At 40.1% G+C, this 288,358-nt stretch overlaps 16 protein-coding genes and 1 pseudogene across 16 annotated transcripts; 12 read left to right on the plus strand and 5 right to left on the minus strand.

The window, feature by feature from the left end:
* Nucleotides 1–1,254: 1,254 nt before the first annotated feature.
* Nucleotides 1,255–16,094, minus strand: LOC139465509 (uncharacterized). The gene is made up of 5 exons (XM_071247231.1): nucleotides 15,773–16,094; nucleotides 3,757–3,923; nucleotides 2,699–2,781; nucleotides 2,239–2,425; nucleotides 1,255–1,374 (listed from the first exon to the last, which is right to left on the minus strand). Exons 1-5 carry the CDS (start codon nucleotides 16,092–16,094, stop codon nucleotides 1,255–1,257), a joined length of 879 nt encoding a protein of 292 aa, XP_071103332.1.
* LOC139465975 (uncharacterized) lies at nucleotides 8,928–9,781 on the plus strand. Its single transcript, XM_071247995.1, has 2 exons — nucleotides 8,928–9,124; nucleotides 9,475–9,781. The coding sequence occupies exons 1-2, from the start codon at nucleotides 8,928–8,930 to the stop codon at nucleotides 9,779–9,781; spliced, it is 504 nt and encodes a 167-aa protein (XP_071104096.1).
* A 10,833-nt stretch (nucleotides 16,095–26,927) lies between the features above and the next one.
* LOC139465257 (perlucin-like) lies at nucleotides 26,928–32,381 on the plus strand. The gene is made up of 5 exons (XM_071246937.1): nucleotides 26,928–27,049; nucleotides 29,188–29,276; nucleotides 30,049–30,142; nucleotides 31,106–31,337; nucleotides 32,257–32,381. The coding sequence occupies exons 1-5, from the start codon at nucleotides 27,010–27,012 to the stop codon at nucleotides 32,297–32,299; spliced, it is 498 nt and encodes a 165-aa protein (XP_071103038.1). The 5' UTR covers nucleotides 26,928–27,009; the 3' UTR covers nucleotides 32,300–32,381.
* Nucleotides 32,382–46,633: 14,252 nt separating this feature from the next.
* Nucleotides 46,634–51,219, plus strand: LOC139466034 (uncharacterized). The gene is made up of 3 exons (XM_071248050.1): nucleotides 46,634–46,787; nucleotides 48,324–48,530; nucleotides 50,045–51,219. Exons 1-3 carry the CDS (start codon nucleotides 46,634–46,636, stop codon nucleotides 51,217–51,219), a joined length of 1,536 nt encoding a protein of 511 aa, XP_071104151.1.
* A 5,019-nt stretch (nucleotides 51,220–56,238) lies between these two features.
* Nucleotides 56,239–59,731, plus strand: LOC139466035 (uncharacterized). Its single transcript, XM_071248051.1, has 3 exons — nucleotides 56,239–56,260; nucleotides 56,812–57,018; nucleotides 58,557–59,731. The coding sequence occupies exons 1-3, from the start codon at nucleotides 56,239–56,241 to the stop codon at nucleotides 59,729–59,731; spliced, it is 1,404 nt and encodes a 467-aa protein (XP_071104152.1).
* A 12,902-nt stretch (nucleotides 59,732–72,633) lies between these two features.
* LOC139466036 (uncharacterized) lies at nucleotides 72,634–82,030 on the plus strand. Its single transcript, XM_071248053.1, has 3 exons — nucleotides 72,634–72,787; nucleotides 75,470–75,676; nucleotides 80,634–82,030. Exons 1-3 carry the CDS (start codon nucleotides 72,634–72,636, stop codon nucleotides 82,028–82,030), a joined length of 1,758 nt encoding a protein of 585 aa, XP_071104154.1.
* Nucleotides 82,031–82,696: 666 nt separating this feature from the next.
* LOC139465258 (S-antigen protein-like) lies at nucleotides 82,697–94,849 on the minus strand. The gene is made up of 4 exons (XM_071246938.1): nucleotides 94,804–94,849; nucleotides 92,819–93,100; nucleotides 84,591–84,746; nucleotides 82,697–83,508 (listed from the first exon to the last, which is right to left on the minus strand). Exons 1-4 carry the CDS (start codon nucleotides 94,847–94,849, stop codon nucleotides 82,697–82,699), a joined length of 1,296 nt encoding a protein of 431 aa, XP_071103039.1.
* Nucleotides 94,850–109,711: 14,862 nt separating this feature from the next.
* LOC139466037 (asialoglycoprotein receptor 1-like) lies at nucleotides 109,712–138,088 on the plus strand. Its single transcript, XM_071248054.1, has 5 exons — nucleotides 109,712–109,781; nucleotides 111,388–111,419; nucleotides 134,139–134,442; nucleotides 135,669–135,848; nucleotides 137,856–138,088. Exons 1-5 carry the CDS (start codon nucleotides 109,712–109,714, stop codon nucleotides 138,086–138,088), a joined length of 819 nt encoding a protein of 272 aa, XP_071104155.1.
* A 12,748-nt stretch (nucleotides 138,089–150,836) lies between these two features.
* On the plus strand, nucleotides 150,837–168,800 carry LOC139466038 (3-oxoacyl-[acyl-carrier-protein] reductase FabG-like). The gene is made up of 9 exons (XM_071248055.1): nucleotides 150,837–150,936; nucleotides 157,823–157,962; nucleotides 158,536–158,628; nucleotides 160,051–160,196; nucleotides 161,851–161,887; nucleotides 162,054–162,117; nucleotides 165,023–165,059; nucleotides 165,289–165,355; nucleotides 168,573–168,800. Exons 1-9 carry the CDS (start codon nucleotides 150,837–150,839, stop codon nucleotides 168,798–168,800), a joined length of 912 nt encoding a protein of 303 aa, XP_071104156.1.
* Nucleotides 168,801–175,466: 6,666 nt separating this feature from the next.
* On the plus strand, nucleotides 175,467–197,410 carry LOC139466039 (3-oxoacyl-[acyl-carrier-protein] reductase FabG-like). Its single transcript, XM_071248056.1, has 10 exons — nucleotides 175,467–175,493; nucleotides 180,830–180,968; nucleotides 181,577–181,710; nucleotides 182,248–182,340; nucleotides 187,495–187,636; nucleotides 189,245–189,285; nucleotides 190,123–190,186; nucleotides 191,365–191,401; nucleotides 196,070–196,136; nucleotides 197,183–197,410. Exons 1-10 carry the CDS (start codon nucleotides 175,467–175,469, stop codon nucleotides 197,408–197,410), a joined length of 972 nt encoding a protein of 323 aa, XP_071104157.1.
* Nucleotides 182,868–184,192, minus strand: LOC139465260 (uncharacterized). Its single transcript, XM_071246940.1, has one exon. The coding sequence runs from the start codon at nucleotides 184,146–184,148 to the stop codon at nucleotides 182,868–182,870; it is 1,281 nt and encodes a 426-aa protein (XP_071103041.1). The 5' UTR covers nucleotides 184,149–184,192.
* A 9,479-nt stretch (nucleotides 197,411–206,889) lies between the features above and the next one.
* Nucleotides 206,890–219,324, plus strand: LOC139465261 (O-acyltransferase like protein-like). Its single transcript, XM_071246941.1, has 15 exons — nucleotides 206,890–207,439; nucleotides 208,782–208,990; nucleotides 209,773–209,854; nucleotides 210,428–210,518; nucleotides 211,022–211,281; nucleotides 211,723–211,890; nucleotides 213,550–213,646; nucleotides 213,782–213,886; nucleotides 214,399–214,567; nucleotides 215,575–215,657; nucleotides 216,904–217,005; nucleotides 217,455–217,578; nucleotides 218,137–218,329; nucleotides 218,749–218,891; nucleotides 219,134–219,324. The coding sequence occupies exons 1-15, from the start codon at nucleotides 206,890–206,892 to the stop codon at nucleotides 219,251–219,253; spliced, it is 2,496 nt and encodes an 831-aa protein (XP_071103042.1). The 3' UTR covers nucleotides 219,254–219,324.
* A 3,088-nt stretch (nucleotides 219,325–222,412) lies between these two features.
* On the plus strand, nucleotides 222,413–233,185 carry LOC139465262 (nose resistant to fluoxetine protein 6-like). The gene is made up of 15 exons (XM_071246942.1): nucleotides 222,413–223,044; nucleotides 223,586–223,794; nucleotides 224,083–224,170; nucleotides 224,404–224,494; nucleotides 224,763–225,016; nucleotides 226,106–226,273; nucleotides 226,469–226,565; nucleotides 226,817–226,921; nucleotides 227,455–227,623; nucleotides 228,533–228,615; nucleotides 228,963–229,064; nucleotides 229,648–229,771; nucleotides 230,056–230,248; nucleotides 231,465–231,607; nucleotides 232,931–233,185. The coding sequence occupies exons 1-15, from the start codon at nucleotides 222,492–222,494 to the stop codon at nucleotides 233,054–233,056; spliced, it is 2,505 nt and encodes an 834-aa protein (XP_071103043.1). The 5' UTR covers nucleotides 222,413–222,491; the 3' UTR covers nucleotides 233,057–233,185.
* Nucleotides 233,186–235,500: 2,315 nt separating this feature from the next.
* Nucleotides 235,501–249,491, plus strand: LOC139466040 (nose resistant to fluoxetine protein 6-like). Its single transcript, XM_071248057.1, has 15 exons — nucleotides 235,501–236,074; nucleotides 236,869–237,077; nucleotides 237,639–237,724; nucleotides 239,040–239,132; nucleotides 239,667–239,902; nucleotides 241,330–241,497; nucleotides 242,145–242,241; nucleotides 242,495–242,599; nucleotides 243,693–243,861; nucleotides 244,771–244,853; nucleotides 245,174–245,275; nucleotides 245,625–245,748; nucleotides 246,029–246,221; nucleotides 248,335–248,477; nucleotides 249,366–249,491. The coding sequence occupies exons 1-15, from the start codon at nucleotides 235,501–235,503 to the stop codon at nucleotides 249,489–249,491; spliced, it is 2,508 nt and encodes an 835-aa protein (XP_071104158.1).
* A 4,639-nt stretch (nucleotides 249,492–254,130) lies between these two features.
* LOC139465263 (O-acyltransferase like protein-like) lies at nucleotides 254,131–269,659 on the minus strand. The gene is made up of 15 exons (XM_071246943.1): nucleotides 268,511–269,659; nucleotides 267,092–267,291; nucleotides 265,775–265,856; nucleotides 265,558–265,648; nucleotides 263,939–264,285; nucleotides 262,761–262,928; nucleotides 262,123–262,219; nucleotides 261,138–261,242; nucleotides 260,300–260,468; nucleotides 259,196–259,278; nucleotides 258,635–258,736; nucleotides 258,035–258,158; nucleotides 256,886–257,078; nucleotides 255,895–256,037; nucleotides 254,131–255,094 (listed from the first exon to the last, which is right to left on the minus strand). The coding sequence occupies exons 1-15, from the start codon at nucleotides 269,592–269,594 to the stop codon at nucleotides 254,966–254,968; spliced, it is 3,117 nt and encodes a 1,038-aa protein (XP_071103044.1). The 5' UTR covers nucleotides 269,595–269,659; the 3' UTR covers nucleotides 254,131–254,965.
* A 5,349-nt stretch (nucleotides 269,660–275,008) lies between these two features.
* LOC139465501 (putative ankyrin repeat protein RF_0381) lies at nucleotides 275,009–278,777 on the minus strand (annotated as a pseudogene).
* Nucleotides 278,778–279,045: 268 nt separating this feature from the next.
* LOC139466041 (uncharacterized) lies at nucleotides 279,046–281,994 on the plus strand. Its single transcript, XM_071248058.1, has 8 exons — nucleotides 279,046–279,060; nucleotides 279,266–279,442; nucleotides 279,727–279,873; nucleotides 279,999–280,310; nucleotides 280,595–280,777; nucleotides 280,947–281,119; nucleotides 281,380–281,618; nucleotides 281,924–281,994. The coding sequence occupies exons 1-8, from the start codon at nucleotides 279,046–279,048 to the stop codon at nucleotides 281,992–281,994; spliced, it is 1,317 nt and encodes a 438-aa protein (XP_071104159.1).
* The last annotated feature ends 6,364 nt before the right edge of the window (nucleotides 281,995–288,358 follow it).

Consider the following 288,358-nt stretch of genomic DNA (forward strand, 5'->3'; position numbering starts at 1 on the left):
GTACACAAACTTTGCTGTGTTGCTAATTATATTTAGACTTAAGTCAAACTTCTGCATATTTGGGTATATAGTATTTTGATTTGAGGTACATTTGTTTCAGGTGAACAAAGGCTGAACATATTAGCAAAATGCGGTCTTCGTTTTCAATATTATCAGAGTTACATACCTTTAATTTTCTTCATTTCAGCAGTATACTAAACTGCTGGCCACGCTTAATTTCTAATTTGTGACAGCTCAGCTGAAATCATACAACATGTTTAAACATTTCTTTGTTAAACGACATTCAGACATATGAAGTAAATGTAACTAGTATTTCACACTACAAATGACTGCAAAAATCTTAACAAGGTCTCTACCACATTCACCAAGCAGTGAATTAGTTGAAGCTGGCATCTGTACCTTTGAAAATATTTTACAGGCGTACGATTGAATCTTTTCTAAATGGTTTGTTTCACCAAAGCCCCAAATCTCCGACCCACACAAAAGTACAGGCATGAGCATTATAGGAATAGCCAAATTTCCGGTCGAAGGATTCATAATCAGTACGAATCGGTATTCGGGAACAACTGATCCTGGTACAACAAAGGGACACAACTCTCTGTCATGCAGAGTCAATTTCGGCGTCATAGATGATTTAGCCACTCCGTTCCCGACTGGATAGATAAGACGAAGAAAATCCAACGACAATTTAATTTGTTATGAACGGCGAAATGAACGACGCATTTGACAAGTATTATTCAAATAGTCCAGAAAACCGAGCGTTACCGATATTCGACCAAGATCCGGGGTGGAATATGTATTACAATGGGTGGTGCCCCAAATATCAGAACCATTACATAGAATAGGTGTTATCATAAATAGATCTGGACAACTAATGTAAACAATTTCGTTTGGTAATTATTAACTGAAAATATTGCCTTATTTGCTTGGGATACAAGACAGATCTGAGCTTTGCTCAAGATTAACTTTACTCGTGAAGATCCGGGTTAGAACAGGTCTTCAGCAACCCATGCTTGCCGTAAAAGCCGACTATGCTTGTCGAAAGAGGCGACTAACGGGATCGGGTGGTCAGGTTCGCTGACTTGGTTAATGCATGTCATCGTATCCGAATTACGTCCATCGATGCACGTGAAATTGATCACTGGATTTTCTGCCCGAGACTCGATTATTTACAGACTGCCATCATATTGCTGGAATATTGCTGAGTGCGGCCTTAAACAACAAACCAAACAACCGACCATTTGCTGTACCATATTAAGGGTACATAATGTGTATTTTCCTGACATAGTGGTAGCCGTCTGAATGAAGCGATGTGTAGGTTTCCAGGGGAAGGAGTCTATCACCACTGTAGTAACTGACGCCGTTCAGCACTCCCTGTTGAAACAAACATAAACACATATACACTGGTCACTGTGAGTGTGTGAGTGTGTGGGTTTGGTTTAAGGCCGCTTTGAACAGTATATATAACGGCGTGTCAGCTTAATGTGTGTGTGTGTGTGGGGGGGGGGGGGGGGGGCTGGGGGGTTAAATCCACGATATGATGGGTGTCCGTTCGGTGGGGCTGGGTGGGTGGGTGTGGGTGTGGCTGGGGGGGGGGGGGGGGGCTGGGGGGTTAAATACACGATATGATGCAGGCAAACTTAGAAATATAATCGGACCGGAATCGAACCCACGATCATAGGCTTTTGGCATGGCTAAGAAACGCAACCACAGCGCTTTAGACGACTGGGCCACCCATGCCTATTCCCCTAACTAGTACAAGACACGTGCGCCTATTGCCATGCAAACTTTAATGAGTTATTAATCGTGCCTGTGTATTGATACTTGAGTCCTGCGACTTTCTCTCACCAAAGAAACCTCAAAGTCATCATGAACAGTATTGGGGTAATCTAGATTCTGTTTCATGAGCTAGTCAGTTTGGTTTAACGTCGCTCTTAACTGTATTTCAGGTATATCAGAGAGCGTCAGAAAGCCCGAGGTGATGCAGGTCTCAAACGTTTACCACTTTGGTGAAACCCAAGAGCACGGATATGGTGCTGACACACCTAGAAACATAGACGGGGCGAACCGGATGCGAGCCCACAATCATAAATGTCTGGCGTGACCAAGGGACACAACTCTGCACAGCAAATTGCGGCGTCTTACCCGACTGGGTCACTCGTGCCCACTTCGTGAGCTTGGAGGGTTGTATCATACTGTTCTTAAGGGAATCATAATGTAAGTAAGGATTTTATCTACCTCGAATTTGGTGCTGGTGATAGTGACAACCAAGGTGAATTCCTCTTGGCTGGCTATTGAGAAAGGCCCACCATCACCAGTTTGTTCCTCTTCATCTATATAGATAGAGAAGCCCCCCCAGTTTACGTCCGTCCACAGCAAACTAGCCACCTTCCTTTGACTAGGATCTTTTAACATGAGGTAGATCCTATAATATGGAACGTTGAGATTGTCAAAAGTCATGGGAACGTGAAAAAGCTGTGAAGGTGCATAAACACAGACAAGAGAAATAGTATAGCATTACAGTAGACTCCGTCACGGTGTCATAACTTGATTGAACGTCGCAGCTTAACCTGCTTACACGTAGATTACCATTGTGAAGATCCGATGGCGGTTGCAAGATATACGTATTTATCACACACAAATTAGTTCACAGAAATATTTTTCCGAGCTATAGATGTATGTTAACCCATGTACTTACGGCGTCTCTACAAGTCGGGATCCAATGACTTCAATGGTGACACCAGTTACCAATGGAGATGGTATCTTGAAAACTGTTTGTGTCTGAGAATGAAAGTCAGAGCTGTCACTGCAAAGAGCTATTGTTAATTGATAAAATGATGCATGTCCTTTTGAAGAATGACTCTTTCTTTATGATCCCCCATGTTTCTGTAAACTTAACTGGCCCTATTTCGTTCATGTTCATTTCAGTGCCATTGCTTTACCGTTGACTAAATCCGTCAGGAATATTCCGAAGATAGTATTATTGTCGGCGTTGTTGCCAATCATGTTCATATTCATATTGTATTCTGGTGTGTTTAGGGTGAAAAACATTTTTCCAGATTATGCTTGAAAATATAATTTGTCTTGAGGTTAAACAACAACAATCATTCACTGGGTATAGTTGATGTTCTGAAAGATAATGTGATGCAGGCCGCAAATATATCACTCATCCTTTCTGTAAAAAGGTATGTAAAACTTGAAGAAATAACTAAAACATATTGTCGCTCAAATAAAAATCCCAGTACATGTTTCCATCAGACTATCAAATCGCTGGAAGTTACATATATTTAATGCTTAACTTGTCTGGGTGTGACAGTTTGATCGCGATTGGGGGACTGGAATAGATTTAATACAGCTACAATTATTACCGTAGTCTTACATGTTTGTGCGCACCGTCCGGTGATTGTGGATTAGAATACAAAATATATAAGTTACAGTATCGTACAGTAAACTACGGTTATAACGAACTCAAAGGGGCCACTAAATTTAGTTCGTTATAACCGTAGTTCGTTATAAGCATATTTACAGCATATATACAGCAAATGGACGGACCAAAAAACAGTTCGTTGTATCCGTCAGTTCGTTATAAGCGTGTTCGTTATAAACGTAGTTTACTGTAGTAAGGTACGGTTGATTGCCTGTCAAAATACTCTGACGGCATACTTGCTCACACTGTCTGGTCCAAACTTATGTACAGGCCGCCGTCATAGCTGGAGTATTGCTGATTACGGCGTTAAACAGCAAACAAAAACGTACCGGCTCTACCCACAGAGTCTGCCCACACATCGTCCTGGTGCGCCAGCTTCCTCCTGTATAACACACGCTGTTGATGGAGTTTGGGTCAGTTACAGGCGTCGCTATGCTGGAACATCCAGTCGCTGTCGACACATCTGCGTTGGGTACTTTGTAGAACTCGCAGTCAGCTGGCAATGGACATTGAATATCATATAAAGAGGATATTATATGAGTGTTCATGTCATACTATTTTCATGACGCGAATGTCGAAAACATAGTATGACACGAACACGAGTATAAATTTAACGCTAAATTAAACGTTTGAAACATCACGCTTCGCGTTCGATTCCAAATTCAATTTGAAACGGTTATATCTGCTGGTACCCCAGCGCTACATTGAAAACGCAGTATGTTTATCTCCTAAGTGTATCTACTACTACTACTACTACTACTACTACTACTACTACTACTACTACTACTACTACTACTACTACTACTATAGAAGCTTGCAGTCCCAGAGCAGAACTTCAAAACCGTACAAATTTGGCACATAGATATGTGGTTTAAACATATTTATTTTTTACGAAACTGGATTGGTAAACAAGCGAAGCGCTTATGTTAATACCGCTCCATTACACATAAGACATTATACAATAAATCCACCAATGAAGCTTAGATGTAATACATGAATTGTACATGCTAAGCTAGATGTGTATAGAAGTTTTGAATAGAATCTAATGTTTTGATTTGCTCTTCCTTACTCAAATACAAACTTCCGCATAGCACTGTTTGTAAAGAATAACCATGTTGGTAAAAATACATTTCATTTCGAAAAACATAGTAATTTGTACACACAAAAAAAGAAGTGGAAAGCATCTTCGTTATGATATCCACAGGGATAAGTTTTTTTATCCAAAAAATAATATATCATACTGATCTGCGTTAAGATCGCTTCAGCCAAGCCTGAGGCGACTGTGAATAATTTGACATAACATGTTTCCATAATTTAAATCCCAGTGTAAACCATTATCTCCCCTTACGTGAAGCAAATTCTTAAATGTGTAACGGTCTCTGCCCAATTTTGAATTGTATCTTCTGTCTTTTAATGACTTACAATAAATTTGTTTCATTGTAAATCTTCTGATGACTCGTACCCCGGACAGTGCCAGATCTGGCATATAATTTTTCCAATAAATTAGCTTGTGCCACATCTGGCATATAATGTTTCCAATAAATTAGCTTGTTCATTTGTACAGTTGTCCCAAATATGACAACAATAATCCAAAATTGGTAAAATAAATAATTTGTACATAGTTTCTAAGGTAGTTCGGGATAGACGATATTTATAACTTCTTAAACAATTAACCAGAGGACAGCATTTCCTTGCAATATCATCAATGTGCATTTTCCATGTACAATTACTTTGTAAAGTAATACCTAGGTGCTTATGGCTTTATACATCTTTGCTTTCTGTACCATTCATATATATGTTAGGTTTCCGACTAGGGTTTACTTTACGGGTAAATTGAAAAGATTCAGTTTTTTCGGGACTGAATTAACTTTCCATCTAGCAGCTCATTCTGAAATTCTGTCCAAGTCATTATCGAAATTACGAGCAGCTGTACCAGGATCTTCTATGATCACATACAACGATGTGTCATCAGCAAAGATTCTAATATTACTATTTATTCCTTGAACAATGGCATTGATATAGTCTGGTAACCCCCGCCGTGATATTGCTGGAATATTGCTAAAAGCTCATTGATATAGATAATAAACAATTATGGTCCCAAAATCGAGCCCTGTGGCACACCTGTTAAGACAGCTTTTGGATCTGAGCTATAGCCATTATAACTACCTTTTGATATCGATTTTCTAAGTAACTATCAAACCATCTCAATAAATTTCCACAGATACCATGCTGTAGCTTTTAAATTATTCCTTTGTGCCAAACTTTATCAAAAACTTTACTTATGTAACTAAATACAGCTCTATCTTCCTTACCTTCATCTATAACCTTTGCAATAAAGTCATATGAACTGTTTGGTCTAATGGTGACCTGGTACCTTTCGATAGATTGGGTTTTTCGAGAAGAAAATGTTTTCGAGTTTCCATGGCAACAACTTTGACTTTGACTGGCGACAAAAGAAACTTTTTCATAGTTTTAAACCACTTTAGTTTAAAAAAATTCACAAAAGGTAGATGCATGAAGTAAAATGTATTGAAAAGATCAAAATCTCAACGAAATCAACATTTAAGTCATACAGCATCCGATATTGGCATTGACAGTTGCCCGAATTAAGTTGGGGTAGAACAAGATTTCAACATAATGGACTATGGACACACACATTAAAAACCGCTCAGGTTAAATGACACGTCACATTAATGGCGTGTATGACCACCCCTGTTACAAGATAAAACAAATACTCTCAGAAAAAAGTCTCTGATGACGCCATTCATGATACATCGCCATTCTTCTTGGAGGGCCAGGATCAGTTCTTGTTGGTTGGCAGATGTGTTCTGTCGGGGACATGTCTGGGGAGCGGCAGGCCACGGTAACACGTTGACGTTGGCTGCAAGGACATTCTGTACGCTTCGAGCTGTATGAGATCTGGCATTGTCATGTTGATAAAAGGCACCACGTGGAAGCTGTTGTAGAACTAGTAAGGTCTGTAAGGCCTAATTCCCTGAGCCCTCAGTCTCCTGGCCATTGTCTCTCGAATAACCATATGTCTCACGGCATTCGTCGCTGATGACGTCACTGTCTGGAATCGATTCCAGAGATGCAAAGTACCGGTCTTCCTTGGACGGCGTTACCCTGGGTCTGCCTGTTCTTTGCATGTCTTATGTCTGCCCGGCAACACAGGGGCAACCAAAAGTTCTAGCAATGTGGGCATGTGTGGCTCCCACCTGTATCATACCCAGGGCCCGCTCGCGTGGTTCGGGTGTCAGTCGTGGCATTTCGTTGGTGGTTTGTTTTGTCCGTGTGAGTGTCTGACATGCCGTCCGTATCATTTACATACCCTTATTGCATGTGCCCAAGCAGTACGTGTTTTTCATTCTTTTGCATTTTCTAAAAAACTAAAACGTGCCGTTTTGATTGGTTCATTCACAGTAATAATGCCAGAGGCCCAAGTACATATAAATTTGAAAGATAGATTAACATTGTGACAAGTAACAGTAATATTATTGTTCAGAATATATACTTTTCTTGATAAATGTTAAAAGCTTCTTCAACCATGTGTTATTTCTTGTGTTCATCAAATTAGTGTAAATACGTTCATTTTCATATTCAGATTGTAACAAACATAAATGATTACTTCGTAAATCATTACATGCAGGGCAGCTAAACAGGAAATGTAATTTATCATCTATTTCACCAGTATTACAATGTTTACAAATTCTTAAGGAATAATCAAATCCATCTCGTCTTTCTGTATTACATCTTAATGGTAACTCACTTAACCCTAATAAGCATAAATATCGTCTTATATCTCTACTCCTGAACGCAGTGATATAATATTCAGTACAGAAAGTAATTTTAAACTTGGAATAATATCGCAATTTCCCAGAATCAAATACAGGAAACGTGAAGAGTCTGCCAGTTACAATCTATACGTCGTTGCTTAAACATTGAAACAAAATATTTTACATCCGACACACACTGTGCATTCCATACATCACCAAATCCATACATATAAAAAGATGTTTAACATGAGTAGCCAACGTTGTTCCACCACTTTCATCCAGTCTTTTCATGAATTGGTAACATTGATAAGAGTGTCTTTGGTTACACCAAAATTTAATACAATTTATATGATAATCAACAGACAAATTGTTTCTTTGACACTCAAGCAAAATTGCAGAAATTGATACATGTTTACAAACACCCAATACAAATTTACAAAAACTAGCATCAAATGATGCAATAGATTGATACATATGGAAACCCCATATTTAAGCACCATATAATATTATAGGTTTTATTTTAACATCCAATAACTTAAAAGGAATATTAGAGGGTATGTTTGGAAATTTAAAATATAACTTTTTGAGAACAAGCGACACCTTATTTCCCCGAGCAACCAACGTTTCCACTCCTTTAGTCCAAGATAATCTACTTGAAAATGTGACTCCAAGGTAATTGTAATAACTTGTGGTTTTGATAACCTTTCCAGTACCACTTCTCTGTCTTTCGTAAGTAACCTCCTCTTCTAAAATTTATTATTTCTGTTTTATCCAAATTTACTTCCAAACCCCAGGATTTGCAATAACCCTGACAGACATTTTACGTTGAAGTCCTATCACAGTATCATCCAATAGGCACAGATCATCAGCACATAGTAAAAGAAGAATTTCCAAATATTCTTGACCGACATTCTATATAAGATTAGATTGTTCGAGATCATTCTGTGGTTCTAAAATAAACATAGTAAAACGAAAGGGGTTAACCATACACCCTTGTCTTACCCCACTCAATGAACTAAAATATTCTGTGACTGAGCTCCTAGAAGCTTTTACGGCACACTTTATTTTTGTATACATATCTTGTAGCACTGTCAAAAGCTTTCCATGGATACCCTTCTTCATAACAGAATACCATAATATTTTTCTATTCATAGAGTCAAAAGCTTTCCGAAAGTCTAAAAAAGGCAGTAGAAACGTCCTCTGCACTTTGAGAGATATTTTTCAATGAAATATTGTAAGGTAAAGGTTATCTCCCAAAACCCCAACATCCCATTTCCCCTACAACCCAATTCCCCTACAATTAGTTAAAACAACACGCGGCATTTACCTGTCCGGCATTATGAACTCACCTAAAGGAGAGATTAAGGTCTGGAGTACAGGTAGGAGAAATGAAAGGGGTAGAGCTCTAGGGGATAAGGGGACTTAAAGGAAAGTTTAAAAAAAAATATTAATGTAAGTGTAATGAAAGATGCCTGTATGATGAGAAGACAATTTTAGAACTTACAAAAATAACAATAGGAAGAAACAATCATTACACTGAGAATCTGAGATGAGACGATTTACAGTTGAGATGGCTTGGTTTATATAGGTACTTCAAAGTGACTAACATGACTCGTGTGCGAAATACGCATCAGTCGGAAAGCGCACGTTAAATCTCCAAAGTAAGTAAGTAAGTAAGTAAGTAAGTAAGTAAGTAAGTAAGTAAGTACTAACATGACATCAACATGGCTGGTCTTCACAATGTTGAGTTTGTTATGTCACAGAGAGGAAAGCCCCAAGTCCTATTTGATGGTTATCTTCACACTAAGAACGTCGAGAGACTGACTTGCGTACACTGGAAGTGTGTCAAGTCCACGTGTAGAGGAAGACTCACGACAGTAGGAACCGTGATGAGGAATGCTACAGAGCATAACCATGCCCCTGAGGATAGCCAGAAGGTCCGGTTTATGAGCACCCTGAGGAAGAGAGCGAGAGAAGAGTCAACCCCGATGCACACCCTCTACAACGACTAAACAGACCACTATTCGTGCTGTCCAAGTCGTGTTTCCTGCTGCCGATGTGAAGGGATGTTTCTTCCATTACTGCCAGGCGATATGGAGGAAGGTCCAGGATCTGGGACTAGCTGTCGCGTATCGAGAAGATCCTGAAGTCAGCAAGTGGATAAGAAGAGCAGCTGGCCTACCCCTACTCCCCAAGAACTAAGATCCAGGACACGTGGGTTGACGCAATGGACAACACACCAGATGTACCAAGAACTGTCGCCTTCAACGACTACATCGTCACTACCTGGGTCGACCACGGAGCACGATTCCCCTTACCACCGTGGAACCATCACGGTACAACAGGTCCCAGGACGAACAACAACCTGGAAGGCTTTCATAACCGACTCATCCGACATCCCGACATCTACCGATTTGTGGAGGTAGTCAGGAAGGTGGAACAGGCAGAACGAGCTAAGATTTTACAGCTCGACTTTGGAGCAGCTCCAAGGGGCAGGAAGAGAGTGTCCAGAGAGGTGGAGAACCGTCTCTGCCGCCTGAAGGACGAGTTGAATAGAGAGGTGAAATCCCCAATGTAGTTTCTAGATGCGCTTGGCCACCTCCTTAGGCTGGGATAAAGAGTGAATTGAACATTTGAGATGAAATTTATTATAATGTATTATGAATTTTGAAAAATGAATATTTTGTTATAATGTATTATGAATTTTGAAAAATGAACATTTTATTATAATGTATTATGAATTTTGAATAATATCGTAATCGTAATTAAATATTTTTTCTCAATCTATTCGTGTTTCTTGGGTTGTTCCATTGTATGAAATAGGTAACAGACTAGGGATTAGCAGTGCTATGGACCGTGAACTTTGTTGTCTTAAGCTGTTGGGGAAATGGGATGTAGGGGTTTTGGGAGGTTACCAAGGTAAATATATTGTCCATTGTACTGTACCTGCTCCTGAATCCTGCCTGTGCTTCAGGTATTACATTGCTGATATCGGTAAATAACTGCAGTTGTTGATTAATAATTGACATAAACAATTTTCCAAACACATCCATAAACTTATTCCTCTATAATTATTTGCTTCATTTTTAAAGCCTTTCTTGTGTAATGGTTGAATAAAGCCCATTGTCCACTCGTCTGGATAACCCCCAGTGTTCATAATGTGCTTAAATATGACAGTCAAATATGGAATAGTATGAGAACAGCAGCTTTATATGTTTTAAACAACTAATGGCAATTTCTACTTCACTGCTAGTGTTAGCATTTAGAATTTCTATATATCGATCGTTCATACATTTATCACAAGCATCTTCAGAATGGTTTGAAATAAAAGTATCAGCTGCATCCATTAAATCGTCATATTCTGGTATGTCAGTTCAACACGTGTTTGAAATATTCAGCCCATTGTGAGGAAGATATTGACGATGTCGTCATATTACTACATTTCGTTAGATTTTTAGAATACACTATTACTCTGATTTCCTTCGTATTGATCCTTCTTTCTTCTGCACAGACACCTATATCGATCTCTTAATGTATGATAAGTTCTAAGGGCCCCTAAATAACCAAAGAATTCTAAATATCGATGACTTTGTTACTTTATAATTATCTTTTTCATTACTAAGGGTATAATTACCTTTTTCATTATTAAAGGTATACTTGAGGGTCGTCCAGTCCTCCATATTCTATCGAACATCACAACATAGTGATGAGGACGACAGTGTTATTTGGAGAAGTTTATCCCAACAATTATCAGATTCTCAAATAAACATCCAATGGTGATAAATACATTTAAATAAATATTTCAAAACAGTTAATCAAGATGACAGGAATAATGGCTGCATGAACACCTTGGTAAAAAGACACACCAAAACTGATTTTCATAACTGGTGAACACAACACATTGCATAATATAAAACCAGTAAAAATGATACAATATAACCTCATGCTGGATAGAAAATAAGAGCAAAACAGAAAAAATAGACGTTCAAACAAGAAGTAAAATAGCACGTCATGTCGAAATTAAATAAAGTAATCTGAGAGGGGAATCTTAAATTACTTCTAACTTGATATAAATAAATAAACAAACAAACTGTGTGTATGTATATATGTATCTCCTTTGTACACCATGTGTGACACCTCTTAATAAACAATACGTCATCATCAGTAACCATATGGCTCATTGTGGGGGCAGGCTTGGCGGCACGGATGGTTGGAGAACTGCAGGGCACTGAGGGCAGTTCATCATGGGACAGACAGATAAGAAAGATTATTTTACAACTGCAAACCCTTATCCCACTAAGTATGAAGCGGGAATGACGGGAAGTTCACGCCTATTACCTTTTTCATTATCAAGGGTACAGTTACCTTCATTATTAAGGGTATAATTAAGAATTGTTCGGTCTAACATGCTCCACTGAACATTCAAGTTGACAAACATATTAAGGTCTTTAACAGGCAATTACTTTTAAAACTACTGTAGCTGCTTAATGCTGTTAAAGTGAAGACCAAAGAAAACTCCATTGTTCTGGTGGAGACGAGAGATGAACTCATCTTCAAAGGTTTTGATTGTTCTGTGTATAAGCAGTTACATATCTTTGAACCATACCTATTATCACTGTCTGTAAATCCAAGATTATGTATAACTTGATATAGATTAACTAATGTTATATTTGGGATAACACTTTCTTAGTAAAGTACAGATTCTAGTAATTTTTGGGGTTGAGTCCCGTGCGGGATTCGAACCCACACCTGCCAGGGTGAGGCACCTAATCTCCAGCACACAAAGTCAGCGATCTAACCCACTCAGCCACCGAGCCTTCCACAAAATGAAAGTCCGACAACTGGTAGTCTAGATCACGTACTTTGAGTACCCCCCTGACAAGTGTAAATTGGCACGGCTCCCATGGCCGAAAGCTATGAATACACAATGCCATTTAGAAAGTGGTCAAATGTAACTAATGTTACTAAGAAAGTGTTATCCCAAATGTAACATTAGTTACATTTGACCACTTTCTAAATGGCATTGTGTATTCATTGATATAGATTAGGTAAGCATCATCTCCTAATAGAAACTGGTCGATGGTACAGTGTAATTAGAAAACATAGAATCTGTACATTATGTAATCTTTGAATAGATGATGCGTTACATTTCATGTTACATTGCCCTAACGTAAATGTCCTCAGAAATCGATATCTTCCAAACTACTCTTGCGAATATCCTTCACTTGAAACATATACATATATCACGAATGTCTACTCTATACAATATAAGCCTATCCTTATAAAATTGTCCAAGTATATCAATTCATCAATGAAATTGTATAAATAATGTTACTTGTATATGTTTGCATATCTCTATATGCTCACACATACTGTGCATACACTCTCCCCCCAAAAAAGAAACGCAGAGGTAGATTTTTAGTAATTTTTTTGTACATAATAAAGTCGATATATTTAATTTAATATCATAAGTACAAATAGGACATTTTGGAGCTCGATAGTCACATGTTGTCGTTGTGACCGCCCCGGGCATCAATCACGGCTCTGCATCTCCCCTGCACTGACTGAATAAGTGTACGATTTCTTTCCTGCGGAATTCTGCGCCATTCTGCCTGTAACGCGTTGGTCAGTTGTGGGTGTGTCTGCGGCGTGTTCTGACGTTGATGTACGCGTCGATCGAGTTCATACAAGAGGTGTTCGATTGGGTTGAGATCTGGAGATCTCGACGGCCAGGGCAAGCCGTTGATGTTGGCATTATGAAGGCAGTTTATCGTGATACGAGCTGTGTGCGGTGGATCGTTGTCCTGTGGAAACAGCTCCCTCTGCCGGTCAATGATTGGAAGAAGGTGAGGTTGAAGAATTTAATTCATGTTGCGATTTGCTGTCAAATTTCCCTGAACCACAACAAGTCAGATTTCGCGGTGTAGGGTATGGCCTCCCACACCATGACACTACCGTCACCGAAATTGTCGAATTCCAAGGCTGTAATGCATGGCACCAAAACAAGCGTCGCTGTCGATGAATCTGTTGCAAAGCAGGTACGATAACTGGTCTTCTGGGTCGGAGTCCAGCCTCGCGAAGATGGTTCCTGACAGTCTTGTCCGATATCCTCCTCAAACCAGGGATGCGTCCTGCAGTCTCCGTAGCTGTCGCATTGCGGTGACGTAGGTGGAACAATCGAACGTAGCGATCCTGTGCAGTGGTGGTAACTCTGGTCGGCCGTTTCTCGGTCGGTCTGCAGTGAACTTGAACTGTGTGTATCGGGTACAAAGGCGGTAAATGGTGCTGTGGGGACATGGAAGTGGCGTGCAACAGAAGATTCCACTCTTTGGATACGTTCTATGGCGATGTTCCGATCGGCAGCGCTGAGTCTCGGCATTTTCGAACTTGAAAAATGTTGACAACTGAATGACAAATTATTGGCTTATGCTTGCCTCTTTGTAGCCACTACCACGAGTTACGAATGCCATAACTTGCACGTGCATTTTGCTTTAACGTTTTCCTCCATGAAATTTTTCAACAAGTGTGAAAACAATGCCGCTTAAGACATTGCAAATCGACAATGGGTGCGTTTTGACGAATATCGGGCCACCAACATGTTCCAACACAGATCCAATTTATATACCGGTCTTTTTGTGTAGTCAGGTTCAATGAACTACAAACTACCTGTGCGTTTCTTTTTTTGAAGAGTGTATATCATATACTATTATTGTATCTATCTACGCATTCTCACTGAATATATCTATGACTGTATATTTGTATTATGCATGCATATCCTCTCTGTATTACATGTTGTGATTTATGAGAATAAACTTGACTTTACTTGATTGGTGTCACCAGATGGGCTTTGACAAGATTTGACGTTTTCAGTGTGTTTGTGTACATTTGGTTATTTGCTTGCCAATGGTAATGATTTCCATCAACAAATGCTGAATAGAATGGATGCTTGTCAGTGAAACTATATACAGACTAGCTCGTGATTTACATGATTGGATTTATATTCTCTTCAAATATCACAGTGTCACACCATTTAGCAGCAATGACTACTAATATACGATGTAATATTTAAACTGTATTACATGAAGCCATTTAAGTAAATATATGCAAGAGAAAAAAGCCATCGAGAATAAATGATAACAATGTACAAAGATAAGATGTCCACTCTGATACGGGTTCAGTCTGATTACGTCTTCTTCTTTTTTTAAAAAATATATGCGTCCATTCTTTCTGAATAAAGCCAAAAATAACTTTGAAATAACCTGACAGGAAAAGTAAGTGCATGTTCCGTAACTCAGTGTTTTTGTAGATTACTGTGAACAATTGACTTGACTTCTCATGTCTTTGTGCCGGGTACCACCGGTCGGACAGGAACATCTGGTATCATCCCTATTTGATAGAAATTCATAAACATATGCTCTTGATAAAGTCGGAATCGTACAATCGACTCTTCTTTTGGAAGAGATTTCGGATGAATATGGAAATAGATTTGTCGCTTTTATTTATGGGAACCAAGTTCAATGCATTTGCTGTCATGCAATGTGGGCTTCATTTCTAGCAGGGTATGAACTCCCCAAAAATTCAGCCAGACCACAGGACTGGCTAGCTGAAATACTTACCACCCCTGACCAAAACCTGCCTGCCCACTATAATCATATGTTTCTCAGGATAAGCTAACGGGGTTTCTTTTTGGTTACATTTTATCATTCATCTTTACATGTGAATTAATGCTTATCATCGGGAAATATTTAGAATATTTTCACATATGAAATATAACCCGACCGTCGGGCAGGGGGATTTAGAAATCTGGCAGCCCGAGTTGAAATCAACCCGTCTCGGACGGTCGGGCAGGCAGGTATTTCGAACACTGTTTCTAGGTTTCAAATATATAGTATCATACTGCTCCACAAATTGAATGAATTCATGCATTGTTCTTTCAAGATGTTCTCTTTTGTAAAGATGATTTCTCTACTGTTCACAATAAAACCCTTAGTCAGTTATTCAAATATGGCCCAAAGTTGATTGGACAGCCTTCTACCAAATGGGATCACAAATATATGAGAAAAGTGGTATAAATACCATGTGGAATCTCAAAATACTCAAATGATTTGCTTGAACTTTTGAAATCTTAGAAAAGAATCAAGTTCAATACTGTGAAAATTTGGTTCTTGCATATATGATATGCATATGATAAACCTTTTTAATTAATGTCGGTATATATTTTTGGTATGACAAAGTATATGTGTTATTTAGATTTTAACTGTCCGTCATGGACAAGATTTTGATAGTTTTAAAATTTACCTTCCGCTAAACTGTTGCCGATGTTGTGTGTTAACCTAATCACCCACTTACACCGTCTTCCTGTGGACATTTCAAAAACGGTTTTGGCTGTAGGCTTTGCAAAAACAAAAGCACATACAATTTGAACTTAATAAGATGTTGTCCTGCTGACGACTGCAGAAAGTGAATTTCATTGTGGCTTATTTAGCCCATGTGTTACTCTAGATCGTCGAGCATTTTTTTGTATGATTCCATGACTATCGTTAAGCGACCCCTTTGATCTCATGCTTACCTGCCCAGTACTGAGAGCCTGGATCCGGACTAGCATTAGAAAGGTCCTTGTCGTTGTTGTCAAACAGTTTGCAGTGATTATTGTTTCTGTTCAGCAGAACCACGTTGCACTTGGAGTGGTAAAAACACTTGGTGAAGCAGTCTGTCCACTTGAACCCCAACCCAGGGTACAAGATCTCAAGCAATCCATTGCTGAGAAGTTTGTTATCAAACTCTGGTCTATGATGGTAAAAAGAACCACATACGTTCGGTGGTGGTATTTTCCCATTGATAATGTTAACAATAAGGGCTAATGTTATATATAACACCACAACACCCTCCATTTGGGATAACGAGTTTCTTTAAAAACTGGCAAACATTCCTTAGATAACTCTGAACAACGCGCATATATGTACCCGCAGTCATGAGATGCCTTCTAGTTTCAATGACGTCTTCTCCAACTCGGATTATGAATCGTAGTGCAAATTGATGCTTTTGTCGTCTCAGCAGAACGATTTGATTTTATTGATCAACACTTGGTTACCGCCATCGGATGGTGTAAACAAACGATATTATTTATAAACTTACTAGGGAAGCAGTTTACGTCAAGATTGATTGAAAAAAATTCAGGTATTCATACGGAAAAACAAACTTAAGAATAACTGTCAAGACAGTATATAGGTGACTGAAACTTGACAAAAAGACACAAAACATCCGCGACCAGAGTTCATCAATGGACTAAATGGTGCCAAAAGCAGCTGGTTGGTTCAGCCGGCAATGTCAGCTACGACCAACTTGACATGGTTTGATTACATAAATGCTGATGAACGTTTCGCAAAGAGTCGCACAAAATCTTGTAGTCTCGATCATTGTCCAACTTGGTCACTTAAACAGTGGCAAGGTGTACTCTTGCCAACCCTCACTTCAATAGAAAATCAGTCGCCGGCTCAAAACGAGGTTCCTCCAGCATTGAAATGGATTTACTGACCCAGACGGGTTTTATGATGCGTTGCTGATGAAGCGCTGTCATTCTTCACATCATGTCTCACTGAACACCACTAGTAATTATTGATTGAGGGATTTCAAATAGAAGTGAACTGACGTTTGCATTGCAACAGGAATCTGTTCGTGGACCAATACGTTACAGTTAGAATAATTTTATCGATATGCTGATACTTAGCCATATCTATATCTATATTCATGACATTGTCACCGTCATTGGTTACTGAGCCATTCAAGAAAATCATGCACTCACTAGTGAGTTAAGGCAAAGGGTGTGATACAGATTGTCCAAGAAAACATTCTATGGTATCCCAAACCCACGGAATGGTTGAGTGATTGAGAGTATGGTTGTTACGCTGCTTTAAGCAAAAAACCAGCAATATCACGGCGGGAGACACCAGCAATGGGATCACACATTGTACCCATGTGAGGAATCGAACCCAGGTCTTCGACGTAACGAGTGAACGCTTTAACCACAAGGCTACCCCACGCCCCCCTCTCAAGTAACTTGAAAATATATAGGAGTGTTTCACGACATAAGGTTGAAAACAAGTTTATTCTTACTGTTATTAACTATATTGCTGATCTCCAAAAAAGACATCAAAACATAACAATATACATGTATCTCCCATCAATATCTTTTGCTTTTAAGATATCTAAAGGGTACCAAGGAGGAAAACTTTCAAAGTAAATTGTACGACGACACCCAAGACATAGCAAATTTATTAAATGACTTGTTTGTAGGCCGGGCAGTAGTTGATAGTTCAGATAAAGACCCTATTGATCTTTAAATATATAGATAGTCCCTTATAATTATGTGACATTACACTCAGTTGTAAGGAAATTGAGGATATCCTTCGTTCAGTTGAAACGACAAAAGCAACAGGGACCGATGGGATAGGAAACTTTAATTACTTAAATTAACTGCCACAAAATTGGCACCAATACGGGTAAAATTGTTCAATTTTGTCACTCCAGAATTCAACCTTTCCAGTTTGGAAAGAGAGCATCAGTTATTCATATCCATAAGAAAGGTCTTGAACATGACTTTTCTGATTATAGACCTGTAGAATTGACAAGCTGCATGGCCAAGTTATTTCAGTATGTGGTCAATGTTTTTGAGAGATAACAATCTGTTGACAAATTTACAATCTGGGTTTATGCCTGGTGATTCAATTTCAAATCAATTAACGTATTTGTACGACTTTATAGCACAAGCTGTAGATAACGGCAAGGACATTAGAGCTTTTTTTGTGATATCCGTAAAGAGTCCGATAAAGTTTGGCACAAGGGGATCAAAACAAACTTAACTCACGTGGCATCAATGGGAAATTATTAACATGGTTCAAAAGTTATTTGGAAAACAGAGTTCAGAAGGTAATTATTCACGGTTGCAGTTATAATGTAAGGCCAGTGACGACTGGAGTACCACAAGGATCAGTAATGGGGCCTTTATTATTTCTTATTTATATAAATGATATTATGGAAGGTATTAGTGGTAATATAGAACTTTTTGCAGGTGACACGTCAATATATGTAATTGTGGAAGACCCGACCATTGCTGCAAACTACCTAAATAATAACTTAAGTAGAGTATCTACTTGGACAGATAACTAGCAAGTTAAATGTAATCCAAACAAGACCGAATCTATCCAATTCACACGTAAAGTAACTTCCGAAACCAGCCTCAGGCAGATTTTCAAACTATGTCTTAATGGAAACTATCGTTTAATCTCTCATGTTACTAATTTTGCTTACAGCGTTTTACTTCAGCACGTTCATGTTTGTATGCAAAATAATCACCTTATTACTTACCTTTGACTGTACATTATAATTGATGACATTTGTATGACAACTGGAGCCGTATTGACAAGTCTTTACTTGTTTACCAATCCAGTCTCACACATTCTGTGAAATAAATTTGTAAGGATACGATTTATGGATTTATTACAATTAGGAGCGACGTTTCGGGGTAGGTTCTAACATCGTTATCAAGCAAGAAAATACATATGTTTAAAACATATTTTGCTTGGATGTCAATAGGGATACGCAAAAATGCTATACACGTTTTCTATCGATTGGTCAATCAGCGATTTCAAGCGACAAAACGAGCGTAGACAGAGACAACTGATGTTTTCGCTTCCAAATGAATTTAGCTAAAAAATCGTAAATCTACAGGCAACTAAGGGCTACATATACCACAACCGTCTGCTTATCTTTTCAACACTAACCATTGCCATATTCCTTTGATAAGCTGATATTAAGTTCAGGTTTAATTAACATGAGGCTGCAACAAAGAAAGCTGGTCACAAAGGATACACGTCACAATAAGTAAGAATAGCGAATGTAAATATCATCAACTATTCTGATATTTTCTCGTTTGGCGTGAACAGGAAGATGTCTTTTAAATGTTTTATGCTATGTTTACATTTACGTGTTTTGTTTATTTCTAATCATTTGGCACCTATGTCTTAAAAAATTATTTATATAAAGGGGTAGGTGCAAAAGTAATTGCAGTGACAAGACACACGTGCCGTCGTTACACACATACCTACATTAACATTAGTATGTTTTATGGTAGACAAGGGAGGACATTTCCAAATATGACTCCTCAGTGACAAAAAATCCCCTACTTTTACTCATATCAATATCTTCCCGTATGTCTTTGAGTCATGACCCATTATTGATCAAGTCATCTTAAACCTTCATTTTTTGCCTACACACCCTGACAATAATGTGAATGTAGTCATTTGTTGTTTTCGAACATCCCTTACTCTTCATGGGGGGTATACGTTTTTGTCATAAAAGTGCTAAATTAATGCATCCATGTCGTGATGCTGGCAAAATAATATTGATCGTTGTTCCGATACAATGTAAACAACATACTCCCACTGATCATGAGACTGTTTTAGCAATTGATTGTTTAGGTGTTTCAGGTTCAATACACCATTAGAGAACAATAAGTGTCACGTTGCATACATTTTTGAAGATTATTTGTTTCCACTTTGGCATAAAAATATAACTCCGCCACCACTTTGCGATAAATCTTTATACCTAAAAAAAGTTCACTGACAACATATGTCTACTTGCATTTTTGTGTCATCATGGTGTACAAACACGCATGTACATTACACATGTTAAAATAACTTTTTATATACTTGTAAAAGAAATTATATGAATATGATATACTAAGTTACGTAGGTTTGCAGAGAATCACCTTTTCACTCGAAAAAAAAAGCTCTTACATAAAGCGTCATACGTCATAAAGTTATTTAATCAGGGTTACAACATTCAAGGTCTCGGTTAAGCCTTCAAAAGGTTTTATGGTACACATGTCAGGATATTTCCAAAATTGACGCATCAGTGACAAAAAATGGTTTCCGATGCAATTCCCTTTGTTCACTTGAGGCATTTTTGATGCGTAAGTTTTTAGGTGACCAATTGACTTGCCTTTGCATGTCTTTGTGATGGGTGCCACCAATTTGGCAGGATACACCTAGTATCATCACTATTTAACAGTGGTTAATAAACACTTGCTAATGATATATTGGGTATCGTACAATAAACTCCTTTAGCAGAAATTACTTAATAAGTTAATTAATTATTAATTATTCGATAGAGGAGCGCCAGCTCTGCCAAAGGTTGTGTTTCCGTGGATCGATGCTCATGATATCAATCACTGGATTGTCTGGTCCAGGCTCGATTATTTGCAGACCGCCCTCATATAGCTGGAATGTTGCTGAGTGCGGCGTTAAACAACAAAACAACAACTTGTATTGGGAAGTTGAAGTTTGGGCTGCGTTAGTTTTGAACTGAGAGTCAAAATTTCTGTTTTGTGATCAATCATCTTGAAGAAGTTTGTCGTAATCCAATTTTTGAAGTCAACAATGCAGACTGTGATTCTCTGGAATATCTCACTAACCGATGATGGTGACAGTTGTATGAATCCTAGATATAGCTGTGTAGAATCAGCATACAGGAAAAATCTGAGATCTTGAGATCCTGCAACTCTGTCAAGGATGTATATAGTAAAAATGTTTAGGCCAAAATAAGATCCTTGTGGCACTCCAAACGCGAGTACCCTTCTCTCTGAACTCACTCCAACAATGATCACTGACTGGTGGAGTCCTGTGGGATATGATATCAAATAAGATAGAGCATCACCAGACTCTTCTTGGTCCAAGGGATGGGTTTTTACATAATTACGTTCCCCTGTTTTTTGTTCAGGTGAACAATTGACTTGCCCTTGCATGTGTTTTTGAATGGTGCCAACGGTGAGGCATGATACGTTCACCTCTTCGCGAACACCACTGATTCATAAATACATGCTGATGATGTTGTCAGAATTCTATATAGAGAAGACTAAACTCATTCTTTTTTGATACTATTTTTATAAAATGTAGATATTCTTTGTTATCTAACCGGTCGAAAGCGATGTAAGACACCATAAAGGTTTACGACACCCCCGCCACCCTCCCCCCCCCCCCCCCCCCCCCCTTATTCCTTCCCCAACATCAAATGATTGGTCAATAATTGATATCTTCCACTCAAATAAAAAGCTATTACATGACGTGCAAACTTCGGTTAAAACACCGGTGTTTATTTATTAAGGTTCAGTAATGGACTTTCTGTTTGCTTTCCGTAGTTTGTATTTTTGTACGGAATGCTGACGCATCAACTATGAATGAGCCTTAAATATATATATATATATATATATATATATATATATATATATATATATATATATATATATATATGGTGAACTGTCAACACAAAGAAACCAGTGTTACTTCGATTTTTATAATCGCGTCTGATGCAGATTCCTTTGTCTAGTATACCCGTGCTCGTGGGTTTCACCGAAGTGGTAAACGTCTGCATCACTTTGGGCTTTCCTCCCACATTAAGCTGACACGCCGTGATATAACTGGAATACTGTTAAAAGCGGTGTAAAACCCAACTCACTCACTCACTCACTCCTTTGTCTATTTTGTTTTTTGTATGACTGACAACTATTCACAACAGTCTTCTTAGATAATTTGGCCAGTTTTGATTTAATGGACGAAAAACATTCTGACGTTCATGCTCATGTAATGCTCGATCAGGTGCCTTAATCTGAGAATGTGGGTTCGAGTCCCGAATAGGGCTCAACCCCAAAAGTACTAGAATCTGCACTTTACAGAGAGAGTGTAATCCCGAAATATAACATTTGTTAAAAAATGATATATCCGGAATACTGGCGAGTGTCGTAAGGCAACATGAATCTAACAAAACCCACGCGGACAAAACGATATTATAAGAGTTATTGTTTGGCTAAATATATTGGTCCGTGCATAAACACACTTTCAGTTTGATAATTTCTCTCACGATCCGCCACAAGTCAGTAACACTTATAAAAAGCACATGATTGAAGCATGACCACTTCTCCAATGTTGTAAATATTGTCATTTGAATATTTCCTATAAAGGAGGCACAAGTGACACCATCATAACCACTAATACCTATCACGATTGCCAGGAACGCCAAACCTATCCAGAAGAAGCCTGCAGCGTCAGTGTGTATCACAGTTGCATATAGAAATTTACTCTCGAAGAGACTAACCAGTATGTTTAAGTATGAAAGACGACGCGCCCTATCGACGCACGATGACACACACATAGGTCGTTTCAGAAAAAAAAAACCTTAAGTGCCCGGGCTTTGTCAAGAATGAATATGGTAATGTATCCCTAATGTACCCCCTTATTAATGTATACAATGTTTTGTTACTGATCATAGTAATATTCTGAAAGTGTCTAATATTTTGTTTAGCCCAGACATGTTGATTTTGTGATATCACCAAACATTCAATACAAATGCCATATGTTTGATTGAACGATGTTAGTCACACGATCGTTACCCGGTGCAGTGCACACAGGCAGCTGTTGAACCTTCATACAGCATTTTTTTATAAGACTGCACGAAAATGTCTTGGAGTCAGTGAGTATGGTTTAACGGGGCTTTTAGCAATATTCCAGCAATATCACGGCGGGGCCTTCACACATTGTACCCATGTCGGGAATCGAACCCAGGTTGGCGTGACGAGCGAACGCTTTAACCACTAGGCTACCCGACCGCCCCGGAAATGAAATGAAAAGGAGAATGCACGTGACAATTATGTGCAGTGACAATGACTATGAAAGGTCAAACGGCAGTCAATATTTTACCATACATTTGTCGACTTATTGGAAGTCGACCATATCTCGTGTATGGGATCGCTTTACCCGTCTCAATTCACCATATCTCGTGTATGGGATCGCTTTACCCGTCCCAATTCACCATATCTCGTGTATGGGATCGCTTTACTCGTCTCAATTCACCATATCTCGTGTATGGGATCGCTTTACCCGTCTCAATTCACCATATCTCGTGTAAGAGATCGCTTTACCCGTCTCAATTCACCATATCTCGTGTATGGGATCACTTTACCCGTCTCTATTCACCATATCTCGTGTATGGGATCACTTTACCCGTCTCTATTCACCATATCTCGTGTATGGGATCGCTTTACCCGTCTCAATTCACCATATCTGGTGTATGGGATCGCTTTACCCGTCTCAATTCACCAAGTCTCGTTTAAGAGATCACTTTACCCGTCTCAATTGACCATATCTCCTTTAAGAGATCGCTTTACCCGTCTCAATTCACCAAGTCTCGTTTAAGGGATCACTTTACCCGTCTCAATTCACCAAGTCTCGTTTAAGAGATCACTTTACTCGTCTCAATTCACCAAGTCTCGTTTAAGAGATCACTTTACCCGTCTCAATTCATCAAGTTTCGTTTAAGAGATCACTTTACCCGTCTCAATTCACCATATCTCGTGTATGGGAACGCCTAGAGATCGTCCGAGACTGCAGAGCATGTGCCTAGTTTGAGGAGGGTAGCGGAACAAACAATCAGGAATCGTCTGCGAGAGGTGGGAATTTGACCCAGAAGACCGGTATTTGTCGCTGTATCGAGACGTTTGCATCGACGACAACGTATGCGATTGAGCAACACCGTACAGGCATGAACTCTGTGAAACTGGTGCCGAGTCTGGTTCAATGATGAATTACGATTTCTTCTACAACTCCGAGATGGAAGACAGCGTGTCTACCTAACTACGTTGGACAGGTCGACAGATTCGGTGGTGGGGGTGTTATGGTGTGGGGAGCCATGTCCTACACACGGAGATCTGACTTGGTGGTGGTCCAGGAGAATCTGACAGCAAATCAGTACATCGACCAAATCTTCAACTTCACCTTCTTCCGATTATCAAGCGACAGGGGGTGTTGTGTCAACATGACAACGCTACAGCACACAAAGCTCCTGTCACTGTTGCCTTCCTTCATAATTTAAACGTAATGTCTTGCCACGGCCCTCCAAACCCCCGGATCTGAACCCGATAAAGCATCCGTGGGATGAACTCTATAGACGCGTACGTCAACGTCAACACACGCCACAGACACTTGCACAACTTGCACAACTTCATGGAGAGGGAGTTCAATGTTGGATGACTTGTTCCCAATCCATTTCAATCTGAATAAAATAAGTTTTAAAACAAAAACAAAAAACAAAACAAAACTGGCAAACGCGTTGCAGGAAGAATGGAGGAGAAATTCCAAAGGCCAGATACTGTAGCCTTAATCACCTAATCAGGTGATGGTAAATCAGGTAAAGCAATGCTGACAGCACACAGTGGTCACATAAGCTACTGAACGCCCCCATCGTGGACGTACATGTCTTGTGACAGGACATTCAGTCAAATTAAATGAAATATGCACATTTAGTTAAACACAGTAAATTTGTTCAAAGTTTGTCTTAACGTTTCTGTTTTTGAAGAGTGTAGTAGAGTGTTGCAGTAAGCTGAAATATGAGAGAGGCGGCAGCGCGGACGTAGAAAACCTCCGCTCGAGAACTCTTTCACCCTAACGGTCAGCCAACGCTATTAAGTCTGTTTGTAAATTTTAATTCGATACTACGGACTAAGCATGTAACTAATATGATGGGCAAGACCATCATGATAACTTGCATGCATTGCGCTTTAAGAACATGTTTTTTATACAACAAAGGCCCCAGTGGTTATTTAAGCTCCCTTTACACAGGGCAGCGACCTTTGCGCCACCTTTGAGCGATAAAAAACAGGCCAGGACGTTCAATGGTCGCCTAAACCCAGAAAATTATGTTTCTATGTAACTGTTCCAGCAGAAACTACTCGAGTTGTTCAGCGTCTGCAATCACAATGAAACACTTCAGATACAAGCCCTCCATTTATAGGCAGGCTGAGTAGGACTTACAGGTAGCTCAAAGGAGGCAGAAAAGAGGCAGAAGCATTGCCATGGTGTCTCAAAGGTTGCCGTGGTCGCCGAATGGAGTCAAGGCGGTCGCCACAGTCATTGTTCAATGCACGCTGTTGGTCGCCCAAAGGAGGCACAAGGGAGGCAGAAGCATCAGCCAGATAGAAGGGAAAAATTACCTGGCGACAATTGGGCGACCACTGTGCCTTCATTCTGCAACAACGGCAATGCTTATGCCTCCCTTCTGCCTCCTTTGAGCCACCTTTGAGCAACCAATCTCCTCAGCGACCTTTGTGCGACTGTTTTGAACATGTTCAAAAATTCAGGGCGACCATGGCGTCCATGGCGATGTCTGAACCTCCTGTGTACCACCTTGGAACGACCTAGACAACCGTTCTGCCTCCTTTGAGCCTCCAACGACGACCTGGCCAATTTTATGGTCGCACACTGGAGGCACGAAGGTCGCCATCCTGTGTAAAGGCCCCATTAGTTAAAAGGTAACTAAAACCCGAGGGAAGAAAACATTAAATGGACATAAGCAATAAACATACAAGGGGTGGTCCCTCAGACTGTAACTCGTCACAGCTTGTTAGGTATTGATTCCCAATTTGAAACGCAAAGGTTACCCCCAAAATCGGTAAATTGAGAACTCAGTACATAATCACACAATATCAATGCACAAGTAACAAAACATGTTGACACACACCAGATTAGGATTGCAATCATAAAAGGCAGTACAATTGGTTAAATAATGTTATACAACGAGTCAAAATGTGTACCAGCAGCAATAGCTAATAGGCGCTTTTACAAAAGTCGGTGGACACACGAAAGTCAAGTATTTGCCACAGTTGAATATCTTAAATGGCACGTGCCCCGCTCTTAAATACAGGAAACAATTTTCGAAACGGCAGAAAAGTCGTTGTTTTTCCGCTTGGTATCCCGCCCGCACTGGAAAAGAAGATGAGACGCAAGTCCGGTCGAAGAAGGAAGGCTTCGAATCGCCCTCTTTTCGCTCCCACGCAGGGTAATCCAGACGCCAAGAAAACGCACATCGGAGCTTGTACAGAACAACGCAGAACAACGCTGCCGACAGCATCTCATAGTGGAACCCTACACACCGGGATGCCAGCGAAAGTATCAAGCGTTGTGACGGAGTCTGGACTATACACAACGCAAGGGAGATCGCTCATTTACATGCCGTGGGAGTATCAAACTGCAGGACTATCAAACGTGGGAGTATCAAACTTGGTATTTTATTAGCGCCTTAATCAATTTACAATCAACAGTACTGCCTTCAACAATCGTATCGCCACATAACAAACTTATTGCATCAGGTTATTATTTCCCATACACTTACTCAATCACAACCTCATAATAATTGTGTGTGTCCGTGCGTGTTTTTGAAACCAAGTATTATAGCCAGTGGGTCCTCAATGGAACAGACACGTGAATATCCGGGCTGGACAACGGATGACAAGTGGCCCGGCCACCTAAACGTCAAAAACCAACCCTGACTATCTCTCACAACTGACGCTCTCTCACATGACAACACATTCAAAATTGAAATTGAAGGTTCCCATTAATGGAAGCCAAAGATTATATAATCAGAACGAGGACTTATGTCACATTTAAATGCAGTGGCATCTGTATTGATATGAGCACAGACCGATATATCCATTGGAACAATATACCAAAGTCAGGAATTTCGTGACAGCCTTTAAAAACTATGTGCCACCTTGCTAAATGTACCTAGAGAGTCTTTAAACTTAAAAAGAAATGATGCACGAAATGTTTCCATATTCAACCATTGTCAGAGATAACCTGTGTCGTAGAGTAACTGTCAGATAACTGACACGTGTTTACTTCCCATGCTTGTTTGACCACGACGTACGTGTAGAAACACCATTGCTTTCATTACATACTTACTGACAGTGGAGGTAAAAGCAACATGCTTCTGTTTCTGGCGATCCTATTCTCTGTGCACTCAGGTAGGTCCATCTTGAAGGTATACTGACGAGGCATATTTAGACACGTGTTTCAGAACATGGTTGTAAACGTAATCCGTATTTTGATTTGTTTGAAGAGCAATCATGGAGAAACCGACGTTGAGGTCGATTTGTGGTTGAAAGGCTCTCTCGTAAGCCGGGGAGGTCGGGTAGCCTTGTGGTTAAAGCGTTCGCTCGTCACGACGAAGACCCGGGTTCGATTCTCGACATGGGTACAATGTGTGAAGCCCATTTCTAGTGCCCCCCTGCAGTGATATTGCTGGAATATTGCTAAAAGCGGCGTAAAACCATACTCACTCACTCTCTCGTAAGCCGAAAACCATTGAATCGATCGACTCAACACCGAAAAAGTTTTCTATGGTGCAGCAGATCGTAAAGATAAATTTCAAGACCTTTTCTTCTGTAACATTTTCAATAGTTAAAACACTATTGCAATTCTATTTCTATCTTGGTACGACTATCGCAATAGTAGTGCAATGTTTCGTTTAGTATCGTTCCGCCCTGCAATGCAGTTTTCTTTATTCAACATTGTTTCTAAATCCAAGATGTCCGCCGGATGTTAGAAATGCACCTTTTGCTTTGGAAGGTGTAAGTGAGTTCAGGAAGAGATACCTCTGATTTGGCTTAAATGAATTGGAGTACTTTTGTGTTTTCTGGCATACTTCAAGCATGGTGTAATTTGGGGTCAAACGATTGTAAAAGTTGATGATCAACAGATTGTTTTTCATTATATTATGTCTATGACATGATTGAAAATATGCTCAAAGCGGCGTTAAACCTTATTCGCTGACTCACCTATCCTACTCCGTTGCGTATATGTGTGTATAGGTTGCTGGTATGTCAGTGTATTCCACGATAGGATACTATGATCCAGCCAGGTTCTTGCGGACCAAGGCCCAGTTAACCCACTCTTATGATCTTAACACTGACACTATCTATCTTATATAGTTTGATAGTTCAACGTCTGTCACACGTGATTATATCTGACGTGAATGAGCAAGTTGAGATAAACTACACTGTAAACACCCGATTGGTCCATCAGAGGTTTCAAATCATAATAATCACCTTAGATTTCACTGATGACTTGGCATTGCACCGCTCCCACTGATTACATGCATATCACGCGACCGGACCTTTCTCGTGTTTGTAAACAATCGCACCTGTTCTAAAATCAGAGCTGTCTGTAGAGCTTATCTACTTTAGGGTTGTCCACTTCGTGATGGTTTACAAAAAAATTGTTGAACAATTTGTATACTGGTAAATCGAGTAAAGTACAGTAGACTACGGTTATAACAAACTCGAGGGGACCACTAATTTTAGTTCGTAATAACCGTAGTTCGTTATAAGCATACATACAGCATATATATAACAAATGGTCGGGACTAAAAAGTAAGTTCGTTATATCCGTCAGTTCGTTATATGCGTGTTCGTTATAAACGTAGTTTACTGTAATACTGATGCAGAGAAACAATGTTCGAGCATGTAAAGCGCTATTCTCTGTTATGTAGAAAATAAAACACGTCAACGCCAGAAAATGACCGGTTTCGATTGGCGTTAAAGGAAACAAACCAGACGATCAAGTGATGGACCAGAAAATCATTTACTGAGATACGTATTTACTGATTTGGGCTGTGTATGTGTTTCATTACTTCAGTTTGACAATCCACTCAAACAGTGAACAAAACCGCTGCCATTTCACTCAATACATTCACGTTCAATTGACATGTATGTCACCTGTAGGTTACCTGTAGATTTAACCGTGCTAAATTTAACATTTCATACCTCGCGCGGCACGTTCGGTCGCAAATTCAATTTACTATGGTTACATCTGTAGGTCACCCAACTTTGCCTTGAAAACAAAGTCGGTTTAGCTCTTAAATCAGCACCTGGAGGTCATTACAAATACGTCGTGCTTAGCAGGGCCTTATCCACTGGCATAACACATTGCAAAAGTTAAAATGTCAAACAAAGCTATATGTTTGTCTTTGTAAATATTGACTTTTGCAGAATTGATTTCTCCGCAGGACAACGTGATATGCTCGCTCCTTCTCTCTGTGTCTCTGTCTCTGTCTCTATCAATACTTTAGTTCTCTGCATGTCACTTCCGCCGTTTGTTTCAGTGGGAGCAGTGTGTCCATTTGGATTTGTCCGCAATGCCAACTCCTGCTACGCTTTCATTGCTGAAGAAATGTCGTGGGACAAAGCTCAGGTTTGTGCATCGGAATTTGTTATGAATGAGTGAGTGAGTTGGATTTAACGCCGCTTTTAACAGTATTACAGTCATATCGCGGCGTGTCAGCTTAATGTGGGAGGAAAGCCCGAAGTGATGCAGGTCTTAGACGTTTACCACTTCGGTTAAACCCACGACCCCGGGTATGGTGCTGATAAACCTAGAAACATAATCGGGGAGAACCGGGATTCGAACCCACTATCATAGGTTTCTGGCGTGCCCAAGGGACGCAACTCTGCACAGCGAATCGCGGCGCCTTAGACGACTGGGCCACCCATTACCTATTTGTGTTATGAATTGTTACTTTGCTTCTCAAACTTTTCTTGGGGACAAGGGTTAGAATACGCCCCTATCTCTCGTAAGACTGCATGTCGTCAACTTAACAAATCGGGAAATCCCAATGACTTATGTGTACACTGGAGTCCCGCGACACTGCTGATACTATCGACCACTGGTTTGATGGGTGGGTGGCTACGTGGTTTAAGGAGCCGTACTTGGATGCTTACCGTCCTTTAGTTGTGCTTGGTTAAAATCCCAGATTCGCCCTGATGGTATTACCGGTGGTACTGGATGTGGTAGTGCCGCTCCACTCCTTTTGATAATTTGATTCTGCGTATATCAACACTATGCACGGATCGGTGGATTTAACAAAAGTTGTAAACGTTCACGAAGTTACCAAGGAGTTTCACTCACTCACTCACTCAAGCTCCCATACACACTCACTCACTCACTCATGTGATTGCTGTTGCAGGACTTCTGCCTCAACAAGTACGGAGCCCATCTGGCCGAGGTAGAAACAGCTGAGGAGAACACGTTCCTCGTGGACTACCTAAATATCCATACTCGTACGTCAACATCATTATTTAACGTCATACCTTGTTGCTTGGCGTCATACCTCTGTGACTTAATCGCGAGAATGAAAGAGTACATTATTCTACAACGGTAAGTCGCCTTTGTCCGCAAGGTGCAATACACCTCCTGCATCATAAACCACAGATAAACCACAATTCATAGATTCATTCTGTAGAAACGATCTGTGGAAAACGTTCTTGATACATTCTACGGCTACGCCCCGTGGTGTACCTTATAAACATATTCTATAGCTACGACCTGTGGTACACGTTATATATACATTCTATTGCTACGATCTGTGTAACCTGTGGTATATGTTAAAGCTACGTTCTACGGTTACGACCTGTGGTACACGTTATATATACATTCTATTGCTACGATCTGTGTAACCTATGGTATATGTTAAAGATACGTTCTACGGTTACGACCTGTGGTACACGTTATAGATACATGCTACGATCTGTGGTATATGTTATAGATACATTCAACGATTACGCTGTACATACATTCTATGGCTACATTATGTCGCTACGACCTGTGGTACGTGTTATAGATACATTCTACGATCTGTGGTATACGTATTCTACGACTAGGACCTTTGGTATAAGTAGTACATACGTTCTATGTCTGTAATCTGTGGTATACGTTATAGACATATTCTACGGCTACGACCTTTGGTATAAGTAGTACATACATTCTTTGTCTGCGATCTGCGGTATTCGTTAACGATAGATTCTGTGGATACGATCTGTGGTATACGTTATAGATACATTCTACGGCTACGACCTGTGGTATACGTAGTACATACATTCTACGGCTACGATCTGTTGTGTACGTTATAGATAGATTCTGTGGATACGACCTGTGGTATACATTATAGATACATTCTACAGCTACGACCTGTGGTATACGCAGTACGTACATTCTATGTCTACAATATGTGATCTATGTTGTAGATACATTCTACGGCTACGATCTGTGGTTGGGAGGGACTGACAATACATTTGATAAAACCTGGCGCTGGTCTGTGCTTTCCAACGCCAGTATGACGTACACAGACTGGTCCCCAGGACAACCAGACGGTAGTTTCCAGGGATTAGAGCGTTGCCTGGAACTGGAATCCACGTATAAATTGAAATGGAACGACGACGACTGCTACGATCACGACATGTTCATCTGTGAACGACCGTAAGTGTAACTGCCTGATTCATTCGTTCTTCTAGCTGCAATACTAAAGCCACATCACGGGAAAGTGAGCAACGACCTTATCTGTATATCATATTGTTGCATGGTGAAGGAACATGGTAAATGACGATGTAATGTGTTACATCGCAGTTTGCAGCCATAGCATTTTGGGGGAGAAGGGAGTGGGGGTGGTTGGGTTGTGGGGTGGCACACCGGAAAAGGCTTCACACATAGTGAGTGAGTGAGTTGGGTTTAATGCCGCTTTTAACAGTATTCCAGTTATATCACGGCGTGTCAGCTTAATGTGGGAGGAAAGCCCGAAGTGATGCAGGTCACAGACGTTTACCACTTCGGTGAAACCCACGAGCACGGGTATGGTGCTGACAAACCTAGAAACATAATCGGGTCGAACCTGGATTCGAACCCACAATCATGGGTTTCTGGCGTGCCCAAGGGACGCAGTTCTGCACAGCAGCGCCTTAGACGACTGGGCCACCCGTGTCCCCCGCTTCACACATAGAATTTATGTCTTACAAATCGGACTCGTGTCTACGGCATGACGTGCGAACGCTTTAACCACTAGGCCTCTCTACCTGCGTTTTTTGTTATGTTCAAGATGTTGTCCTTATTTCATTTTTTAAACTATGAGCATGCACGATACCAAGACAAATATGTCACACTGATTATTAGTAAATGCTTTAACAGGGAAAAAGTGTATTGATATTTTTTAAATTAACGTCAGATAGATTACACGACCCCTCGTAGATATAGATATGTGCGCTTTCAATAAGAGGTTATCATTTGACAGAGATATGACATTACTGAGAGTATGAATATTTTAGGCCTCTTCACTGAACACTAGCTTCTACGATTAAGCGAACCTTTAGAGAAAAATTATACTCAGGGTATCGATGTTTTTCAGATTTAATCCCCCGATCCCCCCTTTTCCTGGTGTTGGACGCTAAACAGGTGATTGATCTGTCTCTCGATGGGCGGCCAAGTATTAAGCTCTTTATACATAGCACAGAATAAATGGTTTGAAATTTAGTGTTGATTGTTCTCTTTTGTAATCACCTATACACCCTTAGATCCAAATGGAGTTCTGGTGAAGATCTTGGTGCCGTTGTACAAAGCGATTTCAGTCAACGCTAAGGTGATCGTAATTCCCATACCTTAACATAGACGTACGGTAGTCGTAGCGTTAAGGTTGTTTGGAACAATGGCACCCTGATTATTTGGGGTCACTCTTCAACACATCAACAATTCCATCACGCTAGGGACATATCCAGGCTACATTGTATACTACATGTATATGTAAAACTTTGTCGAAAACTAATATCTGTACATATTTTACACAGTCAATATATACTGTCGATAGCTTTGAGTTCTGGGAGCGGATGCCTTACTCTGAGAGTGTGGGTTCGAATCCCGGGTGGGACTTCAGCCAGAAGGGTTTTGGAATTTGTACTTTAAAATCCCAAATGTTACATTTGACCATTTTCAAAAAGGCATTGGCGATTCATAGGTTTCGGCTGTTGAGGTCGTGCGAATTTACACTTGTCAGAGGGGTACACAAAGTATGTGATCTAACCAACTAGTTGTCGGTCTTTCATATTTGTGGAAGTCTTTGTGGCTGTGTGGGTTAGATCGCTGATTTTGTGTACTGGCGATAAGGTGCCTTACTATGATAAAGTGGGCTCGAATCTCGAATGGGATTCCATCTAGACGCATTTATGAAAAGAAGACTCCTCGGTAACTGCCTGTGTGCACACGTAGCGCAACGTAAACCAATACAGAACTAAGAAGCAAACGTTAACGTGACACACCAAAAGTAAAGAGACTCGGTCAAAAGAATTAACTGCCTTGGATGGAATTATAGCACATGGCAAGGACAATTCCTCAAGATACAGTAACGAGCAACAGTCCATATGCAGAGCGCTCCTGTCATATGCTTTTGTTAGTCGTTTAACGCCGCGCTCAGCAATATCCCAGCTATATAACGGCGATCTGTAAATAATCGAGTCTGGAACAGACAGTCCAGTGATTGAAATCATGAGCAACGATCGACTCAATTGGGATACGATGACATACATCAACCAAGTCAGCGAGCCTGGCCACTCGACCCCGTTAGTCGCCTCTGAAGACAACCGTGGGGTACTTGATTCAGAGTATGGATTTAGTGTTTGGAGAAGAACCCTTTTGGTCCCCGATGCTATATCAGTGGCTGTCACTCCCTCCGTGTATACATACAATGAATGAATTCTCGGAGCAAGTTGCCATCGACGTTGATGGACATGCTAAGCCGCCAGTCCATCTTGAAAATGGACTGTGCCGGTTTTGTCCTTCACCTGTTAAAGATGAAGTCCATTTGTACTATTGACTGATGTATTCACGTTGTATGTGTGTATCAACTACTGGTATTTTGTCCATTATAAGTTGTCAACCGATCTCGAGGGGAACATCACACCGTATGCCCCGAGCAATCGGTTGACAACGAATTTATCTTACCGACATTCATTCATACAGGTTGGGAATATATGTCCGTAGTTTCACGAGCAAAACTCGTAGCAGACGATGCATACAAACCGAGTTACTTCCCCTTACCCATTAATTCAGATGAACATCAGTCCATTTGAACTCAACGATGCTTATTCTAGAAATGCAAGTTCCCTGCGATGTTTTCCGATTGATTTCTCAGTGGGCTACATGAGCGGACCACATGAACAATATTTGCCCGCTTTATCTCTCAGAAGGTGAGATAAATCTTCGTATACCTCCATGTGTGAATGGTGAGATCTGATTGGTCCACGTGATATTGATAACATACTTTATCATACCCTCATGTCAGAAGGATGAGATCTGATTGGTCCACGTGATCTTGATAAAATTCTGTGTATTCCGCCTTGGAGGGAAATAGATTTCGCAGCGGAAGAATACATCCCTTATATACCCCTGTTCTCCGTCACGAGAGTGTTTTAATTCTTTTACAGTGTCATATTAAAACATGTCCGTAACATAAATTTGTAATGCGCTTTTGAGTCTTTTCTTCTAAGCCACTACTTTTCTTCTTTATTAGAAATCCTACGCCACGGGAACCACACCCGTCCTTATTTACTGAAGGGATCTGTTATGCCAATTCCCTTTGTAGCCATATTATATATATTTTATATTATATGTATATGACAGTCTAGGTAGAATGTTTCACCAGCACCCTATTGAGACACTACATTAGGACACGTGCGGATACCGGGTTAGAATTGGTTCCAAGCAACCCATGCAAGTCGTCAGAGTGAGTGAGGTGAGGTGAGGTGAAATGGGGTTTAACGTCGCGTCCAAGATTATTGCACTTATATAGCGACGTGCATGTACGTTTGTGTGGCTGCTTGTACTAGTCCGGACTGATGCCGATTTATAGTGCTAGCACACTGAGATACTATGCCGCAGTTTAACATGAATACCCCACTCAGACACAGTATACTGACTCCAAGCCGACCAGTCCTTGCTTTAGCCCCTTAATGCCGAGCGCCATACAGGGTAACAACAAGTACCATATTTTAACGTCTTTTGGTATGACGCGGTCGGGGATCGAACCCCGGACCTTCCGCTTTCCGGGTGGACGCTCTACCACAAGACCACGGAGGCGGTCCAGAGTGAGTGAGTGGGTGGGTGAGTGAGTGAGTATGGTTTAAGACCACTTTTAACAATATAACAGACCAGAAATGGGATTCACACATTGTACCCATGTCGGGAATCGAACCCGGGTCTTCGGCGTGACGAGCGAATGCTTTAACCACGAAGCTACCCGACCGCCCCGCAAGTCGTAAGAGCCGACTACATGCATCGAGTGGTCCGACTCGGTGACTTGATTGATGGCGTGTCAGCTTTCCCCGACGGTGTGAATCGTTGCTCATAATATCAATCACAAGATTGTCTGGTCCCGATTCTATTATTTGCACAAGACCTGGAATACTGCTGAAGCCGCGGTAACCAAGAAACACACACATTTGCATAGCGTTTCGATCATGACACCAAGTTGTATAATCGTCCCGATGACACTATCCAATTATACTTAATATATCATCAAATATATAACAAACTATTAATAAAAAGAACTATACCTTTGCTCAGTAGTTGTGAATTTTTCTCCGGGATTGTTTGGTCGTGTGACAACCACCACGCTTTTGACAAATAAAGCATATATATACGCCCATACCAGCTATACCACCACGCTTTTGACAAATAAAGCATATATATACGCCCATACCAGATACACCACCACGCTTTTGACAAATAAAGCATATATATACGCCCATACCAGCTACACCACCACGCTTTTGACAAATAAAGCATATATATATACGCCCTTACCAGCTACACCACCACACTTTTGACAAATAAATCATATATATACGCCCATACCAGATACACCATCACACTTTTGACAAATAAAGCATATATACACGCCCTTACCAGCTACACCACCACGCTTTTGACAAATAAAGCATATATATACGCCCATACCAGCTACACCACCACGCTTTTGACAAATAAAGCATATATATACGCCAATACCAGCTACACCACCACGCTTTTGACAAATAAAGCATATATATACGCCCATACCAGATACACCACCACACTTTTGACAAATAAAGCATATATACACGCCCATACCAGCTACACCACCACAAACGCAATAGTACATAAAAGCGACAAAACCCTTTCATAATCATAAGATATATCTGCTAAAAACCACAGCACAAGGCATGCATCATTGTTACATGTAAATGTCCGTCATATAGCTGCGGCGTGAAACAATAAACAAACAAGCAAAACATGTAAATGTGTTTGTCGAGAGTTTGTCGGTGGCATTAAATGATTCAAGTGATCGTAAAATGCCGATCACTGTCGGCAAAATATTTGACTGTAGCACAGGCATGCATCATTGTTACATGTAAATGTCCGTCATAATTATAGCTGCGGCGTGAAACAATAAACAAACAAGCAAAACATGTAAATGTGTTTGTCGAGAGTTTGTCGGTGGCATTAAATGATTCAAGTGATCGTAAAATGCCGATCACTGTCGGCAAAATATTTGTTTGTTTGTTTTTTGTTAGCGCCGCACTCCAGCAATATTCCAGCAATATTCCAGCAATATTCCAGCAATATTCCAGCTATATGATGGCGGTCTGTAAATAATCGTGTCTGGACCAGAGAAGGTCCAGCGATTGACCTCATGAGCATCGATCCACGCAATTGGGATCGATGACATGCATGAACCAAGTCAGCGAGCCTGACCACCCGATCCTGTTAGTCGCCTCTTACGACAAGCATGGGTTGCTGTATATTCTACCCCGGATCTTCACGGGTCAATTGCACATATTGACATTATTGACGAAAGTTCCAATTTGACAAATATGTTTCCATTTGTTTATGCTCTTCAAAAAGAAAGAAAAGAAACGCAAAGCCAGATTTGTGTGAGGTAGGAAAACACATTTATACGAGGAACCGTACAAGGTACTGAGCCAAAATGTTGTGGAGATAACACTCGGTGATTGTAGTCATCTCAGTTATCGGTACATGGGAAAAGTCCAAGGTGAAGGTCAGCTACCATAGATAACGCGTATGTCCCCCGTTGGAATCGATAGCGACCTGACATCTCCTCCCCATGGAAGAGGCAAGTATGCGAATCACCTCCAATGGTGGACCACTCGTCCTGCAAAGCAAAAGCCAACTGCTGCAACGTCTTGTGGGGTTGTGGTTGACGTCGGCGTAGCCGTCTATCCAACTCATCCCACAGATGTTCTATCAGGTTCAAATCCGGGGATCTGGAGGGCTAGGGGAGAACATCAACGTTGTTGTTGTGTAGACAGGCTCTTGTGATCCGTGCTGTATGCGGTCGAGCGGTGGCCTGCTGGAATACACCGTTGTCGTTGGCAATTGGGAGGAAGTGTTGTAGGAGAATTTCGTTGATGTCTCTTTCAGCCGTAAGATTGCCCTGGATATGGGCCAAACCTGTCCTGCCATGATGAGAGATAGCCACCCACATCATAACGCTACCCTCACCAAACCTGTCCACTTCCTGTACGTTGTTTCCGGCGTAACGTTCTCCCCGACGTGTGTAGACCTGTGCTCTTCCCATCCCCTCGACGGAGGAGAAATCTTGGTTCGTCGCCAGACATCTATCCATCGCAGTTTATGGATGTCCAGTGTTGACGACACCAATGCAGTCGTTATTGACGATGTTATCGCCTCAATAGACCTCGTAGACCTGCTGCCCTTAAACGGTTTCGCACGGTCTGGTCGGAGATTCTGCGCAGTCCGGGTATTTGGGATGCGGTTGAGGTGGCTGTGGTCGTCCTTTCACGTAGGTGGCGCAGTCGGTTGTAGCGATCTTGGGCGGGGATGGTTACTCTTGGTCGTCCCGTATTGACTCATTCTGTTGAAACCGATCGCATAGCCTTGTGATGGTGCTGTGCGATACATTGAAAACCCTGGCTACAGCTGATCGGGCTTCCCCTGCCTACAAGCGGCCTATGACGTTGTTTCTTTGCACTTTTGTTAATCTTGGCATGTTGTTGAACTGTCACTGTTCGATTGACGCAGATGCCATCCAATCAAAAACCCTGCACTTTAATACCGTTCATAGTACTGCTGCACGTGCAGGAGGGGATGACACGTGGACGTCAACACCCAGATGCTATCTGTGCTGACGATTCCGCACCGGCTGGACATGGACTCTTACACCAGTTGCCTATTGCAACCGGTCCCTTATCCGAGTGGCAGTTTCGAACCGATTTCTTAATGTCATTGTTCAGACAAATCTGTCCTGGGCTGGAGTTGTTGCCCTTGGGTGGACACAGCGGCGTCGATCATCGACATTGTGTGTTTGTAGATATCTGGCCCTCAGTCTGCTGATGACAGATTGAGAAACATGTAGCGTTTGGACAACAATATTCTCACGTGTGACATATCTGTGGCAGGTCAACGTTCAGCACTTTGCAAACGCCTCATGATCAATGTTGTTGGGTTGTCAATGATTACATGTGTCTAATAAAGTGTCTTAGAGCATTTGGTTCCAAGAAAACAATATGCGTCTGCTCACAACCGCGTCTGAGTAACAATAGTAAATCTGGCATACCACCCCTTGCACGTTCTGTCCGAGGTCACGTGCGTCATGACTGTCACAATGTCGTCCTTGACATCTTGATTTCTTCAGAAATGTTCTTGTCACGTAAATCACTTACCTACATTGCCAGACATTGGTGTAATTTCCTGTAGAGTCACCTTACAACAAAATATTCCTTCTAATTTTGCATATCTTTATCTATATATGAGGTATTTATGTATGCTAAAACGATGCCTTGAGCTAACAGCTTCAGGACATATCACGTATAATGATGCACTGGTGAACCAAAGGTCGAGCATCAGATGGGAATAGAGATAGAAACACACACGGAGACTGTTATTATCAGCGCACGGTTGTGTTTGTACCTGTGAATGGAACTAAGCTGACGAGAAGCGAAGTGAGGCGAACTGGACATACAATGTAGCTCATACACAAGCTAGTAAGTATCAGCGCACGGTTGTGTTTGTACCTGTCCACTGAGCTAACGCGAAGTCAGCATTTACTAGTACATTTAACACGGTGGTGTTTGTACATCAGGTAAGTTTTATTGTGAAGCGCATATTTACACATTGTGCATGACTACTCTCTGTGACAGCAGTTTGTGCGTCTTGCGCTCTGTCTGTCTTGTACTGAGAGAGAGAGAGAGAGAGAGAGAGAGAGAGAGAGAGAGAGAGAGAGAGAGAGAGAGAGTAGATATTCAACATCTGCCGTCATACCCGCCTTCAACGCAAATCACCAACGTTCACTGAAGGGTACATTCAAATTGTGACCTGTCCTTCACCTGAACTTCACGTATGAACATATTAATCAGTATGCAAGTAGTGAGAGTGTATACAGGGAGCTGAGAATGAAATCGAGTGCACACTGATCCTTTGACCGTGGTCAATGAAGCGCTTTGAGCATGCTTTAGGTTGTGAATTTGGTGCTTTATAAATATGCACATTATTGTTGTTATAATTATTGGTGTCCAGTCATAACCTTACTGTAGCTGGAGCTGTGAGTGAAAATGAGAAATTGTTTTTTTAGAAATAGAGTAATAATTAACTTCTAGATTTATCCAAAAAAGTAAAAGGAAATGGTAAGTTGTTGGTGATGTATTAGATTCGGGTATCGGGTATACTTTGCCATAGATATTTTTCAAACAAATAATCTACTTTACGTTCAAACATTGACATTTTGTTAAACTGTGTGATTCAAATTGAATTGAACTTCGAAAACACGACGAACGCATCAGAGATTCCACGCCAGAATTGTAGATGTGACATCATACCCGCCTTCCACGCAACTCACCAACGTTCACTGGAGGGTGAAATGGTAAGTTGTTGGTGATGAATTAGATTCGGGTATCACAGTTTACTTTTGGCCGTTCAGGTTGCAGTGTTTTGATGTTGGTTCATAGTAATGTTTTGATAAGGCTTGTAATGTTTTGGTCGAATCCAATTTTCAAGTGTGTAGTGTATGGTATATAGCGTGGCAGTTTACGTTATCAAATATGTCTGTCTTGTACTGAGAGAGAGAGTGTGTGTACGTGAGAGAGAGAGAGAGAGAGAGAGAGAGAAGAGAGAGAGAGAGAGAGAGAGAGAGAGAGAGAGAGAGAGAGAGAGAGAGAGAGAGAGAGAGAGAGAGAGAGATATCCTACATGTGCCTCCAAGCCCACCTTCCACGCAACTCACCAACGTTCCCTGAAATGTGGCCTATCCACCAGAACTTCACATGTTAACATATTCAATGTACATATTAAACAGTATGCAATTAGTGAGAGTATATACAGGGAGTTGAGAATGAAATCGAGTGCTCACTGATCCTTTGACCGTGGTCAATGAAGCGCTTTGAGCTTTATAAATAAGTATATAATTGTTGTTATAATTATTGGTGTCCAGTCGGTTCATGTTCCGTTAGGGACATGAACGTCTATGTCAGAAACCAGGGCATACTGCAACAAACCTGGAAAGTCGTGCCAGAGTATAACCCATTATTTCAAGGGTAAGAGGGCGCTCGGGTAGCCTTGTGGTTAAAGCGTTCGCTCGTCACGCCGAAGACCCGGGTTCGATTCCCGATATGGGTACAATGTGTGAAGCCCATTTCTGGTGACCCCCGCCGTGATATTGCTGGAATATTGCTAAAAGCGGCGTAAAACCATACTCAGTCACTCACTCAAGGGTAAGAACCCAGAAAACAATACATAAGGTAAAGTGTTTTCCAAATACTTTTCTCCAACAGAACAAGCCTGCAAGAGTGAGTGAGTGAGTTTGGTTTAACGCCGCTTTTAACATTATTCCAGTTATATCGCAGCGTGTCAGCTTAGTGTGGGAGGAAAGCCCGAAGTGATGCAGGTCTCAGACGTTTACCACTTCGGTGAAACCCACGAGCACGGGTATGGTGCTGACAAACCTAGAAACATAATCGGGGCGAACCTGGATTCGAACCCACAATCATAGGTTTCTGGCATGCCCAAGGGACGCAACTCTGCACAGCGAATCGCGGCGCCCCAGACGACTGGGCCACCCGTGCACCCTAAACCTGCAAGAACTGTCAATGTACATATGTGCCCTATTCATGTTTCATAAGACAATATATATATAAGGTTTCTCAACTATCTATTTATTATTCATGGAATACTGTATTTATGTATCTATTTATTCATTTATTCATGGAATATTGTAATTATCAATGACATCTAATATTTATTTATTCACATGATTGATGTTCAGATGAAATATACTGAACAACAAAAGTTCCTGTGACATTGAATAAAATTTAATGCAAAGTTATGTTTTTTACCAAATCGAAACCATTTCGGTTTGCAACAGGTAAAATACTCCTGTAAGTGTTCAAATGGTTTAATTTGACGTACTGACTTCATAAAAAACCATGAACATGCCAAAATGTCAATTTACAAATCAATAGCGTGTGTGTCCACCTCTTGTTGTGATGCAAGCAACACATCTTCGTCTCATGGAATGGATCAGGCGTCGCACAAAATCCTTCGGGATATCTGTCCATATCTTATCCCAGCATTGGGCTTTCATAAAAGTCAACTTTTGCATGGAATGCATGCTTTTCTGTAGCAGTTGCGTTTTTGAGACTTGATTCCATACATGTACTACAATATTGAAAACCAAACTTTACTTGTTTGAAAACTACACAGTGACTAAAATATTGGTGTCACAGGAACTTTTGTTGTTGAGTAGATAAGAATACACCGATCCAATCCCGATCGATAAGCCCCGCACACAAGCTGCCGACCTCGTTTTAGACGTTAGGGGGGATACCACTGGCTATTCGCCATGGCGTCACAGCCGGCAAAACTTGTGTGCGCGGGCGATGAATTTGGCCTAGAATAGTTTGGAACCAGTCGTGTGTCAAAAATATCTAAAGAGAGTTATATATAATCTGTTTTGGGTTATATTTTAGTTGTCAAATTGCATATGGGGAGTCAAAATGAGTCATATGTCCGTTGTAATGGTAGATCGGACAGTGAGGAAGTCGCCATGGCTGAAAGTTAGAAGCGTGCACTACTTCGAAGCACTCATGTCAGGCAGAGCATATTATTTTGTCAATATAGCGTGTCAATAATATATCATTCATCCAAGGGCGGGGTAACTAAATTTTGTTTTTACTTTCCATCGTAATTGTTTGGAAAGTCATGTGCTTACAAGCACAAATTACAAACCATGTGGATATCGCATGTCACTAGGGATAAATCTAGACCTGCTCAGAGGCTGATATTCAGCCCCAAATCTGCTGCAGATGTCAGTAAACTGTCCCTCTTCAAAATTCGTAACATATCTATGCCATCCTAAAAGAATGCAGAATGTACGGAAATTTTTAGTTATTAGTTTTTTCCCAATATGTTTACCAAGGGCACTTAGTTTTGTATTCTAAATTTAGATAAAAGTCCCTGGTCACACTTCCAGAATATTGGACTAAAGAACTGCCAGTGTTTATGTACATGTGTGTGAGAACAGTGGAAAACATTGAGAGGATCCAAGATAAAATAAGCACCTGTAATTGCCATGGTTATGGCAAATCAGTCGAATCCAAATTCCAGAAAAGGGAAACCTGTGTTGACAAAATTATCTGAAGACAGGGTCTGCAGTACTTCCCACAAATAACAATAAATGATCTTTTATTCAAAAGAATTGTCACGAATACAAGAATTATTACTGTTAACAACTAAACATGTAAATTAATTAAAACAAATATATCATAAGGAAGATAATTTATGGATGTCAACTTCTTTATTATGAGGAACATAACCATCATTAAGATTAAGAAGAAATAATTGTTTTATTGCACTAGAAACCACATGCCTATAGGACATAACACTTAATATTATATATTACATTTTACAAATCACTTGTGAAGTGACAAGTTTTACTTTTGCATGAAACAACATTTAAATGCAAATATCAGGTAGCTGGACACCTGGAGTTTATTAGGTATCTAAACATATATCCCAAGTATGCTTCACAAATACTGGTGTGAACATGACTTTTCCTTACATAATAAAAATACATACACAAACAGGGATTCAGACCAGTTCCTTTTCTTGGATACTGACTGATTGTCATCCATAATGTCCTAAGGTTGTTTTAAAATTTGATTAAGTCATATCAAAAGATAAAAAAAACCCACACACATGAAACCAGCAAAACCAGCAAAATCACTGTGAAGTAAATATGAAGCTCATTCTCAACATAATCATAACCAAAACTTGAACAATATGTAAATAACCAACATCCTTAAAAAACACTAGCTCTTCCTCAATTATCCAATATTGACAATCTCCTCAAATCATGTTAAAGAATTACATTTTTAGTTAAATCCATTTCTATATTCTTCACAGTTATATACAAATGTATTAAGAATTATATAATTTATTCTGTATCAGAATTGATCAGGCACTCTGGATAATGCCTGATCAGGGTGTGACAAGAGATACTACCTTTATTTTTACAAATTCTTTGTATCTTGAAATAAGTTTCATGCATTATGATAATGGTAATCACTTTCAACACTTTCTTTAAAAACAAACATTTAAAAAGAAATAATATTATGTCCTATAGAAAAAGCCAACAAGCTATATTTAATACCAGGTGGATGGTGTACCATCAAACATTTTGTGTCTGTTAGTCCTGCAATTAAATCATATTAATCTGACATATAAGGCTTCAATTAAATATCTGGTTGGAATAATTATTAATTACTTGATTAGATTATAGTTTTTATCATTACTTGACCATGTTACTCTGAGTTCATAAAATATCTTGCTATTATTTCCAGTAAATTAATTAAAATGAATGTCACTTATAATCGTTTTTAACAGTTATATTGTGACACTAAAATGTATATCAGTAAGCTTCCACTGCCAGTGAAAAACAATTCTAAACATATACTTTTCTTATATCAACTGAGAATTTTTTCATTTCAATCCGTCAAAATATTCCAGTAAGTCACTTCCTTAAAGGCTTCTCACGAAATGTTCCTCCTCTTTCTAACCTTGAAGGGGTGTTTCCGTTTCATAAGAATAGGATCAGGTAATTCTTCACTGCATGTCTCTTCATAGAAATGCTGAAATATTCAAAGCATGATTTAATGGGAACTTATATGAATTAAATCAAAAGATTTTGTGGAACGAAAACCATTGACAATGATTATATTTCAATGTTTAAAGAATTATTACTGCAAGAATAATTTGCAATATTATGGTCGAGTAATTTGCAATATTAGTAGATAAGCTTATTGCGATTTTGGTGATTTTGAAACTAAAATCATATCTAAAAATCTGTAACAAAATAAATAATATCTAATAGAGAGGAATACAATTTTAACCAGATTGTACTTCAATGTAAATAATGGTAGATTTCGTTCTGCACTAACCGAAATCAGATCACTGTCATATTTGTGTACAGTGTGTCACGGCCGTCTCGCTTGTCACATTTCAGCAATATGACCTGCTAACTCAATGCCCGTTGTTGCCAAAGTACATAATTCAAAAAATAATTTGTAGTTACAAGCATTATCCTTGTTTATAACTTGCGTAAAATCATAACCTGCTACGTGTTACTCATATTGAATATGCATATATGCTAAAAGGTGGAAATTCGTGCAAATTCTCACCCTCGAGCATACGTTGGTCCCGTGGAAGATGGTTGCAACATTTTACTGATGGTGAGGCCTACCGCACATCTTGATCAGCCTCAAACATTTTTCTCCTGTCCCTGTTGGTATGGGTTAAGGTATACATCTAAACCCAGCGATACGTAATGGATCTCGCGAGTGAAAATAGCACAAACCATAGGCACGTCGCTTCTCGTGTACCGTTTGACCCCGGAAACAAGTCCGACAAATTCACAAGGCGCGCCCGGCCTTCTGATTGGATGAAACTCACGCATGCGCTAGCTTTGATTGGCAGACTGGATTGGTCTATTGACGATTAATCAGTCACACTGTTATGATGTATTGATCAATATTTACTGTCTATGCACATAATCATTGTGGAAAAAAACTACTTATTATAACGTTTTGTGAAATTGTTCTAAAATCATCCTAGAGTCTATAGATGTAATTTCATTGCAAAAATCCTTTAAACGTAAAAATATAAGTAATGTGAAACTAATACTGAAAATATTTATGTTGTATTTAATTGCGCATATGCAGCAAAGCATGAATGTTAATTTTAAATCACATTTTTTCACGTCCATTTTCGCTTACAATGTTGGGAAGGTATATTCTTTCATTTTCAACGTAACATCAAATGCTGATCCTTATACATCAACAGAAGTTCAAATAGAAGATACTGTCAGAGAAACTTGCATGTGGGATGTTGATTCATCTTCTACCGTTTCCGGGTCACGGGAGCATACAAGGTCAAGCTGATTAATAATTATGTGGTCAAAGATACATTATTATTTCATATTAGTGTTGATTACTGATCTTATGTAGTGATTTGTGTATATTTTGGATGTGACATATTTCAAAATTTACTTTTATTGTTTTGTAACGAAAGATTATCAGCAGACTACCCTTGTCTATGAGATCACATCCGGTGACAATTTCACTAACTGAAACATTGCTGTCAGTGTTCACGATCTTTATTTCGTGTTCCCCTCTCCTCATAATAAACGGAAAATAACAAATGAAACACACTTGAGAAGATCGTCAACTTTCGCCAAGGCACATATACGACGGCAATGTAAACCTTGTTGATATTAAAATAGCTATAGGTTATCCTGAGTTCCAGCGAAGAGCGTCATGTTACATTTTCGTACGTCTGCTGGCACTACGACACAATTTGAGTGTTTGTATATCGAATATGTTTAACCAAAACACGTGGTACTAGGATTGGTGAATATTTATAAGTCGTTTATTGTATCCTGCAACGCACTTTCCCATCCACAATGTACGGCAAGGTTCCAAGTGGTTCTACTGTAATGTATAATAACGTATGGAATTGATGAGCATGCACATGAAACAAAAAAAAATCATTTTTCAATTAAATTTTTATACCTTCAAACCTGTTTGAAAAAATTGTTCAGGATTTCTGCTGTGATGCGCTGCCTGGATGTTGGTGAAAACACCACAGCGCTATGTGTGCCGGTTTTATGTGCTTGTTTCTTTCGTGGGCAGTGACAGGTGTTAAAACTCATTCTCGTATACGCAGATAGAGCTTTTGGGAAAGTGGGGATGCAATTCTATTGTAAAAGCAAAACATGCTTGCGTGCACTCCTGAACTCCTGAACATTCCCATTGTTTGTTTTGTTTGTTTGTTTGTTTGTTGTTTAACGCCGCACTCAGCAATATTTTAGCTATATGACGGCGGTCTGTAAATAATCTGGACCAGACAATCCAGTGATTGATAATATGAGCATCGATCCACGCAATTGGGATCGATGACATGCATCAACCAAGTCAGCGAGCCTGACCACCCGATCCCGTTAGTCGCCTTTTACGACAAGCATAGTCGCCTTTTACGGCAAGTATGGGTTGCTGAAGACCTATTCTACCCCGGATCTTCGGGGGCCATATTCCCATTGACCCGCATAACGTCGCCATATAAGTGCAGTGATTTTGAACTCGACCTTAAACTCCGTTTTACCTCACTTGGATTTGTGTATTTTCTGTCTGTTTTCAAATCTGAGTGGTTCTTTACAGCCTCCAATTGCAGATGGCCGACCCATCTTTGTGGTCCACTATGACAGTGAGGGGCGCATGTGCGATCCTTGTGGTGCTCCTGGGTCAGTTTGCGGCGGGCAGTATCTATTGCTTGAACTTGACGTTAGTAGCCATGAAAGCGACGTTCAATTACACACAAACTGAAGGTAAATATAACAAGAGTGACTTGGGAAATAAATATTTGTTTTTATATCATACCTCTTGAGGACATAGAATTGGTTACAAATAACCTTCGTCGTAAGAGTCGACTTAAATGGATCGGATGATCAGCCTCGTTGAATTGGTTGTTAACAGCTTTCCGTTTGCACGCCAGGACCAGTCACTTCCCACTCAAAACCGCTAATGTGAGATTTTGCATCAAAATTTAAATATGAAATGTAGATTATGTAATGAATATAATGAGACTGTCCAACACATTGTCAGTGGATGCCCAGCTTTGGCACAAATACAGTGTCGAAAGCGACATATGTAGTGGCTCGATCCTTTTACTTCCGCCTTCGCCATGCTTGTGGTTTTGAAACAGAGGTCCACCGACACAGAGGTACGACCCGGAATATGTAGAGGGCGTAATGGAAAATGATAAATACAAAATTCTTTGTAATAGGACCGTTTACAGCTTCAGACCTATTCAGGTCAACAAACCTGATCTTGTCTCTGGGTGCCTTGGGCTTGGTACCTCCCTATTTGTTGACTGACATTGGGGGAATACCCGTGTTTGATGCCAGGAGTACAGTCCTTCTGACAATCTGGATAATGTAGAAGGCTTCAGTGTTGGGGTGTCGTCACATTCTCCGAAAAGTTCTGGGTGGGTTTGACTGTGTAGCGCTTCCTGGGAGAAGTTCAATTCGCTGTCTGGGCTGCATGTAGAAGGGGGAAAGGGAGCTGAGGTGATGATGAGCCTAACCAGCCTGACTGTGCCAGGATCACCCAAACCCTCTTTGATTAATTTCGTATTTTGACCTGTACATAATGATAAAGTTTATTATAGTGTCGTGTGTTTACCAAACACACATCATATGCTAAAAGCAGTATTTAGGTTATGAACTCAATATCACATTGATTATACATACACCCATACATTTAAAGAAAATCAATTATCACATTGATCAATAAATTTCAAATAGTATAAAACATCAGATGGTTTTTTTTTAATTACAGTGTCACCTAATTAAGATATACATATATACAAAATACATTTACACACACACACACACACTCAAGTACGTGCATACCTACAAACACCTATCCTGAATACACTAACTTGCACACTTCCATACAACCACACTTGCATACCTTCGATTTATACCTACATACACCCACACATGCATACCCTCAGTTGAATGCCTACATACATCAACGCATGCATACCCTGACTTTCATACCTATATACACTCCCCCATAAACACCCTCACTTTTACACCATCAGACACCCACACATGCATATCCTCAATTTCATATCTAAATACACCAACTCATCCACCAACTCACTTTCATACCGACATATACTCACACATGCATAGTCCAACGTTCTAAATGCACTCACTATTTATTTAATCTAAAAAATATACATCTGGCTTATATTAATATGCTATATATGTATCAAATAAAACAACAAATGTCTCAGTGTGTCTATATGTATCGAGAGTAGAAAATACCACGTTAAATGTGCAATGTCTTTTCAGTGTCTCTAGTCATGTCCTCATTTCTACTTGGAGTCGGATTTGGAATGCATTCAGGGGCCTTGCTGGACAGGATTGGCCCAAAGTGGACCTCGCTAATTGGCATAGCCCTCACCGTTCCAGGCCTTGGGCTAATGTACATCGCTTCTGTGACTGTTGAGTTCTTCCGTGACAAATCATGGCTTCTGGCTATTTTTGCTTTCATTGCTGGTAGGTTATTAGCAGTCATTTGCGGGAACCTCCTTTCCTGTACAGAATCCAAAAGCAACATGATGCGATTCGACTTACAAGATATTTCGTCAATAATACTGCTTACGTCACACACAATTTGTGGCTACACACTCTGGCTACACAAAATCAGATTTCATTTCATGTACACTATTCATCAGCTACTGCAATGTTCACTGAAGAGTTACGTCCCTATGTTGTCGGAATAAGGAGAGTCTACGGAAAGCACTTCATTCTTGGTGACCTCATCTGTGCAATGTTAAGATGGCGATAACAAGTTTGTCTGATTAGTTCATGTGTAATGGTAAAAAATGTTTATTTCTATTTTCTATCAATTATGATAGCTTAATTAAGGAGGTATGAAATCTGATTTCTAGAATTTCCACAAATTATGTATTGCATATAACAACAGTAGTATACAATATTAAATCATTGTTTTGGTTAGGATGTTTATTTAATTTCCTGGTTTTGAATGTTATGTTTCATTTTTGACCATGTGCCAATTTTATATCAACCGTAATAAGAAGGGAGATAAGCAAAGATTGGTGTTGTCATATCACCATGTGTTTTAAGCAGCATGCATGAGGAAGGCATGAAAATTCATAAATAGGAATTTGTTTATAAATGCATCTTCTTAATTTCTACCATATATAATAATAATAATAATAATAATAATAATAATAATAATTACAGATTTATAAAGCGCTGGTATCCAGTTCGAAGAACTGCTCAAAAGCGCTTCATTTGAGTCTACACAAAAAAGAAACATTACGCAGCTAGGAAAACACAAAGCCTCAATACTCCAAGAAAGAGTAACATAGTAACTTAATTCTTCCTAAATGAGGGTTTGTGGCTGATTTAGACTCGGCTCATGGAAATACGCCCTAAACTTCAACTTTGTTCATTATATTCTCATGGCCTAAAGTTATGAAAGGTACAATGTATATGAAATATTAAGCTTCCTGTTTATTAAGGGCATTTAAGGCATTGTTTCTGTACATTTTATGGGAATATTATGTACATAGAGTAATTTCAAGGTTTGTGTTGTAATTTATCTTACTGTTAAATGTTCATGCCTTTGTAAAGTAAACAAGCCCAAACTAGTATAATACTGCTGTGTTATAAGTTATTGTGTAAATTAAGGAAATTTATAGGCCATACACTCAATGAAATCTTTTCTATCTGTTCCAGTCAATCTAATGTTTGTACATGAGACACAAGAATAAGAAAAGAATAAAGAATCAAGATTATTGGTTGGAATTTCATGTTGTAATCAAAATCATGGTTCATATCACTATCAGTTATATATCTTGCTTAGTTGTAGCCCTATCGGGATTCCGGTTAAGCATTTACACCCAGCAACGCATCGGTGGTCAGGCTAATTGCTTGTCATTTTACCCCGATAGCGTGGAGATTTGTTCATAATATCAATCACTGACGTGTCTGGTGGAGATTCGATTATTATGATAAAAACCTTGTATTTCTTCAAATTGCAGGTCAAGGTAGCTTCGTGACCTTCATCGTTACCTGGACGACAGGCGTACGTCAGGCTGATCCACGTATTAGGTGGATACTAATGGGTGTGCTCAAAGCCATAGTTCTCGGGAGTCCAGTATTCTTCACCTTCATCTATAATGTATATTTCATGAATGCTCAAATTGAAGACGCAAAGAAACAAAACTTTCAAGGTTTTATTTTGTTCCTGGTGATAATGCTTGTGACAATTGACCTTTTAGCAATCTGTCTGTTGGAAGATGATAACAGTAGAACTACTGAAATTAGTAACGGCCAAGAAATTGAAAAGGAGGGTGGTACATACGGAACTATCCCTGACGTAGCTGATGGTAATTCTCTGCAAGAAGACAAACAATTGAGTAAAACTGACTCAAAGTATCATAGGGAGTGTGAACCAACTGAGAACAAACACAGATCTGACGCAAATCCATGTAACCATGAGGATAGTTCATTATCATCGCCTGATAATGTCTTGTCCGGAAAAGAAGACATTCCACTGATAACTCAAAAAGTGTCTGAACATGTTCCTTTACTAAGGCTCGTGAAGACGGCATCGTTTAACATAGTGCTCTGGAATATTTCATTGAGTATGATAACTGACACTGTGTTCTACGGTAACATACCCGTCATCACCCAGAGTGTCAACCTGCAATATTTAGATACATCTTTAATGATTGTAAGTCGTGTATGTATCTGTAGCAGTGCGTTCTTTTCTGGCCTCTTCTACAATTACATGAACAATCAACGAAGTATCTATTCTTTGATATTTGTTGCTGTGATGGCATTACTGTCGGCTAACACGATGATGTTGATCTCCACAGAACACGCTGCCATTCTTCTGGCAGCTGCTGGACTTATTGGATTAGCTTCTGGAATACTATGGGTTCTAGGTGCAGGTTTGGTGTTTTCTGTGTTTGGACCTAAAGATTATGGCAGGAACTGGGGCTTTGTTATTATGATGGGTTTCGTTTTATCTGAATGCGTGTCTTTGATTTTCGGGAAGATGTATGACGCCCAGGTATCTGCAGCAGATTCACACGTATGCTATGGAGGTCAGTGCACTAAACACTGGTTCATTCTTTTGCTTTGTACATTGGCGGTGTCATTTATACTGAGCTGTTGGCAACTGATCACCACGTGGAAAAGGGCTATTTAGCAATTGTCCTGTTGTACTATTTTGACACTGCACACTCACAACATGTCAGAACCCTTATTTACACAGGAATGAAGAACTTTAAAGCGAGTCCCGGTCATTCCAGCATAAAGAAATGGTGTTTGGAGTTTTACCTTTTGTGTCTCACTCTTGTCATTGTATATGCTATACGACATTTTGAGTACATGAGGAGATATGCCATGGCGTGTCAAGTTGACACGGTAGGAAAGGAAAGTGATGTGATATGAAGAAAATGAACATTACCGACGATATATATTCCGGAATTCTGAAGTCCGTTGTACACACTTTGAATTTAAAGTTTCCTAGTCATAATACATAACAGACAAGTTTCAGTAGGGCTATTTTCTGCCAGATATCAACTCTTTTCTCGATTCAGGAACGGAGACAGACCCGCTTCAAGACAATTGACAGTGAAATAATTGTGCACTTACATTAATTCTAGAGCCTTATGCTATTTTTCTTCTGCCGCTTATTTGACCCATTGTTCCGTTTAAAAAAAAATCTTGATTTTTATATAGATCACTGCTTGCCGTAAGAGGCGATTATGCTTGTCGTAAAAGGCGACTATCAGGATCGGATGGTCAGGCTCGCTGACGTGGTTGATGCATGGTCACTGGATTGTCTGGTCCAGACTCGATTAATTACAGACTGCCGTCATATAGCTGGAATATTACTGAGTGCGGCGTAAAACAACAAACCAACCAACCAACCAACCAACCAGAGGCAGTCAATAAAAATGTCCTCCTCATGTACTCTATGTTTTTATTGACTTACGTGGGTCTTTAGGAGTAACATATAAATATGAAAAGAAATTGATTTTTACGACGGGCTGCTAGGTTTCATTAGAACGTGTGGAATGTGTAAGTATTTGAAAGCCTTCATCTGATTAATAATTTACATGAACGCGATGGATATACTGACACCATACAATATATCTGTCAATGAGCAATCGGTATTGTACACGTATGTGACCGTGATCGTATGTTACAGCTCAGACCAGTAACATTCCTAACTGGTACAACATGACGGTTGAAAAAACAAAAATGAAATGACGTGGAGAGTGGGGTAACGTGAAACTTAAGTGAAGGCAATTCAAATGAAGCGAAGAAACGTGAGGTGAGCTAACATGGAGTGAAGTCACGTTAAGTAAACTGACGTGAAGTGTTCAAATGTGTAAGGAATTAACACAAGAGCTAAAGTTAAGTGAACTAACATGAAAAAAAGCTTGCACAAAATAAACAAACGTGAAGTGAGGAGAGGTGAAGTGGATGTAGGGATTAAAAGGAAAGGGATTTAACATAAAATAACCTAATGTATGATCCTATGAAGTGAGCATAAAACGCGAAATGAACTGTGGCAGACAATATTTTCCAACAAGCATAGTTATTTTGTTCAACTATATTTTTCCGGCCAATATAATTTTTTCAATAAAATCCCAGATCCTCACAACGAATATCTCATGGCGGACCCTAAGATCTAACGTGAAGTGAACAAACATGAGAGGAGCTAACGTGAAGTGAACAAACATGAGAGCAGCTTATGTGAAGTGAGCTAACGTGCAGTGAACTAACATGAGAAGAGCTAACGCGAAGTGGACAAACATGAGAGAAGCTAATCTGAAGTGAACTAAAGTGCAGTGAACTAACATGAGAGGAGCTAATATGAAGTAAACAGACATGAGAGGAGATAATGTGAAGTGAACCATTATGAGCGGAGCTAATGTGAAGTGAGCTAACGTGCAGTGAACTAACATGAGAGGAGCTAACGTGAAGTGAACTAACATGAGAGGAGCTAACGTGCAGTGAACTAACATGAGAGGAGCTAACGTGAAGTGAACAAACATGAGAGCAGCTTATGTGAAGTGAGCTAACGTGCAGTGAACTAACATGAGAAGAGCTAACGCGAAGTGGACAAACATGAGAGAAGCTAATCTGAAGTGAACTAAAGTGCAGTGAACTAACATGAGAGGAGCTAATATGAAGTAAACAGACATGAGAGGAGATAATGTGAAGTGAACCATTATGAGCGGAGCTAATGTGAAGTGAGCTAACGTGCAGTGAACTAACATGAGAGGAGCTAACGTGAAGTGAACTAACATGAGAGGAGCTAACGTGCAGTGAACTAACATGAGAGGAGCTAATGTGAAGTGAACAAACATGAGAAGAGCCAACGTGAAGTGAGCTAACGTGAAGTGAACTAACATGATAAGAGCCAACGTGAAGTGAGCTAACGTGAAGTGAACTAACATGAGAAGAGCTAACGTGAAGTTAACTAATATGAAAAGAGGTACTGTTAAATGAACAAACGTGAAGTGAGGTGATGTGAACTAGCTTGTCGCGAGTTAACGCTAAGTGGTTTAACGTAAAATGAGCGTATGTGAAGTGAGTCTAGGAAATGAGATATACAATGCGAAACGAACCAACACGCAGTGAACTGAAATAGGGACAGAATAGAGTACCTCAGCTGGATCCGCCGTAAGACGATGATGACTGTGTTCATGATATGTGACGTCAATGTTATTCACTAGCACTTTTTAAATCATCTGATGCACAAATGTTAAACACATGGTGTAGTTTGATACAAATATGTCAATTGAACGTTGTATTAAAAATGACACAAAATCCCTGACGATTGCTTTGGGGAACGTTTATCCATTGTATACACACGGGGGAACATGCATGCAGCTTCGTCCACATCTTTAGTTAATTTGATGCGTGTCATGTCCCCCGTAGGCGTGGGTCGTCACTTGATTGTCTGGTGCAGACTTGATTATTTACAAGCCCACTTTATATAGCTATGTAATTTGTTGAGTGTGGCGTTAAACACCCAAACAAAGAATAATTGAGCGTTTATTTCCAGCTATCGGTTAAATGATGGGTGGTGACTTAAAGCGGGCATGTAACCGAGTACAGTTAAAAAATCGTAAAACAATTATCATAACTGCACTCTGTATTCATAGCTTCAGGGCATTATAACGAGGATACAGGCAAGAAATATAACCTACTTCATCATGTATTTCAGTACGTTCGAACAGGGGAATTCCCCGCGAAGACTAAGTTAGGAAAGATTGTGTTAAATGAAATATCTACCCACGAGGAAGAAGTATGGAAATATAAACTATCATGTAGAGCTGACCTATCTCGATATTCTAAAATTCACACAACACTTACTCCTCATGTGTTATACAGCATTGTAATGTTATATCCAGAATTGAGAGAAGAAATACAGTATGTAATAAGGATTGGTTCCAGAAGCAAAATATCAAAAGAATGTACAACATGTAATACTTTTGATCATGATTTTTATCACCATGTCATCTTAAACTCTGAATGTCTACTTTCAGAGAGAGATTTATTCTTTTCAACTCTAATTGATAACCTTGATGTTGAAATGTATGTTAAAATAGAGATGATTGAAGACCACGATATGTTTGCATTCTCTCTTGGTGCAGACAACAATGACATTGATGAAAAAACGTGGCATTTCACAATTATTGAATTTTCATGTTTATAAGTTCACTGCTCATTAGCTCACTTCACATAAGCTCCTCTCATATTAGTTCACTGCACATTATGTCACTTCACATGATCGAACAGCAGGCGTTCAGCATATAAGATCCTAGTTCAAGTCAAGTCGTACTAATTTTCGTTCTAAAAGGGTGATAATCCGTTATTGTTATGTTATGTTGTCACGTGTAACGTGCTACCAGTTAACGTAAACATACAGATAATGTTGTCCTTTTTAATTATTTCAAATCAAGTAGAGTCATTGAACAGATTTGTATGATTTGATTTAAATCCGTTTGAGGAGCAAAATAGCTGCATTTTTGTAAAAGTGTCAAGTCCCGAACCAGTCTGGATTGACTGACAGCATTGGTAAGGGTAATTTATTTGTCTGGTGACCCTATCTCCTTTACAATAATTGTATTACCCAAAAGAGAATCAGAACCCATTTTTGTTTCAATTTTTAAATCGCCATTCTCTAAAATAATAATAATAATAGTGAATATATTCTTTATACAAATATGATATACACATATTTATAATATCAATTTCCTGCTATACCGTATAGTTCAATTCATTTGTTATAACCGCACAATTATAGATATAAAAAAAAACTGTTAAGAAACGCTTAAGGTTTTGCACTTCGTCACATACATGTTTGTAGATTGATATAATTTTATAAAATGCGAAAATAAAGACTAAAGCATTGACGCAAATGCGATACAGAAAATATAAATGTCGAACTCTGCGCTTTTGAATCATACTTGAAACATTGAAAAAGGTGAATACAAAGGGAAACCACTCTCAACTAGAGTATGAACTAAGATTATCTGTTCCTGAGATATCAATAAGGTCACGGTCATTACTATAGCCTGCTGACACCTTCCGTGTTTATCCTTCTCAAATAATGGAAAAGGTATGTTGTTTCACACTTCTTTCAACATAGACTCGGATCGAAATATCTGATATGCTGTCTACACCATAGTTATGTGGATCGCTTTCGCGATTAAGAACAATTTTGGCGTGGAATCTCTGATGCGTTCGTCGTGTTTTCGAAGTGTCAATTTGAATCACACAGTTTAACAAAATGTCAATGTTTGAACGTAAAGTAGATTATTTGTTTGAAAAATATCTATACCCGAATCTAATACATCACCAACAACTTACCATTTCCTTTTACTTTTTTGGATAAATCTAGAAGTTAATTATTACTCTATTTCTCCAAAAACAATTTCTCAGTTTCACTGACAACTCCAGCTACAGTAAGGTTATGACTGGACACCAATAATTATAACAACAATAATGTGCATATTTGTAAAGCGTCAAATTCACACCCTAAAGCATGCTCAAAGAGCTTCATTGACCACGGTCAAAGGATCCCTGTATATACTCTCACTACTTGCATACCGATGTAGTTCATGTATTGAACTTATATGAGAGGAGATAACGTGAAGTGAGCTAACGTGAAGTTAACTAACATGAAAAGAGCTAATGTAAAATGAACAAACGTGAGGTTATAGGTAAACTAGCTTGTAATGAGTTAATGTGAAGTGTTTTGACGTCTAATGAGCTTACGTGAAGTGAGTCTAGGAAGTGAACTATACAATGCAAAATGAACTAATACGTAGTGAACTTAATGAAGTGAAATAACGTGACGTGAACTAAAGTTCACACAAACACAGACGGAAGGTTTGGCGATCACTCATATTCAGCGATCTCTTTATATAATTTTCACCACTAGTTTACATTTTACGCCGAAGAGAATCTGTTTTGGCAGATACTCGAGACTGATTATTCTCCGGTACTGACGGTTTATGTTTAGAGAACAGTGATTACAGAACCTGCTGTAACTGTAACCAACTCATCCACCAACTCACTTTCATACCGACGTATACTCACACATGCATAGCCCAACGTTCTAAATGCACTTACTATTTATTTAATCTAAAAAATATACATCTGGCTTATATTAATATGCTATATATGTATCAAATAAAACAACAAATGTCTCAGTGTGTCTATATGTATCGAGAGTAGAAAATACCACGTTAAATGTGCAATGTCTTTTCAGTGTCTCTAGTCATGTCCTCATTTCTACTTGGAGTCGGATTTGGAATGCATTCAGGGGCCTTGCTCGACAGGATTGGCCCAAAGTGGACCTCGCTAATTGGCAAAGCCCTCACCGTTCCAGGCCTTGGGCTAATGTACATCGCTTCTGTGACTGTTGCGTTCTTCCGTGACAAATCATGGCTTCTGGCTATTTTTGCTTTCATTGCTGGTAGGTTATTAGCAGTCATTTTTGGGAACCTCCTTTCCTGTACAGAATCCAAAAGCAACATGATGCGATTCGACTTACAAGATATTTCGTCAATAATACTGCTTACGTCACACACAATTTGTGGCTACACACTCTGGCTACACAAAATCAGATTTCATTTCATGTACACTATTCATCAGCTACTGCAATGTTCAATGAAGAGTTACGTCCCAATGCTGTCGGAATAAGGAGAGTTTACGGAAAGCACTTCATTCTTCATTCTGTGCAATGTTAAGATGGCGATAACAAGTTTGTCTGATTAGTTCATGTGTAATGGTAAAAAATGTTTATTTCTATTTTCTATCAATTATGATAGCTTAATTAAGGAGGTATGAAATCTGGTTTCTAGAATTTCCACAAATTATATATTGCATATAACAACAGTAGTATACAATATTAAATAATTGTTTTGGTAAGGATGTTTATTTAATTTCCTGGTTTTGAATGTTATGTTTCATTTTTGACCATGTGCCAATTTTATATCAACCGTAATAAGAAGGGAGATAAGCAAAGATTGGTGTGGTCATATCACCATGTGTTTTAAGCAGCATGCATGAGGAAGGCATGAAAATTCATAAATAGGAATTTGTTTATAAATGCATCTTCTTAATTTCTACCATATATAATAATAATGATGATGATGATGATGATGATGATGATGATGATGATAATAATAATAATAATAACAATAATAAGATTTATAAAGCGCTGGTATCCAGTTCGAAGAACTGCTCAAAAGCGCTTCATTTGAGTCTACACAAAAAAGAAACATTACGCAGCTAGGAAAACACAAAGCCTCAAAACTCCAAGAAAGAGTAACATAGTAACTTAATTCTTCCTAAATGAGGGTTTGTGGCTGATTTAGACTTGGCTTATGGAAATACGCCCTAAACTTCAACTTTGTTCATCATATTCTCATGGCCTAAAGTTATGAAAGGTACAATGTATATGAAATATTAAGCTTCCTGTTTATTTAGGGCATTTAAGGCATTGTTTCTGTACATGTTATGGGAATATTATGTACTTAGAGTAATTTCAAGGTTTGTGTTGTAATTTACCTTACTGTTAAATGTTCATGCCTTTGTAAAGTAAACAAGCCCAAACTAGTATAATACTGCTGTGTTATAAGTTATTGTGTAAATTAAGGAAATTTAAAAGCCATACACTCAATGAAATCCTTTCTATCTGATCCAGTCAATCTAATGTTTGTACATGAGACACAAGAATAAGAAAAGAATAAAGAATCAAGATTATTGGTTGGAATTTCATGTTGTAATCAAAATCATGGTTCATATCACTATCAGTTATATATCTTGCTTAGTTGTAGCCCTATCGGGATTTCGGTTAAGCATTTACACCCAGCAACGCATCGGTGGTCAGGCTAATTGCTAGTCATTTTACCCCGATAGCGTGGAGATTTGTTCATAATATCAATCACTGACGTGTCTGGTGGAGGTTCGATTATTATGATAAAAACCCTGTATTTCTTCAAATTGCAGGTCAAGGTAGCTTCGTGACCTTCATCGTTACCTGGACGACAGGCGTACGTCAGGCTGATCCACGTATTAGGTGGATACTAATGGGTGTGCTCAAAGCCATAGTTCTCGGGAGTCCAGTATTCTTCACCTTCATCTATAATGTATATTTCATGAATGGTCAAATTGAAGACGCAAAGAAACAAAACTTTCAAGGTTTTATTTTGTTCCTGGTGATAATGCTTGTGACAATTGACCTTTTAGCAATCTGTCTGTTGGAAGATGATAACAGTAGAACTACTGAAATTAGTAACGGCCAAGAAATTGAAAAGGAGGGTGGTACATACGGAACTATCCCTGACGTAGCTGATGGTAATTCTCTGCAAGAAGACAAACAATTGAGTAAAACTGACTCAAAGTATCATAGGGAGTGTGAACCAACTGAGAACAAACACAGATCTGACGCAAATCCATGCAACCATGAGGATAGTACATTATCATCGCCTGATAATGTCTTGTCCGGAAAAGAAGACATTCCACTGATAACTCAAAAAGTGTCTGAACATGTTCCTTTACTAAGGCTCGTGAAGACGGCATCGTTTAACATAGTGCTGTGGAATATTTCATTGAGTATGATAACTGACACTGTGTTCTACGGTAACATACCCGTCATCACCCAGAGTGCCAACCTGCAATATTTAGATACATCTTTAATGATTGTAAGTCGTGTATGTATCTGCAGCAGTGCGTTCTTTTCTGGCCTCTTCTACAATTACATGAACAATCAACGAAGTATATATTCTTTGATATTTGTTGCTGTGATGGCATTACTGTCGGCCAACACGATGATGTTGATCTCCACAGAACACGCTGCCATTCTTCTTGTAGCTGCTGGACTTATTGGATTAGCTTCTGGAATACTATGGGTTCTAGGTGCAGGTTTGGTGTTTTCTGTGTTTGGACCTAAAGATTATGGCAGGAACTGGGGCTTTGTTAATATGATGGGTTTCGTTTTATCTGAATGCGTGTCTTTGATTTTCGGGAAGATGTATGACGCCCAGGTATCTGAAGCAGATACACATGTATGCTATGGAGGTCAGTGCACTAAACACTGGTTCATTCTGTTGCTGTGTACATTGGCGGTGTCATTTATACTGAGCTGTTGGCAACTGATCACTACGTGGAAAAGGGCTATTTAGCAATTGTCCTGTTGTACTATTTTGACACTGCACACTCACAACATGTCAAAAACCCTAATTTACACAGGAATGAAGAACTTTAAAGCGACCATCGTCGAGTCCCGGTCATTCCAGCATAAAGAAATGGTGTTTGGAGTTTTACCTTTTGTGTCTCACTCTTGTCATTGTATATGCTATACGACATTTTGAGTACATGAGGAGATATGCCATGGCGTGTCAGGTTGACACGGTAGGAAAGGAAATTTATGTGATATGAAGAAAATGAACATTACCGACGATATATATTCAGGAATTCTGAAGTCCGTTGTACACACTTTGAATTTAAAGTTTCCTAGTCATAATACTTAACAGACAAGTTTCAGTAGGGCTATTTCCTGCCAGATATCAACTCTTTTCTCGATTCACGAAGGGAGACAGGCCCGTTTCAAGACACTTGACAGTGAAATAATTGTGCACTTACATTAATTCTAGAGCCTTATGCTTATTTTCTCCTGCCGCTTATTTCACCCATTGTTCCATTTTAAAAAAAATCTTGATTTTTTCATTGATCACTGCTTGCCGTAAAAGGCGAATATGCTTGTCGTAAAAAGCGACTATCAGGATCGGATGGTCAGGCTCGCTGACGTGGTTGGTGCATGGTCACTGGATTGTCTGGTCCAGACTCGATTAATTACAGACTGCCTTCATATAGCTGGAATATTACTGAGTGCGGCGTAAAACAACCAACCAACCAACCAACCAACCAACCAACCAGAGGCAGTCAATAAAAATGTCCTCCTCATGTACTCTATGTTTTTATTGACTTACGTGGGTCTTTAGGAGTAACATATAAATATGAAAAGAAATGGATTTTTACGACGGGCTGCTAGGTTTCATTAGAACGTGTGGAATGTGCAAGTATTTGAAAGCCTTCATCTGATTAATAATTTACATGAACGCGATGGACATATTGACACCATACAATATATCTGTCAATGAGCAATCGGTATTGTACACGTATGTGACCGTGATCGTATGTTACAGCTCAGATCAGTAACATTCCTATCTGGTACAACATGACGGTTGGAAAAACAAAAATGAAATGACGTGGAGAGTGGGGTAACGTGAAACGAACTTAAGTGAAGGCAGTTCAAATGAAGCGAAGAAACGTGAGGTGAGCTAACATGGATTGAAGTAACGTTAAGTAAACTGACGTGAAGTGTTCAAATGTGTAAGGAATTAACACAAGAGCTAAAGTAAAGTGAACTAACATGAAAAAAAGCTTGCACAAAATAAACAAACGTGAAGTGAGGAGAGGTGAAGTGGATGTAGGGATTAAAAGGAAAGGGATTTAACATAAAATAACCTAATGTATGATCCTATGAAGTGAGCATAAAAACGCGAAATGAAATGTGGCAGACAATATTTTCCAACAAGCATAGTTATTTTGTTCAACTATATTTTTCCGGCCAATATAATTTTTTCAATAAAATCCCAGATCCTCACAACGAATATCTCATGGCGGACCCTTAGATCTAACGTGAAGTGAACAAACATGAGAGCAGCTTATGTGAAGTGAGCTAACGTGCAGTGAACTAACATGAGAAGAGCTAACGCGAAGTAGACAAACATGAGAGAAGCTAATCTGAAGTGAACTAAAGTGCAGTGAACTAACATGAGAGGAGCTAATATGAAGTAAACAGACATGAGAGGAGATAATGTGAAGTGAACCATTATGAGCGGAGCTAATGTGAAGTGAGCTAACGTGCAGTGAACTAACATGAGAGGAGCTAACGTGAAGTGAACTAACATGAGAGGAGCTAACGTGCAGTGAACTAACATGAGAGGAGCTAATGTGAAGTGAACAAACATGAGAGGAGCTAATGTGAAGTGAACTAACGTGCAGTGAAATAACATGAGAGGAGCTAACGTGCAGTGAACTAACATGAGAGGAGCTAATGTGAAGTGAACAAACATGAGAGGAGCTAATGAGAGGAAGTGAACTAACGTGCATTGAAATAACATGAGAGGAGCTCATGTGCAGTGAACTAACATGAGAGGAGCTAATGTGAAGTGAACAAACATGAGAAGAGCCAACGTGAAGTGAGCTAACGTGAAGTGAACTAACATGATAAGAGCCAACGTGAAGTGAGCTAACGTGAAGTGAACTAACATGAGAAGAGCTAACGTGAAGTTAACTAATATGAAAAAAGGTACTGTTAAATGAACAAACGTGAAGTGAGGTGATGTGAACTAGCTTGTCGCGAGTTAACGCTAAGTGGTTTAACGTAAAATGAGCGTATGTGAAGTGAGTCTAGGAAATGAGATATACAATGCGAAACGAACCAACACGCAGTGAACTGAAATAGGGACAGAATAGAGTACCTCAGCTGGATCCGCCGTAAGACGATGATGACTGTGTTCATGATATGTGACGTCAATGTTATTCACTAGCACTTTTTAAATCATCTGATGCACAAATGTTAAACACATGGTGTAGTTTGATACAAATATGTCAATTGAACGTTGTATTAAAAATGACACAAAATCCCTGACGATTGCTTTGGGGAACGTTTATCCATTGCATACACACGGGGGAACATGCATGCAGCTTCATCCACATCTTTAGTTAATTTGATGCGTGTCATGTCCCCCGTAGGCGTGGGTCGTCACTGGATTGTCTGGTGCAGAATTGATTATTTACAAGCCCACTTTATATAGCTATGTAATTTGTTGAGTGTGGCGTTAAACACCCAAACAAAGAATAATTGAGCGTTCATTTCCAGCTATCGGTTAAATGATGGGTGGTGACTTAAAGCGGGCATTTAACCGAGTACAGTTAAAAAATCGTAAAACAATTATCATAACTGCACTCTGTATTCATAGCTTCAGGGCATTATAACGAGGATACAGGCAAGAAATATAACCTACTTCATCATGTATTTCACTACGTTCGAACAGGGGAATTCCCCGCGAAGACTAAGTGGAGAAAGATTGTGTTAAATGAAATATCTACCCACGAGGAAGAAGTATGGAAATATAAACTATCATGTAGAGCTAACCTATCTCGATATTCTAAAATTCACACAACACTTACTCCTCATGCGTTATACAGCATTGTAATGTTATATCCAGAATTGAGAGAAAAAATACAGTTTGTAATGAGGATTGGTTCCAGAAGCAAAATATCAAAAGAATGTACAACATGTAATACTTTTGATCATGATTTTTATCACCATGTCATCTTAAACTCTGAATGTCTACTTTCAGAGAGAGATTTATTCTTTTCAACTCTAATTGATAACCTTGATGTTGAAATGTATGTTAAAATAGAGATGATTGAAGACCACGATATGTTTGCATTCTCTCTTGGTGCAGACAACAATGACATTGATGAAAAAACGTGGCATTTCACAATTATTGAATTTTCATGTTTATAAGTTCACTGCTCATTAGCTCACTTCACATAAGCTCCTCTCATATTAGTTCACTGCACATTAGGTCACTTCACATGATCGAACAGCAGGCGTTCAGCATATAAGATCCTAGTTCAAGTCAAGTCGTACTAATTTTCGTTCTAAAAGGGTGATAATCCGTTATTGTTATGTTATGTTGTCACGTGTAACGTGCTACCAGTTAACGTAAACATACAGATAATGTTGTCCTTTTTAATTATTTCAAATCAAGTAGAGTCATTGAACAGATTTGTATGATTTGATTTAAATCCGTTTGAGGAGCAAAATAGCTGCATTTTTGTAAAAGTGTCAAGTCCCGAACCAGTCTGGATTGACTGACAGCATTGGTAAGGGTAATTTATTTGTCTGGTGACCCTATCTCCTTTACAATAATTGTATTACCCAAAAGAGAATCAGAACCCATTTTTGTTTCAATTTTTAAATCGCCATTCTCTAAAATAATAATAATAAAAGTGAATATATTCTTTATACAAATATGATATACACATATTTATAATATCAATTTCCTGCTATACCGTATAGTTCAATTCATTTGTTATAACCGCACAATTATAGATATAAAAAAAAACTGTTAAGAAACGCTTAAGGTTTTGCACTTCGTCACATACATGTTTGTAGATTGATATAATTTTATAAAATGCGAAAATAAAGACTAAAGCAGTGACGCAAATGCGATACAGAAAATATAAATGTCGAACTCTGCGCTTTTGAATCATACTTGAAACATTGAAAAAGGTGAATACAAAGGGAAACCACTCTCAACTAGAGTATGAACTAAGATTATCTGTTCCTGAGATATCAATAAGGTCACGGTCATTACTATAGCCTGCTGACACCTTCCGTGTTTATCCTTCTCAAATAATGGAAAAGGTATGTTGTTTCACACTTCTTTCAACATAGACTCGGATTGAAATATCTGATATGCTGTGTACTCCATAGTTATGTGGATCGCTTTCGCGATTAAGAACAATTCTGGCGTGGAATCTCTGATGCGTTCGTCGTGTTTTCGAAGTGTCAATTTGAATCACACAGTTTAACAAAATGTCAATGTTTGAACGTAAAGTAGATTATTTGTTTGAAAAATATCTATACCCGAATCTAATACATCACCAACAACTTACCATTTCCTTTTACTTTTTTGGATAAATCTAGAAGTTAATTATTACTCTATTTCTCAAAAAAAAAATTCTCAGTTTCACTGACAGCTCCAGCTACAGTAAGGTTATGACTGGACACCAATAATTATAACAACAATAATATGCATATTTGTAAAGCGTCAAATTCACACCCTAAAGCATGCTCAAAGAGCTTCATTGACCACGGTCAAAGGATCCCTGTATATACTCTCACTACTTGCATACCGATGTAGTTCATGTATTGAACTTATATGAGAGGAGATAACGTGAAGTGAGCTAACGTGAAGTTAACTAACATGAAAAGAGCTAATGTAAAATGAACAAACGTGAGGTGAGGTAAACTAGCTTGTAATGAGTTAATGTGAAGTGTTTTGACGTCTAATGAGCTTACGTGAAGTGAGTCTAGGAAGTGAACTATACAATGCAAAATGAACTAATACGTAGTGAACTTAATAAAGTGAAATAACGTGACGTGAACTAAAGTTCACACAAACACAGACGGAAAGTTTGGCGATCACTCATATTCAGCCATCTCTTTATATAATTTTCACCACTAGTTTACATTTTACGCCGAAGAGAATCTGTTTTGGCAGATACTCGAGACTGATTATTCTCCGGTATTGACGGTTTATGTTTACAGAACAGTGATTACAGAACCTGCTGCAACTGAACTCAAACGTACGAATCCGCCGAATCGACACAACACACCGTAGTCATGATACAACATGTTACGAATCATGTGTTCATGATATGTGACCTCAAGATTGGTCACTACGTGCCAGTTTCTAAATCATCTGTGGCATATATGTTAAAAACATTGCGCTGTATCATACAAAATGTAAAAGCAAAATCCCGTAAGAGAGGATATTTAGTGTACACACAGAGGGACATGCTGTTTTTTTCCACTCCATTGGTTAGCTGTATATATACAGGGCAAGCATGCAAGCTTTGTCCACACTATTAGCCAACTGTATATACACAGAGGGACATACTTGCAGCTTTGTACACACCATTATTCAACTGTTTATACACAGAGGGACATACTTGCAGCTTTGTCCACACCATTAGTCAACTGTATATACACACAGAGGGACATACTTGCAGCTTTGTCCACACCATTAGTCAACTGTATATACACAGAGGGACATATATGAATCTTTGTCCACACCATTAGTCAACTGTATACACACAGAGGGAGATACATGCAGCTTTGTCCACACCATTAGTCAACTGTATATACACAGAGGGACATACTTGCATCTTTGTCCACACCATTAGTCAACTGTATATACACAGAGGGACATACGTGCAGCTTTGTCCACACCATTATTCAACTGTATATACACAGAGGGACATACATGCAGCTTTGTACACACCATTAGTCAACTGTATATACACAGAGGGACATACATGCAGCTTTGTCCACACCATTAGTCAACTGTATATACACAGAGGGACATACATGCAGCTTTGTACACACCATTAGTCAACTGTATATACACAGAGGGACATACATGCAGCTTTGTCCACACCATTAGTCAACTGTATATACACAGAGGGACATACATGCAGCTTTGTACACACCATTAGTCAACTGTATATACACAGAGGGACATACTTGCAGCTTTGTACACACCATTAGTCAACTGTATATACACAGAGGGACATACATGCAGCTTTGTCCACACCATTAGTCAACTGTATATACACAGAGGGACATACTTGCAGCTTTGTACACACCATCAGTCAACTGTATATACACAGAGGGACATACGTGCAGCTTTGTACACACCATTAGTCAACTGTATATACACAGAGGGACATACATGCAGCTTTGTACACACCATTAGTCAACTGTATATACACAGAGGGACATACTTGCAGCTTTGTCCACACCATCAGTCAACTGTATATACACAGAGGGACATACTTGCAGCTTTGTCCACACCATTAGTCAACTGTATATACACAGAGGGACATACTTGCAGCTTTGTACACACCATTAGTCAACTGTATATACACAGAGGGACATACGTGCAGCTTTGTCCACACCATAAGTCAACTGTATATACACAGAGGGACATACTTGCAGCTTTGTCCACACCATCAGTCAACTGTATATACACAGAGGGACATACTTGCAGCTTTGTACACACCATCAGTCAACTGTATATACACAGAGGGACATACTTGCAGCTTTGTACACACCATTAGTCAACTGTATATACACAGAGGGACATACTTGCAGCTTTGTCCACACCATTAGTCAACTCTATATACACAGAGGGAAATGCGTGCATCTTCGTCCACACCATTTGTCAAATGTATATACACAGAGGGACATACAAGCATCAGCCAACTGGATATACACAGAGGGACATAGATGCAGCTTTGTCCACTGTCTGATTCAATGCGTATCATTTTAATACGACGGTTTGGGTCGTAGCTCATATAATCAATCACTGGATTTGTCCGGTCCAGAATTAATTATTTTCAAGCCCCCTTTATATAGCTATGATATTGTTGAGCGCGTAGCCAAACACCCAAACAAAGAAACGTTGTGCGCTGACTAAACTTATAGCTCACCTGTCCGTTAAATGATGGGAGTTGACCAAGAGAGTGGTGATTATTCGTGGGCATGTAACCGGGTACTGTTAAAAACGTTAATCAAATATAATCTACAACTACACTCTTTTACATTACAACGAAGATTAAAAAAAATATCAGAATGATGTCATTTGCTAACATCTGTTAACACCTGTAGGACATGCCACGCGTACTGATGTATTGGTGAACCAAACGCCGAGCGTCATATGGTACTAGACATAGAATGTACGAGACACAAGCTGGTCATTATCAGCGCACGGTTGTGGTTGTACATTTCAACTGAGTTAACGCGAAGCCACCATTTACCAGTGCATTTAACGCGGTGGTGTTTGTACATCAGGTAAGTTCTATTGTGAAGCTTACCACATATTTACCCATTGTACATGCCTGTTATCTCTGTGACAGCAGTTTGTGAGTTTAGCGCACTGCTAGTATGCAATGAGTGAGAGTATTATCAATGGTTGTATACTCCCCAGGGAGATGCGAATGAATGAAAATCGAGTGCACACTGTTCCACTGACAGGGGTAAGTGAAGCACTTTGAGCATGTTTTAAGATGTGGATTTGGCGCTTTATAAAAATGAACATTGTTGTTGTTATTATTATTGGTGTCCAGTCATGTCTTAATTGCAGTTCGAGCTGTGAGTGAAACTGAGAAATTGTTCTGTACATATCGAGTTATAATTAACTTCCAGATTCATCTATATTGCCGAGCAAAAAATAACAAAATGAAATGGTTATTCGTTGGTGATGTATATATATACCTCATTTATACATATATTCATGTTTATATATGTTTTTATATTCAAGTTATATTTATTATTCATGGAAATGCATGGAATACTGATTCATTATTCATGGAATACTGAAATTCAACAAGGATATCTTAAGGTTTTTTATATACATGATTGATGTTCAGATGAGAGATGAGAATTGACGATTGATCATTTACACTGTGTTAATGTATTGGTCAATATTTAGTGTCTATACACATAACCATTGATAACGCTTGTAGCGTTTTGGCCAAATAGATTTATCAAGTGTATAGTGTATAGTATAGCCTGGCAGTTTACATCACCCAATATGAGTTAGCACAAGGAAAGACGTTGGCCTCTGTCAAACATGATATAGGATTGCCATATACATTCTTTAAAGGCCGACCCACACATGATCAGAGCTGAACATTGCGTCAGCGTTTTTTATTTGTCAGCACACCGCACTAACACAGCACGTCATCAGCGCCAAATATAAAAAGACAGCACTCAAAAAGGGATTTTAGCTGCATGCATCTCTTTCTTACCGGGGATAACATAGACCCAGAATCGTTTTACTTTCATTTCCGTTTGTCTTTTGGTGATAGAGACGCATTCTTCACATACATTTCCCCGGCTTGCCCTCATACTTACTTACTTTGGAGATTTAACGTGCATTTTCCGACTGATGCGTATTTCGCACACGGGCCCGGCTAGGCCATTTGATGTGTTTCCGAAAGGGGCGAAAGTGGTGTGTGCAACCCAAGAGAGGACTTTAGGGGTTGCTTATATAGAATTTTGGAATTTTGAGATTTGGAATAGATGCCGATGGGGTTGGCGAGGAGAACTAAGGGAGCTGGGTATGGTGGATGTTTGTTTGTTTATGTAATTTTGATTTGGTAGATTATAGTGTTTTTAGATGCGTTTTATTAGTTCCGTTTTGATTAAGAATACACCTAAGGCCTTGAAGTTTTCTAGTTTATTTTGTGGGTTTAGTATTGCTTCTAGAGTGAGAGCCTTGTTTAGATTGAGGGTGGTTTGTAATGCGGTTCGATGTGTTAGGTAGTGTGTGCAGTGGATGAGTGCGTGTTCTGGGGTTTCTAGTTGTTTGCAGTGTGGGCAGTTACCTGTAGTGTGTTTTTTAATATTTTTTAGATGGTTATTTAGGTTGGTGTGTCCTGTTTGGAGTTTAGTGATTACTCTGTCGATTTCTTTTGATGGATGGAGAACTTTTGGTTTGGTTAGTGGTTTGCTGAGTACTTTTTTGATTTGGCTATTTGAGTTTAGATAAAGGTTATGCCATTTTTTGGTGATTTTTTGCTTGTTTACGCTTTTAATTTCTGATTTTGAGATTGGTAAGTTTAAGATTATTTCTGGGATTTTGAGGGATAGTTTAGCTGCTTTATCGGCGTTTTCATTACCGTATATTCCTACGTGGGCGGGTATCCACAAGAAGGGTATTTGTTTGCCTGCCTTAGTTAGGTCGTTGGAGCTTTTAAGTATTTGATTTATTAATTTAGGTCGGTTTTTGGTATTTTTGTTTTGGAGGGCTTGCAGTCCACTTAGGGAGTCGGTAAGTATTAGGATTTGTTTGTGTTTTTTGGATTCTTGATTATGGAGGGCTGAAGCCATGCCCATTAGTTCTGCCGTGAATATTGATTGGTTGTTTGGGAGTCGGAAGATTTGTGTGGTTTTAGTTGGTTGTGTGGTATGGACTCCGAAACCTGTGTTTTTGGAGGTCGGATCTGAGGATCCGTCCGTGTAAATGTGACACCAATTTGGCCAATTTTCGTGTATGTATGCTAGTGTGGTAGTTTTAGCTATGTTTGGGTCGGTTTGTTTATTTATTTGGCTAGCTAGTGTTGTGTCTATTTTGGGTATTTTAAGTTTAGGGGTGAAGATATTTGATTGTTTGCAGTTTTGTTTAAGATTTTTAATTTGGTGTTCATTTAAGTAGTTTGTTATTCTTTGGGATATTGGGGTAAGTAAGGGGTGCCCTCATCTGGCCTACACCTTATATCTCCTACACCTCATATGGCCTTAACAAAATACAACTGGTTACTTCCATACCCCTGTTGTGTAAAATGGTACTGTCCATTAACCCATTAATGATTTCATTCATTAATATGAATTAATGACCTGAGTACATGTGCCTTTGAACTAATCCGATGTATTCATAGTGGTATCTGATCCTTGAGTTTGTTTTGACTGTTTATACAGGATTACTGTTATAATCCACTTTGATCATTTAACAGGTCTACTCATCTCAAACGTTTTGTAAGTGTGTATACATTACCTTACTTGAATCTGAGCATTTTAACAGATCTACTCATCTCCAAATTTCTGAAGTGTATATATACCTTAGTAAGTGCTATTGTTTCTCTTAACTTTGATCAACGCAATAGCTTTCACAATGTTAACAGGATCATCTGATCTCCAATTTAGGAATAGGTAAATATATGTTAGTTTTTAAGTTTGTGCCTCAGTCTGAAAATGGCAAATCTTCAAAGAGCTGAGTTCGTTCAAAGAGAGGCGGATGGGGCATTCTTCTTGTGCCCTAGCTTGTGGCTGCAGGTGTACACTATCCATTGCCTTGTGGATGGCAAGATGTTGCCAGTCGCCTTTTCCCTAATCCCAAACAAGACCAAGCAGACCTATGTCCGACTGTTCACCTTGCTCTCTCCAGACATCATCCAGAAGCAGATGTCTTTAGTGCAATCAGCGATGTCTTCCCAGCAAGTTCTGTCAGAGGATGTTTTTTCCACTACGCCTACGACCAGGCTCTGTTGTGGACAGAGGCCTGGCCCGAGAATACACCGACAACCCAGCAGTGCAGACCAACATCAGAAGAGCTGCAGCGCTGCCGTTTCTACCCCTAGCTGAAGTCCAAGATACCTGGATTCTAGTGATGGAGCAAGGACCAGATGGCCAGCAGATCTCACCAGGTTCAACGACTACGTCACCAGCACATGGGTGGACTTCAATGCCACGTTCCCTCGAGCCCTGTGGAATCAACACAAGAACACCGGTCCACGCCCCAACAACCATCCTGAAGGTTTTCACAACAGCCTGAAGAAGAGAATGCCAAACCCAACATCTTCCAGTTTGTCAAAGAACTCAAGAAGATCGAGATAGCAGATAGACAACCAAGAAGGCAGCAATCTGGGTGGTGCCATGAGACTTCGTGCTCGTGTTGACAGAGACCGAGATGCAGCGATCGAGAGACTGAAGCAGCAGCTTGCTGCTGGCAGAAGATCAGTGATCCAGTTTCTGGATGCAGTTGGACATTTCATCAAATTACAGTAAATTGCTAGTAATGATGTAATCCTAATGTTATAAAACAGGAAGATGATGGATATAAATGTACAGTGCTATGATAAAACATGTGTATTTATGATATTTGATGCTGTGAAAACATTTGAGTTGTGAAGATAAATGTACAGTGCTATGATAATACATATGTATTTATGATATTTGATGTTATGAAAACATTTGAGTTGTGAAGATGATCTCAAAATGAAATTCCAGTATCAAAAGTCATTTACATTCTTTGTTATCTTGTTGGAAGAGTTCATTTTACTTAAGGGATAAGGGTACAAGTGTGATGTGCACTCATCCATAAATTTGTTTTGATAGTAGTGTAGGCCTGATGAGATGTAGGCCAGATGAGGACATGCCATTTCCCCATCCACCATGTGTATTTAGGCTCTCTTAGTCAATTAAACAAACAATATAATTGTGATAATGTGAATTCGACTTAATATTTTGTTCTGAACTTTTGCTATGATGCGCTGCCTGAATGTGATAATACACCAGTGATTCGTGCGGTTCTAAGTGCACTCCTGCACAACCCACACACCCCTGGAACCGGGTAACGTCGCTACCTAAGTGCAATAATCTTGAACGCCAAGTTAAACCCCAATTTTACCACATCTGGATTCGCGTATGTTCAGTAGTCCAAGAACCAGTCCAGATATTGGGGTGGGCTGATTAATCTGAGTTTGATGTTTTGAAAGTCATATATCCACAGATTAAAAGACAACTTTGAAAGCAATCCGGTACTCACAGCGTAGTGGTAGGCATCCCAACATAAAGGCGGACCCCTGAGTCGAATCTGAGGAACAATGTTGCAAGCAATAGTCACATAATGACGTATGGTACGCCATGATATAACTGGAATACTGAGAAAAGCGGTGGTTAACCCTACTCACTCACTCACTCAAAATGTTGGTATATGAAATACAGTAATAAGGTAGTTATGTAGGTCACCAGAGGTCAAAAGGTCACGAAATGTGACCCCTGCCTAAAATCCTAGCACCTGTCAGAAGATACACTGCAGATGCAACACAAATAGAACTTTCTTAACCCAAATGGAATGTAATTGAAGCCAAGAAGTCTGAAAAGTGATTTTTTTTGTCTTTTGTGGTGTGGTGCAGAACGGTGTTTGGTGCAATTTAAAAAAAAAATCATTTTGCGCCAAAAAAAGCAATATTGTATGAAGTTGGACTGCCTGTAATACGTTTGCATGAATCTAAAACTCATCACTCCAAATTATAATATCCATGTCCTGGATGTATTCAGAAGTAGTTGAAGCTGAATGGTTATGATTGTTTGGGCACACAAGCTGAAATTGAAGTCAAAGTGAGGTCAAATCTAAATATCAACCTAAATAACATAAAATGCAACTATCTGCAAATCCCAATATTTGATATAATCACACAATTAGTACTGTCAAAAACTAGTTTTATCACATTATTGTTAGAGACTGAAGACTTGATAAACATGCGTGGTCACAAAGGAGTCTCCTACAATATAGGCCAGCGTTGATTAATCATCATCATCATCATCATCATCACTCTCTCCAACCTCATCCTCAACTTGCTGATTGCTACATGTCTGTAATTTCAAAGGTATACACACTTCCGAGTGGTTCTTTACAGCTTCCAACTGAAGATGGCTGATCCATCTTTGTGGTCAACGATGACAGTGAGGGGCGTATGTGCGATCCTTGTCGTGCTCCTGGGTCAGTTTACAGTGGGTTGTTACTATACCTTAAATGTGACGTTGGTAGCCATGAAAGCTACGTTCAACTACTCTCAAACTGAAGGTAAATATAATATAAATGCCTTGGGATATCCGTATTTGCTTAAAGCATTATACCCCTTGAGGACTCCGGGAAAGAGTCGTTTCCAAATAACCTTAGTTAGTCGACTGAAATGATTCGGATGTTCATAATCGTTGACTTAGGTCGACGGCGCGAGGCGTTGCCCATTTTGAGCAGCTGGTTTGGCTGACCAGGACTCGATAATTAACAAGCCGCCGGAGTATTAATAGCTGCGTCATTATAAAGGTAACTATAGTTTTAAAACGATAAGTCCAAACAAAATGAAAGCATACAAGAATGTATATTCTCGTATTGCTGGTTGAAAGCATTATGCAGGTACTGGTATTCGCGAAAAGGAAGGCAAGCATGTTCTGCCATTCTGTAGCAGCCATTGTTTATAACAGACAAGGCCACTTTAGAGACTGTTTGCCCTAGAATTAATTTTACCACCGCCTGCGTAGCCAATAGATGTGCACAATTGGGGGCGCCGTATCGTGCAGAAAAGGTTCCCAGTTGTCAGAGATTAAACGCCGATTAATGTTGATCGCCCACAGTTGATTACTGCGTCCTGACTGACCGTGTTCTCCTATAGTGGGGATCGTAGTCTGTCATACAGTCCCTGAACAAATACATCCGATACATCCCATGTTTGGCAAGTCTACATTCTGAAAATGAAGTATGAAGTATCTAGTCTCCATTTTATTTTATTTGAAAACTAAAAATGAACAACCGTTACGGTTTCATTTCAGCGACCAGATGTTAATCGTAGGGGATCGTTGCTCGAGCTATCAGTCTTTTGTTTGCCTTGGCACATTCTGATATTTTCATTCATCCGTGATATACATTGATTATTACGGCCTCTTTCACTGTAAATAATTTTTGGCTTCATGATATCATTTATGGATAGAACAATTCTATATGCGTTAGTCACAAATAACGCCCAAAGCCTCCGATACGGTGTTCTGTCACAAAACAATACTATCAAAATAAATTAAATGTTCAATTATGTTAATTTCTGTCACGCTGAATTTCCCTTCATCATTATTAATAATTTATATTTTTGAACGATGGCTGTACGAACGACAGATGGCTTGGCATTCAGCACAAATATAGTCTGATAAAAAAAACACCGCAAAAGTGATTTTAGATGTATGTTCTATATATCATATAGAGAATCGACACGGTTATGGATATCGTGTATAGTCGCCATTAGATTCCAAAACTTACTGGCATCGTCGTCCCATGGGAGCAATCAGATCCTGAATTGTTGCATGCAGTGCTTGTCAACAAGTGATGTTGCACGTGCATGTTATGTTGGTGTGTTTCGGCGCCAGGCTCCCAAGTGGCTGTGTTTTTCCAATTTTTCCATCTTTTCACCAATTTTCATTCTTACGAGTATACGTAAACGTATGAATTTAATAGAATTGACGGTCCAATAAATAATAGCGACAAACCCGTTTCCACAATCATAAGCAATTTTAGCTAAAAGCAATGTAGAATTCCGATTATACCCCGAACATGTGTTTATGAATCACTATCATCAAACAGTGATGGTATCGGGTGTTCGCAAATACGAGAGCGGATCCTGCGCCACCTGGGGATAAACAGATTCAGCATTCAACGTCTTCTCCAAATTGGGTGAAGGAATGAACCTGAAGCTGTTCCGAGAAATCTAGCACCATTATAGGACACATATATTTACGGAATATATAATCAGCATTTCAGGGAGTTTATTCATAGAAAATGAAAATAAAAGGTTTTAATTGAAATAATTTCTTAGAATCAAAGGTACTAGGAAACACACATTTTGATACTTTGGTGGGATTTGTAGCAATATAGGATTAAGATTTTGTTGATGACAATGAAAGAAAAACCTTACAAAATGGCAGTTTTTAAAATGAAACAGTTAAAAATCTTTTAAATAATTCTTCCCTGAAACAACAGGAATTATACGTTTGACAACCTTGATTATGTAATGTTTATCAACACAATCTATTTCGATATGCTTGTAGGCATAGGTACTTTAGTATAACTATGACAGGTGAAGGAGACTGTCTGATCGGAAAACTATTTAATCGATGGCAATAATTTTAATTGCGATACAACTGGATACCCATGGCATCAGGACCAATCAACATAATCTAAAGTCTATACATCAACCAAAAGCGAATTAGTAATTCATTTAGTATCAGGCTTATAATCCCAGAGACAATTCCTTCTAACCTATCAAAGATCCACCCATCAATGATTTATCGATGTATTAATTCGGCTCTGTACCTATTTAATCATATTTTACAATTATTTAACGAAGGCAAGTTGGTAATAGCAATACCTGTATTCCAGCAACAAGAGGGAGGCGGACACCAAATACCGAGTTACAAAATTCGCCTTGTGGAGACAAAACGCTTTGAAACACATATACAGTAAACTACGGTTATAACGAACACGCTTATAACGAACTGACGGATATAACGAACTAACTTTTTAGTCCCGACTATTTGCTGTAGTTATGCTGTATATATGCCTATAACGAACTACGGTTATAACGAACTAGAAACAGAAGTCCCTTTGAGTTCGTTATAACCGTAGTTTACTGTATATGTATATAATATAAACACCAATACAGAATTGAATAAGGATAAAAAGAGAGAAATATGACATTAAATGTGCAATGTTTTTTTTCAGTGTCTCTAGTCATGTCCTCATTTCTACTTGGATTCGGATTTGGAATGCATTCAGGGGCCGTGCTGGACAGGATTGGACCAAAGTGGACCTCGCTTATTGGCATAGCCCTCACCGTTCCTGGCCTGGGGCTTATGTACATCGCTTCTGTGACTGTTGAGTTCTTCCGTGACAAATCATGGCTTCTGGCTATTTTTGCTTTCATTGCTGGTAGGTTATTAATATTCACTTGTTGGAACCTTATTTCCTGTACAGAATCCAAAAGCAACATGACACGATTCGATTAACAACATATTAATATCAATAATACTGCTTACGGCACACACATTTTAAATATGGGTCAGATATATACACATGCACAAAAGTTAAGCGCCACCATATTCATAGTCTCTTGATTTCACGTGTGGGAATCAGAAATACGAAATATGATGATGTATGACCGAATTCGGCTTCCATAGTTTCATGAACCCAAATTTGTCCAGATACCACAAGGAAAGCGTGCTTTACGAGTTGCTGCAGTTCCCCTACCCTATAAATAGTGAAATTTAAGTTTCAGACACGTGGTTGCATTTTGCTCCTGTGTGAGATTCCCCTTCCAATAGAGGTAGAAAATCAGCCATGGTGAGGAGAAAGTTAACGAACGCTGAAAGATGGCAAGTGATAGGCATAAAAAATGCTGGCACGTCACGAAGGGCCATTGCAAGACAAATGGGTCGCCATCACAGTGTTATCACTCGTTTGATTGTCAAACATGGTCAAACCAATGATGTCAATGACAGGCATAGGTCTGGTAGGCCAAGACCTCTAACAGAGAAGATAGGCGTCTTTTCAGGATAGTCAGACGAAATCCATTTGCCACAACAGATTTAAGACTGCAGTGGATTACCCATCAGAAACTCTGGACGATGACCGTACGGCGTCGCCTCAGAGCGGCTGGTTATAACGCCAGAAGACCAGTAAAACGTCCTCAACTGACTGAGAGGCACATGCGGAATCGCCTGATATGGTGTCGTGCCCGTAGTCGATGGAACTTAGCCAACTGGAGAAGGATCCATTGGTCCGACGAGTGTCGAATGCTGCTACGAACTGTTGATGGTCGAATTCGTGTTTGGAGGCAACGTAACACTCGTGTTGCACCAAGGAACATCCAGAAGACCTTAGCATGTGGCGGGGGGTCTGTCATCATATGGGGTTGTGTTTCCTTCTGCTGCAAACTTCCGCTGGTGACAATTTGTGGAAACCTGAATGGCCAACAATACCAAGATGCCGTTCTTCGTCCAGTGGTAGTCCCTCATTTTGACAACCATCCTCTTCAGACAAGACCTGTTTACATGGACGACAATGCTAGACCACACAGATCTCGGGCAGTTTTGGCTTATTTGCGTCAAGAAGCTATTGCCACTCTTCCTTGGCTGACCTGTAGTCCGGATCTTAATCCGATTGAGCATCTCTGGGACATTCTTGGCAGGAAAATCATCGTGATCCCCCAGTTCAAAATCTCGATGGACTTGAAGCCGCACTTCATGAAGAATGGATCCGTTTGCCTCAGAGAAGCATTCAACGACATGTAATGAGTATGAGGCGTAGGGTTGAAGCTGTGGTCAATAGACACGTTACTGACGTTTCTGTCTTGCAATAGACACCGCACCCCCTAGGGTGTCTATGTGACACCTGATATGGTCTGCTGATATCATGACAGTTACAATGTACATGACAAAAAAGGTTTTTCAATGTTTTCTAATCCTTCAATTTCTGGTCTTCGGTAAAATTCCATTCTGCTCATATTCTTTTGGAACACAAGATAAACTTTTGCATCACATGAGGTTTACATATACGGCTAATAACAATCGTACATTTCGTTATAATAGTCATCAATAAGTGTCAAAAGTAATAGCTCACAAATATGGTGGGTGGCGCTTAACTTTTGCGCATGTGTATATTTACTTTGGCTACAACAAATCAGATGTCATCTCCGACGAGTTGGCTGAGGCACTGCAATGTTCAATGAAGATTTACGTCCATTAGCTATCGGGATAAGCAGGTAGTTCGAATCTCGATTCGAATACCCGTGCTCGCTAGCTTCATTACACACATATAGTTTATTGCTTGTGACGTGCTCCATACCTTCACTTTCATCGCCGGCCCCTGGCCCGTCACCCCAAAAAGAAAATAAAGAATTAAGACGAAAGACCCAGAAAACATCCAGCGAGGATGATTCTGACACAGGGTTGTTGTGAACGCTATCATTATCATCAGGGTCGATGATATGATCAGATGGCGCAAATCTACAATAAATAGAAATTATTAGCAGCGCAAATCTGTAACGGTGCGCATTATTCATAATTTTATTCGTATACGACACAGAAACACACGAGGGTGATAATCTCTCGTTATATAATTAGTATTTTTAAAGTATGTTTAGAAATCGCTTGGGCATAGAATGCGAAAGTGAACCGCCATATTTAATATACAGCTCCAAATGTAATATCGGGCTTTGAATATGCTTTACTCAATGGATTTGGCACATTATATAAATTTGCACATAATCATTGTATACAGATTAAATTCAATGTAGCAAAGAGGGTTTGCGTGATCATGGCATAGATAGGCTGGTTAGGCTCATCATCAGCTCAGGGCCCTTGACCCTTCTACACGCAGCCCAGACAGCCTAGACTAACCCGCCCAGAACCTAGCCTAACACTGAGCCTTCTACATTTCCCAGATTGTCAGAAGGGCTGTATTCCTTGCAGCAAACGTGGGTACTCTCCCAATGTCAGTCAACAGATTGGGAGGTACCAAACCTAGGCACCAAGAACAATGGGGAGTCGGCCAACTTGGATTATTTCCTAATCGAGGTCTGCATATTTGCCATGTCTTGTCAATAACATTAGTGTCAACAGAAAATTCCATAATATAAATAATTTCATTGTGTGTTTGGGATGTCTTGTGTCATTTGTTGACGTTGTAGCAGGGCGCTCCTCCCTGATAAATTTATTGATGACCGGATTCCTGTCATGACAATGTAATTTCACATGTACTCCGACACCATTGTCAACACTGTCAAGATATTCATAGATACGCTGAATTCCAATACGTTCGTGTTTTTGTGTGCGTGCATTGTCTACTTTTGATAGAGTTGCCAAGTCTTCCAATATCAGGGGCTTTCGTCAATCTGTCGTACTGATCGGGTAACATTCCAGACACAAGGTATCCATTTACCAAATATTTGTTACCAAGATAGGGTAACCTGGGCCATATCATCACATGATTTTTTTCACATCAGAAAGTAAAATAGGCAACGTGTCCAATAATTTTCATGTCCAATTTCTGAGCAGGAAACGAGGATGACAAACTACGCGAATAAAGTCGATCACAGAGCTTTTCAAGAGCATTTAAAGTGGCACAAAACATCTTTTGAATGTATTCATCCGTTTTTTTACACTTGCAGAAAGAAGAATCACGAGCAAAAGATTTTTCAATTATATTCTCATCGTTTACGTCATCTGTTAAAACGTTTCCACGGACTGGATCGATATTTTTCTCAATAGAATATGAGAAAGTATTATCGAGAAGCTGGTTGTTTATCACAAGGTCCCTCCTCCAAAAAAAGGTTTTGATTTTCATCGCTTGCTCATAAATGAAATCAATCTCGTCTCTGTTTTCAGCTGAAAAGTTATTTTTTCCTTGTGGCGAAAATTTTCTCTCCGAATTTCTTCGTTTCACAGCCTCAGGGTTGTCTTTCGAACATTTTCTCTTAATCCCAATCTTTCAATACCTGTCATTTTTGACAATATTCCTTACTTTAGATCTACAGTTCGGTTGCATAAAATCAGCAGACAACAAATAGAGAAAAGCGGGAAATTAGGCGTGGCTTATGTAACCCATAGGGGTATGACAGGTGACTTTCGCTTTTGATAAAAGTGTAACTTTGAGTCTTTTTAGAGAACCTAACTTGAGTTACATATATTATTTCGTTTCCCACAAGTTTTCTTTATACAATACAAAATTGGTCGGTTTTGATTGTTTGAATGCAATGAATGCCATCAACCATCCAGACCAACACAATCCATTCAACACGACTTGTATGAGACTACCCACCAACGCTTGGGTCACGCGACATAAGAAACAGCTGCCCAAAACAACGCGCTACCATTATTTTGAGGGGGTGTAGAGAGTGCTTTCCATAACTTGAAATTTTGATTTATGATGACTAGCCATGCCTAAATATGCTTATTTGTAATGCTACAAATTCACGGTAAATGATGAAAAAATCCTTAAATCTAAAAATAATCGAGTCGGACCAGACAATCCTATTGATTCGCAATTGGGATTTGATGACATGCATCAACCAAGTCAGCGAGCCTGACCACCCGATCCCGTTAATCTCACTTCTACGACAAGCATAGTTGCTTCGTTTGGTTGACAAACAGCAGTACAGAACCATCAACAAAATCAACATTGACATTGAGATTATGTCCCACATTCATGGCTCGTTTAAGAAAACTTGTGGAATGCCTTGTTTTCATCATGAGTCTTGGCATGTTTCACAAGAGAGTCATCAGACAATTTAATGCGTGCAAAAGGGCACAATACAATTCTGTCCATTCTCCACCACGCCCACCCATAATAATTAGTAAATATAAGCGATTGCGGGAAGAACGAGGGTGGTGGGATCTATTGTCTGACATGATTCATCTCTGAATTTCTTGCGTCGCCCAATACGAAATGACGGGTACAGCATAAGTATTTGTGGCTTTAACTTTATTGCGAGCATTCAGCTTTGAACTTGCTAGGGGCATCATAATTTTAAGATTGCGAAACCAACTTTATCAGATTAGTTTATGGATCGTAGCACAATCAATTGTATATCTTGCTGTGCTGTACCTATGTCGGGATTTCAAGATTCAAGAAACGCAAGATTTATCGTGTGGATCGGCTGGTCAGGCTCTTATTTAATTGATTGTCATCTTACCCCCAAGGCGTGGATTATTGATATCAACACTGATTTGTCTGGCGCAGTCTCGATTATTGAAAGACTGACGTAATAATAATTCAGCTGGTACATTGTTCAGTGTGTCGTAAACACCAACGAAAGGATCTTTTCGTTTTCCTTCAGCAATAATACCGACTTTTACCTGATAAAAACTTGTTCTTCTTCAACTTGCAGGTCAAGGTAGCTTCGTGACATTCACCGTTACCTGGACGACAGGCGCACGACAGGCTGACCCACGTATTAGGGGGATACTTATGGGTGTGTTCAAAGCCTTACTTCTCGGTAGTCCAGTTTTCTTCACCTTAATCTACAATGTATACTTCATGAATGGTCAAATTGTAGACGCAAAGAAACAAAACTTTCAAGGTTATATTTTGTTCGTGATGATAATACTTGTGATTGTTGACCTTTTAGCAATCTGTCTGTTGAAAGATGATAACAGGGGAATTACTGAAATTAATAACAGCCAAGAAATGGAAATGGAAAGTGGTATATACGGAACTATCCCCATTGTAATTGACGATGATACTTCGGAAGAAGATAAACCAATGAGTACAATAACAGAGGTGAAGGATGAACTCTTTTCGAGCGATGACGAAGACGATCTGAAAACCAAATATAAAGAATACTCTTGTTTGGAAAATGCAATGGATGAATATGATCGAGATGATGACACATGGTCTTTTGAAAGAGTTCAGAATTCATACACTTCTGTGGACAAAAAAGACCTTTCTGATGAATATGACCAGAAAGAACCTTCCATCAACATGTATTATTCTTTTCCTGACTCAAAGTTACACAGTGAGTGTGAACAAACTGAGAACAAACACATATCTGACGCAAATCTATGCAACCAGGATAGTTCAGCGTCATCGTCTGATAATGTCTTGTCCGGAAAAGAAGACATCCCACTAATGACGCAAAAAGTGTCTGAACATGTTCCTTTCATAAAGCTCCTGAAGACATCATCGTATAACATTGTGCTGTGGAATATCTCATTGAGTTTGATAACCGATACAGTAATCTATGGTAACATACCCGCCATCACCCAGAGTGTCAACCTGCAATATTTAGATACATCTTTAATGATTGTAAGTCGTGTATGTATCTGCAGTAGTGCGTTCTTTTCTGGCCTCTTCTACAATTACATGAACAATCAACGAAGTATCTATTCTTTGATATTTGTTGCTGTGTTGGCATTACTGTCGGCTAACACGATGATGTTGATCTCCACAGAACACGCTGCCATTCTTCTGGCAGCTGCAGGCCTTATTGGATTAGCGTCTGGAATACTATGGGTTCTAGGTGCAGGTTTGGTGTTTTCTGTGTTTGGACCTAAAGATTATGGCAGGAACTGGGGCTTTGTTATTATGACGGGTTTCGTTTTATCTGAATGCGTGTCTTTGATTTTCGGGAAGATGTATGACGCCCAGGTATCCGAAGCAGATTCACACGTATGCTATGGAAGTCAGTGCACTAAACACTGGTTCATTCTTTTGCTGTGTATATTGGCGGTGTCATTTATACTGAGCTGTTGGCAACTGATCACCACGTGGAAAAGGGCGTTTTAGCAATTGTCCTGTTATACTATTTTGACACTTGACAATCATTATTACAAAATGTCAGAACCCTTATTTACACAGGAATGAAGAACTTCTCAGCACACATTAAGCGAATTTGAGAAGAAAGAAAGGAGTGTTAATCCTGGGGATCTGTTTATTTTATATATGTATGTTTATATACTATGTAACATACTTCTGCTAAGACCCATTACCATGTAGTTGCTCGTGTTCCTTCGCACCATCACGAACATAAATACCAAAATATACCTATTATGTCTTTGGTATTATTCGCAGAATAAAGAAGAAGATGTATAATTTCCCTACCGGTAGCACACGCCACTCACACAATTTGCATCCCAATGTATGTAAGTAACAATGCCAACAACATTAAGGGCTTATTCTGTATTGTCCGTTACACAGTGAAAGCTGTTTTTCGTTTTACTCTGTACTAATGTGTTACCAAAGTAGCAAGCTACTTGTAGTTTTTAGATGAAAAAACACTAAAACAATTAAAGCATGTGCTCTAGAATTGATGTTATAATATAATTTACAGTTATCAAAATAATAAAAATATTACAATTTTGGTTGTTAGAAGCTATAAAGAATATATATTTAAATATATTCATACATTAAAAACATGATAGGTAAAGGAAGCACTTTATTCATTTAATTTGTTTAAATGCCTTGAGAAACAGGTTTTTCTGTCGAAACGGGCCTTTGAGAAACAGGTTGTGCCGTTGAAATAGGATCCTGTGAAACACGTTGTGAAGTTGCAGCTTGACCCAGGTAAACCGGTCTTGCCGTTGCAACTGTACCCTGGGAAGCTGGTTGTGCCGTGGACACTGGACCCTGGAAAACTGGCTGTGACGTTGAAACGAAGCCTTGAGAAGTAGGTTGTGTCGTTGAAACTGGTTGTGACGTTGAAACTGGACCCTGGGAAACTGGTTGTACCGTTGAAACTGGATTCTGTGAAACCGGTTGTGCCGTTAAAACTGGATCCTGGGAAACCTGTTGCGACGTTGCATCGGGGATTGAAGAAGGAGGTTGTGACGTTGAAACTGTACTTTGGGAAACTGGACCCTGTGAAACTGGCTGTGACGTTGAAACGAAGGCTTGAGAAGTAGGTTGTGCCGTTGAAACTGGACGCTGTGAAACTGGTTGTGTCGTTGAAACTGGACCCTGTGAAACTGTTTCTGTCGTGGACACTGGACCCTTTGAAACTGACTGTGACGTTGAAACGAAGGCTTGAGAAGTAGGTTGTGACGTTGAAACTGCACTTTGGGAAACTGGTTGTGCCGTTGAAACTGGACCCTGTGAAACTGATTGCGACGTTGTAACGGGGACTGAAGAAGTAGGTTGTGCCGTTGAAACTGGACCCTGGGACACCGGTTGTGCCGTTGAAACAGGTGATGCACTGGAGGTGGGGGTGTATTGTGGTAACGAGGTAGTCACGGTCGTCTTGGTTGTCGTTGGCAAGGGAACCATATCTGTAGGAAATATATTAATTTGGTTATCAAAGCCAGATAGATATGTAACTAAGCAGATTCTTTTAATCAGTGAACAATGTTACGTCAACTACGACCATACATATTTGTATATATTTCAACTCGACAGAGGCAGAAGTGATGCAGACCAATTCGTTGGTCCGAATCACAGAATGTGGTCATTTGTTTGTCAGCACCATAACGACATGGATATATAAAAACATAAAGTTTGTAGTACGTGAATTACAATTATACAGTATATGTTTTACATTTACTTACATAGAAATGTTCACGATACATAGGCAGATATTACACCATATCATATTTCACGATGAGTGTTGGGTGTGGGGTGTAAGGTGGTGTTGGATATAAAATGTAAACTCCAGATACTCGTAACTATCGGTCTCGATTATCCGCCGATTCCATTGGGTGAAAAGTTAAAATAGCGGTGACAATTATATGAATGGATCACTGAAAATCAGCGGTGACAATTATATGAATGGATCACTGAAAATCAGCGGTGACAATTATATTAATGGATCACTGAAAATCAGTGATGACAACAGGTGTTCGCGAAATCTGTAATGTCCTGTCTTACCGATGGCGCTCGCGATTCATACAATTTGCATAAAAAAGTAAGTATTTAAATCCTGATGGCGCACAGCGCTGTTCCTGCCATGCAACGACGGCCTGTAAACAAACCAGACAACCAAATGATCGATGGACTAGAAGACGCACTGACACGATAGTGCATTTACTGATTTTGTTAATTTAATAAAAACGAAATGAATTTTGAATTAGGTCTGCTGTATATATGTTCATAATTTGACATAAAAATTGCATTAAATCTGTCTCTTGTACAACTTACAATATGTCAGGAATAAATTGATTTACATATCAATAAATATTCCTCTGACAGGTTGCATAAAAGAATTATTGATATATAATCACTACGACCTCCGGTTTCTTCATATTTATGCACAACATATAGTTGTTTCGATTTATTTCGTGTTTTAAAGGTTTCTTTCTGGAATTAATGTTCGATGTACCACAAGTTGAAGCAGATTATATGGTGAGTACTCTACCGTATTCACAGATGTAGGTGTAGTGTTGGGGCCAAACATGACAAGCGTGGTCCTCCCAGTGGTAGTCCTTGGTGCTCTTCATCAGCACACAGTCTTCTATTCTATGAAGCAGGCTGGGCTCACCAGGTGCCCAGTACGTGAAATGCGTAGGCTCACCTGAAGAGGCAAGTGAGGGTGTGAGTGCGTGCGTGCGTGCGTGCTTGAGTTTGGTCTAACGCCCATTTGAACAGTATTCCGGTTAGGATATCACGGCGTGTCAGCTTAATGTACATGTAGGTGGAAATCCCGGAGTGACACGAATACGAGAGACGCTGCAACTTTGAACCGTAAATATCGACGTCGTAAACGACTGTCCCACTCTAATGGATCAAACAGTTGAGAGATAAACCCACTGTATCATCGGGGTAGTATGACTGTAGATTAAATCCCTTATTTTAATTTTATACTGAGTGCTTATATATGTATAGATATCGTGTATCAAATGTTCAGTTCGACTACCTCAAATAGCAAAACGTCGACTACCTCGAATAACAAAACATCGACTACCTTAAATAGCAAAACATCGACTACCTCAAATAGCAAAACATCGACTACCTCAAATAGCAAAACATCGACTACCTCAAATAGCAAAACATCGACTACCTCAAATAGCAAAACACAGTAGGTTTATTAAATTTTCCATTCCACCATGAATAAAATAATGGTTACAAAATACCTTGTTTTTCACAGACAACCAAAGTCATTATGAATGTGTATTAATGTTATTGTTTCAAACCAACTGGTTCATAATAACAAATACTGTTTTGAATGGAGTCGGTTGCGAAATATATCAGTTCAGCGGGTTTTTTTTGTTACTATTTATATAATCGGTCGCCGCTACATTGGAAGATGTCATGATGATTTCCAAGAAATGGTCTTGGTTGACTCCAAGCAGTGCAGATATGAAACAGTTTGCGATGAAATGATTATTTGTGGATAAACATATGTAAACAAAACCGTTGTGATCTTTTAAAACCTAAAGAAAAACCTATCGAGAGGGTATCTCCTTTGTGTTACAACCTTTAATCCCCAAACCCGGAAATATTTGGAAGTGTTCGGGAAACACTGTATTCCTTAAATAAGTGTAAAGAACTAAACAAAAAATATCACAAAATAAACTTATGAAAAGTAAAAGACAGAGCCAAAATCTGAAACAAATTCTTACTAGGGCTTCTTTCTCAAATGGAAAACAAGAATGTAAAACAGTACAAAAGTGTACCAGACCAAATTGTGGTACTTGCCCTCTTGTTTTACAATGTTGTTCTGTTACATTCAAAGACGGAAAAACTTTCTATGACCGTGAAAATATGAATTCTGCTTCGAAAAACTTGATTTATGTCATGCAATGTGCTGGATGCAAGGCCGAATACATTGGACAGGCAGGGGACACCCTCTGAGCGAGAGTGAGGGTCCACCGACAACAAATAAGGAACCCCTCTTTCCGGTGTCCTCCACTCAGTCAACACATTGATCAGTGAGCCGGGAATAAAACACCAAATTTTGTGATATTCCCGTTTTACAAATGTGACAATGATGCACTGAGAAAGATAAAAGAAAGTTATTTTATTAATACTTTCAAACCAAAATTCAATGGCCTGAAATAATTGAATTATTTTATACAATGACATGTATTGTAGATTTTACTGCCACCACAATACTTATTTCTGTATGTGTCGTACGCCTGCCCTATCGTCTTACGCCTGTCTTATATTGACGTCACAAGGTTAGATTGCACTGTCACGTCATACTATGTTAGTGTGCACTGTGACGTCAAAACAGCGTAACGGTATAACTGTACTCTTGAAAATCACATGCGTGAAACCGGTTGAGTAAGGGATACAGCTCATCTTTGGACTTTTGTATTTTATGATATATATGTAATCTTACCCCGGACATTGTATCAGTGTTCACTCAAATTTCATTTTCATCTCTCTGGGTAAACATGTAACTTATAATCCACACTGGCTTAAATATGTTTTAACACAAAGTTGGCTTGAAACTCCACAGTAACATTAATACACGTTCATAATGACTCGCTCCACCTCGAACTTCGACATGGCTCAACTCCCAAGCTCGGTGAAGTGACTACGTGTCATTGTACCCAGATGGCGTGGATCGTTGCTCACAATATCAATCTCTGGTCCAGACTCGATTATTTACAGACTGCCGTCATACAGCTTGAATATTGCTAAGTGCGGCGTCAAACAACAAACAAACAAATTTTAGGCACCGATGCCATTGATCGGGTGGTGAGGCTTGGTGAATTGACTAACTGAGTGACATCCTACCCAGATGGTGTTGATCCTTGCTCTCAATATCAGTTACTATATTGTCTGGTCCAAACTCGATTATTTACTTGCCGCTTTCATATAGCTGGAATATTGCTAAGTGTGGCGTCAAACAACAAACAAACAAATTTTAGGCACCGATGCCACATGGGTTTGGGTGTTATTTATTTAACTGTGTGCGTACTCTGAAATATATTTAATCATATCTAATAAGCTGTTGGTTGTTTATCACCATTCAAATCGATGCAACTTTATGCTTGCAGCAAGCATGGACTGTGCTGAGCAAACCGATGCAGCAGTGTCTATTTTCATAGTACTGCCATGTATTGCCATGTATCTTATATCATTATATCTTGGAACACTAACAGGGTCAATTAATGTGAACATTTGAACATTTCCTAACATATGGTGTCTGTAGACATGTTCTACCTGGAATGTAACAGAGCTAAAGAGAGTCACGTTTGAGAGATAAGCGAACTATTTTGACTCCATTTGGCTGTTTGTTAATATATTAATCACCTCACTATTGAATCCATACAATGATCGGGGGATACAGGTGGCCCAGTCGTCTAAGGCACCGCAATTCGCTGTGCAGAGTTTGCGTCCTTGGGCGCGTAAGAAATTTATGATTGTGGGTTCGAATCCCGGTTCGCCCCGATTATGTTTCTAGGTTTGTCAGCTCCATACCAAAGTGGTAAACGTTTTGAGACCTGCAATACTTCGAGTTTTCCTCCCACGCACCGTGATACAACGGGAATACTGTTAGGAGCGGCTTTGAAACTCACTCACGGTATAATTGTCATGTTCTGATGAAGAATAGCACTGTGTTAAAGTTGACCTGACTGTAGATGTCTAAAGCCTGATACAACCCTGATACAATACATGCTTTGCAACAAGACAGCACGGATGGCCCAGGTGTCTATTACGCCGAGTATACCTCAGGGCATAACATATACATATAGATTACATGAAGCCAGTTAACCAATAATACTCGCAGCTGTGACGACGCGAAATTATTTTTTTTTGCAAGAAATTATATACAGTGAGATGTATGAATTAACTCCGAAACGTGCATAGTTTATTAATGACCATGCAGGATGTGACACAGTATGTTTGACTACTTACATCCAGTGTATGAAATAATAATAAAAAAATACGGGGCTGCATCAGAACCAACAGACCTGAAAAGCTGCATTCCCTGACGAAACTCACCAAGCCCACATTCATAAAATACTGCAAATTATTGTGACAAATAAATCCACACATAAATTCACTACAGGAACTACCTGCCAAGGGCTTACAAGTGCTGATTTCTAACACTGCTAGCATCGCTGCAATCAATGCATGTCTGTGCTGGACATTTAGAGAGAGGACCGCCTGCGTGGTCTAGTGGTAGAGCGTCCGCCCGGAGAGCGGAAGGTCTGGGGTTCGATCCCCGACCGCGTGATAACAAAAGACGTTAAAAGATGGTACTTTTTGTTACCCTGTCTTGCGCTCGGCATTAAGGGGCTAAAACAAGGACTGGTCGGCTCGGAGTCAGTATACTGTGTCTGAGTGGGGTATTCATGTTAAACTGTGGCATGGTATCTCAGTGTAATAGCACTATAAATCGGCATCAGTCCCAACTAGTACAAGCAGCCACACACACACATACACGTGCATGCACGTCGCTATATAAGTGCAATATTCTTGGACGCGACGTTAAACCCCATTTCACCTCACCTCCCCATTTAGAGAGAGTGAGTGAGTTGGTTTAACGTAGCTTATAACAGTTATATCTGGTCAGCTTGAAGAAGCCCCAAAGTCATGTCGTAGACTTTAATTAATTTGGTGAAACTAACCTGCCCGGGTATGGTGCTGACAAACCAAGAATTCTAAACAAGGCGAGACGGTCATTGGATTCTTGCACGTATAGGGGACACAACTCTTAACAGCGGCGCTTAAGACGATCGAGTGCCTCTGGAAAGGCTCTTTTGGAACATTTGGTAGATTAGAACTACGTGTGAATAATTTACATAAACTGAAGATACCGACACGTGTATTTAGATTTTAACTTAGATTAAGATGATGAATTTAATATCTATTTAATGGCATCTATTTTTATAAGATTCTACATTTTGTAGGAAAAGCAGAATATCTTCGTGGGAGGGGCGTCCTCCCCACAAACTTCATTAATCCGAAAACCTCCTTCGCTGGAACATACCCTTTGTGAATAAACATATTTCAGCCAGCTTGGATTATGATTTATATGTATACTCCCCAGGGAGACTCTCGGACCATCAGAACAGTAACTCGAAGCGCGAACAGCAAGCAAGCAGGAGCCGTCACATCTAACAGTTTGACGCTACGATGGCCGTAACAGCTGACTTGTATGAGTTTTTACACACCGGTTAGACTGAGCAATCATTTGTTTGTTCGTTTGTTGTTTAATTTAAGGCCACGATCAGCAATATTAAACTTATGTGACGGAGGTCTGTAAATGATCGAGTCTGGACCAGACAATCCAGTGATTGACCTCACGAGCATCGATCTACGCAATTGTTTCTCTTCCCCAGGTTTCTGTTAAGAATATTGGAAGATCCACGTTTTTACATGACAGTATCAGACTAAATCGTGTCAAGGTGCGCCTAATAGATGGGTACATGTTTTTCTACACGTAATTTTGGTACAAACAGAGGAAACAGTTTCCTATCCTGATCGAATGATTCAATATTTCATGTTCAATAAATGGTGAAACATGTGATTTTATCACATAGAATCGATGAGTAAATAGTTTGTGATTAAACGCCCACCTGGTAGTAATATTCTGTCAATTAAATAGTTAAAACTTTAGCAAAATGAGAAGGCTGACAAACATCGCTGACATTAGAATAAAAATAATCAAGTATTTTATGGCTTACGATATGGAACAGATGTATATACCCATAGTGTAATTTTTTGCGAGAGAAAAACTTTTAAAAATATATGCAAATTCTACAGCCCGATGAAAACTCTAAAGAGTAGCATGGAAGGAGTGTGTATACTTATTCTCCCAACCTTCGCCTTAATCATGTACAACACTGCTGACATCACCATGAAAGACATCCCTACCGGTGAACGATGTTTACAGAATAGTGTGTTCACTGACAACAGTTTCTTTGAATTAGGGATCGTATACTAGTATTCATTAATGAGTCATCCAAGTTATCAGAATCAATCGGACAATATTGTTGTCTGTGTCAATGTCTTTCTTTGTAACCAAGAGACTGGATCGAAAATAAAGACAAATACCGCCGTCGGTGTGCGTGCTTTTGCAAAAGTAATTGAGTCACGGGTAAACTGAAACTTTGACAGTTTCAGTTGAAATAACAAATCAATGTAATATCTTTCCTTTTTTATCCCCAACTCTAACCTTGATAACCACCCCACTCATATTGTCAATAATGCAACCCGAGGTATGCAACGATTAGACGATCGCGAATTGATATTTCAAAATAGAGAAGAATTAATACTGCGCATAAAGGTTATCACGCGAGTGTGTTTTGGGATGGTAGATATCCAGTATTTGGAGTGGTAGACATCCAGTATTTCGCGAGCCCTGGCGAATGAGCGAAAACATAGTGTTTATTCCTAATACAGGACATTTATCATCCCATAACACACAAGCGTGCTGCCCAAACGTGTAAAATGTCCCAGTTCCGTCTCAGTTAGACACTTATTTTCAGTTTCTTAGACCATTGGTTTGATTATGAAAACCATTATCGCCGTCGTCTTTCCATATTCCCGATGGTTAATTCTGAACCTTTTATATTTGCATCTTTATCCGTATATGACCCCAACGAATACGGTCTTTATCCGTTAGTTTTATCCTGCCAAGAAACCTAATCATTATATGATAAAATCACAGAACAGAATTTCCCGCAGAATCAGAATAAATATTTTCATACGAGTGATGTAGACACAATTTTATGGATAACAACTTCTTCAATACTGTAAAAAGCGACGTTTCGGTATAGATCCTTATACCGTTGTCAAGCAGCGATCTTGTAGCGATATTAACTACATAAATGACAATCTGTTATTATTTTGCCTTGTCAATGTGAAACTAAAGTGAAAAGGAGTCATTGGCAAATGCTTATCAGAAATTCAACTGATGCTAAGTTGGTTTTGAAGGGGGAATAAGTTGTCGTTGTAGCATATGAGGTTGTCAACTGTATCGGCACTTCAAAGTATTCCAGACTGGCGTCATATATGTCCACAGATGTGTGAGTGCTCCTAGAATTTAGTGAGTATTTACAATGTCGATTAAAGTTATGCGTTTTAACATTTGCTTACGCCGTCGGTTCCAAACCTCACAAACACGATATGTACGTGTCTAAATGTATCGTTTAATTTAAAAACGTGGCAATCCGGCTCATAAAGAAACACGAAAACAACATTATCACTATCCCCCACCATGGGGCAAATTCCTATAAAAAAAGTCCTATAAAACCTTATGAAGAGAGGGGCGCTTTATGTCACCAGCATAAATGATTAAATGTGAAATTAACACACACACAAATGGCCCCTTCTCTAGAAAAAATAATCAACCAATTCTCGAACTCAGACTTGATAGGCATCTCTCAGATAAGCTAACTTCATTTCTTTCTGAGAACACTTGTCCCCGTTGCAGACCCCGTTGTAACTGTGTATGCTCGAAATCTATCTATACATGTAGCCAAGGAAGTAACTCTGGAAAATAATAGTTTCCGAGACCAAATTTCGAACAGTCTTGACAAGTATCTAAGAGATAGGAGTGTTTTCATTCACGTTTCTGGGGAAAGTTGTCCCCATAGCAGACACTATGTAGTAAGTTGAAAAGCATGGAGCAAGGGCCATAACTCTGTAAAAGTTAATTTACAGAACCAATTTTCGAACTCAGTTTTGACATATATATCTAATACAAGCTTGCAAAGTTTCAAGATTTTGAGAAAAAAAATGTCAGCATTGCAGACACTATGATCTAAGTTGAAAAACATGAAGCAAGGGGAAAAATTCTGTAAAAATAATTTTAAGGCACACTCAGTCTTGACAGGTATCTCTTCGAAAAACATAGTTACAAACTTTCATTCATGTAACGTCAGTAGTTTCTGAGAAAAGTTGTCCCCGATTCATTCAGTATGCACTAAGTTGAATGAGCAAGAGCTATAACTCTGTAAAGATGAATTTAAGACTCCAATTTTCTAACTCATTCAAGTTCATGCCCGGTAATATCAGTGTGTAAAATGTTATTCCTCTAACTTACATAGTTTTAGAGAAAATAGCGGACGGACGGACGAACTCCGTTCCAAATTCACCCACCTCACTTCGTTTCATGGCATAATAGCTATTCAAAAGGCACACGCACAGTTGGAACAAGTCGTCTAGAAGATCAATGTATTCGTGGAATATAAATGTTATTGCACCTCAGGAAATTGATTTTATAATAGCTTCCAATGATTAATCACAATCCTAGCCGCTCTTGTTAAAGAAGCTATGTTTTCTTCCAATACATGAACCGAGTTCAACTGCTTGTTCAAATCAAGAAACGTGAGTAGCGAACTTATTGGAAACCTGTTAAAATCAAACCCTCCACTCCATATTTTCCATCCTATCCAATGAGAATTTAGTCCGGTTCCACAAAGTGATCTCAGCACTCGACTTGTCGTAAGTCTATGTTAAGATGGGAGTTGCTTTTAGCCGAGATTTCTTATGATGTGGAAAGGGCAATTTAATAAAATCATATCTTATATGATAGAACCCCTCCCTTTGGAGATCTTAAAGCGTCCATAAACTTCAAAGGACGCGTCACGTAAACCTCTAAGCAAACCATGAGAACACAGTCAAACTAGAGAATGTGTGGATTCTTGAGCCAATCTGATGTTAAAATAATGAAGAGTTTACCTGATACCCATTCGTAACTATTCTCAATGTTTGTATCGGACAAACCGATCCATATTCCGTGTTTTTGGAAGTTCATGCTCTTCAGTGTCTGTGCAAGAAACAGCTGGGTGGCCATATCGTTGATGGTAACCAGACGTCCGCCCTTGTGCTGACATTCCTTCTGAGCATCCAACCAGTAGGTCTCTCTGAAGATGGCAAACTCGTAACATCGTTCACGGAATGAACGATAGTAGGTGGAACTTGCTGCGCCCGGGCAACGACTTAAGTCATCGCTAATGGCTCCTGGAAACAATAGGGGGGAAGTAATGAGCGAGTGAGTGTGGTCTTACGATTTTTAGCAATGTCCCTGTCATATTATGGCGTGGGACATCAGTAATGGGATTCTCAGATTGCACCAATGATGGAATCAAACCTGGGCCTTCGGCGCGACGAGCGAAAGTGTTAACCACTGTACTGACTAATCGCCCCGGAGAGTTATGAAAATGAACATATTTTCGTGTTGCAGTTAACGGCAAAGAGACCTTAACATCCAAATGAAAAAATAATACGTTCAAATGAAGTGTGACCAAGTATGGCTTTATGCTGCTTTAAGTTGTTTCGAGACATATTGTTATTTCCTTTTTTCCAAATGGTCTAACGACCAAATTTAGTCGCTGTACGCATAACATATCAAATATCTAATTTATTCATGTTATTATATTCAACATCAGATTGCCCCTGACACACCTGTATTAACGTGCGAGCCACCACGTGGTGCACCAATGCCAGCGAATGCTGATGTACCAATAGATATACAATAATCTATGTCAGGTGTTGGTAGGGTGAGGGTACCGTGTCACACAATCAGTTTGGTCACATTCTATGTGCATAATCTACTTATGTACTTCTTATAATAAGCTAGATGAGTGAGGATTTACTCTGCCCTGAAGTACCACAGGAAATCACTCGAGAGACATGCAAAGACAGATCCTATTTCGTTCAATTTCCGATTTGCCTTTTAGCATGTTGGCGAACCGGATGTACGCCGTGTCAGTGTAACCGTTTATTAAACATTTCATTTGTGTTTCATTAAGCATGATGTATGGCATAATATTCTGAGGATTAATCAACTTATGATGTTCATATAGTGTCTGCATACACCTACGGTGATGTAAAGGCATTATAAGTTATAGTTGTGACATAGAATGGTTTTGTGGTCGACATAGAAAATGTTGTTTGTCAACATGATGAATATATTATATGTGGGTATTTTTAAATCGCTCTTGCGACCTGATTTCATTTAAAATGCCCAGTTGATAAACACACAACTTAACATAAATGCCCTCCCCTCCCTTTTTATACAATCTGTGTCATTCCTTCATACGCAGCGTTCCCTTTGCAACTCGGCAGTGTATGCACGCCTTGTGAAGTATTGGCGACGTCATTGGCTATGGTGTATGTTTGTTGTTTAACGCCAGACTCAGCAATCTTTCAGCTGTATGAAAGCGGCCTGTAAATAATCGAGTTTAGACCAGACAATCCAGTAATTGATATTGAGAGCAACGATCAACGTCATCTGGGTACGATGTCACGCAGTTAGTCAATTCACCGAGCCTCACCACCCGATCAATGACTGCCATCTTACGACCAGCATCAGTTGCTGGGGACCCATCATAACCCGGAACTCCCACGGTGGCAGTAGCTACGAGTGGGCAAATGTGGTAAAATCATCTGAGGCGCCGACATTCACAATAAAGAGTTGCACCCTTTAGTTATATCAGGATCATTGAACGTATGGTCGAATCCATAATTGGACACGATTATTGTCCTTGGTTCCCTAATCTCACGCGTTGGTTAAACGAAAGAGGTAAATGTCCATAACATTCGTCACTTTGGTCTTTCCGTCCACATTAAGCTATTACGCCATGATGGAATACTGTTCAAAGCGGAATTTATCTCACTCAGTAATTGGCTATGAATGATAATGACCTCAATGTCCTACATACCAGTCACGAACAGACACAATCCAAGAACAGTCCTCAGATCAACCATAGTAGTTGAGATGGAAACACGTCTTATCTCCTGAGCGGGTCAAATATCATTTTGTAATATAATCTGATAGCTATTCCTGCCATTCAAAGGTCAAAGTGTTATCTGTAAGAGATCCAATGAAGGTCAGGTAAACCTGACCAATTTAAAAACATAGAAGACGTTGCTATCGCCATTTTCTTCTTCAAGGTCTGTTTCGCATTCAAAGTCTTCCCAAGTTTATTCAAGTGATTAAAAGATTATGAGATGTTAATCAGTCAAGGAATTAATTGAATCCCAATGCTGTGACCCTAACACGAGTTTGCACGCATTTAAACATTTAGATGTTTGAGATTTATAAATTACAATATGGCGACTGTGAGACCATCTTGGATTTCTGAATGAGGTTATATTACTGTATGTTGTGCTGATCATCCACACCTTGTTTCATAAAGAGCACTTATTAGTATAGTAAAATAGTCTTAAATAGGGACCCGTGAAGATTCAGGGGTAGAATAGATCTTCAGCAACTCATGCTTGCCGTAAAAGGCGACTATGTTTGTCGTAAAAGCCGACTAACGGGATCGGGTGGTCAGGCTCACAAGATGCATGTCATTGATCCCAATTGCGTGGATCGATGATCATGATATTAATCACTGGATTGTCTGGTCCAGACTCGATTATTTACAGACAGCCGTCATATAGCTGGAATGTTGCTGAGTGCGGCGTTAAACAACAAACCAACCAACCAATCTGAAATAGGGTAAGCTATCTAAATTTCGACCAATCAGAGGACTCTATTCCGTTGGTGTTGTAATAAAATGTGCTTTGTGTGCAAAAATATACCTAAATATCCCTTTTAACGAAATCGAACAACTAACTTTCGACCAATCAGATGCCGCAGTTATATTTGCAAGATGGTGAGAAAACCTATTCGGCTGAGTCCTGATATACATTGTATCTAAATTCCAAATTTGAACGAAATCTCTGAATATTGATTAATCAGCTCTGCAGGCGTCCTCTCCGTTTCCATGGAAGCAAGGTAGTAACGTAAATAAAGTTATATTGTATAGTGTCCCTAGATATACCTTTGAACCAAGATTTATCAAATCGTCAGTTATGACCCATAAAGAAAACCTGTAAATAACGATAGATTGACTGGCATTTCCCATTTACAACAGTCATCATGCAAGATATTCAACTTCATTTGTACGTTGTTGACAGTATTGCCAAACACAATGAGGTCTTCCGCAAATAGAAGTAGAAAAATATAAATAAATTCCGGATGTATCTTAACACCAAAACGACAATTTTGTTCCATTTCAGTAACCAATTCGTTTATAAAAAAAACCTGAAGACAAAAAGGGACAAAGCATACACCCTTGTCTCACACCCATGAAGCAATACATATACCAGATACTCTGCTGTTTTAACGAAAACAAGCCTTTACACTACTGCACATGGATTTTACCCATTTTAGCACTCAAACCATGTGTGTACAATGTACATCGATAGATGTCGTCAAGGCCAGGTGATTTATTATGTTTCTTGGCACTGATGCTTTCAAAAAGTTCGGATCTGGTGATTGGGGATTCTAATATGTCAATTGTCACATAACCTTGACATGTCACTATGTCATCCACCTCACCAAGATTATCCTGAATACCCATTGATTCAGAATTCAGCGGCGAGAAATAGTCCCTCCAGTCTTGTATATCAATAGGGTTGGGTCGTTGCGTTCGCCAGACACACGTTTTATGATGTCCTAGAAACGTTTAGAGTCTACCGCTTCTGCATTTTCTAGGTCACTCCTTTTTCATTGTGCAAACTGGGCTTCCTTGATTCCACACAGTTATCTGTATTCATTGTAAACTTTGTAATACTTAACAAGGTATAAGTTGTCTTTAGTTTCTTCTGAACGCATTTAAATAATGGCGCCGTTCATGTTTCTAAAGATACATTCATCATCATAGGGGAACATGTCACCGCTAAACCATAATCTATCACACTACACCCTAAATGGCCAATAAGCTGCAGGGTGGCCCAGTGGTCTAAGGCTCCGCGATTCGCTGTGCAGAGGTGCGTCCCTTGGGTACGCCAGCAAACCTATGATTGTGGGTTCGAATCCCGGTTTGCCCCGATTATGTAGCTAGGTTTGTCACCACCATACCCGTGCTCGTGGGTGTCACCGAATACTGTTAAAAGCGGCGTTAAACCCAACTCACTCACTTACTCACTAAAGGCCCAATAAAAGTACCGTCACCGATATGATAGTCAGCTCCAAATCTTCCATTCACAACATGTATGTTCAGAATTGAACACATTTCCAAAAGAGTTTTTCCAAAGTTATTTATTAATTTATCACATGAATATCTTTCCATTGTGGAAAAATTGTGTAACAAAAAAGTAATTATTACTTTCAACATAGTGAATAACATCTGCAAATGGAGCCGATCGCGACACCTGATGCTCATCACCTTCCAGAGTAGTAGCTGGCATGTCCTCAACGACGAGCTTGCCATTCTTATCATAGGCCCTACTGTTCTCAGATCTGAGCAAAGTCAGTTTCGCTTATTACGAATAATTGCAAGAAACCGAGCAAAAACAATAAAATCGTGAAAATGGCAAAAAGTATCCTATATTTCCAATGAAACTTTGTTTATAAGAAAAAATTACATTTAGGGGCGATATGTACACTATTAACCCTTAATGTAAAAAATATATAAATTTTACATTAAGGGTTGCGGGTTACGGAAGCGTAATAGGGCCACGGTTTAATTTTTTGTGTCTAAGTATCTCCTACGTAGGACTTAATATCTTCTACGTAGGACGTAGTATCTCCTACGTAGGACTTAGTATCTCCTACGTAGGACTTAGTATGGCCTAGAATTACTATCTCCTACGTAGGACTTAGTATCTCCTACGTAGGAGACAGGAAGTCCTATGTAGGAGATACTAAGTCCTACGTAGGAAATACTTAGACAAAAAAAATCACCGTGGCCCTACTACGCTTCCGTAGCGGGTTGTTACTCTTAATGTACAGATTTTTACATTAAGAGTATTTTTTACATTAAGGGTTGTAACAAGGCACTGATGTAACCCACTCTGAAAGACATTCAACGGGTCCTTCTTCTCTTCTGGCCCATTTATTGGCATATGCTTTGACAACATACATAATGATTTTAAAGTTATGATCCCATTTGGCTGCTCACAATGTTTTGGTCCATATTGGAATAACTGACGAAGGTTGCTATTGTCAATAATGTTGAAATCACCTGTGATTATATGACCTACATAATTGGGGGAAGAAAGGTTTGCCGTTGCAAAATGATCGCTCTTTTTTGTCTGAACCATCAACTTAACTGCCCTCTGTCCCCTGCATATTATCCAACCATTCGTGCCAAGCCTGTTCCCATAATAAGCCATGTGGTTACCGTTAACTGTTGAGTAAAGGGAAGGCCGCTTCTAACAAGCTATATTGTACCCAGCACAATATCGTGCATAGCATGTTGAGAATAGCATTGCTGTTGTTCTAAAGATTATTTAACAAGTAATCAAACTTTGACAGCAAACAACAAATGTAATTAAGTTTTATATCATATCATTATATCACTTTAATCCTAGTTGTTTGGGGGATACTATAAAAATAAATCAACGTTTCTTTTGAGCGAGCATGAACTATAAAAGCTAACAATCAACAAACGATAACACCAAGAGTGTCGATAATTCCTGAATAGCATTTGCTACCTTTACCAACGTCAATATGCTGATCTAACTTCTATGAAATCAAAAGCAGGAAATCAAAAGGAGACAATAATGACAGTTCAGTGGTATTAGTTGTTGCATATATATGTCATCAATCTATACCCTGCCTTGTTGGTAAGTGATGTAGACAAAGACCAAAGGTTTCAGTAAATGTATTATATGGTATACGTATAACTCATAGATTATTCTCTAATATATTATTAAATTCAAATCCATATATTATAATTAAGTTTACAGAAAGTACCACTTCAACACTGAAATACATTTGTAATTCATAAACATGATTTTGAGAAAATAATAGTGAGTGAGTTGGGTATTACGCCGCTTTGAACAGTATTCCAGTTATATCACGGCGTGTCAGCTTAATGTGGGAGGAATGTGATGCAAGTCTCAGACGTTTACCACTTCGGTGAAACCCACGAGCACGGGTATGGTGCTGACAAACCTAGAAACATAATCGGGGTGAACCGGGATTCGAACCCACAATCTAAGGTTTCTGGCGTGCCAAAGGGACGCAACTCTACACAGCGAATCGCGGCGCCTTAGACGACTGGGCCACCCGTGCCCCCTGAGAAAATAATAGTTCTCGTTGACTATACATCAACATTATAAAATTGCATAAATTTGGATTTCGGAAATAGATTCGCTTAAGTAATACATTCTCATCTCAGTTACATGTAGGTTGTAACGATTCACATAAAACTGATAGATGCATTTCAAATGACCCACCCTGCTCTCGTGGCACTTTATATGATAATATTTCTCATTACTTATTTGTACATGCGTGTCCATTTTACGCTATTATCAGAATAATTTGTATTATTATAGACATGATTATGATAATGTTGAAAAGGCTGTACAGGAAAACATAGAAATAACTTAATCTGCAGATACATTTATTCCGCATCTGATAATTTATCAAATTTGCTGTATATTTCAATTATCTTCTTATAATTTACTGATTTAATTATTGCGTAACTGATATTATCGAATTGGAATCTTGTTTTAGCAAATATTTAAAATTAATTGTTTACATTTGGTATGTCATGCAATATGTTTCAACTGTGTGTATTGGAGCGGTATCAAGATAATTCATTTCATTATGAAATATATATGTTTGAAACATTACAAATGTTTATGAGGAAAATCGTATAAATCAGGTATAATGTATAATATGGTATGATTTATAGTCCCCATGCTTATAAGTAAGTTTGTAATTGTTTTTCCGATGCATCTTAGAGTAACGTGTTTTCTGCTGGACCAGTCAGAGCCCGCTGTCAACAATTAATCACCGACAGGCCTGAGCTGGGCAGTGGTGAGCTGTCGGGCCAGTGGAATGGTGTCGTGCCGGGTTAGCGAAAATCCAATTTTCCCTAGTATCAGTAAAGCGAAAACCAAGTTGGGGTATTTGTCCCACGAAAGCGAGAAATGAGTAATGGCTATAAAAACACAGGATTACCGTAGTTTAGATTAACGCCCGTGCTGCTCAAACAGAGGAGAGGAGAGGAGAGTCGTTTCTTAAGAATACATACAGTATGTATTTGATGGTATATATAAAGATTGCAACTTATTTATCTATTCAGCATCAAATACTGTCTTGAGGCGCCGAGACACAAAATGGAGTTGAAGGGAACATGGCAAACTTCATAGACAGCTTCCTGCAAGACAGGTCGCTATCAGTTAAAATAGGGAACAATCGATCGGATCCTATGGCACTGGACAATGGCACGCCACAAGGCAGCATCATAAGCCCAACCCTGTTTAATATCATGATCAATGATCTTTTTGACCATGTCAACTCTCCTACCCAAACTTCTAAGTTCGCTGATGACGGAGCAATATGGGTAAAGCACAGAGATATCTCACAAATCAGAAAAAAACTCCAGTCAGCCCTGGACGGAGTAGATCAATGGTGCAATAAATGGGGATTCACCCTTTCAAGTGAAAAAACGGTTGGAGTTCTATTCAAACGCCGGGGGAAAGATGCTATGATACCCCGTGTCTCCATAAAAGGCAAACCTATCAAATTCGAAAAATCTGCAATATTTCTTGGAGTTATCCTTGATCAACACCTCACTTGGCGCAAGCATATAGAATATGTGGAAAACAGATGTCAAAAAGACCTGAACGTATTACGGGCAATTTCAGGCACATCTTGGGGCACATCGAGGGACACTCAGCTGGACCTCTACAAAGCTCTTATCAGATCAAAAATTGACTATGGTTGTGAGGCTTTTCACTCAGCATCAAATACTGTCTTGAGGCGCCTAGACAGAATACAATACAAAGCCCTAATGCTGGCCACAGGCGCAGCGACAGGCACCTCACTAGAAGCACTACAAGTAGAAACAGGAGAACTCCCATTGAAACTAAGAAGAGAGCAGGCAATATTATCGTTCTGGGGACGAACATCAAACCCTTTGGTTAAAATGATATGGCAAGACAAAAACGCTCGAGATGAAGCCCTAGCTCGAAAAAATCCCTCACTAAAGCCATCTGGGATATTAGTGCGTGAACTCATTCGAAGTCACAATTGCGATGACATTCAGCCTCCAGAAAGTCACTACAAAGGGTTACACCCTCCCTGGACTTTACAAACTCCCAAAGTTGACACTGCTTTAACATCAGAAGTCACTAAAAGAGAAAACCCAACCCTACTACGATCAGTAGCTATCACTAAAATTCAAACTACCTGGGACAGCTGGGCCCATATATACACTGATGGATCCAAGAATCCTATCAACAACAGTGCTGGTTACGGGATCCATATCCACAGCTCCAAACCCCAAGCATATTCAGTTCGCTTGCCTGATGGTCAGTTAGTATTCACGGCTGAATTGGAGGCAATTCATCATGCACTCAAACTCATACCGGAACTCCCGGAAGCAAAGGCAGTCGTCCTATCAGACTCACTAAGTGCACTTCAGGCCATCAGTGGGAGAAACTCAAACTCCAGGCCAAACACAGTCAAAAATATTCTATACGAATATACAAAACTATCGGACCAAGGGCAACAGGTGGAGCTGTGTTGGATCCCCTCTCACATAGATATTCATGGAAATGAAAAAGCAGACTCACTGGCGAAGCTAGCTCTAGACAAAGCGGATATACAGCCTATTCCCTTTAGTAAACTAGAGATAAAAAGCAAAATCAAAGCCTCCATAGCAAAAAGATGGCAAGCCGAATGGGACGCAAGTAAGATCGGCAGATGGCTATACAAAATTCAACCCAAGGTCCAACAAAAGCCAAACTCATACTCAAATGAAAGGAAAATTGAAACTGCTATCTCACGCCTCAGACTTGGTCACAAAAAGCACTATGACAAGGTTTGCTCATCTTGCAATCAGGCTGAAACCATTGACCACCTGTTACTAGAATGTCAAGACCATGCCCCAGCCCGGGCTAGGTTAAAACAAGAATTTCAGTTAGATCCGCTATCTGTCATAGATCTCCTAAAGCCAAGAGATGCAATAGCGAAGGCCAAACTAACTCTATTTCTGAGAGATGGACAGCTGCTCGAACGTATATAAACAGAGCAGCCAAGGATAAAAATGAAAGCATATCAATATAAGAAAATAGAAATCATATCAATGCAAAAACAGAAATTATGTGAACACCGAAATCACAATAGATATGTGAACCCTTCTCACACACAGGAGTCCCAAAGAGGGACAGGTCAGCCGAAATTGCCTAGGCAGAAGGCGACCTCTTAAACACCTAATGCAACAACATTATCTATTCAGCATCAAATACTGTCTTGAGGCGCCGAGACAGAATACAATACAAAGCCCTAATGCTGGCCACAGGCGCAGCGACAGGCACCTCACTAGAAGCACTACAAGCAGAAACAGGAGAACTCCCATTGAAACTAAGAAGAGAGCAGGCAATATTATCGTTCTGGGGACGAACACATCAAACCCTTTGGTTAAAAAGATATGGCAAGACAAAAACACTCGAGATGAAGCCCTAACTCGAAAAAATCCCTCACTAAAGCCATCTGGGATATTAGTACGTGAACTCATTCGAAGTCACAATTACGATGACATTCAGCCTCCAGAAAGTCACTACAAAGGGTTACACCCTCCCTGGACTTTACGAACTCCCAAAGTTGACACTGCTTTAACATCAGAAGTCACTAAAAGAGAAAACCCAACCCTACTACGATCAGTAGCTATCACTAAAATTCAATCTACCTGGGACAGCTGGGCCCATATATACACTGATGGATCCAAGAATCCTATCAACAACAGTGCTGGTTACGGGATCCATATCCACAGCTCCAAACCCCAAGCACATTCAGTTCGCTTGCCTGATGGTCAGTCAGTATTCACGGCTGAATTGGAGGCAATTCATCATGCACTCAAACTCATACCGGAACTCCCGGAAGCAAAGGCAGTCGTCCTATCAGACTCGCTAAGTGCACTTCAGGCCATCAGTGGGAGAAACTCAAACTCCAGGCCAAACACAGTCAACAATATTCTATACGAATATACACAACTATCGGACCAAGGGCAACAGGTGGAGCTGTGTTGGATACCCTCTCACATAGATATTCATGGAAATGAAAAAGCAGACTCACTGGCGAAGCTAGCTCTAGACAAAGCGGATATACAGCCTATTCCCTTTAGTAAACTAGAGATAAAAAGCAAAAGCAAAGCCTCCATAGCAAAAAGATGGCAAGCCCAATGGGACGCAAGTAAGATCGGCAGATGGCTATACAAAATTCAACCCAAGGTCCAACAAAAGCCAAACATACTCAAATGAAAGGAAAATTGAAACTGCTATCTCACGCCTCAGACTTGGTCACAAAAAGCACTATGACAAGGTTTGTTCATCTTGCAATCAGGCTGAAACCATTGACCACCTGTTACTAGAATGTCAAGACCATGCCCCAGCCCGGGCTAGGTTAAAACAAGAATTTCAGTTAGATCCGCTATCTGTCATAGATCTCCTAAAGCCAAGAGATGCAATAGCGAAGGCCAAACTAACTCTATTTCTGAGAGATGGACAGCTGCTCGAACGTATATAAACAGAGCAGCCAAGGATAAAAATGAAATCATATCAATATAAGAAAATAGAAATCATATCAATGCAAAAACAGAAATTATGTGAACACCGAACTCACAATAGATATGTGAACCCTTCTCACACACAGAAGGGACAGGTCAGCCGAAATTGCCTAGGCAGAAGGCGACCTCTTAAACACCTAATGCAACAACAACATTTATCTATGTCCAAAATGGCTAATGCACAAGTTCGAATGACCATGGTTGATACCGTGTGAGGTGGTCAGCACTTGTTTTATGAGGGATTCAAGTTTCGTTGTAAGAAAACGGTCCGTGAGAAGAAGTATTGGAACTGCGTTGTTGCTGCCTGCATAGCGTCGGTGATCACTGAAAACGGCATTCTTCAAGCGGCTTTGCAGGTTAGAAAATAATGCACACACAGAAAACCATCCTGTTCACATTTGAGCCAAGTCTTTACCCTGTTCCCCATAGTGTACAGATTGGTAGCAGAATGATGAGTCCTGGCAGCCACAAGTAGTGGAAGTTACATGAACTGTCCCCAGTCTATAATTGAACAACCTGGATGAAATGGTGTTCGTGAAATTGTTGCTGGTTCCAGAAATGTGAAATATAGCACATTTTGGCAAATTGTTTTTTGTCTGAGAACGTTCCTTAAATTTAAGGCATCAATTCCCTTGTGTGAAAATTCCAAAATTAGAAACATGCGGTCTTTCTCTGGTATATTGGTGTCTATTTAGGGATGAAAATCGCATCATGAATATGATTTGCACACACCAGGTTTGGTCAAAACACCTATCAGGAGATACTTTCTGTCTTTCAAGATAACCATGCTAAGCTATCCGATCTGAACTGTTGGTCAAAAGAAAAATCAACTTGAAAATCGGATTTCACCAAAAACTTACAAACGTTATAAAAAGGTTACGAGACTGAAAATAGTCGCTGAAACGCTTCAAACTTTCGGTCCAAAACACATCTATAACACCATTATCAAATACATCTCCATCGATTTACCATTTCTTGTTTGTTTCGTATTTAGCCACCATCATACATGAGTGTATACTTCCTTTGCCCGACACTTTATTCACTGAAGACGTTGAGTCTCATATCTTTGAGTCTTACCATAGCACAAAACAGTGGTAGGAATAATTGATTGAGGTATGACGACGTTCTGGTGTTACTTTCACATATAAGTACTCTTGCAATGTAAAAACTGTGTTTTGAATGTAAACATACAAAAAAGCGACGAAATCCTTTCCATATTCATAAGAAATCTATGCCAAAAACAGTCGATTGTACAATACTTACTGTATCATGAGCATGTGTTTATGAATCACTATCAAACAGGGGGCGGTCGGGTAGCCTAGTGGTTAAAGCGTTCGCTCGTCACGCCGAAGACCCGGGTTCGAATTCCCGACATGGGTACAATGTGTGAAGCCCATTTCTGGTGTCCTCCGCCATGATATTGCTGGAATATTGCTAAAAGCGGCGTAAAACCATATTCACTCACTATCAGACAACGATGATATCAGGTGTTTGTGAGCGTATATTGTGAGCGTATCCTGCCCCACGGATGGCACCCGTCACAAACACATGCAAGGTAAGTCAATTGTTCACCTGAAGAAAAAAAACACTGGAACATAAAACGTTTTCAAAGTTTTGCGGAGATCTAAAAATATTAAGGAACGTGTTTAACTCCTAGCCGAATACACATTTGGTGTGTTCTATCTAAACACATGAAATGAGCTTTCGTCTCACAATTTACCAATAATTTACAACTTAAATATGTTTTAATAAAGTGCATATCATTTGGCATTGAGTCAAATATGTATACGATGTATAACAATTATGTATTGAAATTAGATGTGCAAATCAGATTCACAAGCACTTTCAAAACACATCTATCACCAGTACAACTCGGTACAATATCAACATAAAATATGAATATTAATATAAAAATGTTCATAAATGTGTTATGACTAATATTAGTTCTCTCATACAGTTGAAGTAAGCTGACAATGAAAATATTTGATTACTGCGATAGACCTTTAAGGTTTTTTGTGTTTGTTTCTTTGTTTATGTGTTGTTCAACGCCGCACTCAGCAATATTCCAGCTATATGACGGCGGTATGTAAATAACTGAGTCTGGACCAGACAGTCCTGTGATTGATATCATGAGCATCGATCCACGCAACTGGAATGCGATGACATGCATCAAGCAAGTCAGCGAGGCTGACCACCCGATCTCGTTAGCCGCCTCTTACGACAAGCATAGTCGCTGTTTTTTGTGACCCCCCCCCCCCCCCCAAACACACACACACACACCACCAACCCACTCACCACTCCGCCCATGTTTAGCTGTTAAACACAAACCTAAACGTGTTAAAATATTGGATAAGGAACGTGTTTAAGATTTAAATACATTAATTTACAGTGTGCGTTTCAAAGTAGACACAATTTATGGATAACAACTCCTTCTTTTTACTTTAATGGCGTCGTGTCGGTATAGATACTTTTACCGTTGTCAAGAAAAGTGTTCAAATTGTCTTTACTTGACAACGGTACAAGGATCTATACAAACACATCCGTCAACTTCCAGGAAATACCAATCAAACAATTCAATGTGCGTCGAAGGTTCGAATCAGATACGCCCACAGTATGATCCGATCAGTACCCTGTTAGTTGTTTAAACAAGGGGGCAAAAGCCTGCATGCATCCCTGTAGGAACGTCTTATAATATTGCATGATTCTCATTATTCATAGTCTTTGCAACACAAAACATACTCTATTGCTATGAATAATTCGTATCATCTGGGTTATAATTACAAACTCGTTCAGCAAAACGAAACGCAGTGAAAGAAACACGAAAAATCAATACAAAACTTGACATTGAATTCAATGGCGACTATCGATCATTGGTCGATTGCCATTAAGAACGAACGGTATGAGGGGGAAATCATTGCAGTTAATCAACGGGTGTCTGTAAGAGTACAAGAGAGATGGGTGCGGGTGTATATACGTTGTTCTGCCTGTTAACAATCAGTTCTGTGTATTGGTAAGTATATGAATACTATTTCACGCACTCGATCAAATATTGTGTATATTTCTGCTCTGGAAATTAATTTGAACTTTAACGTCCACTTATATGCATGTCTTGTTTGCCTAAAAGTATGTAATGCTCACTGCTATAAGATGTTTTCAGACCCGTGTAGATCCGGGATAGAATTGGAATTCAGGAACCGATGCTTGTCTTGAGAGGAGACTAACGGGATCGGGTGGTCAGGCTCGCTGACTTGGTTGATCAAGGCAGCGAGTCTGACAACTCGATCCCGTTAGTCGCCTCTTACGACAAGCATAGTCGCCTTTTATGGCAAGCATGGGTTGCAGGAGACCTATTCTACCCCGGAACTGCACGTCAAATTGTGTGCATCAGTTGAAATAGCCAAAACTTTATATTGCGTGAAGATATGTTGAATGAAAAACGTCCTTTGTCATGTGACATACAATGCCAACAAACAACACGTGACCAATAATCAGAGACAGGTCACTCTTCAAAGAGAATCTGACGCAGCATGCTCCCTACCAATGTCGGGATGGTTTCGAAAGGAAGATTGTTGCACTCTTTAGTGAGAGCATTGCTGAGTTCCTGTAGAGTTGCCGGAAGGACAGGGTGTCGTGAGAGACTCGTTCAACACGTGTTCAATAGGGTTGAGGTCCGATGACGTGCTGGCCACTCCAAGCGGACACTGGTCTCCTGCTCTAATTGCGAAGTCAGGTCCGATTGCACCGGCATACATCTCATGTGCACATCCAGAATGTCATCCCTTTAGCGCACACCTGTCATCGTGTCCCGCTGTAGTACATGAAGATCGGTTTTATCAGCTCTACTAATCCCACCCAAAATCATGATCGAGCTCCTTCCATAGCAGTTATGTTCGGCTACGTTGGAATCCTGAAATCTTTCTCCTTGTCTGCGCCACATTCGGACAAAGCTATGTGTAAAGATAGACAGTATCTCGATTCATCAGTGTAAAGAATTGGAGCCCTCTCCTGGTCTGTCCATTTGACGTGACCTTCAGCCCAATCCAAAGGTACCTGCCCGTGATGTCGGGTCAGTGGTATGCGAATGCATACCCTTAGTGACAGGAGACCTGTCTGTCTGAGTAGACACGTTATCGCCACTGGCGTTCCACATGTCATTTCTGAGTGTGGTGGCAGTCACTAAGTGATGATGTCTTGCTGCAATAAGGGGAAACCTGTCTTCCCGATGTGTGATGGAACGCTGTCAACCATCTGCATTGTGCTGGGAAGCTGATCCAAACGTCTGGTATCGAATCCATTACCCTGCTGATCAGCTGTCTATCTGATCACGCTTTGGCTGACACCAAAGACGTTTGCAACACGACATGCTGTTGACTCAGTCTCAAACATGACTACGCATCTGCCTAATTCTTTGGTCGCCAAACGACTTCTTTGCTACTGAGGATGCTCTTATGACCCCTCATCGTCAAATAGTATATTTTTCTCTGATGATGATGTGCAACGATTCTGTCAGGATACATCTAAACACAGGTTTTAAAGCACCCCGTGTATATCGTGCCCATGCCTACATGCCTCTGTCCGTTCATCGTGAAACTGAAGTTCTGCAGGGGTAACCCAATCATTGTGTACCGGAATATTTCAATTTGTATTTGTTGGATGATTTTTGGATATCATCAAAACTTGATCCTTAGCAAACTTTGAGTAGTATATATATATATTTCGTGGCGCACGGGTGTCCCAGTAGTCTAAGGAGCCACAATTCGCAGAGCTATGTCCCGTAGGCATACCAGAGACCTATGATCACGGGTTCGAATCTAGATGACATGCATCCCGCCGGGCTTCCCACATCATTATTCACCCTGTGAATAACTGACGGAGTATTTACAACGGCATAAAACCTTACACACTCACTCACAGTCGGATAGGGGCGGTGTCCCCCGCCGTGATATTGCTGGAATATTGCTGAAAGCGGCGTATAAACCATACTCACTCACTCACTCACAGTCGGGTTCCAGACTACCTGTTTATCTACATGAGTGAGTGAGTGAGTTAATATTTAACGTCACATCGGCAATATTTCAGCCATACCCTGACGAGAAGTTAAATTAAATTAAATATACATATATTTAAACTTTATAAAAACCTGTCATCGAAGGACAGTATGATAACTAGAATATCACAGATAAGATTTAAAACTAGTTGAGAAACATTTAAAAGCAGAAAAAAACAAGTTAACAACACCATATAAAAATGGGCTAGAGATCGTCAGTAACTAAAGGTAGATCACCATACAAGGGACCATGGGGACTTACAGTACCTTTGCTTCCTGCATGGACACTCGCAGGATTTATATCAACCCTTCAGTCACTGGCGATAGTTTACCAGTTAAGCCTTATATTAAATGACAAATTTCTGGCATGCATAACAATACTTTGAATGATTTGGGACTTACATACCCTCTTGGGGGGACAATAATCTTACGCTACTTCAACCCCCGTCGAGGGTACAGCGACTAACCATCTAAGTTATGAATTTGCACTACCAATTTATAAAATAATACATAGAGGATATTTAATGTGTTTTCTCAAATACCACTTTTATCTCATCGAGTGAAGTGGGGAGAGTCTAATATTTTCACGAGTGACGCAGTCACGATTGAAAATATTTGACTCTCCCCACTTCACGAGATGAGATAAAAGTGGTATTTGAGAAAACACATTGAATTTTCCATTTATTATATACATGTCTTATTTTTATTACTTGCAATTTATATATTTTTTCGAAAACAGTGTCTGATAAATTACCAAGTTCTCCCTGTCGCCCCTTTACCACCGCCGTATAAAGGGGGTTTGCGAAAAGAATATAGTTCGTGAATAAAACGAGCCCTGTTAATATATGTTATGCGAAATATATTATTTCATATCGAGTATTAAGTTCCGTGGACATTTTTGTTTGTCATAATTAAACATTCCTGTTTAAAATGAAAACAGAAATCATTTTCAAACAGCGATTATTTTATTGGCGTTGGAATACATAAACAGTTAGTACTGTGACCATGTCGAAAGATCAGCTGAGCGCTCTCCAGGCTTACAAAATCCGTCAAATTGGATCACATTTTCTCACAGGTAAGTATGAAAGTTGACATAAACACATTTATAGAACCCCGAAGATTTTAACTGAAACATTGTTCCTTGCTGTCATGAATTAAATCAGGAAAGTTCAATTCTCGGAAAATTCAAGCGGTCGCTTCTCGCTACGGCGGTACGTCTCGCTGTCGCCTGTTGTGCCTAATGTCTGGCGAGGCATGTCCGGCGCAATAGTGATATTAACATTGTCATAGATGTTATTTCCAGACATCAGACTCGTCAAAAAGTTCCTGTGGTCAGTTGAAGAGAAATTTTGCACCTGCGGTTGATACAGTCGGCATCTGACGTAAACGTAATGTTTTGATTCAGGAGAAAGAAGTTACGGCACCTTGTTTATATCAGTCACTAGTGACTGATATAACTTTTTTTATATCTGTCGTCACTGATAAATTCCAGTATTTCATTCATATGTATATAATAAATTATGCACATCAAAATTTGTGAACAAGTTCGATTCCTTTTAAAAAACCTGATATTAAACGAGAATTAACATCATTAAAAATGTCCTTAATTGTTTTTAACACTGAAATATTTATCCTTATGATGAAAAATTCAATACAGTCAAGCAGGACATGCTTCTTTCGTAAAATGACCTCTGGACTGACAGCCCAAATAGGTGTAACCAATATTTGGTTTAATTTCATGTAATTTATTGATACCTACTTGAGTGTCCCACTTCTTTTGCATCAGATCACGGATGTAAGATCTAATTACAGGTTTATAATCGGTGTAGGGGATTAGAAGTGGTGTCACAGATTTGTTGAGAGCTGCTTTTGCAGCAACATCAGCCATTGTGCTACCAATGATACCAACATGGCTTGGTAACCAACAAAAGACAATGTCATATTGGCCAGTAGCAAGATCATTAATTAATTTGGATTGACGTCTGGGTGACATATTTTTAATCGCCTGAAGGCACGAAAGAGAATCTGAAAAAAATATGAATAAATTTTTATTGTTTAGGTTTAGATTGGTAACTGACAAAAATGCAAATAGGGCTGCAAAAATGGCGTTTGCTTCTGCAGTGAATATGGAACTGTTATCAGGTAATGGTGAAGATATTGTTCTGGATCCAATGACAGTGGCACTAGCAACTGCGCGACCATCCTTGGATCCATCTGTAAATATAGATTTATAAGTGACGTAAATGTTTCTTAGTTGATGGTATTCTTGTTGGTAAATTAATTGGTTAGTATCTGATTTCTTTAGTTTTGTTAATGTCAGGTCTACCTCTGGCTTTACCATTTGCCAAGGAGGAGATGCGAAAAGTTGAGTAGGAGCTATATCTTGGGAGTTTAATATTAAAAGCTGACATAGCAGATTTTATTCTGATTCCAAGTGATGGAGTGAGTGTTGATTTCTTATTGTAACGATCTTCGTAGAGAGGATTGAATATGCATTCACAAGCTGGATTTGACTGATTAGAACATAATTTAGTGAAGATAATTTCAGACGGCGTTGTTTAAGAGAAGGCTCATCTGCTTCTTTATATAGACTGTGAAAGGGAGACGTTCTAAAGGCTCCAAGGCAAAACCTCAGGCCCTGATGATGTATAGTATCTGGTTTTTGTAAATTACTTTTGCAGGCTCCACCATAGACGATGGAGCCATAATCAAGGTTTGAACGGATCAGTGGCCGGTATAAGTGTAAGAGGGTTGTTTGATCCCCTCCCCACTTTAAAACAACTTTCAATAGATCGAGTGCCTTTAGGTATTTAGCTTTAAGGTGTTTAATATGTGGAAGGAAAGTTAAGTGGTTATCAAAAATAAGTCCCAAGAACTTGGCCTCCTGAACAACTTTGATAGGGGTGCCATTCAGAAATAGTTCAGGATCCTTATGTGGCTTATATTTTCTGCAGAAATGTATGCAATGTATTGATTTGGAAAATTTAAACCCTTTTTCTAGACACCACTTGTGAATTTTATTTAGACATAATTATAATTGCCTTTTGTATTGTGTGCATATTTTTACCACGACAAGATATATTAAAATCATCCACAAAACGTGATCCATCAACTGAATCATTTTAAAATGACAAACTGTTAATTTAAATACTGAATAAAGTGACAGACAAAATACTGCCTTGTGGGACACCCTGATCCTGATTATAGTGATCAGACAGGGTTGTACCCGATCGGACTTGAAATTGCCCGTCTGTTAAAAACTGTGACATAAAATGCGGCAGACGGCCTCTTAATCCAAAAAAATGAATATCTTTTAAAATACCATGTTTCCATGTTGTATCGTAAGCTTTTTCTAAGTCGAAAAAGATCGATACAGCACGTTGTCTATGTACAATGGAATTTTTAATGAACAATTCTAAACGCACTAAATGATCGATGGTACTTCTGTTTTTCCGGAAACCACACTGGATATTGGTAAGAAGATCATTTGTTTCCAAGTACCACACTAATCGATGATGTACCATGCGTGCCATAGTTTTACAAACGCAGCTAGTTAGAGATATAGGTCGGTAATTTGATTGATCAGAATGATCCCGCCGAGGTTTGGGTATGGGGATAACAATGGCATTATGCCATGAAGGTGGAAACCTTCGAATATAGTCAACATTGTTTCAAGACATGATCGGGCAAGTGTTTCAGTAGCTGATAATGAATATTATCAGCGCCTGCTGCTGTATCATGAGCTTGCCCTAAGGCAGTATATAGCTCATGTAGTGAAAATACTTCATTGAAATCTTCACCATTATCAGATGTAAAATTTACCTTTTTCTTTTCCTGTTGGAGCTGATATTCTTAAAATTCAGGAACTTAATTTGATGAAGACGCATGTTGAGATAACGTTTTCCCAAGTCTATTGACAATAGCAGTTTTATCAGTCAGTAAAATATCGCCATCCTTCAGATGGTTAACTGTAAAATGTGAACCCTTGCCTTTGATCTTTTTAATCATGTTCCATACCTTGGACATAGGAGTACAAGAGTTTACTTTTGAGACATGGTTTTTCCATGATTGACGTTTATTTTGCTTAAATAGACGTCTTGCTTTGGCATTTGAGATTTTGACAGTGTTTAAATCATGGACAGTTGGATGTTTACGGAAGTATTTCTCCGCCTTCTTACAACATTTCCTAGCTTGTTCGCAAGTATAATCAAACCATGGTTTACGAATGCGTGGGTTGATAGAGGACTTAGGAATTGATTCATCAGCAATTTTATTCAGTTGATCTGGGAACAACTGAATCGGGTTAGTAACATTCTGAAAAGACGTAGGTTGTAATTTATCTTTGCATAAAGATTGAAATAAAAGTCAATCAGCCTTCAAAAAATTCCATCGAGGTGAAGGTGGATCATCAGTGGGATTAATGGGTTTAAGTACGGTGGGGAAATGGTCACTTCCACATAGGTCATCGTGGACTGACCAGGAGAATTCGTTAAACAAAACTGAATCCGTCAGAGACAGATCTAGAGATGATTATGTGCCAGTAGCAGGGTGTTAGTAAGTGTCGGAGTCATCATTAAAGATGCATAGATCATTATCGGAAACGGGGCGGTCGGGTAGCCTAGTGGTTAAAGCGTTCGCTCGTCACGCAGAAGACCCGGGTTCAATTCCCGACATGGGTAAAATGTGTGAAGCCCATTTCTGGTGTCCCCCGCCGTGATATTGCTGGAATATTGCTAAAAGCGGTCTAAAACCATACTCACTCACTCACTCACTCATTATCGGAAACAAAATCCTCGATCACTTTTTCCTTTTGATTAATGATTGCACTTCCCCATAAAGGATTAGGCCCATTTAGATCACCCATGATGACTCAGGGCCTTGGGAGTTGGTCGTATAGATTTTGTAGATCATTTTGCTGAAGATTTGAAGAAGGTGGAATGAATAAGGAGCAAAGTGTGAAGGCAATATGCAGTGTAGGGTTAACTGCAACTGCTTGCAGATTCGTGTCAAGCGGAACAGGACTGTGAACAACGCCCCGCCGCACCAAAATAGTAGCACCTCCAGTAGCTTTATCTACCGGAGGAGTGAAGGAATGATTGGGGAACTATACTGCCTTAATTCAAATGTATCTGTATTTTGTAGGTACGTCTCTTGTAAACAAATTGCTGATGGAATAAAATCTGTTGTTAATAACTGTAGTTCATTAAAATTGTGCATAAGCCCTCTGCAATTCCATTGAGGTACATTTGAATCGTTCATGGTGGTTCCACAGGAGATCGCTCACGTGAACGTGAAGAGGAGTCACAACTATTGTTGTTCTGTGAAGATGGAGTAACATCCATTCAAAGAGTTCAAAGAAGTTGTGAACATCTACAGATGTTTCAGTAGGAGTCGGATCTTAGTTGTAATTTTCCTGTTTTGTTTTTTCTTTTGTTTTCTTGACGTGCCAGTTGATGTTTGTACGGTAGCTGATATTTCTGGAGCTGGTAAAGATTGAGTCAAAGCCTGACTCATAATCTTAAGAGACCCGTGAAGATCCCGGGGTAGAATAGGTCTTCAGCAACCCATGCTTGCCGTAAAAGGCGACTCTGCTTGTCGTAAAAGGCGACTAACGAGATCGGGTGGTCAGGCTCGCTGACTTGGTTGATGCATATCATCGATCTCAATTGTGTGGATCATTGCTCATGATATCAATCACTGGATTGTCTGGTCCAGGCTCGATTATTTACAGGCCTCCGTCATGTAGCTGGAATATTGCTGAGTGTGGCGTTAAACAACAAACCAAATCATAATCTTAGATGGTGGATAAATGTCATATGCTGGAGTATCTAAATGAGGCGTCTGACTTTCAGATGTTGTCGTAATAGGCATTTGGTGTTCTGAATTTGCTCATGTCAAATCTGTTTGACATTCTCTTGATCTAGTTGTAGAAGGGCGAGAGACAGCTGCAGCATAGGTTTCTGTTGTTGGAGGAGCCCGGCTGGCAACAATTTTTTTAGCATCCAGATAAGACATATTATTTTGACATTTGACAGCCAAAATATCCTTTTCAAGTTTCCACAGTGGTCAGAATTTAGAAGATGCAACATGACGGCCATTACGATTTGTGCATTTGAGTTCTGCTGTGCAATCAGACCCATGTCCAAACTTCTGACACTTATAACATCGGAGTGGATTGGGGACATACACCTCCTCTCCGACGTTAAAATAGCCTGCCTTTATTGATTGGGGTATGGTGGAAACGGAGAAGGTGAACAAATATGTATTTGTAGGGACAAAGTCCTCACCATCTTTTCTTGAGAAACGTTTCACTGACGTGACATGTTGTTCCTTTAATTCTTCATCAAGGACATCTGAGCTAGACAACGGGCTCTGTCGCGGATGATTCCTCGACTTGAATGTAGCGTTCTGTGCACAGAGACAGCTACTGCAGTGTTTGCAAGCGTTGTACATTTCAAAAGATTGATAGCTTGCTGTCTCCGTGCACACTCCATCACAAGAGGGCCGCCCCGGAGCCGTGAAACATTTTTAACCTCTCCGCAAATACCCATGGCTTTGCAAATTGCAAATGGATTTATTTTTTAAAGGATGTTCAGTTCCAGATTCAACAAAGAAATCGTGCCCAATTTGAATTTTGATAAATAGAAGAATCATCAGATGAGAAAGTCTCAGCTTCTAAACGTCTTTTCTTTTCGTTGCGGTTCGAACCAGAGTGATTGTTTGCCATGGTGAAAGTAAATTATTCAACACCTCTGCTCCCCACCCACCATGGAGTGCCACAAACAGCGATGTTTTACTAAATCGGATCTCCAACATGCAAACATCAGGGATACAGGGGTGGTATACTCCAGTAAAAGCAACATGAATAGCTGAATTTGTCTACCAAAGTAAATGCCAGGCTGGTTCGACCCATGACAAAAAAACTGGAGACAGACAGAACTCAGAGGTCGATAGTACTAGATTGGCCCATGAGCCACCGCCTTCTGGCATGGGACTCTAGGCAAGTTGATAACAAAGAATTTTCATTTATGACATTCATACCCAACATTCACATTCAATTGAAAAATTCTAAAATGAACTTGCTGCATACACAGGACATGGCGTGACCAGCCGATTGATAGGGCCCATTCTACCACCCGTCTAGGTGAAGTTAGGGTCGAAGTGGTGTGTTGGGCAAAAGGAACACCGGTTCCTGGTTCCATTGCCCTCAACCACCAGACTCCCGTCCTCCGCCGACACAGGGGCGCAAACAGGTTGCCCAATTTCGGTCGCCTTTTACGACCAGCAACGGGGTGCTGTGGACATATTCTACCCTGGGTCCACACGGGGGAAGAGCTGTTAGCGTTACCCAGCACTCACCACGAGGAGGTTGCTCTTCATGAGTGTCGTATCTGCATGAAGTTGGACATTTTATACAGTCTGACATATACACGCATTTACACATAAATACATGTATTACTATTTCTGATTTAACGGATGGTAATTAAGACGGTTAGCTAATGAACAAGGATAACATAACATATTATAGTTGGCACGAACCTGAATTATAGTATACCATACAAATATATAAAACGTAGGAAATATTTTAATATAGTAAATTATTAACTGTTTGAATGACAGGTATTTAATAATGAGATAGTTTCTTCTCCGTATTTAATTGCAACATAGAAATTTAAAAATATAACGTAGGAAATATTTTGATATAGTATATTATTGAGTCTTTTAATGACAGGTATTTAATAATAGATAACTCCTTCTAGGTATTTAACTGCAACATATAAATAAATAAAACGTAGGAAATATTTTAATATGGTACATTATTAAGTCTTTGAATGACAGATAACTTCTCAGTTTTTAATTGCAACATTTCCACACCCAAAATCGATATGTATTGGAAGAATGATCACAGAAAACATGTTTGATTGGTATAAGTAAAAACGTGAATATAACTTGAGTAGATATGACGTTTTAAAATCAATTTACCATGAGACAAACTTGTTTTGCAATGTCATTTGTTTTTGACCTTTCCCTTTTTTATACCTTGTGTTTACGCTGTTTGTATTTCGACACGCGAAAATCCGGGTTATTCGGAAGCGCTTTTCCTCTAAACAGATGTACATATGTACACGGAAAAACAGTATTACAATTTATACCAGATAAAAATCGATATGGTGAATAAAGTGTAACTATGGCTTATCGAGCAAATATGTGTATACATGCTTCAATGATTGATGTGTTACATGTAATACTGTAAAAAATAAAGATAATATTTGCTTACGAGTGTGTATGCATCAAATGAACATAGATTTGTATAGTTTGTTGTTTTGAATGGGGAAAGATTCATGGTAAAATGGCTTCTGCTTTATCAGAATATACCATCTCTTGCAATTAAACTAACGATGCCCTATTCTTACAAATGCGTATGCTTAAAAAGGAGTATAGATTTTAAAAGTGTGTTGTTTGCGTAGAGGAAAACGCTTCATCCATGGTAGGAAAGCTTCGGTTCTGTCAGCATATGCAATCTCTTGCAAAATAAATTTGTTATGGAAAACGGTAAGAAAAGATGTATTGTGCGTAACCCGTTACCCACAAATACCATTAACTTGAGGAGTAATATGTAGAGAATCTCATTCGAGTGTCTATTCATATCAAATATGTCTATTTGAGTCGATAACTCCGAGGAGTGTAGAGAGTGAGATTCTATTTGTTATCAGACATAATTCGCCCAACAGTCACAAGCAGTGTCCCAAGTATAAGAAGTACTGCTAACCAGCTTCCGCCACAGAGGTTAGTGATGGAATTTATTTGTCACGTCATGTTAACCGATGACGTCACAATGGTCCGCATTGTGATGCAATTTGTATGTATTAGGATCTCCCTCAAGTTATATATCTCCTGTGGAAACCAGTTTGCATGATAAATTGTATTGTCACATCTCTCAGCTCTTCGTTCAAATATCCCAAATTAAAAACGGTATCAGTCCTCACTGTCCACCAAATGTTGGGGGTATGGTTGCAAGACAAATTAACTGGGCTAGCATATGCTCACCACTCAAGGTTTAGATATGACTAAATAAAGGTCATCCTCGATTTTTCAGTGTATTGTATCTCAATTCCTAGATAAATCAATGGAACCCATTCGCATGCATAGCTTCGTTGAGATCCCGATGCGAATGGAACGATGCTGACAGTGTTCATCCAATCAAATCACTGTCATAAGACAGAAAAGGTTCTGTGCTGTTAGACAGAGGGTTAGAATCGGTGTGGTCGGTGCCATCAGGTCCGTTAAGAAAGGCATGTTGTCAAAAGGATCGAGGGTATTTCTTAAAATAGAATGGAACAATGGAGAATCGAGAGTAAATAAAGGTGAGCTTCCGTACCACCTTTAACAGGGACGTTATTAACAATGTCTCCACTACAGATTCATTGTTGCGGACTTAGGATGGACATTTTACTGAAAGTTTTGATCGGTAGGTCGAAATAAAAAACAATGAAAACAATGCTTTCGGGGTTATTTTCAGGAGTTTTAAGATCTATTTGGATCGGTAGGTGGAAATAAAGGAGTTGAATAGAGCACTAAATTTAAGGTTTGTCTTCAAGCTTAAAGAATATGTTCTCATGACTGTGTCACTTAAGTCGATTATTGTGTTCATTTTGTTAACGTAAAAAAACCTTGAAATATTGATTTTAGATTTATGGAAACTGTAAACCTTGTATTTAGTGTAGCGCTCAGGGTAGCGTCACCGTTCAGTATTGCGCATCTGTGGCGATACATGCACTTTAACGGGAATACGAAAAGAATGGAATAACCATTTGAATTGTATTGGTTCTGTCCTAGCATAATTGACAATTCTAGATCTCTAAGGGCCGACATCGCTTAATGTCATAAGTGAACACATATACTAATCCGTTGTAAAATCAAGTTACATAATTAAAGTCTTTGATAGGCATTTATGTTACCGATATGTTAATCTCAACACGCCGAGCTTCGAAGAATCGCCGCATGTCGCTTTAGCGAGAATACACGTACTTTCAAACTGTCGCTCTGCCGAGAAGACCTGTATTACGTAACCAACTCAATTCAGTTCTTTGTTTACCTTGAGCTTTACAGCTCATCAGTCTATATAAAAGTATGTTGCAAAAACAATATTCATCCCTAACACAGACAACTCACAAGGTGTGAGTATGATTTTTCCTGAGGGGGCACGGTTGGCCCAGTCGTCTAATGTGCCGCGATTCGCTGTGCAGAGTTGCGTCCCTTGGGCACGCCAGAAACCTATGATTGTGGGTTCGAATCCCGGTTCGCCCCGATTATGTTTCTAGGTTTGTCAGCACCATACCCGTGCTCGTGGGTTTCACCGAAGTGGGAAACGTCTGAGACCTGCATCACTTCGGACTTTCCTCCCACACTAAGCTGACACGCCATGATATAACTGGAATACTGTTAAAAGCGGCGTTAAACCCAACTCACTCACTCACTCACTCAATTTTCCTAAACTCTAAAATAGTCGTATAAACAACCAAAATACAACCTGCTGCTGGACAGGAGGCATTGAAACGAGCGCTTGGGAGATGTATAACATGTAAATTATAAATTGAAACGTCATGAAGTTGTATGATCTACGTTATTGGTTTCCCATGACTCCAAATGTAGTAGCTAATTGTTTTTTACGTTTCTATTATGATGTTTATTATGCGTGTGCGTATTTGCAAGAAAACCGACAAAGACAAACAGTGAGGTGAGACGATACTAATATATGACCATTCACCTGTCTCCACGTCACCTCTACCCAGGACCAGTTGATTATATATTTATATACTGTATTTTGCGACACAGGACACTGACTATTTAAAGGAATTAACAAAAAAGACAACGTGAGCCTACAATAATATTGCTCTTTGTTTTTAACAACGTTATTGGACCTACTTATGTTGTTTTAGCGTCACATGTTCAAATAAATAAAAGCGACTAAAGTTATCCATAATGATGAGAAATCTCAGCTGAAAGCAGAGAGTAGTGTACAATTTCGACTATATCACAAGCATGTGTTGGATTAAAGAATTTGTGATATACATCAAATTATGCCACATATGAATGTACATGTATGTCAGCTGAGGAACCAGAGCCATATATCAGTACTATCAACTTTGACTTGACTCTGAACCCTGAAGAAGACCACTTCTCTTTTGTTCTGGACCCGGTTGTATCAAACGTTAATGATGCATTAACGTGTCATTAAACCATCATTAACTAATGTATCATTAAATCCAGTCGTACTTACGTAATAATGACGTCGTGCTGTCATTAGCGCGTCATTAAGTTAATGAAGGTTCTGGGGCATCATTAGCGTGTCATTAAAAACAAACATGGCAGCGAACATATTGTTTGAACGCTTCGGACGCACGAGGAAAGACCGTGTTTTCAGAAAACGAAATCATCACCTCGAATCCATGAGCGATGAAGAAGTAAGGACTCGCTACCGTTTTGGGTAGACAAGCATCAGATATATCTGCAATCTTGTGAGATGAATTACAGCCAAAATCTGCAAGATCGCACGCACTTAGTGTTGAACTACAGGTAAAAGTCGTCACTAGAAACTCGGCAAGTTTCAAATAAATATATAATTACCGCCACATCAGGCAAATTTATAGCGGCAATCTTTAAATAAATGATACGCAGTTCTGCCAGCGTGGGTCTCACTGCTCACTAACACATGTTTTGGTACAGTCATATATGCAGCCTAATGATACCAACCTTGTAAATATATTTCTCAATGAAGTAATTTAAATTCATGGATCCTTTTCACTTCACACAAGAAAGATACGTTTTCAACTTGGCGCTGTCAGTCATGATCAGTTGCATAAAGGGGAGTTACTCTAATGACTTAAACTAAATATTTCGTGCATACTGAAGAGAACAGTTTTGCGTGTTCGATCCCGACCAAAAGAATCTTTTAATTATCAAAGCATGCACATCTTATATCAATCATTAACACTTTACTCACTGAGACATTATGAAACGCAGTAAAATAGATAAGCCTCTTTATAACCATTTTATCGGGTTCTGGTAACCCTACGCTTCTTTGCAAGGGGAAGTGTCCTGCAAATCACTGGCGACACAATAAGCATAGACAAATCAACGGTCTCACGAGTTGTTAGGAAGGTTTCCCTTGCCATCGCGTCTCTTGTGCCCAAGTTTGTTACCTGGCCGTCCGAGAGGGATATAGGCGACATTAGAAAGGAATTCCACAATATATCTCGATTTCCTGGAGTCATCGGATGTATCGATGGGACACATGTACGGATACAGGCACCATCAGACAGCGAACCTGCCTTTGTCAATAGGAAAGGCTACCATTCGATCAACGTTCAAGCAGTGTGTGACAGCCAAGGTGCGTTAAATAAATTCTTATTTATATAATAACAAATAAAATGTCACTGCAAAACCTTTGCAAGGAGCATACACGTCCTCCCTTCAAAGTCACAAGGGCAATACGTTTACGACCCTGACACCATTCACATTTTGATGACTCCGTATTTGATGACTCCGTATCTAAAGCCATCTACCCTTTAAACCCTATATTTCACAGGTGCTTGTGCTGTGTTACGTAATCTGGCGTTAATTCTTCGTGAACCCATGCTGGATGTTAATGGAGAGGACGACAGTAACATTGAAGGGCAATAATTTATTAAGTATTTAATTGCAACATAGAAATTAAAGAATAAAACGTAGAAATATTTTAATATAGTAAATTATTAAGTCTTTGGGTGACAGGTATTTAATAATAGATAACTTCATCACTGTATGCAATTGCCACATACAAATATATAAAACGTAGGAAATATTTTAATATGGTACATTATTAAGTCACAGAAGTTTTACCATAATCCTTAATACACTTCAGGAAGGACTTTCTTACATATTCGCAGAAAGTATTTGAGGCAAGTGTAATAAATACCATTTTGGACACCACTGTCACACACGACAAACGTGTAGGGGAAATTTCATTCCTTGATCCATGGGCATTTGTTACAAAACCTGGTGACCATAGATATCCATATGTCTCTATCTCCAGAGTTTCGGAACAATTTGTCAAAAATGAAAGCATTCGTCATCTGACGTGCACTGAGGAGATATGGACTGCCTCATAGATAAGAGGGCTGGTCAAAAAGTTCTAAGCCTAACAAAGAATTTTATTTTATTTTTCAACATAATCTACCTGCTGTTCAATACATTACTCATATCAATAGTGAAACTTTTCAATTTCAGTCAGAAAAAAGTTTTCTGAAACCAACCTGAAAAAACAATTCACGGCAATTTTGATGTCATCGTTGTCGTCATAGCGCTTTCCACGAAGTTGTTCCTTCAGTTCAGGAAACAGGTGGAAATCACTTGGTGCCAGGTCTGTCGAGCAAGGAGGGTGAGGAGGCTCTTCGAACCCACATTGTCGCACAACAGCCTTTGCAACTCGAGAGGTGTGAGGAGAGGCATTGTCATGAAGTAGTAGAACGCCAACAGTCAGCATTCCTCGCCACCTTTCTTTCATAGAATCTGCGACGAAGCAAATCAGCATAGTAGGCACCGGTAATCGTATATTGCATTTCTAAGTAATCAACAAGGATCACCCTTTGCTTTTCACAATACAGTAGCCATAACTTTCTTCACTGATTCTGAGGACTTGATTTTCTTTGGTGCTGGAGATGGGGAATTGTGTCATTCGATGGATTGACGTTTTGACTCGAGATCATAGTGGTAGACCCATGTTTCATCACCCGTAACTATTTTTTTTAATTTGACGCTGTAATTCTTCTCTGGCCTTGTCAGTTCTTTTTTTTCCTTATGATCAGAGTTTAGAACCATTGGCACCCAACGAGCAGATATCTTATTCATCTATAAATGTTCATGAATTATAGTTTTAATGGATCCATGGTTGAGCCCTGTGTCTTCAAGTTCAGCAAGAGTAATACGTCTATCTGACAGCATACGTTTTTCTATCTCCTTGAGTAAATATTCATTGATGGAAGTTGAGGGCCGTCCAAACATAGGGTCATCATCAAGGCTTGTTCTCCCAGCCATAAACATAGCTGCCCAATGTTTCCCAGTTGTATAGCTTGGGGAGCACTTTCAAAAACTTGATGGCATCTCGGTTCTCGTTTTTTTCCATTTCTGTGTCCGTATGTGGACTCCTATCACGTTCAACTGACTGTCACTAATATACAAACGGCCTCAACAGGTCAAATACACTTGCAATGAACTACACAAACAATGCACTACATTTAAAGGTATGCCTAACTTTGTTATGGCCCATAGTTAGGCTTCGATTTTTTTACCTGCCCCGTAACATCTGTGTAATTGGTGAATAGGAAATTTCGGCAAGAAGTTGATATCCGCATGGACACCAATGCCCACCAGAGAGCAGAGCCTTTCAACATCACCGGTCTCAATCATTGTACTACTGGTTAATATCCGGTCCACACACGAGAAGGGCAATAACTAGCACTTGTCAACAGCTCCCTGGGCGCGAAGTCACCTGGGAACAATAACGATCGAATTTTCCAAAGACGACCTTCAACCAGTACCCGAATCGTTCCAAAACAATAGCCAGTTATTGGAATCATAGATTATATGGTAGGAACGTCAGTGACTATGTATGGATGTACCTATAGACGTATTGATAGGCTTCGTGCTCGGATTGGCAAAATCAAAACAAGCAAAACAAGAAAGTTGGACAAGAGGTTTTACTTAAGCTTCTAGTTGATCAGGTATCATTCAGTAAGTCTAATATCCAATTCCCTTCCACTGATTAACGCATCTGAACTGGAGCAAACAAGACCAATGAAACCATCTCATCTGCTCCCCTGCAATAAATAGCTCCTTAAATACGCCTTAAATAAGATATGAGTCGTTACATTGAAATACTACAAATGCTATATATCATTAAGTGGCAGCATCGTGATCGAGAGTTCAAGGACAAGGTATAGCTTTGTAGGTAATAGAAAGAATTACTCCTCAGTAGATCACATTTATGTACTTCAATTACTCATTCGGTCGGGTAGCTAGTGGTTAAAGCGTTCGCTCGTCACGCCGAATACCCGGGTTCGATTCCCGACATGGGTACAATGTGTGAAGCCCATTTCTGGTGTCCATCGCCGTGATATTGCTGGAATATTGCTAAAGGCGGCGCAAAACCATAATCACTCACTCAATCACTAATTGATGTCTATCAAAGTTTAAATAAACAATTATTCTTTGCATCCTTTGCTTTTAGCAAAGTTTTTGACTATGTGTGAAGATGGCTTGTGGCTCAAAATAAATAAAAAAAGTAATATCACTGGAAATTTTCATTCATGTCATCAACAACATATACTTAAATATTCAATATTCTTTATTAAACAACGTCTTTTTCTGCGTATAAATGGCGTACGCCATTTAACGTGTCCACTTAAAGTTCTGTACGTATTATTTTAATGTAAAACAATCTACCCCACATGGAAAATGGTGAACAAGGTGAATATTATTCTGTGTACAAGCAATTACTTTACTTAAAACACGTTTTGTTATAATAACACTATACATTTCGTATTTCACACACTAAAATGGTCACAATATGGCTGAAATACTGCCGCTGTGACGTTAAATCTTAACTCACTCACTCACTAACTAACTAAAATGAGAACAACAACCCACCAACTTTCTGTTGCGCCCGGGCGGTGGAAAACATAAAAAGAAAAAGAAAGAAAACAGAATATGCAGTTGTGGTTTGTGTAATTTAACAATATGTAATTTCTTTTCCTACTTGTATGTCCGTTACTACTTCACCAACGAAAAGCCGTTTTACACACTTATTTTGTACTAATCCAACGGTTTATATATAAAGTTAAACTCTCAAATTATATTTAAAGGAGTCTGTGTTTGTTTTTACTTGTATATATTATGTGTGTATGTACATGTATGCTCTAGGCGCTAACATCATTACCACGGCCAATTGATCAGTGTGCACTTGATTTTCATATTCTCATCTCCCTGGGGAGTATACAACACAAGTAGGAAAGATAGACTTTATAAAGCGTGAGACTTGTCTGCCACTAGTGACATCTACATTTGTCTCCATTATTTATAACAACATACATTATCCTTAATACCAGAACAATTTGAAAAACGGTCGAATAACTACATATTCTGCCATTTCACGAAAGAACACTTGATTCTGATGGGTCAAAATAGGATAATGGCATCGAATTCCATTAGATACCTCAAAATTACCAAACCTTTCCATCTATTTTATCACCATCTATTCGTGTAAACCCACGAACTTACTCAATCCAACAAAGATGTCTTGCCATGCGGACACTGGAATAGTTTTGTTTGTTATTATTCATGTATATACTTTGCATGTGATCGCAACTTTATGCTGTAAACGTATTGTGTACTCCAAAATGAAATAAATAAATTACAAATTTTTTTTTTTTAAATGATCGATAGCCGATATGTCAAAACCAAAACGGGGGGCACGAGTGGCCCAGTCGTCTAAGGCGCCGCGATTCGCTGTGCAGAGTTGCGTCCCCTGGACACGCAGGAAACCTATGATTGTGGGTTCGAATCCCGGTTCACTCCGATTATGTTTCTAGGTTTGTCAGCACCATACCCGTGCTCGTGGGTTTCACCGAAGTGGTAAACGTCTGAGACCTGCATCACTTTGGGCTTTCCTCCCACATTAAGCTGACACGCCGTGATATAACTGGAATAATGTTAAAAGCGGCGTTAAACCCAACTCACTCACTCACTCAAAACCAAAACACTTGACTTAACTTTGCATGTGTTTATAGAGGATGACAACTGTGGAAGAATATTTACGCTTACCTTTTCGCGAACACATGGTATCCCCACTTATGCAACATGCTCATGCTTTTTTACGTTTAATTTCCTTTTTTATGTTGCAGGGGGTCATATTGTCATTTTGATAAATTGTAGACAAATCAGGTGAACCGATTATATTTATTGTTCAAACAACTGGGGTATTAATGTACAGAGAAGACTTGTAAGTTCATTCCCGGTACTAAAAAGCATGTTGTTTATTTTTTAATTTTTTTTATCAAATATATGATGTCATTAAAGGTGCTGTTTTTGTTTATCTAAATATAAAAGTCAACGCGAGAATAACTAATTCCTATTATGCGCCTAAACCGATTCCATTGGGCAGTAAACGCAATACAAAACATATAAATGGATCACTGAAAATCATTGATAATATTAAAGGTGTGCCGTCTTAATGTGTATAAAAGAGGTTAATATAAATATTTACTAATGTTTACATGTAAAGGGTGACACACTATACAACCAAAATATCTCTACCTCCCATATTGATTTCTGCAGTAAATAACACATTCACCGTGAACTACTGCGGCCTTGGACAGTGTTGAGTAACGGAATTAGGTCAATCGCAGTCAGATCGAAGTTTGGGGTGAAGGAATAATCATTCTGAAAAAGGATTATTGTAACCAGTGAGCTATTCAGGTCCATGTATACACTCTTCTAAAAAAGAAACGCACAGGTAGTATTAAGTTCATTAAACCTGACTACACAAAAATTCTGGTATATATACTGGATCTATGTTTTTGGAAAATGTTGTAGGCCTCATATTTGACAAACGCAAAACGCAGCCATTGTCGATTTGCAATGTTTTAAACGGCATTGTTTTCACACTTGTTCAAAAATGTCATGGAGGAAAACAGTGAAGCAAAAAGCACGTGCAAGTTATGGCATTCGTAACTCGTGGTAGTGGCTTTATAAAGGCAAGCATAAGCCAATAATTTGTCTTACAATTGTCAACATTTTGCTTGTTCGAAAATGCCGAGACTCAGCGCTGCCGATCGGAACATCACCATAGGACGTATCCAAAGAGGGGAATCGCAGCACCACAGCACCATTTGCCGCCTTTGGGACAGATACACACAGTTCAATGGAAGCCATTGACATCAGGAGACACCAGCCAGCCATGAACCGTGACAAGGGAACCTATCTGCCTAGTGCTTGGGACTTATTGCTTAGTTTGATCTTTGTCACTGCTAATTATCTAGCTGGCCCCCACTTGGCCATTTCCTTTCTTCACCTATCAGTGCTAATCACCCGGCCTCCAGTTTGCCCATTGTCAATTGCCTGTTACTTATCTATGATAATTTAAGTACTGGCTTCCATACTATCAGCGCTAATTACTGTATTGTCTATTGCTAATCACATATCAGTGCCAATCATCTGTTGGCTTCCCTTGTGAGTTTCCACCCTCGTTTGTTTCTACCTTTTGTTTTCATATTAATTTTGTTGTCCTTACATGTACATATATATGCTCTCTGCCTCATGGCATTCTTTCACCTGATGAAGGAGTAAGCATATACCCCAAAACGTTGTGTTCCTCATAATAAAAAAGTTGACATCCATAAATTCTCTTCCCTTTTGGATATATTTGTTCACACAACAAATACCAATGGCGCGAGAGTGTCAATAGACTTATAATATGAAAGGAAAGCTTGCGTAAATGGCGAGATCTATCTCCAACTTGGCATTCAGTCACGTCAGCTCTGCTTGTCCTTGTGTTTCACTGGTAGGGTGGTAGGCGTTGATCGACAACCTACATTATGTTTCCAAAAAATAAAATATTTGGATATTCGCCCGATCAATGTATATCATAACAAATTCTTTGACAAAACCCATACCTAGTAACAGGAGACAGAGCACGTGGTGTGACAACTCAATTTACAATGTCAATATCGGGTGTGACCACCATGTGCGTCGATGCAGCGGCGGCGTATTGAAGATACCATATTGTTGAAACAGCCTGGGGTATGTTGTTCCAAACGTCGTCCAAAGATTGGCCAAACTGTTACCGACTGGCTCTGGTCCTGTCGTCATCCCAGACAAGTTCTATTTGGGATACGTCAGGTGAAACAGCCGGCTATGGCAGTACAACAATGTGATGGTGCCTCAAAAAGGGTGCAAACTTTTTTCAAACGATGTCGTCCCAGTAACGTACCCCAATCCAATTACTATTAACAATGACGAGTTATGTTCTCCCGTGAGTAGTGATGCCACCCATACCATTAGACTTTCACCCCCAAACTGACGACATTGAGTAACGCAAGCCTCACTAAAGCGTTCTCTTGGCGCCTGTAGACCCTAGAACGACCATCAGAGCTGTCCACGCGAAACCTGGACTCATCAGTGAACAGAAAACTGTCCCAGTCTTGTCTTCTGAACCTCAGGTGCTGTCTTTACCCAGCTAGGCATGCCTGAAGGTGACGTTGAAGCAAAATTGGGCTTATCGCTGAAGTCTGTTATCTTGTTGAATGTTGACGTGACGTCACACGTCAAGGACGGACAAGTGCAAGTCATAAGCGTTGTGTTGTTAATATTTTTTAGATGAACGCTGAAATGTCGTATTCCTGTTTGCAGCATACTCGCGGCACGAAGACGTTCATTTTCGGTTTAAAAAAGTGTTTTTATGAGCACTTGATAACACAAAAGCCATGACCTTAAAGTTGAGGAGATGTCTGCATGAATATATATAATTTCAAAAATGCATTTTTAATTTCAGAATAAATATATTTTTTATTGAACTTTATATAAAGCACGGTTACATTTTTCCGTTAGTATATATTGAAGTATGCCGGTACAGCATGACATCCTTACCCTTTTTGCAAATAAATGGTGTCATCACTGTTATGCAGTGATCCATTCATAAAATTTTCATCACAATTTTCCGTTTTTTGCCCCACATTGAAGTTGCTAATCGGCCAAATGCTCGTGCCTTGAGGCATATATATCTACAAACACTGCATTATCCTCCACCTCAGATACGCAAAATATAATTTAATGATTATTATGGATTACGTTTGGCAACGCGTCAACAATATCCTTGATATACTATACGAGAACATGCTCGTGCGATACTGTAGAAATGTGAAAATGAATTCACAAACCTACTGTTACTCGTATATCTCCGTAACAAAATACACTGCCGGCCCAATCTCGAGATCATCACCATTTTTGGGAAACACTAAAGATTATTTTCGTCATGTTCCATATCGATTTGAGACCGGCCCTGTTCAAATAATTAAACAGAAAATACCATAGTTCTACTTATTCGGGATCAGGAAAAATCGGTTGATGGATACCTAAGAATTCTATCAGAAATGAGTTACCCATTGAAATGTATGTGCGTCTTAATAATGAAGATACGCGCGAGACACTCAACTGGATTGATCAATGTGTTTGCGGCATAAATGTAATCACCAACGTCGCCCGAGGCGTTTTGGTGGGGCTCCAGCAGCGGCATTATGCCATAGCAAGCGCGTCTGTGGGATTGTTGAACCTTCCAACATGTCAGTTAAACCAATTAATGACGGAACAACTTCAGGCAATTTCGTATCTGCTCTTAATGCAGTCCACCCTCGTGTCACCCTTCTTTGGCTTCGGTAAATACGCTCCGAATATTGCTATTGATGGAGATACGGGATGGACCTCTCCGACCGTCAGACAATGGGTGTGTTGTTAGACAGTTGTGTCGGTTCCATAACATGTCTATTAGATTATGTTTGTTTGTTTGTTCTTTAACGCCGCACTCAGAAATATTCCGGCTTTTTGACGGTGGTCTGTAAATAATTGAGTCTCGACCAGACAATCTAGTTATTGACATCATGCGCATCGATCCACGCAATTTGGATACGATGACATGCATCAACCAAGTCAGCGAGCCCTACCACCCGAGCCCTACCACCCGTTAGTCGCCTCTTACGACAAGTATAGTCGCCTTTTATGGCAAGCATGGGTTGCTGAAGAGCTATCGCTCTGCCACGCAGATCTAACTGCACAATGCACGCAAATCCCCATGCCAACATAGCTTTTAATCACACCCCGTTTTCTATTACATTTACCGAAAACAACATATGTGCGAGATTTAAGCTTATCACGCACGCATCTCGTGATGAATTAAGTTCGTGAGTCTCCTTTGCCGACATCGTTAGTTCAATATGTCATTCAATATGATAGTAATTTAAAACGATGATTTTTTACCTTTACATTGAAAGAACACGTTAAAGTGCTTTGGCCCGGAGAATCGACCACTAACCTGGCACTTACAGATATCTTATATTTGTTATTGATTGTATTGATTCATTTTCATTTATGTTTAAGCGGGTAAATAGTGATTACTAAGCGGGTTTCTGTCAGATACGTTGTATCTCACATCGATTGGTTTCAAAAAGTATCTAACGAGTTAAAGTTTAAAAACAAGAGTTGTCACATGTTGACAGACACGAGTGAAGTATTCAGTTTCTCATGTATGCTTTGTCGTTTCACTCCGCACTCACATATATTCCAGCCATATGACGGCGGTCTGTAAATAATTGAGTCTATACAAGACAATCCAGTGATTGATGTCATGAGCAACGGTACGCAATTGAGATACGACGGTCATGTGTGACCGCATCCCGCTTACTGTTTACAACTCATATCTTGTGTGACCCAGCACGACAAAAAACTTCGTTTGTATTTTATCAATCCGAGCTGAAACTCCGATTCTTATACATAGACAAACTTATCAGCAAGACGGAGTACAAATGGTGACCATGGGAATGCCTACTTCGTGCCTGAATGTCTTACCCACAACTGTCACACAGAAGTTATCAGTCATGAAGTCAATCAGTTCATGTTGTCTCAGTGACCTTCAGATATCATTTCGGGGGCACGGGTGGCCCAGTCGTCTAAGGCGCCGCGATTCGCTGTGAGAGTTGCGTCCCTTTGGCACGCCAGAAACCTATGATTGTGGGTTCGAATCCCGGTTCGCCCCAGTTATGTTTCTAGGTTTGTCAGCACCATACCCGTGCTCGTGGGTTTCACCGAAGTGGTAAACGTCTGAGACCTGCATCACTTCGGGCTTTCCTCCCACATTAAGCTGACACGCCGTGATATAACTGGAATAATGTTAAAAGCGGCGTTTAACCAAACTCACTCAGTCACTAATGACATTGAATTTTCGCTAACACCTGATATCATCACTATTTGCTTGTGATTAACGGACGCATGCTGATCATGATATGGTCAGACTGGAATAATGTTAAAATCGGCGAAAAACCCAACTCACTCACTCAGATATCATTTGCTTTAACTAATGACACATTGTCCAGACCCTCGGAAGATAGAGATGTAACTATATCTGTGGTCACTATGTTGAGTGACAAATGCCCCATGGATCAAGGAATAAAGTTTTCCCGTAAGTTCTCGTGTGGGATAGTGGGGTGCGAAGTTGAAAAATCAAATATTTTGAGTCAATTCTGAGATCACAAAAGTCAGCAAGAAGAGAGCACAATCGGGGACTGGATCACTGGTGACGTCAACATTTCCAGCATTTCACTGTATTAATTTCTCTGTGAACTTCAGATGGGTCATTTGCTTTCATTTGTAACAAATTTGTCCTTAACCTCAATATAGAGACGTAACTCTATTTATCATACATAAACTGGCTCCAACAGGAGATATCGCTTGGGTGAGATCAAGCGATATCTACATTGTAGATATCGCTGCAATGAAATTGCATCACAATGCTTTGCAGACCATTGTGACGTCATTGTTACCATGACGTCACAATCAAATGACATCACTGATGGCTCTGCTACTGAAGCTGTTGATGATAAATAAAATCTCACCCTAGCGTCTTTTTATATCAAATACATCAACACTGAAAGATAAAAGTGGAAAATCTCCTCGGCAAGCCTCAACTCGTGTTGATATATTTGATATAAAAAGACACGAGGGTGAGATTCTCTATATATGCCCCCCATAGATCAAGGAATGCAGTAATTCCTTACGTTTCTCGTGTTGGATAATGTTTTGAGAAAAAGGGAACATTGTTTTTTTCTGAGAAGACAAAACGTCAAGTAAATACTTTGATTTTTTTTTAGAATCCATAAGGTGGTAATGTCTCAAATAATCTGTGAATATAAAGAAAGCGCTTCCTCGATTGTATTGAGGATTATGGTAAATCTTTGAGACAGAGATTAATGTTCATTTGGTAGAACCTGCAATAAATAACGCACTTGTACGCATTTGTTAGGGAGCATTGGAATCCAGTACAAAACAGGAATGATGCTTGTCAACTAACTTCAGGTTTTCAGAGTCAAGACAAACGTTGGTAGTACAGATGCATGGTTTTGGCAGATAGTTCTTCCTTAGTTACCATACTGGATCCATATGTGAAATTGTATATATCTTTATGTGTCCCGAATACCGAGATCTTTGAGCAAACAGTTAATGTAGAGCTGCTTACATATCACAGTAATGCTATTTTGGGCCTTACCAGAGGGAACAACTACAAACATTTCATGTGGTCCAGACCATGAGTTAATTCAATTCTGTTTTCTATTTTTCAGTTTTTGTATTGTGCCAGTGACAACATCACACACTGACCTACCCACTCTGAAAGACACTCAACAGGTTCCTCTTCTCTTTTGGTCCCATTTTAGCTTTTTTTGTCATAAGCTTCTACGGCATACATACTGGCTTTTATAAATGAAATTTGAAATATTGTGCGGCTTTTACGGAAATTGATTTTTATCTGAGAATGTTTCCTTAATTTAAGGCATCATTTCCCTTGTTTGCACATTTCAAATAAAAACATGCGGATTTTGTCTGATTTAGTGGCCGGGAGAGTCTGTTTCCGGTTTGGCCAAACGTTTCAAAGCAATACCGAGAAGACTTCTCTGTCGTCAATGTCCTCGGTTCTTACTGTTTGTAGACTTATCCATCTTCACCAGTTGCTGGAGTCGTCTTCTCACTTGGGCGGTCGGGTAGCCTAGTAGTTAAAGCGTTAGCTCGTCACGCCGAAGATCTGGGTTCGATTCCCGACATGGGTACAATGTGTGAAGCCCATTGATATTGCTGGAATATTGCTAAAAGCGGCGTAAAACCTCACTCACTCACGTTTTCTCACTTTGTGCTGTCCCAATGATTCCTTGAGGAGAGGCAACAAATCTTCCAAATGAATGGTATCATTTGGCCATCGTCTTTTGTGACCATGTCTGCGTCGTCTTCTTTGAGATGTCGGGAACAGATTCAATACATTGACGTTGGCAGTTTGTTTTTGTGCAATTTGTGTGATTGGCTACATGCTTACCCTTTTCGCGAACAACCGGTATTATCACTGACTTTTAGTGATCTATTCATATCACTTTTATCACTAATCGTCCTTCTACGCCCAGTGGAATCTGTTTTGGCAGATAATGGAGACTGATTAACCTCTGTCCTTTTGATTTTACATAACATGGGAATGACCCTGGTATCATTCCAAATAAGGAGGTACCTTCTGGAATAGCTAAGGGGCGTTCCCTGTTTGCGTAGGTACACTATTGGTTATAGTTATGATCTCTAAGTGGCATTTAGACGACGGATACTGATGACAGAATGGATGCTATCAAAAGGTTGATCATCTATACTTTCTCGTCATCTGTTATCATGTATCGTGTATATCGCTATTAATCTCGTAACCTTTCCCTTTAGTCTTCAGCAACCGTTATTCAGCAATTTTTGTTGTAAGAGGCGACTGACGGGATCGGGCAGTCAGACCCACTGATGCATGTCGTCGTATCCCAGTTGCATATATCGATGCTCATGGTGTCAAGCATTAAACTGTCTCTTCCAGACTTGATTCTTTTAGACCGCCGTCATATAGCTAGAATATTGCTGAGTGTGGCGTAAAACAACATACATACAAAACAAAGAAAAACCAACTGGTGAACACAGCTCAGACAGAAAATGACATTACTGTTGACCCCGATGAATATGCATAAGTAGTATGGTGAGGTGAGGTGGAATGGGGTTTAACGTCGCGTCCAAAATTATTGCACTTATATAGCGCCGTGCATGTACGTGTACGTGATGCCGATTTATAATGTTAGCTCGCTGAGATACCATGCTGCAGTTTAACATGAATACCCCACTCAGACACAGTATACTGACTCCGAGCCGACCAGTCCTTGTTTTAGCCCCTTAAAGCCGAGTGCTAGACAGGGTAACAACAAGTACCATCTTTTAACGTCTTTTGGTAAGACGCGGCCGGGGATCGAACCCTGGACTTTCCGCTCTCCGGGCGGACGCTCTACCACTAGACCACGGAGGCGGTCCATAAGTAGTATGGTCCATTACGTTCCAGATATGATTGGTCTGGAACAGCACATGTGTATGCGTTAACCTTCTGTGTAACTTTCCGCGCGGTAACTAGAATCACGCAACATTGAATGCCTACGAGTTAAAATACGATTTCCACACACGCTAAACACTACTCCATTTTACACAAGGCCAGTTTCACTAGTTACATCTATTATTGACGTGTTTTGCGGTAAGCGTACTGTGAAATACATCCATTGTATAAACATCCGATGTATAGACATCCATTGATTGTACTGTGTGTTTTCTTATATTGTCCTGCTGTATTTTCAGTATACGAACACGTAGGAGAACGCGGAACCATCAGTTTGACGATCTGTGGATAACAAACAATGTCGTGGATGATGTGTATGGCGTTTCCACCACTGCGTGTGCCGTCAGGTGTGCAACATCCACCAACTGTCAGTCATTCAGTTATCACGTGACGGATCAACACTGTCAACAGCATTCTTTGGCCAACTTCGCTCCAGCAGCTGTTACCACCATTTCCTATCCCGGTGCCATATACTTTGGTTCTTTATTGGGTATGATAATGAAATCATGAATTATTAATCTGATTACGCAATGCTGTTGCTAGAAAAGTTTTTTTTTCAAGTTAATCAGTCACACATCATGTATGTATGTATGTATGTATGTATGTATGTATGTATGTATGTATGTGTGTGTGTGTGTGTGTGTGTGTGTGTGTATGTATGTATGTATGTATGTATGTTGTTTAACGCCACACTCAGCAATATTCCAGCTATGTGACGGCGGACCAGACAATCCAGTGATTGACATCATGAGCATCGATCCACGCATTTGGGACACGATGACATGCATCAAAAGGTCAGTGAGCCTGAACACCCGAGTGTGCGTGTGTGTGTGTGTGTGTGTGTGCGTGCGTGCGTGCGTGCGTGCGTGCGTGCGTGCGTGCGTGCGTGCGTGCGTGTGTTCATCAGCTATGACTATGCTCAACCCAGTAGCGTGCCGATAGTACATGTGTTGATGTGTTTTCATGTATTTTGGATTCGCTTTGATTATGTTTCTTGGTTTGTCAGCATCATACCCGTTCTTTGGGGTTTGTTTACCGAAATGGTAAACGTCAAAGACCTGGAATCGCCTCGGGTTTTTCTTCCACATCCAACTGACACGCGTTGTCTGAAACAAAAATAATCTTCAAATCTGCGTAAACCACGTTAAACCACGCACGTATTTTCGGCCCTTTTAGCAGGCTCAAAATAACACCTTGAAATTTAACTCTACTGTGATTCGACCCAAGGTTCAAATCCCTCAAGGGTGCATTGGTCCCAAAACACTCAAGGCTCTGATCTCTCCCCGTTAGGCTCAAATAAATACCCTACATTTTTACAGTATTCGTGATTCGCACCCTCTACCAGATCACTCCAGATTTATTTATATCGGAGCCTACTTGGGCCCAAACTACTGAATAAAATCTGTTAGTTCGCTGAGTAAATCCTTTCTCCACTTTGTATGCCATGTCTCCTGCACGTATATCTGTCTTTGCCTTTCTGTTATTTCACATGGCTACATACGAAATCAGGGCCAATCATAGAAATATTTTACTCGGCGGTGGGGTAGGTAATTATTTTTCAGAACAACCAAAATTTATTTTCTAAATTTGAGTACAACTTCTTCCAGTATTTATAAAAAAAATAACCAAAAGTTCGGGGCCAAATAACCACCAAAAACAATGTATCAGTTTATTCATTTTTCATGTCCCAACTTATGCTTTTTTCTAATTATACAGATTGTTCTGGTGCCAACAGGATCTATAGCCCAATAGATGACATTTGTGTTGAGGTTGTGACATCGTCACAAACTTGGCATATTGCTGACATCACGTGTAAGAAACGAGGCGGTCGACTGGTAGTGGTGGACACTGAAGGAAAATTCAACTTCCTTAAGACAACGCTGCAAGGATCAGCTGGTAATATGTCTAAACATACATGTGCCCCAAAGCGGTTTAATGATACGATGATAAAGTACCGTATTTGTAGTTATCAAAGCGTCATGTCGATCCAGGGTCGGGGCATGGGGATGTGCACCACCACCACTGCCCATCCAAACACTGCCAACCCTCAGATTGTGATTTCTTTTCAACAATGATACCACGACTACTAAACGCAAACAGTTTGGTGAATTATTTGCATTCATACATTTTACATTTTATAGAAAAGGTGTCACACTACACTACACACGCAACAGCAAGGTCAGAACACTCACTTTATGAATACAGAGACTACAAATAGCTCTCGTATCTTTTTCAAATATACTACTCAAAATTTGATAAGGATCACTAGGTGATATGTGTGTAAGTTACCACAAACATAACAAAAGACATGACTCTGACTCAGAAACGTGTTTAATCATGTTATGAATGAAAATTCATGAACGGCATGAACTTGTATCAATATGGAATGTTTGAAATCTGCAAACACCAAAAGGCATTTCATTAAAAAGTGTTAACAGCAAACAAGAGAAAGAATTACACAGTTATGAGGGATAGTCCATCATTACACTTAGTCGATGAAGTGTCAATATCGAGTATGACCTCCCCTTGCATCAATGACGGCCTGACAACGTCGAGATATGCTGTCAATAAGCACCCGGATGTTCCCAATGGGAAGGTTGTTCCACTCTTCCACGAGGGCATGTCAGAGCTCTGCCAAAGTCGTGGGTTGTGCTCTACGGCGTGAAAGGGCAACCTGCAGCATGTTCCAGACATGCTCAATCGGGTTCAAGTCCGGCGAGCGCGCTGGCCAATCCATGCGGACAATTGTCTCCTGCTCAAGGTACTGCTCAACCACCCTGGCGCGATGAGGACGGGCGTTATCATCCATCAGGATGAACTCAGGGCCAACAGCACCAGCGTAGGGTCTGACGTACACATCGAGGATCTCATCCCGGTACCTCACCCCCGTCATTGTTCCTCTCTCCAGGACATGAAGATCTGTCCTTCCATCTCTGTTGATTCCACCCCAGACCATGATGGAACCACCACCATAACGGTCATGTTCACTGATGTTGGCATCATGGAAACGTTCACGTTGTCGTCGCCACACCCGCTGCCTCCTGTCTGTAAAGTCCAAACAATACCTGGACTCATCGGTGAACAGAACTGGAACCCAATCGTTCCGTGTCCAAGTGACATGATCTTCAGCCCATTCCAATCGCTCCCGCCAGTGTCGAACAGTCAGGGGGATTTGGACACATGCCCTTCTCGAGTAGAGACCTGCATTGTGAAGACGATTCCGTATCGTCTGAGTGGACACATTCACCCCCGAGGCGTTCAGGAGGTCGTTACGTAGGCTGGTTGCTGTCCAGAAGGGATGACGTCGTGCCTGAAGAGCCACAAAATGATCTTGGCGTTGGGTTGTCGACCTCTGACGACCACCCCCATGTCGGTGTGCTGCTGTACCAAAATTTTGCTGTCGGGACCAGGCCCTGCTTACAACGCTCTGGCTGACGTTTAGTGCATTGGCAACGTCACGTTGTGAATAGCCAGCATCAAGCATTCCAATACATCTGCCCAGTTGTTCTGTCGTCAGGCGACGCCTTACACGTTGAGGGGGCATTGCGTAGATAAACGTAGTGTAAACACTCAATTGAGTTTACAGTTTCAGAATGAATCAGACACCGTTGCCTGATTGGAAATCGTGCAATGGTAGCAAAAGCATGAACTGTGATGTGAAACGCATTTCCCATGGCATGAAATGCACGTGCACGTGTGTTGGAGACGTTTTTGATTTCACTTGAACACAATATTGCCAGTTATGCAGTTATTTTGTTTTTTATTAAGAAAAATATCTACGATCCTTATCAAATTTTGAGTAGTATATTTGCCAAACAGTCCAGTTATCTGTCCTAATTTACATAACATGATTTGATTATGAAATACCTTTGCGGATATAACAGAATATGACCCGTGTTGTAGCCTGGAGCTCCACCAATTACTGGATCGGCCTGAGTGATGAGACAGTGGCGAACGGCGTATTCATCTGGTCGGATGGGACACAGGCAAGCTACACAAACTGGATGCCAAACGAAGGGAAGAGTACCTCTGAGTACTGTGTTGAGATGGTCCGGTCACATGGCTACCAGTGGAACGACAACCCCTGCTGGGCTCCACTGAGATTCATCTGCGAATACACAACTAGTGTTGTGTGATGGTATCATGGTTGTACGTGAATGCAGGTTTTTATTACGATTTACGCATCAGCCCAGGTGAAACTTAGTGGAAAAAGGTCTTGAGGAGAGTCCTATTTCTTACAATCGAGGTAAATAATTTCAGTTGTTTAAAAACATCAAAATTACACAAACTATGGCAAAGAAAGTAACTCTTTGTCTTGGCATTGCCCCAAAACATTTCTTCTTAATTTGATTTATCATCCAAAACTGGCTCCCACAGGAGATATCGCTTGGATGAGATCAAGCGATATCTACACTGTAGATATCGCTGCAATGAAATTACATCACAATGGTTTGCAGACCATTGTGACGTCACTGGTTACCATGACGTCACAATCAAATGACATCACTAATGGCTCTGCTACTGAAGCTGTTTTCAGTACTTTTTACACTGAAGACACTGCTAATTACTGTCTACAAATTGAAAAAGTTGAAAGAATGATGTTGGATGATAAATAAAATCTCACCCTCGTGTTGATAAAAATCTCACACTCGTTGATAAAAGTGGCAAAAATCCTCGGCAAGCCTCGGAGTTTTCCCACTTTTATCAACTCGTGTTGATATATTTGATATCAAAAGACACTCGGGTGAGATTCTCTATATATTCAGTAGTAAATGGGTACCCGGTAGGATGACATCTTTGTGATTATAAACCATTTCGTGACTCATAATGCAGATTGGGTTGCATACTCCAACGAGATCTGAGCATATAGTTAAATTCCACGCCGAACCTCTGACCGAGGTAATGATTGTGTGGGTTCCATTTTTAGTATTCATTAACGATAGCCAGCAATATATTGAAAGAATAATTTGTTTTAATAACTCTTTTTTTATTTCGTTCACTTACCATACTGTTTTGGAAAAAAACATATCTGAACCAGAGACATTGAAAAAAAGGACCTACCTGAAACTCATAGCTTATTGCTATCTGGAAAATAACGCATTGTGCTTGTTGATTCTGAACGTATCATTGATTAAACGAAAGGTCCGAAACAAGATACCACTAAGACATAGTGAATGAGTGGGGTCGGTTAGCGACGCTTTGAACAGTATTAGGGGCACGGGTGGCCCAGTCGTCTAAGGCGCCGCGATTCGCTGTGCAGAGTTGCGTCCCTTGGGCACGCCAGAAACCTATGATTGTGGGTTCGAATCCCGGTTCGCCCCGATTATGTTTCTAGGTTTGTCAGCACCATACCCGTGCTCGTGGGTTTCACCGAAGTGGTAAACGTCTGAGACCTGCATCACTTCGGGCTTTCCTCCCACATTAAGCTGACACGACGCGATATAACTGGAATACTGTTACTGGAATAGTGGCGTTAAACCCAACTCACTCACTCACTCACCCACTATTACAGTTATATTTATATTACAGTATGCCAGCTTGGTGTGGAAAGGAAACCCCTGGTTACTAAGGTCTTTGGAGTTTACCAATTTGGAGTTTCAACGCTGTTCGACAAAAATGAAAGTCTGGTAGTCTAGATCATGTACTTTGTCTACCCCTCTTACATGTGTAAATATGCACGGCTCCCATTACCGAAGGTTATGAATACACAGTGCCATTTAGAAAGAGGTCAAATGTAACATATTTTATATTTAGGATAACACTTCCTTAGTACAGTACAGATTCTAGTACTTTTTGGGGTTGAGCTCGGGATCCCTGACGTGTCCTAGCTATAGATTACGTGTGCGAGACAACCAGTTGTCGGACTTTCATTTTTGTGAAAGGTTTGGTGGCTGAGTGGGTTAGATCGCTGACTTTGTGAGCTGGCGATTGTGAGAGTGTGGGTTCGGTTCCCGGATGGGACTCAACCCTAAAAAAGTACTAGAATCTGTACTTTACTAAGAAAGGGTTATCCCAAATATAACATTTGTTACATTTGACCGCTTTCTAAATGGCATTGTATATTCGTCATCCGGAACGTCTTAGACGTTTACCACTTCAGTGAAAACCCATATGAGGGGATATGGTGCGAATATACCAAGGACAATAATCAGTTCGAAAGTGGGATTTGAACCCACAGTCATGAGTGTCTGGCACGCATAACTGGTGCCTCGAGAAAGACCTGGATACAACGAAGGCTCCCGTGTATGATATCATGAGCATCAATCCACGCAATTGGGATACGATAACATGAAATCAGTCAAATCACCGAGCCTGTCCTCCCGTTTGAGTTTATTTTTTGTAGTATGGACGGGGACGATGGGGTATCCTAGTGATAAAAGCGTTCGCTCGTCACACCGAAACCCGGGTTCGATTCTCCACATGTACAATGTGTAAAGCCCATTTCTGCTGTGATATTGGTGGAATGTGTCCCAAAACGGCCTAAAGCCATACTCATTCACTCATTCACTTAGTATGTACGGTTCTTTTGACAATATTACATCAATATGACTCTTGGTGTCACATTGAATCTTCTCCGGGCCTTCTTTGTGACCTCTGAGTTATATTGTTAAGTAAATTATATCACGTTTCGGTGTAGTGCGTTGGGTTAAATATAAACGACAAAACTCTTTCCATAATCATGAAAATGGGGGGTAAGGGTGGCCCAGTCGTCTAAGGCGCCGCGATTCGCTGTGCAGAGTTGCGTCCCATGGGCACGCCAGAAAGTATGATTGTGGGTTCGAATCCCGGTTCGCCCCAATTATGTTTCTAGGTTTGTCAGCACCATACCCGAGCTCTTGGGTTTACACAAAGTGGTAAATGTCTGAGACCTGCATCACTTCGGGCTTTCCTCCCACATTAAGCTGACACGCCGTGATATAACTGGAATAATGTTCAAAGGGGCGTTAAACCCAACTCACTCACTCACTAATCATGAAAATTACCGCCTCTAATAGTATTTCAGTTATATCACAGAGTGTCGGCTTCATATTGGTGAACAAGTACGGTCCACAGTAAGGGAAGCCAGGGAGATTAAGTGAGAATTTTTTTATAAAGCCCACCAGCCTCGGAAGGATGTGGTGATGATAAACCAATGTCCATGTGATAGGGCGAAATACATAATTATATTGGCATGACGATAACATTTGTTCGTTTGTTAATTTGTTTGTTGGTTGGTTTGTCAGCAATATTCCAACATTTTGACGGCGGCCTGTAAATAATTGAGTCAGGGCCAGACAATCCAGAGATTTACATCATGAGCATCGATCCACGCAATTGGGATACGATGATACAAACTTACTTTTTGGTCCCGATTATTTGCTGTAGTTATGCTGTATATATGCTTATAACGAACTAGGGTTATAACGAACTGAAATTAGTAGCCCCTTTGAGTTCGTTACTTTAGGTACGTTTATGTATACACATTAATAGACACGTAATGGTAGCATACTTATCATCACCTAAGCACATTACACAGAAGCAGATTACTAAAAGGTATTATCAGGGTCCGTCTTCACACCATGTGTGCATCTACTGCCATTAAGCAGTTGTGACGTGTTAGCTGTTTATGATAATATTATTATGCTTAATTTTAAGGATTGATTACTGCACGTGATTGATAGAGGCCACATGCTGGTCATGCAAATACTGTTTCCAGATGATGTTTTATTACAGTAAAGGCATCCATGGGTCGGGTGTGTAGTTTGTACATCAGAACCTGAATACTGTCAATCGTTTAAGAAATAAATCGTATGTGTTTTCAGATTTGCGTATGTTATTGAGTATGTGAGTACATTGAATATTTTGAGAAGGCGTTAGCCGGAGGATTCAAAAGTTTAAATTTACACGAATCTTTCTCTTTTCTTCTTGATGTCACTCGCGATTGCTCTGACGTCATGATTCTGTGAATAGCAGAATGTCGAGAAGAAACAACTAAATCAAAGATCTATATTGATCAAATATAGAACTGAATGTGCACTTAATGTGCATTCAGTGTTTTTTCAATGGCTATGGGACCCGTGAAGAACCGGGGTAGAATAGGTCTTCAGCAACCCATTCTTGCCGTAAAAGGCGACTATGCTTGTCGTAGGAGGCGACTAACGGGATCGGGTGGTCAGGCTCGCTGACTTGGTTTGATGCATGTCATCGATCCCAATTGCGTGGATCGATGTTCATGATATTAATCACTGGATTGTCTTGTCCAGACTCGATTATTTACAGACCGCCGTCATATTGCTTGAATATTGCTGAGTGCGGCGTTAAACAACAAACCAACCAACCAACCATGGCTATGGCCACGTATGTCACATTTCATTTGATACTTATCAAAAACGTATTTCCGGGTTCAAATCTAATTCAGCAACGTACATGTATTCATCTCAACCAACCAGACTGCAGCACACTTCCATAATCTAATAATATTGAGAAGACAATATAGTACACAGAGGTGGATCATTACGGTAATAAGGCAAATAAACTGTGATTGCATAACAGTCTTACTTGGCATACGTGTCCACCTGTTTGCATGTATATGTCGATGATATGAGTTTATTATTCATATACTATAAATTAACGACAATGTACCAGTTCTATTGTTTTGTCGTAGCAGTTTCAATTAGAACCCCAAAACGTTCATTTACAGCAAACAAAGGGATACGTGTATATATGAGACACTCCGGTGAAATCTACACAGTATACTAACGTTCATCTTAGCTATAAATGATGACCTCGCTACTGACACTCTCATCATTACATGTGCTGGCTATCACGGTGTGATATTAGGATTTAATAAAATAAAAAGGCTTCAAGGTATGTCAGTATATTTATAAAAAAGGACCATTGACAGAACAAAATACAATCTTTTACCAGGCTATAGCCCCTTGTTGCATCCCAATACAAACTGAGTTGTGTTATATCACTGAATACATTATTATTGTTAAATGTCGCAAGTTTCACCTTCGCCTAAATCTGGGACAATAGGTAGTGTCAAAGCTTCCACAAAGCATGTCATCTTTTGGCAGGTTATCACGGCTGTAACAACGCAGACACAAGTGGATAAAAAGCTTCTCACTCGAAAGCAAGACTGAACTATTGTTGGTCATTTTTCAATGAAAATGTTTCACAGTACAATGCAAGTACAATCTGCTTGAGGCCAAGTAGAATTTCAAGCCTTTACATTGTAGGTATGTCAACACTATCACGAGCAAATATTGATTGAGTTATGGTAAACTCGTGCAATGTATTTGTCGGTTCTTTGTGTGTTAATGCTATTGTCCGTTAGGTGTCAAAGGTAGGTCGACAAGGAAAAAAACAGCGAACCTTTTGTTGCGAATGTTGCCTATTTTGGCTCCATAAATATTTCGAATGCAGGAAAATATTCAAAATCTATTATAACTACAAGTAGTGTCAGAGTCTTATGTATTGTCAAACTAACACGTTCTAATTTCAACCGGGGCTACTTTTTCAACGCTCACAAAAAGTGTGTTCCTTCAAAAAAATGATTGTGAAGAACATTCTTGGCAGCATAAAGTTTCAGTTTGGTATGTCGTATTTCACATCCAAAACTACAGACGGACATAATGCATAGTTTATGAAACCATCTATTGAAAGATGGGGAATGGAATTCTAGGTAGCACTAAGCTTCAGTTTGGTATGTCGTACTTTGCATATCACTGGCGGACAAACTGCATAGTTTATGAAACCATCTATTGAAAGATGGGGAATGACATTCTAGGTAGCACTAAGCTTTAGTTTGGTATGTCGTACTTTGCATATTACTGGCGGACATACTGCATAGTTTATGAAACCATCTATTGAAAGATGGGGAATGAAATTCTAGGTAGCACTAAGCTTTAGTTTGGTATGTCGTACTTTGCATATTACTGGCGGACATACTGCATAGTTTATGAAACCATCTATTGAAAGACCGGGAATGAAATTCTAGGTAGCACTAAGCTTTAGTTTGGTATGTCGTACTTTGCATATTACTGGCGGACATACTGCATAGTTTATGAAACCATCTATTGAAAGATATACTCGTGGTAGGTTAAAAAACAGTTAATAGTGAGTGAGCGAGTTCAAATTTAACATATAAGCCATATAACGAAGAGATCATTTTTTTACACTCATAAAGATCATGTACACTAAAACTGTAAAGTAAACATCACAGATAAACTAGATAGTGAGTGAGTTGGGTTTAACGTGGCCTTTAACAGTATTCCAATTATATCGCGGCCTGTCAGCTTAATGTAGAATGAAAGCCAGAAGTGATGCAGGTGTCAGTCGTTCACCAGTTTGGTAAAACCCACGGGTTTGATGCTGCCAAACGCAGAAACATAATCGGGGGCGAACCGGGATTCGAACCTACATTCATAACTTTTGGGCATGCCCAAAGGACGCAACTCTGCACAGTGAATTGCAGCGGCTTGGACGACAGGGCAACCCAATGCCCCCGATAAACTAGATTAATATAAATTCAACCTATCTAGACAGTCATCTATATAAACTACACTGGAATAATGACATACGCATATACTTGGATGTGATGTAATTGAAAAATTATACATAAAATTAACTATTATAGTAATACATGTAACATGAACTGAACAAACACATTCACGAACACTGTAAAACATTACATTATAAACGAATTCCGCAATATTATCTGTGTTAATACGATGCATCAATTTCAGTTTAATCAATATCTGAGTGGTCCTTTACTCTTAATTATCAGTCTTCCACGTCTCATAGGCACGGAAGCTATCACAATCGTGTTAATTGTTAGCTAACACGATGTTACATGTTTGCTACAACACCGGCTGTTGAGTTCGTTTCATCCCACCTGGCTCAAGTGCAGAAGGGCGAGATGATCGCGGTACCAGATACATGTGTAGTTGTTAACGATGGAAGCAGTGCGTAAATTTGAATTATTTGAGTAAGTTGAAATTGAGAGACGTATTTCATATCATGAATTTTAAGCGGCGGCATTTGTTCAATCTATAGCTAAACCCAATACAAAAACTGGACATGCGACCGATATCTATTCTTATGAGTGAGTGAGTCAGTATGGTTTTACGCCGCTTTTAGCAATATTCCAGCAATGTCACGGCGGGGGTCACAGGAAATGGGCTTCACATTTTGTACCCATGTTGGGAATCGAACCCGGGTCTTCGGCGTGACGAGCGAACGCTTTAACCACTAGGCTACCCGACCGCCCCCTATTCTTATGAAATCTCTTTCCAATGTGCGTCGTGTGACGTTGGCTTGTGTAGTTTAACTCTCATTAAATGATACTGGCTGTAGAGAAACTTGTATAATAAAAAAGTTGTCCGATCGTGTATTCATCCGTATATATATTATTAAAAATACAGATCAATGAATGTCATTACAAACCGTTGATTGAAGCGTCTAGGTTTGAATTGAATTTACTCAGATACCGACTGATAATTAAGAGTGTATCGCATGAGATGGTATTCTGTTTTCATAATTGATAATTAGTTATGGATTTCCCAAACCTTTTTACAAAGGTCCCACCCAAAGGACACGTGCTCCAGATGAGATGTGAGGTGAGGTGAAATGGGGTTTAACGTCGAGACCAAGATTCTTGCACTTATATATCGACGTGCATGCACGTGTGTGTGTGTGTTTGCCGCAGTTTAACATGAATACCCCTCTCAGACACAGTATACTGACTTCGAGCCGACCAGTCCTTGTTTTAGCCCCTTAATGCCGAGCGCCAGACAGGTTAACAGCAAGTACCATCTTTAAACGTCTTTTGGTATGACGCGGCTGGGGATCGAACCCCAGACCTTCCGCTCTCCGGGCGGACGCTCTACCACTAGGTCACGGAGGCGGTCTTGCTACAGATGAGAGAACTCATGATAACCCTATAATGAATTACATGGCTTCATCCATGACGTGATGATAGTTGAAATGGGATGTCTTGCCCGCCACCAGCGCCGGGGTAGTATGTCTACTATAATGTGTCATGTGGGTATTTTTAATGAAATTGGGGACACGACATCCGGTGGCTCGGTCGTCAAAGGCGCCGCGATTCGCTGTGCAGAGTGCATGTGGTAACGTACATGCCCCAACCTGGAGCTGTCCAAATTCCAATGTGTCTGGTTGCTAGGTACGAGGTACCCATGGAGCCAAATTACAGAATCCTTTAAACAAATAACTGTCCACCATTTAATTGGAAATACCTATCTATCAAACTTGGTGAAAAAAACACCCTCTCCAATCTTTGAACACACATTCTGAGTCAATTCAAGGTCAACACTTACAAGACCACGACCCTAAATATAACTATCGAAATTTCCGATGAAAAGCGGGTAATCTAATTCTATGACTCAGCAGTACAAATTACCCAAATTTATCTAATTAATATTACCTATATAACACTGATATTTGGATAAATATAATGCGAAACGTGTGGACAACCATCTTGACCAGCTTGTTATTTTGTTTATCGATCTCATCATGACAATATTACAGTGAAAAAAGAGAGTGAGTGAGTTAGTTGGGTTTAACGTCGCATTGAACAGTATTCATAGACTAACATATAGTCTCTGAAATGAACATATCGTACATAAAAAAACCAGTTGTTCAGTTATCTTAATAAAAATATAATAAAAAGGAGCCCAGTGACTCTCTTCATTTTCAGATAGTGCAGTGATCCAGACTTGCTAAACATTATAGACTTGCATGGGCTGTTTTTTATATATATTTGTATCAGGGTCTGTAAGACAGACTACAGTATTCACGACGTGCTTAATGTGGGAAGAAGGCCCGTTACCGTATTAGTTTACAACATTGGTGAAACACACGAGCACGAGAATGGTGCTGTCAAACCTAGAAACATATTACCAGAACCGAGATTCGAAACACTTGTTTCTGGCCTACCGCGCAGCGAATTCGGGCACCCGTGACTTCGATAGTAAAAATAAAATATAACGGTTAAGGGTGCTTAGCAGTTTAATCATTACTGCAGGCTCGGCAGCGGAAATACATGATGCAAGTGGATTTTGTTTGTTTGTTTGTTTGTTGTTTTACCCCGCACTCAGAAATATTACAGCTCAATGACGGCGGTCTGAAAATAATCGAGTCTGGACCAGACAATCCAGTGATTGACATCATGAGCATCGATCCGCGCAATTGGGATCGATGACATGCTTCGACCAAGTCTGCGAGCCTGACCACCCGATCCCGTTAGTCGCCTCCTACGACAAGCATAGTCGTCTTTTACTTCAAGCATGGGTTGATGAAGACCTATTGTCACCCGAATCGTCACGGGTCTGATGGTACTCGCGTAACAAGCTGCGTGTTGATCTCAATTAATTATTATGCAACATGGATTTTTGTGTGGAAGTAAAGGAAGGTATCTGCCACGACTTTACAAGGACTTTCGGACTATCACATACAGATGAAATACGATGCTAAAGGAAAAGTGTTTCTTTTTTTAGAATTAGATGAGCCACATTCAACAGACTGTGCTCTATTATTTAAACGAGGACGTGTCTTGGGTTTAACGCTGCTCTAAACGGTATTCTAGTTATATCATAGCGTGTCAACGTAGTGTCAGAGGAAACCACGGGCACAGGTATGGTGTTTGCAAACCTTGAAAAATATTCAGGGAGAACCGAGATTCGAACCCACAATTGCTGCGCCTCAGGCGACATGGTCACCCGTGCCCCCACATTCAATGAAGACATTACATTGTGTTGGATGCCAAACTCGGTTTTTGTATCAATATGTATTTGGAAGTGATCGTTTAATAAAACTATCGACCTAACTAGAACCAGCCATATATTATATTTTTAACAATCTACAAATTAAAAGAAACAATTGTTATGCTTGAGCAGTCATTGCATGAATTGATTTTTATTCACTGTGAAATTGTTCTGTTAGCTGTATGGTATAACGAACACAAACATATTTCTCGTATATATGATACCTGGGACGCCTATTTGCTCAATGAACCGCACGAGAATTTTTAACCTTCTGCGAGTTTTTCAGTCAGCAAAATGCATCCGTTTTGTTCCGCTTCGTGCTTCTGGTACAGCCTACGTTGGTAAAAATGTAGGATCGACTGTCAGACTTGAGCGGGAGATCTAAAGTAGATCCAGTTTAGTTTATTTCGAGATCAGCCGTTACTATACCTCAGTGTCCAGAGTGTCTATCGGATCTCTAACATATGTGAAATGGGGTAAATGTGATAGTTCGCGTCAAAGAAGTTTCGCTGTATATTCACAATGACCTCAAACATTTGAACCAACACATGAAGCTTTAATGTGTTTGTTCATTGCAACATATGTTGCCTTGTGTTCCTTTGGAATTGGGCATAAAACTTTTAACCGTCTAATAGTGAGTGAGTGAGTGAGTCGGTGAGAATGGCTTTACGCCGCTTTTAGCAATATTCCAGCAATATCACGGCGGGGCACACCAGAAATGGGCATCACACATTGTTCCCATGTCGGGAATCGAACCCGGGTCTTCGGCGTGACAAGCGAACGCTTTAACCACTAGGCTACCCAGCCGCCCTGACCGTCTAATAACAAGACTGCTCATGCCATTATATAGTTTCCAAAAACATTGTCGTTTCTATTTCAAAACGTATCTCTTTTACGCTCATTAGATATGTTTTGTAAATTAACGGGGACTCATATAGTCGTGCATTTGACATTTTTTCTTTACAAACTTTCTTTTTTATGTCTGGATATAGTATTGTGGTATTTGAATAAGTAGGGGAAAAAAACGACAAAACTATTTCCATAATCACAAAAAGTCCGAATTCAAAAGGTCATCGACAGAGCACAACCAGTCTCGATTATCAGCTGGAACAGATTCCTCAGGGCCAAAAAGCAAAAACAGGGATGATGAAAAAAACCCAAATGAACTAAAAGCAGTGTCAATTTTACTATTCCGATTTCATGTACACCAGAAGCATGTTTTTGAATCACTATAATTAATACTGATGACACCAACTGTTGTTCGCCAACCCACCACTGCCGAAATGGATTTGTTATGATTAATACATGTGTTCACCTGGAAACATGTTCGGCACATTATATTTCGACATAAGTAAAACCCTTTCTGTAATCAGCCATGTTTTAAAGGCCGTATGTTTTGTAACTGTTCCAAGTCAATAGTTATTTGAGCACCTTTTCAAGTGTCCTCTGTTCTTCTTGATATGATTTGATGTGAACCAGTGCTTGCGTCATCTGTGATGACGTACATGTACGGTGTTCCTTCACAAAAATGTTTCGCCGTGAATAGCTGGAAAATTGCTGTTGCGGCGTAAAACGATATTCATTCATTCATTCACAAAAGTGGTAATCAGGTATTGGTAGTCTTTGACATTTATTAAGATGAGATCAATGTAATATTCCAACGTTTTTAAAAGTCACAAGTAAGTTCAGGATCTATGAAAATACAAAGTGACGCCTTTTACCTTTTAATGTCCACAACTGCTTGGAAGCCGATGATGTCGGCTTTCATGTCCAACCAAAGCTGTAGCCGTTTCACAACTTTTGAGGTACAATCGAGCATGCTTTATCTACATGTACGAACATTTCAAAGAGCGTCATACGACTCTTGTTCAAAGGTTGTTTTATCAGGGTTGCATCATTCAAGGCCTCAGTCAAGCTTTCAAAAGGTTTTTTTAGAAGTCATGTAGAGGGCAATAAATATACAATAATAATCATACTTTTTTCTTTCGATTCACAAGAGAAGTTATTTAGAGTTCAGTTCGAAATAGAGGGGTTTTTTCAGTATGTAAAGATTAATAACATTAATATATAGTAATAACAATAGTTCATTGTTTTCTCTTTTGATTAGAGTTCGGTTTTTTGTAAACTTGAATTAAGTTCAGCTTTAGAAGGTGGCAGGCATCATCCAGGAACTGGACCTTCCTTCGACATCCGAGCTGATCCTTCAGTCGTTCACCCAGTTCTCGATACACTCTTGGGCTTGGGCGAGCTGTACCACCGTGATCTAACTTCATCATGTGGGCACTGTCTGCATCCTCTCTCAACTTGATTTGGTAAAGAACCCATTGTGGACTCGCATTTCTCTTTTTCAAACATCCATGGAAGCCTTCAGTGTCTACTTCTCATTTTAGGAACTTTAATCCACTTTATTCTCTTCTTCTACCTCCTAACTTTAATATGTTACGACAACAACAAACAACTACAAAACTGAGCTAATACAACAATTGTTTCTCTTGTATTCCGGCACTGGCAATAGAACGGGGACAAAATAGTGCCATTCCGCGTTCACTTTCAGTGCAAGCGACATGCGATGTTGGCGAATAGGTACTAAGCTAAACTGCATTGATTGATGCTCATGATGTCAATCACTGGATAGTCTGGTCCAGACTCGATTATTTAAAGACCGTCGTCATACAAGAGGAATATTGCTGAGTGCGGCGTTAAGTAACAATCAACATGTAACTTACCCCGATCCCTATATATTAGTATGTGTGAACATGCATAAACAATGCAAGGGCGCGCAACCTTTTTTTTAAATGCATGCGTTGGCCTGGTTAATATGATACATAAACTTATCATAGCACACCAATGCTTTAAACATCCATTACCTTTCCTCACTCGCGTAACGGTCAAGAGAGGTTGTACCGAAGTGACACGAGTTGTCCTGAAATGATCTGAATGGCGTCATTCGTCCGTGACGCGCCCGTGGTTAGATTTGTTTAGGATCACAGGGGAACTAAAATAACTGCGTTAAACAAATCTAAGCACAAAACAGAATACGCCCAAGGTATTCCAGAACATATGGATGGTAGCAACAGTATACTTACATTAGAGGGTGAATCTACAAGCAGGAAACATGTTTCTGAGGCTGTTCCAATTTACTCGTGTGTTTGGGTCTGGGTGCAGAGGCAAACATACCAGTTCAACATCTTCCAAACCGGTGGCAATTGTAACAGGTTAGTAATACTTTCTTCGTCGTTATTCGTTCACAAAAAGAGTTGGAATCTTCATTTTTTACGACCTTCGGGGTTTGCTTCGTCGTGACAAAGGGTAAAAGAAGTTGTTTATCCATAAAACGTGTCACGTATTCCTGTTCCTCCAAGTTCTAAATGCCTATCTAAGTCTTCAGCTGTTCTTAAATTTACAGGATTAATTGATGACAAATATTGTTCAAGTTGTACAATGGATTTGTAGGAACAATATAATTCTAGTTTTGGTGATATATAGGCTGAACAGACTTGCGTAAACAAATCTCTTGCTGAATGGAATAAATTAAGGAGAATAAGAATGTTATTCGACTAGACCACGTATTACCTCGTCCAAAGTGTCCCGTGCATCAAGAGCAGCGCCCGTAAGGATGATCTTACGCTTGACCTTATAAGCCTTCTATGTGAAAAAAGAGTCTTGATAGGCATTTAGAAGTTGGATGTAATTATGACGAGAATTGTGTACAACAACTTATTTAAACATATACAACGTTTCAGGGCTGATTCTAACCCATTCATTATATATGAAGCCACTTATAATCATGTACATGTAAGTGATGCCAGTTTTGACAAGGTTACAGTTATTCAAGTTTGATGGAGTGGATCGACATTCATAATGAGCTGTCAGATTTTCTGGTCCATTACTTTAATGTCTGGATTTGACATGATTACTTTTGAGCAGCGTCAGGCAACAAACACTTATTCAAATTGTGTGGTGGTGGTGGTGGTGGTGGTGGTGGAATAGGGTTTAACGTCGCGTCCAAGATTATTGCACTTATAAAGCAACGTGCATGCACGTGTATGTGTTTGTGTGGCTGCTTGTACTAGTCCGGACTGATGCTGATTCATAGTGCTAGCCCACTGAGATATCATGCCGCAGTTTAACATGAAAACCCCACTCAGACACAGTATACTGACCCCGAGCCGACCAGTCCTTCTTTTAGCCCCTTAATGCCGAGCGTCAGACAGGTTAACAACAAGAACCATCTTTTAACGTCTTTTGGTATGACGCGGCTGGGGATCGAACCCCGGACCTTCCGCTCTCGGGGCGGACGCTCTAACTCTAGACCACGGAGGCGGTCTCAAATTGTGTGAGTGGCATGTGTAGCGGTAGGACATGACATGCTTACCCTTTTCGCAAACGCCTGGTGTCATCACTGATTTTCAATGATCCGTTCATATAATTTTCGCTCAATGGTTTCGAGGGATATTCGAGACTGGTTATTCTCTCGCGTTGACGTATCTATAGGAGTATCTATAGGTGTATCTATAGGAGTATCTATAGGAGTATCTATAGGAGCATCTATAGGAGTATCTATAGGAGTATCTATAGGAGCATCTATAGGAGTATCTATAGGAGCATCTATAGGAGTATCTATAGGAGTATCTATAGCAGCATCTATAGGAGTATCTATAGTAGCATCTATAGGAGTATTTATAGGAGTATCTATAGCAGCATCTATAGGAGTATCTATAGGAGCAACTATAGGAGTATCTATAGGAGTATCTATAGGAGTATCTATAGTAGCATCTATAGGAGTATCTATAGGAGTATCTATAGTAGCATCTATAGGAGTATTTATAGGAGTATCTATAGCAGCATCTATAGGAGTATCTATAGGAGCAACTATAGGAGTATCTATAGGAGTATCTATAGGAGTATCTATAGGAGTATCTATAGGAGTATCTATAGGAGTATCTATAGTAGCATCTATAGGAGTATTTATAGGAGTATCTATAGCAGCATCTATAGGAGCATCTATAGGAGCAACTATAGGAGTATCTATAGGAGTATCTATAGGAGTATCTATAGGAGTATCTATAGGAGTATCTATAGGAGTATCTATAGTAGCATCTATAGGAGTATCTATAGGAGTATCTATAGGAGTGTGGATAGGAGAGTGGATACAAGGTAATATAATGTACATGTGACCATAACTGTTGTTATACAAAAGATTACATGAGTTGATTATACAATGAATAAAAAATATTTCCAAAGCACTGGTTGGAAAACTCCCATCTCTCGATTGATTGATGGTTTGGTTCGTTTGATGTGGGTAGGTTCTTTGTGCTTGAGCTTCTTCCGGTTGTGAATGTTTTTGTGCAGAGGTAATCAGTGTGTCGCCAGGAGAAGGAGGGGTTGGGAGTGTTGGTGATATGTTCTGACAGAGCTGATTTCTGGTCTGATTTCTGGTTGGAGGACTTGTGATCGTTAATGCGTATGTCAGTGGGTCGGGTGGTTTCACAAATGTCAAGTTTATTCTCATAAATCACAACATGTGATACAGGGTGAGGTGAGGTGAGGTGAAATTTGGGCTTAACGTTGCGTCTAAGAATATTGTAGTTATATAGCGCGCGCGTGTGTGTGTGTGTGTGTGTGTGTGTGTGTGTGTGTGTGTGTGTGTGTGTGTGTGTGTGTGTGTGTGTGTGTGTGTGTGTGTGTGTGTCTGTGACTGCTTGTACTAGTCCGGACTGATGGCATTTATAGTGCTAGCCCACTGAGATAACAAGCTGAAGTTTAACATGAATACCCACTCAGAAACAGTTTACTGACTCCGAGCCGACCAGTCCTTGTTTTAGCCCCTTAATGCCGTGCGCCAGACAGGGTAACAACAAGTACCATCTTCTAACGTCTTTTGACGCGGTCGGGGATCGAACCCGGACCTCCCGCTCTGCAGGCGGACGCTCTACCTCTAGACCACGGAGGCGGTCTACATGTGATACAGAGAAGGGTTATATACATATGTCCCCATATACAGACAGATATGTTCAGTGAGAATGCGAAGATAGTTTTGTTTGTTTGTTTCTTTGTTTATAGTTTAACGCCGCACTGAGCATTATTCCAGCTATATGACGGCTGTCGCGTCTGGACCTGACTATCCAGTGATTAACATCATGATCATCGACCTACGCAATTTAGATACGATGCGTAGATAGTAATGATAATAGTACAAGATATATACACAGTATGTGTGAGCATATACGTATTTACAAATATATACTGGTATCATTATATAAACAATTTCATTGATACATTGATATACTTGGACAAATTTATAAGGATAGGCCTATATTGTATATAGACATTAGTTGTACTTGTCTATATGTTTCAGTTGAATGAGATTCGCAATAGTATTTGGGAAGATATCGATTTCTGAGGACATTTATGTTAGGGCAATGTAATATGTAACGTAACTCGTCATTTACTCCAAAGAACATAATGTACAGATTCAATGTTCTCTAATTACACTCTACCATCGACCGATTCCATTGGGAGATGATGATTACCTAATCTATATCGAGTATCAAATTGTTTATTCATTGCAAACTGAAAGTCCATGCGTGTTTCTTCTAACTGACAATGCATGATGTATGTATAATGCAATATTTTGTAATAAAGTTATATTTGAGGTTGACATGAGTATGCAAAACAAATTGATATTTGGATAACACGTAAACTTCTTTTGAATATACTTGCTTCTTAATTGAAGATAGAGTTTACACACAAGCATTAAATGATACTCATTTTCTACAACATTAAGGTTACAAGATGTACAGATATTGTTAGACTTTTAAAATATACCTAAATATATTTTTAGATCTTAATAACCTGCTCTGAACTTCGCTATTTCGAGTTAAAACATAATCTTAGGTTTACAGGCAGTCATAATAGGTCTGGTTCAGTGACATGTAACTGCTCAAACAGTGAACAATAAACACTGTTTTAAGAGGTCATCTCTCGTCTCCAATCTTGATAATATTGATCTGTAAGAGTTGTTTCAATTTAATACATCAACCATGAAATGATCGACTGAGATAGCCATACATCATTTAACCCCGTGTTCTCCAGTATTCCGTTTATACAAGTTAAAAGTGGGATGTAATAATCAGCTGTCACATTGATGTATCTTATACATAGGCCCATATACCGCCTGCACCAGCTTGTATCGTGATAGTAATTAACATTTTACTCCAACATAAAATCATTCTTAGTTATAGTGGGTATCTTCCAAGTTCACCATAAACCATTTAGCCGGGAGTTGATTGCTTGACTTTAGGAATACGCTTGTCAATATTTCAAATCATAACTGACTTTTCAAAGCCCCACACTTGAGAGGCATATAATAATATTGGTTGAATGATGTGGCCAAACAAATGTAATTGTCAGTCGACGGACATTTTAAATTGTCGAATCTTTGTCAAAACGATAAACATGGCTCTGGAGGATTGCTCGCAAAGGCGTTTTTGTGCCTTACAAAACCGACCATTATATGAATAATATACCCCTTAAATATATATAGCTTTTGACAATATCTAGTGCTGAACCATGTAGAATAAATCTATAATTATTCTTTGTTGGACGAACGTTTTGAAAAAAAGAGTACTTTTGTTTTGTTTAATGTTATCTTAAGTTTCCAAAGACTGCACTAATCACTAGAACATTTGATGATTTCTGTAATGTGCTTAAAAGCTAGCTTTGTGTAGATAGCATCTGAGGTTTAAAATACAAGCCTGGGGCAGTATACTGCTCACAGATGAGTCCAATAACATCTGGACAGCCCCGATGGTCGCGCAAGTGTCTACAGGCGACGCTTGCGTTCAGCAACTTGAGGTGGAAGTGTAACGATACGGGGCGGGAGAACAAAACTCATCATTAATAGCATTTTGATTGTCGTACGCTACTGTGACGAAATCGTTCGAGTTAATTTTCTACCCTTTGTGCAAATGCAGAGACGTAACGTCGCGTTACAGCAGGTTAATGCTAGATCACATGTTGCACGTGTTGTGAAAGACAGTTTGAGGCAGCATAACATTGCTGTGCTTCCATGGACGCCTGTTTCTCCAGATCCCTCCCCAAAGAACATATTTAGGATGAGATGGCTCAACGCCTACGACAGGACCAGAACCATCCGGTAACATTAGCTCAGTTGCGCCAGTCTTTGCTTGACATTTGGAACAACATCCCCCAGGTCAATCATCAGGTGTCTTCAATGCACCTCCGCTGCCTCGCCTGTATCAACCCACATGGCGGTGACCATCCCCACATTGACATTGTTAATTGAGTTGTTACACCACGCCTCTTTGGGGGCGTATCCCTGTCTCCTGTTACAGGATAAGGGTTTTGTCAGTGAATTTATTATGATAAAACATTCATCAGACGAATAACCAAATGTTATGTTGTTATTTTCAGTAACATAATGCCTGTATTTACATCACTCTGTATGAAGCACTGTTACTTTTTTTCGTTAGTATAGACCCATGTTAGCAAAAATCAGGCTACAGGATGTCCTCTCATAACCACTAACTGTGTCGGCGAACTGACCTATCTAACATCCCAATTGTAATGTTAGGCACAGGAAAATCATAATTCAATCATTTATGAGAGTTTATTAATCCTTGTTCGTTTTATTTCAACAGAATGTTTATCCTTTTTGAGACATTTCTGACATCATTGGCGTGTTATGAGGTTTTCATGCATATGTTAATGAATGGCCACTTGATAGGGCTGACGATATGTGACGTCAAGAGTTGGAAGTGCCGGTCGTTAGTCTTGACTCCCCTATTTCAAGTTTATAATGCCCTGGTCAAGATGGGATTCATGATCCATGACCTCAAAGATTATATCATGTAAGGAAGATGAAAACAACATTACTGTATACGTTCTGTAAATACAAGGTCATACAAGCGACAATTTGTTTATTTCAAATGAAACACACATGTTCTGGTATTTGTATGAGTTTCTGAAGCTGCAAGGTGAAACCAAGGGGATACGGATTCCCGATGCTCCCTGATTATGATCCTTGGTCGGCTAGCACCTTGACCTCAGTAAGGACCATAGGATGTACCCTGCTGTTCTTAGCTGCAAGCTGCATAATTGAATGTGACGTGTCGATTGTGGATGTATACATTTGCCGGATGAACCATTAAATATAAGGTTCTGTTTTATTTATTTGCAGTCGGATTCATTGAATATGGTATTTTTCTGTATTTAGTTGCAACCTGAACAATTTGATATGAGGTGTCGATGTATACATTTTCAGGATAGACCATTGAATATAAAGCTCTGTTGAATATATTTACAAGCTCTATCACTGAATATCACACCCTAGTGTATACGTGTGCAGGCTGAATCATTAATATGAATTTCTTCTGGATGTTATAGATATATTCAAGCAATATCACTGACGGACCCCAAAAATGGGCTTGACACATTTTATCCATGTGGGGGAATTGAACCCTGGGTTTCGGCGTGACGAGCGAACGCTCAACCACAAGACTACCTCACCGCCCCTGTATATCACAATAGGTGGAACGCGTAATTAGCATATGTGTAGTTCCACACGATTCAAAATACAAAGTTGTAGACAAGGCAAAGTTCTTAAAGGATTGCCGAGAGGGGGAGGTCGGTGTTGCGATCCCTTGCCGTGTCATAACTATAGACGCTTAAAGAAGGTTTTCGACGTTACCCTGCCAAGCGCTCCGCTAACCTACGATAATAAGGACTGGTCGGCCCTGAGTCAGTATAATGAGTCTTAGTGGACGTAGGGCCGGTCGGGTAGCCTAGTGGTTAAAGCGTTCGCTCGTCACGCCGAAGACTCGGGTTCGATTCCCGACATGGGTACAATGTGTGAAGCCCATTTCTGGTGTCCCCCACCGTGATATTGCTGTAATATTGCTAAAAGCGGCGTAAAACCATACTCACTTGGCGGACGTATGTTCAACTGCGGACTAGTACAACGCACACACGTGCATGAACTTAGCTACGTAAGTGCAATAATCGTGAATTACGCAACGTTAAACCCCATCTCATCTCTCCTCACTTAAAGGATTGCAGTTTCTGTACACTGTGTTACAGGCAGCAGTAGCGGTATAGGGCGTGGCATAGCGGAGGAGCTAGCACGGACAGGGTATGCGCTGACCATACACGGTAGGAGTGTCGCCGGCCTCAACGCCACAGCTGACCTGTGCCTTGCTGCTGGATGCGATGAAGATGATGTGAGTGCAGCCATGATATGATTAGGACCATCAGATGACAGCAGTGAAAGACAACTGTCGGATGGGGCATTTCTTCGGAAAGAACCAGGAAATTCGTATTGATAATTTAAGTGATACATTAAGTTGTAAGTCGAGAAATCCCGCTTGTCGGACGTCTAAAAATTTAAAGACTATTACGCAGTACACATAATTCGTTAATCCGGACGATTTCACAAAGAACAGTGCCTTCCGGATTAGCGAGGTTTCATTATGGCCCAGACTCTCACAAGACTAAGGAAAACACTATTGCTAATTTAAGGAACTTGATTAAGAACAAATTTCAAGTGACTACAATATATAATACAAGATTTAATTAAAGGGGTTTGGGAAGAAATTATCAAGGGTTTTTTAAGGGAAATTTAACAGTCTGATAAATAGGAATGTGATAAGGCAATATGCATTGTGTCTTCCTGTTCCAATCCGGCCAAAGCAAATAACATCAAACAGCACTTCTAACTTTGCGGTATTTAGTTGTCAAAAAGGTTTGTGTTTGTTTAACATGTTATCATACGAAAATGTTCTACTATTTTTCAGATTTTATGTTTGGATGGCGACTTGTCGAGGAACCACGTACTTGAGAATATACCAGCACAAACACTGAAGAAATTCGGCAGAATAGATGCCCTTGTAAGTGTAGTGAATGAACAAACACAGTCTGAACAAATGGGTTTAAGATGCATAACAGAAACATAATTCAGTATGTACTCCTTGACGTACCCCACGAACTAAACACAATCACGGGGTTCCACCAATGTGATGGCAACTGATGTAATTGTCTAGTGTCAACAATGTTGCTAGTGGCCTACTTGACAGGTTAAGCCACCTCTCTATGACCTCTTTGTAAGTGTGTCATCAGCCTGGGAGATAAAGCGTGCACTTTCATGAAGTGGGGTCAATCCCAATACGTCCGAACGCACACTAGATACATCATCTATGTATGTCGTTGACATATGATGAACTTAATTACTGGACACAAACAAATTGAGCATACAGTGGCATGGCTACTTATTTGTTTTCGCCAATACCAAAGTGAAATAAAATAGATACGGAAGCGTAGTAGGGCCACGGTGATTTTTTTTGACTAAGTATCTCCAACGTAGGACTTATTATCTCTTACCTAGGACTTAGTATCTTATAACTAGGACTTAGTATCTCCCACGTAGGACTTACTATCTCCTACGTAGGAGATAATGATTCTAGGCCATACTAAGTCCTACGTAAGATATAATAAGTCCTACGTAGGAGATAGTAAGTCCTACGAAGGAGATACTAAGTCCTACGTAGGAGATACTAAGCCAAACGTAGGAGATAGTAAGTCCTACGTAGGAGATAGTGAGTCCTACGTAGGAGATACTAAGCCCTACGTAGGAGATAGTGAGTCCTACGTAGAAGATACTAAGTCCTACGTAGAAGTGCTAAGTCCTACGTAGGGGATACTTAGACAAAACAATTCACTGTGGCCCCACTACGCTTCCGTAAATAGAACACGTATGTAAGAAAAGAAAGAAACATTGGGAATTTATACGTAGGACTTAGTATGGCCTAAAATCATTATCTCTTACGTAGGAGATACTAAGTCCTATGTAGGAGATAGTGAGTCCTATGTAGGAGATAGTGAGTCCTACGTAGAAGATACTAAGTCCTACGTAGGAGATAGTAAGTCCTACGTAGGAGATACTAAGTCCTACGTAGAAGTGCTAAGTCCTACGTACGTAGGGGGTACTAAGACAAAAAATATCCCTGTGGCTCCACTACGCTTCCGTAAATAGAACACGTATGTAAGAAAAGAAAGAAAAATTGGGAATCCATAGGCTACTGATGGGTAGAATCATAAACTCAACATCTTATTCCCAAATATATTTTCATTAAGTCTGGAAATAATTTCCGTACAAGCGTGCTCATGTCTGGGAGCATATTATTTATACACGTACACACTGACTCAGAAAAGACCAGACCAGACTAACATATCTGTGGGTATTGTGAAATACACCAACCCCGTTAATGCCAATGCTAACAGTATTCATTACAGAGCACATATCTTTGTTTCAGATCAACAATGCAGGTGAAGCATTTCACCCAGATAAGATGTCACTGTTCGATACTTCACTGTTTGACCGTATCCTGAAGGTTAATCTCAGAGCACCAGTTGTCCTTTCAAAGCACGCTTTAGGAGCCCTCAAAGTAACCAAAGGCAAGTCATTACTTCGACAGATCTCTGTAATCCCTCAACAGGTCACTGACATGATGATCAGAGATCCGTTTCAATTTGCCTTCTCTTCACTAAGCCGCTGTGTGCGTTGTATCCAAGTTGACCTAACTTAAACTGACAGCGCATGTGACAGGCACCATACGAACCGTGGATGTTCAAATAACAATTATAGACGGTTAACCAGTGCATCTTTCATCTTTGCCGCAAACGTCCGCGCTGGTGAATGGACAGTATAAACATATCGACTTAAATATGACAGATAAATCGCCTTATACTGAAACTTTTGATCACCGAGGCAGGTGTTATATCAGGAATGAGTGCTGAGTATTGTAATTGGATAAGTGGATATATTTGAACCAGCTGACGACCATGTGAAGCGACAGTGGGATCAGTTTTATCGTTACTTCCATATGGCTTAAATGTTTGTTGTAGTTTTGAAAAAGGAAATTATTGTGTGGATCATTGTGATCCCCTGGTTGAGTGTTATCCTTAACTTCTACGCTTTTCAACCTGCACTATACGTTGACATGGTTATTGGAACATTTGTGTTCATTCTCAAGTTGATTGCGCATCAAAATTCATTGTTTGATAGTTGTAATTTTGTTAGTGAATAACATGTTTTGTTGTATGGATGGTGGGCGACGTGTCTGTTTATATACTTCCGGCTATGTCGAACCCCGAAGTATTTACATAGGCCCCTATAACATCGACACAACGGTGTTTGACTGCATTTCTATTATGATTAGTAATGTTCGATGGTATTGTAGTAACATTGTAATCTAATATTTGATATATGTGGTACAAATTAGGAGCGGTGCGGTAGACATAGCTTGTGGCTAAAGTGTTCGCTCGTCAAACGGAAGATCCGGGTTCGATTCCCCACATGGATACAATGTGTGAAGCCCATATCTGGTGTCCCTCGTCCTAATATTACTGGAATATTGCTGAACGCGCGGTAAAACCAGAATCTCTCACTCACCGATACAAATTACGGGACACCTGCCAATTCCAGTACACCATTTCATCTCGTAAATTCAACCTAAAACTGATCATATTGACGGTCGTTATAGTTACATTTCAATGTCTTCAATAATTGCATATGGATTACATTGACAATGATCAGATGATTAATGTTTTTTGCCATGTGCTGTCGTAGGAAATAACACAGAGGGGTGATCAGGGGTGAAATCATTTTTTTAAAATTTTTCACTGATGCGATTTTGCCCGTGAAGGTCAATTGTTTTCTGACATCGAGGGGGCGGTCGGGTAGCCTAGTGGTTAAAGCGTTCGCTCGTCACGCCGAAGATCCGGGTTCGATTCCGGACATGGGTACAATGTGTGAAGCCCATTTCCGGTGTCCCCCCCCCCCCCGTGATATTGCTGGAATATTGCTAAAAGCGGCGTAAAACCAAACTCACTCACTCTAACATCGAGAATGGAGGGGCGACAAAAAACATGTCATGCACACGGACAGCTTTTATTACCTTCCTTACGTATTAGTTCGTGTTTTAGCTGCAGACTGAACAAAAGTTGCTATACTAAACTAACAATCACTTAAAAACTAGTTTCTATTCAGTGGTAAACCCATGTCTTTGAAACTTTAAGGTTGGCTTGTAAAGCATATTTCTCCTTCCAGGAAGTATCCTGAACATCTCAAGTGTCACCGTCGACAACTGCGTGAGTTATGTTGACCGTAGCACCTTATGTAGAAAGTGAATTAGAAACAGCATATACTTATTCAATAAATAAACATTTCAAACACGGACAACCGAATGCATTTTAACCTGATGTCGGTTATTGAACATGTTGTTGTTGTTTATTCTTGTTGTCCGTTTCTGTTCAGCGAATGCTGATTTATGGAGTGTCGAAGGCAGGATTGGAACATTTCACAAAAGCGCTTGCTTTAGGTGAGTATATGTGAGGCTGCCAACCCCCTTTTGGTACGCGGGATTCGGGGGTCTATTTGGTGGGGATTCGGGGCTCAGCAGTGCGGTACGTGGGACGCAACGAATTGAATGTTATTTGGTACGCAGATTCAAACTTTGAAAGAAAATATTGGTGTACTTAAATTGCCTATATGTACTGAACAGCAAAAGAAACGTCACCATGGATAGATATATGAGAACCCTTATTTGTCCAAACACTGTAACCATACTTTGAGACATATTAAAACTTGGATGAAACTTGGCAAAACTGATCATCAAGGTTGAAATTAAAACGTCAAATGTTCTTAAAGTGAAACACAACACTAGTCTCTAAGAAAATGACATCACAAGTCAGTATCTCGGGTGTCCGCCATGTGCATTGATGGCTGCAGTGCAACGTCGATACATTGAAAGGATGAGGCGGTTGATGAGGGCCATAGGCACTTGAGCGCGCACTGAGGAACGCCGGAATTTTGACATGTGCTTTTGAGACTTGCGTTAAGTAGTATTTGAGATTCAGGATAAGCAAATGAGAACATAGATGGTGTGGGTGAATGTTGTTTGACTCCGCTGTTAGGAATATGCAAGATGTGCCATAGCGACCTGTACATTATCGAGTCTGGACAAGAAAGGCATCATGCACGCACCCCACGGTCTGGAAGGTCACATATTGTAACCCCCATATCGCCATGACATTCAGTTCTGGAGATTATTCTACCCCGGTAATTCCTGGTGATGTATCAGCAATTGAGAGCCTTACGTTTTTTCCAGTTTTATCGTGTTATCATTATTGAAACCTGAAGAAATTCCAATGATCTATTAAATCAACTTCAAATGACATAATATTGGTCAAGATTAATGAGGATGGGATCGTAAAGATATCCTTACCAATGTTTTAAACTCCTGAAAGCTCTTGATGACAATGGCAAAACGAATTGAGTGTCAAATGTCATATCTATTATTTTCATGTGGTTATCCTAATAACGTGTGTGGATATCCCAAGATGTAAGGTATACACATTTGTTCTAATACTCTTTTGAACAAAGGTTACAGGATATGTATAGTCAAAAAGTGCACGATAGTATATCCTCTTGGTGTTTCCTCAACCATTACAATGATATCAAGTCTGCTATGGAACCAGAGAAGTATATAAGTAATGTCATATGATAAATCGCTTGTTAGGGCATTCACAGTGTCATTTCTCAATTTCAATGTAAATTGCAGACGTAGATATCAGAAAGAGAAGTTGAAATGTGTAAGAACTGCCAGTCAGGAGAGATTGGAGATGAATTTCATGTTTAATAGTATGTGATAAGTATAAACATCTTAGAGAAAAGTATATATATATAAGTTTAACAATAGCAGAAAAACTAGACGTTAATGATCAGTCTGATAAAATCCAACAGCTCTGCAGTTATTTGTTCGCTTGCCATGTTGTTGAAACACACATTCTCTGTCAGATAGTTTGTTTGTATATCATGTATATCACGTGGCTAAACTGAAATTGTAATGTCAACGTACAATGAGTCATTAAAATTTTTCCCTTTCTGTCCGACATTCCAGTCGTGATTTTCCCATTCATGTCGAGAAATATATCAGTTCCAGCTCATAGCGTCATGTCTCACAATTTCTTAAGGTACTTAAGAGAATTACATTTTATTCAAACCTCACGGAAAGGCCCATGCTCAAGCTTTCAACTCAATGTTTCACTGTCAAAGACCCGGTGATGTCATTCCGGATTTCTTGTGGTGGACATTCAGAGGAATTTACTTAATATGACACGTCACTTGTTCCATCATGTGAGGTTCTATGACATGTAGACGTTTTCACACCTCCTTACTTTGTTTGTTTGTTGTTTAACAACGCACTCATCAATATTCCAGCTCTGGACCAGACAATTCAGAGATTGACATCATGAGCAGCGATTAACGCAATTGGGATACGATGACATGCATCAATCAAGTCAATCAAGCCTGACCACCCGATCCCGTTAGTCGCTTCTTTCGACAAGCAAAGTCGCACCTCCATACTTAATGGCACTTACGTTTTTAGTGACGCGACCGCCTCCGTGGTCTAATGGTAGAGCGTCCACCCGGAGAGCGGAAGGTCCGGGGTTCGGTACCAGGGCGCGTCATACCAAAAGACGTTAAAAGATGGTACTTGTTGTTACCCTGTCTGGCGCTCGGCATAAAGGGGCTAAAACAAGGACTGGTCGGCTCGGAGTCAGTATACGGTGTTCTAGTGGGGTATTCATGTTAAACTGCGGCATGGTATCTCAGTGAGCTAGCACTATAAATCGGCATAAGACCGAACTAGTACAAGCAGACACACACACACGTGCATGCACGTCGCTATATAAGTGCAGTAATCTTGGACGCAACGTTAAACCCAATTTCACCTCCCCTCACCTTTTAATTACGATTGTGTGAGTGGCATATACTATCGGCAGAACATGACATGTTTTTCCTCTTTGCAAACTCCTGGTGTCATATGACTCTCAGTGATGTTTCAGTCATGTTATTGTTTCGCCTTTTGTCTTTTGACGATTATCGTCTTGAATTCACTGATAAATTTGTCTTTGTCTTTTCTTTTACACTATGAGTGAAAGTGAGTATGGTTTTACGCCGCTTTTAGCAATATTCCAGCAATATCACGGCGGGGGACACCAGAAATGGGCTTCACACATTGTACCCATGTCGGGAATCGAACCCGGGTCTTCGGCGTGACGAGCGATCGCTTTAACCATCAGGCTACCCGACCGCCCCTTTTCACTATGAAATGGATACCGATACAGTTTTGTGTTTTCGTCATGACAGAAATGTATTGATGTTTTATTGTGACAGATGGCATTTCGAATATAACATAATCTCATCTCTTATATTTGCAGAGGTTGCCTCGGCTGGGGTGCGGGTCAATTGTATAAAGTAAGTATGAAGTGTCGTCATGGCAACGTGTTCATATATTCATCCGATATGTCACTTCATCTTTTGCAAATCAAACCAGTTCTGGTTTAAGCCCCTTTGGAGACATTGAGCATAATGCCCGGTGAAATACGATGCCAAAGGATTTAGTTATATTGCTGGCGTTACCTGATTTTGTGACGCAGTACTAAAAAGGATAAGCTCCATTCAGATACAATTACTTGTCTTTCAGACCAGGCGCTATCATGACCCCTGTATGGGGACGGTTCGGCAACCTCACGGACGAACGAGAAAAACAGGTCAGTGGTTCAATTGTAATCTCTGGTAATCTTACCTTCTTTTATTATTTGCCTGCGAAGAGATCACCCGTTTAATAAACATACAGCTTTATTACACATTGTGTAATACAAAAACGCGTGCTTGTGTACTCTCGGAACACGTTTCACGAACAAATATTGAAAGCTCTCAACATCCCTTGGCTTATTCAACGACATTGCGCGTGGAGATGATAGATCACTGAGAGGAGCTTATGCACACTCGATGACCCCAGCAACCGTGTTGCTAGGCTAACGTCACATGGCATTGTTTCGCCGATGGATCTTGCAACAATATTCAACAAATTACGTCATCGGGTATTGTGACGTGATGGTAAACTTTGAGGCGCAAGACCCTGTTCCACAAGGCAATGGTAGCGCAACGACAGTTTAAGTTAAAGTATGTGCGTTGCGATAACCTTAGCGCTACGATAGTTTTGTGGAACGGACGCCTGAATTCTAAAGCTGGACCGTTGTATTGTATTAAATTCATGCGTTTCAACTTTTGACGTGTTTGAAGTTTTATTCTGTTAAACTCAATTGGGTTATGCCGTGGATCGTGTAGGTTTCAGAATATTCACACTCAACAGTATAATTCTAAAAACGTTATAAATGGCAAGTACAAAAAAAATACAAACTCGCTCCCGTGTAAACCAGTTTTATGAAACTCGTGAATAGTTGTGGTTTCTGACGAGCGTTTAGATACCAGTACTTGTCACTCGTTTCATAAAATTGGTATTACACGGGAGCTCGTTAAGTATTCTATATATATCACCTCATATTGTGGTCACATAAATGACCAGGCGTCCATTTCAGCTACTTAGCCAGTGGACATCGATATAAATAAATTTCTTATCAACCAACAGTTTGACTGGTCAACACTGAAGAGGTTAAAGACATGCATACGACTTAGGACGTGGTTCTTGCTTAGGGATGGTAACTTGCATTGTTTGATAGGCATTGCTTAGAACTTGACGGATGACACAATTTATAGATAACAACTTCTTTAAATACTGTATAGGCGACGTTTCGGTATAGGTCCTTATACCGTTGTCAAACAAGACTTAATGAGGGCTGACTGACTGAGGGATTTTACGTGCGCTTTCCGACTGCAAGCGTATGTCGCACACGGGACATAATGAGGGACATTGTACAGAAGATATATTGTAGGTTGAGTGAGTGAGTGAGTTGGCTTTACGCCGCTTTTGATACTATTCCAGTTATAGCACGGCATGTCAGCTTAATGTGGGAGGAAAGCTCGAAGTGATCCAGGTCTCAGACGTTTACCACTTCGGTGAAACCCACTAGCACGGGTATGGTGCTGACAAACCTAGAAACATAATCGGGGCGAACCGGGATTCGAACCCACAATCATAGGTTCCTGGCGTGCCCAAGGGACGCAACTCTGCACAGCGAATCGCGGCGCCTGAGACGACTGGGCCATCCGTGCCCCCTTGGCCCCCGAGAATGCCAAAGACATATGTGATAATCTTATATGTCGAACAAAATTATACCTCTCTACTCTTGGTTTCTAAAACAACTAGGTTTCTAAGCCACACATTCCCAAATTTAAGTCAGTTTTCGGTAAGCATCTATACTTGGTGAACCCATCCTATAAAGCAAGCTTTGCCTTCTACAGGAACAACATATGTGTAAGGGAATGTTTCAAGGGAGACAACTCGGAGTAGATTATTTTGTTTAATAGTGGAGGCAGAACATTTACTTTTCTTCGGCGTGAAGGATAATAACAGACATGTTTAGTTTTGCCGTCACAATATTTAAAAGCACGGGTAACACGTGCAGTGGCTGGAAATCTTTAGTTCAAATGCGCAGGTATTTGAGGGAGTGGTGTAGGCCATGAGTGCAAGGTGCGTTACAGGTACAAGTGCGGGGCGCGCCTCATTCCATCGTTTGCAGGCTTTGACCCATAATAGTTACAGTCACCAAATTACATGTCATCATGACGACATCTATAATCTACGCTTTCCCAGATTATTTTTCTCCAACGTTTTTTTTTGCTCTTGTTTTAGTGTTTGACTATGAGGTTTTGCTCAGAGGGACCGGTCATTTATTTCAGAGATGGAGAGGTTTTATGTAGTAATAGACTATTTTATGTCCCAAATATAATGTCTTGTATGTCATTACCCTTGATGGAAAATGGTTCACTTTCTCTGTAACCAACCTAATAAAACAGACTGTGCTTGTGTGTTAAATGTGCGTAATGTTTTCATTTATGGTCTAAGGGAGATAACTCGGACTAAATGCTTTTGATCTGTGGTGGCCAGTCTGGACGATTTTATTGTGAATGTTTACGTCCGGATTAACGAGGTTTCACTATGTCATATGTAACCACGAGTTTGAAAGCAAGCCTAAAACTGTGAAGGGGAAAGTCACTATTGATGACCACCTACCATACATACTCCAAGTTGCTTTACGTTGTGACACACTTAAAATGTCATGGAACATATTTACTACAGAAGTCTTTGAATACAAAATGTTTGGTTTACGGACTTTTCCCCAAATGAATATGGTCGGTTTTAATACAATAGATTATTAAAATCATGTCCTTTTTTGTGTGATCCTGTAGAGGAAATGTCAGACGGGTAAAAAATATATGGGCAAAATATAAGTTTTCACAATATTAGTGATAACGATTAAAAATAAACTTTGGGAAAAGTGGGTCCCTAACAGCCTACTTAAAGTATTTTTGCACAAATTAAATAAGTAAACAGACTCAGTGGTGCGGTAAGACCCTCTTCTCAAAATGCTGATTTTATTCCACATGTTATCGGTTATTAGGCGGATCGATCGACCAAGTTCGAATTATTGAACAAATAGCCATAATCTTCTTTGGCATTAATGCATGCATGTCCATAATACATAATCAGTGACAAGAAAGATGTCTGATGTAATTCCGTATTTTCACGTGTTTCATATTTTCGCGTCTTTGTTCGGATAAACAACTGACTTGCCTTTGCATGCGTTTGTAACTGTGCCTTCGGATGGGCAGGATACGCTCACATTTTCGCGAACATCTGGAATCGTCGTTACTTGTACATGTATTGTATAGTTATCCAGAAATACATGCCAATGACAGAGTTGGAATTGTAAGATAGATTCTGCTTTTAGCAGAGATTTCTTTTGATTATTGAATTGTTTTGCCGCTTCTATTGTATGTAATATCTATCCCTACTAATTTCAGCTGGAGGAGAGCCTCACCCACTATTTCCACCCCCTCCGTCGTCTTACAACTCAGGAAGACATTAACCATGCAGTGACGTTCATATTGTCGGACAAAGCTAGTTTCATAACCGGGGCAAATATACCAGTTGCTGGTGGAGCTCACATGCCCTTCGACGGTCGTGTCCTGCAACATCTGGAGAACAAGAACGCCAAAAGTGACTCCGTCGAGAAGGCCGCAAGTGAATAGAAAGATACATGAGTGTATCATATGCCTTGTATCTTTGTACCCGTCACTGTAATTTACCCTTTCTTTGAAACTTTTGTCTTCATACTTTTTGTCTTGTTTCTATTCGAGGCGGTAGGTGATATTATATTTCCTACCCTCATCACCACAAATGTGGTGTCCCCCGCCGTGATATTGCTGGAATATTGCTAAAAGCGGCGTAAAACCATACTCACTCTCTCACTCATCACCACAAAACCTCTCACCCCAACCCCCGGCATATCTTTGCTCAAGTGGCTCCTAGGGTTATTTGAGGTAATGTCGCATTGATTCGTCTGTCGGTACAGTCTGTATGTCCAACTTCATCTCATGAACCGCTTGATGAATTTAGCTTACTTTTGTAGCTTAGCTTTTGTAATTGAAAATTTATAAATGAAAAACAGATCAGCGTAAAAACATTTTTTTGGCCACTGACATTCCTTTACTCAAAGACGTCGATTACGGTAGCGTGTGGCTGGTAGGCAATATGATAACATGTAACTAGTGTTCGTCCAAGCGTTTTATTTCATAACCAAATTAAAAGATTTAAAAGATTAAGAAAGCAACTTCGCTCGTACAGACGCTGAAATGCAGGTCATTCTTCTCTGTCTAAGCAGTTCATTCTTTGTCTTTTTGCACAATGCTCGAAAATTGTGAGCATTTATTTGCGTTCCGCACGGAACTATCTCATTCATGAGAACCGAGTATCGAGGATGTATTCTTTTCATGATTACCAGCTTGTTGAAAACTGTATCAACACTCATATACTAGGAACCCAGGGTTACATTATTGACATTTTATAAATAGTTCTGCAGATGTTCATGTGAAACTACTTTGTGACACTTTCTGTTAAAATGACGAATGAATCAACACAATGCTTGAAGGGTTTCCCCAAACTATAGTATGAAAACGGATGAATTGAATTTCATTTGCTGTGAAATAAATCCTTGGCATCTCTTATCAGCTTTTCTGCTGGAATGTTGCAAAGCTAGGAGTTTGAGCTATGCTTTTCTACAATAAATCGTAAAAAATAAGTATATATGTTTAGAAATATTTTACAAAGTACGTCACTGCATATATAATAAAATAAAGTATAAGATAAATAAAAAAATATCACAAAATGATCGAACATCTCTTTGCTTAGCCCCACATGACTGACATGTAATTGATCCATTCATTTAGTTTTCACTACTATTTTGATCTGTTACATCCAATGGAAACAGGGGCGGTAGGGTAGCCTAGAGGTTAAAGCGTTCGCTCGTCACGCCGAAGACCCGGGTTCGATTCCCGACATGGGTACAATGTGTGAAGCCCATTTCTTGTGTCCCCCGCCGTGATATTGCTGGAATATTGCTAAAAGCGGCGTAAAACCATAATCACTCACTCACTCCAATGGAATCTGTTTCGGCAGATAATAGAGACTGGTTCTTCTCTAGCGCTGACGTATTATATAAACATATTATATAAAGCCTCTGCGTAACATACCAGTGATACAACAAGGTCCAGTGGATTCAATCACACTCGAACTAAGTCCACACTGTTGTACAGCCCCGTTCCGCGAAGGCCTGATGTCGTCGTGCGAAGGCCTGATGTCGTCGTGCGAAGGCCTGATCTCGTCGTGCGAAGGCCTGATGTCGTCGTGCGAAGGCCTGATGTTGTCGTGCGAAGGCCTGATGTCGTCTTTGTACTTTTTTGTGATTAATTGTTTGTGCATGATGCCTTTTCACATGTCTATGATTTTCTTGTGATAACGATATCAGTATGAATACCCAAAGTCGGTAATGAAAAGGTACATACCTTACAGATGTGGTTGTATACTCCCCAGGGAGGTGAGAATGAAAATCGAGTGCTCACTGATCCAGAGACCGAGGTAATAATGTTAGCAGTTTGAGCATGCTCCAAGTGTATGGAATCTAGGGCAATACAAGTGCCCTACATTATTATTATTATTATTATTATTATTAAAATAAAATTATTACAATAATGGTTAGGCTCATTATCAGCTCAAGGCCCTTGTCCCATCTGCACACTATCCATATCTCCATGTCCAATTGTCAAACCATGTACACACACATCGCTATTAATGCATTGAATGAATGTCAACATGGAATCAAATGTGTCAAATAAAATATGCGAAGGGTTTAATAAATTCTTAAACAGCAATTTCATTGATCTTGATTTTTTTTACTAAAAGCTCAGTAATAATATAATGTGACAAGATTGAGGAAAAACATGGCAAATATGCGGACCTCGCTTTCGAAATGTCACGCTTGCATCTCAAGTACCAAGTCGTCCGACTCCCCATTGTTCTCGGTGCCTTTAGGTTTGGTACCTCCCAATCTGTTGACTGACATTGGGAGAGTAACCAGGTTTGCTACCAGGAATACAGCCCTTCTGACAATCTGGATAATGCAGAATACTGCAGTGTTGGGGCGTCTTCACATTCTCCGAAAAGTTCTGGGTTGGTTTGACTAGGCAGCGCTCCCTGAGAGAAGTCCAACTCGCTGTCTGGGCTGTGTATATAGGGGCAAGGGCCTTGAGCTGATGATGAGCCTAACAAGCCTGACTGTGCCAGAATCACCCAAACCCAATGATAATAATAATAATAATAATAATAATGATAATCATCTGTACACGAGTAATATAGCTATCCATTTTCAATGGGTTTATTAATATCCATCATGGACAGTGTGTCATATAATTATAATCAGATTACGCTGGCAACAACTCACGGTATCTGAGTCAATATACTTCGGTCACCAAAATTCATGATAACAGGTGTTTGCGAAAAGATGAGCATATCCTGCCCCATCTTTAGCACCCGTCATAAACACATGCGAAGGCAAGTCAATTGTTAACCTGAAAAAAATACGGCGACATATGGTACAATTGGGAATTGAATCGGATATCATTCCATTCGCTACTCTTGTGGCAGTCACGCAAATGCATCAAGAAACAGAACACACACAAGAAACACTCAAACCACAAAACTAAACCACGTGTATATGGTTATACAGAATGCACAATTTAATCAAAGGCTAATGGTATTTCGGTCAGTACCACAGGTGTTGTCTTATGTGGAGTAAACTCACAAGTACGGGATTGATGCTAACAAACTAACCTGGGCATGTTTCGCCCCATTGCAATGGGAGTCTGGCAGGTCTATGGACCAAGCTTTGCAGAGCGAATGTGGCTCGCACAAGGCAGAATGAGCATTTTAAAATACAGAAGTTCTTCATTTACACGTTATTTCAAAACCCTAAGTTTCTTGTCATATATGTATTCGTATTTATGAAAAGAAACAAAATTGAAGAGAGCGAAAAAAGATATCCCACCAGGTGAAAGCCATCATTTGAAATCAAAATATTGAAGCAGATATTAGTCAGCCACACAATCTCGGGGAAGAAAAGTGTCTGTATCACCACTCAATGACCTTTCTAGAAATGAAAGTTATCTCTCTGTCTCAATACTATCATAGTAACTGTGAATAGCTCCAATATTGCTCAGTGAGCGTAAATGCATAAACTCCCACTTACTGCTCAGTGAAATTCATGTATTGTTAATATTCAGGTAGGTTTTAAAAATGTGTTTGAAGTGTTCACCTAGAATATATTTACATGAAAGAATACTCTACCTATATAGCCAGGTTGCGTTCAAGACACAATTCTCCTGTGAAGAATAAGCTAACAGTAAACGGTTTTAGTAAAACTGCATGTACTCGTCCGCACTAATGCCGGTTTTACAATGCTAGCCCACTGAGATACCCCTCGACAAAAGGTACATTTTTTAACGTCTTTTGACCGCCTCCGGGGTCTAGTGGTAGAGCGTCCGCCCGGAGAGCGGAAGGTCCGGGGTTCGATCCCCGGCTGCGTCATACCAAAAGACGTTAAAAGATGGTACTTGTTGTTAACCTGTCTGGCGCTCGGCATGAAGGGGCTAAAATAAGGACTGGTCGGCTCGGAGTCAGTATACTATGTCTGAGTGGGGTATTCATGTTAAAATGCGGCATGGTATCTCAGTGGGCTAGCACTATAAATCGGCATCAGTCCGGACTAGTACAAGCAGCCACACAAACACACACACGTACATGCGCGTCGCTATATAAGTGCAATAATCTTGGACGCGACGTTAAACCCAATTTCACCTCCCCTCACGTAACGTCTTTTGGTGGGACGTAGCCCAGGGGTGGAACCACCAACCTTCTGCTCTCTAGACAGACCCTCTTCCACTACACCACGGTCCGGTCCTTCATTATACGAAATTTCAAGGGCAGATTTAGTATTGCTAAAAGTGTTGTACATCATTATCAGATATGATTGTATGGATAATTATAATTATGACAAAAGTCATATTTTAGTCTTTGAGTTCCTCGTTCTAAATTGAAATATATATTATATGGAATATATATTATATATTACCCTTCCAAGTGTTTGTATATATTAAGTTCATAATATGAGTGAAAGGTACATGTTCCCTGTTTCAATGTTATGGGCTCCTTTGTATTGTAATTTGTAGATACATATCGATACCACGAAAATTGTATTAGTCTACTGTCGCCGGCACTGCTGATGATGAAGCTATTCATTGCTCAAATAAGAATGTCGAATTGTCGTCCATTGTCCGATGTCAATACATCAGTGACAATTGAGGATATCATATATTTATCGTTGATGCCGTGCAACACTATAATATACATGTACATCATAATCAAATTGACTAGTATGTAAATTACTACCTACAATGAACATGCACATGATCATGCACCTCAGAATATCAAATACTAATATTTTATTGTGTTATAAATTTAACTGGATGAGTGAGAACATGTGATATTAATTTCCCATCAATATCTTCCCTGGTTGGTCTATCAATGTCTACAAAATAAAAATAATGAAATTAAAAAGGGGCACAGAATGTTAACAATGCTTAATTTCGGGCTAGAGTTGAGCCACACTAGACTTTCCCAATCATTCTAGACTTGAGTTGGACTGTCTACGTCACAGCTCATACGACATCATAACAAGTCCAGTTTGGCCCTCCGCCGGAGCTTCCGTCCGTTAGAGCAGCTGGGTTTGGGTTATATCATCCAACATGACCAACTATGTTCTAGTACACAAGAACATGATCAGGGAGTAATCCTTTTTCGACTGCTTGTAAAAATATGATATCTCACCTCACAGCTGGTTAATATATATTTTCTGCTGAATATTCGGAAGAGAGTTAGTGAGTTGGTACGACATACATGTATATATATATATATATATATATATATATATATATATATATATATATATATATATATATATATATATATATGTATATATATATATCACTCGAAAAAGGATTACTGTCATAGAACCATATACATATATGTTTAATGAAATGACTGCATCGCTCCATTTTGAAAAGAAATTGTGTGTGCTGTTTAACGCCATTCCCAGCAATATTCCAGTGATATGACGGAGGTCTGTTGTAAAAGAACTATATGCAACTTGAATCTTGAATCTTGAAAGTTGTATCTTTTCCGCAAAAACGTATCAGATGCAGTACACATGTATCAAGTACACAGTGTCGCGAGCTCGGTTCTGGGCACATTTCCTTCCCCCCTCACTCAGACAAACACGTGCCTCATGGGGGCCACGAGACCACAGGTTAGGCGTGGACTCGTCCCTTGTCTTATTCGGTCAAGGGTAAGATCTTCCGGACGACCACTGAACTAGTGGCATGCGGAATGTGGATGAGGTACTACGTGGTCTGAATTTATTACCTTTTTAAGAATATGACACTTTTAGAAGCTTTATATGCATGTAAACCAGCGCGAGCGCGACAGTTTGGAACTTGGAGGTGCATGAGCATTAAGCACCTACATTAAGACCTCACAATAAAACGCTATGGACGCGTGGACAGACTTGTGTTTTCAATTAAAGACATATCAGGTAGAACTGTAACATTAACTGAACTTAACGTCTTTTTCCCAAATGTATTATGCGACAACGAGACCTTGAAAATAGTGGTGTCGTCTCGTTGTCGCCCTATGGTTAAATAGGGTTATTCAAAGCGCGACTTCCACTTTGTGTGAGTTTAATGAAGTATATAAACCTTCTTAGAGTGAGGGGCAAACTGTATGAACATTTTTCCGGACACTTTCTAGACGCTCTCCAATTAATCAATTTTAATGAATTTTTAGTCTTTGGTCCGTCGAATGACCATATACGGAAAAGAAAGACGTTTACGTGTTTGCAGTGTTTGGCATTGCACATAATATAACAGATAAGGATTTTATTCGTTACATGCAATCTTTTGATATTGTGGGTACTACTGAAACGGCGGCCGATGATATAGATCTACTCCATGTGTTCTCAGATTATGAATCTATCTCCAAAGTAACAGAACACATTGAAACTGCGGAGACTGTCTGGGGGGGGGAGGGTGATAATACGTGAATTCGTCCTATGGTCAAACATTACAGAAAACTATTTTCGTTTTATTCGAAAAGCCATTGATTGGTCTAGATTATGAGCTATTATTTGGCTGTGCCTATATACAACCAGAAACATCTAACTGGTATATCAACAAACCTTATTTATACTGTAAAAAGAGAAAATATTATCTTTCAAGACAGTCTTTTTGACATACCCGTTGTTTTACCAGATGTACGCATCAAAACACGAGAAGGAGGTAATGCTGATTTGGGGGATCGAACCCCGGACCTTCCACTCTCCGGGCGGACGCTCTACCACTAGACCACGGAGGCGGTCACGGGTACAAGAAACATGTAATGGTTGACAAATGACTGAGACGGGCGACATGGAAAATATATCAAAGTTCACTACTTAATTGTTATTGAAGTATTGACAATGAACATATATATTTTGTAGGATAATGATGAAAAAGACAGAAAAGTCACTTCGCACATGGATCACACTTATATATGCGTTTGTTGTTTTGTGTTGAAATAATTTCTGTATACCTAAATCACCTGTTATATCTCCTCGTGGGTGTTAACCTTGACTTGACCTGTAATGCTTTTAGTCAAAATTTATGTTCCACGATTAGAGGGGTAGTGGCCTTTTTATGGGTATTTCACATAATGATGGACATCTATTTCGTGTGTAGTAGGTATATGACTAATATATATTGACACCGTGGGAACCAACCTTGGACCTTATAACCAGACACATTGGAATTTGAACGCCTGCACGTCAGGGTATCTTTCCCACATAGTTCATATAAATATAAGTTTATCATGTTTTCATTAAATGATATAATTATAGCTCAGGACCGTATAATGTTAAATGTGATATGTACGTGGTGAAAAACCGGCGGAGATTACCAGTGCTTCATTTACAATGTAAATGCATCCTTGATATTCCGAAATGGAATGGGATTGGTGAACAGGTAAAGCCTATTTAAACACCTCTCCCAACAAGGACATTTAACACGTAATATAAGTAAATTGTACATAAAGTAATAAATTTAGATTACCTGTGCCTAATATTCGGATGCAAATCTACAGTAAATACAATCGATAAAAACCTTTTCCAGATTCATAAAAAAATCTCTCCTAAAAGCAACTTCAAGCACAAAAATACACACATTCATGTAACGGTACATACCAAACCGGTACATCCATGCACACGTACACTTGTGCACATATACCTCTACATACCAGCAAATCGCATATCACACATACAAACGACTATTAGATTGATGTAATTATGAAAGAAATATTTAAATTTTAACTTTTTGCAAAAAAAACCAAGTGAACAGACTCTATAATAGCAAGGTTAATATCAGTAGATGTCTCAGCATTTCTAAACAGAACTGAATTCATGTCATATCCTTCTATATAGTATAACATTATTATTTTCCTACGAGGGCAAACATTTCGGGGTTAATAAAAATCATGTGTCCCGCGGATCAAATCACGTCACGAAACAACAGTGTAATGTTTCGTCATCCGGGCGGCATTGTTGACGTCAATCGAACCTCAGTGTGACGTGAGGTCGGAATGACGTCTTACAAGAAACGACGTCATAGTTGAAGATTGTTGACGTCATTCGACAGATTGTGGTTCCGCTGCTGTTGCGCCTTGCTGTCCTTATAGGTAAACACTCAAATTCGCGACTGTATGCAGATATCTTCTTCGTTCTGTTTTACATGTGGGGATGATCAAATAGAAATAGTACATTCCTGTAAATATATCGGCCTTTGATTACATTTAGATTTTAATTATAGAGCAAAGGAAATTGCTAATCGGTCAGTTCTGCTCTTGGGTTGTTATTAGTAAATCAAATCAGTTGGGGTATGAATTATGCAATTTTAACACTCTAATAATAATTGGGGAAAAATATCGAATGTGATACACATAACTTCAGCATGTTGTGTATCCATTAAACTTTCATACGTTAATGTTTTCATTACACATGTTAAGGTAGGGTAAGAAGTTCTGTAATAAGTTCTAAATGAACACGGTTCGGGTTTTGGACACGCAGCTAACACCGGTGTGCGCAAGTGACCCCGTATGTATATGCATAAGCAATGCAGGCGTGTACTAAACAAACGCCCCTGCGTTGCATCCGCGCACAGTGCGTTGTTTATAGATTAATAATTAAATCGCACACCAATACCTTAAACACCCATTTTAGATATTCATCCACCTGTTTAATTGAGTGACTGAGTATGGTTTTACGCCGCTTTGAGCAATATTTCAGCAATATCACGGCAGGTGACACCAGAAATGGGCTTCACACATTGTACCCATGTCGGGAATCGAACCCGGGTCTTTAACGCTTTAACCACTAGGCTACCCGACCGCCCCTCAACCTGTTTAACCCCCTTGATGCCACAGGGACATATATGTCCCTCCTCTACAACCCTCACTTTCAAGTCAAATAAAATTCAAAATATATCATGCACACTAATGCACTTCACAGTTTAGAATAAGGTGGGAGATTCCCCGTTCTGTGATATCATCCACTGGCATTTTAGGTCAAGCAAAAGTACTAAAAATGACCTCTGAAAATTAGCTACTTCGTAAATGTCGCCATTTTTATAAACATTACTAAATCACCACTCATCGCGTTATTTACAGCATGTTTTGAAATCTAAATTTCGGATATTTACTCCGAGAAATGGATATTAGCATATTAGTGATCACGGGTATCTGTCCTTTATGAAATCAACAATGATCATTCCAAAACGTCTCCGATAACCCTACAATCGTTTAGAATGTTTTGGAAAATACGCAAACACGAACGCCGAAGTGAACTTTCCGCCATATTGGATAGTGTTTACAAAATCACGTTTCATGTACACCGGTTATGAGGCGCCTGCAACATCACGTATATTTCAAACTTATCTGCGATACCTACATCCTTGAATCCTCATACATTTTAGAATAGAATGACCAATGGTCTTTGTCACCAATACAAAGTGCCTAGATGAAATCAAGCAAAAACAATTAGGTGTGAAAACGAACGCTGTGCTCGAAAAACTGCACTTGTTGGAAACGTAAATAAAGCAAAAATTAAGATTTTACACAGTGTAGCATTTTCTCCTATTTTGAGCTATCCATTCGTCTATTCGTTCAAGATATCAGCTCAAAATGTTCAGAATATGCATGGGAAGAGAATCGTGGGAAGAATGAGCGAATTTAAATAGATACACTGCAATGATTTGATATTTTCAACAAAAATTGTCAAAGTTACCGTCCTGTGTGACGCCATGATTGACGCAAAATCACGCACAACGACAACGGTATTTATCGGAATTTCTGACTATTTCCGTTGGTTTCAATTAAATATATAGCAACAAATAACAGTACAAAGATTGTCAGAGTGTTTCTTATTACTTACATGTCACATTTATGTATATACGATCCCTGAATCAACGAAAGTCTCCTCGTAAAATCCTACGAACTGTTGACAGTGAACACGCCATTTTGTAAAAGTCGGTCATAGGTAGTGATGTCGTACGTCAACATTGTTGTACATATTTGGTAATTTCTTTTAGGTGAAGGCCCTTGAATGAGTGTGCACACGATCATTGTATCATGCTGTTTACAGTTTCAGTTATGATGTAGATTTTGCATATCTTTCATAAATTTTGTTAGACATTAATTTCACTTTGGATATTTATCAACGTTCAAAATGATATCATACGTAAATATAGGCCACAACATGTATGAACGAACCGTTGATAATCTCCTGTTTGTTTGAAGCTTGTTTACATAAAAATTAAGAGGTGTTTAGTGTCGAATGCATTTCTTTCCTTTGGACAAGTGTTACAAGATGAAGTGTAAATGTAACTGCAGCATGTACGTATTTCTTGGGATGTGTGATAGTCAATATTATAAGTTCATCTAACCAATGTCCATGAATGGCCGTTTCATTTTATTTTATAACTAAAACTGCATATATTACTTTAACAAAATGGATAATATTTTTCGGTAAAATATATGCACACATTTCTGAAAGAATTGTCTTGTTCTTGGAATTGTTTTTTTTATGTCGTTTGATACACAGAACAGTGATATCTAACGATTCGCCAGGTGCGCGTTAGTCACAAACAATTTAGGAATTGTTCCTCTCGTTTTGCATTATATAATCATTTTTCATTTTTTCAATATTGTGATCACAGGATATTAAACTGTTTACTTTATTTCTCCAGGAATTGTAAAAAGTATAAAAATAAAACCCATGCCAGGTACCCTGTTGGTTCAACCTTATACGATTATGCTGATAATTCTATACCAACAAAGCTTTCTTCGCATCTTTTATTGTGTAATTCTGAGATGAGATGAAGAGAAATACTAACATAATAATGAATAAATATATGTCCAATATTGAATATAATTTTGGTTGTTTTGAAATATTCTTTTGGGTATTTCATTAACTTAGGGGAGATATATATTAATCAAATACCAGTGTCGTCTTTCTCCGACGTTATCAAAGACATAGAACCAGCCATGACGTCAAAAAGAATGGTGTCATTTTTGGGGTATTTCATTACATTTGATGACAAGGCCAGTGTTCCATTAATAATTGTGCAACATTAGTCAAATTGCACTTACACAATCAAGAGAATATTGGAATCTAAGGACTCAGTTATAGGTTAGATAGGGCCATCCATTTCTCTATTACCTCTTTTTATGAAGTACGATTTCATCAGTTCTTATGGGTTTTTTTAATAACTGAACGTATACAGTTTCAATATCGATATTTGTGTTGGAATAGTTTGGTTCCTCGTGAACAAAACACAACGAAAATATATTGTCCTTATCCACAGCTAATTCTCACCATGTGACCTGTGTTACAATAAACTAGTGATGAGCATAGCGGAGTTATGCCCCCTTTTCTTTGTACGTGTGTTACCTCTCTATCGCCTTTTGACGTCATAGAGAAAAATCAGTTTTCGTCATTTACGGCATGCTATTTTTGGCATTGAATGTATGTCGTTATACAAACGCATATAAATCCATTTGATATGTAGTTATGTCGTTCAGATATTAGGCAGTATTTTGTTCGCTCACAGTTTCCATACAGCTTCTAAATTTTAAAAAATCGTCGCACAGTACTTTTATCGGTGTACGATAAAATGAGGAAAAAATCACTGTTTTTGAACACAAGATAATTTCTCGGACAACACTTAGAAGTGTCTTTTTTTTAAACCGGTTTAATAATTGCAGTTTAATTTACACCATCAAATAGGAAATTTAACATTCTCCACCTCAGCGTAATTTTATAGCCAGAGGTTAATCCAGTGCCGCATGAGCGCAATTCTCGCACAACCTTCACTTTTCTTATCTTAGGAAAATGTGCGTCAGAAAAAAACCTCGGCATCCAGAGGGTTAACGACGAAGAAGTGTTGTCGTGAAGTGATACGAAATGGCGTCATTCATCCGTGCAACACCCGAGGGTAGATTTCTTTAGATTCACAAGGGCACTAAAATAACTACGCGCTTTAGATCACCTGACATAAAACGCCCTAGTTATTACAGAACTGGTGTATAGAAGCAACATAGGACTGACAAGTATCTGCACATAGGAACCATGTTTATAAAGCGGCTCCAGGTTACTCGTGTGTTTCAGACTGCATATAGACGCCAACATACCAGTCAGACGTCTTCCAAACCGGTGGCAATTGTAACAGGTCAGTACTACCGATTATTCCTTCTTAAGAAAAAATAGAAATTGTTTATGGCCTTTGTTGTTTCCTTTTTTTGTCAGATTTTGAAACACGTAAATATATATATCCCCAAAAGACGTTCGTGATGTACTTGATATTTCTCGGCTGACAATACAAGTCCTTCTGCAGGTCTACAACTCTCTAGTTCTGGTTAGACCGCCTCCGTGGTCTAGTGGTAGAGCGTCCGCCCGGAGAGCGAAAGGTCCGGGGTTTGATCCCCGGCCGCGTCATACCAACAGACGTTTAATGGTACTTGTTGTTACCCTGTCTGGCGGTCGGCATTAAGGGGCTAAAATAAGGACTGGACTGCTCGAAGTCAGTATACCCTGAGTAGGGTATTCATGTTAAACTGCGTCATGGTATCTCAGTGGGCTAGCACTATAAATCAGCAGCTGTCCGGACTAGTACAAGCAGCCACACAAACACAAATACGTTCATGCACGTCGCTATACAAGTGCAATAATCTTGGCCGCGACGTTAAAACCCATTTCACCTCAACTCACCTAGTTCTGGTTAAGACTTTCGGCCTCATGCAACTCCCAGTTGGTTTTCATGTTTAAATTTTAATTCAGGCGGCAGTAGCGGTATAGGGCGTGGCATAGCGGAGGAGCTAGCACGGACAGGGTATGCTCTGACCATACACGGTAGGAGTGTCGCCGGCCTCAACGCCACAGCTGACCTGTGTCTTGCTGCTGGATGCGATGATGTGAGTGCAGCCATAATGTATTTAGTGAATGTGACGTGGTGAAATACAATGAGAAGGGACCATGAAATTCGTATTGAAAGCTACTGAAAAACCTTGCTAAACAAGAAAACCTTTTTTCCGGACCGATTAGTTTTTGGAATATATACAAAGACAGGCACGCAGTACGCGGACGATTTCACAATGAAAAATTCCAACCGGATTAGCGAGGGTCCACTGTGGTCCGGTCTCTCACAATAGTAAGGAAAATATTATTGTTTATCTACGGAACAGGATTAAATATAATTTTCAACAAATACAAAGAAATGATATAAGAAGTTAATTAAAAGGTTTGGGCAGAATGTATCAATGTTTATGTAATGGAGGTTTGAAAGCCCGATAAATAATAACGTTGTGAGCTTTATGTTTCCGTATAGTAGTTTATTAGTACTGCTGAAATATAACATCAAACAGTACTTCTAACCTGTTGGTATTTTTTGTGAAAAAGAAATGTTCGTTTAAAATGTTTTTCCACGAAAATATTTAATCTTCCATTTTCAGATTTTGTGTGTGGAAGGCGACTTGAGCAAAGACGACGTACTTGAGAACATACCAGCACAAACACTGAAGAAATTTGGCAGAATAGATGCCCTAGTAAGTGTAGCGGACATTGGAATGACGAACATAGTCTCCCGTAGTGTTTAGAATGCGTAACAGAAACATAATCCAGTCTCCACTGGGTCACTGGGTCACTGGGTCCCACCCAGCAGTGCTGGTGTCACGTTGTTGGCGGTCTAGTTGGCAGGATATACAAATTATATGCGTTCTTTAAAAATGTGTCATCAGCTTGGGAGATCAAAGTGTGTACATGCTTGACGTGGGGTCAATCAAAAGTCGGTCTATACACGTCACATGTATGTCGTTGAACACAAAATCATTTAAATGTAGAGGGGCGGTCGGGTAGCCTAGTGGTTAAAGCGTTCGCTCGTCACTCGTAAGGCTGCCTTACCCGATTAAAATCAGAATGTCATTAAGTAAGGAGCTAGTCTATAGGCTTCTGATGGATACATTCAGTGTGTTTATTCATGTATGGGAGGCCATAGGCCCCTGTACATTTCAGGTATATATAGTAATATACAATTGAGACAATTTACATTGCAAACAATCTTAAGGGTAGAATATTACGACTTGGTACGTAATAATAGGGCTTCCTTCACATACTTAGCTACATTTCTGAGTATACAGTCATTTTTGCTATTTAAGAGATTACTAAAAGTCTTAATACATGGATTGCTATAGAATCTTACAGGGATAAACTTTTGTCTTAATGTTGCGTAAAACGGGCAGACAAACACAAAATGGACTTCGTCCTCAATACAACCATTGTTACATAGCCGACAAAAGCGTTGTGAAGAATCAATATCCTCTCTTCTGCCCAGATTACTCCGTATAGGCAATTCACTTAATCGCAACAGGCACATCATACGTCTATGGTCTCTATTTCTGAAAGCTGTAACATAATATTCCATATCCAATAATATCTTGACGTGTGAATAATACCTTAATTTACGAGACTCATAAATTTTCATCTGTATACTCTGTTTGTTGCAATCCAACAAACGTTGTCTAAACAGCTGCAAGAAACACTTAACATCACCAATATTCTGTTCGTACCACACATTACCAAATCCATATATGTCGAGTAAATATTTAACATGAGTTGCCCAAGTAATTCTACCACATTCATCCAGCTTCTTCATTAACAAATAACACTGTCGGGGATATCTTTCATCATTCATTCTAATCAGTTTACACCAGTATTTAACACACTTCATATGATAATCCACATGCAAACCATTTCTTCCACTTTCAGCTAATATTGCCGTACTTGATACATATTTACCAACTCCTAAAACAAATTTACAAAACTTAGTATGAAAAGTTTCGACAATTTGACTACCTTTGCAGCCCCAGATCTCAGCACCATAAAGAAGAATGGGCTTTATCTTAATATCAAACAATTTAAATAAAATATTAACTGGCATATTTACAAAGTGAAATTGCAATTGTTTAATGGCAAACAAAGCCTTATTGGCTTTTATCTTGAGAGTATCAATGCATTTAGTCCAAGACAATCTATTTGAAAACAGAACACCCAGATAACTATAGTAAGTACTAACATTTATACGTTTATCATTCAAAAACCATCGTTCATCATACCTTAAAGTACCACCTCTTCTGAAAACCAAAATTTCGGTTTTAGACATGTTAATTTCAAGTCCCCACTTTTTACAAAAATTGGATAAAATATCAATTTTTCTTTGCAGACCTATTACTGTGTCATCAAAAATACACAAATCATCTGCATATAGTAAAAGTAATATGTCCATAAACTCCTCTCCAATAAAAATCCCTCGCATATCACTACTTTCTATCATTGACTGTAATTCATGGATAAACATCGTGAACAGAAAAGGACTCAACACGCAGCCCTGTCTTACACCACTCAGTGATTCGAAATAATCTAAAAGAGAGTTATTTGATGTCCTGACAGCACACTGAATCTTAGAGTATAGATCCTTCAAAACCACCAATAAACGACCATGTATTCCATTTTTCATTAATGAATACCACAGGAGATTTCGGTTAATCGAATCGAATGCTTTACGGAAATCAACAAACAAACAATAAAATCTACCCCGACGTTTAGAGAGATATTTTTGTGCTAAACATTGTAATGTAAATATATTATCAATTGTACTGTATCCGCTTCGGAATCCTGCCTGAGATTCAGGGATTGTATCATAAACGTCGGCAAAGGTCTTGAGTCTATTATTTAATACTGTTGTCATCAACTTTCCAAATACATCCATCAGCGTTATTCCTCTATAATTATTGACATCATTTATATTATCTTTCTTATGCAGGGGAACTACTATACCCTTTGCCCACTCGTAAGGGAATACACCACTTTGCATAATCCTATTAAAAACTATAGTTAAGTATGATATGATTGAAGTACTACAACATTTCACCATTTCCGGTAGAATTCCATCCGGTCCAGCCGATTTACCCAGTTTCAAGTTATGTATAGCTGATGATACTTCTTCTTCAGTTATATCAGCATTAAGGAGATTATTCATAACATCATCATTACAGTAATTGCACTCATTATTATCATGATTGTTCATAAAAGTTTCTGCCTCATCTAGAATGTCCTCATCCACAAGCATATCAGTTAAATTAAACACATGCTGGAAATATTCGGTCCACTGTATATTGGTAATGCCTGGGTTCCCTGTCACAGAAGGTGAAGAAATAATATTGTTGATGCGTCTCCAGAAGGATTTACCACTTTTACTATTATTAACCAGATCATTTATACAATGTTCATCATGCTTCAATCTCTTCTGTCTACACATTTCTCTATATTTATTCTTAATTACAACATATTCCTTCAAAAGTTCCTTACTTCCTGAGATTCTGAATAGATCAAGTTTATTAAACTTTTGTCTTTTTAATTTCATACACTCATCATCGTACCAATTCTTACTATCCTTAGTCCGGCAAACATTACTATACTTCTTTTTTAAAAGACCACAAGACTCAGCACAAATATGAAATACATCAACCAAAGTTTCTACCGCAGACTCGATATTAAGTGGAACCTGGTCTCTGTCACTATCTAATACATAAGGTGATAACATATCGGCGACAGACTGCCGAAAAGTTTCAATAACAGTGTCCTTCCAAACATATCTTAGTATATCTGACGATGTATTATTTTCCTCGTTTTCTGCCCCATACTCCGTTGTACTGTCAGTATGTACTTGCAATGACATAACGATTGGAAAATGATCAGACTCACACCGTGTACGTACAGTAAAGTCAATATCTCTGGTAAATAAGTCACTTGAACATAAACAGTAATCAACCAAGCTTGCTCCGTCTCCTTTAAAACAAGTAAAGCTACCCTCTGTATCACCCGCACATCTCCCATTCAACATGTGAATGTTATGAGTTGAACATAAATCTAGGAGTTCCTTTCCATATTCATTGCATACATCATCACGGCTTCGTCTTGGCATGTCAAAAGAATCAGACACATAGTCCATGTCCTCAAAGCTCGGTATGTACCGATTACCATCATGCACAACAAAATCGGACTGATTTCCACACCTGGCATTAAGATCCCCAAATACTATAAACTTACCATTTGGAAAATGATTAGTGATAAATAAAAAGCTTTGCTCGAGATACTCTATACCTTGCAGTGGTCTAACATCTGTTACCACAGAGGAACCAGTAGGGTGTATATATGTAAATACAAAGATGTAATCATACAATGAACTGAACAAACTTTTCTCAAAGACTACCAATATAATATCGGTGAAATCTAGACACACATACTTGATATAGCGCTCAAGTTCAGACCGAACACATACAACCACACCGCCTCGCGGATTGTAATCTCTGTAATTTACATAAACACAATAACCGGGGAACACTGTTGCAATCATGTCTTTCTCACAGTTTCTCCAAACTTCAAGAAGACAAAAAATGTTGAACTGTGAACAAAAATCAATTAGTTCAGTATTATCCAACTTACTCCTTAAACCATTAATGTTCCATGACATAAACTCGAAATGTTTAATAATAAATTGACAGTCACTCACGTCATCATTCACAGATACAGTGTGATCATCGTCATCAATATCACTGTTGTGGGCCCGGCCACATTCCTATGTAGTATCATGTGAATCCGTGTTGACATTCTGGGGACTACCCGCACGTGCAGATCGGGAACCCCGACGCCGATCTAATTCAATCACCCTATCCTTGTCAACATCGTACGTGAAAACCTGGTCGTCAATTATCAGCTTATCAAAGCGCAGAACCGCTCTACGATTTTCTTCCCTGGCTTTCGTCAACATAGGTTTAAGGTTTTTCCGCTTTTCCCTGACCAATCTTGAAAAATCATCTGTAATCCACATATTGAAACTCTTAAGTTTCTTTGCCGCTTCGTAAATCCGTTTCCTATCATGATCGTCCGGTATCTTTGCTATGATCGCTTTTCCATTAATGATTCTGTGGGCTCTGTGCATAACAATATTCGATTCATGGATACAAAGAACTACAAATATATTTTGAAATATATTTAGTAATTCAGACATTTGAATAACCTTTATATATAAACTTGGAAACAAAATAAACTGTATATATCTCGAATGTCTATGTATCTTTTGGACATAAGTGTCTAAGATAACACCGATGGCAATGTGGACATGAGAACACTATATTCCTCCAACTGGCCGCAAGTATTGGGTCGTATCATATAATGCGAAGAAACGTAGGAAACAAGTAAAAGGGAAAATCACTCTCAGTCATTTGCGAGTTTAACGTCCACTTCTGAGCTGGTCAATTTCTTGGACGATGTCAAAAAAAAAGGATTGCCAAGGAATGGTTGTTAAACATATCATTACATTATACATTTTTGTTCTTGTGTTTTAATATCACGTAAATATGATATCACGTTTTAATATATGTAAATAAATAAACAACTACAGAATAAAAATGATTCTGTCACGTGTGAAACCAGATCATGATTGGCCGGAGTAAGGATAAAGTTAATGAGTTATATACTCGATAGCGATTCATGTCACAGAGACGACTATTTATACACGTCCACTTTGACGTCCAAAATGTCTTACCCAGACTAACATTTCTGTGAGTATTGTGAAATACACCAACCCCGTTAAAATGCCAATGCTAACAGTATTCATTACAGAGAACATATCTTTGTTTCAGATCAACAATGCAGGTGAAGGATTCCACCCAGATAAGATGTCACTCTTCGATACTTCACTGTTTGACCGTATTCTCAGAGTTAATCTCAGGGCACCTGTTGTCCTTTCAAAGCACACTTTAGGAGCCCTCAAAGTAACCAAAGGTAAGTCATTGCTTCCTCAGATCTCCATATCATACTTAAATGTTTGACCGTATTCTCAGCGTTAATCTCAGGGCACCTGTTGTCCTTTCAAAACACACTTTAGGAGCCCTCAAAGTGACAAAAGGCAATCATTGCTTTCTCAGATCTCCATCACCGCCTAATAGCCATAACTTAATGGACTCTTGTCACCATGTCACTGACATGAGAATGGTCAATCTCATTAATTTCAACCAGTCTTCCCTTCACTAACCCGCTGTGCGCTTTTCGTCCAATATCTTAAATATGTGTTCACTGATGCATGGGCCATGTCAGGGATGACTGCTCTGTTTTGTAATTCGATAAATGTGGTATCTATCGATGCCCACCGATATTTTTTGCCTTTTACGACCAGTGGAATCTGTGTCGGCGGATAACATTATATATGTATATCTAATATCAGATTGTTTGGGTACAAAGTTAAGAACACTTTCAAATATCCCAGTACATTATCTCATACAGATAATATATAAGAAATCATATAAATTGTCAATCTAAAGGATTGCTTTGATGACCCGTGAAGATCCGGGGTAGAATAGGTCTTCAGCAACCCACGCTTGTCGTAAAAGGCGTGGTAAGAGACGGCTAATGGGATCGGAACATGGTTGATGCATGTTATCGTATCCCAATTGCGTAGATCGATGCTCATGGTGTCAATCACTGCACTGTCTGGTCCAGACTCGATTATTGAGAAACCGCCTTCATATAGCTGGAATATTGCTGAGTGCGGCGCTAAACAACAAACAACAAGAAGGTTTGCTTTGATAATGATCTGATGATTAAAGCTTGTGGACATTTGCTGTCGTAAGAAACAACATAGGCTGATGACAGAAATCAGATATTTTCACTGATGCGATGTTACTCGGTTGTTTCTGAGGCAGAACAGGATCGGGCGATACAAAATAGTTCATCGTGTGTTTTTAGTTGCCTTCATGTTTAGCTGCAGACTGAACAAGTGTTGGTATTGTTATAAGGTAAAAATGCATCCCCAAAACCTTAGAAAAATAGTTTTAAAAAGTCAACACTCTCAATTGTCGCAACGCACATTAAGAAAGAGAGTGCAACGGAGAATTACCGATAACGTTTCGTATTTATCGTTTTGTTTCGAATTAATCCGTCATCGTTTCCAAATTTCAGGGCATCAAATACTCAATAACACCCTCAAATCTCACAACACATATTGTCGATCTCCTGACTGACTGTGAAATAGTGTTTGATCTTCCACTTGCCGGTCGTTAACTGTGTGAATCACATTGCTTTTTTCAGAAAAAAAATAACACAGAGGGATGATCAGGGGTGAAATCAGTTTGTTTTTTTAATTTTTCACTGATGCAATTTTGCCCGTGAAGGTCAGTTGTTTTCAGGTAGGGGCGACACATAACATGTCATGCATACGGACAGCTTTTATTACCGTCCATACGTACTAGTTCGTGTTTTAGCTGCAGACTGAACAAAAGTTGCTATACTAAACTAACAATCACTTCAAACTAGTTTCTATTCAGTGGTAAACCTATGTCTTTGAATGATGGGGGAACTTTAAGGTTGGCTTGTAAAGCATATTTCTCCTTCCAGGAAGTATCCTGAACATCTCAAGTGTCACCGTCGACAACTGCGTGAGTATCATTTAACGTTAACGCTGTAGCATCATATGTTGAACGTGAGTTAACAGCTGCACATACTTATTCAACGAATATCATAATCATTTTAAGCAGGTCATCCGATGGAACACGTGTATGGTTAGCAGATAGGGTCAGACGATGATAAACGGTACACCTAAAGCGAAATTCAATACGGGTAAAGTCTTTGACAAATAGGGAATCCAAGTAGGTTGAAGCTAACAACAGTTGTTCCTCCTTCGTCTAATGTCTTTACGCGTAAGCTAAAAGTGAGTGAGTGAGTGAGTTTGGTTTTACGCCACTTTAAGCAATATTTCAGCAATATCACGGCGGGGGACACCAGAAATGGGCTTCACACATTGTACCCATGTCGGGAATCGAACCCGTGTCTTCGGCGTGACGAGCGAACGCTTTAACCACGAGGCTACCCGACCGCCCCCGTAGGCTAAAAGGCGGAAAGCTGAAGTCATAACGCGTAAAGCCTTCGACCAATAAATAATCGATGTAGGTTTACACGTAACACTTTTGACGCGTAAAGCTGACGTCTTTACGCGTAAACCTTCTATCCAACCCATGAATTTCGCTTTACAGGTAAAATACTGCCTTATCGCCTGGCAATTTCACCCACTTCAATTGCACCGACAAACAAATAACTTTACACGTAAAAAAGGTAAAAGGCAGCTTTACGTGAAACAAGTGCGTTACGAATTGTAGAATTCCTTGTTGGCTTTGCGCGTAATGAATTTAGCTTTACGCGTAACGTTTATCTGCTGAGCAATAATGGGGTCATGTTTGACACATCTTTTTAATCATTTCTTGTCCGTTTCTATTAAGCGAATGCTGGTTTATGGAGTTTCAAAGGCAGGATTGGAACATTTTACAAAGGTGCTTGCTTTAGGTGAGTTAAAAGTGGCGCAAAGCTACACTTAGCTGTATCTCACCTCGATATGTTTCAGTGAGTGTGTGAATGTTTGACTTTGCTGTCAGGAATATTCCAGGTCTATCATGGCATCCTGTACGTCGGGGTGCAATGACCTAGGGTCAGCCAGTTCACTGACCCCATAACATCAATGCATTCAATTCTCACAAGAAGGGGTTGCTGGTGACGGTTCTCTCCGTAATTCTTGGCGTTTTATCAGCAATGGAGAGTCAAACGTTTTAAATTTTATCGTGTCTACATAAAGGAAAAAAGGAATTTACCCTTCATGTCGGGCAGTACACCATCAGCTCCAATTCTACATTTCAAATTGCTTAGGTACTAAAGTGCATTGCATGTTATTCAAAGTTTACCGTCAATCAAGGCTTCACTATCAAAGGTCCAGATAATTCACTCGAAACCTGTGAAGATCCGGGATGGGATAGGTCTTCAGAAACCCATGATTGCCGTAAGAGGCGACTATGTTTGTCGTAAGAGGCGACTAACGGGATCGGGTGGTCAGGCTCGCTCATTTGGTTGATACAAGTTTCCGTATCCCAATTGCGTGGATCGATGCTCATGATATCAATCACTCGATAGTCTGGTTCAGACTCGATTATTTACAGACCGACGTCATGTAGCTGGAATATTGCCGAGTGTGGCGTTAAACAACAAACAAATAAAAACATTAATTCATTCGAGAAATTTTGTGGTAGACATTCGGAAGAACTTACTTAATATGACAGGTCCCTTGTCAATATGATGATATCCCATGTTACGAACGTTACAGGTTTTCACACTTTCTTACTCCATGGCTCATTATTTTTTATGACTTTTTTATGAGTGGCGAGTACTAATGGGACATGTTCACTCCTGTTGCGAACACCTGGTGTCATATTTTAAGTGATCCATTTATATAAATTTCTTCATTATTTTGACATTGACACGCCCTATGGAATCTGACTTGAATTGGCGAAAAAACACTTAACAAAACTCACAACACGTCGAACGCCTCTGACAATCTGTGGTGTCTAAATTGTTTTACATCATGGAAATAATGCAAATGCATATTTGTTGTTTTGTTTCAGTCAATATATAGATTATTTGTTGTTGTTTTATCTAACGGATGAAATTAAGAATGTGATCCCTTATATTTGCAGAGGTTGCCTCGGCGGGGGTGCGGGTCAACAGCATAAAGTAAGTATGAAGTGTCGTCATGGCAACATGTTTATATATTTTCATCCCATATGCCACTTCATCTCATGTAATCCAAACCATTTCTTTCAATTGCGTCATACGACTCTTGCTCAGAAGTTGTTTGATCAAGGTTACAACATCCAGGTCTCACTAAAGCTTTCAAAAGGTTTTCAGCCAGACATGTGGAGGACATTTCAAAATTTGACGCATCAGTGACAAATACGGTGGCCCATAAGGGACATGGAGTCTGTTTTTCAATATTTTGATATTTCATTTACTTTTGTCGTTACCTTTGCAAATTAACACAATTTGTCATACAAATATGTGATAAATCATGTGTAAAAACAACCGAAAACATGGATATTGTACTTTCAAGTAGCTATTGAATCGCTGAAATGTGATGCGAAAATGTCAAAAACTAAAATGAAAATGTCAAAAACAAAAACGAAAATGTAAAAAACAAAAGTGAAAATGTCAAAAGACGGACTCCATGTCCCTTATGGGCCACCGTAGACAAAAATGATGTCCGATGCAATTCCCTAGTTTGACGTGTACCATATGTTTTAGGTGAACAATTGACCACCGGTGTGGCAGGATACGCTCACCTTTTCGCGAACACCTGGTATCATTACAATTTGATAGTGATTCATAAACACATGCTCATGATATAGTCGAAATCGTACAAGCGGCTTTATGCAGAAATCGCTGTATTTCAATTGCATGAAGTTATGGGATTAAAAGCATATTGTTAAATGATAAACTCAACCATCATAGCAACTTGTTTATTTCTTCCGATATGCCAGTTCATTTTATGCAGGCCAAACCATTGCTGTCAAATGTTTGTTTGTTGTTTAACGCCGCACTCAGCAATATTCCAGCTATGGAAATCAATATATTAAATTATATACTCATCCTTTGATAAACAACCTTAAATGTGTTTATCGATACTTTTAGATACGTACCAGTCATACATTATAAAGCAATCTGTATCAACACTGGCAACATTCCTCAAATCCCCTGTAACAGAATGGGGAGGGGAAGGGGGCGCGCGGCAATCGCCTAAGAGTCCACTATTTCTTGTACAGATGTTCGTTCCTTAGGCTTGCTAGAAACCTATTTGAGCAGGTTGTAATCCCAGATTTACCCTGATAGTGTTTTAGAATAGTTAGCACCGCACCAGTGCTCATTGGATTCACAAAAGTGGTACACGTCTTAGACCTGCATAACATCGGGCTTTCCTCCAACATCGAACTGACACACTTTTAACACAGCTGACTCACTGACTGTAATTGAATATTTATAAAAGAGGCATTCACAAGAGATCTTTTCCCCATCTTCTCTGCAGATGCCCGCAGATGTTCCGCGTCACTGGATACAATTACAATAATGCACTCATCTTAATGTCGAGTTATCATGGTCTGATGGATTTGTAGTATACTGCAATTAATCTCTGTCATTATGATAAGTACTAAAAAAAACAAGCAAACTCATTTCATGTATAAAAGCCAAAATCACAAAAACGAAATTCTGACCGGAAAATTAAAACAAAAAATTATTTAGCCGAAAGAAAGTATACAAATTATTTTTAAACGGAAACTAGTTTCTGTCGAACAATAGAGAGAGAGTTTATTGCAGTAAAGGGGACACCGGCCCATTATACAATACATATTTCATTGATTTTTTTTTTTCATTTGAGCGCCATACAATATTATACATTGCACAATCTAAGTGACAATTAACTAATATTGAGTTGTTTACATCTTTTTTTCATTGACAGGAAAATATATTTCGCTAAGACATTTGCAGTGTAGGCATTTTGTGATGACAGTAGTTGTTGGAATTTAAAAAGAGTTGAGTTTTGTACATAGTATTTCGGTAGTAAACTTCTTATTTTATTATAGAATGGACATATCATACAAAAATGGTATTCAGTTTCGACACAAGGTACGATACACAATGGACAGAATCTTTCATTTGCACTTATACCAAGTGTATGTCCGTATTCAATCATAAGTTTATGGTTCGAACATCTAAATTTAATCAAAGCATTTCTATAAGGATGTACAATGACAAGTGATAGGTATTCTTCAAATTTAAAGACAGTCTTAACAGACTGGTACATTTTCAATTTAGAATATTTTGACAAATCCTCAAACCACATTTGGTAGTCACTCTCTTTACAACGCTTTTTAAACTCCGACAAAAAGGAAGTGATACAATTGACATTTTGGTTTTTCCAAACAAATCCAAAACCGTATTTAAATAAAAGCATTTTAACATTATATGCCCAACAACTCTTGTGTAATTCAGCTAACCTATATTGATGAGAATATGCCTGCTGTAGAATCACATTATCTTGTTGATAAATTAATCTCAGCCGATACTTAATTATTTTGATGTACATCTTAGCTTTTAATGAACAATATCCAACTTCACCTCTAGCAACAACATTTGGTGTGCTTCTACCAAGGCAGAGTAATTGCTTAAAGTAAGTATCGTAAACACGGGTTGCGTCTGGCGATGGATGAAAACCCCAAATTTCCGATCCATAAGTCAACACTGGAAACAATTTAACATAAAAAATATACAGCAAAACTGACAATGGTATATTTCTAAAATTATTACATTGGGAACGCATTGTATTCAAAACCTTGGACATTTGAATTGACAGAGTTTTCTGTGTTTTATACCAGGAACCACTACTAGAGAACTGAACACCTGAATATTTATAGGAAGGAACTATTTCTAACATTGTAGCAAACAATTGTAAGAAATCTCTGCTAAAATAAAAGCAAAGACCATTGTGCAATTCCGACTTTCAAAGTAACGTAGAGCGATAAACGGAGTAAATGTGTCCCGACCTGTCAGTTTCATGTTGGTGTTGGACAGTATAGTTACTCTACCGTATCTCACAAATAATGTGGTTGAGGGAGATCAGCTGAATACTGTCCCAGATATCCACTTGATGTGTAAACGACCTCCAAAACCCTGGGTCGAGAGCACTGAAGTAAATCGACGGTTGACAGCGAACTTTTGTGTTCCTAAACCTATTACGTCGTCATGAAAATAACTCGTTCGGAGAACGCTATGTCATGCAATGGCTGAACGGGTTTGTAGGATACATAATACCGTTCATATATTGTAAGCTGTTGTACGCTGTGTCTTGTATCCCACATAAAAGACGATGCAACACTTACTTCACCAGGACACAAAACGGTTTCATTCAGCAGAAACATTCATATTCCTTGGATTCTTAATATTGCCCGAAGGTCTATGAATGTAATCATCGTCCGTGTCCTATTTTGCTTAAGAACCCTAGAGGAAGGAAGCATAAAACCATTAAGGTGACAAGTGTGTTCAACATTGAAATTTCCGCAATGCCATGAGCTTATTTACAAATCGAATATATTTCTTAAATGTGTTTTTCTTTACTAAAATTACACACCTGACTGCGGATAATCAAAACTGGTTATTCTTTGGCGTTGACGGTTTATATTTACTTGAACTGAGGCAGAGTTTCATCATAAGTTCAGTAGCAGCATTTATTAATAATTATGCTGAATAAACTATAAAAGAAATGTTTGGACCGTGACATTTAAACTTCCCCTAATGTGTTGCGAATCGAACATACTTGTTGAACCTTTTTTCTTTGCTTCTAAGCAGCAGTATTTCTGCACTTGTACACACTGGACGTAATTCAAAATTGGATTTCTGGTCCATCGCTTGATAGTCAGGTTTGTTGACAGACTGCCGTCCAAAGGTAGTAGTACAGCTGTGGCGTCAGGCAAATTGTGTAATTGGTATGAAAGACCGTGGTATAAAACTTGGCATTGTTTTATATCTTGTAAACTTGACTGTAACTCTTCCATACTTATGTTAAGTTTTCGCGTGTCTGATTTGACATCACGAATCTCTCGTGACAGATCATTTTTTCATTTTTCGAATTTCTTGCATGATGTCAATGTCTATCTAATTTCTATCAATTTTGGGGGGTCCGGATTTAGTTCCACATCACCAGACAGTAGCAAGCATTTTTGAATCACTAGTGCTACAGCGCTTAACTGCACCATAGTGTATAGAAATGAAAATGTTCCAATAAGCCGATAACAGATCTCAGTGTTTAGCGACCATATCGTCCATGGTGTATACTGTCCAACATGGCGTATTTGACGAGTCCTACGAGGGTGAGAAAACCGACCAATTCTCGCTCTCCGTGTTTCTACCGAAACACCCATGATATTCACGATGCGTCAGGGATAAGTTAGAAACCAATTTGTACGAGCCAGATGTTATAGTTACCATTGGTTTCTGTATATTTGATGGGGTTTTTTTCTGTGGACCGCTCGAGCATGCTGCCAACTCACTCAAGGGGCTTAATCCTTCCCTTCATATCTTCACTTCATGTAAATGTTAGAAAATAGGACCAAACTAATACCAGAAACTATTATTTTCTCCTCGCGACTGAAATCATGTCATAAAATGACAAAAATACAATTGTGATTCAGGTTGAAAAATCTGTAGACAGATGTTGCGATTCGTGGTTGCTTTACCAACGTTAAATACGATGCCATTGGAGTAACTTCTTTTCGCTATCGCTCTCTGGTCTTTATGACACAATAATAGAATTTAAAACTCCATTGAGAAATAATATAACGGCTTGTCTTTCAGGCCAGGCGCTCTTATGACCAGTGTGTGGGGACGGTTGAGCAACCTCACGGCCGAAGAAGAAGCAGAGGTCAGTGATTTGTTATCGGCAGGCTTGTGTCCAAATACAGCAGTCATATTGTCAAGAACTGAAGCATCCATTGCAACTCCTTAAACAGTGGACATGCGTACATGGATTTTTGATATGCAGTCAGTTTGTGAAAATTTAAATGTTCAGTCACTATTGAAAAATACATTTGCAACCTGTGACGATCCGGGTTAGAATTTGTCTTCAGCAACCATGCTTGTCGTAGGAGGCGACTAACGGGGTCGGTTGGTCAGGGTCGCTGACCTGGTTGATGCATGTCATATGATCCCAATTGCTTGGATCGGTGCTCATGATACCAATCACTAGATTATTGACAGACCGCCGTCACATAGCTGGAATATTGCTTAGTGCGGCGTTAAACAACAAACAAACATGCATAATTAAACATCGTGGCAGCCTCCAGTTTGAACGATTACTGGTTAAAGGCTTTCTCACGACATGGGATGCGGTACCTGTTTGAATACCCCTCTTTAAAAATGTTTGGTTCACTGACTTTTCCCTCAAATCAATATATGTTCTTTCGTTTCTTCTTTTAGTGGTTCGCCGTGATATAACTGGAATACTGTTAAAAGCGGCGTTAAACCCAACTCACTCACTCACTCCTTAGCCTTCCGTATTGGATAACTTTGAGTAGTTTGCATAGCTGAAATACGTTGATCGACTCACCGGTAACGAAACATCATCCTCTCAAAATGTTGGTTTTATTCCTTATGTACACTAAGTACTGTGATTTAAAAGGTATGGCATGATCTTGTTAACAGTTGATGCGTGTCTATAATAATTTAACGCATAAGTGACAAGAATCATGTCCGATGCAAGTCCTTATTTTCACGTGTCATGTGTTCCCGTGTTTCTTCGGGTGAATAATTGACTTGCCTGTTCATGTATTTGTGATGATGCAATCGGTGGGGCAGAATACGCTCGCCTTTTTGCGAACGCCAGGTATCACTATTTGATAGAGATTCATATGATTATGGAAAGGATTTGTAGCTAATATTTTACGTAATAGCCACCCATACGAATTGCAGCTGGAGCAGAAACTCACCCACTATTTCCACCCCATCCGTCGTCTTACAACTCAGGAAGACATTAACCATGCAGTGACGTTCATGTTGTCGGACAAAGCTAGTTTCATAACCGGGGCCAGTATTCCAGTCACTGGTGGAGCTCACATGCCCTTCGACGGTCGTGTCCTGAAACATCGGGAGAGGTTAAACAGCGACAGTGGCTCTAACAAGAAGGCTGAACGTGAATAGCTGAAAGACTGGATCGCATACATGATTATGTACCATGCTTTGAATCTTTGCGCCCGTCACTGTAATGTACCTCTTCGTTTTAACATGTGCTTTCATGCTGTCTTTTCGTATCGCATTGGCGAAACAATTTTAAAACATGATCAACACTGCCAGCACACCCCAGTACACTTGCACATCTCACTTCTTGGAACAGGTTATATTTCTTTTGGAAAGAACACGTGAATATAAGGTTATTCCTCGCTTCTTAATTCTTTGTCTTGTTGGTCCATTCTTGAATACTAGTATCATGTTATCGCCCCCCTATACCACAAAATGTCAACTCAACTTTATGTTTTGATGACGTGTTAGTAGAACGGCACACGTTTGACTTGTTATTTTTCTCAATACATTTCAAATCATTTGAAATAGTTTCAAAATGATTAAACATCAGCTGTAGCATCACAATGTAATGTATTTGGCATCTTATCATCGGACCCGTCAAGATCCGGGGTAGAATATATACAAATATATAGGTCTTCAGAAACCCATGCTTGCCATAAAAGACGGCTATGCTTGTCGTAAAAGGCGACTAACGGGATCGGGTGGTCAGGCACGCTGACTTGGTTGGTGTATGTCATCGTATCCCAATAGCGTAGATCGATGCTCATGACGTCAATCACTGGAATGTCTGGCCCAGACTCGATTATTTACAGACCGTAGTCATATAGCTGGAGTACAGCGTTAAAACAACAAATCTTATTATCGAATTAATACATTGTGTTGGGAAAAAAGAACTTGGATTTCTAACAATCATTTGTTTAAATAACGTTTGCGTCGCCAACCTTTAACGACAAAACAAAGGCGGGTTGTTTTGTTTTTAGCGGTCAACGTACGCAATCATTGGGCGTATGAGGCATAACGCTTCTATAGTTCCTTTTTATGTTTCATATACCACTTGTATCTAAGGTTTAAGACAACGAATCACATGGATAGAAGACTTGTAAAATCAGTTCAAAACATGGCTGTAAAAGTCCCCGTTGATATGATTTTCAGAAATTGTAATAAGCGTCATTGGTTGTCCCCCCACGTAACTACTATTTACACCATTTGCGAATTGACTTGAGGATGAGGATAACTCATTCCACACGGAAACGCCATAGGCCACAGGCCATATCTATTTTCGTGACTGGTTGCAAATATGTTTAGCAGTTCATATTCTAATTACCATAGCATTAATATTGATAGTTGTATAAGAGTACAATTGTCAGTTGTTGACATGATCGATATGTTGTTTATCAAGTTTTATCAACCGACCAGTGCCGTAGCCAACCAACCGCCACCCAGACCCCGACCCCCACCCCCACCCAACCCCCCACCCCGATTTTTTTTATTATTGAAAACAGTTTTATTTGAATAAATGTGTGTCAAAAAAGTTAACTACGGCCTTGGTGGCAGAAAATGAAACTCATCTTTACTAACATTTAAATCACATTGCTCGCAAATTCTCAATTTTCCAACTATGTATCTATGTCTGCCTACCTTCAATCATTTGTCTACGAGGGCTGCTTCTAAATTATGCTAAAGCTATTCTTTACCTTTTACAATTGACATCAATTAAACAGTATTCCGGGAAATATGTGTCTTAAACAGTTTGTAATAATTAACATATGAACTTCAAACGTCTGTTGACAATTTTTGTAAGTAAATATCCTTGATCAAATTCTGCACTCTAGAACATAACTATATCATCAGCAAAAAGCAACAAAAATATTTCAACAATATCTGGACCCTGTGCCACAGGTTCATTGAAAAGGTAACGCCACCAGAAAGGACAGAAAAGGTAGGGGCTAGGAATACACCCTTAGCGTACACCAATGTTACATGTAAATACATCAGAATATTTTCCACGGGTTTCTAACACTTGACTTTACAATTTGATAAATGTTACATAGTAATTAACTCATTTTGTTACTCACACCATTTGAGTGAGTGAGTGAGTTGGGTTTAACGCCGCTTTTAACAATATTCCAGTTATATCGCGGCGTGTCAGCTTAATGTGGGAGGAAAGCCCGAAGTGATGCAGGTCTCAGACGTTTACCACTTCGGTGAATCCCACGAGCACGGGTATGGTGCTGACAAACCTAGAAACATAATCGGGGCGAACCGTGATTCGAACCCACAATCATAGGTTTCTGGCGTGCCCACGGGACGCAACTCTGCACAGCGAATCGCGGCGCCTTAGACGACTGGGCCACCCGTGCCCCCCACACCATTTGAAAGGAATTATGACCACATTATAGTTCTTTTTACAAGAAAAACGCCTTTTATATGTTCATGTAAAACTACTTTGTGATACTTCCTGTTATGATATTGTATTAATCACACTCCTTCAGTTTTATCACAAAACTGTAATAACACAATGCTTAGAGCATTTCCCCAAACTACAGGATGCAAACCGATGTATCCTCTTGTCGCATGTCGCATGCATTTGCTGTGAAATGTAACTTGGCATCTCTTATCAGCTTTTCTGCTGGAATGTTGCAAAGCTCGGAGTTTGAGCTTTGTTATTCTACAATAAGTCGTGAAATAATAAGTGTATATTTTTAGAAATATCTTCTAAAGTAACTCAATGTATAAAAATAAGATAAGGTGTATCGTGAAGTTATGATAAAATTAATAAAAACATGAAATGGTGAAATAATATTACGAACTGATCAAACATCTCTTTACATCAATATACTATAACTCAATGCCCGTGCGTAATTATCCCATGACAAAACAGGGTCATGTGGATTCAGTCACACATGAATGAAGTCTACATTTGTAGACTCACCTGACGTCGTCTTTGAAATGATTTGTTTGTACTGTTTATGTTATTTGATGCCTTCACACATATCTATGATTTTCATGAAAGAAGGATATCGGTATGAATATCCAAAGTCAATAATGTTTGGGTACAAATCTGAACTCCATCACATATGTATACATGCCACATAGCATAGATGTAGACAAGTTAATACCCCAATCTGCGTGTCAAATGTAGCGACGAATTCAGACATCGCAATGTATTGAATGAATGTCAAGATGCGTAGTTTTTATTAAACACTTAATTTCAATGATCAGAAGCTTAAGAATTCTTTTCTCGTGTTGTCTTTTAGTCAATTTCAATGGAATTATTATATTCAGTGACACATTGGTCATTTTGTCATATAACTATAATAAGGTTTGTAATAGACCTATAGACCCCCTCCGTGGTCTAGCAGTAGAGCGTCCGCCCGGAAACGGGAAGGTCCGGGTTTCGATCTCCGGCCACGTCATACCAAAAGACGATAAAAGATGGTACTTGTTGTTATCCTGCCTGGCGATCGGCACCAAAGAGCAAACATAAGGACTGGTCGGCTCGGAGTCAATATTCCGTGTCTGAGTAGATTATCGCTGTTAAAACTGCGGCATGGTGTCGCAGTGGGCTATACAATAGGCATTAGTCCGGACAAGTACAAGCAACCACACTCTCAGACACATTTGCATGCACGTCGCTATGTTATTGTTACACGATCTTAAATATAAATTGTGATTTCCCCAAACTTTGAAACATTCTGGGATAGCTAAAAGATGGTCTAGATTGTATGGATTCAGTCGTTAAGACCGTAACTATCGTTCGGAATACCCCGAGTTAAAGTTTTCGAGGTTGCATGATTAGAAATCGCATATCACTTTCATGATCTGGTAAGCGACGCTCTGATTGGTCAGATGAAAGGTCGTTCTGACGTGACGTATCAACCATACTCTGTACATCACTTGCTTGATAACGGTGTTAGAACCTACACCGAAACGTCGCTCCTAATTGTAATAAAGAAGTTGTTCATCCATATATCTTATCCATACTTACTGTACTACCTGTGTTGATAAACTTCGGAACGAAAGAAAGTATACACTTGAAAATTGGATTTGACCAATCAAGTACAAACGTTATCAAGCCGTTGCTTGGTTGAAAACAGTTGCCGGAACACTGCGAACTTAGCGACCGACCAATTGATATTCTGGAGGGGACTGGGATTTTGTATAGAGATCAGATATTTCTTCAGCAACAGCTTTAAAACCAGGTATTTCTTTTACTTAAAACCATGAGCCTGAATTTCTGTTCACCTTGCAACAATGTATTTTTTGTGGCAGGCAATTCTTTTTTAACACTCTGAAGCATAATTATATTTTTCAAGAATTTTCGGGGACAACTTATATTTTTCGATTAATTAAAAATACTGTAGCTGAAGAAATATCCAATTTCCATACAAAATCCAACTTGGTATCTGACAGGCACTCGTGTAGAAATCTCTATATATCACACTGGGTAAGGCACGAGTGTTCAGTATTGTAACACATTGGGTAAGATAGGTCTTTGAGGCGTTTTAGGATACTGATGTTGAGGTATTATATCACATGGGATAAGACACGGGTGTTCCGTATTGTAACACATTGGGATAAGACACAGGTGTCCAGAATGTTAATGCATGGGATACTGTTATAAGGTTAAAATGCATCTCAAAAACATTGGAAAATGGTTACAAAATTGTAACAACTCAAACCGTTGATAGCTGCAATGATTTAGTTGCATTATACATAAAGTTGCGACAGTGAACCTTTAGTAAGAAAGGAGTTAATAGAGAAAGGACATTTCACATTTATCATCGGAGTGTTTCTGGACATTTCATATTTATTATCGGATTGGTTCCACATTAGCGGCGATTAGGTAATGAATCAATGTAGTGATGATCAATCTGGCACGCAGGTTTCGGTATTTTTCCGAGTACGACCCACATGAGTTCATGGTCAGATCAAACTGTTAACGAATCAAATTGATGCATTAATACATGTGACCCGTGAAGATCCGGGGTAGAGTAGGTCTTCAGCAACCCATGATTGCCGTAAAAGGCGTCTATGCTTGTCGTAAAAGGCGACTAAATGGATCGGGTGGTCAGGCTCGCTCTCTTGGTTGATGCATGTCATCGATCCCAATTGGGTGGATTGATGCTGATGATATTAATCACTGGATTGTCTGGTCCAGACTCGATTATTTATACACCGCCGTCATATAGCTGGAATATTGCTGAGTACGGCGTAAAAACCAACCAACCAACCAACCATTTATACATGTGACAAAGAAAGGTCAGACTAGATCACCTTAAAAGAGAAGTTTAGCACCAGCTGAGTAGTGCGGCCTTTCCAGTTGACTGAGGCCCTTTGCCATCAGTATGTTTTCACACTCTGTGACGAGTCTAGCCGGTTTTATTTAGAAGCTGTCTTTGTAGATGGACTGGAGCATTATTAAACGTATGTGAGTGTAACCCACATGTTGTATTGCTCAATGAGAGCAAGGGCTAGTACATGAATGCTGATTGAGACAGTTCGGAGTCTGGGTTGATAGACCAATTACTCCTTGACTAAAACGACCCGATTCTGACAAAGCGAGTTGCAAAGTCGTGGTTTACCTCGACCATGATGGCGCGGAACGGCAATAAATTAGGTAACTGTAGTAGGGTCCCGTTTACCCCAAAATGCAATTACAGTAAACTTCGGTTATAACGAACTCAAAGGGACTACTATTTTTAGTTCGTTATAACCGTAGTTCGTTATAAGCATAACCACAGCAAATAGTCGGGACTAAAAAGTAAGTTCGTTATATCCGTCAGTCCGTTATAAGCGTCTTCGTTATAACCGTAGTTTACTGTACGAAAATACGACACGGGTGCTCAGTATTGTGACAAAACTACATATATATAACAAATATGTAGGACAAGGGTGTTCAAGTATGGTAGCACGTGGGGAAAGGTAGAGGTGGCGTGCAGGTATTGTAACAGATGGGACTAAACGTGGATATTGGGGTATTGTGAGACAAGGGGAAATATACCGTTGTTCAGTATTATGAATATAAGCGGCATGGTTCTTTCCACAGGACATATATAAGACACGGATGTTCAGGTATTGTAACACATGGGACAGGAAACGGATGTTCTGGTATTGTAACATATGGGACAAGAAACGGATGTTCTGGTATTGTAACATATGGGACAAGAAACGGATGTCTGATATTGTAACACATGGGATAAGAAACGGGTGATTATTTATTGTTACACATGCGGTAAGACAGTTTGTTCAGGTATTGTGACACATGGGATGAGAAACGGATGTTCTGGTATTGTAACATATTGGACAAGAAACGGATGTTCTGGTATTGTAGCATATGGGACAAGAAACGGATGTTCTGGTATTGTAGCATATGGGACAGGAAACGGATGTTCTGGTATTGTAACATATTGGACAAGAAACGGATGTTCTGGTATTGTAGCATATGGGACAGGAAACGGATGTTCTGGTATTGTAACATATGGGACAAGAAACGGATGTTCTGGTATTGTAACATATTGGACAAGAAACGGATGTCTGATATTGTAACACATGGGATAAGGAACGGGTGATTATTTATTGTTACACATGCGGTAAGACAGTTCGTTCAGGTATTGTGACACATGGGATGAGAAACGGATGTTCTGGTATTGTAACATATTGGACAAGAAACGGATGTTCTGGCATTGTAGCATATGGGACAGGAAACGGATGTTCTGGTATTGTAACATATGTGACAAGAAACGGATGTTCTGGTATTGTAACATATGTGACAAGAAACGGATGTTCTGGTATTGTAACATATGGGACAAGAAACGGATGTTCTGGTATTGTAACATATGTGACAAGAAACGGATGTCTGATATTGTAACACATGGGATAAGAAACGGGTGATTATTTATTGTTACACATGCGGTAAGACAGTTCGTTCAGGTATTGTGACACATGGGGTGAGACACGAGTGTTCTGGTATTGTAACACATAGGGCGGGACACTTGTGTTCTGGAATTGTAACACATGGGATAAGACAGTTCGTTCAGGTATTGTGACACGTGGGATAAGACAGTTCGTTCAGGTATTGTAACACATGGGATAAGAAACGGAGGTTCTGGTATTGTAACACATGGGCTGAGACACGAGTGTTCTGGTATTGTAACACATGGTACGAGACACGTGTGTTCTGGTATTGAAACACATGGGGTGAGAAACGTGTGTTCTGGTATTGTAACACATGGGATGAGACACGAATGTTCTGGGGTTGTAACACGAGGGGTGAGACACTTGTGTTCTGGTCTTGTAACACATGGGGCAGGACACGAGTGTTCTGGTCTTGTAACACATGGGGCAGGACACGAGTGTTCTGGTCTTGTAACACATGGGGCGGGACACGAGTGTTCTGGTCTTGTAACACATGGGGCAGGACACGAGTGTTCTGGTCTTGTAACACATGGGGCAGGACACGAGTGTTCTGGTCTTGTAACACATGGGGCAGGACACGAGTGTTCTGGTCTTGTAACACATGGGGCAGGACACGAGTGTTCTGGTCTTGTAACACATGGGGCAGGACACGAGTGTTCTGGTCTTGTAACACATGGGGCAGGACACGAGTGTTCTGGTATTGTAACACATGGGGCAGGACACGAGTGTTCTGGTCTTGTAACACATGGGGCAGGACACGAGTGTTCTGGTCTTGTAACACATGGGGCGGGACACGAGTGTTCTGGTCTTGTAACACATGGGGCGGGACACGAGTGTTCTGGTCTTGTAACACATGGGGCGGGACACGAGTGTTCTGGTCTTGTAACACATGGGGCAGGACACGAGTGTTCTGGTCTTGTAACACATGGGGCGGGACACGAGTGTTCTGGTCTTGTAACACATGGGATGAGACACGAATGTTCTGGGGTTGTAACACGAGGGGTGAGACACTTGTGTTCTGGTCTTGTAACACATGGGGCAGGACACGAGTGTTCTGGTCTTGTAACACATGGGGCAGGACACGAGTGTTCTGGTCTTGTAACACATGGGGCGGGACACGAGTGTTCTGGTCTTGTAACACATGGGATGAGACACGAATGTTCTGGGGTTGTAACACGAGGGGTGAGACACTTGTGTTCTGGTCTTGTAACACATGGGGCAGGACACGAGTGTTCTGGTCTTGTAACACATGGGGCGGGACACGAGTGTTCTGGTCTTGTAACACATGGGGCGGGACACGAGTGTTCTGGTCTTGTAACACATGGGGCAGGACACGAGTGTTCTGGTCTTGTAACACATGGGGCAGGACACGAGTGTTCTGGTCTTGTAACACATGGGGCGGGACACGAGTGTTCTGGTCTTGTAACACATGGGGCGGGACACGAGTGTTCTGGTCTTGTAACACATGGGGCGGGACACGAGTGTTCTGGTCTTGTAACACATGGGGCAGGACACGAGTGTTCTGGTCTTGTAACACATGGGGCAGGACACGAGTGTTCTGGTCTTGTAACACATGGGGCAGGACACGAGTGTTCTGGTCTTGTAACACATGGAGCAGGACACAAGTGTTCTGGTCTTGTAACACATGGGGCGGGACACGAGTGTTCTGGTCTTGTAACACATGGGGCAGGACACGAGTGTTCTGGTCTTGTAACACATGGAGCAGGACACAAGTGTTCTGGTCTTGTAACACATGGGGCAGGACACGAGTGTTCTGGTCTTGTAACACATGGGGCAGGACACGAGTGTTCTGGTCTTGTAACACATGGAGCAGGACACAAGTGTTCTGGTCTTGTAACACATGGGGCAGGACACGAGTGTTCTGGTCTTGTAACACATGGGGCGGGACACAGATGATACATATTGATCAGTATTTCAGTTCCATCATGACGTATCTGCTCAATGTGGTGATGCAGATCATAGACGTTTATTACTGTCGTGAAACCCACGAGAACGGATATGGTGCTGACAAACTAAAACATATAAACAGGGCGAACCTGGGATTGAAACCGACGGACATATGGGTAGGATTCTGGCACGCCCATGCAACCTGGCAACTTGAGCAGTCTTAGATTACACGCCCCCTTTAAGCACAAGAAGAAACGATATTCAGCTATTGCACCATAACGGGCAATAGACATGCTGTTAACTATTGCACCATAACGGGCAATAGACATGCCGTTAACTATTGCACAATAACGGGCAATAGACATGCCGTTAACTATTGCACTATAACGGGTAAAAGACATGCCGTTAACTATTGCACCATAACGGGTAATAGACATGCCGTTAACTATTGCACCATGTTGTACAAGAATCATGTCCAGGGTGTCGGTCATCTCCAAACAGCTAACTTGGTAAACGTAATGTACTAAGATAAAGTCATCATTGTAACATTTAGGCAGCTACATGTACATGTATTCTTCAAACGTATAATATACCGCCTGTTAATATGAACTATTTCATAGCTGCATCTTAGCTGCTTTACGGTAAGGTTGTTAGGCGACCTTGTTATCAGCTGGATGTTTGTTTTCGTTATCTGGACCCTACGACGAGACGTTACTGAGAGCCAACACTCGCGCTTACATACTTTCGCCTGCCTGTGACAAGTAGGGTAAAAGATGTGTCCCTCGATGTACTTTGTAACAATAACATTATTAGTTCTTCTTCCGGCAACGTGTTCACTGAAACACACACCGATTTACAAAGATGAACAGAAGTCAACTACCACAATTGCAGAAGATACGGAAGGAGGAATTGAATCTTCAGCTTCAGGATCTAAAGATGAGTTGGTGGTTCCAAGCCAAAGCCAGGAACAGGTAGAGAGAAGAGTATCACCAAATACCCATATTCCTCAAGGCAAACTTGCTTCGTCCCTTCCAGACCGACCGACATTGTTGGGTAGTATAATCCAGACACTCCTTCGAAACCCCCAGACAGTTTCTCAGTTGATGACCGTGTTGGGAGTCAACAATGGAAAATATACGTCAAGCGTATTAAATAATGGCGAAGAGACACAGTTTCAAAAGTTGCTGTCAACGGTGGGGAACATGTTGTCAGAGGTGCAGTATTTCCTGACTCCTGAGGGTCTTGAGAGCGAGGACCGATGCACAGCTGACGTCAGCGCCTACCTCCAGGGTGTTGAACAGGGTCAGATGTGGGCCTTGCAAAGTGAGTCTGACACATATTTATGTAATTCGCCACAACATATGAGTTCCTTGACCAATACTTTAAGGTCAGTTTAAACATTAAGAAGAACGAACAGTTTTGCCTTCGATGCAGATATTTATATCACAAATAATATCAACAAAATTAGTATAGATATTTGTTTAAATCACCTGGGTGTTGGAAAGTCAGATGTCCACTGTGGAAAGCCTTATTAGAGACGTTCAACTATGCCTACCTTTAAATAAGTTTATACATAAATACGCACATAAATACGTCTTTTTAACACTGACACTAACGTTTTGGGGATACGGGAAGCAAGGTAATAGTGGTTGTGTGTGCGTGGGGTTTCGCTGATTTCAAAATGTTTCTAAATCAGCCAGGGTGGTTTTATCTGCATGGATAGAAACACGATTACACGAGTATGACGCTGACAAACAACGGCTTAAAACTTTGGCGAATTTATGATAATAACCAATCTATACACCTGGAAAATACATAAGCAGCATCCAATACATATTTGACTCAAAACGTGATGCCGCAGATATAGTTACATACGTCGCTATCTTCAAGAGCAGACTCTGGGCAGTGCGTCACAAATAAAAGCAAATGTCATCTTAAGTAAAATGAGGAAGTATTGGAAGTGCTGGACCTCCTCATAGATAACATTTGTGTGAAATTTGGGGGTAAAACATGAAGGCAAGAAGGAGGCATCCCCATGTGCCCCAAAATAAGCCCCCTTCATGCTGGCCATTCTTTATGCATATAAAGCAGAATATTTTCTCCGAGTGGCAAAATCTAATCACCATGATCCGATATCGTTCATTAACGGCCAGCTGGCCATTTCCCTTCCACCGATTTACCCGCCTGGAGAAATACAGACTCCCCGCCTCACCTGTTTCATATTTAGATTTACCATAAACATTCAGAGTGGCAATATATAACCATTTCCCTTATCATAAGAAGTATCTACTAAAAGCAGAGTTCACTATTCGATTCCATTGTAGGATTGTGTCTATTAATCACTATCAGTGACGTTAAATTTTAAATCACTCACTCATTCACTAATCACAATCAATTAGTGATGACACAATGTATTCGCGACAAGGTGAGCATATCCTGCCACACCGGAGGCACAAGCACAATATTCGACAATTACTGAACGATATCAGATCATATATATATCGCATTCGGTCTCTGTATGTCATTTTAAAAACAATTAAAACATATTTTCGTCAGAAAATTATTATAGGATACAATGTTAGAAAGTGGCTGTTTTGGGGGAAATTTGGAGGAAGCGACGCTTAACTCTTTCCAGTGGTATATTAAGAGAAATGATTGGTTGCAGTGTTGGACGCATCGGGCAAACCAGGCAGAAGCATACTACAAGGGGCGTTGAAGTTCTTGGGTAACTACGACGAATGTCTACTTGTGTCCCACGCCGTAACAAACGGGAGCACCAATTCTGGTCACACGATCAAGGGGAACTACTGTCACTTCGTCTTCACCATTCCAGCAGCAATCAGCAACCTAACGAATGGAAATATGCCCTTCTCCGTAAATATATTTCACATAAAATGTTTTATCTTAAAAGAGGAGCGAAGAAAATTGAAAGAATTGTTCAATTTGATTATGTATTTGTAACCATCACTCATTCCTACAACAGTTTGTAAAACGTGAGTTGTGGCTGAGTAATTTTGTGTAAACATTCATTGGTTCCATGAAGATTGGAGTAAGAGATGAATTTGCAACCACATGCATAAATGTGTGGCGAAAAAAAGTAACTTATTGTTTTTTTTATACATAAGATGTCTAACATACCAATCACCAGTTGTGTATTATGCGAAAACGCTTTTCTTTTAATTTTTTAAAATTTTAAATCAAATTATATTTTTAAAAATGAAACTATGTAGAAGTATCCTTTGAGTGCTGACAAAGCGCCAGTAGAGTTCACTGCTTTATGTAAGATATTGTCAACTGAAAATATAATATAGCATAAAAATAACGGAGAGGTTTATTTTATTTTGCTCCTCAGTTTTCATTTTTTATTTTGTTTTAAGAAGACATGTTAGGAGTAAGGATGTCTTGTTTAGTTCCAAAGATGATTCAAATTATTGATCAAACATTTGCTGAACAAAATGTGCCACCACAATGAATCGTTTACACCCAAGCCATCTCGGTAGTGTAGAACAGGATTTCATATTTTGTACATGACCTAACTTACATGGATACATTCATAAATGTTGATGTCCGATCGTATTAGCTATCATTACATTAAAGGTACTGTTAATCTCATGATATTTGTAAGCCATGATGAAGGGTGGTACTTTTTCCCGCAGCTTGGTCAACCGACTGTTCAGTGGGACCTTTGTCTACCCAAGTCCTGTAATGACAGTGCAGTGTCTGACGCAGCCTCGATCCGTACGTAATCTTTACCCAGCTGTTTAAATAACTTATATATTTTCATATCATGTGGCATATTTATTGCTAACTAATTCGACCTTTACCTCCCTGATATGATATATGTGAATTTGTAAGTGAATGCTGAACGTTACTATTTACAAACAGATAAGAAAGTCAGCTATTAGTCAGTTTGACTCATAAATCATGTGTCATGCAATACACGAAAATATTGAAACCGTTGAAACACAAGCAACAAATTTATCAACCCAGCCACTTATCCTTTAAAATTTAAGTGAAATAATGGGTTGTTAAGACTTAGTAAAAAGTTAGTTGTGTTTCACGACATGAATGTGTGTAAGAGGATAACCAGGAGGGACACAGGTCGTAGACGTTTACATCATTGGAATACAACAATCAACAGGGCGTATCTTGGAATCGAACCAACAAACAAAGGATTCTGACACGACAAAGGGAGACAAGACTCGTGCCTTTGACAACTGCGCCATCAAACAATATGTTTGTCCCTTAGCACAATAAAATAGAAAACACGAAAAAAGATACTTGGATGCCATGTGTTTAACTGTGTTTCAGTGGTAAAGAATATTACCGGTGTTTCACTGATCACAGCGTACTTCACGAAACTCTCTGACTGGAAGGAAGACAGTACGGCTGTGGCTACAGTGTACGTAAAATAGATGAGCGAATGGTGAAATTTGTACGCCAATATAGATCAATATTACCGATTTACAAGGTGACATACTCTGAACAGACATTTTGGCGGTTGATAATGTGAACAATGAACCTCGCTCTCCAGATCTGATGGCCCAAAAAAACACGGTGTTTGGTCGTTCATGGTGGTCATCAGAGTACTTTGAACCCAGGAACCGATTTCCGATTCCCATACGGTGCTCAAATTGGAACTACTCATTCAAACCCAACATGGTTTTACTATGAAATCTCAAATTGCATTATGTGTATCAATCATAGCCATTGTACCCATGTGGATAATGGAACCCGAGGCTTCCGAATGACTAGCTAGGTTACCCCCTTTAAGACAACCATGATGTACTGGTGACCTATCCTGCCCTGACTAAATATATCGAGTCTCGATCCCAAGTTATTAATGTTCTAATCCAATCTCGTAAATACCTCCAACTGTTCCAATTTTGCGTTGTATGTTATTAGATTCGTCATCTGTCTTGTCGTCGCTCTGTCTCTCATTGGGACATCATATGACATCATTACTGTCGAGATTGAGCGCTACAGACAGAAATGTAATGACAATGAAGATGACAGTGGCGCATACATCAGCGAAGCTTTCGTCACCGACGATGATATTCTACGTGGGAAGGAGAACAACGGTCATGCATCTAATGGATTACCAAGAATTAGAATAGGAAAGATCTCGCATGGAGAACAAAATCAGCAAAAGGAAAAAAGCATTGGTTGGTACACTCAATATTAACCGAGAGCATGTGGTGAAAGGTGTAATATGCTCACGACGTTTTAGTTTCAGGTTATCTGCATATAAGCTATAGTCTCCAAATCAGTTGGTATCTGCTTGGTGATATGAACTGTAACGACCTTGAACACGAGGACACAGCATGAGAAAGGAGAGGAAATTTCTTCGCTATATGCCCGCCAGGTCAAGGCAGAGGACACCACTAAATGCTTCATATATTGTTCCGATATTGGCAATTGGACTGAGGTGAACCTTTAACCACCAGGCTACGGGTCATTAGTAATGATATCATGTCGTTTCCACGTCCAATTTATTTTTACTTCATAAATGGCAGTGTCCACTCGGTGATAATATCATTTGACAATATCGCTTTATATACATTGTCACTTTCTGTAGCTTTGTGTATTGCCTTGTATTTAATCAGGTTTGGGTCGTCAACTCCTCCTGTCGTTCTCCATCAGCAGGAACACTGAAAAGATCCTCAACACCAGAACGGGGGATGGAAACCTAGGCTGTATCCATGGCATCCGCGTACTCAGTATGGCCTGGGTCATCCTCGGTCACTCCATGACTTGGGATAGCTTGAGCACATGTGCGTAATGCGACTTTAATAGCGATATCACAAATAGTGATAGATATTAATAAACACATGCTTATGATCGGAATCTACAGTGGACAGTGGACTCTGCTTACTCTGCAAATGGTTGTGTTTCTATCTTTTAATAAATGTATTCCTCTAACGTGTGAACAGTGGTTATATAATGACATCAATGTTCCCTGCTTTCCGTAAATCACTTGAAAGCGTTCATTCTTAGACACTCTCGATTTGTTAAAGGAATCGCGTAGGCATTACGCTTTAGAATAGGTCCTCAGTTACGAAAGCCTTATGGTGCCATTTTGGTACATATTTGATTATATGTTTATTTTCTCGTTATTTCGATTGTTTTCTCGTTATTTCAATTATTTTCTCGAAAATACGATTTTTTTCTCATTACTTCGATTATTTTCTTCTTATTTCAAGTTTATTTCAAAAACTTGAAATTTCGAGTTATTTCTCGGTACTTAGATTAATTTTTCGTTATTTCTAGTAAATTTTAAAAACTTTAATTTCGAAAAAATAATTGAAATAACGTGAAAATAATCGAAATAACGAGAACAAACTCTTAATTTTTGAGAAAATAATTGAAATAACGAGAGAACAAATCGAAACTTGGAGTTTTTAAAATAAACTTGATATAACCAGAAAATAATCGAAAGAACAACATTTCAAACATTTCTTACCTAAGACTTCATTGATCCAATTTATGTTTATACAATATTACCCTGCAACATATAACGTTGAACAAATTGTTTCAGGAATGGGTGATAGTTAAATGGACATCATCAAATTTAACAACAGTTCTTTCAAATTTCAATTACAGAAAATAATACTCGGTATACTTTCTTTTGCCGCTCAATTTACATGTAGATTCAGTCGGAGACAGCGAAGATAAGTGACAAAACTCTGCTAAAAGCGGAGTCTATAGTACATGAACAAAAGAGTTTGAGGTCATGAATATATTGGGGGATAGTTTTTGTAGTGAACACTGAGCATATAATTTCATTTAAAAATTCCTAAATAATATTCATGATCCCTAACCTCTTTTTATCGGTATGTGTCGAGATACCCGTTGTTCGGGACCAACGCGACCATCGGTTTTACCGGAACTGTTAAGTGGCTTAAGGATACATACGCGAATTCCAGTCAAAGACGTTTTACTGTACATGTATATTCAATGTCGTGTTCTGAAAATGCTTTGGGAATGATTGTAAAACGTGGACTACATTATTGCTCCATTCATTCAGTGAATCTATATATTATGACCCATGGATGCCTGTTTGTTGACAGACCGCCTCCGTGGTCTAGTGGTAGAGCGTCCGCCCGGAGAGCGGAAGGTCCTGGGTTTGATTCCCTGCCGCGTCATACCAAAAGACGTTAAAAGATGGTACTTGTTGTTACCCTGCCTGGTGCTCGGCATTAAGTTGCTAAAATAAGGACTGGTCGGCTCGGAGTCAGTATACTGTGTCTGAGTGGGGTATTCATGTTATATTGCGGCATGGTTTCTCAGTGTGCCAGCATTATAAATCGGCATCAGTCCGGACTAGTACAAGAAGCCACACACACACGTGCATGCACGTCGCTATATAAGTGCAATAATCTTTGAGGCGACGTTAAACCCAATTTCACCTCACCTCACCTGTTTGTTGACAGGGGAAAACATGCTAGACTATGCCAACTGGATGAGGAGGTTCACAATGCAGTTTCTTGTAAATGGAACTCTGGCGGTAGACACATTCTTTGTACTCAGGTAAACTCCCATGATATATTCAAAGTATTATTTTATATTCATTTATTTTAGTTTAATATTCATAAACACTTTGTCACGAATTCCCACTTCACTACTAAGTAATAACATATACGTGTCCACTGTAATCATATTCAGCGGCTGCTTGTTGACGTTCTTGTTCCTGAGAGAGTGTGAGAAGTCCGCCAGAGGGAAGCCTACAGCCAGACAGATGGTCATCTACTACATCCACAGATGGTGGAGGTGAGGGGCAATGAAAGCATATTATTTATACACCTGTGTCCTGTCACTTTACAAGGTCAAATAAATCACTTAATATGAAACCACACACACGAGTATGGCGGGTATGGTAATGACAAATATAGTAACTATTCAGTAAGAATCAGAAGCATTGATTCTCCATAGAGAATTGCGCCAACTTTGACGACGAGGCAACCCTGTCGTGTAGATAGAGAGTTACGTTTACCACACAGTATATCACCTTAAACGCGTCCCTTCGGAACCTTCACAATCACGTGTACTGTGTTTTGTAGGTTACCAACACATCTGGTGCCAGTGCTTCACACTTGATATCATTTTTGCCTCTGACTAAGTTGGGGGAAGTGATAGCATGTGAGCTTCAGTCCAGCTCAGTCCCTTCTTTAGTGCTTAACGCTGTGTTCCACACAATGTGACATGTTGTGAAGCTAACCAGTACATCTGCTGTCAGTGCCCGATATCCGAGTTCTATAGCTATTCCCGTTGTCTTTCCACAGGTTAACTCCAGTGTACATGTTTATCATCCTGTTCTACAGCGGGCTGCTCGGTCATCTTATTAAAGGACCAGTCGCTGAATCAAGGAACATTTTCGAAAAGGACAACTGTAGAGACAATTGGTGGACAAACATACTTTATATTAATAACTTCTACAACTTTAAAGACATGGTAAACTGCATACTTGGATTTCATACATAGATATACGAATTAAGTGTTCTTAATAAACAGGTTGACGATATTTGCCAATTAAGTTAATTACGTAAGAAAAACATTATTAGAACCAAACATAAAATTACCCACCGAAATAATATTAATAATAAAATTATCTGTACATGTATTTATATTTGTATAAGTGTAATTTCAATTGAGACTGCAATTTCAAAAATTGGATCATGCAGAAAAATAATATTTCTTGCCAATATATTTACCGATTTACGGAAGTGTAAATTGCGTGAGTGAGTCAGTGAGTGAATATTACTGCGGCCTGTATGTTTGGACCAGACGATTTACCTGCAGATAGCCATGTCGCCGCGTTAACTGGGTCACACACTGTAACAACTCAACTGTTTCTTTGCCGCAATGTGTACTGGAGATATATTATGCCCTGGATATGAAATTAAAGATGACATTTGATTAAATTAAATTAAAGCGACAAAACCCTTTAGATATCCATAAGAAATCTCTACCAAAAGAAGAGTCGATTGTACAATTCTGATCATATCAGGAGCATGCGTCCATTAATCACAAGTGATGATACCAGGTGTTAGCGAAAATTCAATGTGATTAGTGAGTGAGTGAGTTGGGTTTAACGCCCCTTTGAACATTATTCAAGTTATATCACGGCGTGTCAGCTTAATGTGGGAGGAAAGCCCGAAGTGATGCAGGTCTCAGACGTTTACAATTTCGGTGAAACCCACGAGCACGGTGCTGACAAACCTAGAAACATAATCGGGGCGACCCGGGATTCGAACCCACAATCATAGGTTTCTGGCGTGCCTAAGGGACGCAACTCTGCTCAGCGAATCGCGGCGCCTTAGACGACTGGGCCACCCGTGCCCCTCAATGTCATTAAGCATTAGGGTAGTGTCACTGTATTGTGTTGGTCGTCTAAATGAGTTACTGTTGATCTTTATTCAAGTACATTAAGAACACTGTACAAAGACATGTCATTTCAGTGCTTCCCTGCTTCATGGTTTCTTGCCGCGGATATGCAGTTCTACGTCATTGCTCCCCTTGCTTTGCTGCCTATTGCATTTGGGTAAGGTCATAGCTTGATATGAAAGGACTGAGTGAGTGAGTATGGTTTAACGTCGCTTTAAGCAATATGTCAGCAATATCACGTCGGGGGAAATCAGAAATGGACTTCACACATTGTATCCACGTGGAGAATCGGCATGACGAAGGAACTATTTAGCCAGTTGGCTGCCCCCGACGCCCCAATTCTAGATGGTAATTGATTGTTACTATATCCAATTTGAGGACAGACCAAATGATAATTGTTATCTAATTGTGCGAAAAGGATGAGTGCATTCTTGATCATAAAGTAACAAATAAGAACCACTAGATGGAATGAGAATAATCTGCGAAGTGAAAGTGTTCCAAGTCGTTTAAACTTCTACCCGAGCACCTTCATAACTTCCATTATTAATAACGTTACTTCTATGATTAAACAAGGGTGGACAACCCTGCACACATACACACACATCTGTGAATGGTAATGGTGTTTTATGCATACTCACAGTTGAGCATAAATCCGAAAAGAGTTGTGGTATTTGTACTGGGTAGTGTATATTGTTCATAAGAATTGTGGTATTTGTACTGGGGAGTGTATTTTGTTCATAAGAATTGTGGTATTTGTACTGGGTAGTGTATATTTTTCATAAAACCTGTCTGAATGTGTACTAGTCAGTTTATATTGTTCATAAGAATTGTGGTATTTGTACTGGGTAGTGTATATTGTACATTATAATTTTGTAATTTATATTTGATAGTGTATATTGTCCATACAACTTGTATGAATGAGTACTAGTCAGTTTATACTGTTCATATGACTTGTGTTATTTGAACTGGGTAGTGTATATTGTTCATAAGAATTGTGGTATTTGTACTGGGTAGTGTATATGGTCCATAAAACGTGTATGAATGTGTACTAGTCAGTGTATATTGTTCATACGAATTGTGGTATTTGAACTGGGTAGTGTATAGTGTTCATAAGAATTGTGGTATTTGTACTGGGTAGTGTATATTGTTCATAAGAATTGTGGTATTTGTATTGGGTAGTGTATATGGTCCATACAAAGTGTATGAATGTGTACTAGTCAGTGTATATTGTTCATAAGAATTGTGGTATTTGTACTGGGTAATGTATATTGTTCATAAGAAATGTGGTAATTGTACTTGGTAGTGTATATTGTCCATAAAACGAATTGTGGCATTTATACTGGGTATTTGTATATTGTTCATAAGAAATGTGGTAATTGTACTTGCTTAAATTGTCATCCCAGGATTCCCTGGCTTGGATACAGCGTCATGTGTCTCTTTGGAGCGGTCCACATTGGAAGCTACGGGTACTTGGAATGGAAGCTGGGAGGTGCCACTCAGTTTGTGTGAGTTTATATCCTATATATCTACACACCAAGATGTCTTCGCTTTGTGTTGGAGCGCTGTTCCTATCATGTAGATCTACGTTTAGATTTGTCGTGTAATGTCGTAACAAGGACGTTATGTATATAAGTACATTTTTAAGTGATAGTTTAACAATGTTACACTTCTTGTTTTAGAGGTAAGGGGGCATAGGCGGAACAGTCGTCTAAGGCGCCGCAATTCCCTGTACGGAGTTACGACCCAAGGGTGTGCCAGAAACCCGTGTTCGTGGGATCAAATCCTCGTTCCTCGTCTGTCAGCACCCTAGCATATTCATGTGTTTCGCCAAAGTGGTAAACGTCTAAGACCTGCATCATTTTGGGCTTCGAACCCAACAACACGCTGACACGCCGTGATAATTCGGAAATACTGTTTAAGGCTGTTTTCAACCAAATTCACTCACTCACTTCAGGGGTAATGCTGACTCTATGAACAAGATTTACCCTTTGCCCTGGTGCCGCGTTGGTGTGTTTGCTGTAGGCATGATGCTCGGTGCCATCTTACAGAGGACCAAGTGTAAAATCAGGATACCAAGAGTAAGCTCGACACTAACTATCTAACTTAAAGGAATTGAAGACATCTATTTACTGCAATCGTGTTTCAAATATGTATTCACATATTCTGCACGTTTAAGTAAGTGTTTCAAAGTTGTTAAGATATTCACAATTTTTTTTACAGAGAATGACATTGTGTACACAGTAACAATATTGCTAAAACAAAGTTAAAGAACTCCCGATTTTTACATATGACTATATTTATTCTGTCATGCCATGACAGAAGTTATATGAAAAAACATATGTTCTTTAACTTCATTTGAATAGTATATTACACGTCAACGCCACAGAATAACCAGTCTTCATTATCCACCAAAACAAATTCCATTGAGCGTATAAGGCAAAATTGTAGGGTAAATATATGAATGGATCACTGAAAATTAGTGATGAGCAGTTACTGATGTAACCAGATAGACCGGCATTCCCACCTGCTGTGTGGGAGTGGGGTGTTGGGGCGGAGGGGGGCAAACACAACTGTCAAAGTACACCTTGTAAGAGTCTTCCTTACACATCATTTGCCATGTTTTACCTTTGTTTCAGTATGTCCTGGTGCTTGGCTGGCAAGTGATCCTGACTATAGGTTTATTGTGTACCTATGTGACGTACGACGACTTCGGCGAGGGCCATACACCATGGGACGTGGATACCCGGATTGTACACGAGACCCTGTATAGACCACTGTGGGGGGTGTTTGTGTCCTGGGTCATACTAGTGTGCTGCACAGGACATGGGGGTAAGGCAGGGCGGAGATACTCATAGACATAGAGGTTTTTTCAAGTGTGCTGTATAGGACGTGGGGTTATACTCGTGTGTGCTGCATAGGACGTTGGGGCAAGGTTCGTTGAGAGTGTGTATGTCTGTATTTGTGTGGGGGGTGTACATTTAGGAGGATAACAATTCTGGAGTTCACGTGCACTAATCCTACGATATATCAAGAGGTATTTTCCTTGAATCAAAGTCGTCTAACAAAACGGTGATAGTTGTTGTATGCCCGAGAGTGTCGGACCAGACATAAAGGATCGCAATCTAAACTTCCAGGTTATAACTCTCTAGTTTACAGACGGAAATAACGATGTTTGAATCAGCTGAATCAATTAAATTAATCATATATTTAACAGATGATGTATTACTTATATGCTTTGGTTGTTGAAGGTTTCGTCAATAGTCTCCTATCCTGGCCCGCGTGGATTCCCCTGGGAAGACTAACGTATGGAGCCTATCTCGCCCATCCGGTGCTTCTCTCCTACACCGAGTTCTCTGTGAGGTCTCTGAGATATGCTGATATTCCTTATGTGGTAAGCATAACTGGACGAAATCTCATGAATATAAATTGTCAATGAGAGCGGATAACCAGTCTAGATTACCTACCGTAACAGATTCTATTTGGCGTAAAGGTCAATATAGCTGTGAAAAGAATATCAAAGAACAAATTTACAAGAACAGTGACGGTTATTTACTGATCCGTTATCTCAATGTTCATGTAAATGACTTATGTGCTGGAGTATGGTTTGCTCTCAAATGTGTCTTTTCTTGACAGAGTTATCACTTCTTAGGAACATTCATCGTGGCTTATGCCTTGTCCTTCATCACAAGTCTCCTAGTGGAATCTCCGTGTCTCGGGCTCGAGAAAGCAGTTCTTGGCAGACTGAAGAAATGAGAACATCTCAACATCCTTGCTTATCCATGGCATTATATCTCCATTTTATCATGATAAATGCATTGGATCCATTCGCTACAAAGGCTTTGCTTAAAGATGAATTCGATTAGCACGGTGCTAAATATATCTTTTTTTCAAATTGCTCTCATCGGCGAGAAAAGTACTATGCTGCGTTAAAGATGGAGATAGTGACGTCACTTCCGAAACGAAATCATGGTGTCGAATGGGTCACGGGTATTTGTTTATGATAATAGGGTGGAGATATAATACCCTGGATGGACAAGGACGTGACCTCAAAATGGTTTCCAATAGCTATAAAGTGATAGATTCCTAACCGTCGATGATCTTAGGTCATGTAATGAATCTTTTATTGAGGAGGCGAACTCAAGAAAACGACTGTTCATACACGTGTTGTGATGCCCAATTTGAGACAACTGATGCATTTGTGTTAAATGTGTACACAGTCACTTAATTAACAGTGATTGCTGATGAAGTCATTTACAGGTATTCAAACATACAATTTTACATATCTAACTGGCTTTACACGTGTGTCCATATTACATACGTAATTGGTAATGATTGTAAATATACTGTTTCAGAATCCAAATGTGTGTTTCATTTGCAGCAATGTACCTATCTTCCTTCATGGTATACGTCATGGAACTCTCCCAACATTTATGTCAGAAGTTGCCCCAATATTAAATGCAATATATCAATCATTATGTAACAGTGTCCTTATCAAATCTCATCGAAAGTTAAATGCAAAGAAAGGTATCAGCAATTTGCTGTAGTACTTATATCTCAAGTTAAAATAGCAAACAATACAATCCTTACTGATCCTGATGTCATCTATTGACATTTTATATTTATTTTGTCAATAAATAAGGCTTATGTTAGGACGCCAAGCTACTCACATAATATGTGTTGAGTGATTCAGCAGAAAGTTTAAAACTCACATTAGACACTGCGTTAGGTGTGTCATATTGCAATGGCAATCAAATCACCAAATAGATCAAATAAACAAGCACACCACTTATTTCAAATAAATGTTACGTTACTGGTCCAAACATTGGACATTTGCTTATTGATAAATTATCCTGAAGAAAATGAATGAATTACATATACGGTACTTAAACCATTGCGATAAATGCTTTATGTTTTTTTATTTATTGATGAACGATTTAATCAATAAAGATTGATTTTTTTAATGAACGCACTCTGGTCTTTCCACTTTTTATTGTGAGACATTTCACAGTAATGTGAACGTGTGAAGCCCCGTTCTGGTGTCCTCCGCCTCCATATTGATGGAATATTGTTAAAACACGACGTAGAACCATACTCACACAGTTATGTGAGTTTCATCGCATGTTCCTAGGGTATGACGTCAGGGGATTCGTATCCTTGTATAATACTGTGTGTGGTCATAAAATTGTGTTTGTGTACACTGTATGTGGTCACAGTTGCACACCTGAGGCGAGACAGAACTGTTTATACGTGGATTTGAATACTAGCACCAGATTATGTTTTTAAGGCTGTAAGGACCATCATTTCCTACATCAAGCTGACACACCGTGATATAACGGCGATACTGTTCAAAGCAGCATTCTCACTCACTCACTCACTCACTCACTCACTCACTCACTCACGTGTTCGCATGGACTGAGTTACATTCGTTGTCAACGCTACAGTGTTTAACTGACTCCTACATCAAGCTGACACGCCGTGACATAACGGCGATACTGTTCAAAGCAGCATTCTCACTCACTCACTCACGTGTTCGCATGGACTGAGTTACATTCGTTGTCAACGCTACAGTGTTTAACTGACTCCTACATCAAGCTGACACGCCGTGACATAACGGCGATACTGTTCAAAGCAGCATTCTCACTCACTCACTCACGTGTTCGCATGGACTGAGTTACATTCGTTGTCAACGCTACAGTGTTTAACTGACTCCTACATCAAGCTGACGCGCCTTGATTTACTGCGATACTGTTCAAAGCGGCATTAAAACTCACTCACTCACCCATCCACCCACCTACTCACTCACTGACTGAGTTACATACGTTCACTCACTCACTCACTCACTCACTCACTCACTCACTCACGTTGTCAACTCTACAGTGTTTAACTGACCCAAACAGAAAGGCACCATCAGCCTTATAACTTTCATCCCCTTATTGAAATGCTATATATTGTCACAAGACGTATACGCTCATTTCGTGTGTCCATAGACTAGGCCGTACACGCATGTTTCCCTGTATTGATACAGCCTGATCGTCTCCGTGACCTACAAAACTCGCAGTGTGTATCAAATAGAAGAAAGGACAGCACGTCTGCGGAGCCCTTTAACTTTTTGTCGGTGGCCCCCGTGTTTTCATACATGATCACACGGCATTCATTAAGATAATACACCCTGATACATTGAAATGCAAACTGTGTTTGCTAATCGTAAGAAAAGTCGTCTAAGACGCTGCAATTCGTTGTGCTTCCTTGGGCACGCCAGAAAATTATGATCGTGGGCCCGAATCCCGGTTCACCCCGATTATGTTTCTAGGTTGTAGCCGTCCTCGTTCAGCAAAACGTTATACTTCAAGATCTGCCTGACTCACTAACAAAAAGTAAAGTCACGTGGGACGATCATGTCAAGGCCCTGTATGCAGGTATAGGTCATGGGCCCTTCCCTGTCTGCAATTACAATCTACCCACTCTTTAAGAGAAGGACCCCGATTATGTTTCTAGGTTTGTCAGCACCATACCCGTGCTCGGGGGTTTCACCGAAGTGGTAAACGTCTGAGACCTGCATCACTTCGGGACACGCCATGAGGTAACTGGAATACTGTTAAAAGCGGCGTTAAACCCAACTCACTCACTCACTTGAGAGAAGGATACATATGAACTTTAACACTGCACTGGTGTTGCAACCGCATACCATTTCACAATCCAAAGACACCGAATGAAATCTCAACTTTTAGTATAATCGAGAGCCTTGCATATGTTTAATAATTCAATCCTACGTCTACCATAAAGCCTTGATATATATCTCGTATGTACAGTTGACGGGCGCGTAAGATAGATAATTTGATATCGCAAATGGGTCAACATATATATGAATGGATTACGGTATTGAGGCTGCAGCTTATCAGTGGTGATGCTGACTTACAACTGGGACGTTCAAGGGTCTGTTCATCCTTCAACACAGCAACACCCGATATCCCCGAGATGAAAGAAGTTTATAATGTTTCCGACACAATCATGCCTGCTTATCATCATTTTGGTGTGTATGTCTTATGTGAACACCTTTCAAACGTATAATGATCTTCATAAGTATAATCAAACTTCTAAAACTTCGATTGCACAACGAGGACGCAATACCACAGTGGATAGTCTGCCAAGTTCCTCAAACGTGAACAACAACAGAGATCAAGAACACCTAAAACAACACAATGTTCCCCAATGGTTTGACTACATGGATGTCTCACAAGGTCCGAAAGCTTCATCCACAGAAGCGAACGAGTCGGCAGAAGTACTGCATACAGTTCTGCGGAATCCCCAGTTGGCTACTATGTTACTGACCGTCATGGGAAAGCAACAAGGAGATAGTATGCAGGGTGTCTTGCAGACTTTTGTAAGCGGAGGTTCGAATGGCGAAGAGACGCCGTTGCTGTCGATGCTGGAGAAGGTGCAGTATTTACTGAGTCCGGAGGGCCTTGAGAGCGAGGACCGATGCACAGCTGACGTCAGCGCCTACCTCCAGGGTGTGGAACAGGGTCAGATGTGGGCCTTGCAAAGTGAGTCTGACACACATTTATGTAATTCGACACAATATAAGAGTTAAGCTTTGACCAATTTTGACGTTAGAAATATGAATTTTAACCCGCAGCACTGCATTCGAATAAGATATTTGGAAGTTGTAATTGTTGAAAGATTCAAATGACAGAAAGGGGAATTTACCGTACACCGGTCTCAAGATTTTGACTGACAAAGTGCTTGCCAAAAGGAAGCGTTCGTAACATTTCAATTCTATAACAAAAGAAAAAACTGAATTTTTGTTGCTGAATTAAGGTGATTTTCAGTGATTCATTCATATTATTTTAACCACTATTTTGCCTTTTTCGTCCAATGGAACCTGATAATAAGATATTTTTATTCATATGATTACATCTTACAATGTTTTTACCTTCCAGTACCTGATAGCGTCATAGTTAAAAGTCAAGGATCGGTTTATATTTTTGTGATAAAAATACCAACAAACATAAAATGTGATATAGACAGACAATTAAATATTATCTTGATTGCTTTCTCAGCTTTGTATGTGTTTCTCTGTCACAGTGTTAGACGCATCAGGCAAACCAGGCAGGAGTATTCTCCGAGGGGCGATCAAATTTCTTGGTAACTATGACGAATGTCTGGATGTGTCACACACACTAACCAATGAAAGCACGGGAGAAAGTCATGTGATACAGGGAGGTTATTGTCACTTTCTACTCACAATTCCGCCATCAGTAACCAATGTTACCAACGGCTATGGACCACTTCCGGTACGTGTTTCTCTACAATCACATTATAAACTTTATTTTTGCATACCATAATGTTATTTTTGTTTTGCATGTCTATGCCATGACAGGAAATGCACATCAAGTTCCCATGTACTCAAATAAATAATTATTCGACACCCATGGTCAAAGCGTTCTAAGTTGTGATAACTTGTGCCCAATCCTTTTCATGAGGATAAAATATGTTTAAACTAAACTAAGTGATGTAAAACTCTTTATACACCCTTCTACCCTCTTCAATGCCATTTGCATTACATTAAGAGAATATTTCAGATCAACCCATACCACATGTTCATACAATGGGACCTATGTTTACCAAATTCCTGCAATGACAGTCAGGTCAAGGAGGCAGCTTCAAGATGTAAGTCAATTCCTTCAATTCATAAAAAGAAAAATTCTTTATTATCTAAAATACGTTTTTTATTTGGCATTACAGTCAGTGTTTTAACTGGTCATAACCAATGCATATACAATATAACAACATCTATAGTAGGATGGTGTTTAGAAAGATCGCAACCGTTAGAACGTGTAGAATCATACAGACGTGTATTGCAAGTATTTACATGTCACTTATATTGGTTTCATTATGTTAAGTACCTCTGAACGCCACTGGTTCCTCTCTGTGGTCGGCCTATTTTTCCAAGGTGACAGACTGGAAGGAAGACGCCAGTGCAGTTACAACAGTGTACGTTCATCATTCACTGGCCATCCATTAATTTATCTCGTTCAGTGATTTATCTTATTTAATAATTATCTAATTTTGACAAACGAAAACGACAAGCAATCAGACCACCAATGGAAGTTTGGAAACGTTGCCATGACTGAACCTGCGCCCTACTCTGATGATAGACAAAAGTTTGAAATTGATGCTATTTTACCAGACTTAACATGAAAGCGTTTCCGCATGGTTACAATCCGTTTTCTTCTTTTAAAACGACATGTATATTTTGCAGGGTTGTCATTTGTTTCATCGTCGCGTTATCCCTTGTGGGAACCCTGTATGATATCATCAGCGCGGAGATCGACCGTTACAGACGTCAACGCTACACTGGCGACATCAACGGTGACAGTGGATCTGAGGCTGGCGCCTACGATAGAGAGGTCATTATGAATGATGACGGTCAAAAACGTCAAAACGTTAACAACGCCATAGAGCGTCCTGGGTTTCAGAGGTTAGAAAACCAAGAGGAGAAACATCAAAATGAAGGTAACACACAGTGGCACGTCACAAAGTCGTATAGGTGAAACGCATTTTGGTAACATCGCGAAGGTACTGGTGTTAAACATCATAATGAGGCGGATGTTATATGCAAGGAGTTTTTTTATGCGTGGCTGTTAATTTTTCTGCGTAATGTCGTCTCGAGTACATCACCAACAATAGCGAAAGTTGACTTCAGAAAATGGTGCCCAAAATAATCTTAGACTCATGATAACCTGCATTCAGCTCAATATTTTCTTATATTCTTTGATATCATTTTTCAAGAATTATTTTAAAATCTAAACGCAATGATTGATACTGATAATACGATACAGAATAATAAAATATCAACGCTTTTGTCCTTGTATCATTCCACGACTGAATAATATTTTCATTTAATTTATTTTATGAGGCGTAAATTCGAAATCATTTCGAAGTTTGAATTTAGAATTGGTTGAATTGGGTTTTTTAAATGTATTTTTTTATTTTACTGACTAAAACAAATCAAAATCTTATTGAATTCGTACACATCATATCAATGTTTCATTCTAAGTTCTTTAACTTTCTTAGAGGTGGTGAGTGAGTTGGTTTTAACGCCGCTTTGAACGGTACTCCAGTCTATCACGGGGTGTCAGCTTACTGTAGGAGGAAAGCCCGAAGTGATGCAGATCTCAGACGTTCATCGCTTCGGTGATACCTACGAACACAAACCGAGAAACATATTCTGGTCTAACCGGGATTCGAGCCCACAATCATAGGTTATTGGCGGATGGATGGACTATTAAACCTATCAGCATTTTAGCCAAATGTTCGTCAAGCCAAACCTATTGAAATTTTCAAATTGTTTTTAAAGGTTTTGGGCGTCAACTCCTTCTATCGTTCCCCGTCAGCAGGAATACAGAGTAGATCCTCAGTACCTCAGTATATCCATGTTTATATGTCTTGCCATGATGGTAGACGCCCTGCACTACTTTCATGTGCACAGCTTTAGTCAGCTCGGGAAGAATTTGAACGACAACGACGGATGAAAGTTAAACCTATCAGTATTTTAGCTTATCCATTTTAATTATTTTGTTGGGTTTTTTTGTGTTTTTTAAGGTTTGGGTCGCCAACTCCTCCTGTCGTTCTCCATCAGCAGGAACACCGAAAAAATCCTCAACACCAGGACGGGGGATGGAAACCTAGGCTGTATCCATGGCATCCGCGTACTCAGTATGGCCTGGGTCATCCTCGGACATGCAGTGTCATGGGATGGACTTGGCAGCTGTAAGTAGATCTCTCATAGATTAATTAAAGCATTGCAAACTATTGGTATTTGTGCTGGGAGATGCATCCATATGATATTTATCTTATTTACTGAAATTCTTTATAAAGAAACTTCCGATTGAATAGCACGAAAATAACCAACTGATTTGCAAACTGATTTAATGTCTAAATCGTATCATCAATCATTCCCACCAGATGAGAACGTGAGTGATTATGCTGAATGGACGAGAAGATTCACCATGCAGTTCATCATTAATGCCTCTGTCGCAGTTGATACATTCTTTCTGCTCAGGTACATATTTCTCAGTTAATAATTCTCTTCGTGACGTACAATTTACATGTAGAATATTGCTTTTCTGAATTTTAAACTTTAGTTTAAATCAGAAGTTGTGCTTTTGAAAAACATTTTATTGAATTGATGTTTTTGTTTGGTAGGTGAAATAATAATATATTTATTTTATCTACATAAAATAAAGTCTTAGGTTTTGCAAATCTTATCATAAACATTTGCTTCTTGTCAGTTTACCTATAACCTTTTTCTAGCGGCTGCCTGGTGACGTTCTTGTTCCTGAGAGAGTGTGAGAAGTCCGCCAGAGGGAAGCCTACAGCCAGACAGATGGTCATCTACTACATCCACAGATGGTGGAGGTGACTATCATTGCCCACGGGCCACATTGGGTATACATGGGATGCGACAGACATAACACATTTAACCTTTTGGAAATGCAAATCGTTAATTTTATATAATCCGTAATCTTATATATCTCGTAAATGTAAGCGACAAAATCCTTCCCCTTACATCAGAGCATGATTATTCTTTCAATACTTAATACTGACCTTACAAAAAGATAATTTTAGACAACGCCGATCAAAAACGAAAATCCTCCAAGGAGACAAAACATCCAATGAGTAACCTCTCCAGTTTCCCAATCCAGAATCTTCTTCCAACAATCTGAGTGAGTAAGTGAGTATGATGTTACGCCGCTTTTAGGAATATTCCAACAATTTCACGACGGGGGACACCAGAAATGGGCTTCAGACATTGTACCCGTCTTCGGCGTGACTTAACTACGAGGCTACCCTACCGCCCCTTTAACAATCTTATGTAGGATAAGTATGAAAAGCAAGCACACGTGAAAACCCAGCAAGGACTGGTCTCAAGTACCGGTTCTGTGTTCCAGGTTGACCCCTGTATATATGATAATCGTCATGTTCTACTCGGGCTTACTGGACCACCTCATAGACGGACCACTGGCTGAGTCAAAGAACCTCATAGACAAAGACCACTGTCGGGACAACTGGTGGGCCAATCTGCTGTACATCAACAATTTGTATAAGATAGATGAAATGGTAAATGTATTCATTATTGTTTATCATATAATTAAGACATTCTTGTTGTTCAAAATGTTGAATTTGTAGAATAACATTTCATAATTAAAGTGTCTACTTTAAAACTGAAACCTAAAACAAAAACACATGACACAATGTCATCATGCGGTCGTAATTGTTCATTGAAGAGGGATTAAGCTTAAGTCAATAATCATTCCCACCAAATGTGATTCAAATGCCTCAAACAACGCTTTGTTTTCTACTTGCTAACATCTCATTACTTTTATCACCTAATAAATAACCGATTTTTGCAGAGCGAATGTATCAGGCTTTCACATGGCACCAGTTATAGTGAGTGAGTGAGTTGGGTTTAACGCCGCTTTTAACAGTATTCCAGTTATATCACGGCGTGTCAGCTTAATGTGGGAGGAAAGCCCGAAGTGATGCAGGTCTCAGACGCTTACCACTTCGGTGAAACCCACGAGCACGGGTATGGTGCTGACAAACCTAGAAACATAATCAGGGCGAACCGGGATTCGAACCCATGATCATAGGTTTCTCGCGTGCCCAAGGGACGCAACTCTGCACAGCGAATCGCGGCGCCTTAGACGACTGGGCCACCCGTGCACCAGTTATATGTTTAGATCTTGGGAAATGTGTAGCACACTATATATTGGGCACATTGTTCCTTTTTAGGATTATCTACAAGTACACTGACATCCATACATGTTTTCTGTGAGAAACGTTGACAAATCCTTCTCTGCATCTGACAATATATGTAGTCATCGAGCTCTCATTCCATCTACTGCGGTATTATTGTCTTATTGTGTTTCCTTCCATTCTGACGTATTTAGATCACTTGTTTCTGTCCTCAAGCCTTTAGGTATCGTCGATGGTTCCATTTAAGTATGGCACTTCCATCTGTTTCAGTGTCTTCCAGCTTCCTGGTTTTTGGCAAATGATATGCAGTTTTACGTCGTGGCACCACTGGCGTTACTGCCGCTTGCATTCGGGTAACTAAATACTTTAATCATCTGAGTGTGTGAGTTAGGTAACATGATGTTACGCCGCATTTTGCAATATTTCAGCAATATGACGGAGGGGCACAATAGAAAGTGTTTCCACACATTGTTCCCATGTAAGGAATCGAACCTGGGCCTTCATCTTGACGAATGAACGCTTCAACCACTAGACTACCCAACGACCCTTAATCATCTCATATGAATGATGGAATAGTACAGTAATAGTACAGTAACAGTCAATTCAATACACAGAATTATCGATGAAACATTTTTAGAACATTTTCGAATTGGTATATTTCCTTGAAGATCAAAGATTCATGATGCTACATCTTTTACAGTTTTGCCTGGCTCGGTTATTGTGTGATATCTGGATTCATTGCTATACATGTTATATCATACGGATATCTGGAATGGCAAACTGCAGGCAGTTCATTGCTTCTGTAAGTATTTACATTACGTAACATCAGCGAAAACGATCATGCTTTGTTTTCTTTATTTATCAAGATAAAATGGTTCAAGCTTCAGACACTTCGCTGGGATTCAAAGGAAGAATAGGTCCCCAGTACCCGTGCTTGTCGTAACACGTGACAAGAGAGAACTGGGTGATGAGGCTCGATTGACTTGGCTCATTGTGTCAACCATGCAGCTGTGACATGGAAGATTGCTCATGCTTTCACTCACTGTTTTCCTTTTTCTTGATTTGACTGTGTACAGGGGGGCACGAGTGGCTCACTCGTCGACGACGCCGTAATTTGATGTGCTCGTTTGTTTCACCAAAGTGGTAAACGTCTAAGACCTGCATCACTTCGGGCTTTCCTCCCACATTAAGCTGACACACCGCGATGTAACTGTAATACTGTTAAAAGCGGCTTTAAACCAAACTCACTCACTCACTTTATTGATAATATACATGCCACAGTAATATTGTTGAATGTAGAATTTAACATAAAAGCTGTTAAATAGATTATGATTTTATTTGAACTTCCAAATAGAAGGATATATATGAATGATGCTTCATCCAAGGAATGGAAGGGATTTCATGGACAAAGTCTATCGTCTTCCCTGGTGTCGTGTCGGCGTATTCGCCATAGGGATGTTCCTGGGGGTCTTGCTACACAAAACCAAGTGTAAACTCAAGATACGAAGAGTAAGACATTTATATCCAGTGTATAAATATAGAATACTAAACGAGCTCCCGTTTAATACCAATTGTATGAAACGAGCAAAAACCATACGTGAGTCAGAATGTCAGATTTGGCCTCATTTAAGAATCTGATCCTTTGTGTGTCAGGCAAATAAAGTTCAAAGCGGCATTGAAAACCAAACTCACCCACTAACACTGCTTGTATAAGAGCTCCACACTGATGTCACTGTAGGTGTAGATTTAGATGGGTGAGAACACTTGTATCTAAAGGAGTTTACTTGTTGCAGTACCTCCTTGTACTGGGGTGGCTGGTATTCCTAGCTGTAGGACTTCTGTGCTCTTACATCACATATGACCAGATGCGAGAGGCGGACAGACAATGGGACGCCAATACCAGAATCGTCTATGAAACTCTCAGCAGGCCTGGCTGGGCGTTGTTTGTGTCTTGGATTATCTTGGTGTGCTGCACACGTAACGGGGGTAAGGTTTCTCTGAGTGAGTGAATGGGTGAGTGAGTGAGTGTGTGTGTGGGTGAGTGAGTGAGTGAGTGAGTGAGTGAGTGGGTGGGTGAGTGAGTGAGTGGGTGGATGGGTGGGTGTATGGATGGGTGAGTGAGTGAGTGAGAGGGTGGGTGGGTGGATGGGTGGATGGGTGAGTGAGTGAGTGAGTGAGTGAGTGAGTGAGTGAGTGAGTGAGTGAGTGAGTGAGTGAGTGAGTGAGTAAAACCTGTTCAAATTGAGCAGACAAAAGTTAACATGGAACCCATATCGAGCCACGTTGAAAACACACAAAGATATACACCAACAGAGCATCGTATCTCATCTGTAAGTGAGTGAGTATGGATTTACGCCGCTTTTAGCAATATTCCAGCAATATTACGGCGGGGGACACAAGAAATGGGCTTCACACATTGTACCCATGTTGGAAATCGAACCCGGGTCTTCGACGTGACGAGCGAACGCTTTAACTACTAGGCTACCCGATCGCCCCTTATATGTAAGCAAAGTGTCTGTCATTGTTCTTAAACTTCTAACTGAAAAAGGAGGGGTAAGATAACTTAGTGGTTAAAGCGTTCGCTCGTCAAGCCGAATGCCCAGTGCAATGTGTGATACCCATTTCTGGTTGTCCCCCACCGTGATATTGCTTGAATATTGCTAAAAGCGGGGTGAATCCATACTCACTCACTCCATATAAAAATGTCTTCATTCCCGCCGTTTGGTTACGTTTCTTCTTTTTGACCCTGTTATTGTTGCAAAACATATATAAATGCCTTTGAGATGTCACCATGAGTTTGACATTTGAACTGAAGTGTACTTACTAAGTAGAGGGCGACAGAAAACATTCGCCCAAACCCAAACATTCAGTGATAGAAACTTATCGGAGACACAATGACGAATTGGGCGGGGGATCCACGAGTTAACCATGATATCCACAACCCTACGTATTACACGTTCTGTGATGAAAGAACATAGTCTGAGAGCGGCCATATTGGAGTTATATGTTGTAGTAGAATACCATAAAGCCTATAAGTGTTGATGGAAATAAACTGATATGATCGTTTCAGTTTATGCATGTTATGAAACAGATGAATTTGAATTCATTATTATTTATATATAAACATAACAGAAACTTAGTTATTATTTCCCTAACTTCCACTGCCTACATTCGTGTTTTAATACTATATCGTTCACTGCAGGTGTTATCAACAGCATTCTCTCCTGGTCTGCTTGGATTCCTCTGGGTAGATTGACGTACGGAGCCTATCTGAACCACACAGTCTTGTTGTCCTATACAGAGGTCTCTGTAAGGTCTCTGAGATATGCTGATGTAGTGTTTGTGGTAGGTGAAATCAGTGCCTGCAACACCTGAACTCTCAAAATGAGTGAGTGAAGGAGTGAGTTTGACGCTGCTTGTAGCAATAGTTCAGTCACGCCTTCACCCATTTGATTCATGTTGGGAATCGAACCAGGGTCGGTTGATATAACGGGGCAACGCGTTAACCACTTGGCTACCCAAAAGTTGCCAAAATGTACATAAGGACAAGTAAATGTTCAGCAGAACTACTTCAAAGAGAAATATTTTCCAGCACATATTAGCCTGTTGGTTAAAGCGTTCGCTTGTCACGCCGAAGGCCCGGGTTCGATTCCCCACATGGGTACAATGTATGAAGCCCATTTCTGGTGTCCCCCGCCGTGAATTTGCAGAAATATGGCTAAAGCGGCGTCAAACCTCACTCACTCACTCACTGTATCGAGGGTATCCCAGAACACGCACTCACGCACTCACGCACGCGCGCAGTTTCCTTTTTTTCGTCAATTGGAAGCTGTGCGTCCGCCTGACACCTGCTAGAGGCTGACACCAGTTCGTTTGTTGGTTTCTTGTTTAACGCCGCAATATTCCAGTTATATGACAGTGGTCAGTAATTAATCGAGTCTGGACCAGACAATCCAGTGATTGATACCATCAGCATCGATCTACCAAATTGGGATACGATGACATGCATTAACCACGTCAGGGAGCCTGACAACCCGATAACGTCAGTCGCCTCTTACGATAAGCATGGGTTGCTGTAGACCTATTCTAACCCGGATCTTAACGGGTAATCAATGTATCGCAGAGCACCATCTCTAGATTTTGGTATCAGAACCAAGAGCATGGCACATCATGCGACTGACTCCCGCCAGGCCGAGGCTGTGGAACTTCTGGCCAGGGCCACATCATGCGGCTACGTGACTTGAGTTCAACACACACCCCATCCCAAACAGGAGCAGCAATTCCTGTATTGAAAATAGTATCTGACCAGATACGGCGAAACCAGCGATGAAGAACGGTTCGGTCAAAATTATTTCTGCATCGAGTCAAGATTACCGACCTCAAAATATATAAGGGCGGTGGGGTAGCATAATGGTTAAAGCGTTCGCTAGTTAGGCCGATTCCCGACATTGGTACAATGTGTGAAGCCCATTGAATGTCGCTGCGGTGGCAGCGTAATGATGTGTGCGGTTATATGCAACACCGGTAGCACAAATCGGGTACAATTATGCTAACTAGTTTTTATCCAGTATAAATCTGGCAATTACGAGGGCCATGAGAGCTGCTGTCAATTGTGGTTCCGTTGGGATTCTATGACTTGTTCCTTACAATCAATTTGTGTTTTTACAGAGCTACCACTACATAGGGACATTTGCCGTCTCCTTCGCCCTGTCGTTCATCACCTGTGTGTTGGTGGAATCTCCGTGCCTCAGTCTGGAGAAGGTGGTCCTTACCAGACTAAGCCTCAAGAAGTAGGCATGACAAAGAATGATGCACGTTAACCTCACGGAACGTAGTGTTGGAATTATAATATAAGGACAGCGATCAAAATATATTTTACTGTAATTTAAGAGCGTTTATCTGCGTTGTCCAGCTTCACCTTTACCTCTCAAAAATAACGTCCTCCAATATACGACGTCATCAAGTTGCGAGAGCGCATGTTCGAATCTCCAGAAATGACGTCATGATGGAACAATGGTTTATCGTGAAATAAACCACACTTCGTTCTTCATTGTTCTTTGCGAACATGTGTTATATATATATATATATATATGATTTCCTTTGACATACAAGTGATCCGACAGCACCTGTTGTTTGTTTTGAAACGTTCTTGTTGCTTGCTCGTAATGCTGTGAGGGTAGCCTTTTGACGCTTTTAAGACTACTCATTCAATTGACAGTGGCTGACAACAAGAATGAGCATTCGTACTCTGTCGGCCCAGCTGACAGAGAGAGACACGCACGCACGCACGCACGCACGCACGCACGCACGCACGCACGCACAACACCCACTGAGTAATTGACATCAATCAGTGCTACTTTCAGTGCTAATATAGAATGTTTTTATATCTATAACATTTATATGTCTTTGTGCGCATCCTATGTACAGTAACCTACATTCATAATGAACACGCTTACAACGAACTGACGGATATAACCAACTATTTCTTGGTCCCGTTCATTTGCTGTATATATGTTGTACATATGCTTATAACGAACTACGGTTATAATACATTAAAATGAGTGGTCCCTTAGAGTTCGTTATAACCGTAGATTATTGTATATATCTTCACAAAAGTACCTAAAGTACAAGATTACTTTTCTACTTTTCTTGGATCACCCTATTCTAATACTTAGGTAACATCGGGTAGACCAGTCAGTGCCTTCAGCCATGACGGATGCTGATTTAATGTGTGTGACAGGTGGGACGTGTAACTAACGGGTTTTGTTTTGGTTTGTTGTTTAACGCCACACTCAGCAATATTCCAGCTATATGACGGCGGTCTGTAAATAATCGAGTCTGGACCAGACAATCCAGTGATTGGCACCATGAGCATCGATCCACGCAATTGAGATACGATGACATGCAACAACCAAGTCAGCGAGCCTGACCACCCTATCCCGATCGTCGCCTCTTACGACAAGCAAAGTTTTTCGGCAAGCATGGGTTGCTGAAGACCTATTCTACCCCTGATCTTTACGGGTTGTAACTAATGGGAGGATGCTTTGTACACCTCACGGTGTGACTGGATAGTAATTGTCGAGTGAATGTGCTTCAATTACACATGAGATTTAACTTATATACACAGTTCCCATAAAAAGACAAGAATTGAAGGTTTGGCAAACCTATTAATACTACTGGTATGATTTGAGGGAGAAAGAGATAATGTGCTAGCGAGCACAAGATGCGGAATGTTGCTCGCGTGGAGGGCGCCACCTGGTAGTAAGGGGCAGTAACTCTACTATCGTGGGCACACACGTTCATAAGATAGTTTGGTGCATGGACGAATACTCTGTTAACACTGTCCACACTGTAAAACAGTTGTATCCTAATAAACAACACACAGAGTGTCGATGGATCTATCTCCAGCTGCGTCAAACACAACATTATGATGTGGTACTTCATGTTTCCCTGTTTTGCGTTCGACATTAAGGGAGATAATAAGAACTGGTCCGCCTGGAGTCAGTATACTGTGTTTGAGTGGGGTATCATGATAAACTGCGACATATGTTTACACACGTGTGTGTATGCACGTCGCTTTTTGCGTGCAATAATCTTGAAAGTGATGTTAAACCTCGTTTCACCTCCCTTTAATTAACCATGAACTTGTGGTTGTTTATCATATATTATTGTTCAGTAGCTCACCTGGTTGGTGGATGTAATGACCAAGACAGCACCTACTGCGCATGTCAATCTAAGGGGCAATGTGACCTCTCTCACCAGAACTCAATTAACGTGCTTTGTTTGCTAGTTGTTTAACGCCACACTGAACAATACTCCAACCACATGAACGCTTATGGCTTGCGTATATTGCCAGTGACGCATGCAGTTTGTATAATCACAATATAGGACAGGCTGTGTAGAATATAATACGCTCTCTGCATGAGGTGTGTCGGGTCTAATTGAACTAACAGCAGGCAAGTTACCCACCCTTTGGGAGAGGAGATAAAACTAAGTGTGACCACAGCGTCTGTGGCATTGTGTTTCACCATCACTTGATGTCGAGCCAAACGAATGACATGAGTCAAGGCTAAGGGTATCGGTGAAAAGTTTACATTACAGTCCAGATGTTATCGTAAAGACTTGACTTATAACTCTCTGGTGTATTATGATACTAAGATTCTAAGTCATCAGCGGTATTAGGGAAGCTGGTATTCGGTGTAACGTTGGTGTGTCAACTGTTCTCCAATTTATATAATATGATTTTATCGGCAGAGTCATCAACATTTATCATCGTTTTGGTGTGTATATGTTCAGTGAACACGTTCCAAATGAATAATGATCTTCTTAAGCTCAATGAAAGTTACAATAAGACAATTGCACAACAAGGAGGCATTATCACACAGTATAGCCAGATAGCTTCAAGTGGTCAGCCAAGTTCTTTAAACCTAAAGGACGAAGGAGATGGAGAACCCACGGATCAACTGCATTTTGTTCCCAACTCGTCTGAACACATGAACACCTCTCAAGGTCCACACGCGAATGTATTGGCGGGAATGTTGCAATCAACTCTGCTGAATCCACAGTTGATTTCCATCTTAAGGTCAGTGATGGGAAACAAACATGAAAAAAGTGTTAACGATATCTCGAAGACTATTTTAAAGAAAGGTTCGGGGAGCGAGGAGACGCCGTTGCTGTCGACGTTGGAGAAGGTGTTGGCAGATGTGCAGTATTTACTGAGTCCGGAAGGACTTGAGAGCGAGGACCGATGTACAGCTGACGTCAGCGCCTATCTCCAGGGTATTGGGGAGGGTCAGATGTGGGCCTTGCAAAGTGAGTCATTCTGTCACAAATCCAACTCATACATTTCCAAATTTGACGCATTTGTGACTGAAATGATGTCTGACGCAATTCCTTATTTTGAGTCGTAATATATGCCTTTGCTTTTTTTGTGACGTGTGCCACCGGCGAACACCTGGTATCATTACTATTTGATAGTGATTCATGAATACATGCTATGATCTAGTCGGAATCGAACAATGAACTTTCATGATTATGAAAGGATCTTTTTTTTTGCTTTTATTTCCATTACGATATATTATTGTTAACGAAACATATTTGAACTACACTTTGGTAGTGGTGATTCTGAAAGAGTGAAACAGCTTGAGTCAAACTGACATTTGTCGACTCATCACAAGCATGCCCCTAGGAATTAGTGCATGTCTGGCCAACAGAGGTTATTTCACCCGACATAAATAATTGACGTTGGCTGGAAAAATGCAAATTTCGAATTTGACCCCCGACCTCTTTAACGATCTAGTGCGCCACCATTTCATCACACCAACCATAGAATTCATCAGATCTCATCACCTACTCCCCAGCACATATGATCATATCATATCAATTTGTCAAAACCATATAGATCAAGATTGTCTTGAAGATTCACAATATACCCTACGTTTTTGGCATACATAGTTTAACCCGAATCACAAGGAGATGTCTCCACACATTGCAGCGGTATTCATTTAAAAAGCAGTCTTTACTGAAAACGCAATATCGACAATACTATCTACATTGAAATACTTGTTGAGGACTTTGTTTATTTGGTAAGTGTTGCTCTGTTACAGTGTTAGATGCATCAGGCAAACCAGGCAAAAGTATTCTACGGGGAGCGATCAAATTTCTTGGTAACTATGACGAATGTCTGGATGTGTCACACGTACTAACCAATGAAAGCACGGGAGAAAGTCATGTGATAAATGGAGGCTACTGTCACTTCCTTCTCAAAGGCCTTGAAGCAATCACCAATATTACCAACATACATGAACCACCTAAGGTACGTGTTTCCCTTCGATAAAATCTTTCTAACTTAACTTATAATAATCTTATCAAACGTTGAACAAACTCCATGTCACCTCGCGGGTGGGGGGTTGGGGGGGTGTACGGGTGGCCCAGTCGTCAAAGGCGCCGCGATACGCTGTGCAGAGTTGCACCCCTTGGGCACTCCAGAAACCTATGATTGTGTCAGCAGCATCCCCGTGCTCCTGGGTTTCATCGAAGTGGTAAACGTCTCAGACCTGCATCATTTGGGGCTTTCCTACCACATTAAGTTGACACGCCGTGATATACCTGGAATTACTGTTTAAAGCGGCGTTAAACCAAACTCACTCACTCACTCCAGCAGCAGGAAATGACCATACTAAGTTATATCCCCTTAGATCAACAAAATAACATGGCGTTGCATTTATCAAGTTAGGAAACCATGTTTAAAGTCAAGTCAAATCAGAGTATCCTATTCCTTCGCCACTCCAAAAAAATAATGACACTCCCTGTGTCCTGAGAGTCATATAAGGTCACAAAAGGTCATATATATTACATTGAGAGAATACATTTGCAGATATTTCAACGCCACGTATTTATACAATGGGACCTGTGTCTACCAAATTCCTGCAATGACAGTCAGGTCATGGAGGCTGCTTCAAGATGTGAGTTTAATCCTCAATGCCTATGTTCTCACAACTCATAAAAGGAAAAGTATTACATAATAGATCATTTTTTGTATAACATGTATTTTCGTTTAACATAGTTTTCGTTTGGGTAATACTGCCAGTAGTTATGACTTAGTCTAGTTTTATAAACCTATTCATTGGGATCGCTATTAAGTAAGAGACTTCTTTCTATAGGCATTAAACCCCTATTGGGAGGTTTTACTTTCCATTCGTGTTAAATCTCATAAACAGGGACCTTGTAATGTCCCTGGGATGTTATATAATATCACTGAGATTTTATAGCATATTCATATTTGCTGCAATATCCCAGGGACTTTATATAATGTCCTGGGTATTTTATTAATGTAACTTCTGTTCAGATTTAAACATGTTATGAAATGTAAAATCAAACGACAAATGTTTTCTTTATATTCCCGAGGAATATAACCTTCATATCTGTAGCCCGGTGAGTGTACCACGAGGCTACAGAGGTGTTGATAAGCCACACTGGTTTTTAGAATGTCCTTTTCAAGATCCGTACGCCATCAACAGATATTTTACGCGCGGTTCATGGAATGTATGTTCGAAACATAAAAATGTTGATAAATGTTGTTTTAAGTTTCTTTTTTCGGTTTATAAGCATGGAAAAACTCTTTCCCTCGGTTTGGGTAGACAGAGCATGCCCTGGGGAGAGGGAAAAACCAAGGGGGCGAAGCCCCCTGCGGTTTTTCCCGACCCCCAGGGCATGCTCTGTCTACCAAAACCGAGTAAGCGTGTTTTCTCCAATACGTAAGCAATGCATGTGCAATTTTATGATTTATTGCCTACGAGGGCAAACATATCGGGGTTCATAAAAATCATAAGTGCCCTAGGGTCATATCACGTCAGGAGACAACATTGTATTGTTATCGTCATCCGGGTGGCATTGCTGACGTCATTATTGTGACGTGAGGTCGGAATAACGTCACACTAGAAACGACATCATAGCTGAAGATTGTTGACGTCATTCGACAAATTGTGGTTCCGCTGCTGTTGCGACTTGCACTCCTTATACTAAAATTTGACCCTGTATGCGGACATCTTCTTCGCTAATAAATAGATAATTATGTTCGTGTTCATGTCATCCTATGTTTACGACACTCGTGCCTCGCTCTCGCTCGGGAAATATCGGAATCTTGACACTCGGGTCGTAAACATAATATGACATGAACACTCACATAATATCCTCTATATCCACAATGACATAGTAACAAATTATACATATGCATATAGAGGTTATAGCAATTATTTGAATGTTACTAATCCTCTGTACTACCTCTAGACGCTAATGGCTCATCTCTGGTGTCAGCTTTTTTCACCACGGTGACAGACTGGAAGGAAGACCCTGTTGCTGTGGCAACAGTGTAAGTTCATCACCAATTTGCCATTCATTGAGATTCAATTATCGCATAAACGATGTGATTAATAAGCGTGGAGACTGGGAGGTATTAAAAGGAGTCAAAGTCTGAAAGGTTGCAATCAAAATCAAATTGAAGATGAATTTCATTTTATAATAATTTGTGATCGATATGTACATTTAAGACGAAAAAATATACCCAAAAAGTTTTACCTTTACCCCTCCATACATACGTTTAATATTTTAATGGCATCAAATAATGTAATAATCATTCAAAATCTATCCGTATTCATTTACAAAGCAATGAAACTACGTCTTGTGTAAATTGCCTAAAATTTTGTATTATAATGTTCCTCTCTCACTGTATACTCTGTAATGTATAATGGGCCTGTGGCCTACACTACATAATGAATAAAGACTATATAAGCGATGACAAACGTGTTCTATGCCTGCTTTCGTGCCAGACTTTCGTTGAAAAATGCTACAGAACTGTTTTTAAATTATATTACGTCTTCTTCACACTGGCGTGCACATTTTGCAGGGTGGTCATCTGTTTCATCGTTGCGTTATCTCTTGTGGGGACACTGTATGACATCATCAGCACAGAGACAAATTGTCACAGACGTGTCCGCTTTAATGGAGACATCGACGACGACAGTGATAGAGACGCCTTTGTGAATGATGATGGTTTGCTACCTAAAATCGTTCATGACGAAAATGAACATCTAGGATTACACAGGTTGGAAAAGCAGGAGGAGCAAGAACACGGTGATGAAGGTAATGTGTGGGTTTCGAGAATTGAGGACGTCAAATCATTCTTCAACTTCATCATTTATTCTAATTCTTAGTTTCATATTCTAACAGATTCTAGGGGCGGTCGGGTAGCCCCGTAGTTAAAGCGTTTGCTCGTCACGCCGAAGACCCGGGTTCGATTCCCGACATGGGTACAATGTGTGAAGCCCATTTCTGGTGTCCCCCGCCGTGATATTGCTGGAATATTCCTAAAAGCGGCGTAAAACCATACTCACTCACTCTAACAGATTCTTGTTTTAGTTGAAGGGTGACATTGCCACAAAATACTTTGGTAGCGCTGTCGGCTTGATTGACTGCAAAATAATGCAGACACGTCTATGAATATACTTATATTTAGACGCAAATATGAAAATAAACGGTCACTTAAATAATGTCTTACTTGCATTTAATTGCATAATTACCGTTTTATAACCACCACGGTCCCCCCGCTCACAGCACAGTCTCTTTCACATAGCGATACCAACAACAACAACAAAAAGCTACTTCCCTTTACAAGTTAAATATAGACCGCTTAAATATAAGATTAATTCAAACAATTAATCAGAGTCCAACATAATGTGTACCAGCAGTATCAATAGTCAGACCTAGGGGTTGACGTGGTACGATAGTGATCAGTTGTGGCATGTCATAATATTATATGGACGCAAAAGAAACATTCTATGAAACAGGTCTTTGAAACGCATTTAGAAGTGATACACAAAAGGAAGAGAATTTGTGGATTTCAAATTCTTTATTATGAGGAAAACAACGTTTCGGAGTATATGTTTACTCCTTCATCAGGTAAAATTCGTTATTTTACATATTCCTTATTTCCCCCCAGTCATTAAGTAAAAGCGACAAAAGTCTTCCAATAATTATTTGGTGTGATCATTCTGTCATTACATGATATTGACCTTGCCACTTGGTAACTTAGATAAAAAGTTCTTCTTTATTATGACACAACCTTTCGGACTATATGCTTACTCTAAATTCTATTTTGAGAATTGTTTTGATATAATCTATATGCCATTATTACATATGTATCCTAGCAAAATATCTAATGATTGAGCTTTTATTGGTTATGAGATGGTTCCATTTTCATTAAGTTTTCATTTCAGCTTCTGAGGAATAAAATATAAACAAATTCAACATTCAAAGCTGCTGCATATCAATGGTTCACATTAGCTTATAAGGAAGATTCTCAAGAATTTTTTCACAATTTCACCTCAGAATTTTTGAATTTATATCCATGTTCATATGTCTTGCCATCATGGTAAACGCCCTGCACTACTTTCAAGTGCACAGCTTTAGTCAGCTCGGGAAGAATTTGAACGATAACGACGGATGAAGATTAATCCTATCAGTGTTTTAGCTTATCCATTTTAATTATTTTGATTTTTGTGTTTTTTAAGGTTTGGGTCGCCAACTCCTCCTGTCGTTCTCCGTCCGTAGGAACACTGAAAAGATCCTCAACACCAGGACGGGGAAAGGAGACCTAGGCTGTCTCCATGGCATCCGCGTACTCAGTATGGCAATGGTCATCCTCGGACATGCATCATATTGGAGTGGATTTGATAGCTGTGAGTATAGTATGTCATAAACTAGTCATATTTTCCTACTGTGCAGCTACAGCAGTTTGAATAGATCCCTCATTATAGATCCCTGCCACTGCACTATTCTTTGATACCTTATTACTCTTTCAGACATGCGTTTGCCCCCACCACACCTCAGTCCACTTAACAGGACGCGGTTTTCGTTTATTCAGTGACCGTCTCCGTGGTCTAATGATAGAGCGTCCGCCCGGAGAGCGGAAGGTCCGGGGTTCGATCCCCGCGTCATATCAAAAGACGTTAAAAGATGATACTTGGTGTTACCCTGTCTGGCGCTCGGCATAAAGGGGCTAAAACAAGGACTGCTGTGTCTGAGTGGGGTATTCATCTTAAACTGCGGCATGGTATCTCAGTGGGCTAGCACTATAAGTCGGCAATAATGTGCAATAATCTTGGACGCGACGTTAAACCCAATTCAACCCTGTATCACAACACATTTGGATTAATTAAAGCATTGCAAACTATTGGTATTTGTGCTGGGAGATACATCAACATTATATTTATCTTATTTTCTGAAATTATTTGTAAAGAAACTTCCGATTGAATAGTACAAAAATAACCAACTGATTTGCCAACTGTTTTAACGTCTTAATCATGTCTTTAATCTTTCCCACTAGATGAGAACGTGAGTGATTATACTGAATGGACAAGAAGATTCACCATGCAGTTCTTACTAAATGCCACATTGGCAGTTGATACATTCTTTCTGCTCAGGTACTTACATTAAGTCAATAATTATCTTTGTAAAGTATAAGTTACATATGAAATATTGCTTTACTGGAATTTTAAACTTTAATCCGATTTTTTTGCCTTGAAAAAAACCCCATTTTACTTAAGTTAACATTTTTGTGTTTGGTAGGCGAATAATAATAGGTTTTTATCTACATAAATGAAGGTATCGGTTTGGCAAATCTTAGCAGATCATAAACATTTGCTTCTTGTCAGTTTACCTATAACCTTTTTCTAGCGGCTGCTTGTTGACGTTCTTGTTCCTGAGAGAATGTGCAAAGTCCGCCAGAGGGAAGCCTACAGCCAGACAGATGGTCATCTACTACATCCACAGATGGTGGAGGTGACTATCATTACCCAAAAGGGACAGTGTGGATGGGAGGACTTTGCCTTTCCTAATTTTTTAGATGTGGTGCCTGGGACAATGGCCAGGACCCGATTGCCACATTGGGCATACGTGATTGTTTGTTTGTTTGTTGTTTAATGTCACACTCAGCAATATTCCAGCTATATGATGGCGGTCTGTAAATAATCGAGTCTGGACCAAACAAGCCAGTGATTGATATCATGGGCATCGATCCACGCAAATGGGATCGATGACATGCAGAAATCAAGTCAGCGAGCCTGACCACCCGATCCCGTTAGTCGCCTCTTACGACAAGTATAGTCGCCTTTTACAGCAAGCATGGGTTGCTGAAGACCTATGCTCTCCCAGATCTTCGTGGGTCGGGTAAATGTTAGACGCGACAGACATAACACATTCAACGTTTGGAAATACGTATTATTCATGTAAATCGTTATTTTACATAATCCTTATTTCCCCCCAGCTCGTAAGTAAAAGAGGGAAAACTCTTCCAATAATTATTTGGCGTGATCGTTCTGTCATTACATGATATTGACCTTACCACAAGGTAGCTTAGATAAAAAATTCTTCTTTATTTTTTGCCAAATATTGTACTACAAAATACACTGGGCTCACTTCGAATGTACCAGATAAGAACTATTCGCGCACCAAGTACTATTCACACCTTTCAACTATTTCATAAATATGCAAGAGAATTTATGGATGTCAACTTCTTTATTATGAGGAACACAACGTTTCGGACAATATGCTAACGCCTTCATCAGGTAAAATCGTTATTTTACATGTTCCTTAATTCCCCCTAGAGCTTAGAAAAATAGATAAAAATTCACAAACATCAAAACAGTAACCTCTACCAGAAATGTACAGCCTTTGTCCGACCATCTGTTTATTCACTGCCAACTCAAAATAGTACACATCGACGTCTATACAATAGTTGATATTTGTAACCGACCCCCTGGTCCAGTTTTTTTATTAAAAACAGTTGCTGTCACATTCTCATTGAGACTCAGTATACAGAGGAAGCATGAAAACCCAGCAAGGACTGGTCTCAAGTACCGGTTCTGTGTTCCAGGTTGACCCCTGTATATATGATAATCATCATGTTCTACTCGGGCTTACTGGACCACCTCATAGACGGACCACTGGCTGACTCAAAGAACCTCTTAGACAAGGACCATTGTCGGGACAACTGGTGGGCCAATCTGCTGTACATCAACAATTTTGATACGATACATGAAACGGTAAATGTACTCATTATTGTTTATTATATAATGCAGACAATCTTCTGATTGTTATTCAAAATGTTGAATTTGTAAGAATAACGTTTTGTAATAAAATCCTACTTTGGAACTGGAACATAAAGCAAAAACACATGATACAATGTCATCATGCGGTCGTAAGTGTTCATTGAAGAGGGACTAAGCTTAAGTCAATTATCATTCCCACCAAATGTGATTCAAGTGCCTCGAACAACACTTTGTTTTCTACTTGCTAACATCTCATTACTTTTATCACCTAATAAATAACCGATTTTTGCAGAGCGAATGTATCAGGCTTACACGTGGCACCAGTTATAGTGAGTGAGTGAGTTGGGTTTAACGCCGCTTTTAACAGTATTCCAGTTATATCACGGCGTGTCAGCTTAATGTGGGAGGAAAGCCCGAAGTGATGCAGATCTCAGACGTTTACCACTTCGGTGAATCCCACGAGCACGGGTATGGTGCTGACAAACATACCGGGATTTTGAACCCATGATCATAGGTTTCTCGCGTGCCCAAGGGACGCAACTCTGCACAGCGAATCGCGGCGCCTTAGACGACTGGGCCACCCGTGCACCAGTTATATGTTTAGATCTTGGGAAATGCAGCACACTATTGAGCACATTGTTCCTGTTTAGGATTATCTACAAGTACACTGACATCCATACATGTATTCTGTGAGAAAAGTTGACAAATCCCTCTCTGCATCTGGCAATATATGTAGTCATCGAGCTGTCATTTAAACTACTGCATAATGTCTAAACCACGCTTACGAAATTGTGTTATTGTTGTTTCCTTTCATTCTGACGTATTTAGATCACTTACTTCGTCTTCAAGCCTTTGGATATCGCCGATGGCTACCTATATTCATGGCGCGCACGTCTGTTTCAGTGCCTTCCAGCTTCCTGGTTTTTAGCAAATGATATGCAGTATTACGTGGTGGCTCCACTGGCGTTACTGCCGCTTACATTCGGGTAACTAAACACTTTAATCATCTGAGTGTGTGAGTTAGGTACTATGATTTTACGCCGCCTTCAGCAATATTTCAGCATTATCACGGCGGGGGACATCAGAAATTGTCTTCTCACATTGTATCCATGTAGGGAATCGAACCATGGCCTTCGTCTTGACCCTAACGTCCATAAATCGTCTAATATGGATGATGGAATAGTACAGTAACATGAATAAGGTCAATTAAATGCAAAGGATTAATGATGAAACATTTTTACAACATTTTCGAATTGGTTTATTTCATTGAAGATCAAAGATTCATGACGCCACAACATTTTTTCAGTTTTGCCTGGCTCGGTTATTGTGTGATATCTGGATTCATTGCTATACATATTATATCATACGGATATCTGGAATGGCAAACTGGAGGCAGCTCAGTGCTTCTGTAAGTATTTACATCACTTAACATAAGCAAAAACGATCATGCTTTGTTTCCATTATTTATCAAGATAAAATGGTTCAAGCTTCTGACACTTCGCTGGGATTTAAAGGAAGAATAGGTTCCCAGTATCCGTGCTTGTCGTGCAACCGCGCGACTGTGACAAGGATGACTGTTCGTGCTTTCAATCACTGTTTTACTTTGTTTTGATTTGATTGTGAACAGGGGCCACGGGTGTCCCAGTCGTCTAATAACTTCCAAAGAAAAGGACAGAATTGTATGATTTCCTGTAAATAAAATTTAGTCTCACTATTCTTGACATATATATGTAGTTTTGTATGATGCTTTATCCAAGGAACCCAAGGGAATTTGTGGACAAGGTCTACCGTAAACCCTGGAGTCATGTCGGCGTATTCGCTATAGGGATGTTCCTAGGGGTCTTGCTGCACAAAACCAAGCGTAAACTCAAGATACGAAGAGTAAGCCATTTATATCCAGTGTATAAATATAGAATACTAAACGAGCTCCTGTGTAATACCAAATTTATAAATCGAGTAAACATACCGGGTCTTGAGTTCGAATGCCAAATCTGCCCTGATTTAGGATCCTTTTGTGTCAGTCAAATAAAGTTCAAAGCGGCATTAAAAACCAAACTCACCCACTAACATTGCTTGTATAAGAGCTCCACACTGATGTCACTGTAGGTGTAGATTTAGATGGGTGAGAACACTTGTATCTAAAGGAGTTTACTTGTTGCAGTACCTCCTTGTACTGGGGTGGCTGGTATTCCTAGCTGTAGGACTTCTGTGCTCTTACATCACATATGACCAGATGCGAGAGGCGGACAGACAATGGGACGCCAATACCAGAATCGTCTATGAAACTCTCAGCAGGCCTGGCTGGGCGTTGTTTGTGTCTTGGATTATCTTGGTGTGCTGCACACGTAACGGAGGTAAGGTTTCTCTGAGTGAGTGAGTGAGTAAACTGTTCACACGCAAAGTTTGAATTCCCGATATGACATATTCAGACATTGAGAAGACAAACGTGACAAACTATACCAAACAACGTTGAAACGTTAAATATTATACAAACAGTACATTAAGCCTAAAATATGACATTTTTTATGGATAGCAACTTCTTTGTAATGACGTCAGGGCTACTTCTTTTCCCCTTCATCACTTCTAAATGCCTATCAAAGTCTTGGTCTAAAATATCATATATCAGAGAGAGTGATTTACAATCAAGGATTGACTTTCTTTGTATTTACTAAAAATATTTGTGATAAGTGGAATTAATACCATGTGGATTCTAAAATACTCAAAGGATATGATGTTTTTTTTGCAATATAAGAAAAGAACAAACTATGTCTAAACATTTCATTTTTACATTTGAATTTCAACTTTGTAAACCCCTATCCCACACGATAAACCTTAAGAAAAACTTTCATTCCTTGATCCAGGGGCTTGTCATCAAACTTGGTGACCATAAACCCAGTAACAGCTCTTTCTTCAGAGATTCACGGCAATTTGTCAAATATGAAAGCGAATGTCATCTGAAGTCCACTGCGAAAACAATATGAGAAATGCTGGACTTCCTCATTGATAGCATCAATATAACATTTGGGGGTAGGACATATAGGCAAGCAGTAGATTCCCCATGGGCACTAGCTGATCCCCTTGTTGCTGATCTGTTTCTTTATGCATATTTATAGCTAAAATGGATAGAATTATCATCAAACCGCCAGCACGTTATCAGAAATGAGCGGGCCACTGTAACTTGATAATGCCCTCATATTGCTTGACGACAGGCCATTATCAAGCCCGTTGTTCGGTGACGTCATAGGGTAGAGAAAATGACGTCACGTATTATAGTGACGTCATCTGGTTTGTTCTATGACGTTTCCATAATGTGGTCAGTGACATTCGTGAGGATTGCAGTAAAGGTTTCCAAACCGATGTTGTTGTTTCTTTTTAGTTGATAACAAATTCCATCCGTTTAAGCTATAATAAGGGCTTCGTCGGGCAGTTAATGGAAAACCTCGGGCTTCTGCCCTGAAAAAGAGCGTTACCCTTATAGGATTGGAATTTCTGCTCGAATTGGCAAAATAAAAACAAAGCAATTTGGACAAGAAGTTCACTATAAGCTTCAGCTATATCGATTATCTGATATATGATATATTTCAGGAGAAATTTCTTATGGATATGGAAAGGGTTTTGCCTCTTATATGGTCAGGTTCGCTGACTTGGTTGTTACATGCCATCGAATCCCAATTGTGTGGACCGATGCTCAGGATGTCAATAACTGGATTTTCTGGTTCAGACTGGATTATTTACAGACCGCCATCATATAGCTGGAATATTGCTGAATGCAGCGTTAAACAACAAAAAAATAAGTAAACAAATAAATGTCATTGTTCATTCCCTCTGTGATTGCGTACGCTGATGCATATTCTTTTATACACTGTTTATTGTTGCAAAACGATATATGAATGCCTGGGGTGTTCACTTTGGTTCTGACTTTGGAAATTCGGTTTAGTTTCTAAATATAGGTGGACAGAAGAACATTCGTTCACGATCACAAACATTCAATGAAAGGACATTATCGCGTGATTCATGAAACACCCTTGACATCCACCATATTGAACTATATATCATACGATCTGTAGTGAAAGACCACATTCCTCGCTCAAGCCATCGTTGAGAGAGGATATAATGGATTTCTAAGTTGTAATAGAGTTAACTCCCTTATAATGTCCAAGAGTGTTTACTGAAGTAAGGGGGCGGTCGGGTAGCCTGATGGTTAAAGCGTTCGCTCGTCATGCCGCAGTCCCGGGTTCGATTCCCGACATGGGTACAATGTGCGAAGTCCATTTCTGGTATCCCCCGCCGTGTTATCTCTGGAATATTGCTGAAAGCGGCGTAAAACCATACTCACTCACTTACTGAAGTAAACGGACATAATCGTGTGACATTATGTCTGTAGTCAGATAGATGTATTGATTTGAAATAATTGAATTATCATTTATCCTTTCTTACATCTACTGATACTTATATCCTCCCTTGCAGGTGTTATCAACAGCATCCTCTCCTGGTCTGCTTGGATTCCTCTGGGTAGATTGACGTACGGGGCCTACCTGATTCACACAGTCGTGTTGTCCTATACAGAGTTCTCTGTAAGGTCTCTGAGATATGCTGATGTTGTGTTTGTGGTAGGTAGAATCAGTGTCTGCAAAACCTGAACGTACCCTGACAGGTTGCTCATAATATCAACCTCAGGACTGTCTGCTCCATACCCGATTATTGCAGGCCGGCGTCATATGAGATGATGTTCGCAGTTAAATAACAAACAAACAAGCTGACAAGTCATTGAATATCTGATTAACTGCATTTCCTGAAACAGGCGACCGCCTCTCTGGAGAAAGGTTCTGATTGGAGAAGTTCGATTTCCGATCTGCGGCAGCAATAAACCCAAACTCAGAGAAATTGTTACCCTGCCTTGTGCTCGGAAGTAAGGAGACAAAACAGCACTGATCTGCATACAGTGTTGAATGTTAAACTCAGCTGGTATCTCCAGGAGATGTGTTCTCGTTACCTTAGACTAGCATCTATCTAAAAGCTATGACTGAAACTACTGATATTTTGTACATGCATTTTACCTGATGATATGTATTACTTGCTAAACTCTAATTATATGAATTGTTGTATAAATATTACACCATGATAACTCATAAAAGCACTTGTTGTCGATCTAATTATTATATGAAAACTTAGTATAAATGTTATATCATGATAGTGCTATCACTATTATACTTGTATTAGGCCAGACTAGTACAAGCAGATGCTTGAAGCACGAGAATCGCGATCGGATATAGCCAGGTTAACAAATATAGGCCAGAGAACCATTTATAGATTTTGGTATCGACATTGGTATTGGCACTCCAGGGTTCATATGTGCAGAGCATGTGAGCACAGATCACACCAAAAATAGGGTTATACGTTTCAAACCATGTCATTATTTCAGTTGTTAAAGTTTTAGTTGTGTTTGTGATAGTGGCCATGCATAGAACCATTCATACAACCAATTTGTGTTTTTACAGAGCTACCACTACATAGGGACATTTGTCGTCTCCTTCGCCCTGTCGTTCATCACCTTTGTGTTGGTGGAGTCTCCGTGCCTCGTTCTGGAGAAGGTGGTCCTTACCAGACTAAGCCTCAAGAAGTAGGCATGACAAAGGATGATGTACGTTATTCTCATGGAATGTTGTTGTGTTCGTATTCTTAGAAACAATGCAATTTAAAACCAACTTATCTACCAAAGTATCACCTTTCCAAAGTGAACATTATTTACATTATGAACATACCTCATTTAGTCAATATAACATACGTTTTTTATTAACATTATATTATCGGTGTGGGAGATAAGTGAAAGGGATCTAGGTATTATTAAATACGTTTTATGAAATAGTAAGTGATAATTGTCATTCTGTCACCAATAGTTTGAAATTATTTTATAAACGTCCAATAAATGATACATGAGGAGTGAAATAAACAAGCGTATAGTCAACGAAGTCATCTATATCCCCCGCCGAAATTAACACGTTATGGTCAAAATCAGGTAACTGACTCAACATTTCTCTTAGCCCATGTCAAAATAGCTGCAATGGAAATTCTAAAATAAACATTTCTAAAACTCCTTAATATCAAATGGCACCAGTTCAGTATGTGCTTTATATATAGACAGGCAATGTTTGGAAAGGAAATATGTAACAGTTTATTTGTTATAAGTATTTAACGTTTTTTGAGTTAAGCTACGTAAACGAACACCACCCTTATAGAACCGAAGTCCAACTTGTTGCCATGGAAACGTAAAAAAATAAAAATTACTAAAATTCCTTGGGGCGGGGTATAAAAATAGTTTTTACTGTAATGAGAGAGCAAAAGAGGAAATACTTATGAGAAAATCCTACTTTTGTTTTAACCGTTCATTGTATATACTTATATTCTTTTACTTGTATCTGATTTCATTTGACATACATGTGATCCGACAGCACCTGTTTGCGTTTGTTTTTAAAATGTCGTCCTTGATGCTATGATTTGTTTGTTTGTTTGTTTGTTTGTTATTTAACGCCGCACTCAGCAATATTCCAGCTAAAGGACGGCGGTCTGCAAATAATCGAGCCCGGACCAGACAATCCAGTTATTGACATCACGAGCATCAATCCACGAAACTGGATTCAATTTGCACCAATCAAATCAGCGAGCCCGACCTGCCCGATCCTGTTACTCGCCTCTTACAAGCATAGTCACCTTTTACAGCAAGCATGGATTGCTATAGACATATTCTACCCCGAAACTTCACGGATCTGGCACATGTCGAAATACGTGGATACGGAAAACAAATACTTGCCCTGTTCCAAAGACACTGAATAAAATGAGGTAAATGTTCACTCGGTGTACATGTAATATATAATAAAATAATAAAGTCCACGTTAGTCCATCATCTTCTTTATATCAGTTTCAATCATAGTACTATGTTTGTTTGTTGTTTAACGCCGCACTCAGCAATATTCCAGCTATATGACGGCGGTCTGTTAATAATCAAGTCTGGACCAGACACTCCAGTGATCGGTAGCATGAAGATCGATCCACGCCATTGGGATACGATGACATGTATCAACCAAGTCAGCGAGCCTGACCATCCGATCCCGTTAATCGCCTTTTACGACAAGTATGGGTTGCTGAAGACCTATTTTACCCCGGTATCTTCACGGATCTGAACGTATTGGTTGGTTGGTTGGTTGGTTGGTTGTTTAACGCCGCAGTCAGCAATATTCCAGCTATATGACGGCGGTCTGTAAATAGTCGAGTCTGGACCAAGCATTTAGGTGATTAATATCAGGAGCATCGATCCACGCAATTGGGATCGATGACATGTATCAACCAAGTCAGCGAGCCTGACCACCCGATCCATGGGCGGATACAGAGGGGGGGGGGGTCTTTTTATTTCGAAAAAATCTTTATTTCTGTTTAAATTACCACCAAAGACAATAAATAGATCTTAATTGTGCACCCCACCCCACACACCCTTTAAAAAAAGCTGTATCCGCCCATGCGATCCCATTAGTCGCCTCCTACGACAAGCATAGACAAGGCTAGCATTGGTTGCTGAAGATCTATTCTACCCTGGATCTTCCATAGTACATAGTGTTAAGGATAAGCATGTGTAGATCGAATTTGGGAAATATTGTTTTTGTGTCAGTTTGCAGACGACAAGTTGATAATAGCATTTCTTAGTCATTTCAATGAATATAAAAATTGAATGCGATACACGAGATACTAAAAAATGCAATTTGTATAAATGAAGCGGTGCGCGTGAGCACTTGGCACGTGCTGTAAAGACGATAGCGATAACTGATACAGTGAGCAGACGGGCAAGTTCTATTTCCACTGTTTTGATTCCCTATCGTAGAGTTATATCAGAAATCAACAGAATCTTATTTCAAGGTCAGCGAATGTCTAAGTTGTAATAGAGTTAACTCCCTTGTAATGTCCAAGAGTGTTTACTTTAAGTTATTGGTACAGTTAACTTTGTACACGGAATATCTCAGAAATAACACGAAAACATTGGCGATAACTGAGCGTTAAACAACAAACAAACGAAAGATAACTACACATTGCCTATCGTGTACATAACCAAATGAGTACACAATCAATATTGATAGTGTTGATAATTATGAACGTAATCAGCTATAAATATAAATGAAGATCCGGGGAAAATTAGGTCTTCAGCAACCCATTCTTGCCGTAAAAGGCGACTAACGGGATCGGGTGGTCAGGACCGCTGACTTGGTTGATGCATGTCATCGTATCCCAATTGCGTGGATCGATGTCCATGCTATCAATCACTGGATTGTCTGGTCCAGACTCGGTTATTTACAGACCGCCGTCATATAGCTGGAACATATTGTAAAACACAACTCTAATGAAAATTAATATATACATACTTAGAGAACTACATGTTTTTTGTTTTTTTTATTTCAGTCTTTCTCTTGGTATGCATTCTTTTGGAAATTAGTTTAATTGTCATACTGTCCATAGTTGACAGATTTTAAAACGTTTTTTATATTGATTTAATGTCTAATTTATTCTAGTCACGATATGGCTGAAATACTGTCGATGTGACTTTAGATTTTAACTCACTCAGTTGTGCTGAAATAGTATATTTATACACTTACTTTCTTATAAGATATTCCTTTCCTTACTCGACATAATGTTAAGGCCTGATCTATTCGCCGGGTGCTAATATCACGACAAGTATATTGGCGATTTTGATCAATGTCAAAAATACATTTTACGAAGATATTTTGAAGATACTCACTTGTCTATTTGAACAAGACGTATCTGGCTTAAAACGAAAGCAAACTCTTATGATTAACTATAGTTTCATTCATTTAGTGCGTTTATCGATAATATCGTTAATAATTCTTGATGTTTGAACTTGTCATCGATGTAGTTCCATCGGGCACTGGGGCAAATGCGATACATCGACAATTTGACCAATCATTATACCCCTATTTTATTCAAAATATTATTTATGGTACAGTAAACTACGGTTATAACGAACCCAAACGGTTTACTTATTTTAGTTCGTTACAACCGCAGTTGGTTATAAGCATATGTACAGCATATATACAGCAAATGGTCGGGACCAAAAAATAAATTCTTTATATCCGTCAGTTCGTTATAGGCGTGTTCGTTATAAACGTAGTTTACAGTTCCAGGAGGACGACTTCTAGCCCCTTTTATCAATCCGAGACCGCTACACCACGTCCAAAGGGCATCAGGCCCGCGATACGGGAGATATCTCACATGTCCAACCCTGATATAATTTGCGACAGCATGTCGATTCTGGGCAGAAACACGTTCAGTTTCTATTTCTCTGCCACTTTCACAAATACACCAAAGAGAGCCGTGAAGACCCGGGGTAGAATAGGTCTTCGGCGACCAATGCTTGCCGTAAAGGCGACTGTGCTTGTCGTAAGAGGCGACTTACGGGATCGGGAGGTCATGCTCGCTGACTTGGTTGATGCATATCATCGTTTCCCAATTGCGTGGATTGATGCTCATGATGTCAATCAGTAGATTTTCTTGTCCAGACTCGATCATTTACAGACCGCCGCCATATAGGTGGAATATTTCTGAGTGTGGCGTTATACAATAAACATATACCCAATGTGGCAATCGACATTTAAAAGCCTCATCGAAACGGACAACTCAGTTTTAACCTCCAGCAGCTGTGTGCTCATGTGATGCCATAACTTCCAGATTTATGTGCGTGCGTGCATGAGTGAGTAAGTGTGTGGCCGAGTGAGTGAGTGGCTGGGGATTGGCAGGGTACCACTCAGAATGCTCATTCATGTTGTCAGCCACAGTGAAAAGCTTGCCTTTTTTAAAAGTGACCCCACGCTGCACTCACTCATAGCAACCCATGCATGCCGCAACAGGCGACCTTGAAATGGCTGAAATTTACAATTTAAAAAAAATGAGTCCCTAAGAAAGCCATGATAACGACGTCATTAAAGTGATATTCGTTAATAGACATACACTGAAATCTTAAAAAGAAATATCCAGAGGGCACAAATAGACCCAGTCATCTGAGGCGCCGCAATTCGTTATGTGGAGTTACATCATTTAGTCCCCCAATACAATGAATTCGACGTGTAGATATCACCGTCATCAAGCAGTTGGATATTTCTTAAAGAAATTGTTATATTTAAACATTTTTATTTAATTACTGTTATTATCGTGAAGGAAGGAACACGTTAATTTGTGAGAATAAATCAACAAAGTAAAAGGGATATCTGTTTATTCAGGTAACATCAACAAATGTTTGTGTTATTTCCAACGCTATACAACTGATATAAATAATCATGCAAATAACCTGGTTGTTATATGTACATGCTTTAGCTCAGAATGAACATCACTGGTCATATTCACATCCTTTGTACAATGAGTGAGTGAGTATGGTTTTACGCCGCTTTTAGCACTATTCCAGCAATATCATGGCGGGGGACACCAGAAATGGGCTTCATACATTGTACCCATATCGGGAATCGAACCCGGGTCTTCGGCGTGACGAGTTAACGCTTTAACCACTAGGCTACCCGACCGCCCCTCCTTTGTACAATGAAACATGAATAGAAAACGTAAAATTATCTGACTAAGAAACTTCTGACAGTGAGAAGTAGAATTCTGTATAAATCAACAGTCAAGCCATTTAATGAACTTAAACAAAAGCTTTACAATTTCGTAAATGATTTCCCCCCAGAAGGAATTCCTGTGGTACAAGGGCGATGAGGTAGCCCAGCGGTTCAAGCGTTCCCTGGAGAGGCCGAAGCTCAGAGTGCGAAGCCTCTGTATGCGTGAAACCTATTTTGCGGTATTGATGTGGTACTGCTGAACGCGGTGTAAAATAATATTCACCCTTTGGCTTTGCTATCAAGGTAAAACCCAATATAGTTCACATCAATATATATATTCACTATGAAGAAGTATTGAACTAAATCAGTCAGTGTTGCATATCAGAAAAGGCAATTGAACCGAAAGCGAATAGCCTTCCAACGCTGAAAACACAATGTCCTCTCAATGAGCAATGAACGTCATGAAGTTCACAAACAATTCACAGAATCACAGCCCCTTATCTTCTTTTCAGCTTCATTTTGGCCAACACAGCTTTCTCCAGTCCCAGACATGGCGACTCCACAAACACACACAGGATGAACGCCAGGGCGTATGCCACAGCGAATGTCCCAATAAAATGGTAACTCTGTTAGGAAGCACAAATACATATTAACGTCATATATAATTGTGTTCTACGTTTCAGAAATTAAACTGCTTTAAATGACAACACATAAGCTACGAAACCCGTGAAGTTCCGGGTTGGAATAGGTCTTCAGCAACCAATGCTTGTCGTAAGAGGCGACTATGCCTGTCGTAAGAGGCTGAAGCTCGCTGACTTGGTTGATGCATGTCATCGTATTCCAATTGCGTGGATTGATGTTCATGATGTCAATCACTGGATCGTCTGGTCAAAACTCGATTATTTTCAGACCGCCGTCATATAGCTGGAATATTGCTGAGTGCGGCGTTAAACAACAAACAGACATACGCTAAGCTACAGGGAATAACCTTATAGTTCCTGAATCATGTATGTCATATATAACTTTGAACATTTCAGCAGGACCTCAAAACATACTTACATGTCTGAAATCCTTTGAAGGGTAAATGTTTATTTGGTAACATCACCTACAATGCGTACTCATTTTCATTATTTCTCGGTAGTATGGCAATGGACAAACCATGAAACATTCGTGAATCATGTCAGACACTAAACAGTTTTTCGGCCTCTGCTTCGAGACATACATGTTTTTCTCTGAAAGGGAGAGCCGAACAATTCTTATTTTCTTCACAGCACATTTGTTTCAGGGCATCCGGTATCTCCAGCGACAAATGGAGCTTTTGTTTTCCAGCATTTCCGGGAACAAATTGTGTTACTTTTTTAAAGAAATCCAAGAATTACCATTCAGGTAAGAAAACCTTTCCCTAGGTTACAAGACTGCTACTCACGATCTGTATCACGTTGTTGTACACCAGTGTCCTCGTTGAGAACTCCGTGTATGATAAAAGTGCAGGGTGGATGAGATAGGCACAGTAGGTAAGTTTCCCCAGCGGCATCCATGCCCCCCAGGACAATATCCTGTTGACAACACCTGGGGACACATAATGACAAGTTATTGACACAGAGTTTCTCAAAAGTGCTCACTTAAGATGTTGTCACGGCAAACGTAGGGAATATATATTAAAAGTTTCTTACAATAAACACTATGTACATATCAGATTCAAAGCATATCTGTTGTCTTTGCACACTACCCAAGTTCAAGTAGTAAAAAGCCTTTGGGTTCGAGCTGAAAAAAGGGTTGGTTGGTTGGTTTGTTGTTTAACGCAGCATTCAGCAATATTCCAGCTATATGACGGCGGTCTGTAAATGATCGAGTCTGGACCAGACAATCCAGTGATTGACATCATGAGCATCGATCCACGCCATTAGGATCGATGACATGCATCAACCAAGTCAGCGAGCCTGACCACCCGATCCCGTTAGTCGCCTCTTACAAGCATAGTCGCCTTTTACGACAAGCATGGGTTGCTGAAGACCTATTCTAACCCCGTACCAGCAGAGCATGACATGCTTACCCTTTTCGCGAACACCTGGTACCATCCCTGATGTCCTGTGACCCATGACTCATCACTATTTTGCCTTTATGACCAATGGAATTTATTTGTTAGATAATCGAGACTATAATCCTCTAGCTTTGACGTTATGTATTTGGTCAGTGATAAGCCAATTTCGTCAGATCAATTGTCATTTTCAAAAAGTGAAACTGGGGCTTCGTCATTGTGTCTTAGATCAGATGAGATTTAAACGCAACATTTAACTAGTTCGGACGTTTCGTCGATATCAAGGCGAAACGTGGCAACTAAACAAAGATACCCTTTTCAAATATAACAACGCACCATGCACAGGACAAACAATAGTACTGGTATTATAGATACTCACCGCCATTGCCTGTGCAACACACAAATATAATCCATGAAACGAACACCGCCCATCCCGGTCTGGAAAGGGTTGTAAACGTGATTAACGTGTTAAGATCCCAGTCAGGAATGCCATCCTTCCAGTCACTGTAGGAGTAATATGTGCACATCAGGCCGATAACCAGGGCGATCTGCCATCCAAGTACAAGGGCGAACTGTTGCCGAAATGGAAGAAACATTAGTGACATGGCATTAGTCGCCTTCAAGAAGACTATATTTGAGGATGTTTCTACCATCATTTAAATATACCATTACCATTGTTGAATTCAGAACATTGAATACATTAGTAAGATTCCGATGTTAGGATAGGTCTTCAGCAACCCATGCTTGCCATAAAAGGCGACTATGCCTGCCGTAAAAGGCATCAAGGCGACTTGGTTGATGCATGTCATCGTATCCCAATGGCGTGGATCGATGTTCATGATGTCAATCACTGGATTGTCTGGTCCAGACTCGATTATTTACAGACCGCCGTCATATAGCTGGAATATTGCTGAGTGCCAACCAAACAACCATATGTCATTACATCTGTAACAAAAACATGGCCGTGGCGGCCATGAAAATCGGATTCACACTTCTTGAACAAATCGGGGTGTCATCCCATTCTTGCCGTAAATGGCGACTATGCTTGTCGTAAAAGGCGACTAACGGGATCGGGTGGTCAGGCTCGCTGACTTGGTTGATGCATGTCATCGATCCCAATTTGCATGGATCGATGCTCATTGTGTCAATCACTGGATTGTCTTGTCCAGACTCGATTATTTACAGACCGCATTCATATAGCTGGAATATTGCTGAGTGCGGCATTAAACAATAAACAAACAAATCATAACTGGTGGGAACAATATGCTTTTTTAGTGTGAGAGATAGAGAGTGCGCAGTTTTAATGAACTACCCACTCAGGCACAGTATACTGACTCCGATAGGACCAGTTCTTGTTTTAGCTTAGCACCGTAATGCCATCTATTAACTTCTTTTAAAATGACGAGGCCGTGGATCGGATCCGTCGACCTTCCGTTCTCCGTTCATGTGCTCTATCCACTTGACCACGGAGGCGGTCTTAATGATTTAGTATGGTCATGAAAATGATGTTGATGATAATCTCTCTCACCCTTGGTATCTTGGCTTTGCACTTGGTTTTATGGAGAAGGTATCCAAGGAACAGACCAATTCCATACACTCCAACTCTACACCAGGGCACGAAGTATATATACTTGAAGAAGTCCGGCTGATTCCTGTTTAAAGCGAATGTATACAACAATGGAGTAAAACGTTAATGCTCTGGATATTAAGCAAACACTAGTAACAAACTTCACGACGGGTTTGGTCATTGGTACAAGCAAACCATTGACGGATAGTTTCAACATCGAACCACTCTAGCACACACAAAATATAATAAATAAAAGCGATAAAACCCTTTCCATATTCATACGGATCTTTGCCCCAAAGAGAGTCGATAAGTCAGTAAGTTCAGTCAAACTGATACTCTCGAGTGACCGTGTCATCTTTTCGAACTACCATGGTTGGTTGGATGGTTTGTTGTTTAACGCCGCACTCAGCAATACTCCAACTATATGACGGCGGTCTGTAAATAATCGAGTCTTGACCAGACAATCCAGGGATTAATATCATGAGCATCGATCCACGCAATTGGTATCGATGACATGCATCAACCAAGTCTGCGACGCTGAAAATCAAGAGTTTTACTTACAGCAGCATTGTTGCTCCTTTGAGATGATATTCATAATATCCGTATGTCGCTATATGGATCACCAGGAACGCAGACATGACAATAATTCCCAGGGCATCAAGTCTGGGAACAATATAGTATGGGAATAAAACACAATTGTATTTGTTTACATATGAAAACATGGTACAACCTTAAGCAATGTTATCCTGTCGATACAATAATAATACAAGTCTATAAAAAATGTTCCTTATCATTCAAAATTCTTTTCAGTGTTCCTACATAATTGATGAGCCTTATAACTTACGCCATTTGGAGTAAAATTTAAAATTTCACTTGAAATAGACGTGTTTAATCTATACCACTGATCAAAAGAACGTCCACATCGGCATGGAATGCTTAGTAAAATAGTTCGGGGAAATGTGCACATTTAATAATAAATGTATTTTGAAGTTCAATCATGTACGGTACAACACGCCGTCACGACCCAGTAGAGTTGTACATACAATCATCTGTTGTACTATGGAAATATCTTGAACCTTTTATTCCCCTTGATCAACTCTTTACTAATTTGAAAGTTCTTACCCAAAAGCGATTGGAAGGAGTGCCAAAGGGGCCACAACGTAGAACTGCATATCATTGGCCAAAAACCAGGACCATCCCAGACACTGCAAAATGTTGTTTTTTGAAAACATCATAACTTTTGAGCTGATCAAGGTATCTGACGTTTCAAGTACAAATTTACCTCTGGAAAACAAAACACGTATATTTGCTAACTGCGGGAACATTCAGTTTTGATTTCTATATTTCTTTAATGCATTTCAAACATGTAAAGTAAGTAAAATTTAACTGCTCAATTAAAATTAAAATATAACCATTTTAAAAGCACATTTAACAAAGGGCCACACGATATTGCAATTAATTTTGTGGGAAATATATCGGTTAGTTTTGTGTGTTTGTTCGTTATATACTGCCTCGCTCAGCATTATTCCAGCTATATGACGGCAGTCTGTAAATAATCAAGTCTGGACCAGACAATCCAGTGATTGACATCATGAGCATCGATCCACGCAATTGGGATACGTTGACATGCATCAACCAAATCAGCGAGCCTGACCACTCGACCCCGTTAGTCGCCCCAGCATTCATGAAAATCATGAACAGTAAAGTAAATATCACAGATCCAATATAAAACATACCAGATACCTCTTATGACAAGCATAGTCGCCTGTTGCAGCAGGCATGGGTTGCTGAAGACCTATTCTACCCCGGATCTTCACGGGTCTATCATTAAGTTATAATCCTATGTCTTGCATTCATTGTATTTCAACAACCTCCTTTATTTCAATATTGGCATAGAGTTAAGTTCGAAACAAACAATCCGATAATCAATGTTGGTTGGCTGGTTGGTTTGTTGTTTAACGCCGCACTCAGCAATATTCCAGCTATATGACGGTCTGTAAATAATCGAGTCTGGACCAGACATTCCAGTGATTAATATCATGAGCATCGATCCACGCAGTTGGGATCGATGACATGCATTAACCAAGTCAGCGAGCCTGACGACCCGATCCTGTTAGTCGCCTCTTACGACAAGCATAGTCGCCTTTTACGGCAAGCATAGGTTGCTGAAGACCTATTCTACCCCGGATCTTTACGGGTAGATAATCCAATGTATGCATACGTTACCATTTCATCATTCTTGTAGATGTTATTTATGTACAGTAAATTAGTCCACCAGTTTGTGCGGCAGTTGTCTGCGTCCTTTAGTTCGGCATTGAATGATATTGGCCCTTCCACTATATGGCGCATTAGCCCGGTATACGCCATGATAAATATCATGTAAACAGGGGTCAGTCTAAAGAAATCACAAAGAGCAAAGATTGAGTCACACGTAATATGCTGCTGCATACAAAAGTAGGATGATATTTATGTTAATGTTGGTTGGTTGGTTGGTTGTTAAACGCCGCACTCAGTAATATTCCAGCTATGTAAGGGCGGTCTGTAAATAATCGAGTCTGGAACAGCAATCCAGTGATTGACATCATGAGCATCGATCCACGCAATTGGGATACTATGACATGCATCAACCAAGTCAGCGAGCCTGACCACCCAATCCCGTTAGTTCTCTGTTACGACAAACATAGTCGCCTTTTACGGCAAGCATGGGTTACTGACAGCCTATTCTACCCTGGATCTTCACGGGTCTTATGTTAATGTAAATGGATCTTTTGATGAAACAGTTTCATGAATGTACGCACTGTCATTTTAATCTGTATATTGCACTATTAAATATTCCATGAAAGCCAAAATGAAGAAAATTGAAGAGAGGCCTGTTGTATGAGGATACCATTTTGACACCGATAAATAAATAAAATAGTAAAGTCATAATCATTAAAAATTATTCAGTTCGTATATTATCGGCATTGTGTTTTCAAAGTGCCTAAATGTTTTCTATCCCTTATGTATGTATTAGTTCCAAGAGTACATTAGACGGTTCTTGTTGTGTTGTATAGACTGTGTTTACCTCCAGTATCGGTGAACGTAGTATAATATCATTTGCTTTACGGTGGGCCTCCCTGTCAGTGACTTCTTCGATTCCTTCAGGAACAGATAACACACTAAACAGCCGCTGTGTAAAGTGTAAACATAAAACGTCAATGTCAGAGTATAACCAGTCTCGATTATCCGCCAAAGCAGATTCCATCGGGCGTAAAAGGCAAATAGCGGTGAATATTATATGAATGGATCACTGAAAATCAGTGATGACCAAGGTGTTCGTGATTAGGGCAAGAATGACAACAAATTAATCTATTCAGTTATCGGCGGTAAACCACCATGGATACACTGTCACGCTTCATTTACTTATAATATAATAATAATAAACATTGTGTATCTGCGAAAAGGATAAGCATGTCCTGCCCTTCTGTGCTTACAAATAGTAAGATTTCCATAGGTTCATTGGCGTGATATGTTTCAGGGGTCGGTGAGCTTCTTTCAGCTTCATGACGGCGAATCAGTATGGGATGAAAGCAAGAAGAGATGCCACGTTGGTAACACACGTGGGCACGGGTATGATGCTGACAAACAGGAACATGATCACGGTGAACCGGGATTCGAACCCACGATCATAGGTTTGAGCGAATTGCGGCGTACAGGATATTATTATTCATCGTAAGTTGTAGCCAAATGACGTTCGGCAAGTGTGGAATCTGGACTTTTAAAGTCAGTTATCTCCCTTGCCTCGGGAAGATGTGGGCATTTGTGAGGTCAAATGATATCTGATGTTTTAAAGTCAACATGGTTTATGATACATGGTTCTGATGGGTAAGATTGGGGCATGGGGGATGGAGTGCTTCTGTTTTTGCATATAACACAAGCGCCTTTTTAGATTCAAACAAGCTAGTTGAGTCATTACCGATATCAGTTTCAAAATGTTTAAAGCTCAATGCAATAATCAGCATCAATGGTACAAGTTTTGCAAGTTATGTTTGTCAAATTCAGTTCTTTACCTCAGGAGAAAGAAGGTATCCACTGAGAGCGTTGCGTTTATCAAAGCCTGCATGGTGAAGTCCTTTGCCCTGTCCATGTAGTCGACAATGTTCTCAACTGTATAGACAACATTTATTTTATATTTCAGGTAGCTTTCTGGCTTAAACATTGGGTGGGATGGTTGTTCAGAACAAAAAGAGTGAGTGTTGGCTAGGACGTTGTATGGAGACTAGATCTGTTGTATTGTATCATATATACTTTAGAGCCTAAATAAAAAAAATATCTTGTAACAATGTTTGTTTTTTGGGGTTTTTTGGGGGGGCAGTCTATTTCATTTTTTAGTCTGAAGCATAATTATTAATTATTCAAGCATTTTCTGAGACAATCTATTTTTCCCCATAATATCCCAGGCCCCTAAGCTGAAAGTTCAAAATTCCCAAGGCTTCACTTTCTGCTTTGAGATGACATTGTCAGATATAAAAATCAAATTTTCAAGATAATGTGTGAATTATCAAAATAGCAATTTTAAGATGGAGACTTTAAAAATATTTTTGCGGCCTTAGTCTAGTAGGCTTTTGTATGATTAGGCTGGACTATTAACAAGTGCAGAGCAAGACAAAACTCGCTCACTCATTTGCACCTAATTCTGTACCATTACCTGTTTTCAAGGGTGACCATGATGCACTGTGTCCGAAGATGACCCAGGCCATACTGAGGACCCGGATGCCGTGAATGCAGCCAAGATTGCCCTCCCCTGATACGGTGCTGAGTATCTTCTCCGCGTTCCTTGGGATGGAGAAGGCCAACAGCATCTTACGACCAAAGCCTATGCGAATAACAGAGGAGAAGACAGATGAGTATTGGTTGTGTATATTTTAAAAAATTATATTTATAATGCCATGGTCTTGCAATAGGGACGTTACTTATTAAATAAAGTGTGTTTGCTTGTTGGTTGGTTTAAGGCCGCACTCAATAAATTGTCAAGTCTTGCCGTGTTACACAAAGCGATCTTGGCGCTGAAGCAATCGTATCTCACATACTTTAACATAGACTAACGGTCGTCGAAGCCCTTTGTAGAACAGGTCCCTTGTCATACAACTAAATATGGAGAGTGGAGTGTTAAACAACAAACAGCAGCAACCATGCTACTTGTATTCGCAATCACTACTGAGAAACGAAAAACGAAAGGTTGACCCTCATATTGTGCCGACCGCCTCCGTGGTCTTGTGGTAGAGCGTCCGCCCGGAGAGCGGAAGGTCCAGGGTTCGATCCCGGGCCGCGTCATACAAAAAGACGTTAAAAGATTGTACTTGTTGTTACCCTGTCTGGCGCTCGGCATTAAGGGGCTAAAACAAGGACTGGTCGGCTCGGAGTCAGTATACTGTGTCTGAGTGGGGTATTCGTGTTAAACTGCGGCATGGTATCTCAGTGAGCTAGCACTATAAATCGGCATCAGTCCGGACTAGTACAAGCAGCCACACACACACATACACGTGCATGCACGTCGCTATATAAGTGCAATAATCTTGGACGCGACGTTAAACCCAATTTCACCTCACCTCACCTCATATTGTGCCTGTATCATGTTGAGGGCGTGTGGTCCAGTCAGTCGCTGCAGAGATGCGTCCCTTAGGGGGGCCAGAATCCCGGGTCACCCTAATTATGGTTCCGGGTTTGTCAGCACCATACCAGTGTTCATGGATTTCAAAGTGGAAGCGTCTAATACCTGTATTTCTTCGGGCTTGTCTCCTACATCCAAATGACACACCGTGATAGTACTTTAAAAGCGGTGTTAAACCAAATTCACAGACTCACTTAAACATGTGATATTCTTACTGTCATAGTTAGCGGTGTTGGATGTATGTGGTTGCTCCTCTTCCTCCATGTCATCTTCCTGCAAGTGCCCCCCGTCCCCGCCACTCATGCTTGTGGTCACATGGTCAGGGCCCCCGTCTTCATCCAGGGGGTACACCCTCCTGCCGTTCATTGCTGTCATTGAGATGCCGCTACTGAGGCGCCAGATACGATTGCCGTCCTCGGAGACGAAAGCTCTCGAGGCTCTGAATCCGTCCAAAAAATCCTCTTCCTCGTATGTGTTTGCCCTCCGCAGGGCAAGCCACCCAGACACCACGTCGTAGCACGTTCCGATCACCGACAACGAAGCAATCAGCACTAAAATAATGCTGCAAGATTAACGTTGTATTATTTTTAATAAGAAATTACATTTCAGGAAGCACAAAACCGCCATAGGCGTGGCATACTTTCCTTTCGGTTAATGGTTACATAAACGCATAATAAATTGCTTGTTTAGACCATCAAATACCATGGCATTGCCTGCATTTTACATATCTATTGACAACTGGTTGTAATGATAAGATTATCAGAGTGTGTGTAATGCCAGATAGAGTATCAGAAGTGGATGAATAGGTTTGAGTGTAACTTCGAAGGGTGTATTGTAGACCCCTAATAGTTCGCATGATTTAAGTACAGTACTTTCCATGCTTACAGTCTGCATTTGAACCAAATATACATCCATGCAGCATATTCATGCAGGCATCAACGCGTAGGTGTTCTTTGTTGATGAAAATGTATAGAATTGGTGATGGCACTGTCAAGTATCTCCCAACTGAAAGGGCTAAAAGGTAATTCGTGGCAATGTACAGGGCCATGTAAAATCGTGGACAATAAACATGAATACATGATGTCCAAAAAAAGATTTAAAAAAAAGAAAACAGGTATCCATTCATATGTGCTGTCAACTTTAAAGATGATACTCTTTCCGTTGCCACTGTGAAGAGGCGGGTAGTGGAGGGGAAAGGAGAGCCTCAAAGATTATCAAAGATCAGGAAGGCCTCCAACTGCCACCACCCTTGGAAATGTTGATAAAATACATGATTTGATTATGGGTGGTCGACGACTCACCACGCGTTACATTGTCAATACAGTAGGTATCTCTCAAAGAGTTGAAAACATTCTGCGGAATGACGTGGCCATGACAAATGTTTTAGCACGTTGGGTCCAAAGGTTTCTGGCTCCAATCAGAAACTCTCCAGGTTTCACCACTATCAGCCTATAGACTTTAAAACGTCAAAGAAAGTAGAAACATGTGACTTCTCCACCAAGACCGCATATCTGTTGCGTCAACTGGCAAGGTGATGGCTTTGGTTTTCTGAGATTCCCAATTCTACTGGTGGATTGCGTCCCTAAAGGTGAGACCATTTACTGCCTGGCAAGCATTTTGCAAATGGTGATGAGGTCATTTCTGCTGTGGAGGACAAATGGAATCCAGGCGCTCCAGCTCCGTTGGCAGATGTGTGTGGACTTCAATGGGGGTTATGTCGAAAAATAATGAGTAAACAACCCAAACAACAATATGATCAGAACTTTTCAGTCACCCTCGTATTAAATGTGTATAAGCTTTCCCATCGTCAATACATATCAATAAGCTGACTCACATTGCTGTGATGGCGCTTGCATCCTCTTTCCAATCATCAACGGTTCTTGGGGAAGCGGATACCAGCTCAGAGCCCAGCCATTTTAAAGGAACTGAATACGAAAAAGAAGATTATTTATGCGGGCTGATCGATCATTTCCAACATCTTAGTTATGAGGAAATATGCTGTCAAAATGTGTTAAATGTCATAATTGAAACCTAAAAGAGTCGCTACTTACCCAGGGATATTGCATGTGTAACTGTGCTGACATTGCAGGACCTAGGAAGACAGAAGCCCCATTTGATATCCACCATCCTAGCCTGTGGAACAAAAAGGCCACAACGAAATTATTATTTTTTCTTATAAATGCAGATATTTCATCAAATGACAAAATATTATACATAATATATTTAATTTGATGTATCGGATGAAAGTAAGCGCTTTTGTTTTGCCGAGTAGCGCTTTATTATTGCTCATACTTAATTACCAGCTGGTTGTTGTGTACTGCTACTATTACTACGACTAGGGCTGCTACTACTACTGCTGATACCACTACATGGACTACTAACGACTAGGCTACTACTGATGCTGATACTAACACGTGATATGAATCAGCAGTATGAAAGTGCAATATGAAAGTGCAATAAGAAAATAAACTCACTAACTCAGTATTACAATTCCTGCTTCATTGTATACTCATGGTAGAACCATAACTACTATTATAGTCACTAAAACTAGCACCCGTGGCACTACTGTTATCACTCCCGCTGCTTATACTACTGCTGCTACTGTGGATAGAGCGTCTGCCCGAAGACCGAGGGTCGGTTGTTCGATCCCGAGCCGCATCATACCAAAAGACGTCAAAATATGGTGCTTGTTGTTACCATGCCTGGCGTTCAGCATTACGGGGAAGAACTGGAGGCAGTATGCGGTATTGTATCTTTGTGGGCTATCACCGGCCTAAGACCTGCCGACCGCCTCTGTGGTCAAGTGGTAGAGCGTCCGCCCGGAGAGCGGAAGGTCCGGGGTTGGATACCCCGGCCGCGTCATACCAAAAGACGTTAAAAGATGCTACTTGTTGTTATCCTGTCTGGCGCTCGGCATTAAGGGGCTAAAACAAGGACTGGTCGTCTCGGAGTCAGTATACTGTTTCTGAGTGGGGTATTCATGTTAAACTGCGGCATGGTATCTCAGTGAGCTAGCACTATAAATCGGCATCAGTCCGGACGAGTACAAGCATCCACACACACACACACACACACACACACACACACACACGTGCATGCACGTCGCTATTTAAGTGCAATAAATCTTGGACGCGACGTTAAACCCAATCTCACCTCACCTCACCTCACCTCACCTCACCTCACCTCACCTCTAATCTAATCTAATCTAATCTAATCTAATCTAATCTAATCTAATCTAATCTAATCTAATCTAATCTAATCTAATCTAATCTAATCTAATCTAATCTAATCTAATCTAATCTAATCTAATCTAATCTAAGACCTGCCTGACACGACAGCTTCCACCATGCTGAAAGTCGCATACTCACTGACAGGGATACACGATCGTCCATGACCATGCCCAGTGCTTCGGGAAAGGCGAACGCCATCTCCCAGTACTCTCCATGGACCACACGGGGTACTGTGGTGTTGGGGGTCCCGGTGATCTCCCGGCACTCATCGTAGTTCCCGAGAAACTGTAAAGCGCCTTTCAAGATACTCCTACCTGGCTTTCCAGATGCATCAAGCACTGAAACAAGATAGAAGGCCACAGTGAATGTATATTAGGTGTTTTTACAGTCTAGATGCCTAGTGGATTGAACGCCCGTAATAGAGACTCGGGTTTGAATTGGTCTTCAGCAACCCCCGCTTGGCGACTGACGGGATCGGGTGGTCAGGTTCGCTGACTTGATTGATGAATGTTATCGTGCCCCAGTTGCGGAGATCGATGCTTATGATGTTAGTCACAATGTAGTCTGGTCCAGACTCCATTATTTATTTACAATGTACCTGGAATTGGTGAATGCGGCGTTAAAAAACAAACATGGAAAAAAAGCGATCAAGACGCTGCACAGATACAACACCCGTTGGTCGTGGGATCGAATCCCATATTCGGTTCAGTGATGATCCTATGCCGGTCCACAGTAGGTCTGTCAATTGTATCACCCTGGGGCATGGCATTTCGTTGCGATGAAACATTTTGACAAAATTTGAAAATAAAAATACTGTTAAAAGCGTTGTAAAACATTTCCACAACTGCGCATGTCTTTCACATGGAGAATATAAAATGTACATCACAACAATACTATTTCATGTAACGAACCCCTTTTTAACCCCTTTGGAGTAGTAACAACTGTTTTTTGTCCATGTCAATAATGAATGTAGAATTTAATTCATGAAGGGGGCACGGGGGGCCCAGTCGTCTAAGGCGCCGCGATTCGCTGTGCAGAGTTGCGTCGCTTGGGCACGCCAGAAACCTATGATTTGGGGTTCAACTCCCGGTTCGCCCCGATTATGTTTCTAGGTTTGTCAGCACCATACCCGTGCTCGTGGGTTTCACCAAAGTGGTAAACGTCTGAGACCTGCATCACTTCGGGCTTTCGTCTCACATTAAGCTGACGATATAACTGGAATACTGTTAAAAGCGGCGTTAAACCCAACTTACTCACTCACTAATTCATAAAACCTATCTTGACGTCCCCTCATTTAGCTTATATCATATTCTTAAAGGGGCGTGAGTGGCCAAGTAGCCAAAGGCATCGCTGTGGAGAGTTACGCCCACTTGGCGTTACCTGAGACCTGTGAATCTTGCGTTCCACTGCTCCCTGATTATTTCAGAGCCATACCCGTGCTTACGACTTTCAGAACTGCATTGCTTCGGGTCAGCCTCCCACATCAAGCTGACACGCCGTGACTTTTCTGAAATACTGTTCAAAGTGGCGTTAAACCATACACACTCACCCACTTACTTTTAATAGCCCACATCTGTTTCGTAAGAAGTCCCTGGATGTAGGCACTGAAATCAGCAAGACATATATTCTCATCTGACACCGTTTCTGGTTTCATCATCTGCCCCAGGCTGTTGGCCAATGGTAAAACATCGAGCATCATGCCAGCAGGTCCAGTTGCATTGACGGCAAGTTCTTGCAGCGCAGTGATGTTGCCTTGCTCACGGAACACAGACACCAGTTCTGCAATCTGTTTCATAACGTAAGTGGCGTTAACGTCAACGCCGAAATTTTTCAGGACTGCACTCACCGAAGATCCTGCTATTGATGGTAAGGCAGACATAATTGCCTGAAAAATTGCCCCGTTGCTCGAATTTCCGCCTGTTCCCGAACCAGTGATCATGTTTCCAACAGCTTGAAACAGTTGAGCCGGCGTGATATCGTTCAGAACAGGGAGCATGTTTGGTATTAACGTTTTCAGCATGTTTCCAACAGATCCTTGCTGAAATACTTGCTTCATAACTGCCTGTGCTTCGGGGTTGTTGAGAAGCTCAGACAGTCCTTCTTGACTCAGCCCACCTTGACTTGAAGATGTGAGGTGGCTCAACAATTGAGCCAGTTCATCTGTATGATTTTGGCCAAATATTAGTCCAAGGATAGTGTTAGCTTGGGGACTCTGCAGCAGCTGTCCGAGCATCGCCGCAAGTGGGTTGATGCTAATTGTTGCCGCAGAAGGTACAGCCACATGTGGACCATGACTTTCACTGTTGGGTACGGTAACTGTTTGTTTGTTTAAAACTGAAGCCGTTGTTGTGTTCTTCTTAAGGGGCACCTGGCTGCTTGGGCTTTTAATTTCTACAGTGTTTGATGTCGTCACATTGGTTCCTTTCTCCGAAGACGGATAATGCGTTGTTTCATTCTGTGAGACTATCTCGCTGTATGTCGACGAATCCTGACGAGAACTGACTGTTTGGGAAGACGGGCCTCCTGTTACAGTAGATCCATCGTATGCTTCATCGCTGTTTATAATGAATCCATCGTCACATCTCAGGGAATGTAGTTGACATGAAATAAGCACTATTACAACAACAAAAACACGATCCATATTCCTGGTATAACAAGGTGGAGGTATAGAAACTGAGAACGATATAGTGCTAGTCCATGACTGTAGTCTCAACTCTGATAATTGTGTACGTGACGTCTATTATCTATGAACAATCACAGAATGAAGTATTCGATCCAGGTTATCAGTGACCTCTGATACTACATGTAGGTGTCTCGCTTTACATATGAATACATCCAATAGAATTATTACTGACACATAAAAGTGGTCACGTTGGACAATGCGTGAAATCTTAAGTGATTTTCTCGAAAAAAATTATTTGTCCGAGAAGATGCATGAAACAAATTTTTATGCATCAGTTAAAAAGATTTTGTCTGCCATTAAAGATTGTTTTTTGTTGTTTTTTAAAACAGGTTGCTTTGTTTTTGTTTTTAAAAATAAATATTTACTTCACAGTTTTGATTAAAAGAAAATCGGGGTTTTCGGGTGTAGCTGAAAATACATATTGTGTCAATACAACCCTAACATTCAGTCCGGAATCCAGTGTGAAGAAAGTTGGGATTGGACAGATTATACTTCATGATAAATTACCGTAGTTATTGTAAATCTGGAAGGTTTTGTGCCATAAAATGAGGCTGACAATAGCCTTAACTGCGTCTGGAAAGTTCTGTGACACCGTGTTGAGGGCATTACCAAAGATAAACGTTACTCTTGCACGTGTTAATTTTAATGAGTGAGTGAGTGAGTATGGTTTTACCCCGCTTTTAGCAATATTCCAGCAATATCACGGCGGGGGACACCGGAAATGGGCTTCACACATTGTACCCATGTCGGGAATCGAACCCGGGTCTTCGGCGTGAGTTAATTTTAATGAGTATAGTGGCGTCATGGCAAGGTAACACAATGTCACTCAGTGTTTTAGAAAATAGTAATTCGTAGTTTACGTAGACCCGTTTTGACAGATTCCACGGGAGCGTCTCATGGTGCACACAGTTGGTCCTTTTAGCACCTCGCCGATTCTACTGCAGGTCAAAATATTTATGAGGATGACAACTCTCACTGTGTAGTTGTATTGATACGGTGCCGACCTGCAGATGCGAGGGTTGGTGGTCTTAGGTCAAATCATGATTAAAGGTGAGTGAGGTGAAATGGGGTTTAACGTCGCGTCCAAGATTATTGCGCTTATATAGCGACGTGCATGTACATGTACGTGTGTGTGTTTGTGTGGCTGCTTGTACTAGTCCGGACTGATGCCGATTTATAGTGCTAGCTCACTGAGATACCATGCCGCAGTTTAACATGAATACCCCACTCAGACACAGTATACTGACTCCGAGACGACCAGTCCTTGTTTTAGCCCCTTAATGCCGAGCGCCAGACAGGATAACAACAAGTAGCATCTTTTAACGTCTTTTGGTATGACGCGGCCGGGGATCGAACCCCGGACCTTCCGCTCTCCGGGCGGACGCTCTACCACTAGACCACGGAGGCGGTCATGATTAAAGCCTATTGACGTGAACAATGGCCACTACTGATATATAGCCGAATAACGGACCATCTTGTGTATGTTTGTTGTTACATGCACGCCCTTCTCTTCTCAATGATGTTATAACAAAATTGAAACAGTACTATTACTCATTTAGTGAGTGAGTTTAGGGTAAATCCGCTTGAAATTATTTTTGTTATATCACAACGTGTCAGCTTCATGTGGGAGGAACGTCCGAGGTGAGGGCAAGGTCACTGAGAGAACGAGAAGAGTGAATTGTGCTGAACACGTTTCACTTTATGCCCCCTAAATTAAAATCAGGTGCATCTCTTCCACGCCGTTTTCCAGCACAAATACGCACAACAGCTTGTTTCAGATCATTTAGGTCCTTAAATGTTGAACTCAGCGTTTTAGCAAACATTGGGAAAGTCTGAGAGTGTGACTGGAAGCCTGTCCGTGTGCCCGATTATCCTCGCTACGACCCATCATAGTGTTGTTGTTTGTTGTATAACGCTGCACTTAGCAATATTCCAGCTATATGACGACGGTGTGTAAATAATCGAGTCTGGTCCAGACAATCAAGTGACTGCCATCATGAGCATCGATCCAAGCAATTGGCTGACTGACTGACTGACTGAGTATGGTTTTACGCCGCTTTTAGCAATATTCCAGCAATATCACGGCGGGGGACACCAGAAATGGGCTTCACACATTGTACCCATGTCGGGAATCGAACCCGGGTCTTCGGCGTGACGAGCGAACGCTTTAACCACTAGGCTACCCGACCGCCCATCCCCCCCACCCCAAAGCAATTGGGATACGATGACATGCATTAACCAAGTCAGCGAGCCTGACCACGCGATCCCGTTAGTCGCCTCTTACGACAAGCATGGGTTGCTGAAGATCTATTCTACCCCGGATCTTCACGGGTCCCAACGAAGAAATGCACATTCCGAAGTATGGTTGACTCGACCCGTGTCTAGGCTACAGTGACCGCTGACAGTAATATCTATGAATACCTCAATATCTATTTGCCACATCTTTCTAATCACCTTCCAATCGACCAAATAATCATTGATGACATCAGTGATAACAATTGTTATCGCCAAAGGTTCATAACAATACTTCATTCCTTCATTTTTATCGCGTATGTCATTTTGATGTTCTATTCTTTAAGTACACGTATTACGACGCACTGGCACCGTGACTGACTTACTGACTTCCACTTTTTTCATCTGATGATGATGATGTTATTTGAATATATATATATATATATATATATATATATATATATATATATATATACACGTCTCACTTATGAATCAAGCACGATAATCAGACACACACACACGCTAAATAAGTGCAATAAATCTTGGACGCGACGTTAAACCCCATTTCACCTCACCTCACCTCACCTCACCTCACCTCACCTCACCTCACCTCACCTCACCTCTAAGACCTGCCTGACACGACACGACTCTTGTTTCACAGTAGTATTGTCGAGTGGACAAAAATAAAAATGGAAATTATTATATTAAACACCATGTGAAATAAGAATTATTTATATTAATTTTATGTCCTATTTGCTACCAGCGCTGAAGTTTACTTAATTACGAAAACATTACACCATTTCCACGAGTGCGTATTAATACAACATATGAAGAAAGTGAACAGAGACGCATCACTTCAGGCATACCATAACATGCGCGCGAACTTAATACAAAGATATAAAACAGATTCATTTATAAACAGCATTTTCTATACAAATGATATATGGAAACGAACGTGTCTTGTAGAGAACACCAAAGCCCCGCCTTGACACAGCCCCCACACTATAAGTCGACAGCTTAGAAGCGGGAGTAAAATCTCACCACATTTGTGTAGACGGCCTGTCCTACCAGTTACACTGTTGCCTTGTGTAGACCCGTGAAGATCCGGGGTAGAATAGGTCTTCAGCAACCCATGCTTGCCGTAAATGGCGACTATGCTTGTCCTAAAAGGCGACTATGCTTGTCCTAAAAGGCGACTAACGGGATCGGTTGGTCAGGCTCGCTGACTTGGTTGATGCACGGTCATCGATCCCAATTGCGTGGATCGATGCTCATGATATCAATCACTGCGTTGTCTGGTCCTGACTCGATTATTTACAGACCGCCGTCATATAGCTGGAATATTGCTGAGTGCGGCGTTAAACAACAAACAAACCAAACAAACAAAACATCCATACTCATAACTTTTGTGAATGAAGAATGTAGCATGCCGAAAGTTTTATAACACTGGTTCAGAATGCAGATAGAGATTTTCATTGTGAAAATTTAAACCTATTAGGACCGTTCCCAAGTTGTCTGGGAGATCATTATTCGTACAAGGAAGGTCTGATTGAACGTTCACCTAAATGAACAACAAAATACAATCTGATATTGGTCAGTTGATTTCACGTGTTCACAGCCTGTTCAACCATTGTCATGTTGAACAGCCATCGCAGCGACTACCCTACAGACAGACACAATTCTGCCATAAGCCGATCACAACTCCAATACTTATACATATACGTAGGACAATCATAGAGCTAACATCGCTTTGTGGTACGTGGCCCTGGTCGCTCCGTGTTGCAGCTGCCACAGACCACGACCGAGAGTCCTTACAGTATTCAGTTGATTGTTGTTGTTTAACGCTGCACTCAGCACTATTCCAGCTACAAGACGGCGGTCTGTAAATAATCGAGTCTGGACCAGACAATCCAGTAATGGACATCATGAGTGAGTGAGTGAGTGAGTATGGTTTTACGCCGCTTTTAGCAATATTCCAGCAATATCACGGCGGGGCACACCATAAATGGGCTTCACACATTGTACCCATGTCGGGAATCGAACCCGGGTCTTCGGCATGACGAGCGAACGCTTTAACCACTAGGCTACCCGACCGCCCCTGACATCATGAGGATTAATCTACGCAATTGGAATACGCTTACATGCATCAACCAAGTCAGCGAGACTGACAACCCGTTAGTCGCCTCAGCATTCATGAAAATCATAAACAGTAAAGTAAATATCGCAGATCCAATATAAAACGTACGATACATGTGGGTTGAAGTAACATACAACTACACTGCCTGACAAAAGAAAGGAGACACTTGGATTTGACCAACAAATTGCAAACGTTATCAAAATGTTACTTGGCTGAAAACAGTCGCTGAAACACTGCAAGCATTAGGTCCAAAACACAACAAAGATACCTGTATGAAATGCATCACCATCCAATAAATATTTCTTGCTTGTTTCAGTTTAGACAACGTGCCCATCAATTTGTTTGAACCACAATAAACATTTTATGGCACAGAAAATATATTTAAAGACAGAATTATCATATCGCTACATTATTAAAAGTAACTTCTGTTTCGTTAACTGGGGAATAAACTGTTGTCATATCTGTTGTAAACATCGAGCTATAAGTATATCAACTGTAGATTTGACAATGGAAACCTGAATTTGAGGTGCAACTTTTAAATGGAGTGCCTCAGCGTTGTGAAGCGATTCATATGATGTCAGATATTCGTTTTATATTTTCTTCCTAAAAGCGAGTAACATCACTATTTGAAACTACCTACCTACAACGATCGACAAAGGAATACAATGTATTTTTCAATAAACGTTAGCTTTCACGTGGATGTGGCTGTCGAATTAGATGTTCTTATCAGAGATTGCCCAATCGTATGAGCATATTGTGATGGTAAGAATAAATTAAGAGGCACTCTATCTTCGTATGTGTATTATTTTCGCTACTGTTAGCTAGGTAGCCCAGTCGTCTTCGGTGGCGCAATTCCCTATTGATGGTTGCGTCCCTTAGGCGTGCAAGAAAGCCATGATCGAGGGTTCGAATCAAAGATTCGACCTGATTATGTCAGCACCATAACTATTTCTCCAAAATGACTCTGTTCCAGCACCGACATGTGTGAGTATAACTGATACACTCACTGTCTTTCACTCGATATCATAGCTGCCGTTGATCCATGGTTATTCTTGTCGTTTACACCCTCAATGTCCTGTGAGACAAGGTATTTCATAACGTCCACGTGCCCGCCAATGGCGGCTACATGGTGGATGGTGTTACCGTCATCATCAATCAGTGATAGATCACAGCCTTGTCTCAGAAGAATATCAAAGACTCCTCTGTGCCCGAACTCTGCTGCCACCATCACTGGAGTTCTTCCGTACTTGCCTCTACTGTTCACATCAAATTTGGTATGTAAAAGAATGTAATGTACCATTTCATCCTTCCCACCCGAGCAGGCCAGATGAAGGGCGGTGTTACCGTCATCATCGAAAAGTGACACGTCCGCTCCTGTGTTCCAAAGAACATCAAATACACCTTTGTGCCCACACTGTGCTGCGAGCATCACCGGTGTTCGGCCCATCTTGCCTCTACTGTTGATGTCAATGGAGGTCTCGATGAGGACATGGTGCGTCATGGCATCATCACCACCAAGACTTGCCAGATGGAGGATGTTGTTACCATCATCATCTTTGACTGATACATCACCCCTTTGGCTCAGCAGCACGTCAAACACACCCACGTGTCCCCTTAGGGATGCGAACATGATTGGCGTCATCTCGTTTTGTCCTCTACTCTTGATGCTGAATTGTTTCTGACGGAGAATGTCTGTGACCATAACATCATCACCGCCTGTACAGGCCATGTGAAGGACGTTGTTCCTGTGGTCATCAATGATGGACACATCGGCTCCTTTACTTACAAGTAGATCAAATAATAGCTGATTCCCCGTCCTGGCTCCTATCATCACCGGGGTAATTCCTTCATGGCCTGCCACGTTGATGTCCATTTGTATCTCTCTGAGAACATATTGCACGATCTCAACATCCCCACCAAGACATGCCATGTGAAGAATGGTGTTACCATCGTCACCAACGAGTGACAGATCAACATCCTTACCCACAAAAAAGTCAAACAAGCCCCTGTACCCTCGCCCTGCTGCTATCATCACCGGTGTCCATCCGTATTGGCCCCTGCAGTTTACGTCATCACTGATGTCAACGAGGACATATTTCACAATATCGACATTACCTCCAAGGCTAGCCACGTGAAGGATTGTATTACCGTTGTTATCAACCACTGAAGCATCACATCCTGCACTAACAAGCACATCAAATGCACCCCTTTGTCCGGCCCATGCTGCACACATCAATGCTGTCCAGCCGTTGTGATTCCTTCTATCCACACGCGTATATCCTCTCGACAGGATATACTTCACCGTCTCAACATCACCTCCACAGCATGCAACATGGAGCATACTACTACCCTCGTCATCAACGCAGGATAAATCGGCGCCTTCATTCAAAAGTATAGTCACCATTCTCTGATGTCCACCTAACGCTGCCACCATCACTGGTGTCCTTCCGTATTGTCCTCTGCTGTTAACGTCGACGATGTCCATGGATAAGACGTAGTTAACCATATGCTCATTCCCTCCGTTACAGGCCACATGAAGGATGTTGTCACCGCCGTAATCAACCACTGACACGTCACCCCCTTTATTCATGATGCAGTCCAACATATCTGTATCTCCACACCATGCTGCTGTCAAAAGTGGTGTCCAGCCATACAGGCCTCGTTTGTTGACGTTCACTGCATTCGTGGTCAATAGTTTTCTCACATTGTAAAGGTTCCCTTCTCTGCATTCATTATGGAGGATGGAATCTGACGTTAATGCTCGTATTGCATTGATGTTGTGACGTAGGACATTCATTGTGTTAATACCTACCTGTAAATTAAGTGTTTAAAATATTAATACCATTATTTAGAAATATAAAAAAAGAGAATAATTACCAGTCTCGATTATCGCGTCCATTGGATGTAACAGGCAAAATAGTGATGAAAATTATATGAATCTATCAGTGAAATTTAATGATGACACCACGTGTTCGCGACATTGGGCAAGAATGAATGACAAAGAATGAAAAGAAATTAATCTATTCAATTGGCTGTGATGATAAACGAAGCTCATGAACACTGTCAAGCATTATTTAGTTACTCTAATAATAATGTACACTGCATATCTGCAATGACAGATAAAGTGTCAAGTAAGGCAGAATATTATGGTATCGTCAATAGTAAGAGGCAGAATATTATGGTATCGTCAATAGTAAGAGGCAGAATATTATGGTATCGTCAATAGTAAGAGGCAGAATAGTATGGTATCGTCAATAGTAAGAGGCAGAATAGTATGGTATCGTCAATAGTAAGAGGCAGAGTATTATGGTATCGTCAATAGTAAGAGGCAGAATAGTATGGTATCGTCAATAGTAAGAGGCAGAATAGTATGGTATCGTCAATAGTAAGAGGCAGAATAGTATGGTATCGTCAATAGTAAGAGGCAGAGTATTATGGTATCGTCAATAGTAAGAGGCAGAATAGTATGGTATTCTCAATAGTAAGGGGAGTATCGTCAATAGTAAGTAAAAACTTTAATACACTAGATAAAATATAAACGACATACCTGAGCCGTACACAATCTGCCGTCTCTACTGACAGTGAGTTACGGTGATATCTATGCACGTGTGAGACACACGTTGCTGATAGAAGGCAGTGCATTGAACTCGTTATATGCATGCTTTTAAAACTCCTTTGTGTTGCCAATTCTAAAGTTTGAAATAGTAGGTTTTACCCTGTTGCAACATGAAAACAGGGTATCAATGGGGTGGAGTTTTCGTTGTAGTATTGTTGTAAAGGTTGCGTCAATAAGTACTGCTGTGCTATGTTGTGCAGTATACTGTATGGATCTGTTGTTACCTTGTTGGAGCTAGATTGAGCATGATATTGTGTAAGATGGTTCAGGATGTGAGCTCAGGCAGAAATGGTTCGATACACGTGTCGTTGTTTGTTTGCCGCACACGGAAGTATTACAGCTATATGACGGTGGTCTGTAAATAAACAAGTCTACACCAGACAATCCAGTGACTGACGTCATGAACATCGATCTAGGCAATTGGGATACGATTATATACATCGACCAAGTCAGCGAGCACAACGACGTGCATGTTATGGGGTGAAGTGAGGCGAAATGGGGTTTAACATCGCGTTCAAGATTATTGCACTCATACAGCGACGTGCATGCGTGTGCGTGTGGTTGATTGTACTATACTCTGCCTGAGTGGGGTATTCATTTTAAACTTCGGCATGGTATCTCAGTGGGCTAGCACTTTAAAATCAGCATCAGTCCGGAATTGTACAAGCACACATGCACGTCCTATATAAGTGCAATGATCTTGGACGCGACGAATAACCCCATTTCACAACCTTCAGCCATTTTGAATTCTCGCATAATTATTTATTTTTATTATGTATTACTTATGTACAGTAAACTACGGTTATAACGAACTCAAAGGGACCACTAATTTTAGTTCGTTATTACCGTAGTTCATAAGCACATATACATCAAATGGCCGGGGCTAAAAATAAGTTCGTTATATCCATCGGTTCGTTATAAGCACATTCGTTATAAACGTAGTTTACTGTATTGTTATCTATGTATTGTAGTTACTCTGACGGGTAGTTATTAAAACACTTAGGTTGCTATGGTGACTGGGCAATTATTACTGTTCAGTGGGTAGATGAAAGTCCTGCAAATGTTCACGTAATCTCTGGAGCGCCTCTGTGGTGTAGTAGGTAGTGCCTCTGCCCGGAGAGCATTAAGACGGTGGTTCGATCCCCGGCCGCGTCATACCAAAAGATAAAAGATGGTACTTGTTGTTACCCCACGTGGCGGTCGGTATTAAGGGGCTAAAACAAGGACTGGTCGGCTCGGAGTTGGTATACTGTGTCTGAGTGGGGTATCCGTGATAAACTGTGGTATCTTAGTGGGCTCACACCCTAAATCCGGCATTAGTCTGGACTAGTACAATCAGACACGCACACATACACGTATACGCACATCGCTATATAAATGCAATACTATTGGACGCAGCGTTAAACCCCATTTCACCTCATCTGATGTCATGTGGACACGTTTGTGTCTGTTCAGGACCCTTCAACGTTTGTGTCTGTTCAGGACCCTTCAACGTTTGTGTCTGTTCAGGACCCATCAACGTTTGTGTCTGTTCAGGACCCTTCAACGATTAAGTCTGTTCAGGACCCATCAACGTTTGTGCCTGTTCAGGACCCTTAAACGTTTGTGTCTGTTCAGGACCCTTCAACGTTTTTGTCTGTTCAGGACCCTTCAACGTTTGTGTCTGTTCAGGACCCATTAACGTTTGTGTCTGTTCAGGACCCTTCAACGTTTGTGTCTGTTCAGGACCCATCAACGTTTGTGTCTGTTCGGGACCCATCAACGTTTGTGTCTGTTCAGGACCCTTCAACGATTGTGTCTGTTCAGGACCCTTCAACGTTGGTGTCTGTTCAGGACCCTTCGACGTTTTGTCTGTTCAGGACCCTTCAACGTTTGTGTCTGTTCCAGCACCCTTAAACGTTTGTGTCTGTTCAGGACCCTTCAGCGTTTGTGTCTGTTCAGCACCCTTAAACGTTTGTGTCTGTTTCAGGACCCTTAAACGTTTGTGTCTGTTCAGGACCCTTCAACGTTTGTGTCTGTTCAGGACCCATCAACATTTGTGTCTGTTCTGGACCCATCAACGTTTGTGTCTGTTCAGGACACTTCAACGTTTGTGTCTGTTTCAGGACCCTTCAACGATTGTGTCTGTTCAGGACCCTTCAACGTTTGTGTCTGTTCAGGACCCTTCAACGTTTGTGTCTGTTCAGGACCCTTCAACGTTTGTGTCTGTTCAGGACCCTTCAACGTTTGTGTCTGTTTCAGGACCCTTCAACGTTTGTGTCTGTTCAGGACCCTTCAACGTTTGTGTCTGTTCAGGACCCTTAAACGTTTGTGTCTGTTTCAGGGCCCTTAAACGTTTGTGTCTGTTCAGGACCCTTCAACGTTTGTGTCTGTTCAGGACCCATCAACATTTGTGTCTGTTCAGGACCAATCAACATTTGTGTCTGTTCAGGACCCTTCAACGTTTGTGTCTGTTCAGGACCCTTCAACGTTTGTGCCTGTTCAGGACCCTTCGACGTTTGCATCTGTTCAGGACCCTTCAACGTTTGTGTCTGTTCAGGACCCATCAACGTTTGTGTCTGTTCAGGACCCTTCAACGTTTGTGTCTGTTCGGGACCCATCAACGTTTGTGTCTGTTCGGGACCCATCAACGTTTGTGTCTGTTCAGGACCCTTCAACGTTTGTGTCTGTTCAGGACCCTTCAACGTTGGTGTCTGTTCAGGACCCTTCGACGTTTTGTCTGTTCAGGACCCTTCAACGTTTGTGTCTGTTTCAGCACCCTTAAACGTTTGTGTCTGTTCAGGACCCTTCAACGTTTGTGTCTGTTCAGGACCCTTAAACGTTTGTGTCTGTTTCAGGACCCTTAAACGTTGGTGTCTGTTCAGGACCCTTCAACGTTTGTGTCTGTTCAGGACCCATCAACATTTGTGTCTGTTCTGGACCCATCAACGTTTGTGTCTGTTCAGGACCCTTCAACGTTTGTGTCTGTTTCAGGACCCTTCAACGATTGTGTCTGTTCAGGACCCTTCAACGTTTGTGTCTGTTCAGGACCCTTCAACGTTTGTGCCTGTTCAGGACCCTTCGACGTTTGCATCTGTTCAGGACCCTTCAACGTTTGTGTCTGTTCAGGACCCATCAACGTTCGTGTCTGTTCAGGACCCTTCAACGTTTGTGTCTGTTCAGGACGCTTCAACGTTTGTGTCTGGTCAGCACCCTTAAACGTTTGTGTCTGTTTCAGGACCCTTAAACGTTTGTGTCTGTTCAGGACCCTTCAACGTTTGTGTCTGTTCAGGACCCATCAACATTTGTGTCTGTTCTGGACCCTTAAACGTTTGTGTCTGTTCAGGACCCTTCAACGTTTGTGTCTGTTCAGGACCCTTCGACGTTTGTGTCTGTTCAGGACCCTTCAACGTTTGTGTCTGTTCGGGACCCATCAACGTTTGTGTCTGTTCGGGACCCATCAACGTTTGTGTCTGTTCAGGACCCTTCAACGTTTGTGTCTGTTCAGGACCCTTCAACGTTGGTGTCTGTTCAGGACCCTTCGACGTTTTGTCTGTTCAGGACCCTTCAACGTTTGTGTCTGTTTCAGCACCCTTAAACGTTTGTGTCTGTTCAGGACCCTTCAACGTTTGTGTCTGTTCAGGACCCTTAAACGTTTGTGTCTGTTTCAGGACCCTTAAACGTTGGTGTCTGTTCAGGACCCTTCAACGTTTGTGTCTGTTCAGGACCCATCAACATTTGTGTCTGTTCTGGACCCATCAACGTTTGTGTCTGTTCAGGACCCTTCAACGTTTGTGTCTGTTTCAGGACCCTTCAACGATTGTGTCTGTTCAGGACCCTTCAACGTTTGTGTCTGTTCAGGACCCTTCAACGTTTGTGCCTGTTCAGGACCCTTCGACGTTTGCATCTGTTCAGGACCCTTCAACGTTTGTGTCTGTTCAGGACCCATCAACGTTCGTGTCTGTTCAGGACCCTTCAACGTTTGTGTCTGTTCAGGACGCTTCAACGTTTGTGTCTGGTCAGCACCCTTAAACGTTTGTGTCTGTTTCAGGACCCTTAAACGTTTGTGTCTGTTCAGGACCCTTCAACGTTTGTGTCTGTTCAGGACCCATCAACATTTGTGTCTGTTCTGGACCCTTAAACGTTTGTGTCTGTTCAGGACCCTTCAACGTTTGTGTCTGTTCAGGACCCTTCGACGTTTGTGTCTGTTCAGGACCCTTCAACGTTTGTGTCTGTTCAGGACCCTTCAACGTTTGTGTCTGTTTCAGGACCCTTCAACGTTTGTGTCTGTTCGGGACCCATTAACGTTTGTGTCTGTTTCAGGGCCCTTCAACGTTTGTGTCTGTTCAGGACCCATCAACGGTTGTGTCTGTTCAGGACCTTTCAACGTCTGAGTGACACATGTACAAAGTGTGCCAGTAAACGCTGATGTATTCACTTGCAAACTGGGGGCACGGGTGGCCCAGTCGTCTAAGGCGCCGCAATTCACTGTGCAGAGTTGCGTCCCTTTGGCACGCCAGAAACCTATGACTGTGGGTTCGAATCCGGGTTCGCCCCGATTATGTTTCTAGGTTTGTCAGCACCATACCCGTGCTCGTGGGTTTCACCGAAGTGGTAAACGTCTAAGACCTGCATCACTTCGGGCTTTCCTCCCACATTAAACTGACACGCCATGATATCACTCACTTGCAAACTTGACAGCAGGGGTATGAGGCATGAATAAGGTATATGTGATATCTAGGAATGTAGATAACAGATCCGGAAAATCTTCAAGGATGTCAAGTGAAATTGTGATATTCATGGCCCTCACTTCCTGTAAAAATAAACAATTACAACTCTATTTGTGTAAAGGAAAACACGCGATGAGGAAAGTGTTTGAGGAACCATATTGACAAGGAAACTGATCGTTCAGGCCGTTACAAATTGATGACTTGTTTGACGGAATATTGGCTACTTGCTTATAGTATTTAAAAGGAAGACAAAAATATTTATTTATTTTTTATTTTGAAACTAGGACCCGCTTGGAAAGCGTCTCCTTTAAAAAATTTAAAATGCAAATCTCTATTAACTTAATGTTAATTGAAATGCATTTTTTAAAATATTTTTTGGGCAATTGGTACATACTGATGATATTGTGGTTCAGAAACCTTATCACCGCCTCAACTACTAGATCCAACGAAAACTATCATAAATATTTTTGTTTACAATTTCTATTTTACTGCCTTCTTATTGCAATGACATTGCTTTGTCTATGGTTCCCCCGTCTGGACAAAGGTCAGTTGGTTGTTTTACGCCGCACTCAGCAATATTCAGCTATATGACGGCGGTCTGTAAATAATCGAGTCTAGACCAGACAATACAGTGGTCGATATCATGAGCATCATTGGATCGATGACATGCTTCAACTAAGTCAGCGAGCCTGACCACCTGATCCCGTTAGTTGCCTCCTACGACAAGCATCGTCGCCTTTTACGGAAAGCTTGGGTTGCTGAAGACCTACTCTAACCCGGATGTTCACGGGTCTAAATGTCAAGACTTATGGATTAGCATAATTTCGCTAAATGTCCTGTGGATGACGTTACACATATGCATCTGCGTATCTACCTTAACGTGTTCTGAGGGCATTGATATGGAATACTGTAAGGGACATCCTCGCGATCTCGCGATCTCGCGATCTCGGCCTATGACAAAAGCATAAAATTCCAAAAGTGCGAGAACGCGAGATTTGCCCAAATCGCGATCTCGACCTTTAGAAACAACCAAATGTGCCAAAAGAGCGAGAATGCGAGAACGCGAGAACGTCCCTTACAGTATTCCATACATTGACACCAGTTACTTCATCACATTATCCATATACTACTCGTTTGGCGTCTGGTGACATAGCAGGAAGTTCATCCAGGTAAGAGAAACCTAATGAACCAGGCAATAATACCTGAAACAACGGATAAAAATCAATATTTTATACAAATAATTATCAAAACTGTCGTAGTGATTGATAGTTAGGCGTAAGGATTGGTCTTTCATTAGTGAAAAATATATTTTGTTTTATATCGTGAAAATGTTCACATGATTTAATTGTATCAACAAATAACGCCCCTCATTCGTGTCAGGATCGGTTCGAATCCCTTCAACCAGGTAACCTAGAATGTGAAAAAGATAAATCTAGATATATTACAATACTATTACAGACCTAGAATACTGCAAGTTGCTTCAACATTGTGTTCTCCATTTACACAAATACATGTGCAAGTTTTAATCCTTACGCGTGTAAACCCTGCATGTATTGTGCCTGCATCCCACATACATTTTGTTTTATTTTTGGCCGTGAATTAATTGTAAACAATTTATTTTTTTTAAATATAGATTTTTATCCGCTAGTTTTTCTGTCTCAAAGAACCAAATGTAATCAACTGCCTTGAAAAAAGAAAGTATACACCTGAAAAAAATTAGATTCAACCAAATAATTACAAACGTTATCAAAACGTTACTAGGCTGAACGCAGTTGCCGAAACACTGCAAACCTAAATTCCTAAACCCAACTATAATACCCGTATCACATTCATCCCCATCGTGTAGCCTAGTGGTTAAAGCGTTCGCTCGTCACGCCGAAGACCCGGGTTCGATTCCCGACATGGGTACTATGTGTGAAGCCCATTTCTGGTGTCCCCCGTCGTGATATTGCTGGAATATTGCTAAAAGCGGCGTAAAACCATACTCACTCACTCACTCATCCCCATCGAAAAACCATTTCTTGTTCATTTTCAGCCAACATCGAACATGGGTGTATACTTTCTATTACCCAGCAGTTGACTACAACTATTACTGAATGCCCAGCAAGATTAGATCACGGTGTATACAGTCTGTAAATGTGGATGTGGTTGTTTGTTATGCCATTCGCTTCTTGAAAATTAATATGGTGACCTTTGTTAATTTCACTTCAATGAAACCTACCCTGCACATGTGATGAAAAGAAAGCCCACAGCACGACAAACGACAAAGATATTTTACTACCGCTTCCGTGTTCCAAGGGAGACTACTCTTGTATTACTAATGATACTTAAGTTATTGCCATTCGTGAACAACTCGTGTTATTCCGGGACAAGCCGAATCTTCTTGCAGGTTACGGAAAGGGGCGATTAGTGACGAATGAAGTTATTGCGTGAACTCCCCACTGCAAAGACAACAGGTCTAAAGAAGTCTAAATTCCAGGGTGTTAAAATGTTGAAATGTTGAAAAATAAGTGCGACCGTGGCCATCCTACCACCATTTCAGTTCCAAGGGTTTAGCGGGACATTCTGCCTCGTCATCACATTAAGGATGTGTTGAGGCATAAGTTCGAATATTTTCAACTTCATTCATCGCGTGTTACCAGATTCACTGTTTATGTGCATGTTGTACAGTGAGAGATTGCATTCAATGATCGAAAGAGCTAACAAGCAAATAAAACATGGATACAAAACGATGTTTTGTTTTGTTTGTTTGTTTGTTGTTTAACGCCGCACTTAGCAATATTCTAGCTATATGACGGCGGTCTGTAAAATATTCGAGTCTGGACAAGACAATCCAGTGATTGACATCATGAGTAACGATCCACGCAATTGAGATCGATGACATGCATCAACCAAGTCAGCTAGCCTGACCAACCGATCCCGTTAGTCGCCTCTTACGATAAGCATTGTCGCCTTTTACGGCAAGCATGGGTTGCTGAAGACCTATTCTAACCTGTACCTTCCCGGGTCACAAAAAGTTGTAATAACGTCAGTATGCCTTGAAACACTATGTTAATTAAATGAGTGATATTTGTAATATTTTAATAATATTTTACAGTGATATATTTCAAAGAATGGAATATCTGTTGCCATATCATGTGACGTTTCATTTCACTCACCCAGACATCACGCTTTTTGACGCGGGATCGCTTTCTCACTCACTCACTCACTCACTAACTCACTCACTAACTCACTCACTAACTCACTCACTCACTCACTCACTCACTAACTCACTCACCAACTCACTATTTCCTGCGATCACATACGCAGTGCATTCCTTATGCATGTCTAACTGTTTCTAAGGCGATTTGGAGCGGTCGGGGAGCCTAGTGGTTAAAGCGTTCACTCGTCACGCTCACTCACTCACTCACTCACATCAAAACGACATTCTGGAAATTTAAACGTTTCGAAAGTGAAACTTGCATGCAGTGTTGTTCCGTTCACACGAACACTGACATGGTCGTGAATCGTTTGTAGTTGCACTACAAAGCGGCACCCTGTGTTGAAACATTAAGTCTTTTCGGGCACTGCTTTACACGAGGCGATGTTCACGCCACACGTGGGGTGGGGAGAATTCCACTGTTTGATGCTGGAGACTCAAAGTCATTCCCAAGTATTGTAGACTTGCTTTGACGTTTTCCAATATTTCTGTTTTTAGAATCTGTATGACAAACCAAAGTTGCAAAACTTGGGTGAAAGGATCCGATTGTCGTGGACCCGTCCTCGGTTATGATCCATCTACAACTGACAAGCAGAGATACACTGAAGTACTGTAAAACCTCACTCACTCACTCACTCACTCACTCACACTCACTCACTCACTCACTCACTCACTCACACTCACTCACTCACTCACTCACTTACTTACACTCGCTCACTCACTACGATTTCCTGCGATCACATACGCAGTGCATTCCTTTTGCAAGTCTAACTGTTTCTCGGGCGATTTTGATTTTTTGTTTTACAGATCGCTAAACCTAAAGATTTGGAATGCAAAATAAAAATATCATTCCAGTTTTTTATTGACAAGCCTGATAATCACCCTTATGAAAAAATCACAACCACAAGTATTCCGTCTGACTTAGATAAGTTGTTTCTGCTCAATGATGTGCAATTTGTTAGCTGACAAGTATGCATAGCTTCAGCAGTACCCGAAGCGGTGTTTTTCTACCCTTCTGGACGCTGTTGAGTTGTTATCATTCCGGTCAAAAGAAGAAAATAGAGAATTTTATATATTTTTTTCATCCTACTGATACTAACAAAAACAAACATAATTGATGATGATAATTTATTTTTATTTTTACCTTAAGTTCCATAAACCAAATCTAAGTTTTAGAAAGAGGCCTGTCAAACGTAAAAGCACATGTGATACTTCCGGTCCATTTATAGGTACATTTGATACTTCCGGTCCATTAAGTCATAATAATGGCAGTCAGTATATAGTTCAAAGAGAAATCTACAAAGAGGTCGCATATTGCAAATTTAGCTTTTATCTATTTTGACGAAATGTTTCAACTTCCTTTGAAGATTCTGTTCAAAAAGGCCAGATTATGCAAATATGGATTATAGGACATATCCCTAGGCAACGCACTACTGAGTGGTCAAATAGAAGATGACATTCTCCTTCTTCGCTTGACCCCATGACTGAGTCAAGACACGAATACACGTTTAATAACCACAGATCGTGAAGTGAATTAACTTACATACTTACTTTTGTCAGCAGACAACGATTATACCACTGAGTCTGATTACCGTACAGCTAAAAGAAGCTCACCGTGGACTCGCGTTATAACGAAACTATTACAATGGACACCCAGGGGTAATGGACTTGAATCTCGAAGATACCAGAGACATGAGATCGGTGGGGTAATAGGGACAGGGTATAGTTGTACTTTGGACAAAAAAGTAAACGAATATTTTGTTGAGATACATATTTTTGTAGTGAAAACTGTGCACACAATTTCAAAAAACATATTCATGACCCCAACATTTTGTTTCTTCGGGCTAAAAGTTATTTCGCGATAAATCACCTCGAAGGATCCGGTTCGAATCCCTTCATTGGTATAATGTGTGAAGCAAATTTCTAGTGTCCCCGGTCGTGATATTGCTAGAATAGTGCTAAATACGGCGTAAACCCCAACACCACTCACTCACTCACTCACTCACCACTACCCGTGAAGATCCGGGGTAGAATAGATCTTCAGCAACCCATGTTTGCTGTAAAGGCGACTTTGCTTGTTGTAAGAGCCACAAACAGGATCGGGTGGTCAGGCTCGCTGACTTGATGCATGTCATCGTATCCCAATTGCGTTGATCGATGTTCATGATGTCAACCACTGGATTGTCTGGTCCAGACTCGATTATTTACAGACCGCCGTCATATTGCTGGAATATTGCTGAGTGTGGCGTTAAACAACAAACAAAACAATCAGAACTCAGACCACCACAAGCCAGGTGCGGGGACAATGTTCTTTATTCCCCAGGTGTAGGTTGTAACTCAGTAACGCCACCCGCCATGGGACATTATGATGGATACACCAGGGTACCCACACCTAGAGAAACAGGAACGCTGGCAAATTTCGAACTGTGGGGTAGAGAATGTTTGAAATTCGGAGATAAGACCTCTAATTAACAAAATGATAAAACTTACAAATGCCATATAGCTGCAATATTGCCCAGCGCGGCACTAATCAAACAAACAAACAAACACGCCATTTACTCCCATGAAATGTTTGACATCAATGCAGTGTCCTCAGACCAACGCGGCAATTGTAACCTTAATTACCGTATTCGACGTAATAAGCGCCCCGCTCTAATAAGCGCCCACGGCGATATTTTCTAATATATTGGCAAGTGAACAATCCCAATTAGCATCCCTTCCGAATGATCAATGTACAAAGACTAATTTATTCGTGTGTTATATGCACTCGTGTGTTATATGCACCCTTATTTATGGGCAATTAAATTCTGGAAAAATATATCTGTCGTA

This window comes from Haliotis cracherodii, unplaced genomic scaffold, assembly GCF_022045235.1.
Source record: "Haliotis cracherodii isolate W230 unplaced genomic scaffold, xgHalCrac1.p SCAF_18, whole genome shotgun sequence".
In the NCBI taxonomy this organism is placed as follows: domain Eukaryota; kingdom Metazoa; phylum Mollusca; class Gastropoda; order Lepetellida; family Haliotidae; genus Haliotis; species Haliotis cracherodii.

Bases quoted from the DNA above. Each gene is read 5' to 3' on its own strand.
- LOC139465975 (XM_071247995.1), top strand. From the start codon at position 8,928: ATGGCTGGTCTTCACAATGTTGAGTTTGTTATGTCACAGAGAGGAAAG. The intron at 9,125-9,474 runs TGAGGATAGCCA...CGCCTTCAACGA, and splicing joins ACAGAGCATAACCATGCCCC to CTACATCGTCACTACCTGGG.
- LOC139465509 (XM_071247231.1), bottom strand. From the start codon at position 16,094: ATGGAGGGTGTTGTGGTGTTATATATAACATTAGCCCTTATTGTTAAC. The intron at 3,924-15,772 runs GTAAGCATGAGA...GTCCATTGCCAG, and splicing joins AGGCTCTCAGTACTGGGCAG to CTGACTGCGAGTTCTACAAA. The intron at 2,782-3,756 runs GTACGTTTTTGT...TTTCATTCTCAG, and splicing joins AGACTCTGTGGGTAGAGCCG to ACACAAACAGTTTTCAAGAT.
- LOC139465257 (XM_071246937.1), top strand. From the start codon at position 27,010: ATGCTTCTGTTTCTGGCGATCCTATTCTCTGTGCACTCAG. The intron at 27,050-29,187 runs GTAGGTCCATCT...CGTTTGTTTCAG, and splicing joins CCTATTCTCTGTGCACTCAG to TGGGAGCAGTGTGTCCATTT. The intron at 31,338-32,256 runs GTAAGTGTAACT...GATGTTTTTCAG, and splicing joins ATGTTCATCTGTGAACGACC to ATTTAATCCCCCGATCCCCC.
- LOC139466034 (XM_071248050.1), top strand. From the start codon at position 46,634: ATGGCCGACCCATCTTTGTGGTCCACTATGACAGTGAGGGGCGCATGT. The intron at 46,788-48,323 runs GTAAATATAACA...ATGTCTTTTCAG, and splicing joins CAATTACACACAAACTGAAG to TGTCTCTAGTCATGTCCTCA. The intron at 48,531-50,044 runs GTAGGTTATTAG...TTCAAATTGCAG, and splicing joins TATTTTTGCTTTCATTGCTG to GTCAAGGTAGCTTCGTGACC.
- LOC139466035 (XM_071248051.1), top strand. From the start codon at position 56,239: ATGAACAAACGTGAGGTTATAG. The intron at 56,261-56,811 runs GTAAACTAGCTT...ATGTCTTTTCAG, and splicing joins GAACAAACGTGAGGTTATAG to TGTCTCTAGTCATGTCCTCA. The intron at 57,019-58,556 runs GTAGGTTATTAG...TTCAAATTGCAG, and splicing joins TATTTTTGCTTTCATTGCTG to GTCAAGGTAGCTTCGTGACC.
- LOC139466036 (XM_071248053.1), top strand. From the start codon at position 72,634: ATGGCTGATCCATCTTTGTGGTCAACGATGACAGTGAGGGGCGTATGT. The intron at 72,788-75,469 runs GTAAATATAATA...GTTTTTTTTCAG, and splicing joins CAACTACTCTCAAACTGAAG to TGTCTCTAGTCATGTCCTCA. The intron at 75,677-80,633 runs GTAGGTTATTAA...TTCAACTTGCAG, and splicing joins TATTTTTGCTTTCATTGCTG to GTCAAGGTAGCTTCGTGACA.
- LOC139465258 (XM_071246938.1), bottom strand. From the start codon at position 94,849: ATGGTTGATCTGAGGACTGTTCTTGGATTGTGTCTGTTCGTGACTG. The intron at 93,101-94,803 runs GTATGTAGGACA...TATTGTTTCCAG, and splicing joins ATTGTGTCTGTTCGTGACTG to GAGCCATTAGCGATGACTTA. The intron at 84,747-92,818 runs GTAAACTCTTCA...TTGCCTCTTCAG, and splicing joins TAGTTACGAATGGGTATCAG to GTGAGCCTACGCATTTCACG.
- LOC139466037 (XM_071248054.1), top strand. From the start codon at position 109,712: ATGTCGAAAGATCAGCTGAGCGCTCTCCAGGCTTACAAAATCCGTCAA. The intron at 111,420-134,138 runs GTTTGAACGGAT...TCCGATGTATAG, and splicing joins ACGATGGAGCCATAATCAAG to ACATCCATTGATTGTACTGT. The intron at 134,443-135,668 runs GTATGATAATGA...CTAATTATACAG, and splicing joins ATACTTTGGTTCTTTATTGG to ATTGTTCTGGTGCCAACAGG.
- LOC139466038 (XM_071248055.1), top strand. From the start codon at position 150,837: ATGTTTCTGAGGCTGTTCCAATTTACTCGTGTGTTTGGGTCTGGGTGC. The intron at 160,197-161,850 runs GTCATTACTTCG...CCTTCCAGGAAG, and splicing joins CTCAAAGTAACCAAAGGCAA to TATCCTGAACATCTCAAGTG. The intron at 165,356-168,572 runs GTCAGTGGTTCA...TACTAATTTCAG, and splicing joins CGGACGAACGAGAAAAACAG to CTGGAGGAGAGCCTCACCCA.
- LOC139466039 (XM_071248056.1), top strand. From the start codon at position 175,467: ATGTACGCATCAAAACACGAGAAGGAG. The intron at 181,711-182,247 runs GTGAGTGCAGCC...TTCCATTTTCAG, and splicing joins TTGCTGCTGGATGCGATGAT to ATTTTGTGTGTGGAAGGCGA. The intron at 196,137-197,182 runs GTCAGTGATTTG...TACGAATTGCAG, and splicing joins CGGCCGAAGAAGAAGCAGAG to CTGGAGCAGAAACTCACCCA.
- LOC139465260 (XM_071246940.1), bottom strand. From the start codon at position 184,148: ATGTTTATCCATGAATTACAGTCAATGATAGAAAGTAGTGATATGCGA.
- LOC139465261 (XM_071246941.1), top strand. From the start codon at position 206,890: ATGTGTCCCTCGATGTACTTTGTAACAATAACATTATTAGTTCTTCTT. The intron at 211,891-213,549 runs GTGCGTAATGCG...GTTTGTTGACAG, and splicing joins TTGGGATAGCTTGAGCACAT to GGGAAAACATGCTAGACTAT. The intron at 215,658-216,903 runs GTAAGGTCATAG...TTGTCATCCCAG, and splicing joins TTGCTGCCTATTGCATTTGG to GATTCCCTGGCTTGGATACA.
- LOC139465262 (XM_071246942.1), top strand. From the start codon at position 222,492: ATGTTTCCGACACAATCATGCCTGCTTATCATCATTTTGGTGTGTATG. The intron at 225,017-226,105 runs GTAACACACAGT...GTGTTTTTTAAG, and splicing joins GGAGAAACATCAAAATGAAG to GTTTGGGTCGCCAACTCCTC. The intron at 230,249-231,464 runs GTAAGGTTTCTC...CGTTCACTGCAG, and splicing joins GTGCTGCACACGTAACGGGG to GTGTTATCAACAGCATTCTC.
- LOC139466040 (XM_071248057.1), top strand. From the start codon at position 235,501: ATGATTTTATCGGCAGAGTCATCAACATTTATCATCGTTTTGGTGTGT. The intron at 239,903-241,329 runs GTAATGTGTGGG...GTGTTTTTTAAG, and splicing joins GCAAGAACACGGTGATGAAG to GTTTGGGTCGCCAACTCCTC. The intron at 244,854-245,173 runs GTAACTAAACAC...ACATTTTTTCAG, and splicing joins TTACTGCCGCTTACATTCGG to TTTTGCCTGGCTCGGTTATT.
- LOC139465263 (XM_071246943.1), bottom strand. From the start codon at position 269,594: ATGGATCGTGTTTTTGTTGTTGTAATAGTGCTTATTTCATGTCAACTA. The intron at 261,243-262,122 runs GTAAAGAACTGA...CACTTTACACAG, and splicing joins GATACCTTCTTTCTCCTGAG to CGGCTGTTTAGTGTGTTATC. The intron at 256,038-256,885 runs GTGAGTATCTAT...ATGTGTCCCCAG, and splicing joins GTGTTGCACAGGCAATGGCG to GTGTTGTCAACAGGATATTG.
- LOC139466041 (XM_071248058.1), top strand. The intron at 280,778-280,946 runs GTTCAGGACGCT...GTGTCTGTTCAG, and splicing joins ACCCTTCAACGTTTGTGTCT to GACCCTTCAACGTTTGTGTC. The intron at 281,619-281,923 runs GTCAGCACCCTT...TGTCTGTTTCAG, and splicing joins CGCTTCAACGTTTGTGTCTG to GGCCCTTCAACGTTTGTGTC.